This window comes from Callithrix jacchus, chromosome X, assembly GCF_049354715.1.
Source record: "Callithrix jacchus isolate 240 chromosome X, calJac240_pri, whole genome shotgun sequence".
NCBI classification, from domain to species: domain Eukaryota; kingdom Metazoa; phylum Chordata; class Mammalia; order Primates; family Cebidae; genus Callithrix; species Callithrix jacchus.
The window spans coordinates 1,640,775-1,929,132 of record NC_133524.1 but is presented as its reverse complement, the minus strand read 5'-3'; the positions used below and the strand labels follow the sequence as shown (position 1 = coordinate 1,929,132).

General features: G+C 49.5%; 4 protein-coding genes and 1 long non-coding RNA gene across 8 annotated transcripts; 3 read left to right on the top strand and 2 right to left on the bottom strand.

Annotated features, from left to right (window-relative positions):
• Positions 1-32,374: 32,374 nt before the first annotated feature.
• Positions 32,375-49,489, bottom strand: LOC144581229 (uncharacterized). Its single transcript, XM_078364214.1, has 5 exons — positions 49,478-49,489; positions 47,354-47,493; positions 46,827-47,297; positions 46,490-46,499; positions 32,375-32,539 (listed from the first exon to the last, which is right to left on the bottom strand). Exons 1-5 carry the CDS (start codon positions 49,487-49,489, stop codon positions 32,375-32,377), a joined length of 798 nt encoding a protein of 265 aa, XP_078220340.1.
• Positions 49,490-59,888: 10,399 nt separating this feature from the next.
• On the top strand, positions 59,889-61,165 carry LOC144581204 (S-geranylgeranyl-glutathione receptor P2RY8). The gene has a single exon (XM_078364108.1). The coding sequence runs from the start codon at positions 60,080-60,082 to the stop codon at positions 61,163-61,165; it is 1,086 nt and encodes a 361-aa protein (XP_078220234.1). The 5' UTR covers positions 59,889-60,079.
• A 13,592-nt stretch (positions 61,166-74,757) lies between these two features.
• Positions 74,758-230,773, top strand: LOC100413917 (colony stimulating factor 2 receptor subunit alpha). 3 transcript variants are annotated; one of them, XM_078363535.1, is made up of 14 exons: positions 184,439-184,592; positions 185,881-186,003; positions 205,516-205,582; positions 209,988-210,095; positions 215,191-215,333; positions 216,596-216,719; positions 217,711-217,840; positions 218,724-218,896; positions 219,869-220,002; positions 220,725-220,754; positions 223,659-223,794; positions 226,095-226,191; positions 228,406-228,487; positions 229,859-230,773. In XM_078363535.1, the coding sequence occupies exons 4-14, from the start codon at positions 210,017-210,019 to the stop codon at positions 229,934-229,936; spliced, it is 1,206 nt and encodes a 401-aa protein (XP_078219661.1). In that variant the 5' UTR covers positions 184,439-184,592; positions 185,881-186,003; positions 205,516-205,582; positions 209,988-210,016; the 3' UTR covers positions 229,937-230,773. The 3 variants fall into 3 exon arrangements, with proteins under 3 accessions (XP_078219660.1, XP_078219661.1, XP_078219662.1); XM_078363536.1 differs by lacking the exons at positions 184,439-184,592; positions 185,881-186,003 and adding an exon at positions 200,890-201,016; XM_078363534.1 differs by lacking the exons at positions 184,439-184,592; positions 185,881-186,003; positions 205,516-205,582; ... (2 more) ...; positions 216,596-216,719; positions 217,711-217,840 and adding exons at positions 74,758-74,926; positions 175,443-175,765 and having other exon boundaries at positions 218,761-218,896.
• Positions 230,774-255,066: 24,293 nt separating this feature from the next.
• LOC118150911 (interleukin-3 receptor subunit alpha) lies at positions 255,067-283,931 on the top strand. Of its 2 annotated transcripts, none has more exons than XM_078363530.1 (12): positions 255,067-255,227; positions 263,773-263,867; positions 267,848-267,966; positions 269,200-269,314; positions 270,333-270,465; positions 271,699-271,883; positions 274,318-274,433; positions 276,385-276,411; positions 276,489-276,603; positions 279,623-279,728; positions 282,282-282,363; positions 283,662-283,931. In XM_078363530.1, the coding sequence occupies exons 1-12, from the start codon at positions 255,151-255,153 to the stop codon at positions 283,734-283,736; spliced, it is 1,245 nt and encodes a 414-aa protein (XP_078219656.1). In that variant the 5' UTR covers positions 255,067-255,150; the 3' UTR covers positions 283,737-283,931. The 2 variants fall into 2 exon arrangements, with proteins under 2 accessions (XP_078219656.1, XP_078219657.1); XM_078363531.1 differs by having other exon boundaries at positions 274,318-274,470.
• LOC144581137 (uncharacterized) lies at positions 260,139-272,357 on the bottom strand. Its single transcript, XR_013531661.1, has 4 exons — positions 271,958-272,357; positions 271,754-271,848; positions 263,777-263,851; positions 260,139-261,095 (listed from the first exon to the last, which is right to left on the bottom strand). It is a non-coding gene; the product is annotated as an uncharacterized LOC144581137 (long non-coding RNA).
• Positions 283,932-288,358: the final 4,427 nt, after the last annotated feature.

Here is a 288,358-nt window from a genome sequence, read left to right as displayed (position 1 = left end):
CCTCGTGGGATGCTGAGTAGGACATGAGGCTGCCTGGTCCCTGAATCAGCACTGAGCACCCAACATGCATCCGCCGGTCACCGTCTGGCCATGCACCAAAAGGTGTCACAATCAGCACAGCTTTAGAATGCAAAAGGAAACGTTTTCTGTCCTTTTATTTTTTTTTAATTTAAGAAGAAACAGGAACGGGTTGTGGGAAAGGCGACGGCACGTCACTGCTGGCTGCAAAATGTAGGAGAATAATTGCTCCTCTTTCCCTCCCTCTCAGGGTTCTGTTAGACTTGGGCACCCTGGGTGCCAGCACAGGGAGGCGGAGCAGCGGGCTCAGCTGTGCACACGAGCGAACAGTTACACAGGAAATTTCACAACGGGCTTCCTTTCTACCTAAGCCTGACTCGAGGCTGTGGTTGCCCGCTCGGAGGTGGAGTTTGCAGAATTCGCACCGGCTGACGGTCCCTCCCGCCGGTCGGCGGCCACGCAGAGAAACGGCCACGGTTGCCACTTGTTGGACAGATGGCATCGCAGGCGCAGGCATCTGCATGCAGCGGCCACGTCCACGAGCCATTTCCGTGGCCAGGGCTTGCAAGCTGCTGTCTGGCCCCCTGAGTCCCTGGCTCGGAGGCACCTGGAGACCCTCTACGCTGTCACCTGTGTCTTCTGCTCGTCCTGCTGCTTCTGAACAGGTGAGTGGCCGAGAATAAAACCACTTTTATTCTGATTCTGCCTCGTCAGGGAAGAACAGACGTGGCCGGTAGGGTCTGTGGCGGCCGAGGACGAGGGGGAAGGCCACGGACACTCTACGAGGCATGGCGTCCTCACGCTAGAGCAGACCAGGAGTGCAAATCCCCCGGGAAAAGGGCAGTGCATAGCCAGAGTCACTTAGTCGGGAAATGCTGAAATTTCCCGGGGGTGCAAGCCACACCTCCCTTAAAAACTCATGCCATGCAATGCACGTCTCTCGATGTTAACTTTCGGGAGGGTAGGCAGCTACGGCTGCCACACTTAACCACTGTATGCCAGAGGTTGCCGTTTTTTGTACGTTTGCAATGAGACCTTGCCGATGACCTGGAGCCATGGGATGTAAATAACTCCCGGATGCTTACCGTTCCAGTAATGGAACAGTAGGCACACGCGGATTCAAAAGCCGTCTGGGTGCCTGGATCAGCACTGTGGCCCCTCGTCACCCCTCAGTGCCAGGGGCAATCATACCTTGGCGATGACCTTGAGCCATGGGATATAAATAACTTCCAAACGCTTGCCATTCCAATAATGGAACAGTAGGCACACATGGGTTCGAGAGCCCTGTGGGTGCCTGGATGAGCAGGGTGGCCCCTCGTCACCCCTTCCCTGGTGCCAGAGAGACCCCAGACCCAGGTCTCACAGCCACCTGGGACCTCATTTGCACAGGTCGTTAGAAACCGCAGAACTTGTCAGGCGAGATGGCTCACACCTGTCATCCCAGCACTTTGGGAGGCTGAGGTGGGCAGATCACCTGAGGCCGGAAGTTCGAGACCAGCCTGACCAACATGGAGAAACCCCGTCTCTCCTAAAAATACAAAATTACCTGGGCGTGGTGGCACATGCCTGTAATCTCAGCTACTCGGGAGGCTGAGGCAGGAGAATGGCTTGAACCCGGGAGGTGGAGGTTGCAGTGAGCCAAGATCACGCCACTGCACTCCAGCCTGGGAGACAGAGTGAGACTCCGTCTCAAAACACACACAAAAACAAAAAATTAGCAAAAAAAAAGAAACTCCTGAACTTTTTAGATCTATCCCCAAAGAGCAGAGAAGAGCCAAGGCCCCACGCGCTGTCCTGGCGGGGAAGTTCTGGGAACTCCAGGCCCCCACCCAACGCAGACACACAGACACACAAGGCCTCCCGTGGTGCTTTCCGTCACATTTCTACAAAGAGGAACTATGATCACATGGCAATGTCCCTAAAAAGAAAAGGGTGTGTTTTTTTGGGTGTGTGGCTGTTTATTCTCATGGTTGTGATGTTTACATAACGTGGACACTCTGTAGCTCCACAGCCCTGAGGCCGGCGGGGTGTGGGCAGGGAGGCTTGAATTTCGAAAGCAGCACCAGGAACTATTTTCTCATGGTGGTTCATGCCTGCAAGCTCAGCACTTTGGGAGGCCGAGGCGGGCAGATCACTTGAGGTCGGGAGTTCGAGACCAGGCTGGCCAACATGACAAAACCTGTCTCTAGTAAAACTACAAAAATTAGCCCAGGTTAGGAGTTCGAGACCAGCCTGGCCAACATGACAAAACCCCGTCTCTACTAAAAATACAAAAATTAGCCGGGTGTGGTGGTGAGCACCTGTAAACGCAGCCACTCGGGAGGCTGAGGTGGGAGAATCACAAGAATCACTTGAATCTGGGAGGCAAATGAGGTAGCAGTGAGCCAGGATCGTGCCACTGCATCCAGCCTGGGTGACAGAGTGACGCTCTGTCTCAAAAAAAGAAAAAAAAAAGGAAAAGAAAACCATCCGACTTTGTATTTTTATTTGGGTGCCACCAGACAGGTGCCAGGGTCATTCTTGTAGTAAAAGGCTGCCCTGTTTCCCAAATATCAGCATCCCCCACCCCCAGGGGGACGATTAGGGCAGAGGCTGACAGAGGACTGCATGGGACACCCGCGACGGTTGGCCAGCCCCGTGTTTGTAAAAGCCTGTGCTTTTCACATGTCTCCCATCAGGTCCCCACCAGGTCCCCACCTGGACACACTGTTGAGACTGATCAAGCTTCAGGTGGGTGGCACAGGTGAGGTCCCCTCGGAGAAACACAGATACCCTCCCTCCCTCCAGCGCTACCCAGACTCGAGTTTTGGGCTTTCAGGTTAAGATTCAAGGGACAGAAGCCACAGGTTAGGATGAGTGACAGCAGAGTCACTCTGTTGGCAGTGCTGAATCCAGCAGATGGTTGCATAGGTACACACGTGCCGTGGTGGTTAGCTGTCTCCATCCCCCTGTCGCCTACATCAGCCATTTCTCCCAGTGTTATCCCTCCCCAACCTCCCCACCCACTGCTTTCTCTCCCCTAGCTCCCCCTACCTGCCGACAGTCCCCGGCGTGTAATGCTCCCCTCTCTGTGTCCCTGTGTTTTCACTGTTCAAATTCCAACTTGTGAGCGAGAACATGTGGTGTTTGGTTTTCCGTTACTGTGTCAGTTTGCTGAGAATGATGGTTTCCGGTTTCATCCATGTCTTCGCAAAGGACATGAACTCATCCTTTTTTCATGGCTGCATAGTATTCCATGGTGTCTATGTGCCACATTTTCTTTATCCAGTCTGTCCTCGATGGGCATTTGGGTTGGTTCCAGGTCTTTGCTGTTGTAAACAGTGCCACAGTGAACATAGGTACGCAGGTGTCTTTACAATTGAATGATTTATAATCCTCTGGGTATATACCCAGTCACGGGATTGCTGGGTCGAATGGTATTTCCAGTTGCAGATCCTTGAGGAAGGGCCCCCTCTCGTCTCAGTCTCTCTCCTGAAGCCCTCCGTGTCCACTAGTGCCTCCTCATTGGGTGTGTGAGATATTGCTCGCTACATGCAGAGGTCCGTCCTGCAGACTCTCATTCAGAGATGGGTGAAGGAAATACACTCTCACACACCGGTGTACAGTGAATTTGACTGGGCCAGGGAGGTCATCAGCAGCTCTCAGAGGGCGATCGCAGCTCACAGACTCCTACATCCTATTCCTCCTTGCATTTATTCAGTATACATTTAATAACAGAGTTTCTAAGTCAACACACTTGTGGATAATTAACATGGTTAAGAGTAAAAGAGTGGTTTTGGCTGTTGCGGTGGCTCATGCCTCTAATCTCAGCACTTTGGGAGGTCGAGGAGGGTGGATCACGAGGTCAGGAGTTCAAGAGCAGCCTGGCCAACATGCTGAAACCCGTCTCTACTGAAAATACAACAAAATGAGCTGTGAGTGGTGGCGCGTGCCTGTAGTCCCAGCTGCTCAGGAGGCTGAGACAGGAGAATCGCTTGAACGCGGGAGGCGGAGGTTGCGGTGAGCCGAGATCATGCCACTGCACTCCAGCCTGGGTGACAGAGTGACCCTCTGTCTCAAAAAAAAAAAGAAAGAAAAAAAGAGTGTTTTTACGAATGATAAAAGGTTTTTGTTCCAGGCCCCAGAGTAAACACCATTAACGGGTAATTCTCATTCAACCTGTCCCTGGGACGGTCCTCCAGCACAGACCTTACATGAGCAAACAAATTACATAGGGACAAAGGAATGCGGGGTACACAGACGTCACCAGGGAAGCTTTTTTTTTTTTTTGAGACGGAGTTTCGCTCTTGTTACCCAGGCTGGAGTGCAATGGCGCGATCTCGGCTCACCGCAACCTCCGCCTCCTGGGTTCAGGCAATTCTCCTGCCTCAGCCTCCTGAGTAGCTGGGATTACAGGCACGTGCCACCACGCCCAGCTAATTTTTTGTATTTTTAGTAGAGACGGGGTTTCACCATGTTGACCAGGATGGTCTCGATCTCTTGACCTTGTGATCCACCCGCCTCGGCCTCCCAAAGTGCTGGGATTACAGGCGTGAGCCACCGCGCCCGGCCTCAGGGAAGCTTTTATTATCCCTCATCCTCACCCCATGACTTAGTGCTCCAGCGTCAGAACCGGCTACCTTCAGCCTATTCCCTAAGTCAATAAAAACCTTTCTGCCTTCCCGAAAGGTTGGAGACCGTAATCTTACCATTTTCCCTGATAGTTCCCTTACTATTTTGCCAAGCACCCTGAGTACATCCCAACAGGTGCACCTGGACATGGTTCCCAAGCTGCCTCCCACAGCCCCTCTGTACAGGTACCCCCTGGGCAGGGCACCTGGAACCATCCTCTACCTCCCTCGGGTTAGTAGTTTCTACACAGCCTCTGGGAGACCTCCCTCAGTTTAGGAGTTTCTACATGACCCCTGGGAGATCTCTCTCAGATTAGGAGCTTCTACATGGCCCCTGGGAGGCCTCCCTCAGGTTAGGGCCTTCTACAGGACCCCTGGGAGGCCTCCCGCAGGTTAGGAGCTTCTACAGGACCCCTGGGAGACCTCCCTCAGGTTAGGAGCTTCTACTTGACCCCTGGGAGGCCTCCCTCAGGTTAGGAGTTTCTACATGGCCCCTAGGAGGCCTCCCTCAGGTTAGGACCTTCTACAGGACCCCTGGGAGGCCTCCCGCAGGTTAGGAGCTTCTACAGGACCCCTGGGAGGCCTCCCTCAGGTTAGGAGTTTCTACAGGGTCCTGGGAGACCTCCCTTAGATTAGGAGCTTCTACATGACCCCTGGGGGACCTCCCTCAGGTTAGGAGTTTCTACAGGGTCCTGGGAGACCTCGCTGAGGTTAGGAGTTTCTACATGACCCTTGGGAGACCTCCCTCAGGTTAGGAGCTTCTACATGACCCTTGGGAGACCTCCCTCAGGTTAGGAGCTTCTACACGACCCCTGGGAGACCTCCCTCAGGTTAGGAGTTTCTACATGGCCCCCTGGGAGATCTCCCTCGGGTTAGGAGTTTCTACACGGCCCCTGAGTGACACAGGACCCCCCCCCCCCACCCCCTTCCCACACCTGTTAATGTACCGACGAGCACTGGAAAGATGGACGCCCCCAGGGTGCCCCCAAGGACCGGCTTGAGCTCAGCTAACTCCCTGGGACAGTTCGGCAGCTGGGTGCACATCCTCGCTCCCCAGGGACGCAGGATCTGTGAAAGCAACAGGTAAATCAATCTATCCATCCATCTATATATATTTAAAAATTTAGATATATATATTTAGATATAAGAGATAAATACATATAATTATATATAACGGATAAATATATATGCATATATATTAATGTAAGAGATTTGAGCCATAAATAATAATTTTATAATTCATATAAAGAGATTTGAGCCACAGATAATATATATAATGTATTTTTATATATATTATCTATATATAATAAATAATAAATGTATTTTTATATATTCTCTCTATATAGATAATATATGTATTATGTATAATAAATGTATTTTTATATGTTATCTATATATAGATAATATATATATTATTATGTATAACAAATGTATTTTATATATATTATCTATATATAGATAATATATGTATTATGAATAATAAATGTATTTTTATATATTATCTATATATAGATAATATATGTATTATGTATAATAAAAGTATTTTTATATATATTACCTATATATAGATAATATGTGTATTATGTATAGTAAATGTATTTTTATCTATATCATCTACATATAGATAATATATGTATTATGTATAATAAATGTATTTTTATATATTATCTATATATAGCTAATATGTGTATTATGCATAATAAATGTGTTTTATATATTATCTATACATACATAATATATGTATTATGTATAATAAATGTGTTTTTATATGTTATCTATATATACATAATATATGTATTATGTATAATCAATGTATTTTTATATATATTATCTATATATAGATAATATGTGTATCATGTATAATAAATGTATTTTTATATATGTTATCTACATATAGATAATATATGTATTATTATGTATAATAAATGTATTTTTATATATTATCTATATATACATAGTATATGTATTACATATAATCAATGTGTTTTTATATATATTGTCTATATATAGATAATATGTGTATTATGTATAGTAAATGTATTTTTATATATATTATCTACGTATAGATAATAGGTGTATTGTTATGTATAGTAAATGTATTTTTATATATATTGCCTACATATAGATAATATGTATATTATTATGTATAGTAAATGTATTTTTATGTATATTATCTGCGGCTCAAATCTCCTTCATTGCCTCAAGAAGAAAGCACTTCTCAGAAGGTTTTTTCAGAAGTTGGTGTGTGGTTTTGTTTTAAACTTGTTACTTCATTAGGTTATTGGGGAACAGGTGCTATTTGGTTACATGAGTAAGTTCTTTAGCGGGGATGTGTGAGATTTTGGGGCGTCACCCGACCAGTATATAGGGAACCTACTTTGCGGTCTTTTATCCCTCACCTCCGTCCCACTTTTCCCTCTGAGTCCCCAAAGTCCATTGTGTCATTCTTGAGCCTTTGCATCCTCATAGCTCAGCTCCCACTTATGAGTGAGAACACACGATGTTTGCTTTTCCGTTCCTGAGTGACTTAACTTGGAATAATAGTGTCCAATCTCATCCAGGTCACTGCAAATGCCATTAATTCATTCTTTTTTCATGACTGAGTAGTAGTCCATCATATATATGTGTGTGGATATATATTCTTTTCGTTCTTTTTCATGGCTGAGTAATATTCCATCGTGTGTGTGTGTGTGTGTGTGTGTGTGTGTGTATGAAAATGCTGGCACCGACATCATATATATATATGTATATATATAAAAATGCTGGCACTGACACACACATATATATATCTATGAAATATATGTGACATATATATATGCAGTGCCAGCATTTATACATATAAAAATACCACAATTTCTTTATCCACTCAGTCGTTGATGGACATTTGGGTTAGTTTCACATTTTTGCAATTGCAAATTGTGCTGCTATAAACATGTATGTGCAAACATCTTTTTTTTCTTTGAGACAGAGTCTCACTGTCACCCAGGCTGGGAGTGCAAGGGCACACTCTCGCCTCACCACCACCTCCGCCTCCTGGGTTCAAGCAATTCTTCTGCCTCAGCCTCCCAAGTAGCTGGGATAACAGGCGTGCACCACCACGCCTGGCTAATTTTTGTATTTTTAAGTATAGCCGCGGGGTTTCACCATGTTGGTCAGGCTGGTCTTGAACCCCTGACCTCGTGCTGCACCCACCAAAGTGCTTGGATTACAGGCATGCGCCACAGCGCCCAGCCAGTTGTTTTATTTTCTTTGTCCTGTACTGACTTTACTTACCTCTGGGCAGATAGCTAGCAGTGGGATTCACGTGGTAGTTCTGCATTTAGCTGTGCCACGAGCCTCCGCACTGTTTACCACAGTGGCTGGACTCATTCACATTCCCACCAGCAGCGTAGCAGTGTTCCCTGCCGACCGCTTCCACAACGGTCTGTTGGCTTTTGATGTTTTGATTATGGCCATTCTTGCAGGAGTGAGGCGGTACCGCCTTGGGGTTTTGCATCTCTCTGATCGTTCGTGATGTTGAGCAATTTTTCTTTTCTTTTTTTTATACTTTAAGTTCTGGGGCACATGTGCAGATCATGCAGCTTTGTTACACAGGTACACACGTGCCATGGTGGTTTGCTGCACCCATCCCCCGCATCATCTACATATGTCTCCTAATGCTCTCCCTCCCTAATACCCCACCCCCTGCTATCCCTCCCCTACTCCCCCACCCTCCAAACCCCAGTGTGTGATGTTCCCCTCCCTGTGTCCATGTGTTCTTGTTGTTCGACACCCACTCATGAGTGAGAACTTGCGGTATTTGGTTTTCTGTTCTTGTGTCAGTTTGCTGAGAATGATGGTTTCCAGCTTCATCCATGTCCCTGCAAAGGACATGAACTCATCCTTTTTCATGGCTGCAGAGTATTCCATGTTGTGTATGTGCCACATTTTCTTTATCCAGTCTATCACTGATGGACATTTGGGTTGGTTCCAAGTCTTTGCTATTGTGAACAGTGACGCAATGAACATACATGTGCATGTGTCTTTATAATAGAATGATTTATAGTCCTTTGGGTATATACCCAGTAATGGAATTGCTGGGGCAAATGTTATTTCTGGTTCTAGATCCTTGAGGAATCGCCACACTGTCTTCCACAATGGTTGAACTAATTTACACTCCCACCAGCAGTGTCAAAGTGTTCCTATTTCTCCACATCCTCTCCAGCATCTGTTGTCTCCTGACTTTTTAATGATCGCCATTCTAACTGGCGCGAGATGGTATCTCAATGTGGTTTTGATTTTTGATTTTTGTCTAGTAACCAGTGATGATGAGCTTTTTTTCATGTTTGTTGATTGCATAAATGTCTTCTTTCGAGAAGTGTCTGTTCATGTCCTTCGCCCAGTTTTTGTTGGATGCTGAGCAGTTATTCATGCCCCTGAGCCGACCTGGCACCTTGAGGCATGCATTGGCGCTTTTCTGTGGATTGCTCTTCTTCAAGTGAAAAGGCGTTGGTGCCCTGAGCAGAGGGACATCTTGGAGCAGAATGTGTGATTTTCTGGCCAAGGAGGTGTCCATGGGAGAGAGGACTCCCGTGAGACTCTCCATGGCTGGGAAGGGAGTGGGCAGGGGCAGGAGCAGGTGCAGGGGCCAGGCTACGTTGGTTTTGGGTGATGAATCTGCGGAGTGGCCATGTGCTGACCAGGCTCCACAGAAGTTCAGGAACTGGGGGTGGGCTGAGCATGCCGTCCCCTCAGGCTGGGTGCAGTAAGGCCAGGAGGGGCCCTGGGCATTGTTGATGGGGGACGTTGTGTGCAGGAGGAACCCTGAGGGAGAGGGCATGCCAGAAGACAGGGCCAAGGGCAGGTATCTTGGAGCAGAATCAATCGAGAGACACAAAAAGCACAGGCTGTGTGAGCTGGAACACCAGTGTCACTGAGGGCGGGAGAACCTTCCGGGGTGGGGCTGTCCTGACCACTGTGGGGTGTTGAGCAGCGTCCCTGTCCTCCAGCCATGACAAGGTGCCAGGAGAACCCACTGTTGTGACAATCGGAAATGTCTGCAGACATTGTCCAATGTCCCCAGGTAGCAAAATCACCTGCTTCTCAGTCACTGTCTTAAAGATAGATGGAGGACAAATTAGATACATAAATAGATAAGATAGATGATCGATGGATTGATAGATAAATATATAGGATAGATAGATACATAGATAGATAGACACATAGATACATAGATAGACACATAGATAGATAGATACATAGCTAGATAGATAGATACCTAGATAGATAGATAGATACATAGACACATAGATAGATAGATACATAGATACATCGATAGATAGACAGATAAATAGATACATAGATAGGCACATAGATACATGGATGGATGGATGGATGGATGGATGGATAGATAGATAGATAGATAGATAGATAGATAGATAGATGATAGATGGAGACAGATGGACACTAACAGAGATTCTCATTCTCAGGAGGGTGTCTTCATGTCCCCATTGCTGACAGGTAGGGCTGCAGGATTCTCCATGTTGAGTATCCTCCCAGGGTCTGTACAGCATGTCCCAGGAGTACCCCCTCCAGTTGCGACACCCTAAAGTGCCCAAGAGATGGACAAGCATCCCCAGTGCAACAGAATCTCCCACAGTTCAGAACCACAGGGTGAGAGGCAGGGAGACAAGAGCAAACACTTTTCTCCATTTCTCCATCTCTCCTTGAGACCTGTGTGTTTGCTCTTGTTTCTATAATAAAGTAAGTAGAATCAGAGTCGCTGTCATTACAGGGGACACATGCAAACATGAAGCGGACGTTCACTGCGCAGGTCAGGTCTGGGAGAAAACGGAGGATTTCTTCTCCACCTTTACAAGACCAGGGCCTTGCAGTGTGTACGTGTCATTCTCGTCAAACACGCTTATTGGCCTGCTGGCTTCCACACGTTATATTTTTACTTGCTAAACGAGAACAGTGGGGACACTCACTTATACTGTCCCATACAACAAACAGTGGCAGGTACATTGATAATAGACATAGATAGAGTTAGATAGATAGGTGATAGATAGATAGATAGATAGATAGATAGATAGATAGGTGATAGATAGATAGATATGCAGATAGATACATAGATGAATAAGAGAGAGAGAGACAAGTACAGACAGAGAGAAAGAGAGAGACAGGGAGATTCTTTATATTAAAAGCAGGGTCTTTCCACCTTGACACTATACACATTTGGGGCCGAGTGATCCTGAAAAAGGGCAGGAATTCGGAGACTCAAATCCACACTCATTCAAAGAGACTCAAATCTACACACATCCAAATCCCACTGTCAAAGAGACTCAAATCCACAGTCAGGGGATCAGAGAGATTATTGGGGACCAGGGAGATGATTGGGGAGCAGAGCTTATTGGGGACCAGAGAGATTATTGGGGACCAGAGAGAATATTGGGGACCAGAGAGAATATTGGGGACCAGAGAAAATATTGGGGATCAGAGAGGTTATTGGGGGCTCTGGGAGATGATTAGGGACTGGAGAGAATATTGGGGATCAGGGAGATGATTGGGGAGCAGAGAGACTATCAGCACTCCCTCCTTAGTGTGTTGGCTACTCGAAGGCGTGAAGGCACTAGACGCCCCGACCTGTTCCCTTTGCAGTGATTCATTTCATCATGTAAATTTCACCTTTTTTTTTTTTTTAATGAGAGAAAAAAACAGAAAGACGAAAAAAACTAAGCAGGCGACGTCCCTCGTCTCACTTCCCCATTCTGGGCTTTGCAGGACCCTCTTCAAGCTGCAGGGGAATCGGGAGGTTCTGTGTCACGCTCACAGGAAGCAGAGGCAGGGCAATTTCTGAAACCGTCTCCGCCAGCGTAAGCCCAGCGGAGGCGCGGCTGGGGCTCCCTCACCCCCCGGACTCACTTCTAAATAAACACACGTTCATTAAACACTCACGCAAATGACAGACGCGCCACATTCCTGCAGCGAGCGCTGGGGGCGGGGCTTCACTTCCTGCAGGCACCAGGGTGATCTTAGAGTCTGTGCATATCCATCCTGAGGGGTGAAAGTGGACCCTAAGAGAGGGGCAATTGAGGGAGCAGAGAGAATATTGGGGATCATAGAGAATATTGGGTACCACAGATATTATTGGGGGCCACAGAGATTGTTGGGAACCAGAGAGATTATTGGGGTCAGAGAGAATATTATAAATCAGAGAGGATGTTGGGGGCCAGGGAGAATATTGGGGACCACATAAATAAGGGAAAAAAGATGATTGGGGATCAAGGAAATTAATGGGAACCAGAGAGATTTCGGGGTACTATGGAGATGATTGGGAATCAGAGACAATGTTAGGAATCAGAGAAAATATTGGGGACCAGGGAGATTATTGGGGATCAAGGAGATGATTGAGGATCAGAGACAATATTAGGAATCAGAGGGAATATTGGGATCAGAAAGATTATTGGGGGTCCAGAGAGATTATTGGGGATGAGAGAGATTATTGGGGACCAGAGAGAATATTGGGATCAGAGAGAATATTGGGGACCAGAGAGATGATTGGGGATCAGAGATTATTAAGAAACATGGAGATGATTGGAGACTAGAGAGCTTATTAGGGACCAATGAGATAATTAGAGCTCAGAAAGAATATTGGGGGCCAGGGGAATTATTGGGGACCAGATAAATGACTGATTGGGGACCAGATAGAATATTGAGGATCAGAGAGAATATTGGGGAGCAGAGAGGTTGAGAGCAAGGAGGTGACTCCGGACCAGACAGAATATTGGGGTCATAGACATCACTGGGGATCAGAAAGATTATGGGGGAACCAGAGAGCTTACTAGAGACCAAGGAGATGACTGGGGGCCAGATAGAATATTGGGTATCAGAGAGGATATTAGGGATCAGAGACATTGTTGGGGGCTGGGGGGTCATTGGGGACCAAGGAGATGCTTGTGGACCGGGAACCTTATTGCAAACCAGATAAAATATGGGGGCTTAGTGAAAATATTGTCAATCCAACAGGTTTGGGGGCCTAGACAGGTATGAGGGGACTACAGAGTTTTGGGGTGACCAGAGAGAATATTGGGGATCACAGACAATATCGGCAGCCAGGGGGATCAGTGGTGCCCAGCGGGAATGTTGAACACCAGACACGCTTTAGGGAACCAGAGAGATTTGGGAGGCACTGCAGAGATTTTAGGGAACCAGAGAGAAGAATGGGGACAAAGGAAATGATTGGGGCTCAGGGAGGATACTGGGGACCAGGGGGATTATGGGGCCAAGCAGAATTTTTTTTTTCATTTGAGATAGAGTTTCGCTCTTGTTGCTCAGGCTGGAGTACAGTGGTACGATCTCAGCTCACTGCAGCTCACAGGCCTGCGCCATCATGCCTGGCTAATTTTGTATTTTTAGTAGAGACGGGGTTTCTCCGTGTTGGTCAGGCTGGTCTCGAACTCCTGACCTCAGGTGATCCGCCCGCCTTGGCCTCCCAAAATGCTGGAATGACACAGAGCTGAGCCACCAGGCCCAGGCAGGCCCAGCATAAAGACCAGACAGATTAGGGGGGACTAGAGAGCTTTTGGAGAATCAGAGAATACTACGCAGCAGAGGAATTATGAAGAAGCAGAAAATTTGGGGGACCAGGGAGAATATTGGGGGCCAGATATTATTGGAAAGCAGAGACCCTCCTTGTGAGAGCTCACTTGGGTGATAGATAGCTAGACCCCATAGGCCCAGGCAGAGGGACCCCAAATCCAGGCTGCTGCTCAGCCCAAGCTCAACGCAGTCACCGCAGCTGCGCTTTCCCTTCCCACTGAAATGAGTTTTCATTTTGCTCAGAGCACCCAGAGAGCTTCCTTAACAGCCTTCACTTCATCCTCAGACCCTGGAGGGAGACCCGCCACCCTCAGGCCACATGCTGGGGGCTTCCCGAAAGGGACCCAGACGGGGACAAGGCTGCAGGTGTTTGTGAAATGGGGCAGGAGTCCAGGGTCCAGACTGGTACCGGAAAGTAGCAGAGACAAGGTGGCTTAAAGGCCAGACCTTTAGTCCCCTGGAGGCTGGAATTGAGGTGTGGGGAGGGCTGGCTGCTCCTCAGGCCTCGCTCCTGGGCTTGGAGACGCCCTCTTCTCCCTGTGTCATCACGGGGTTGTCCCTCTGTGTTTATTTGTGGGACAGGACCAAGGCAGGCAGGGCTGGAGGGCGGGAGAGACAGAGGCAGCGCATGGACCTTCTGCTCGCTCTGTCACCCCATCTGAAGTGCAGTGGTGCGATCTCAGCTCACCGCAACCTCTGCCTCCCGGGTTCAAACGATCCTCCTGCCTCAGCCTCCCAAGTATCTGGGACTGCAGGCACACACCACCACGCCCAGCTAATTTTTTGTATTTTTAGTAGAGACGGGGTTTCACTGTGTTAGCCAAGATGCGGTCTGCATGTCCTAACCTCATGACCTACGTGCCTCGGCCTCTTAAAGTGCTGGGATTACAGGCATGAGCCACCACGCCCGGCCAATCAGGATTATTTTACCTCAAGATGCAGAACTTAGATAGATAGATAGATAGATAGATAGATAGATAGATAGATAGATAGATAAATGATAGATAGATGACAGAGAGATAAATGGATGGCTACATAGGTAGCTGCATAGGTGTATACATAGACAGGTAACTGATACACAGATTCTCACATGGGGATAACTGATACACAGCATCTCTCAGCCTCAGCCCTGCTGACATTTTGGGGCTGGATGCCTCTCCCTGGCGAGGTGTCCCGGGCACTGCAGGGTGCTGAGCGGCGCCCCTGGGCTCCACCCAGCAGATGCCAGGAGCTCCTCCACCCCGTTGTGACAGCCAGAGACATCGCTGCTCCCAAGCATCCCATGGAGGCCGCAGTGGCCCCAGTTGAAGACCTGTGGCCAAGATTCAGCCTGGTGAATGTCAGCATCAACGATTCCTCCCTGGCTGACTGCCTGCAGCTCCGCCAGCCCCTGGGGCTTCCCGTGGTTTTAGGGACAGCCAGGGATCCCAGCAGCACATCAGAGCCCGTTGTGCAGAATCCTATGTGAGCTGACCTAGGCCGTTCCTGGATTCTTCCCCTAAACCCACAGGGTGCCGGGGGCAGGGGCATCACAGTGAGAGGCCATATGGGGTGCAGGAGGTGGGGGACCCAGCAACGTGGGTCCCGCCTGGCCCTGCCTGGCCACAAAGACATGGGGTGTGTGTGTCGTTATTCACTGGTGCCTTTCAACATTATCAGCCGTGGGTCTGACCACGGCCATGCCATGAACTAATGGCTAACCTCAATTTCCTCTTCTGTCAAGCAAGAAAAACCCGTACTTTCCCTCTGCTTGCCACAGGGGTGGTGTAGCCATCAGCAGGCTCAAAATCAATACACAGGTACGTGTGGAAAGTGCGATCGGGCGTGGTGGCTCAGCCTGTCATCCCAGCCCTTTGGGAGGCCGAGGCGGGCGGATCACCTGAGGTTAGGAGTTCGAGACCAACCTGGGCAACATGGTGAAACCCCATCTCTACTAAAATACAGATAATTAGCCAAGTGTGGCCACGGGCACCTGTTGTCCCAGCTACTCAGGAGGCTGAGGCAGGAGAATCGCTTGAACCCAGGAAGCAGAGGTTGCAGTGAGCCGAGATTGTGCCACTACACTCCAGCCTGGCAATGGAGCGAGACTGTCTTCAAAAAAAAAAAAACAGTCAGAGACATGGGAAGTGATATGGGGCAGAAATGGCATCACCAGCAGGAGGTGCCGTCACTGCCCTGAGCCCCAGTTCTGCAATCCACAAACAGGTACATCACCACCGCCCCAGGAGCTCGTGAGTGACACCAGCTCTGAGCCGACATCGGGGGTCACACGGGATATGACTGACAATTTTTCTGGCTCAGTGATGATTTTCTGCCAGGAAGGTTGATATATCTATGCATCTATGTGTGGGTAGATAGATAGATAGATAGACACATAGATGATAGATACATAGATACATAGATAGACACATAGATAGATACATAGATGCTAGATAGAGAGACACATCGATGATAGATAAATAGACACATAGATACATAGATGATAGATAGACACATAGGTGATGGACACATAGATAGATAGATGCTAGATAGGTAGGTAGATAGACACGTAGATGATAGATAGATAGACACATAGATACAATGGATGGATACATGGTAGGTAGGTAGATAGATGATAGATACATAGAATGGATGGAGAGAAAGATAGATGATAGAATGGATGGATAGATCAATGGATAGATAGATGATAGACACATAAATAGATGATAGATAGAATGGATGGATACATGGTAGGTAGGTAGGTAGATGATAGATAGAATGGATGGATACATGGTAGGTAGGTAAGCAGATGATAGAATGCATGGACAGAAAGATAGATGATAGAATGGATGGATAGATAGATGATAAATAATAGGTAGAAGATAGATAGGTAGGTAGATGATAGAATAGATGGATACATTGATACACAGGAAGATAGATCAGATAGATAGGATAGATAGATAGATAAAATAGATGATACATAGATGACAGATAGATACATGGGTGGATAAAATAGATGGATACATAGATACATAGATGATAGATAATAGACGGAAGATAGGTAGATGATGAATACATGGATACATAGATGATAGATAGATAGGTAGGTAGGTAGATAGATAAATAGATAGATAGATGATAGATAGATAAGTAGGTAGATAGATAGGTAGGTAGGTAGATAGATTGATTGATAGATAGATCTGGGTGTGTCTCTTGGGACCACTCATTCCACAAGGTTTACTTTTTTTTAGGACTCAGGATGTAGCGGGTGCTCACTCCCAGCTGTTCGAGGACAAAGTGCTATCACCCCAGCACTTTGGGACGCTGAGGCGGGTGGATCACCTGAGGTCAGGAGTTCGAGACCAGCCTGGCCAATGTGGTGAAACGCTGGGATCACAGGTGCCTGGGTCACACCAGGCCTGGCTAATTTTTTTTAATTGTGTTTTGTTTTTCATATTTTTAGTAGAGATGGCATTTCACCATATTGGCCAGGATGGTCTCGAACTCCCCACCTCAGGCCTCCCACAGTGCTGGGATTACAGGCATGGGCCACCGCGCCCGGCCAATACAGGATTATTTTATGTCAAAATCCAGAACGTAATGAATCTGCAAACACCCTCTTTCCAAAACACCCTCTTTCCCCCCAGCACCCTGTGGGTTTAGGGGAAGAATCCAGGAATGGCCTAGGTCAACTCACATAGGATTCCGCACAACAGGCTCTGATGTTCTGCCGGGATCCCTGGGTGTCTCTATCAGGCCCCATCCCCAAAGAGCAGAGCTCAGGGTCTGGATGTGCCTCTGGGAATCACCATCCCACGCAGCATGGGAGATAGACACATAGATAGATAGACACATAGATAGATACATAGATACATAGATAGACACATAGATAGATGGATAGATAGACATATAGATAGATAGACACATAGAGAGATACATAGATAGACACATAGATAGATACATAGATACATAGACACATAGATACATAGATACATAGATAGACACATAGATAGATGGATAGATAGATAGACACATAGATAGATAGATACATACATACATACATAGATACATAGACATAGATAGACACATAGATAGATAGACACATAGAGAGAGATAGATAGATACATAGATAGACACATAGATAGATACATAGATACATAGACACATAGATACATAGATACATAGATAGACACATAGATAGATGGATAGATAGATAGACACATAGATAGATAGATACATACATACATACATACATAGATACATAGACATATAGATAGACACATAGATAGATAGACACATAGAGAGAGATAGATAGATACATAGATAGACACATAGATAGATAGACACATAGATAGATACATAGATACATAGACACATAGATACATAGATACATAGATACATAGACACATAGATAGATAGATAGATAGATAGATAGATAGACACATAGATAGACACATAGAGAGAGAGAGATAGATACATAGACACATAGATAGACACATAGATACATACATACATAGATAGATACATAGATACATAGACACATAGATAGATAGATACATAGATACATAGACACATAGATAGATAGACACAAGATAGATAGATAGATAGATGATAGATAGCTAGATAGACACATAGAGAGATAGATAGACACATAGATAGATAGATAGATAGATAGATAGATAGATAGATAGATGATAGATAGGTAGATAGACACATAGAGAGATACATAGATACATAGACACATAGATAGATAGATACATAGATACATAGATACATAGACGCATAGATAGAGAGATAGATAGATAGACACATAGATAGATAGATAGATAGATAGATAGACACATAGATAGATAGATAGATAGATAGATAGATAGATAGATAGATGATAGGTAGATGATAGGTAGATAGACACATAGAGAGATAGATAGACACATAGGTAGATAGATAGATAGATAGATGATAGATAGATAGATGATAGATAGGTAGATGATAGATAGGTAGATAGACACATAGAGAGATAGATAGATAGACACATAGGTAGATAGATAGATAGATAGATAGATAGATAGATAGATAGATGATAGATAGGTAGATGATAGATAGGTAGATAGACACATAGATGATAGCTCTTTAAATCCAGGAGAGCCTGGATTTGGGTTTGCAGGCACGGAAGGCTGCTGAGAATGGCCTCACTTCTTGTTTGCTTTCAAGGTTTTGTTTATGTGTTTTTGCTGATAAAAAGCACTGAGTACTGTACCCATTTCCATGGAACTGTATTAGTTATTTATTGCTTTTAAAAAAACATTGATTTACTATACTGTAAGTTCTAGGGGACGTGTGCAGTGCATGCAGGATTGTTACATAGGTACACACATGCCATGGTGGTTTGCTGCATCCATCCCCCCACCCCGTCACCTACATTAGGTATTTCTCCTAATGCTCTCCCTCCCCAATTCCCCCCACCCCCTGCTATCCCTCCCCTATTCCCCCACCCCCTGCTCTCTTTCCCCTAGTCCCCCACCCCCTGCTATCCCTCTCCTAGCTCCCCACCCCCTGCTATCTGTCCCCTATCCCCCACCCCCTGCTCTCCCTCCCCTAGCTCCCCACCCCCTGCTATCCCTCCCCTATCCCCCACTCCCTGCCATCCCTCTCCTATCCCCTACCCCCTGCTATCCTTCCCCTAACCCGCCACCCCCTGCTATCCCTCCCTTAGCCCCCCACCCCCTGCTATCCCTCCCCTATCCCCCACTCCCTGCTATCCCTCTCCTATCCCCCACCCCCTGCTATCCCTCCCCTAACCCGCCACCCCCTGCTATCTCTCCCCTATCCCCCCACCCCCTGCTATCCCTCCCCTAACCCCGCACCCTCTGGTAACCCTCCCCTAGCCCCCCATCCCCTGTTAGCCCTCCCCTAGTCCCCCACCCCCTGCTAACTCTCCCCTAGCACCCCCTGCTATCCCTCCCCAGTGCTCTCACCCCCTACTATCCCTCCCCATCCCCCCAGCACCTGCTATACCTCCCCTAGCCCCCCCACTACCCCTCCCCTAGCCCCCCACCCCCCAGGCTCCAGTGCATGATGTCGAGAGTGGCCTCATTTCTACAGGGCCAGCTGGGGGACAGGATTGTCCCAGCAAGGGGCAGCCAGGCTGGGGACTGGGGCTGCTCACATGGCTGCCAGCACAAGGTGTGTGGTGGGGCAGGGATGGCAGGCAGTGTCCCCAGAGCTGGGTGGAAAGAGGAACTCAGTGGGGCCCCCGTCCTGGCTGAGTGTTATGGACACTCACTCTGTTCGAAGTGGGGGAGGATGTGGAGGAGGTTTGGCCCCTGCAGAGGACTTGATGATAGCATATTCGTGGTCCTGCGCTCATCATGATCCTACACAGGACTTTATTTGCAAATATAAAAATGAGGCCGGGCATGGTGGCTCACGTCTCTCACCCCAGCACTTTGGGAGGCTGGGGCGGGTGGATCACCTGAGGTCAGCAGTTCGAGACCAGCCTGGCCAACATGGTAAAACCTTGTCTCTACTAACAATACAAGAATTAGCAGGGCATGGCAGCAGTCACCTGTAATCCCAGCTATTTGGGAGGCTGAGGCAGGAGAATCTCTTGAACCTGGGAGGTGGAGGTTGCAGTGAGCCAAGATTGCACCCCTGCAGTCCAGCCTGGGTGACAGAGCGAGACTCCATCTCAAAAATAATAATAACTGAAAAAGAAAACTAAGACTGGGCAACATAGTGAGACCCCCATCTCTACAAAAACAAAACATTAGCCAGCCTGGTGCTGTGCACCTGCGTTCCTAGCTGCTCTGAAGGTGGGAGGATCACTTGTGGCCAGGAGGTAGAGGCTGCAGAGAACTATAATGTCAGCATTGCACTCCAGCCTGGGCAACAGAGCAAGACCTTGTCTCTCAATACAGAAATAAAAACGAAAATGAAAATGCATCAGAAGATCAGGCATGGGCCAAAAGTCTGCAAAGCACCCTCCCTGGCATAAGCTGATAGCTTCCCGGGTTCTTTTAAGTGCATTGGAGAGTAGACTGAAAACATCCCGACCTAAGCCTGCACACGGTGTCTGAGAAGACACAGCCATCTCCCTCCTTCAAGACAGTTCAGAGAAGGGCCCCCGACCTTCCAGCCAGCTCTGTGAGCTTTGGAAGATGGACCTAGGGTCTGTCCCAGGAAGGGAGGCTGCATAGCAGCCCCGTGGTAAACTTAAAAGGTCAGGCTTGGGCCTGGCACGGTGGCTCGCACCTGTAATCCCAGCACTTTGGGAGGCCGAGGTGGGCGGATCACTAGGTCAAGAGATCAAGACCATCCTGGTCAACATGGTGAAACCCCGTCTTCTAAAAATACAAAAAATTAGCTGGGCATGGTGGCACGTGCCTGTAATCCCAGCTACTCAGGAGGCTGAGGCAGGAGAATTGCCTGAACCCAGGAGGCAGAGGTTGTGGTGAGCCGAGATCGCACCGCTGCACTCCAGCCTGGGTAACAAGAGCGAAACTCCATCTCAAAAGAAGAAGAAAAAAATAAAAGGTCAGGTTTGGCCAGGGTGCGGTGGCTCATGCCTGTCATCCCAGCACTTTGGGAGGCTGAGGTGAGTGGATCACCTGAGGTCAGGAGTTTGAGACCAGCCTGACCAACATGGGGAAACCCCATCTCTACTAAAAATATGAAAAATTAGCTGGGCATGATGGCGGGTGCCTGTAATCCCAGATACTCAGGAGCCTGAGACTCAGGCAGGAAAATCGCTTGAACCCGGAAGGCGGAGGTTGCAGTGAGCTGAGATCACACCACTGCACTCCAGCCTGGGTGACAGAGCAAGAGACGGTCTCAACAAAAAAAAAGGTCAGGGTTAAAAATCCCCACCTCTCCAGGACAGAACTGAGAGATTCAGGCCACCCTGGGCTAGACAGGTGGCCCCAGCTCTCTGGCCTGGAAAACAACCCAGGGAATTGTAGCTGTGTCATTTCCCTCTGGCTGGGAGGGTGTCTCTCACACCGCATCTCCTGGAGCTCCGAAGCCTGGGTGCTGCTGGGGGCTCTCCTGGTTTTAGCACCCAAAACCTTGCATCCCTGGAAGCCTCTCGGTGGTCACAAACAGGCTGGGGGTGGCGGCAGCTCGGAGCAATGGGCATCTTTTGACTTCTAAAGAATTAGCATGACTGGGTGCAGTGGCTCACACCTGTAATCCCAGCATTTTGGGAGGCTGAGGCAGGTGGATCACCTGAGGTTGGGAGCTCGAGACCAGCCTGACCAACATGGAAAAACCCCGTCTCTACTAAAAATACAAAATTACATTTTGTATATTACAGAAACAAAAAAAGTAGCTGGGTGTGGTGGCAGACACCTGTAATCCCAGCTACTCGGGAGGCTGAGGCAGGAGAATCGCTTGAACCTGGGAGGCGGAGGTTGCAGTGAGCTGAGATCCCGCCACTGCACTCCAGCCTGGGCAACAAGAGCGAAACTCCATATCAAAAAACCCACAAAAAACAGTTGGCTGTTGAGGGTCAGTATGCGTTGGGAGGTCACCTGTCATGGTTGTAACCAACAGGGAGCAGTTGCTGGTTTTTTGGGTTTTCTTTGTTTTGTTTTGTTTTTTGAGACAGAGTTTAACTCTTGTTGCCCAGGCTGGAGTGCAGTGGCGGGATCTCTGCTCACCACAACCTCCGCCTCCTGGGTTCAAGCGATTCTCCTGCCTCAGCCTCCCGAGTAGCTGGGACTACAGACATGTGCCACCACTCCTGACCAACTTTTATATTTTTAGTAGAGACGGGGTTTCACCATGTTGACCAGGCGGGTCTCGAACTCCTGATCTCAGGCGATCCTCCTGCCTCAGCCTCTTAAAGTGCTGTGATTACAGGCATGAGCCACTGCACCCAACCTATTTTTTTTTTTTTTTTTTTGTATTTTTAGTAGAGACGGGGTTTCACCATGTTGGCCAGGCTGGTCTCAAACTCCTGACCTCAGGTGATCCACCCGCCTCGGCCTCCCAAAGTGCTGGGATTCCAGGCATGAGTCACCTCGCCTGGCGTGATGTTTGAGTTTCTGTTCATGCCGGGGTGCCAGTGGAGGGTCTCAGTTCCTATAGTACTAATATTGAAAATACGGGCCGGGCGTGGTGGCTCACACCTCTCATCCCAGCACTTTGGGAGGCTGAGGCGGACGGATCACAAGGTCAGGAGATTGAGACCATCCTGGCCAACATGATGAAACTCTGTGTCTACTAAATATACAAAAAATAAAATAAAAAATAGCTGGGCATGGTGGTTGGCACCTGTAATCCCAGCTACTCAGGAGGCTGAGGCAGGAAAATCGCTTGAACCCGGAGGCAGAGTTTGCAGCAAGTTGAGATGGCGCCACTGCACTCCAGCCTGGGTGACAGAGCGAGACTCTGTCCCAAAAAAAATAATAATAATAATGAATACAGACATACCTATTTGTAAAAAATTAGCATTTTCACATAAAGAATAAAATAATCTCAAATATATTCAAGAGAAGCCATCTGAAGTTTAAAACTCATTTTATAATCTTGAAGTCATGCCATGGTCCTGAATACATGGAGGTGAAATTCACTTTTTTAAAAGGCCATATTGAGGCCGAGCATGGTGGCTCACACCTGTCATCCCAGCATTTTGGGAGGCTGAGGTGGGCGGATCACTTGAGGGCAGGAGTTCGAGACCAGCCTGGCTAACATGGTGAGACCCCGTGTCTACTAAGAATACAAAAATTAACCAGGTGTGGTGGCATGTGCCTGTAATCCCAGCTACCCGGGAGGCTGAGGCAGGAGAATCGCTTGAACCCGGGAGGCAGAGGTTGTGCTGAGCCAAGATTGTGCCACTGCACTCCACCCTGGGCAACAAGAGGGATACACACACACACACGGACACACAGATACACAGACAGACACACACACACAGACACACACACACACACACACATACACACATATACACACAGAGACACACACAGAGACACACATACACACACACAGACACACAGATACACACACAGACACACACATACACAGACACACAGATACACACACACAGACACACACATACACACACACAGACACACAGATACACAGACACAGACACACACATATACACACAGACACACAGACACCCACACACACACACATACACACACAGGCATACACACACACACACACACACACACACACAGCCATATGAAAAGAAGTTGCATTAGGAGAAAAATATGCAAAATCCCCTCCCGTGACCTCAAGCCGCTGACCGGGCCCCATTGCCAAAAAAAGGAACTTTCCATCTGTCGTTGCTCTGGCTGGTTTCATAAGACAACAGGTCGCTGCTGGCTGTGTGTGTGTCCAGGCGTGGCATAGGCCTACCCGATTTCTCCAGAAGAGCAGAGAGCTGGCCCTCCACTCCCGCCCCTCAACACAGCTACTTCTCATGGGGCAGCTGCTTCTGGATTAGGGGAAGGGTCCCCGAGGACCCCCCGGCCCAGCTTGACAACTGCTCACACAAGTACTGCAAAGCCAGCATCACCCAGGACCGGTGCCCTCCCTGCAGCCACTGCTGTAAGTCATGGGGACGTGGGAGTGCTCGGGAAGGAGAGGGTCCCCTGCAGAAATACTGCAGCCAGCAGGGCTGAGGCATGCCAGAGGGGCTGTTGGATGCTAGAGAAAGCCCTCAGCTCAAGGTCCCTTTAGGGCCTGTGATTTTAACTAACCCTGGGCTCACCAGAGTCCTACCATCTGTCTTCAGGACCAACAGCCTCAAGACAGGGGTTGCAGAATTTGCAGAAGCTTTCAGCGGTCGCAGAGAGAGCTGAGGCTGGCATAGAAAATACCCGTCTCTTGCAGATCTTAACAAAGAAACAGGCCCAGCACGGTGGCTCACGTCTATAATCCCTGCACTTTGGGAGGCAGAGGCGGGTGGATCACAAGGTCAAGAGATCGAGACCATCCTGGTCAACATGGTGAAACCCCGTCTCTACTAAAAATACAAACAATTAGCTGGGCATGGTGGCGCGTGCCTGTAATTCCAGCTACTCAGGAGGCTGAGGCAGGAGAATTGCCTGAACCCAGGAGGCGGAGGTTGCGGTGAGCCGAGATCACGCCATTGCACTCCAGCCTGGGTAACAAGAGCGAAACTCCATCTCAAAAAAAAAAAAAAAAAGAAAAAAGAAAAGAAAGAAGAAAACAGAGAAATCATTTAATGCAGATTTCCAGTTTCAAGCCAATAGGTCCTTTGAGGAGAGGTACAGCCTGGCCCACTGTGAGCGCTGGGGGGTAGCTCCCTCCAAAAAAACTCTGCCTCCTTCACAATGTGCGTTCCCAGAAATCTTCCTAACAGCTGTCTTTGTTTGCTTTTATTTTGTATGGAGGGGAGGTTGTTTTTGGTTTTCACAAATAAAAATAGTTGACGTCGACTGAGGGCAGCGGAAGCCGCTTTCACAGGCCTTTCTTCTCTGGGATTTTCATGACTTCATGAGACAGGTGCTATTGTGATTGCCCCCATTTTACCACTAAGGGAAACTGAGGCAAAGAAGGAGGGGAGGGGTGTGTGTTCAAGACCTACCCCCAGAAAGAGACAGAGGTGGGCGTTAGGTGCTCCGCGGTAGCCTTCAACCACCGTGCTGGGGAACCAGGAATGGGTGCTGTGTGACTGCCTTTGAAAGGACCATGTGTCACTCCAGGACAGGTATGGCAATCAATAGAACCAATATGGCAATCGATAGAACCAATATGGCAATGAGTAGAACCAATATGGCAATCGATAGAACCAATATGGCAATGAGTAGAACCAAGATGGCAATAGAACCAATATGGTAATCAATGGAAACTTGAATCAAGCTGGCTGAAGTCAGGGTAGAAATTGTCAACTTGGATAATTAGGATTTTCAGGGTGGCTTCAGGCATGGCTGGATCCAGGAACTGAAATGGCTGTCAGGTTCTTCTCTCTGTATGTGTCTCTTCCCTGGTCTCAGCCCCATCTTTTTCTGCCTCCCTCAGCTGCAGGGTGTGGAATCACTTGAGGAAGGCTACTTTCTCTGTAGGGAGGGAAAGAGGGTCTCTGCTAGCCCAGGGTCCCCATCTTTTCAGAGCAGGATCGAATGGGAAAAGAGACGCCCTGTGTCTCCTGGCACCCATGAGTCACACCCCTCCAAGGCTTCCGACTGGCCATGTCAGAGCCAGATGACCACTACTCAGGGGAATTTTTATAAACAGAGTGAGGGACCCCTAACTGGCCAGGTTTGGGCCACACCCCTCTTTTGGGTGATTGACAGGCTTGTACCACACCCCTCTATCTTCTGTGATTGACAGGCTTGGGACACACCCCTCTCTTCATTGATTGACAGTCCTGGAGAACCACACAACGCAGAGAGGGAGTGACCCAAGGGTGAGAGGTGTTGGTGGCACAGTTTCAATGGAGGCAGCGGAGAGCTCAGAGCCAGTGGTGACCTGGACCAAAATGGGCCACAGGGAGGCGGTGGGGCCGATGGCCACACTGCCCCTGCCACCCTCTGCCCATTCTCCCATCACTCATTCACTCTGCATTCTCAGAGCTGCATTCATTCATTCACTCATTTACTCATGTGCTCCACACTTGTGAAGAACTAATGGGCATCATGTATTCACTCTTTCATTTATTCATTCCACGTTTAGAGAGAAAACCCTGCACATCATCCATTTGTGCATGCATTCACCCATTCATGTATCAAGCAAGGCCTGTGTGCTGCTCATTCATTCATTCCCTCCACATTTGCAGCAGTGAATCTGGGGGTCATTCATTCATTCCCTCCACATTTTCGAGAGTGAATCTCTGGGTATCATTCATTCATTCCCTCCACATTTGTGAGAGTGAATCCTGGGTGTCATTCATTCATTCCCTCCATATTTGTGAGAGTGAATCCTGGGTGTCATTCATTCATTCCCTCCACATTTGTGAGAGTGAATCCTGGGTGTCATTCATTCATTCCCTCCACATTTGTGGGAGTGAATCTCTGGGTGTCATTCATTCATTCCCTCCACATTTGTGGGAGTGAATCTCTGGGTGTCATTCATTCATTCCCTCCACATTTGTGGGAGTGAATCTCTGGGTGTCATTCATTCATTCCCTCCACATTTGTGGGAGTGAATCTCTGGGTGTCATTCATTCACTCCCTCCACATTTGTGGGAGTGAATCTCTGGGTGTCATTCATTCACTCCCTCCACATTTGTGGGAGTGAATCTCTGGGTGTCATTCATTCACTCCCTCCACATTTGTGGGAGTGAATCTCTGGGTGTCATTCATTCACTCCCTCCACATTTGTGGGAGTGAATCTCTGGGTGTCATTCATTCACTCCCTCCACATTTGTGGGAGTGAATCTCTGGGTGTCATTCATTCACTCCCTCCACATTTGTGGGAGTGAATCTCTGGGTGTCATTCATTCACTCCCTCCACATTTGTGGGAGTGAATCTCTGGGTGTCATTCATTCACTCCCTCCACATTTGTGGGAGTGAATCTCTGGGTGTCATTCATTCACTCCCTCCACATTTGTGGGAGTGAATCTCTGGGTGTCATTCATTCACTCCCTCCACATTTGTGGGAGTGAATCCTGGGTGTCATTCATTCACTCCCTCCACATTTGTGGGAGTGAATCTCTGGGTGTCATTCATTCACTCCCTCCACATTTGTGGGAGTGAATCTCTGGGTGTCATTCATTCACTCCCTCCACATTTGTGGGAGTGAATCCTGGGTGTCATTCATTCACTCCCTCCACATTTGTGGGAGTGAATCTCTGGGTGTCTTTCATTCACTCCCTCCACATTTGTGGGAGTGAATCCTGGGTGTCATTCATTCACTCCCTCCACATTTGTGGGAGTGAATCCTGGGTGTCATTCATTCACTCCCTCCACATTTGTGGGAGTGAATCCTGGGTGTCATTCATTCACTCCCTCCACATTTGTGGGAGTGAATCCTGGGTGTCATTCATTCATTCCCTCCACATTTGTGGGAGTGAATCTCTGGGTGTCATTCATTCATTCCCTCCACATTTGTGGGAGTGAATCTCTGGGTGTCATTCATTCATTCCCTCCACATTTGTGGGAGTGAATCCTGGATGTCATTCATTCATTCATTCTCTCTACATTTGTGTGGATGCCCTGAGCGTTATTCATGTATACACCCATTCATTCCTTCCAGTCACTGCACATGTCCTGTGTCTCTCACAAACACACACACACACACACACACACACACACACACACACACACACCCGCCCTGCCTTTACCAAGCCCACCCCAGATGCACAGCCTTAAGTGAAGGACAGCAGATCCAGAGGAGCATACAGCAGGTACTTTGCGGGGAGAAGAGGTTCTTCACGGAGGTAGGAGCACCGAGGACCAGCTCAGCCGGGAGACCCCCACCCAGGCAGCGCTTAAGGCATTGAGAAGCAGACACCCAGATAGAACAGCAAAGTGGGTCTATCCGGGGGCCAACAGACTTCCGAGCTGAGAGTCTCAGGGGCTGACAGCGTTTTGGGCTGATGGCCTCGAGCAGACTCTGACCCACGAATTTATTCTCTCTGAGCAGCTGTTCATTATTATCAAACAGGTGTTCGGTATTTTCTCATCACACAAAAATAAACCAGGTAGGCAGCTGGTGCCCGCTCACCACTGATCACAGACAAACTACAAAGTATTCTCCACGAGGGACCACGGGGACAGGGCCACACATCCCGCACTTAAAGAATTGTATTCACCAGTGTGTGATATTTATATATTTCTCCTGCCACTTTAGACATCTCAAATAGTTTTCTGCTGGGGGGTGGGAAGGGCAGCCAGCTTTTCCTTGCCACTGTTCTTAGCAGTGTATTTTATCATACACTCAGTGTTTCTCAACACAGGAGCTGACACCCATGGACTGCAATGCAGTGCGGATTCTCAGGAGCCTCAGAGCTCCATGCTGGGCTGATCCCAGAGGAAGGAGGGCTGGAGGTGTCGCCCAGGACCCTGCTGCGTGTAGACAGGCAAAACTAGCTGTGTGGGGTGGAGGCATCACAGGAGCTAGGGAAGGAGATATGCGTGACTTGGTCCCACCGCTGTGGGGACACAGCCTGCCGCCGGGCCAGCTAGACCCCCGTACCAAGGCAGTTGACATGAGCACATCCTCTGTGCCCGGGAGCAAGCAGGGGAAATGCCACCCCAGCCTCTGAGGTGTGGTCACTTTGCAGCGTGCATCCACACTTCCCAGCAAGGCGGTGTGAGCATGATGTCTTCAAGGATCATGCACAGTGCAGCCTGGCTCAGAGCTTCATTCCTTTTCATGGCTGTGTAGTATTCCACCGTGTGGATGGGCGGGGGAGGGGAGGTTGCTGCATTGTTTTTAGCCATCTGTGAGATTCACCAGCTCATTCTTCCTCTCCATTCATTCGTTCATTCATCCTGTCACTCATTAATAATAATAATATTATAATAACTCAGGCAGGCTGAGGGCTATTCATTCATTCATTCATCCTGTCATTCATTAATAATAATATTATAATAACTCCTGCAGGCTGAGGGGTATTCATTCATTCATTCATCCTGAGTGTCATTCATTAATAATAATAATATTATAATAACTCAGGCAGGCTGAGGGGTATTCATTCATTCATTCATCCTGAGTGTCATTCATTAATAATAATAATATAATAACTCAGGCAGGCTGAGGGGTAATCATTCATTCATTCATCCTGAGTGTCATTCATTAATAATAATAATATTATAATAACTCAGGCAGGCTGAGGGGTATTCATTCATTCATTCATCCTGAGTGTCATTCATTAATAATAATATTATAATAACTCAGGCAGGCTGAGGGCTAATCATTCATTCATCCTGAGTGTCATTCATTAATAATAATAATATTATAATAACTCAGGCAGGCTGAGGGGTAATCATTCATTCATTCATCCTGAGTGTCATTCATTAATAATAATAATATTATAATAACTCAGGCAGGCTGAGGGGTATTCATTCATTCATTCATCCTGAGTGTCATTCATTAATAATAATAATATAATAACTCAGGCAGGCTGAGGGGTATTCATTCATTCATTCATCCTGAGTGTCACTCATTAATAATAATAATATTATAATAACTCAGGCAGGCTGAGGGGTATTCATTCATTCATTCATCCTGAGTGTCATTCATTAATAATAATAATAATAACTCAGGCAGACTGAGGGCTATTCATTCATTCATTCATTCATCCTGACTGTCACTCATTAATAATAATAATATTATAATAACTCAGGCAGGCTGAGGGCTAATCATTCATTCATTCATCCTGAGTGTCACTCATTAATAATAATATTATAATAACTCAGGCAGGCTGAGGGGTATTCATTCATTCATTCATCCTGACTGTCACTCATTAATAATAATAATATTATAATAACTCAGGCAGGCTGAGGGCTAATCATTCATTCATTCATCCTGTCATTCATTAATAATAATATAACTCCTGCAGACTGAGGGCTAATCATTCATTCATTCATCCTGAGTGTCATTCATTAATAATAATATTATAATAGCTCAGGCAGGCTGAGGGCTATTCATTCATTCATCCTGTCACTCATTAATAATAATAATATTATAATAACTCAGGCAGGCTGAGGGCTAATCATTCATTCATTCATCCTGAGTGTCACTCATTAATAATAATAATATTATAATAACTCAGGCAGGCTGAGGGGTATTCATTCATTCATTCATCCTGACTGTCACTCATTAATAATAATATTATAATAACTCAGGCAGGCTGAGGGCTATTCATTCATTCATTCATCCTGAGTGTCATTCATTAATAATAATATTATAATAACTCAGGCAGGCTGAGGGCTATTCATTCATTCATCCTGAGTGTCATTCATTAATAATAATAATATTATAATAACTCAGGCAGGCTGAGGGCTAATCATTCATTCATTCATCCTGAGTGTCACTCATTAATAATAATAATATTATAATAACTCAGGCAGGCTGAGGGGTATTCATTCATTCATTCATCCTGACTGTCACTCATTAATAATAATATTATAATAACTCAGGCAGGCTGAGGGGTATTCATTCATTCATTCATCCTGAGTGTCATTCATTAATAATAATATTATAATAACTCAGGCAGGCTGAGGGCTATTCATTCATTCATCCTGAGTGTCATTCATTAATAATAATAATATTATAATAACTCAGGCAGGCTGAGGGCTAATCATTCATTCATTCATCCTGAGTGTCACTCATTAATAATAATAATATTATAATAACTCAGGCAGGCTGAAGGGTATTCATTCATTCATTCATCCTGACTGTCACTCATTAATAATAATATTATAATAACTCAGGCAGGCTGAGGGCTATTCATTCATTCATTCATCCTGAGTGTCATTCATTAATAATAATATTATAATAACTCAGGCATGCTGAGGGCTATTCATTCATTCATCCTGAGTGTCACTCATTAATAATAATATTATAATAACTCAGGCAGGCTGAGGGCTATTCATTCATTCATCCTGTCACTCATTAATAATAATAATATTATAATAACTCAGGCAAGCTGAGGGCTATTCATTCATTCATCCTGACTGTCACTCATTAATAATAATAATAATATAATAACTCAGGCAGGCTGAGGGCTAATCATTCATTCATTCATCCTGAGTGTCACTCATTAATAATAATAATATTATAATAACTCAGGCAGGCTGAGGGCTATTCATTCATTCATCCTGACTGTCACTCATTAATAATAATAATATTATAATAACTCAGGCAGGCTGAGGGCTAATCATTCATTCATTCATCCTGTCATTCATTAATAATAATATAACTCCTGCAGACTGAGGGCTATTCATTCATTCATTCATCCTGAGTGTCGTTCATTAATAATAATATTATAATAACTCCTGAAGGCTGAGGGCTATTCATTCATTCATCCTGAGTGTCATTCATTAATAATAATAATATTATAATAACTCAGGCAGGCTGAGGGCTAATCATTCATTCATTCATCCTGTCATTCATTAATAATAATAATATTATAATAACTCAGGCAGGCTGAGAGCTATTCATTCATTCATTCATCCTGAGTGTCACTCATTAATAATAATAATATTATAATTCCTGCAGGGTGAGTGGCTCCTGAGAAGCTTTGCTGTTCAGTGATAGATGGTGGACCCTGTTGAGACCCACTCTTCTTATTTACAAACATACATTCCCAGCAGGGCAGGACCGTGGCCCAGCGTCACGGAGGGCCAGGCTGATACACCCAGGTCTCTTCTCTGTGGGGAGCTCTCAGGATGCAGTGTGGTCCCTGAAACTCCCCCAGGGAGGGCTGCAGCTGGACACGGTGCTGGATTCAGCCTCAGAGGTGCAGGTGTATTCCGGCTCAGGTGCGTGTTTGCAAAGCAGATTGAGGCACCTTCTGTATGCCCAGAAAACTCAGGGCCTGGGTCCCAAGAACTATGCCCTTTTGTGCCTTTCTTGTTTTGTTTTGAGGTGGTGTCTTGCTCTGTCGCCCAGGCTGGAGTGCAGTGGCACAATCTCAGCTCACTGCAACCTCTGCCTCCCGGATTCAAGCCATTCTCCTGCCTCAGCGTCCCAAGTAGCTGTGACTTCAGGTGCCTGCCACCATGCCCAGCTAATTTGTGTATTCTTTTTAGTAGAGACAGGGTTTCAACATGTGGGTCAGACTGGCCTCGAACTCCTGACCTCATGATCTACCTGCGTTGGCCTCCCAAAGTGCTGGCATTACAGGCGTGAGCCACCGCGCCCAGCCCAGAAGCACGCCCTTCCAAACACTCATGGTGCAGATTCCTTACACCCTCCGTGCCTCAGTTTCCCCACATGTAACGCAAAGATGATAGGCGTGTCTTCCTAGCAGGGGTGTGCATAAAAATGTGCACACATTCAACATGACGCCCTCTCCAGGAATGGGAGGTGTCACCTGAGGGCTCAAGGACCTTGAGCCTTCCCTTCCCTGTCATGTCCAGGTAGCCAGGAAGGAAGCTGTGTGTGGCCGGGGTGGGGTGGGGGAGGAGGAAATTCACACAGTGCTGGAACTGAGAACTTGGAAACCTTTCTCTGTGGCTTCCTGGTGGACAGCACGAGGTCACTGTTTATCACAGCAGAGGCCATTGCTCCCCCTCAGGCCCAGCCAAAGTCAAATCAGTGGTCAGAGGCGGGGATGGACCGTGCAGCTGGCCCCAGACACCCCCGTGGGGGCCTCAGGGATGAGGAGGCCAGGCCAGTGAGGGCTGCATCCTCCAGAAGCAGAAGTCTGGTTGTGCGGCTGCCCTGTCTTGGGGGAGGGGTTCACCCTGGCCATGGCCACGGCCCTCTGGGGGACAGGAAAGCCCAAACGAAAAGGGGTGTAGCATTCAGACCTCGGGGAGAGCTGGGAGACAGCCAGGAGGAGCTGGGGGAAGGTAGACCAGACACGGGAAGTAAGATAGAAACGTGACGGCTGCCGATCCTGCGTCACGAGGCAATTGTTTCTTATTGAAATGACAGTTCACATCCTAAAAAAGTCAGCGAGTCAAAGTGAGTAACTGGGGAACGCTTAGTACATTCCCAGGGTTATTCACCAGCACCCCCGGCTAGTTTCGCCACTTTATCATTCCCCAAAAGGAAACGCCCTTTGGGGGGAACTCACTCCCCATTTCCCCATTCCCAGCCCCAGCCATGGGCTTCTGCTCTCTGTCCATAGGGATCGGCCTGTTCTGGGCATTCTGTGTCTGGCTTCTCTCCCTGACATGATGCCTTTAAGGTTCATCCACAGCGTAGCCTGGGTCACAGCCTCGTTCCTTTTCCTGGCTGTGTAGTATTCCATTTTTGTGGCCATGTAGTATTCCACCTTGTGGATGAGGGGGCCACGTGTTTATCATCTGTTTGCTGTCACACGCTTGAGCTGTTTCTGCCTTCTGGCTGTTGTCGATAGTGCTGCAGGGAATGTTCATATACAAATTTTTATTGATGCTGCCATTTCTGATTTTGTTTTTTTTTTGAGACAGAGTCTCACTCTGTCACCCAGGCTGGAGTGCAGTGGCGGGATCTCAGCTCACTGCAACCTCCACCTCCTGGGTTCCAGCGATTTTCCTGCCTCAGCCTCCCTAATAGCTAGGATGACAGGCACCTGCCACCATGCCTGGCTAAAATTTCGATTTCTAGTAGATACAGGGTTTCACCATGTTGGCTACGCTGGTCTCAAACTCCTGGCCTCAGGTGATCCACCTGCCTCGGCCTCCCAAAGTGCTGGGATTCTGAGATATTTTGTGACGCTACTCTCACTTTCCAAAATGATATGCAGAAATAATGTACGATATATTTAAGTTATATATACATTGTATATACACAGAACATCATCTATAAAATATATTGTATATAATTTTGTAATGCTATGTTCTATGTTACATATAATGTATGTCAATTATCATACATAGCATAAATAATACTATACAATATATTATATAATTATTAGATATACATACTATATGTTTATTATATAATAATTTGTCTATAAATTATTGTATAAATAATATATAAATAACATACATAATATTATACAGTAATAATTGTGTAATCTATATTATATATAAATTATTATATATACCGTGTATGTAATAAGCTCTGCGTGGCCGGGGCGGGGTGTGAAGGTTTCCAAGTTCCCAAGTCCAGCATTGTTTGAATTTCTTCCTCCCCCACCCCGCCCCGGCCACGGAGAGCTTATTATATATTGTATATTGTATGTATTGTCTATAGTTATTAAATATACATACTCTGTAATATATTTAATTAATTATATAATAATTTGTATATAAATTATTGCATATAAATAGTATGTGTAATATACATAATTTTTATATCATTTTATGTAATTATGTATATTATTTAAATATTATTAAATTGATATGTCTATATAGCCTTAATTACACTATAAAAGAGAAACAAAAGTAAGTAAAATGTTAATAAGATAGTATTTAATTAAATATGACACACTTGGCCATAAATTACACTACGACATCTTCAAGACGCCGGGCGAGGTGGCTCACCCCTGTAATCCTAGCTTTTTAGGAGGCCAAGGCAGGTGGATTGCCTGACATCAGGAGTTCGAGACCAGCCTGGGCAACTTGGTAAAACGCCCATCTTTACTAAAATACAAAAAATTAGCTGGGTGTGGCGGCTGTAGTTTCAGCTACTCTGGAGGCTGGGACCGGAGAATTGCTTGAACCCCGGAGGTGAAGGTTGCAGTGAGCCACCAGGACACCGCTGCACTCCGGCCTGGGCGACAGAACGGGAATCTGTCTTCAAAAGAATAAAAAAGGCATCATTAAGAGCTGGGTGCAGTGGTTCGCCTGTGTGATACCAACGCTTTGAGAGGCTGAGACAGGAAGATCTCTTGAGTCTAACAGTTCCAGACCAGCCAGGGCAATAAACTGCAATACTGTCTCTCCCCCGACTCCCCCACTCCAAAAAAAGCATCATGAGATGATGTTTGCTTCAGAAATTCTCCACCTGTCTTTATTTCTCTCTGGCTCGTAACTAGGAGGGGAGTTGGTGCGTTACACGGTGAACTATTTCAGGGACCACCTGGTAATATTCGGAGTTAATTTGCAAACACGGAAGACTTGAATGGGACAGGGAGGGCTCTAGCTTTTATTAAGGAAGGTGTCCCCACTGACCCTTTTTTTTTTAGACAGAGTCTTGCTCTGTCGCACAGGCTGGAGTGCAGTGGCGCGATCTCAGCTCACTGCAACCTCTGCCACGAGGATTCCAGTGATTCTCCTGCCCCAGCCTCCTGAGTAGCTGGGATTACAGGCACCTGCCACCACGCCTGGCTAATTTTTGTATTTTTAGTAGAGACGGGGGTTTCTCCATGTTGGCCAGGCTGGTCTCGAACTCCTGACCTCAGGTGATTAACCTGCCTCCACCTACCAAAGTGCTGGGGTGACAGGAGTGTACTACCAGGAGCCTGTAATGTTAATTTCTTGTGCTGAGGGCTAGGCTGGGGTGCCAACTGCTTTGAAATCCTTTAAAATGTCCTTTTGTAAAGAAATAAAATAAAATATGTCCTTTTGTGTTGGCCTGAGAACTGCCTAAGGCCACAAAGCAAAGATAATCCATGTCTGCCTCTGATCACTGGAGCCTGGGGGGGGGGTCCTTTCACCTTGAACAGGGGAGAGATTGAAGCTGCACCCACGTTTGTGTCAGCCAAGAGTTCCGGTCACTGGGGGTTTGGGTCCAGGGAACAAGGAAGAATCACTCCTTTGTGTTCAATCAATCAATCAATCAATCAATCAATCTTCACTGGGTTTGACCGAGCTCAGCTTTGGCTTTAGGGGAACTCAGCTTTGTGGTGAAGGGAGCCAGCTTTGGGTTTAAGGGAGTCCAACTTTGGGTTTGGGGGAGCTCAGGTTTGGGTGTATGGGAGCCCCTCTTTGGGTTTTAAGGGAGCCTCTTTTTGAGTCTAAGAGAGCCGGCTTTGGGTTTTAAGGCAGCTCCTCTTTGGGTTTTAAGGGAGCCCCGCTTTGGATCTCAGGGAGCGGAGCTTTGGATTCAGGCAGGAAAAAGACAGTTGAGTGCCTTTTGGTTTCTCCAGGGCCCTTCTCCCTGGCTGCTTTGCTGACCACACTTCTGGAAACACTATGCCTAGACTCCATCTCATCACAATTAAACTATCCCAGGACAAGTCTGTGTAAATTAACCCTGAGTCACGGTCTTTAAACAGAGAACCGCTCTTAGGAAGTCAAGCTGGCCGGGGGCGCGGTGGCTCACACCTGTCATCCCAGCACTTTGGGAGGCTGAGGTGGGTGGATCACAAGGTCAGGAGTTCGAGACCCGCCTAGCCAACGAGGTGAAACCCCCGTCTTTACAAAACAAAAACAAAACAAAAAAATTAGCTGGGCATGGTGGATGCCTGTAATCCCAGCTCCTCAGGAGGCTGAGGCAGGAGAATCGCTTGAACCCGGAAGGCGGAGATTGCACTGAGCCGAGATCGCGCCACTGTACTGCAACCTGGGTGACAGAGCGACACTTTGTCTCAGGAAAAAAAAAAAAAAATACAAACAAGATTGTATAAATAGAGCAAAAAAATAGAAAAAGGAAGCCCAGAAACCTCTCTCCCTCCCCCCCCACCCCGCTCATCTGCTAAATGACACCTCTGCCCCATAACCTGCTAAGACCCCTGACACTCCAGCTCAGTCATAGCAGAAGAGCTTGCATTTCAGAATAGGTGCCATCTGTATTGGTGTTTTGCGTAACACCAGGACCCACACAGTCAACCACCTCCGTTGTTTTTTCACTGAATTTTGTTTCAGGTTAGTTAGCTTAATTCCACGTATGGCGGCTTTCTGCCTCGCCGAGCGAGGCTGATTTTCTACCTGCTGTTCACACATCCCCACCCAAAGGTGTGTGTCCAGGGGAGTGTACTTGGAAATGGTTTTTGCTTGTTTTTGAGATGGAGTTTCCCTCGTCGCCCAGACTGGAGTGCAAAGGCGTGAACTCAGCTCACTGTGACCGCCACCTCCTGCATTAAAGTCATTTTCCTGCCTCAGCCACCCAAGTAGCTGGGACTCCTGTGCCTGCCACCATGGCTGACTAATTTTTTTCTTCCTTTTTTTTTTCTGAGAGGGAGTGTTGTTTTTGTCCCCAAGGCTGGAGTGCACTGGTGCCATCTCAGCTCACCACAACCTCCACCTCCCAGGTTCAAGTGGTTCTCCTGCCTCAGCCTCCTGAGTAGCTGGGACTGCAGGCGCCTGCCACCATGCCTGGCTAATTTTTGTACTTTTGGTACAGAAGGGGTTTCTCCATGTTGGTCAGGCTGCTCTTGAACTCCTGACCTCTGGTGCTCCACCCACCTCGGCCTCCCAAAGTGCTGGGATTACAGGAGTGAGACACCACGCCTGGCCGTACTTGGAAATTTAAAAACAGCTGTAATACACACACACACAGACATTGATTTTGTTTTTAGAAAGGGCTTCTTAGAATAGCAAAGACCTGGAACCAACCCAAATGCCCATCAACAATAGGCTGCACAAGGAAAATGTGGCACATATACACCAAGGAATACTATGCAGCCATGAAAAAGGATGAGTTCCTGTCCTTTGCAGGGACATGGATGAATCTGGAAACCACCATCCTCAGCAAACTGACACAAGAACAGAAAACCAAACACAGCATGTTCTCACTCATAGGTGGGTGTTGAACAATGTGAAGGCATGGACACAGGGAGGGGAGCATCACACACTGGGTTCTGTTGGGGGCATGGGGAGGGACAGTGGCAGGGGAGGGATAACTTGGGGAGAAATGACAGATATAGGCGACGGGGGGGATGAGGCAGCAAACCACCTTGCCATGTATTCACCTATGCAACCATCCTGCATGATGTGCACATGTACCCCAGAATCTAAAGTACAATAAAAAAGGGGGGCTTCTCATGTTGTTCAGAGTCTGCTCTCTGCCCAGTGACGACGCCCTGTGCTGAACTCTGAGAATAAAACACACAGATCAGAGAAACACAGCCCCTGCCTAGCAAGGGACCCAGATCAAAATCCACACGGTGTCTGCGGGCGACAGCATGCAAATGTCCCTGAGCAAACGGTGTGCTTTCTTGGATGATGCAAGAAGGGAAACCGAGCAGACGGCGGGAGAGCTCGGAGCGCGGTGTTCATGGCACGCATTTGTGCTCAGCTGGGAGGATTGCTGCTCTGTGATCTGAGGCAGATGCCGACGGCTCTTCCAGCCCCCACGCCTGACAGCTGCCCGTTCACTGGGGCTGCTGAGTGACTTTGAAGTCAGTAGCACAAGGCGTTCATTCAGAGGCAGGTGTTATCACAGTGACAGGGGTCACTGGGTCTACAAAGACAGGGGACTTTGAGGGCACGAGGGAGGGAGGCATATAACAGCCCATCGCAGTTAAAAAAGAAAATGTGGCGATGTGGCCGGACACGGTGGCTCACGCCTGTAATCCTGGCACTTTGGGAGACCAAGGTGGGTGCATCACCTGAGGTCAGGAGTTCAAGACCACCCTGGCCAACAGGGTGAAACCCCATCTCTACTAAGAATGCAAAAATTAGTGAGGTGTGGTGCTGGGCGCCTGCCATCCCCGCTACTCAGGAGGCTGAGGCGGGAGAATCGCTTGAAGCTGGGAGGCAGAGGTTGCAGTGAGCTGAGATCGTGCCACTGCACTCCAGCCTAGGGGACAGAGTGAGACTGTGTCTCAGAAAGAAAAGAAAATGTGATTTCCAGTCTTCACAGTGACCTGAAGGGGAGGGGATGCCCGGACTCTCTTCTTTCATTATTTATTTATTTATTTAATTTGAGATGGAGTCTCTCTCTGTCACCAGGCTGCAGTGGTGTGATCTTGGCTCACTGCGACCTCCACCTCCCGGGTTCAAGCGATTCTCCTGCCTCAGCCTCCCAAGTAGCTGGAATCACAGGCGCGCGTCACCACGCCAGTTTTGTATTTGCAGTAGAGATGAGGTTTCGCTATGTTGGCCAGGCTGGGCTCGGACTCCTGACGTTGTGATCCACCTGTCTCTGCTTCTCAAACTGCTGGGGTTACAGGCATGAGCTGATGTGCCCGGCCACACCCTTTTCTTCTGTACAGCATTGAATGAGAAATCCAGCACTTTTTCTGTTGATATTTCTTGATGTTAGTGATCACTAGACGCGTCGGGCAGCATGGCTGGGGGTATTAATTCGCAATTTGTTAATGAGCTACGATGTGCAGTGACTTTTTATAGGCGAATTTGCCACCTGCTACTCATCTTTGCTGAGGTGGCCCATTTTTAAATGGGGCTGTTTGTTTTCCAATGATTGAGTCCTAAGAGGTTTTTTTTTTCCATATTTTGCATACTGGTTCTTTGTTTCTAAAATAGTTCTTTTCTTTCTTCTTTTTTTAGTTTTTATTTTACTGTAAGTCCCGGGGTACATGTGCAGAACGTGCAGGTGTGTTACACGGGTGTACACGTGCCATGGTGGTTTGCTGCAGCCATCAACCCGTTATCTAGGTTTTAAGCCCCGCATGCATTAGGCATTTCTCCTAATGCTCTCCCTTCCCTTGTCCCCCACCCCTCCTGACAGACCCCAGTGTGTGATGCTCCCCTCCCTCTGTCTATGTGTTTCCATTGTTAAACCCCCGCTAATGAGTGAGAACGTGGTGTTTGGTTTTCTGTTCTTGTGTCAGTTTGCTGAGAATGATGGTTTCCAGCTTCATACACGTTCCTACAAAGGACATGAACTCATCCCTTTTCATGACTGCATAGTATTCCATGGTGTCCATGTGCCATGTTTTCCTTGTCCAGTCTATCATCGGTGGGCATTTGGGTTGGTGCCAGGTCTTTGCTATTGTAAACAGCAATCCCCCCACCCACTGCTCTCCCTCCCTTAGCCCCCCACCCCCAGGCCCCCGTGTGTGATGTTCCCTCCCTGTGTCCCTGTGTTCTTATTGTTCAGCACCCGCTTATGAGTGAGAACGTGGTGTTTGGTTTTCTGCTCTTGTGTCAGTTTGCTGAGAATGATGGTTTCCAGATTCGTCCATGTCCCTGCAAAGGACATGAACTCATCCTTTTTTCTTTTTTTTTTTTGAGAGAGGCCTTGCTCTGTCACCCAGGCTTGGCAGAACAGAGTGCAATGATTGCTCACTGCAGCCTCGACCTCCTGGCCTCAAGAGAGCCTTCCGTCTCAGCCTCCTGTGTAGCTGGGACTCCAGGTGTGTGCCAACATACCCAGCTAATGTTTAATAATGGTTCATGTAGACAAGCTCTCACTTTTTTTTTTTTTTTTGAGACGGAGTCTCACTTTGGCTCCCAGGCTGGAGTGCAGTGGTGTGATCTCGGTTCACTGCAGCCTCCGCCTCCTGAGTTCAAGCGATCCTCCTGGCTCAGCCTCCTGAGTAGCTGGGATTCCAGGCACCCACCACGATGCCCAGCTGATTTTTATATTTGTAGTAGAGACAGGGTTTTGCCATGTTGGCCAGGCTGGTCTCGAACTCCCGACCTCAGGTGATTCATCTGCCTCGGCCTCCCTAAGTACTGGGATTACAGGCGTGAGCCACCACACCTGGCCTCATACTACTTACCAGATAAATGAGTTTTGAAAATATCTTCTCCGAGTCTGTGACTTCTCATTCCATTCACAGTGTTGTTTGCAGACCAAACATTTTTGGTTTTGCTGTTGTTTTTTTGAGACGGTGTCTCGCTCTGTCGCCCAGACTGGTGTTTAGTGGCACAATCTCAGCTCCCTGCAACCTCCACCTCCTGGGTTCAAGCGATTTTCCTGCCTCAGCCTTCCGAGTAGCTGGGATTACAGCCATGTGCCACCATGCCCTGCTAATTTTTTTATTTTTAGTAGAGACAGGGTTTTACCATGTTGACCAGACTGGTCTCGGACTCTTGACCTGCTATGGCAGTTTTATACATTCACACTTTTTTTGTGGGAGTAGGTTGAGTCTTGCTCTGCCGCCCAGGCTGGAGTGCAATGGCACAATCTCAACTCATTATAACGTCTGCCTCCTGGGTTCAAGCGACTCTCCTGCCTCAGCCTCCCAAGTAGCTGGGATTACAAGCACCCACCACCACACCCGGCTAATTTTTGTATTTTTAGCAGAGGTTTCTCCATGTTGGCCAGGATGGTCTCAAACTCCTGACCTCAGGCGATCCACCTGCCTCAGCCTCCCAAAGTGCTGGGATCACAGGCATGACCCACCGTGCTGGGCGCAGACCAAACATTTTTAGCCGGAACAAAGTCCAGCTTATCAATTATTTCTTCGCTGGATGCTGCTTTTCATGTGGTACCTAAAAAGTCATCACCAAATCTGAGATCGATTCCATTCTCTTCTATTCGACCCTGTACAAGTTTTATATTTTTGCACTTTCTGTTGAAGTCTGCTGGTCCATGCCTGTAATCCCAACACTTTGAGAGGCCAGGGTGGGTGGATCACTTGAGCCAAGGTGAGATGGCACCCCTGCACTCCAGCCTGGGTGAAAGTGCGAAACTCTGTCTCAACAACCAAAAAAAAAAGGACAGTGGAGTATTCGCTAAAAGATACATACGTGGGCCGGGCGCGGTGGCTCACGCCTGTCATCCCAGCACTTTGGGAGGTCGAGGCGGTTGGATCACGAAGTCAAGAGATAGAGACCATCCTGGTCAACATGGTGAAACCCCGTCTCTACTAAAAATACAAAAAATTAGCTGGGCATGGTGGCACGTGCCTGTAATCCCAGCTACTCGGGAGGCTGAGGCAGGAGAATTGCCTGAACCCAGGAGGCGGAGGTTGCGGTGACCCGAGATCGCACCATTGCACTCCAGCCTGGGTAACAAGAGCGAAACTCCATTTCAAGAAAAAAAAAAAAAAGATACATACGTAGAGAGGCTAGAAATAAAAGAAATAGAAAACTCATAAGTGGGTCTAACTCATAGGTAGGTGTTGAACAATGAGAACACATGGACACAGGGAGGGGAGCATCACACACTGGGGTCTGTTGGGGGGACTAGGGGAAGGACAGCAGGGGGTGGGGAGGTTGGGGAGGGATAACATGGGGAGATATGCCAGATATAGGTGATGGGGGGATGGAGGCAGCAAAGCACCTTGCCATGTGTGCACCTATGCAACAGTCCTGCATGATCTGCACATGTACCCCAGAACCTAAAGTGCAATTAAAAAAAAAAAAAGAAACCACAGAACTACAATCAGTTCCTGTGACATATGAATAGTTATCACCATGACATGAACAAGAGTGGAGAAAACCAGCAACGTCTAACAAAGCCAACTCCCAAAAAGCACACCAGTGGTTAATGAATGCGGAAACCTGACAAGCTGCCCGGGCACCGTGGCTCGCGCCTGTAATCACAGCACTTTGGGAGGTCGAGACAGGCAAATTGCTCGAGGTTAGGAGTTGTAGACCAGCCTGGCAAACATGGTGAAACCCCATTTCTACTAAAAATACAACAATTCACTCATGTGGTGGTGCACACCTGTAATCCCAGCTACGTGGGAGGCTAAGGTAGGAGGATCACTTGAACCCAGGAGGCACAAGCTCCAGTGAGCCGAGATCATGCCAGTGCACTCCAGCGTGGGTGACAGAGTAAAACTCTTGATTCAGCAATAAATAAATAAATAGGGCTGGGCGCAGTGGCTCAGGCCCATAATCCCAGCACTTTGGGAGGCCAAGGTGGGCAGATCAGGAGGTCAGGAGATTGAGATGATCCTGGCCAACATGGCAAAACCCCATCTCTATTAATAATAAAAAATGTAGCTGGGCATAATGGCATACAACTGTATTCCCAGCTACTTGGGAGGCTGAGGCAAGAGCATTGGCTTGAATCCAGGAGGTGGAGGTTGCAGTGAACCGAGATCATGCCACTGCACTCCAGCCTGGGAGACAGAGAGAGACTCGATCTCAAAAATAGATAAATAAATAAGGAAGCAAACAAACACACCAACTTCTGTGGCCGTGATGAAAATATGACTTGAAACCTCTTACCCCTCATATGAGAAAGTAACTGACACCCTTGTTAATCAGGATATGAGAATGAGTCTCACTTTTGTGTATTTGCTGAAAGTGCATATTGGTGCAATGTATTGGGGGGATATTTGGTGATATTCCCTCCGTTTCTATCTTCTGGAAGCTATTGTAGAGGATCATCAATATGTGATGTCTCCCTCAAATGTTGGGGAAAATTCATCAGTAAACCCATCAGGGCCTGGGGCCTTTTGTCTGGGAAGGTTATTAAATTATCGATTCAATCTCTTTAAGACATATAGGCTCACTCAGATTAGCTGTTTCTTCTTGTGTGACTTGTCAAATTTTTGCCTTTTTGTTCTTTTCATCTGGGTTATCCATGTTCTGGGCCCAGAATTCTGTGTAATGTTTCTTTCTTTATGATCTTTTCAATGTCCATGGGGTCTGTAGTGCAGCCTCCTCTTTCATCTATGTATTAGTAACTTGTGTTCTCACCCTTTTTCTTTTTTGTTGCTGTTTGTTTGTTTATAAGCTTTTTAATCTCACTGATGGTTATTTTAAAGAATAAGCCTTTGGTTTTGTTGTTTTTTTTTCTTTTTGTATTGAGTTCGAGTTTTCAATTCCACTGATTTGTGTCCTCTGCTGATTTGCTGTTTTCAAATCCATTGATTTCTCCTGCAACCTAATTTTTATGATTTATTTATTTATTCTTCCATTGTTTTATCTTTTTTTCTCTCTAGTTTCTTAAGGTGGAAACTTAGATTATCAATTTTTAGATCTTTCTTCCTTTCTTATACATGCATGTGATTTAAAATATGCACACCCTTCAAATCAGCAGTTCTTCTGGTAGAAATCTATCCCAGAAAATATTCTCACAGGTATGCACAAAAATACTTACAGAGAAGTATGTGTAAGCCCGGGCTTAAGGTGATCCATCGAAATCTCCTCACTGTGGGGCATATGGTTAGAGACACCAGAACACTTTCAGACAGGTAGTGACGGGCACGTGGCCTCCACACTCACCTGTGTCTGGACGGAGGGTCTGAAGCAAAGGAACTCCCAGAGGTTACTACTGAAGTGGGGGGGGCAGGGGCTGGAGGGAAAAGTTATGAAGACAAACAGAAATACAGAGCTCTCTATTTCTCTTTATTGTTTTAGTCACAACAAGTGTGTGTGTGTCCTGTAACTGGAAAGTCTAAAAATTCAACCAAGGTTGAAACTCAGTGACGTCTGGAAGCTCAGAAGAAGTTACATCTGCTTCTGTGGGGGAGGGGAGTTGGGGACCTGCCTGGAAATGGTGGTATCAATCCTCGTTTTATTAGGATAAGTCACAGTTCAGCGGGGAGGGACCATCAGGAAAGCAGACAGTAGGGGGTGGGAGGCTTCCGGAATGTTCCATGACAGTCTTTCCACCCTGAGCCCAGCACCTAGCCTCTCTGTTTCCCCAGCCCTTGCTATGTATGGTCACATAAAAAGATACCTGTGGGCCAGGTGTGGTGACTCACGCCTGTAATCCCAGCACTTTGGGAGGCTGAGGCGGGCAGATCACCTGAGGTCAGGAGTTCGAGACCAGCCTGGCCAACATAGTGAATCCTCATCTCTACTAAAAATACCAAAAATTAGCCAGGTGTGGTGGTGGCAGGCGTCTGTAATCCCAGCTACTCAGAAGGCTGAGGCAGGAGAATTGCTTGAATCTGGGAGGCGGAGGTTGCAGTGAGCCGAGATCACGCCATTGCACTTCTGGCTTGGGCAACAAGAGTGAAACTCTTTCTCAAAAAAAAAAAAAAGAAAGAAAAAAAGATGGATGGAAGGGAGGGAGGGAGGGAGGGAGGGAGGAAAGAAGGAAGGGAAAGAGAGAGAGAGAGGGAAAGAGACAAAGAGAAACAAAGAAAGAGAGACAAAGAGAAAGATAGAGAGAGGCCAGGCACGCTGGCTCACGCCTGTAATCCTAGCACTTTGGGAGGCCGAGGTGGGTGGATCACCTGAGGTCAGGAGTTCAAGACCAGCCTGGCCAACATGGAGAAACCCCATCTTTAAAAAAAAGAAGAGAGAGAAAGATAGAGAGAAAGAAAAAGAGAAGGAAGGAAGGAAAGAAAGAAAGAAAGGTGGAAAGGAAGGAAGGAAGGAAGGAAGGAAGGAAGGAAGGAAGGAAGGAAGGAAGGAAGGAAGGAAGGAAAGAAGGAAGATAGCTATGCCAAATCAGCTTTCCATACTGAGGACCTCCAGTGTTTTCCTACTTCCTCCCTCCCCTGGGCAGCTGTGTGTCACCCTCCAACCTCTCTGCAGTCTCTTATGTACAGTCTGCCGTCTGCAATCTCTCTAGTTTATGGCAATGCCTCTTTGCAAAAGATACGTCAGTAATAATTTCCGCTTCCCTGCGGTGCCTACACACACACACACACACACACACACACACACACACACACACAGACACACACATACATGCACCTGTCATTTTTATATTAAAGACATTTTGCCATGTTGGCTGGGCTGGTATCGAGCTCCTGAAATCCATCACACACGGGAGGCTTCCACATGAGTGATGGACTTCTCTTCCTCGTTGCTTCTGTCCGTAGCTCTGATGTCTGGCCCCACCCAGACCAGAGACTTTTCCTAGCTAAGTTTTCAGTCTCCTCCTCTGTGATGGGGTGAGAGGTCTGTGCGGGCAAGGCAGTGAGGGGTTCATGTAGGCATTTTAGGGAAGCGTTCTTCATCCACAGATGTTGGAAACATGCTCGGTGCTGCAAAGAAACATCAGCCCTGAGACAAAGGATCTCTCAGCAGCACCATTTTTACCTCCTGGGTTGCAGGAAGGGAACCCTCAGTAGCCATCATGCCAGGAGAGTACAATGAACAAAGGAAAACACACACATTTATCCCTGACGCACGTGGGGTCATCCATCCTGCTGTGTCTAATCTCCGTGAGCTGGAGCCAGACCTCACCATCTAAACTAAAACCCGATTGACTGGTAACTTACTGACTGCCACCCTCAGCTACATCTCAAACATCTACATGACCCAGTACCTTTCTTTCTTCCTTTCTTCCTTCCTTCCTTCCTTTATTTCTTCCTTCCATCCTTCCTTCCCTTCCTTCCTTCTTTCTTTCTTCCTTCCTCCCTCCCCCTCTCTTTCTCTTCCTTCCTTCCTCCATCCCTCTCTCCCCTTTCTCTCTTTTTTCTTTCTTTCTCTTTCTTTCTTTCTTTGCTTCTCTTTGTTTCTTTCTTCCTTCCTTCCCTCCTTCCTCCCTCCCTCCCCTTTCCTCCCTCTCTCTTTTCCTTCCTTCCTTCCTTCCTTCCTTCCTTCCTTCCTTCCTTCCTCTCTCCCTCCCTCCCTCCCTCCCTCCGTCTTTTTGTCTCTTTCTCTGGTGTTTTTTTTTGAGACAGTCTCACTCTGTCACCCAGGCTGGAGTGCAGTGGTGTGATCTCAGCTCACTACAGCCTCCGCCTCCTAGGTTCAAGTGATTCTCCTGCCTCAGTCTCCTGAGTAGCTGGGATAACAAGCACCCACCACCACTCCCGGCTAGTTTTTACCTTATTAGTAGAGAGGGGTCTCAGCATGTTGGCCAAGCTGGTCACGAACCCCTGACCTCATGATCCACCCACCTTGGCCTCCAAAAGTGCTGGAATGACAGTTGTGAGCCACTGCACCCAAAAACCCATTCTATTTCAGAATCGATATCAAGGACTCTTGCTTGAACAAGTCTGGGTGCACTCACAGTGACCCTGAAGCCACGATGTAAAATCCTGAACAACCTGATCATAGCAGATGTCCCAAAGCTGCCTTCCTCCCATGACCCTTGGAGGTCAGCACCAGGCGTACACCTGTACCTCCTCCCTCCTGGAGATGGAAGGGATCAGATGTCTGGGTCATGGAGAGCTCTGGGAAGCTCCTGTGGCGTAGATCCACATATCAAGGGTCAAGAGGATGCCTTGATGTTTGCAGGGAGATGCGAGAGCAGGGAGCTCTGAGCCTTGCTTCCTTTGCTACTGCAATGGTTTAATTCTACCATGGCAAGTGAGCAGAGGGATGGATGTATGAATGGGCGGATGAATAGATGAGTAGGTGGATGGCTGGGTAAATGGATGGGTGGGTAGATGAATGAGTGGGTGGATGGGTGGGTGGATGGATGGATGTGTGGGTGGATGTGTGGGTGGGTAGGTGGACGGATGGAAGGGTGGGTGAATGGCTGGGTGGGTGTGTGGATGGATAGATAAGTGTTTAGATGGATGGATGTGTGGGTGGATGAATGGTGGTAGATGGATGGGTGGATGGATGGATGGGTGGATGGATGGATGGGTGGATGAATGACTGGGTGGATAGGTGGGTGGATGGATGGATGGGTGGATGGATAGATGAGTGGGTGGATGGGTAGATGGATGGATGGGTGGATGGATGGGTGGATGGATGGATGAATGGATGGATGGGTGGACGGATGGATGAGTGGGTGGATGGGTAGATGGATGGATGGGTGGATGAGTAGATGGATGGGTGGGTGGGTGGATGGGTAGATGGATGGATGAGTGGGTGGATGGGTGGGTGGATAGATGGGTGATAGATGGATGACTGGGTGGATGGATAGATGGATGGGTGGATGGATGGATGAGTAGATGGATGGGTGGGTGGGTGGATGGATGGATGAATGAGTGGGGGGATGGGTGGGTGGGAGGATGGGTGGATGGATGGATGAGTAGGTGGATGGGTAGATGGATGGATGAGTGGATGGATGGATGGGTAGATGGATGGGTGGGTGGGTGGATGGATGGATGGATGAGTGGGTGGATGGGTGGCTGGATGGATGAGTGGGTGGATGGGTGGGTGGGTGGATGGGTGGCTGGATGGATGGATGAGTAGGTGGATGGGTGGGTGGATAGAGTCCTCTGCAGCCATTCCTCCTGGGCTTTGGCAAATCACATCATAATCTATATGCTCCACTCTGCAAGTGTTGGACATTTTTCAACAGTAAGTCAACCAAAGAAAAAAGGGGCGGGGAACTGCATGAACACATTTAGTTTTTATTGCTTTGCAGTGCCGTCTTTGTACCCTCAAGTCTCGATAGCCTCCTCTTCCATTGAGTTTCTGACGTCCATTGGCTTGTTCCTAGTTTCTTTCTCTTATCCTATCACCGTGTCCTTTTCATGCTTTATCTTTTGAGGTTCTTCCTCTCTTTCATTGGGTATGACGACACTTCCGCTAATTTCTTTGGAGGCTGTTGGTTAAAACCTTTCCTGTCTTTTCTCGGCGTATTAGTTTGCAAAGGCTGACGTAACTAATTACCCCTAATGCGGGGGCTTTAACAACAGAAATGCATTCTTTCCCCATCCTGGAGACCAGAAGTCTGAGATCACGATATTGGTAGGGTTGTTTCCTCATTAGAGCTCTGAGGGAAAATCTGGTCCAGGCTTTCTGGTGATTTTCTGGAAATAATTGGCATTTCACGGTGGATAGAAGCATCCATCCCTTCATCATCTATTCATCCGTCTGCCCATCTACCCACCCACACATCTACCCACTCATCCATCCATCCACCTACCCATCCATCCACTCATCCATCCACCCATCTGTACATCCACCCATTCATCTACCCGTCAACCCGTCATTCACCCACCCACACATCCATCCACTTAAACACTGATTCATCCATTCACCCATCCACCCACCCACACAGTTATCTATCCATTTAGCCATTCATATACACACTTATCTCCATCCAACCATTTATCCATCCACCCATCCATCTATCCATCCCCATCTGTTATCCATCCATCCACCATCCACCCACTAATCCATCTATCCACTCATCCACCCACCCATCCACCTACTCATCTATCCATCCACCCATTCATACATCCTCCCATCCACCCATCCATCTACCCATCAACCCATCCATTCACCCACCCACACGTCCATCCACCTAAATACTGATCCACCCATCCACCCACCCACAACCCACCCATTCATCCATCCATCCATCCATCCATCCAACCGTCCGTCCATCCATCTACCTATCTAGCCATTCCCACCCATTCACATCCATCCATCCATTCATCCACCCACACATCCATCTACCTAAACACTGATTCATTCATCCGCTCATCCACCTACCCACCCACCCACCCGTTCACAGACCTATCCACCATTTATCCACCCACCCACACATCCATCCACCCATCCATCCATCTGCCCATTCCCATCCATTCCCATCAACACATCCATTCATCTACACACACATCCATCCACCTAAACACTGATCCACCCATCCACCTATCCACCCAACAACAACCCACTCATTCACCTATCCATCCATCCATCCACCCATTCTCCCACCCAGTCATCCATTCACCCATCCATCCATCCATCCACCCATCCACCCACTCATCCATCCATCCATCCATCCACCCACCCATCCACATACTCATCTATGCATCCACCCATTCATCTATCCACCCATACATCTACCCATCAACCCATCCATTCATCCACCCACACATCCATCCATCTAAACACTGATTAATCCACCCGCCCACCCACCTATTCTCACACACACGCACACACACACACACATCATTCATGCACACATCCACCCATCCCATCCACCTACCCATCCACCCATCCATCCATCCACCTATCTACCCATTCTCATCAATTCATCATCCATCCATCCCACCACTTATCCATCTATCCACCCATCCCTCTACCAACCTATCCACCTACTCATCTATGAATCCACCCATTCATCCATCCACCCATGCATCTATTCATGAACCCATCGATTCACCCACCTAAACATTCATTCATCCATCCTCCCATCCACTCACCCATTCATCCATTTACCCACCATTCATCAACCCACACACCCACCCACCCATCCACCCATTCATCCGTTCATCCACCCACCCATCCACCTACTCATCTATCCATCCACCCATTCATATATCCATGCATCCACCTACCCATCATCCCATCCATTCATCCACCCACACATCCATCCATCTAAACACTGATCCATTCACCAACCCACCCACCCACCCATCCACCTGTCCACCATTCATCCACACATCCATCCATGCATGCATGCATCCATCCATCCGCCCATCTACATCCATTCATCATTCATCCATCCACCCAGTCATCCATCTATCCACCCATCCGTCCACCCACCCATTCATACACTCACCCACCTTTCCATCCACCCATCCATAGATCTATCCATTCACCCATCCATCCATCTACCCATCTGTATCTGTTCATCATCCATCCATGCACCCAGTCATCCATCTATCCACCCATTCATCCACCCACTGATTCACACACTAACCCACATTTCCATCTACCCATCCATAGATCATCCATTCATCCATCCATCCATCCATCCATCCATCCATCCATCCATCCATCCTTCTACCCATCTGTATCCATTCATCATCTATCCACCCAGTCATTCATCTATCCACCCATCCATAGACCCACTGATTCACACACTCACCCACCTTTCCATCTACCCATCCATAGATCATCCATTCACCCATCCATCCATCTATCAATCCATGTACCCATTCATCTACCAACCATGCACTCATCCACTCACCCACCCATCCATCCATCCATCCACCCACCACCCATGCACCCACGCACCCACCCTCCTGTCCATGCACGCTGGTCTCTGTTTTCATCTTCCCATGCCTTCTCTGTGTGTCTGTGCCTACATTTCCATTTCTCTAAGGACACCCGTGCGTTTTATCAGGGGCTCTCTCTACTCTCTGATGACTGCATTTTAACTTCGCTAATGCCACAGACACAGACCAAATTTCTGAGTAGGAAATGGTCATAAGAGTGAGAGCTCAGCCAGGGTGTGGCGCATGACAACTTCCTCCTGGGTAATCAAAGTGTGTCATTAAAACCACTGTCTGTTTCGATTCCCTTCCAGCAGCACAGCTCTGACAGCATCTCACGTGTTGCTGCCTTGGGGTCCAGGGCCTCCTGATGCTGCCCTTTCAAAGAACCACAAACTGGGTGGTGCAAACACCCCAGAAACTCAGAAAAGAGAGCAAATGTCAAGGACAGCCCAGGGCTGGCTTCTGGCTCCTCGGGGCTGGGCTGTCTTACCTCCCCTGTGTGGTGAGCTCCCAGGGCAGCCCCCAGCCCTCAGGAAAGAGGGGTTATTGTAGACACAAGAAAATACTGCTTTCAGCATCTTAACCCTTCAGAAAGGGCTTCCCAGGGCTGGGGGTTAGGGGAGAGCAGCTTTATTCAAGACAGCCAAAAATCAGAAACAGGACAGGCACAGGGTCCCACGCCTGTAGTCCCAGCACTTTGGGAGGCTGAGGTGGGCGGATCACCTGAGGTCAGGAGTTTGAGACTGGCCAACACGGTGAAACCCCGTCACCACTAAAAATACAAAAATACTGGGCGGGCGCGGTGGCTCACGCCTGTAATCCCAGCACTTTGGGAGGCCGAGGCGGGTGGATCACGAGGTCAAGAGTTCGAGACCATCCTGGTCAACATGGTGAAACCCCGTCTCTACTAAAAATACAAAAAATTAGCTGGGCGTGGTGGCGCGTGCCTGTAATCCCAGTTACTTCAGAGGCTGAGGCAGAAAAATTGTTTGAACCCAGGAGGCAGAGATTGCAGTGAGCCCAGATTGTGCCATTGCACTCCAGCCTGGGCAGCAGAGCAAGACTCTGTCTCAAAAGATAAAAAAAAATCAGAAACGACCAAAATGCGAATCCACAGGGGAATGAATAAACAGAATATGGTCTCTTCACACGGTGGAGTACTATGCACCCATGAACAGGAGTGACACTCTGACACAGGCTGAAGAGTGAATGAACTTTGAGGACCCCACACTCAGTGACAGAAGCCTGACACAAAAGACTTCATACTGTACAATTTTATTCTTATAAAATGGCCAGAAAAGCCCAGTCCACAGAGACAGGAAGCAGATTTAAGGTTGAGAGGGATTGGGGCAGGAAGGAACGGGATTGACACTTGGGGGTGGTTCTGAGGTTTTTGTTTTATTCTGTTTTGAGACAGAGTCTCACTCTGTCGCCCAGGCTGGGGTGCAGTGTTATGATCTCGGCTCACTGCAACCTCCGCCTCCCAGGTTCAAGTGATTCTCCTGCCTCAGCCTCTACGGTAGCTGGGATTACAGGCACCCGCCACCATATCCGGCTGATTTTTGTATTTTAAGTAGAGGCGGTGTTTCACCATGTTGGCCAGGCTGGTCTCGAACTCCTGACCTCACGTGATCCACACGCCTCGGCCTCCTAAGGTGCTGGGATGACAGGCATGAGTCCTTCATGCGCGGTCGGGTTCTGGTTCTGTTTAGGGAGGAGCGCTCTTCCAGGATTGCATTATGGTGTTATTTGCACATGTGTGAATATATTAAAAACCGCTTTTCACTCTGAGTGAGTGAAAGCTTACGGTACACACCTTACGTCTGGGTAAAGCTGTTTTAAGAAGAAATAAGCCAGGAGCGGTGGCTCACGCCTGTAATCACAGCACTTTGAGAGGCTGAGGAGGGTGGATCCCCTGAGGTCCGGAGTTCGAGACCAGCCTGGTCAACATGGTGAAACCCTGTCTCTACCAAAAATACAAAAATTAGCTGGACGTGGTGGCGGGCACCTGTAATCCCAGCTACTCAGGAGGCTGAGGCAGGAGAAGCACTTGAACCCCGGAGGCGGAGGTTGTGGTGAGGCGAGTTCACACGGCTGCACTCCAGCCTGGACTACAGAGTGACTCCCTCTCAAGGAAAGGAAAGAGGAGAGGAGAGGGGAGGGGAGGGAAGAAGGGAAGGAGGGAAGGGAAGGGAGGTGATGGGAGGGAGGGGAATGGGAGGAGGGAAGGGAAGGGAGGGGAGGGGAGTGGAGGTGAGGGGAGGGAAGAAGGGAGGAAGGGAAGGAAAGGGAGGGGACAGGGCAGGGAGGGGAGGGAAGAAGGGAAGAAGGGAAGGGGAGAGGAGGGGAGCAGAGGGGAGGGGCTCCAACCTGCAGCCAGCCCCTGAGCGCCCACCTGTTCCTGTCTGTTGCTTCAGATAACTCAGCACCCAGATATTTCTGGAGAGCTGCCTCCACAGCCCAGACAGCACCACGAACAACCAAACAACCGTTTTCTGCTCACTTTGTAAAATTTCCATCCTGCCGCCCCGGCCCTGGTGAGGCCGAAACCACAGGCAGCTGCCTGTCAGGTCAGAGCAGCCGGTGTCAGTTAGAGGTAATTTCTTGATGAATCACTTGTGCGGCTCCAAGGCCTGGTCTGATGTCCTCCCTGGGGGCTGTAGGCTGGCCGCAGGGACACACTGGAATTGCAGCAGAGAGACGGGGAGTTTGCTGGATCCTGAGACCACATGGGTGCAGACAGGAGCGGGGCTGGGGGAGGCCGGGGCTGCAAAAGTTTCAACAGACGTGGTGTTTAAACCTGTTTAAACGGGGCGCAGATGCCGACCAGGAGCGTTTAAGCAGCAAACTCCAGCCCAGCTGTGGTGGCTGACGATGCAATCCCAGCACTTGTGGTGGCTGAGAATCGAGGATTGCTTGGGGTCGTGAGTTTGAGACCAGCCTGGGCAACATAGCAAAACCCCATCTCTACAAAAAAAAGATGAGTTGGGCATGGTGGCATGCATCTGGAGTCCCAGCTACTCAAAAGGACCGCCTGAGGCCAGGAGTTTGAGACCAGCCTGGGCAACATAGCAAAACCACCTGTCTACAAAAAATAAAATATTACGTCGGTATGTTCACACACACCTGTAGTCCCAGCTACTCAGGAGGGTGAGGCAAGAGCATTGTTTGGGGCCAGGAGTTTGAGACCAGCCTGGGCAGCATACAAAACCCGCTGTCTTCCAAAAAATAAAAATATTAACAGGGCATGGTGACACTCACCTGTAGTCTCAGCTACTCAGGAGAATTGCTTGACGCCAGGAGTTTGAGACCAGCCTGGACAACACAGCGAAACCCCCTGTCTACAAAAAATAAAAATATTAACAGGGCATGGTGACACTCAACCTGTAGTCCCAGCTACTCAGGAGGCTGAGGCAGGATGATTGCTTGAGTCCCTCGTGCCAGCCTGGCCAACACAGCAAGCTTCCATCTCTATAAAATAAGAAACAAAGAAACAATTCCAGGGCAGCCCTATTTCTAGCTCTGCCATTTTATTTTTACTTTTTTTTTTTTTTTTTTTTTTTTGAGACGGAGTTTCACTCTTGTTACCGAGGCTGGAGCGCAATGGTGCGATCTCGGCTCACCGCAACCTCCGCCTCCTGGGTTCAGGCAATTCTCCTGCCTCAGCTTCCCAAGTAGCTGGGATTACAGGTGCACGCCACCATGCCCAGCTAATTTTTGTTTTTTTAAGAGAGACGGGGTTTCACCATGTTGACCGGGATGGTCTCGATCTCTTGACCTCGTGATCCACCCGCCTCGGCCTCCCAAAGTGCTGGGATTACAGGCGTGAGCCACCACACCCAGCCCTATTTTTACTTTTTTTTTAAGAGACAGGGTTTCACCATGTGGGTCAGGCTAGTCTTGAACTCCTGACTTCAGGTGATCTGCCTGCCTCAGCCTCCCAAAGTGCTGGGATGACAGCTGTGAGCCACCGCGCCTGGCCCCATTTTATTTTTTCATTTTATTTTTTTTGAGATGGAGTCCCACTCTGCCTCCCAGGCTGGAGTGCAGTGGCGCAATCTTAGCTCACTGCAACCTCCGCCTCCCGGGTTCAAGCACTTCTCCTGCCTCAGCCTCCCACGTAGCTGGGACTACAGATGTGTCCGGCTAATTTTTTGTGTTTTTAGTAGAAACGGGGTTTCACCATGTTGGCCAAGCTGGTCTCAAACCCCTGACCTCGTGATCCGCCCGCCTCGGCCTCCCAAAGTCCAGTGGGATTGCCAGCGTGAGCCACCAGGCCCCATTTATATTCTCAAAATAAAAACAGTGTTTCTCTGACACCCTTCACAGCAGCGCCGAGTAGAACCCCGAGAATCCAGGATCCCCTTTTCCTCCTGCAGCCACGGGTGGCTGAAGGTACCCAGCTGGCGGTGGGGAGCGACACTGACCCTTGTATAAACCGTACACCTCACACATGCAGGGCAGAGAACTTCACCCCGAAACGGAAACTCTGGGCCATTTTAAAAGCAGTTAGAGGAAGTTCTTTGCACAGCAGTTGGTAAGAAGGTACAGGTCTCCTCTGCAGGAAGAAGCAGGAGGGCGGAGCCGGGGAATAACACAGGAGCTAAAAGCTAGACTTGGATTGAGTGTTTTCTGCTGATAGACGCTTTGGGGGAGATGTACCTAAGATGAAAGGGTTAACACCCAGGCTAGTGCTCAGGGGGTGCGGAGGAATTCACAGGAGGACCCGGCTGGGGGCTGCCGGTTGCTTTGTGGTTTCTATCCATGTGGGGGGGCCAGTGAGTCTGGTCCTGAGGTTTGTACCTCCTGAAGCTGCCCAGGGCAGCCTCCAGCCCCGTTCTGGGTCTTCTCAGAGTCTCAGCGTCAGCCAGGCGCAGTGGCTCTTATCTGTCATCCCAGCACTTTGGGAGGCCGAGGCGGGTGGATCCTGAGGTCAGGAGTTCGAGACCAGCCTGGTCAAGGTGGTGAAACCCCATCTCTACTAAAAATACAAAATTAGCCGGACCTGGTGGTGGGCACCTGTAATCTCAGTTACTCGGGAGGCTGAGGCAGGAGATTCACTGGAATCCAGGAGGTGGAGGTTGCAGTGGGCCGAGATCGCACCATTGCACTCTACCTTGGCCCACAAGAGTGAAACTTTGTCTGAAAAAAAATAAAATAAAATAAGCCAGGCGCGGTGGCTCAAGCCTGTAATCCCAACACTTTGGGAGGCCGAGGCGGGTGGATCACGAGGTCAAGAGATCGAGACCATCCCGGTCAAACATGGTGAAACCCCGTCTCTACTAAAAATACAAAAAACTAGCTGGGCGTTGTGGCTCGTGCCTGTAATCCCAGCTACTCGGGAGGCTGAGGCAGGAGAATTGCCTGAACCCAGGAGGCGGAGGTAGCGGTGAGCCGAGATTGCGCCATTGCACTCCAGCCTGGGTAAGGAGAGTGAAACTCCGTCTCAAAAAAAAAAATAGGCCGGGCACGGTGGCTCACACCTGTAATCCCAACCCTCTGGGAGCCCGAGGCAGGTGGATCACTTGATGTCAAGAGTTTGAGACCAGCCTGGCCAACATGGTCAAACCCCATCTCTACTAAAAATACAAAAAATTGGCCGGGCACGGTGGCTCACGGCTGTAGTCCAAACACTTTGGGAGGCCTAGGTGGGCAGATCATGAGGTCAGGAGATCAAGACCAGCCTGGCCAACATGGTGAAACCCCGTCTTAAAAAAATAATTAATTAATTAAAAATGAAAATACAAAAAATTAGCTGGGCGTGGTGGCTGGTGCCTGCATGCCAGCTACTTGGGAGGCTGAGGCAGGAGGATCACTTGAACCCAAGAGGTGGAGGTTGCAGTGAGCCGAGATTGCACCCCTGCACTCCAGCCTGGGTGACAGAGCGACACTTCATCAGAAAAGAAAAGGAAGGGAAGGACAGGAGGGAAAGAAAAGGACAGAGGCAGAAGTCTCAGGGAGCAGAGCCAGGCTCATGTGGGATGTGAAGGCTGGAGGCACAGCACCTCCACGTGGTGCACGGCCGGCAGCCTCTGTACCCCGGCATCCTGAAGACACCCAGACAGCCCATGAGGTGGGGGCACCCCGGCTTCTTCGTGGCGGGTGGAAATGGAGAACCAGACCTCAAAGCAGTCAGATTCTGCCTGGGACAGCAGGGAGCAAAAGCAAATATGTTGCAGGTGCAAACAAAGTTTCCTTCTTTCTTTTCTTTTCTTTTTTCTTTTTTGAGACGGAGTCTCACTCTGTCGCCCAGGCTAGAGGGCAATGGTGCGATCTCAGCTCACTGCAGCCTCCCCCTCTGGGTTCAAGTGATCCTCCTGCTTCAGCCTCCTGAGTAGCTGGGACTACAGGCGCCCGCCACGACTGCACCCGGCTAATTTTTGTATTTTTAATAGAGACGGGGTTTCACCATGTTGGCCAGGCTGGTCTCGAACTCTTGACCTCACCATCCACCTGCCTCGGCCTCCCAGAATGCTGGGGTTACAGGCACAAGCCACAGCACCCGGCCAAGAAAGTTTCTTTGAGAGTCAGTCTCTGTGGCTCTATAAGTGCTGAATGTCCCACCATCCTCACAGCCCCCGTGGGGAAGCCACTGTGCCGTCCTTTGCAGCACGCTCTCTGCGTTTCCAAGGGGAAGTGAGGAGCGAAGGAAGGGCTAGGTGGACGCTGACCCTGGGTCCCTGCACCCACGGGGAGTGGCAGGCCACTGAGTTCCCGTCAGCCCCACCCCGGGTCTGGCTGCTCCCAGGGGTCCTGGAGCAGCCTGTGTCTCTGCAGCCCTGTTTCTGGGTGCTCCAGGGATGGGGGTCCTGGAGCAGCCTGTGTCTCTGTGCAGCCGTGTTCTGGGTGCTCCGGTGATGGGGGTCCTGGAGCAGCCTGTGTCTCTGTGTAGCCGTGTTCTGGGTGCTCCGGTGATGGGGGTCCTGGAGCAGCCTGTGTCTCTGTGTAGCCGTGTTCTGGGTGCTCCGGTGATGGGGGTCCTGGAGCAGCCTGTGTCTCTGCAGCCCTGTTTCTGGGTGCTCCGGTGATGGGGGTCCTGGAGCAGCCTGTGTCTCTGTGCAGCCGTGTTCTGGGTGCTCCGGTGATGGGGGTCCTGGAGCAGCCTGTGTCTCTGCAGCCCTGTTTCTGGGTGCTCCGGTGATGGGGGTCCTGGAGCAGCCTGTGTCTCTGCAGCCCTGTTTCTGGGTGCTCCGGTGATGGGGGTCCTGGAGCAGCCTGTGTCTCTGCAGCCCTGTTTCTGGGTGCTCCGGTGATGGGGGTCCTGGAGCAGCCTGTGTCTCTGCAGCCCTGTTTCTGGGTGCTCCGGTGATGGGGGTCCTGGAGCAGCCTGTGTCTCTGTGCAGCCGTGTTCTGGGTGCTCTGGTGATGGGGGTCCTGGAGCAGCCTGTGTCTCTGCAGCCCTGTTTCTGGGTGCTCCGGTGATGGGGGTCCTGGAGCAGCCTGTGTCTCTGCAGCCCTGTTTCTGGGTGCTCCGGTGATGGGGGTCCTGGAGCAGCCTGTGTCTCTGCAGCCCTGTTTCTGGGTGCTCCGGTGATGGGGGTCCTGGAGCAGCCTGTGTCTCTGCAGCCCTGTTTCTGGGTGCTCCGGTGATGGGGGTCCTGGAGCAGCCTGTGTCTCTGTGCAGCCGTGTTCTGGGTGCTCCGGTGATGGGGGTCCTGGAGCAGCCTGTGTCTCTGTGCAGCCGTGTTCTGGGTGCTCCGGTGATGGGGGTCCTGGAGCAGCCTGTGTCTCTGTGCAGCCGTGTTCTGGGTGCTCCGGTGATGGGGGTCCTGGAGCAGCCTGTGTCTCTGTGAAGCCCTGTTTCTGGTGCTCTGGTGTTGGGGGTCCTGGAGCAGCCTGTGTCTCTGTGAAGCCCTGTTTCTGGTGCTCCGGTGATGGGGGTCCTGGAGCAGCCTGTGTCTCTGTGTAGCCGTGTTCTGGGTGCTCTGGTGATGGGGGTCCTGGAGCAGCCTGTGTCTCTGTGAAGCCCTGTTTCTGGTGCTCTGGTGATGGGGGTCCTGGAGCAGCCTGTGTCTCTGTGTAGCCGTGTTCTGGGTGCTCCGGTGATGGGGGTCCTGGAGCAGCCTGTGTCTCTGTGTAGCCGTGTTCTGGGTGCTCCGGTGATGGGGGTCCTGGAGCAGCCTGTGTCTCTGTGCAGCCCTGTTTCTGGTGCTCTGGTGTTGGGGGTCCTGGAGCAGCCTGTGTCTCTGTGAAGCCCTGTTTCTGGTGCTCTGGTGTTGGGGGTCCTGGAGCAGCCTGTGTCTCTGTGTAGCCGTGTTCTGGGTGCTCCGGTGATGGGGGTCCTGGAGCAGCCTGTGTCTCTGTGAAGCCCTGTTTCTGGTGCTCTGGTGTTGGGGGTCCTGGAGCAGCCTGTGTCTCTGTGAAGCCCTGTTTCTGGTGCTCTGGTGTTGGGGGTCCTGGAGCAGCCTGTGTCTCTGTGAAGCCCTGTTTCTGGTGTTCTGGTGATGGGGGTCCTGGAGCAGCCTGTGTCTCTGTGAAGCCATGTTCTGGGTGCTCTTCTGGTGGGTGGTTTTTATTTGTTCTGTGAGCTTTCCTGTGTGAGGCAGGGTGCTTGATATTTACAGACACTTAGATATTTGGTGGGAGAAAAACAGGGAGGAAAAAGGGAGGGAGGTAGGAAGGGGAAAAGGGGAGGGAAAGAAGGAAGGAGAGAGGGAGGGAAAGAGAGGAAGGAAGAAAGGAAGTAAGGAAGGAAAAATGAAGGGAGGAAGGGAAGAAAGGAGGGAGGGAGGAAGGAAGTAAAAGCTGAAGGGAAGGAAGGAGAGAAGAAAGAGGAAAGACAGAAGGAAAGAGGGAAGGAAGAAATGAATGAAGGGAGGGAGAGAGGGAAGGAAGGAGGAGAAGATGAAGGAAGGGAGGGAAGGAGGGAGGAAGGAGATGAAGGGAGGGAGGAAGGAGGAGATGGAGGGAGGGAGGAGATGGAAGGAGGGAGGAGGGAGGAGGAGATGGAGGGAGGGAAGAGATGGAGGGAGGGAGGAGGGAGAAGGAGATGGAGGGAGGGAGGAGGGAGGAGGAGATGGAGGGAGGGAGGGAGGAGATGGAGGGAGGCAGGGAGGGAGGGAGGAGGAGATGGAGGGAGGGAGGGAGGAAGGAGATGAAGGGAGGGAGGAGGGAGGAGGAGATGGAGGGAGGGAGGAGGGAGAAGGAGATGGAGGGAGGGAGGAGGAGATGGAGGGAGGGAGGGAGGAAGGAGATGAAGGGAGGGAGGAGGGAGGAGGAGATGGAGGGAGGGAAGAGATGGAGGGAGGGAGGAGGGAGAAGGAGATGGAGGGAGGGAGGGAGGAGGAGATGGAGGGAGGGAGGAAGGAGATGAAGGGAGGGAGGAGGGAGGAGGAGATGGAGGGAGGGAAGAGATGGGAGGGAGGAGGGAGAAGGAGATGGAGGGAGGGAGGAGGAGATGGAGGGAGGGAGGGAGGGAGGAGATGGAGGGAGGCAGGGAGGGAGGGAGGAGGAGATGGAGGGAGGAGGAGATGGAGGCAGGGAGGGAGGAAGGAGATGAAGGGAGGGAGGAGGAGATAAAGGGAGGGAGGGAGGAGTTGGAGGGAGGCAGGGAGGGAGGGAGGAGGAGATGGAGGGAGGGAGGGAATAAAAGAGGAAGGGAGGGAAGGAGGGCGAAAAGGAGGAAGAAATCGAGGGAGGAAGGGAGGAGCGGGACGGAGGGCGGACAGGAGGAGACAGGGATGCTTGCAGAGCATTTCCACCCCTCACTCCCAGCCTCAGCGCCCAGGCCCGTCCCTTCCCTCAGCCCTAACCGCACCCCGTTCCCTCACAGGCCCCAGTGGGGACAGCGGAGCCGTCCCCAGGATGCAGCCCCCCGCGAACGGCAGCGCGGGCCCGGACAACGCGACGCTGGACATGCTGCGCAACCCGGCCATCGCAGTGGCCCTGCCCGCCGTGTACTCGCTGGTGGCGCTGGTCAGCATCCCAGGGAACCTGTTCTCGCTGTGGGTGCTGTGCCGGCGCATCGGACCGCGCTCCCCGTCCGTCATCTTCATGATCAACCTGAGCGTCACAGACCTGATGCTGGCCGCGGTGCTCCCGTTCCAGATCTACTACCACTGCAACCGCCACCACTGGGTGTTCGGGGTGCTCCTGTGCAACGTGGTCACGGTGGCCTTCTACGCCAACATGTACTCCAGCATCCTCACCATGACCTTCATCAGCGTGGAGCGCTTCCTGGGCGTCCTGTACCCGCTGAGCTCCAAACGCTGGAGGCGCCGCAGGTACGCGGTGGCCGCGTGCGCCGGGACCTGGTTGCTGCTGCTGGCCGCGCTCTCTCCGCTGGCGCGCACGGACCTCACCTACCCAGTGCACGCCCTGGGCATCGTGACCTGCTTTGACGTCCTCAAGTGGTCCATGCTGCCCAACCTGGCCATGTGGGCCGTGTTTCTCTTCACCATCTTCATCCTGCTGTTCCTCATCCCCTTCCTGGTCACCGTGGCCTGCTACACGGCCACCATCCTGAAGCTGCTGCGCACCGACGAGGCGCACGGCCTGGGGCAGCGGAGGCGCGCGGTGGGCCTTGCCGCGGTGGTCCTGCTGGCGTTCGTCACCTGCTTCGCCCCCAACAACTTCGTGCTCCTGGCGCACATCGTGGGGCGTCTCTTCTACGACAGGAGCTACTACCACGTCTACAAGCTCACGCTGTGTCTCAGCTGCCTCAACAACTGCCTGGACCCGTTCGTGTATTACTTCGCGTCCCGGGAATTCCAGCTGCGCCTCAGGGAGTACCTGGGATGCGCCTGGGTGCCCGCGGACCCCCTGGACGCTCTCCCAGAGAGCCTCTTCTCCGCCAGGACCACGTCTGTGCGCTCGGAGGCCGGCGCGCGCCCAGAGGGGCGGGAGGGAGCCTCCAGGCCCAGCCTCAAGAGGCAGGAGAGCGAGTTCTGAGTCCTGGGGCGCAGCTTGGAGAGCCGGGGAAAGCAGCTTGTAGAGCCAGGGCACATGGAGAACCAAGGCGCATGGAGACGCCATGGTCCCCGAGGTTGAGAGAGGGCAGGAGCATCCTTCCCAGGCACTGCAGAAGCATCGGTGGGGAAGAGGGAAGGGTCTCCAGGCTGCGTTCCTTCCAGGCAGTGCTCAGGCGCGTGGTGGGCCTGGCCGCGGTGGCCGCGCTGGCCTTCGTCACCTGCTTCGTGCTCCTGGCACACATCGTGGGGCGTCTCTTCTACGCCAGGAGCTACTACCACGTCTACAAACTCACGCTGTGTCTCAGCTGCCTCAACAACTGCCTGGACCCCTTCGTGTATTACTTCGCGTCTCGGGAATTCCAGCTGCTCCTCCGGGAGCACCTGGGATGCGCCTGGGTGCCCACGGACCCCCTGGACGCTCGCCCAGAGAGCCTCTTCTCCGCCAGGACCATGTCTATGCGCTCCGAGGCTGGCGCGTGCCCAGAGGGGCCGGAGGGAGCCTCCAGGCCCAGTCTCAAGAGGCAGGAGAGCGAGTTCTGAGTACTGGGGCGCAGCTTGGAGAGCCGGGGATGCAGCTTGGAGAACTGGGGGTGCAGCTTGGAGAGCCGGGGCGCATGGAGAGGCCATGGTCCCAGTCCCCGAGCTTCAGAGAGGGGAGGTACCTTCTTCCCAGGCACTGCAGACGCCAGGTGGGGAACGGTCTCCAAGCTTCACTCATGGTAGGGAAGGAAGCAAAGCGCAGAGAGTGGCAAGGGATGCTTTGTTCTGCTGCAGAGGGTGGCAGCTTTCGGTGGCTCTGCCTGGCAGTGCTGAGGGACAGCGTGTGCCACCATGCCTGGCTAATTTTTGTATTTTTTTGCTTTTTTGAGGGGAGTTTCGCTCTTGTTGCCAGGCTGGAGTGCAGCGGCACCATCTCATCTCCCTCCAACCTCCACCTCTTGGGTTCAAGCGATTCTCCTGCCTCAGCTGAAGGACAGTGTGTGCCACCATGCCCGGCTAATACATATAAATAGGTACATGATATATGTGTGTTATATATAAATACATACATAATCTCACAATAGGTATATATTATATATTTTGAGATTATGTATATATTTATATATATTATATATTACATGTATTATTATATAATATATATATTTTGATATTAGGTATATATTTTATATATAAATATAAACATTTTTGAGACGGAGTCTCGCTCTTGTCGCCCAGGCTGGAGTGCAGTGGTGCGATCTTGGCTCACTGCAACCTCTGCCCCCCGGGTTCAAGCGATTCTCCTGCCTCAGCCTCCTGATTAGCTGGGATTACAGGCACCTGCCACCACGCCCGGTTAATTTCGTATTTTTAGTAGAGATGGGGTTTCTCCATGTTGGCCTGGCTGGTCTGGAACTGCTGACCTCAGGTGATCTGCTCGCCTCGCTCTCCCAAAGTGCTGGGATGACCAGGCAGGAGCTACCGTGCCTGGCTATATTTTGTATTTTTAGTGGAGATGGGGTTTCACCCCCGGCTCCTTGGACCCTCCTTCTAAGTGTGGACGTTCCAGCAGCCCCGCTGCGACCACTCAGTTTCCAGCTATTGTCACTGGGCGGCCTGCAAGCACCGTTCCCAGCTCCTCTCCTTGCTCACGCTGCCCTTTAGCTGTGGTCTGGGACTTCTCCATTCTGCCCCTGGGGTTCTGGTCTCCGGAGCCTGGTGTACCCCAACATTTCAATTTCTGCCACTCAGGGTCACTGTGGTTGCTGTGGCTGTAACTCTTCTTGCAGAGGAACAAGGACAGACTATTTCATTTCTAATGACTCTGGGAGCTCCTGGGATTCCTCCTAGTCAGCAGGTCCCCCCCACCCCCAAGCTGAGCTCTGTGATTCTTTTTTTTTTTTTTTTTTTTTTTTTGAGACAGAGTTTTGCTCTTGTTACCCAGCCTGGAGTGCAATGGTGTGATCTCGGCTCACCGCAACCTTCACCTCCTGGGTTCAGGCAATTCTCCTGCCTCAGCCTCCCCAGTACTTGGGAATACAGGCACGCGCCACCATGCCCAGCTAATTTTTGTATGTTTAGTACAGACGGGGTTTCACCATGTTGGCCAGGATGGTCTCGATCTCTTGACCTTGTGATCCACCCGCCTCGGCCTCCCAAAGTGCTGGGATGATAGGTGTGAGCCACCGCGCCCGGCTACACTGTGTTTTTATGGCACAGTTGTTCTGACCTGGCTTGGGGGACCCCTGCCTCTGCTTCTGTGACTGCCTGATGGGGAAGAAGGTCCCATCAAGCCCCGTGAAATGTGCTCAGGCTTCCCTGAGTCAGGACGAGGACTTCGGAAGCCCGGAGTGGAAAGGGCTTCACTTGCTCTGTGAGATGGGTTGAGGTGCAGCCTGATTCCAGAGTTGCCCACCTCCTGCCCATTCTCCAGATCCTCTACCCCACGGAGGGCCTCAGCTGTCCCACATCCATCCAGCGTCCTGGGAGCAGGCAACGGGCCTGACCCACGAGACCATTTGGGGACTGAAAACCAGACACAGGTGTGGACCCCAGGAACCTGCAGGGTTATCAGCCACCGAGGCCCCCTCCCTGCGCTGTGTGGGTGGTGAGCAGGGTGTGTCTCGGTCTTTCTCCCTCAACCCCAGACACCCCTGCATCAGCCTCAGGACCTGAGCCGCTTTGGGCAAAAGCCCAGCTCCCGCTCGCCATGGGGGTCGGAAGCGTATATGGAATTTAATTCCAGGCTCTCCTGAGAGGGAAACAGGCTTCTGGAGGCTGGAAGGGGCGAGCTGGCCCTCTGCCCAGGGGCTCCATCGTGGGTGGCTTTCAATGCCCGGCCCCTCCGTGTCTGGGCCTGGGGGAGGCTGATGGAGGCTGAAGCTGATGTTCTGAGGCTGTCTGTTGCTGTCTTTTCCCTGCCATCATCTCTATGGAGAGAAAACAGGGATGGTTTAGCAGTGCAGTGACTGATGTCCCCTCCTCCCCAAAAATTAATGTCCCCCATAACATCAGGATGGGACTGTGTTTGAAAACAGGGTCATCACAAACGGATTCAGAATGGGCCCAGTCCAGTGTCCCTATGAGAGAGTGAGGGGGAGATGAAAACAGGGGGAGGCCACGTGCAGATGGAGTGAGAGTGGCCTATGAGAGTGATGGGGCCGCAAGCCCAGGGATGCTGGAGCCCCCAGGAGCTGTGAGAGGCGGGAAGCTTCCTCCCCTGGACCCTCCAGAGGGAACTGGATACAAGTGAAGTGGATTGAACTATGATACCCCCAAAAGATACGTTCATGTTCTAACCCAAGAACCTGTGAATGGAGGCAGAGACTGCAGTGATGGGGCCACAAGCCCAGGGATGCTGGAGCCTCTCCCAGGCAGGAAGGACCCTGCCCTAGACCCTCCAGAGGGAACTGGATACAATTGAAGTTGATTGAACTATGGCACTTCCCAAAAGATATGTTCATGTTCTAACCCAATAACCTGTGAATGGAGGCAGAGGCTGGAGTGATGGGGCCACAAGCCCAGGGATGCTGGAGCCCCAGGAGCTGGAAAGGCAGGAAGGACCCTCTCCAAGACCCTCCTGAGGGAGCAGACCCCTGAGACCCCTGTACTTCAGACTTCTGCTCCCCACCACTGCAGGAGAATAAACGTGTGTTAAGTCCTCAGTTTCCGGGAAATTCATTTCAGCAGCCCCAGCAAATGCACACAAACACACACACGTTTAATCCACTCTGAAGCTGTCATGTGGGAACGTGCAACATGCTGGTTCCTAGAGGGGCCATTTCGGGAGTCCCAGTGTGTCCTGGGCTGGATGTCAGGGAGGGCCGTTTGGCCCCAATCCCCCCAGATGTGGTCACTCGAGTCAGATGAGGGCTCCTGGGGTAATAATGCCCCTGTAATGCTCTTGTTTCTTTTTTTTGGAGACAGGGTCTTGCTCTGTGGCCCAGGCTGGAGTGCAGCGGCATGATCTCAGCTCACTGCGACCTCCACCTCCCAGGTTCAAGTGATTCTCCTGCCTCAGCTTCCTGAGTACCTGGGATTACAGGTGTCTGTCACCATGCCTGGCTAATTTGTGTGTGTGTGTGTGTGTGTGTGTGTATATATATATATAATTTTTTTTTTTTTTGAGATGAAGTCTCACTCTATCACCCAGGCCTGAGTGCAGTGGTTCAATCTCAGCTGACCATAACCTCTGCCTCCCAGGTTTAAGTGATTCTCCTGCCTCAGCCTCCTGAGTAGCTGGGATTACAGGCATGTGCCACCACTCCCGGCTAATTTTTGTATTCTTAGTAGACACGGGGTTTTACCATGTTGGTCAGGCTGGTCTTGAACTCCTGAACTCAAGTGATCTGCCTGCCTCAGCCTCCCAAAGGGATTACATGCTCAAGCCACCACGCCTGGCCAGGACCAGGGTTACTTATAAAGTACCAAGAACTGTGGGTCCTGGACGTCACCTTCATAAACTGAGAACCCCATCCCCTCCTTCAAAAGGCTGCATATCACCTTCCCAAGTGCAGAGCTGGAATCACGCCGGCATTCCCGCCTCTGCCCTCTGCCCAGCTGTGGTCTCTGGTGAAGGTGAGCAGGGCTGGCGTAGAACCAGGTCTGCCAGGGCCAGTCCAGTCTGAATGTTCACGTGTCTACAGACAAAGGAGCCACTGTCACCGGGTGCGGTGGCTCACACCTGTAATCCCAGCACTTTGGGAGGGTGAGGTGGGCAGATCACGAGGTCAAGAGATCGACACCATCCTGGTCAACAAGGTGAAACCCCGTCTCTACTAAAAATTCAAAAGAATTAGCTGGGCGTGGTGGCGCGTGCCTGTAGTCCCAGCTACTCAGGAGGCTGAGGCAGGAGAACCACTTGTACCCCGGAGGCGGAGGTTGCGGTGAGCCGAGATCGCGCCAATGCACTCCAGCCTGGATGATGAGAGCAAAACTCCATCTAAAAAATAAAAATTGGCCGGGCACGGTGGCTCAAGCCTGTAATCCCAGCAGTTTGGGAGGCCGAGGCGGGTGGATCACGAGGTCAAGAGATCGAGACCATCCTGGTCAACATGGTGAAACCCTGTCTCTACTAAAAATACAAAAAATTAGCTGGGCATGGTGGCGTGTGCCTGTAATCCCAGCTACTTGGGAGGCTGAGGCAGGAGAATTGCCTGAACCCGGGAGGCGGAGGTTGTGGTGACCCGAGATCGCGCCATTGCACTCCAGCCTGGGCGACAAGAGCGAAGCCCCATCTCAAAAATAAATATTTTAAAAAGCCACTGTTGTGAGCTGGTCTCCGAGTAACAGGGAGGCGTCCCTGGAAACAGTTCTCCACATACGGGTGAAGGAGAGGCAGAGAGCACAGTGATGTGGCCACAAGCCCAGGGATGCTAGAGCCCCCAGGAGCTGGGAGAGGCAGAGAGGACAGTCCCCTAGGGTCTCCAGAGAGAACTGGAGGCTGCACGAGAGACCCAGAACTTCCACAGAAGGGGTGGCATTGCCCCCTGCTTCTCTAGACGGTCCCAGAGCTGAACCCTAGAAAGCTCATACAGAGACATCAGGACTGAAAGCTCTGAGTCAGCAAGTGCTGGGTGTGGGCTCTGGGTGTGTGTCCTGTAAAGAAAGAAAACAAAACCGTGAAAAACCGCACAGTAACACCTCACGGTACATGTCAGGGTGTCTCTAAAACTGCCTTGTAAAGAAAGATGACAGCTTGAATCAGAGGAAGCCCCGATAATATCCTTCCTCGGTAATGCCTGAGAACACTGAGCCCCCCACCCAGTTTTTTTTCCCATTATTAGCATGTGTGCAGACGCTTGGCTACAGAGACACACCCCACATTAAGCTGTAAATGTTTCCTGGTGAAAGAAAGAAAGGAGGGAGGGAGGGAGGGAAGGAAGGAAGGGAGGGAGGGAAAGAGAAAAAAAGGAAGAAAGAAAGAAAGAAAGAAAGAAAGAAAGAAAGAAAGAAAGAAAGAAAGAAAGAAGGAAGGAAGGAAGGAAGGAAGGAAGGAAGGAAGGAAGGAAGGAAGGAAGGAAAGAAAGAAAGAAAGAAAGAAAGAAAGAAAGAAAGAAAAGGGAGGGAGGGAGGGAAGGAAGGAAGGAAGGAAGGAAAAGAGAAAAAGGAAGGAAGGGAAAGAAAGAGAAAGAAAAAAGAAAGAAAGAAAGAAAGAGAAAAAAGAAAGGAAGGAAGAGGAGAAAGAAAGAAAGAAAGCAGAGAAAGGGAGGAAGGGAGGGAGGAAGGGAGGAAGGGGAGTTCATTAAGAATTAATTTACACAATCACAAGGTCCCATAATAGGCCATCTGCAGGCTGAGGAGCAAGGACAGCAAGCCCACATCTCCAAACTGAAGAATCTGGAGTCTGATGTCTGAGCGCCGGGACCCTCCAGCATGGGAGGAAGATGGAGGCTGGGAGGCGAGGCCAGTCCTTCTCTGTACATTTTCTACCTGCTTATACTCTAGCCGAGCTGGCTGCCGATGAGATGGTGCCCACCCATATTGAGGGTGGTTCTGACTTTCCCAGCCCCCTGACTCAAATGTTCATCTCCTGTGGCAATCGTGTCACAGACACACCCAGGATTGGTCATGCTTTGCACCCTTCCATCCCATCTAGGGGACGTTTATTACGAACCATCGCCTCCAGCGACTGGGTGGGTCACAAACGCCACACGTAGCTTGCTCACAGTTCTGGACGCTGGAAGTCCCACATCCACGCAGGGCAGGTTCAGAGTCTGTTGAGAACCTGCTTCCTGCCTCACACACGGCGCCTTCTCACTGCGTCCTCGCAGGCTGGAAGGGGAAAGGGAGCTCTCTGGGGTCCCTTTTATTTTTATTTATTTTTTATTCATTGAATTTTTCTTTTTTTTTTTTTTGAGATGGAGTCTCTTTGTGTTGCCAAGGCTGGAGTGCAGTGGTGCAATCTCAGCTCACTGCAACCTCCACGTCCCAGGTTCAAGCAATTCTCTGCCTCAACCTCTCGAGTAGCTGGGATTGCAGGTGCCCACCACCGCACCTGGCTAATTTTTTTGTATTTTTAGTGGAGATGGGGTTTCACCACGTTGGCCAGGCTGGTCTCGAACTCCCGACCTCAGGTGATCCACCCACCTTGGCCTCACAAAGTGCTGGGATCACAGGCGTGAGGCACCGCACCTGGCCTGTGAGGCTTGCTTTAAAATACTACACCCAAGTTCAGGCACAGTGGCTCATGCCTGCAGACGCAGACAGGCGTGGTGGCTCACACCTGTAATCTCAGCACTTGGGAGTTCTGCCATGTATCTATCTATCATCTATCATGTATCTATCATCTATGTATGTATGTATGTATCTATCTATCTATCTATCATGTATCTATCAATCTATCATCTATCATCTATCTATGTATCTATCTATCATCTATGTCTGTATCTATCTATCATGTATCTATCAATCTAAGTATCTATCATCTATCATATATCTATCAATCTATCTACCATCTATCTGTGTATCTATCAATCTATCATATATCTATCTATCTACCATCTATCTGTGTATCTATCATCTATCTATATCTATATGTCTGTCTTTTTATATATTTATCTATCATCTATGTGTCTATCTGTCATCTATGTATCTATCATCTATCTGATTCTATCTATCTGTGTCTATCTCTCTATGTATCTATCATCTATGTATCTGTCATCTATCTGATTCTATCTATCATCTATCTATCTATCTATCTATCTATCTATGTATTGTTTTTCTTCTTTCTTTGTAGTTTAGATGGAGTTTTTCTCTGTCGCCCAAGCTGGAGTGCAGTGGTGGGATCGCAGCTCACTGTAAGCTCCCCCTCCTGGGTTCAAGAGATTCTCCTGCCTCAGCCTCCTGAGTAACTGCGATTACAGGGGCACACCACCATGCCCAGCTAATTTCTGTATTTTTATTAGAGATGGGGTTTCACCATGTTGGTCAGGCTGGTCTTGAACTCCTGACCTCATGATCCACCTGCCTCGGCTTCGCAAACTGCTGGGATTACAGGTGTCAGCCACCGTATCCGGCCATGCGTATCTGCCTATCTAGGTATTTATCTATCTATGTATCCATGTATCTATGATCTATCTATCCGTCTATCATCTATTTATCATCTATCCATCATCTATCTTCTATTATCTATCCATCTATTATCTATCATTCATCAATCCATATATCTATCATGTATCTATCATCTATCCTTCTATCATCTATCCATCTTTCATCTGTTTATCATCTATCTATTCATCATCTATATTCTATTATCTATCTATCCATCTATTATCTATCATTCATCTATGTGTACATCTATCTATCCATCATCTATCATCTATCTATCATCTATCATCTATCCATCATCTACTATCTATCCATTATCTATCATTCATCTATGTGTACATCTATCCATCATCTATCTATCCATGTATCATCTATCTATCATCTATCTATCCATCATCTACTATTACCTATCCATTATCTATCATTCATCTATGAGTACATCTATCTATCCATCTATCATCTATGTATCCATCATCTATCCATCTATCTGTCCATCCATCTATCCATCATCTATCCATCTATCATCTATCCATCATCTATCTATCCATCCATCATCTATCCATCTATCTATCCATCAATCTATCCATCATCTATCTGTCCATCTATCATCTATGTTTCCATCATCTATCTATCCATCATCTATGTATCCATCATCTATCCATCATCTATCTATCTATCATCTATGTATCCATCATCTATCTATCCATCTATCATGTATGTATCCATCATCTATCTATCCATCTATTATCTATGTATTCATCTACCCATCTAGCTCTCTATACCTTTGTGCATATGGCATTGGATCTCAACCAAGAGCAGGTCCCCCCCTGTTGGGGAACACTATTCAGTGTCTGCACTCATCTTTGGTGTCCCTATGGGGGGGGTGCTCCTGGCACCTGGTGGGTGGAGCCCACAAATGATGCTCAGTACCCTCTAGCACCCAGGGTGGCCCACAGCAAAGAAGCCTCCAGCCCCAAACGTCAGCAGTGCTGAGGCTGCGAGACCTGCATCTAATGGGAGAAGGGGGCCTGAGGGCAGACACCACGTCCACTTACACCTTCCAAATGCTCCAGTTCTGGCTGGGTGCGGGGGCACGGCTGGAGTATAAAGCAGGCAGAGAAATGTGGAACAGGGCCTGGCCTCTCCTCGCAGCCTCCACCTTTCTCCCGTGCTGGACGCTTCCTGCTCTTAAATATTGAACTCCAAGTTCTTCACTGTGGGGACGCGGACTGGCTCTCCTTGCCCCTCAGCCTGCAGATGGCCTATGGTGGGACCTTGTGACTGTGTCAGTTAGTCATTAAGTCCTTTATATATATATATATATATATAAATAAAACTTCCTTATATACATATCTTCCTTTTTATATGTATCTATATATAATTAATAGTTAGCTCCTATATATACATATGAAAGTTATATATATATTTATATGTATATATTATATATTTATTTTAAATATATAAATTATTATATATTTATTTTAAATATATAAATTATTATATATTTATATATTAGATATGTATTTATGTATATATATGTATATTAAAAATGGCACATATAATGCATATATATGAGAATATATAATGCATATTTATGATGGAATATATATAATGTATAATGGAATATATATATAAGGTATATACATAATGGAATATATATGAATTACATATATTTATATATCATGAAATATACAATGCATATCTATAATTGAATATATAATATATAAACATAATGGAATATATACGGTATAACTGAATATATATATAATGTATATATTGAAATATATATAAGGTGTATATATAATGGAATATACATAACACATATAATGGAATATATATAATGCATATTTATAATGAAATATACATAATTTATATATAATGGAATATAGATAAGGTATATATATAATGAAATATAACACATATAATGGAATATATATAATGCATATTTATAATGGAATATACATAATTTATATATAATGGAATATAGACAAGGTGTATATATAATGGAATATATATAACACATATAATGGAATATATATAATGCATATTTATAATGGAATATACATAATTTATATATGATGGAATATAGACAAGGTGTATATATAATGGAATATATATAACACATATAATGGAATATATATAATGCATATTTATAATGGAATATACATAATTTATATATGATGGAATATAGACAAGGTATATATATAATGGAATATATATAACACATATAATGGAATATATATAATGCATATTTATAATGGAATATACATAATTTATATATAATGGAATATAGACAAGGTGTATATATAATGGAATATATATAACACATATAATGGAATATATATAATGCATATTTATAATGGAATATACATAATTTATATATAATGGAATATAGACAAGGTGTATATATAATGGAATATATATAACACATATAATGGAATATATATAATGCATATTTATAATGGAATATACATAATTTATATATAATGGAATATAGACAAGGTGTATACATAATGGAATATATATAACATATAATGGAATATATATAATGCATATTTATAATGGAATATACATAATGTACATATATAATGGAATATATAGAAGGTATATATAGTAGAATATATATAACATATATATAAATAGAATATATAATGCATATTTATAATGAAATATATATAATTGTATATATAATGGAATATATACAAAATGTATATATAATGAAATATATATAGCATATGTTTATATAATGGATATATAATACATATTTGTAATAGAATATATAATGTATATGTATAACAGAATATATAGATAAGGTGTATAGATAATGGAATATATATAACATATATTTATAATGTGTGTACAGCATAATGGAATATAAATGCATATTTATAATGGAATATATATAACATATTATGAAATATATATAAGGTGTATTTATCACATATATATATACAATAGAATGTATATATATATAATGGAATATACATATATATGAGTTCTGTCCCCCTAGAGAACCATCGCTAATACGCCCTGTATGGTGGAAGATTGCAATGGTGAATTTTTTTTTTTTTTGAAGGACTCTCGCTGTGTCTCCCAGGCTCCAGTGCAGGGGAACGATCTCGGCTCACTGCGACCTGCACCTCCCGGGTTCAAGCGAGTCTCCTGCCTCAGCCTCCCGAGTAGCTGGGATATGAGGTATGCACCACCATGCTCCCAGCTACTCAGGGAAGCTGAGGCAGGAGACTCGCTTGAACCCGGGAGGCAGAGGTTGCAGTGAGCTGAGATCAGGCCACTGCAACACAGGGAGACTCCATCTCAAAATAAACACATAATAAAATAAATAATTAGAAAACAAGGAAAGAAACAAAACTCGCCTACACGGAGTTTATCTTATATGCACCACGGTCTGTGAAGCTGTGGTTCCTTCTATTGCTTCAAAATGGAGAAACTTACTCCTGCAAAAATCTGAAATCACAATCTATTTGCCGCTCTTTAAAAAAAATTGTTTCTCAAAAACTTACCATATTTAAAAAGAGACGTCACACGGTTTCCATGTTTTTTTCCTCCCATCGATCCGACTCCTCTGTGACTTCTGTCAATACGGTTCTTCGTTTTCCCCAGAATGTGCTGGACATGGTGGGATTTTCACAGTTAACAAAATTAACTGTAATTATTTTCTCTGGATAGACATGACTGCAATATGATCTGGGTACATTATTATTATTATTATTATTACTATTACCTTGGACCATAATGCCCACATGATTATTTCTAACATTTTATTTCACAGTCTTTTGCGTCACAGAGGCTGGGAAACGGTACCCGAGTCTCCACAGCACACTGGGTGTGCACCCAGCAGGTGGGTGTGAAACTTCCTGGGGTTTAAGAAAAAAACTCCTCGTACAGCTCACGGGCGCCCCCTGCAGCCTGCGGCGACCTGGAGGTGGGGTCCGTTTAGTGGGTGAAGGCACAGCCGACACCAGGGCGCCCTGGACCTCACAGCGCCCACCCTGAGCCCAGAGTCCCCAGGCCGCACCCATCACCACGCCCCAAGGGGATCCCCTTCTCCACACCCCTCCCACCATGCCCGAGGGGACCCCCATCTCCACGCCCCTACCACCCACCCGAGGGGACCCCCATCTCCAAGCCCCTCCCACCCGAGGGGACCCCCATCTCCACGCCCCTCCCACCATGCCCGCGGGGACCCCCATATCCACGCCCCTCCCACCTAGCCCGACAGCACCCCCATATCCACGCCCCTCCCACCTGGCCCGAGAGGACCCCCTTCTCCACATCCCTCCCACCATGCCCGCGGGGACCCCCTTCTCCACGCCCCTTTCACATGTCCCGAGGGGACCCCCACATCCACTACCCTCCCACCTGGCCTGAGGGGACCCCCTTCTCCACGCCCCTCCCACCATGCCCGCGGGGACCCCCATCTCCACGCCCCTCCCACCTGGCCCGACAGGACCCCCATCTCCACGCCCCTCCCACCTGGCCCTAGAGAATCCCCATCTCCACGACCTTCCCACCTGGCCCGAGGGACCCCCTTCTCCACGCCCCTCCCACCTGGCCCGAGGGGAGCCCCCATCTCCACGCCCCTCCCACCATGCCCGCGGGGACTCCCCATCTCCGCGCCCCTCCCACCTGGATGGGGAAGGGGAGAGTGACCCAGGACCCCCGAGGGATGGGGGTGGGAGAGTAACCGGAGCCCCCTAAGGACGGGAGAGGGGAGAGTAACCCGGGACCCCCAACTCCACGCCACTCGCACCTGGCATAGAGGGGGCCCCCAACTCCAGGACACTCGCCCCTGGCCGTCAGGGAACCCCCATTTCTTCCACATTCTCAGACGTGGTGCCCACAAGGCCCCCATGTCAGAGCCCGGCCCCTCTGTGCGGATAAGAAACCCCCAGCCCCACAGCTGCCCAGTACTGCAGCCACAAGAACCCCAGCATTTCCATGATCCACGTGGCGCCCTCAAGAAACCACAAATATCCACTCCCGCCTTTCCTCCCAAGGGACCCCCCCAAAACTGCGCGTCCAGACTGTCAGCCTCCGCTGAGCGGGCGGGACGAGCGCCAGGGGCGGGTACAGGGCCCGGAAGGCGATGCTGGGGGCGGGGTTGCGTGGCCTGGGCGTGGCCTCGAGGCGAAGAGAATGGAGGCGTGGCTTGGGCGTGACCTCGCGGGAGGTCGATGGAGGCATGGTCTGGCCGTGGCCTGGAGGTCCATGGAGGTGTGGTCTGGGCGTGGCCTCGCGGGAAGTCGATGGGGCGTGGTCTGGGCGTGGCCTCACGGGAGGTCGACGGCGACGGGGCTTGGGCGAGACGTCGCGTGAGGTCGAAGGAGGCTGCTCTGGGCGTGGCCTAGAGGCGAGGTCGATGGCGGCGGGGCTTGGGCGTGACCTCGCGGGAGGTAGATGGAGGCGTGCTCTGGGCGTGGCCTAGAGAGGAGGAAGATGCCGGCGGGGCTTGGGCGTGACCTCCCGGGAGGTAGATGGAGGCGTGCTCTGGGCGTGGCCTCGCGGAGGCGGAACTCTGGCCGCGGTATTTCCGGAGCCGCGATGCTCACGCCGCCGGCTCCAGGCTCGCGTCTGCGGCCTTCCGGCTCCCGGCGTGGACGCCAAGGTGCAGTTCCCGGTTATCGGGAATCTGCTATACAAACGCGTGGTGCTGGCCACCGCCTCTCTACGCCGCCAGGAGGTCCTCAGCAACGCGGTGCGGCCTGGGCCTGGGCGGGGCGGGGGACTGGGGACGGAGGTGCCGAACCAGCTGGGCCCAGCGCCTCAGGACCCCTAGGGATGGGGGAGGGGAGAGCGACCCGGGACCCCTAGGGATGGGGGAGGAGAGAGTGACCGGGACCCCTAGGGATAGGGGAGGGGAGAGTGACCCGGGACCCCTAGGGATGGAGGAGGGGAGAGTGACCCGGGACCCCTAGGGATGGAGGAGGGGAGAGTGACCTGGGACTCCTAGGGATGGGGGAAGGGAGAGTGACCAGGGACCCCTAGGGATAGGAGGTGAGAGTGACCCCGTACCCTTACGGATGGGGGAGGAGAGAGATCCGGCACCCCTAGGGATGAGGGAGGGGCGAGCGACCCTGGACCTGTGGAGGTGGGGGAGGGGAGACTGACTTGGAAACCAAAGGGATAGGGGGTGAGAGTGACCCAGGACCCATAGGGTTGGGGCAGGGGAGTGACCCGGGATCCCTAGGGATGAGGGGAGGGGGCAGAGTGACCCAGGACTCCTAGGGATGTGGAAGAGAAGAGGGACTTCAGTCTTCTAGGGATGGAGTGGGTCCTAGTGGCTGAAGGTTGGCTTTGCAGGTGGCCTGTGGGAAGTGTTTCCTGGAACCCTGGGTGGGGGAGATTTGATTGTGGGTGCTAGGCGCCTAGGCAGTGGGTGTCTGCTTCTTCTGGAAGCCTAATCACATGGGGGAGAGCACTGGAGGGGAGAAGACTGGTTTGTTCCCGGTAGCCCTGCTTATTTTGGAGGGCTTCCAGCCATCCCCCGTTGAAACATCTAGTTTTTCATTCATAGAGCTATGAGAAAGCACAGCTTAGGTTTCAGTGGTTTTCAGTTAGAACAAATGGCAAAAAGAAAAAGGAAAAAAAACCTGAAAACATTACTTTGAAGGCTTGTAGCCAGAAGAATTAGAATTGAATACAAACTGGAGAAAATAATAAAAACCAAAAACCGCTAGACAAGACCAGAATCTAACAGCAGGTGTGACGACAGGCTTTGAAACATAATTTTCCTTTTTCCAGTTTTGTCAGTTTTATTGAAAGAATAATTATGGTAAGACTGCTTTGCTTTATTTTTATTTTATTCACTTTATTTATTTATTTAGACACGGAGTTTTGTTCTTGTTGCCCGGGCTGGAGTGCAGTGGTGCAATCTCAGCTCACTGCAACCTCCACCTCCCGGGTTCAAGTAGTTCTCCTCCTCAGCCTCCCGAGTAGCTGCTATTACAGGTGTGCGTCACTACACCTGGCTAACTTTGTATTTTTTGGAGAGATGGCGGTTTCTCCAAGTTGGTTAGTCTGGTCTCGAACTCCCAACCTCAGGTGATCCGCCTGACTCTGCCTCTCAGTGCTGGGATTACAGGCCTGAGCCACCGCACGTGGCCAAGGCTGAAACTTGGCCTAATTATTTATATTCACTGTAGCAAGAATAATAGTTTTACTTTTTATTTGTATTTATTTATTTTGAGACGGACTCTCTGTCGCCAGGCTGGAGTGCAATTGTGTGATCTTGGCTCACTGCGACCTCCATCCCCCCATCTCCCAACCCCTCCTCCTCCCCGTTCAAGTGATTCTCCCGCCTCAGCCTCCTGAATAGCTCGGATTACAAGCGCACACTACTGTACCCGGCTACTTTATTCTATCTTTAGGAGACACAGGGTTTCACCATGTTGGCGATGCTGGTCTCGAACTCCTGACCTCCGGTGCTCTGCCTGCCTTGGCCTCCCAAAGTGCTGGGATTACAGGTGTGAGCCACCGCAACCGGCCCCAGATAGGACCTTTTTAAAGCTGAGCCCACCATGGGTTTGCATCATTAAATACCTATGAGTTGGGCGAATTCCTTTTCTCTTGAGGTTTCAGGATAATTTGGGGTTCCTGGGCGGTGAGAAAGTGACAGTCTCAGCGCAGATCAGGGACTCTGTACGGCGACTGTGTACACAGAAGATGAGGCCGGTTTCCAACAGTTTTATTGGCTCCATAAGTCAAGTTGGATTTTCTTTTTTTTTTCTTTTTTTGAGACGGAGTCTTGCTCTGTCGCCCAGGTTGGAGCGCAGTGGCACAGTCTCAGCTCACTGCAACCTCCGGCTCCCGGGTTCAGGCAATTCTGTCTCACCCTCCCCAGTAGCTGGCACTACAGGCGCCTGCCACCAGGCCCAGCTATTTTTTTGGTATTTTTTAGTGGAGATGGGGTTTCACCATGTTGGCCAGGATGGTCTCGATCTCTTGACCTTGTGATCCGCCCGCCTCAGCCTCCCAAAGTGCTGGGATTACAGGCCTGAGCCACCGCGCCCGGCCTCAAGTTTGATTTTGTAGAGGGATGCACACCATTCCAGCCAAAGCCTTGGCAAAATAACCAGTGTTTCCCGTTGTGTCCTCTTACTAAAGAAAACAGATTTTTTTTTTTTGTTTTTCTTTTTGAGACGGAGTGTCACTTTTCTGTCCAGGCTGGAGTGAAATGATGTGATCTTGGCTCAGTGCAACCTCTACCTCCCAGGTTCAAGTGATTCTCCTGCCTTCCGAGTAGCTGGGATTACAGACACACGCCACCATGACCAGCTAGTTTTTGTATTTTTGGTAGAGATGGGGTTTCAACATCTCGGCCAGGCTGGTCTCGAACAGCTGACCTCAGGCAGTCCACCCGCCTGGGCCTCCCAAAGTGCTGAGATCACAGGCGTGAGCCACCCAGCCTGGCCAGAAAGCAGATTGTGATTGCACTTATGCAAATAACTTTATTGCCATAAATTAAGAAGACTTAAAACGTGAAAAAGATCACCCCAGTCTCCTATTAGTTGAATCCATTCTGTTCATTTCCGTCTTGCTTGATATTAATGAACATTTTGGCTTTTCAAAAATCCCAAACTTTTTTCCTTTCTATTCTGATGTGACAATCTCCAAAGTTGTCAGAAACCTGCATTCACGAGCATCTGTTAGAGCTTTACAGCTGATTATAAAACCACCTTTTAAGCAGGATCAGGCCGGGCACTGGGGCTCCCCATTCCAGCATTTTGGGAGGTCGAGGCAGGTGGATCTCCTGAGTTCAGGAATTCAAGACCAGCCTGTCCAACAGTGAAACCCCATCTCTACTAAAAACACAAAAATTAGCTGGGTGTGGTGGCGGGCACCTGTATTCCCAGCTCCTTGGGAGGCTGAGGCAGGAGAATCACTTGAACCCGGGAGGCGGAGGTTGCAGTGAGCTGAGATCACATCATTGCACTCCAGCCTGGGCAACAGAGCGAGACTCCATATCAAAAAAATATATACATATAAAAATAAAAAGTAGGCCGGGCGCCTGTAATCCTAGCACTTTGGGAGGCCAAGGCGGGTGGATCACCAGGTCAAGAGATCGAGACCATCCTGGTCAACATGGTGAAACCCCATCTCTACTAAAAATACAAAAATTAGGTGGGCATCATGGTGCACACCTGTAGTCCCAGGTACTCGGGAGGCTGAGGCAGGAGAATTGCCTGAACCCAGGAGGCGGAGGTTGTGGTGAGCCGATATCGCGTCACTGCGCTGCAGCCTGTGTAACAAGAGCAAAACTCCGTCTCAAAAAAAATTTTACACTTCCTTCGGCTCTCCTGACACAGGCCTACTTCCTGTACTTCCTCTGTTCAGGGCATACTTTCTTTGTTTCTTCTGTGCAGGACACATTTTCTGTTTCCTGAGACAGATGTTCTTCCTGTTCTTCCTCTGCGCAGGACACCTTTCCTGTGTCTCTCCTGTGTAGGACACACTCCCTGTTACCCTCCTGAGACAGACGTACTCTCTGTTCTTCCTCTGTGCAGTACACATGTCCTTTGTTTCTCCTGTGTAGGACACACTTTCTGTTACCTTCCTGAGACAGAGGTACTTACTGTTCTCCCTCTGTTCAGGACACACTTCCTGTGTTTCTCCTGTGCAGGACACACTTCCCGTTCCTCTACCGAGACAGACCTACTTCCTGTTGTTCCTCTATGCAGGACACACTTCCTGTGTTTCTCATGTGCAGGACACACTTCCTGTTGCTCCCCTGAGACAGAGGTACTTCCCATTCTTCCTCTGTGCAGGACACACTTCCTGTGTTTCTCCTGTGCAAGACACACTTCCTGTTGCTCTCCTGAGACAGATCAACTTTCTGTTCTTCCTCTGTGCAGGACACATTTCCTGAGTTTCTTCAGTGCAGGACACACTTTCTCTTGCTCTCCTCACTGCAACCTAATTCTTTTTCTTTCTCTGTGCAAGATACACTTGCTGTGTTTCTTTTGTGCAGGACACACTTCTTGTCACTCTCCTGAGACAGACGTACTTCCTATTCTTCCTCTGTGCAGGACACACTTCCTGTGTTTTATCTTTGCAGGATATACTTCCTTTTGTTCTCCAGAGACAGACCTACTTCCTGTTCTTCCTCTGTGCAAGACACATTTCCTGAGTTTCTCTTGTGCAGAAAACAATTCCTGTTGCTCTCCTGAGACAGACCTACTTCCTGTTTTTCCTCTGTGCGGGACACACTTTCTATGTTTCTCCTGTGTAGGACACACTTTTTTGTTGCTCTCCTGAGACAGACATAATTTGTGTTCTTCTGCTGTGCAGGACACACTTCCTTTGTTACTCCTTTGCAGGACACACCTCCGATTTTTCTCCTGAGACAGACGTACTTCCTGTTTTTCCTCCATGCAGGACACACTTCCTGTGTTTCACCTGTGCAGGACACATTTCCTGTTGCTCTCCTGAGACAGACATACTTCCTGTTCTTCCTATGTACAAGACAAACTTCCTGTGTTTCTCCTGTGCAGGGCACACTACCTGTTCTGCTCCTGAGACAGACTTGCTTCCTGTTCTTCCTCTGTGCAGGACACACTTTCTGTGTTTTTTTTCTGTGCAGGACATGCTTCCCGTTGCTCTCCTGAGACAGACCTACTTCGTGTACTTTTTCTGTGCAGGACACACTTCCTGTGTTTCTCCTGTGCAGGACACACTTCCCATTGCTCTCCTGAGAGATACGTACTTACTGTTCTTTCTCTGTGCAAGGCACACTTTCTGAGTTTCTCACATGCAGGACATTCTTCCTGTTGCTCTCCTGAGATAGATGCATCTCCTGTTCTTCCTCTGTGCATGACACACTTCCTGTGTTTCTCCTGTGCAGGACACACTTCCTGTCACTCTACCAAGAGAGGTACTTTCTTTTCTTCCTCTATGCAGGACACACTTCCTGTGTTTCTCCTATGCAGGACACACTTCCTATTGCTCTGAGATGGACTTACTTAGTGTTCTTCCTGTTTGAAGGACACACTTCCTCTGTTTTTTCTGTGCAGGACATACTTTCTGTTGCTATCCTCACACAGACCTACTTCCTGTATTGCTCTGTGCAGGACACACTTCCTGTGTTTCTCCTGTGCAGGACAAACATCCTGTTGCTCTGCTGAGACAGACCTACTTCCTGTTCTTCCTCTGTGCAGGACACACTTCCTTTGTTTCTCCTATCCGGACAACTTCCTGTTACTCTCCTGAGGGAGACTTGCTTTCTGTTCTTCCTCTGTGCAAGACACACTTCCTGTTTTTCTCCTGGGCAGCACACACTTTCTGTTGCTCTGATGAGATAGACCTACTTCCTGTACTTGCGCTGTGCAGGACTGACTTCCTGTGTTTCTCCTGTGCAGGACACACTTCCTGTTGCTCTCCTGAGACAGACTTACTTCCTATTTTTCTTCTGTATACAACAGACTTCCTGCGTTTCTCCCATGCAGGACACACTTCCTTTTGCTATCCTGAGACAGACCTACTTCCTGTTTTTCCTCTGTGTAGGACACAATTTTTGTGTTTCTCCAGTGTAGGACACACTTCCTGTTGCTCTCCTGAGACAGACGTACTTCTTGTTCTTCCTCCGTGCAGGACACACTTCCTGTGTTTCACCTGTGCATGACACATTTCATGTTGCTCTCCTGAGACAGACATACTTCCTGTTCTTCCTCTGCAAGACACACTTCCTATGTTTCTCCTGTGCATTACACATATCCTTTGGCTCTCCTAAGACAGACGTACTAACTGTTCTTCCTCTGTTCAGGACACATTTCCTGTGTTTCTCCAGTGCAGGACACTGTTTCTGTTGCTCTCCTGAGACATACTTCCTATTCTTCCTCTGGCAGGACACACTTCCTGTGTTTCTCCCGTAGAGCACACACTTCCTGTTGCTCTCCTGAGATAGACATACTTTCTGTTCTTCTGTGTATGACACACTTCCTGTGGTTCTACCGTGCAGGACACACTTCCTGTTGCTCTCTTGAGACAGACATTCTTGGTGTTCTTACTCTGTGCATGACACACTTCCTATGTTTCTCTTGTGCAGGACACACTTCCTGTCACTCTCCTGAGAGAGATGTACTTTCTTATCTTCCTCTATGCAGGACACACTTCCTGTGTTTTTCCTGGGCAGGACACACTTCCTGTTGCTCTCTTCAGATGGACCTACTTCGTGTTCATCCTGTTTGAAGGACACACTTCCTGTGTTTTTCCTGTGCAGGACAAACTTCCTGTTGCTCTTTTGAGACAGACCCACTTCCTGTAGTTTTCTTGTGCAGGACTGACTTCCTGTGTTTTTCCTCTGCAGGACACACTTCCTGTTGCTCTCCTGAGACAGACGTGCTTCCTGTTTTTCTTCTGTATACGACACACTTTCTGTGTTTCTCCCGTGCAGGACACACTGCCTGTTGCTCTCCTGAGACAGACCTACTTCCTGTTTTTCCTCTGTGTAGGACACACTTTCTGTATTTCTCCAATGTAGGACACACTTCCTGTTGCTCTCCTGAAACAGGTGTACTTGCTCTTCTTTTTCTGTGCAGGACACACTTCCTGTGTTGCTCCAGTGCAGAACACACTTCCTGTTGCTCTCGAGACAGACGTACCTCCTGTTTTTCCTCACTGCAGGAAACACTTCCTGTGTTTCTCCTGTGCAGGACACACTTCCTGTCACTCTCCCGAGACACACGTAGTTCCTATTCTTCCTCTGTGCAGGACACACTTCCTGTGTTTCTTCTGTGCAGGACACACTTCCTGTTGCTCTTCAGAGACAGACCTACTTCCTGTACTTCCCCTGTACAAGACAGACTTCTTTTACTTCTCCTTTTGGGGACACACTTTCTGTTGCTCTCCTGAGACTGCCCTTCCTGTTCTTCCTCTCTGCAGAACACACTATGTTTCTGCTGTGCGGGACACGCTTTCTGTCGCTCTTCTCACACAGACCTACTTCCTGTTCTTTCGCTGTGCAGGACACACTTTCTGTGTTTCTCCTGTGCAGGACACACTTCTTGTTGCTCTTCAGAGACAGACCTACTTCCTGTACTTCCTCTGTGCAGGATACACTTTTTTTTTCTTTTGCAGGACACTTCCTGTTGCTTTCCTGAGACTGACCTACTTCCTGTTCTTCCCCTCTGCAGGATACACTTCCTGTTGCTCTTCCAAGACAGACCTACTTCCTGTACTTCCCCTGTTCAGGATGGACTTTCTTTCTGTCTCCATTGCAGGACACACTTCCTGTTGCTCCCCTGATACTGACCTTCCTGTTCTTCCTCTCTGCCTAACACACTTCTTCTGTTTCTCCTGTGCAGGACACACTTCCTGTTGCTCTTTTGAGACAGGGGTACTTACTCTTCTGGGTCCGTGCCGGACCCACTTTCTTTGTTTCGCCTGTGCACGACACATTTCCTGTTGCTCTTCTGAGACAGACATACTTTCTGTTTTTCCTCTGTGCAAGACACACTTCCTGTGTTTCTCCTTTGCATTACACATATCCTTTGGCTCTTTTAAGACGTACTTTATGTTCTTCCTCTGTGCAGGACACTCTGTGTTTCTCCTGGGTAGGACACACTTCCTGTTGCTCTCCTGAGACAGACGTACTTACTGTTTTTCCTCAGTGCAGGACACACTTCCTGTGTTTCTCCTATCCGGACAACTTTCTGTTTCTCTCCTGAGGGAGACTTGCTTTCTGTTCTTTCTCTGTGCAGGACACACTTCCTGTGTTACTCCTGGGCAGCACACACTTCCTGTTGCTCTGATGAGACAGACCTACTTCCTGTACTTTTGCTGTGCAGGACTGACTTTCTGTGTTTCTCTTGTGCAGGACACACTTCCTGTTGCTCTCCTGAGACAGACGTACCTCCTGTTTTTCTTCTGTGTATGACACACTTCCTGTGTCTCCTGTGCAGGACACACTTCCTGTTTATCTCCTGAGAAAGACCTACTTTCTGTTTTTTCTCTGTGTAGGACACACTTCCTGTGTTTCTCCAGTGTAGGACACACTTTCTGTTGCTCTCCTGAGACAGGTGTACTTACCATTCTTTTTCTGTGCAGGAAACACTTCCTGTGTTGCTCCAGTGCAGGACACACTTCCTGTTGCTCTTCAAAGACAGACATACCTTCTGTTCTTTCTCACTGCAGGAAACACTTCCTGTGTTTCTCCTGTGCAGGACACACTTCCTGTTACTCTCCTGAGACAGACATACCTCCTGTTTTTCTTCTGTGTATGACACACTTCTTGAGTTTCTCCCGTGCAGGACACACTTCCTGTTGCTCTCCTGAGACATACGTATTTCCTCTTTTTCCTCTGTGAAGGACACACTTCCTGTCACTCTCCTGAGACACACGTAGTTCTTATTCTTCCTCTGTGCAAAACACACTTCCTGTATTTCTTCTGTGCAGGATACACTTTCTTTTTTTCTTTCGAGACAGACCTACTTTCTTTTCTTCCTCTGTGCAAGACACAATTCCTGTGTTTCTCCTTTGCATTACACATATCCTTTGGCTCTTTTAAGACGTACTTTATGTTCTTCCTCTGTGCAGGACACACTCTCTGTGTTTCTCCTGGGTAGGACACACTTCCTGTTGCTCTCCTGAGACAGACGTACTTACTGTTTTTTCTCAGTGCAGGACACACTTCCTGTGTTTCGCCTGTGCACAACACATATCCTGTTGCTCTCCTGAGACAGACATACTTCCTGTTTTTCCTCTGTGCAAGACACACTTCCTGTGTTTCTCCTTTGCATTACACATATCCTTTGGCTCTTTTAAGACGTTCTTCCTCTGTGCAGGACACACTCTGTGTTTCTCCTGGGTAGGACACACTTCCTGTTGCTCTCCTGAGACAGACGTACTTATTGTTCTTTCTCAGTGCAGGACACACTTCCTGTGTATCTCCTATCCGGACAACTTCCTATTACTCTCCTGAGGGAGACTTGCTTTCTGTTCTCTCTCTGTGCGGGACACACTTTCTGTGTTATTCCTGGGCAGCACACACTTCCTGTTGCTCTGATGAGACAGACCTACTTCCTGTACTTTTGCTGTTCAGGACTAACTTTCTGTGTTTCTCCTGTGCAGGACACACTTCCTGTTGCTCTCCTGAGAGAGACCTACTTCCTGTTTTTTTTCTGTGTAGGACACACTTCCTGTGTTTCTCCAGTGTAGGACACACTTCCTGCTGCTCTCCTGAAACAGGCGTACTTCCCTTTTTTTCTGTGCAGGACACACTTCCTGTGTTGCTCCAGTGCAGGACACACTTCCTGTTGCGCTTCAAAGACAGACGTACCTCCTGTTCTTTCTCACTGCAGGAAACACTTCCTGTGTTTCTCCTGTGCAGGACACACTTCCTGTTGCTCTCCTGAGACAGAGGTACCTCCTTTTATTCTGTATACGACACACTTCCTGTGTGTCTTTCGTGCAGGACACATATCGTGTTGCTCTCCCGATACAGACCTACTTCCTGTTTTTCCTCTGTATTGGATACACTTCCTGTGTTTCTTCAGTGTAGGACACACTTCCTGTTGCTCTCCTGAGACAGGCGTACTTACTCATCTTTTTCTGTGCAGGACACACTTCCTGTGTTGCTCCAGTGCAGGACACACTTCCTGTTGCTCTCCAGAGACAGAAGTACCTCCTGTTCTTCCTCAATGTGGGAAACACTTCCTGTGTATCTCCTGTGCAGGACACACTTCCTGTTGCTCTCCTGAGACAGACGTACCTCCTGTTTTTCTTCTGTGTATGACACACTTCCTGTGTGTCTCCCGTGCAGGACACACTTTCTGTTACTCTCCTGAGAAAGACATACTTCCTGTTTTTCCTCGGTGTAGGACACACTTCCTGTGTTTCTCCAGTGTATGACACACTTCCTGTTGCTCTTCTGAAACAGGCATACTTACCCTTGTTTTTCTGTGCAGGACACACTTCCTGTTGCTCTTCAAAGACAGACGTACCTCCTGTTCTTTCTCACTGCAGGAAACACTTCCTGTGTTTCTCCTGTGCAGGACACACTTCCTGTTGCTCTCCAGAGACAGACGTACCTCCTGTTCTTCCTCACTGCAGGAAACACTTTCTGTGTTTCTTTGGTGCAGGACACTCTTCCTGTCACTCTCCCGAGACACACGTAGTTCCTATTCTTCCTCTGTGCAGGACACACTTCCTGTGTTTCTTCTGTGCAGGACACACTTCCTGTTGCTCTTTTGAGACAGACCCACTTCCTGTAGTTTTCCTGTGCAGGACTGACTTCCTGTGTTTCTTCTGGGCAGGACACACTTCCTGTTGCTCTCCTGAGACTGACCTACTTTCTGTTTTTCCCTCTGCAGGATACACTTCCTGTGTGTCTTCTTTGCAGGACACACTTCCTGTTGCTCTTCTGAGGCAGACCTACTTCCTGTACTTCCCTGTGCAGGATGGACTTCTTTTCTTTCTCCATTGCAGGACACACTTTCTGTTGCTCCCCTGATACTGACTTTCCTGTTCTTCCTCACTGCAGAACACACTTCCTTTGTTTCTTCTGTGCAGGACACACTTTCTGTTGCTCTCCTGAGACAGATGTACTTATTGTTCTTCCTCAGTGCAGGACACACTTCCTGTTGCTCTCTTGAGATGGACCTACTTTGTGTTCTTCCTGTTTGAAGGACACACTTCCTGTGTTTTTCCTGTGCAGTTCACACTTTCTGTCGCTCTCCTCACACAGACCTACTTTCTGTATTCCTATGAGCAGGACACACTTCCTGTGTCTCTCCTGTGCAGGACAAATGTCCTGTTGCTCTCCTCACACAGGCCTACTTCCTGTTCTTTTTCTGTGCAGGACACAATTCCTGTGTTTCTCCTATACAGACAACTTCCTGTTACTCTGCTGAGGGAGACTTGCTTTCTGTTCTTCCTCTGTGCATGACACACTTCCTGTGTTTCTCCTGGGCAGCACACACTTTCTGTTGCTCTGATGAGACAGACCTACTTCCTGTACTTTTGCTGTGCAGGACACACTTCCTGTTGCTCTTCTCCTGTTTTTCTTCTGTATCTGACACACTTCCTGTGTGTCTCCCGTGCAGGACACACTTTCTGTTGCTCTCCTGAGACAGACCTACTTCCTGTTTTTCCTCTGTGTAGGACACACTTCCTGTGTTTCTCCACTGTAGGACACACTTCCTGTTGATCTCCTGAGACAGGCGTACTTACTCTTCTATTTCTGTGCTGGACACACTTCCTGTGTTGCTCCAGTGCAGGACACACTTCCTGTTGCTCTCCAGAGACAGACGTACCTCCTGTTCTTCCTCACTGCAGGAAACACTTCCTGTGTTTCTCCTGTGCAGGACACACTTCCTGTTCCTCTGCTGTGACAGACCTACTTCCTGTACTTTTGCTGTGCAGGACTGACTTTCTGTGTTTCTTTTGTGCAGGACACACTTCCTGTTGCTCTCCAGAGACAGACGTACCTCCTGTTCTTCCTCACTGCAGGAAACACTTCCTGTGTTTCTCCTTTGCAGGACACACTTCCTGTCACTCTCCCAAGACACACGTAGTTCCTATTATTTTTCTGTGCAGGACACACTTCCTGTGTTTCTCCTGTGCAGGACGCACTTCCTGTTCCTCTGCTGTGACAGACCTACTTCCTTTTCTTCCTCTGTGCAGGACACAGTTTCTGTGTTACTTCTGGGCAGGACACACTTCCTGTTGCTCTCCTGAGACAGACGTACTTCCTGTTCTTCCTCCGTGCAGGACACACTTCCTGTGTTTCGCCTGTGCACAACATATTTCCTGTTGCTCTCCAGAGACAGACATACTTCCTATTCTTTGTGCAAGACACACTTCCTGTGTTTCTCCTGGGTAGGACACACTTCCTGTTGCTCTCCTGAGACAGACGTACTTACTGTACTTCCTCTGTTCAGGACACATTTCCTGTGTTTCTCCAGTGCAGGACACAGTTCCTGTTGCTCTCCTGAGACAGACATGCTTCCTATTCTTCCTCAGGCAGGACACACTTCCTGTGGTTCGTAGAGCACACACTTCCTGTTGCTCTTTTGACACATACTTTCAGTTCTTCTGTGTACTGACACACTTCCTGTGGTTCTCTCGTGCAGGACACACTTCCTGTTGCTCTCTTGAGACAGACATGCTTGGTGTTTTTCCTCTGCATGACACACTTCCTGTGTTTCTTTTGTGCAGGACACACTTCCTGTCACTCTCCCGAGAGAGATGTACTTCCTTATCTTCCTCTATGCAGGACACACTTCCTGTGTTTCTTCTGAGCAGGACACACTTCCTGTTGCTCTCCTGAGACAGATGTACCTCCTGTTTTTCTTCTGTATACGACAAACTTCCTGTGTGTCTCCCGTGCAGGACACACTTCCTGTTGCTCTCCTGAGACAAACCTACTTCCTGTTTTTCCTCTGTGTAGGACACACTTCCTGTGTTTCTCCAGTGTAGGACACACTTCCTGTTGCTCTCCTGAGACAGGCGTATTTACTCATCTTTTTCTGTGCAGGACACACTTCCTGTGTTGCTCCAGTGCAGGACACACTTCCTGTTGCTCTCCAGAGACAGACGCACCTTCTGTTCTTCCTCACTGCAGGAAACACTTCCTGTGTTTCTCCTGTGCAGGACACACTTTCTATCACTCTCCCGAGACACACATAGTTCCTATTCTTCCTCTGTGCAGGACACACTTCCTGTGTTTCTCCTGTGCAGGATGCACTTCCTTTTGTTCTCCCGAGACAGACCTACTTCCTTTTCTTCCTCTGTGCAGGACACACTTTCTGTGTTACTTCTGGGCAGGACACACTTCCTGTTGCTCTCCTGAGACAGACGTACTTCGTGTTCTTCCTCCGTGCAGGACACACTTCCTGTGTTTCGCCTGTGCACAACATATTTCCTGTTGCTCTCCAGAGACAGACATATTTCCTATTCTTTGTGCAAGACACACTTCCTGTGTTTCTCCTGGGTAGGACACACTTCCTGTTGCTCTCCTGAGACAGACGTACTTACTGTACTTCCTCTGTTCAGGACACATTTCCTGTGTTTTTCCAGTGCAGGACACAGTTCCTGTTGCTCTCCTGAGACAGACATGCTTCCTATTCTTCCTCTGGCAGGACACACTTCCTGTGGTTCGTAGAGCACACACTTCCTGTTGCTCTTTTGACACATACTATCAGTTCTTCTGTGTACGACACACTTCCTGTGGTTCTCTCGTGCAGGACACACTTCCTGTTGCTCTCTTGAGACAGACATGCTTGGTGTTTTTCCTCTGTGCATGACACACTTCCTGTGTTTCTTTTGTGCAGGACACACTTCCTGTCACTCTCCCGAGAGAGATGTACTTCCTTATCTTCCTCTATGCAGGACACACTTCCTGTGTTTCTTCTGGGCAGGACACACTTCCTGTTGCTCTCCTGAGACAGATGTACCTCCTGTTTTTCTTCTGTATACGACAAACTTCCTGTGTGTCTCCCGTGCAGGACACACTTCCTGTTGCTCTCCTGAGACAAACCTACTTCCTGTTATTCCTCTGTGTAGGACACACTTCCTGTGTTTCTCCAGTGTAGGACACACTTCCTGTTGCTCTCCTGAGACAGGCATATTTACTCATCTTTTTCTGTGCAGGACACACTTCCTGTGTTGCTCCAGTGCAGGACACACTTCCTGTTGCTCTCCAGAGACAGACGCACCCTCTGTTCTTCCTCACTGCAGGAAACACTTTCTGTGTTTCTCCTGTGCAGGAAACACTTTCTATCACTCTCCCGAGACACACATAGTTCCTATTCTTCCTCTGTGCAGGACACACTTCCTGTGTTTCTCCTGTGCAGGATACACTTGCTTTTTTTCTCCCGAGACAGGCCTACTTCCTTTTCTTCCTCTGTGCAGGACACACTTTCTGTGTTTCTCCTTGGCAGGACACACTGCCTGTTGCTCTCCTGAGACAGACGTACTTCCTGTTCTTCCTCCATTCAGGACACACTTCCTGTGTTTCGCCTGTGCACAACACATTTCCTGTTGCTCTCCTGAGACAGACATACTTCCTGTTCTACCTTTGTGCAAGACACACTTCCTGTGTTTCTCCTGTGCATTACACATATCCTTTGGCTCTCCTAAGACAGACGTACTTCCTGTTTTTCCTCTGTGCAGGACACACTCTCTGTGTTTCTCCTGGGTAGGACACACTTCCTGTTGCTCTCCTGAGACAGACGTACTTACTGTACATCCTCTGTTCAGGACACATTTCTTGTGTTTCTCCAGTGCAGGACACACTTCCTGTTGCTCTCCTGAGACAGACATGCTTCCTGTTCTGTGTACGACACACTTCCTGTGGTTCTCTCGTGCAGGACACACTTCCTGTTGCTCTCTAGAGACAGACATCCTTGGTCTTCCTCTGTGCATGACACACTTCCTGTGTTTCTTTTGTGCAGGACACACTTCCTGTCACTCTCCCGAGAGAGATATTCTTCCTTATCTTCCTCTATGCAGGACACACTTCCTGTGTTTCTCTTCGGCAGGACACACTTCCTGTTGCTCTCCTGAGACAGACGTACTTCCTGTTCCTCCGTGCAGGACCCACTTCCTGTGTTTCACCTGTGCTCGACACATTTCCTGTTGCTCTTCTGAGACAGACATACTTTCTGTTTTTCCTCTGTGCAAGACACACTTCCTGTGTTTCTCCTTTGGATTACACATATCCTTTGGCTCTTTTAAGACGTACTTTATGTTCTTCCTCTGTGCAGGACACTCTGTGTTTCTCCTGGGTAGGACACACTTCCTGTTGCTCTCCTGAGACAGACGTACTTACTGTTTTTCCTCAGTGCAGGACACACTTCCTGTGTTTCTCCTATCCGGACAACTTTCTGTTACTCTCCTGAGGGAGACTTGCTTTCTGATCTTTCTCTGTGCAGGACGCACTTCCTGTGTTACTCCTGGGCAGCACACACTTCCTGTTGCTCTGATGAGACAGACCTACTTCCTGTACTTTTGCTGTGCAGGACTGACTTTCTGTGTTTCTCTTGTGCAGGACACACTTCCTGTTGCTCTCCTGAGACAGACGTACCTCCTGTTTTTCTTCTGTGTATGACACACTTCCTGTGTCTCCTGTGCAGGACACACTTCCTGTTTATCTCCTGAGAAAGACCTACTTTCTGTTTTTTCTCTGTGTAGGACACACTTCCTGTGTTTCTCCAGTGTAGGACACACTTTCTGTTGCTCTCCTGAGACAGGTGTACTTACCATTCTTTTTCTGTGCAGGAAACACTTCCTGTGTTGCTCCAGTGCAGGACACACTTCCTGTTGCTCTTCAAAGACAGACATACCTTCTGTTCTTTCTCACTGCAGGAAACACTTCCTGTGTTTCTCCTGTGCAGGACACACTTCCTGTTACTCTCCTGAGACAGACATACCTCCTGTTTTTCTTCTGTGTATGACACACTTCTTGAGTTTCTCCCGTGCAGGACACACTTCCTGTTGCTCTCCTGAGACATACGTATTTCCTCTTTTTCCTCTGTGAAGGACACACTTCCTGTCACTCTCCTGAGACACACGTAGTTCTTATTCTTCCTCTGTGCAAAACACACTTCCTGTATTTCTTCTGTGCAGGATACACTTTCTTTTTTTCTTTCGAGACAGACCTACTTTCTTTTCTTCCTCTGTGCAAGACACAATTCCTGTGTTTCTCCTTTGCATTACACATATCCTTTGGCTCTTTTAAGACGTACTTTATGTTCTTCCTCTGTGCAGGACACACTCTCTGTGTTTCTCCTGGGTAGGACACACTTCCTGTTGCTCTCCTGAGACAGACGTACTTACTGTTTTTTCTCAGTGCAGGACACACTTCCTGTGTTTCGCCTGTGCACAACACATATCCTGTTGCTCTCCTGAGACAGACATACTTCCTGTTTTTCCTCTGTGCAAGACACACTTCCTGTGTTTCTCCTTTGCATTACACATATCCTTTGGCTCTTTTAAGACTTACTTTATGTTCTTCCTCTGTGCAGGACACACTCTGTGTTTCTCCTGGGTAGGACACACTTCCTGTTGCTCTCCTGAGACAGACGTACTTATTGTTCTTTCTCAGTGCAGGACACACTTCCTGTGTATCTCCTATCCGGACAACTTCCTATTACTCTCCTGAGGGAGACTTGCTTTCTGTTCTCTCTCTGTGCGGGACACACTTTCTGTGTTATTCCTGGGCAGCACACACTTCCTGTTGCTCTGATGAGACAGACCTACTTCCTGTACTTTTGCTGTTCAGGACTAACTTTCTGTGTTTCTCCTGTGCAGGACACACTTCCTGTTGCTCTCCTGAGAGAGACCTACTTCCTGTTTTTTTTCTGTGTAGGACACACTTCCTGTGTTTCTCCAGTGTAGGACACACTTCCTGCTGCTCTCCTGAAACAGGCGTACTTCCCTTTTTTTCTGTGCAGGACACACTTCCTGTGTTGCTCCAGTGCAGGACACACTTCCTGTTGCGCTTCAAAGACAGACGTACCTCCTGTTCTTTCTCACTGCAGGAAACACTTCCTGTGTTTCTCCTGTGCAGGACACACTTCCTGTTGCTCTCCTGAGACAGAGGTACCTCCTTTTATTCTGTATACGACACACTTCCTGTGTGTCTTTCGTGCAGGACACATATCGTGTTGCTCTCCCGATACAGACCTACTTCCTGTTTTTCCTCTGTATTGGATACACTTCCTGTGTTTCTTCAGTGTAGGACACACTTCCTGTTGCTCTCCTGAGACAGGCGTACTTACTCATCTTTTTCTGTGCAGGACACACTTCCTGTGTTGCTCCAGTGCAGGACACACTTCCTGTTGCTCTCCAGAGACAGAAGTACCTCCTGTTCTTCCTCAATGTGGGAAACACTTCCTGTGTATCTCCTGTGCAGGACACACTTCCTGTTGCTCTCCTGAGACAGACGTACCTCCTGTTTTTCTTCTGTGTATGACACACTTCCTGTGTGTCTCCCGTGCAGGACACACTTTCTGTTACTCTCCTGAGAAAGACATACTTCCTGTTTTTCCTCGGTGTAGGACACACTTCCTGTGTTTCTCCAGTGTATGACACACTTCCTGTTGCTCTTCTGAAACAGGCATACTTACCCTTGTTTTTCTGTGCAGGACACACTTCCTGTTGCTCTTCAAAGACAGACGTACCTCCTGTTCTTTCTCACTGCAGGAAACACTTCCTGTGTTTCTCCTGTGCAGGACACACTTCCTGTTGCTCTCCAGAGACAGACGTACCTCCTGTTCTTCCTCACTGCAGGAAACACTTTCTGTGTTTCTTTGGTGCAGGACACTCTTCCTGTCACTCTCCCGAGACACACGTAGTTCCTATTCTTCCTCTGTGCAGGACACACTTCCTGTGTTTCTTCTGTGCAGGACACACTTCCTGTTGCTCTTTTGAGACAGACCCACTTCCTGTAGTTTTCCTGTGCAGGACTGACTTCCTGTGTTTCTTCTGGGCAGGACACACTTCCTGTTGCTCTCCTGAGACTGACCTACTTTCTGTTTTTCCCTCTGCAGGATACACTTCCTGTGTGTCTTCTTTGCAGGACACACTTCCTGTTGCTCTTCTGAGGCAGACCTACTTCCTGTACTTCCCTGTGCAGGATGGACTTCTTTTCTTTCTCCATTGCAGGACACACTTTCTGTTGCTCCCCTGATACTGACTTTCCTGTTCTTCCTCACTGCAGAACACACTTCCTTTGTTTCTTCTGTGCAGGACACACTTTCTGTTGCTCTCCTGAGACAGATGTACTTATTGTTCTTCCTCAGTGCAGGACACACTTCCTGTTGCTCTCTTGAGATGGACCTACTTTGTGTTCTTCCTGTTTGAAGGACACACTTCCTGTGTTTTTCCTGTGCAGTTCACACTTTCTGTCGCTCTCCTCACACAGACCTACTTTCTGTATTCCTATGAGCAGGACACACTTCCTGTGTCTCTCCTGTGCAGGACAAATGTCCTGTTGCTCTCCTCACACAGGCCTACTTCCTGTTCTTTTTCTGTGCAGGACACAATTCCTGTGTTTCTCCTATGCAGACAACTTCCTGTTACTCTGCTGAGGGAGACTTGCTTTCTGTTCTTCCTCTGTGCATGACACACTTCCTGTGTTTCTCCTGGGCAGCACACACTTTCTGTTGCTCTGATGAGACAGACCTACTTCCTGTACTTTTGCTGTGCAGGACACACTTCCTGTTGCTCTTCTCCTGTTTTTCTTCTGTATCTGACACACTTCCTGTGTGTCTCCCGTGCAGGACACACTTTCTGTTGCTCTCCTGAGACAGACCTACTTCCTGTTTTTCCTCTGTGTAGGACACACTTCCTGTGTTTCTCCACTGTAGGACACACTTCCTGTTGATCTCCTGAGACAGGCGTACTTACTCTTCTATTTCTGTGCTGGACACACTTCCTGTGTTGCTCCAGTGCAGGACACACTTCCTGTTGCTCTCCAGAGACAGACGTACCTCCTGTTCTTCCTCACTGCAGGAAACACTTCCTGTGTTTCTCCTGTGCAGGACACACTTCCTGTTCCTCTGCTGTGACAGACCTACTTCCTGTACTTTTGCTGTGCAGGACTGACTTTCTGTGTTTCTTTTGTGCAGGACACACTTCCTGTTGCTCTCCAGAGACAGACGTACCTCCTGTTCTTCCTCACTGCAGGAAACACTTCCTGTGTTTCTCCTTTGCAGGACACACTTCCTGTCACTCTCCCAAGACACACGTAGTTCCTATTATTTTTCTGTGCAGGACACACTTCCTGTGTTTCTCCTGTGCAGGACGCACTTCCTGTTCCTCTGCTGTGACAGACCTACTTCCTTTTCTTCCTCTGTGCAGGACACAGTTTCTGTGTTACTTCTGGGCAGGACACACTTCCTGTTGCTCTCCTGAGACAGACGTACTTCCTGTTCTTCCTCCGTGCAGGACACACTTCCTGTGTTTCGCCTGTGCACAACATATTTCCTGTTGCTCTCCAGAGACAGACATACTTCCTATTCTTTGTGCAAGACACACTTCCTGTGTTTCTCCTGGGTAGGACACACTTCCTGTTGCTCTCCTGAGACAGACGTACTTACTGTACTTCCTCTGTTCAGGACACATTTCCTGTGTTTCTCCAGTGCAGGACACAGTTCCTGTTGCTCTCCTGAGACAGACATGCTTCCTATTCTTCCTCAGGCAGGACACACTTCCTGTGGTTCGTAGAGCACACACTTCCTGTTGCTCTTTTGACACATACTTTCAGTTCTTCTGTGTACTGACACACTTCCTGTGGTTCTCTCGTGCAGGACACACTTCCTGTTGCTCTCTTGAGACAGACATGCTTGGTGTTTTTCCTCTGCATGACACACTTCCTGTGTTTCTTTTGTGCAGGACACACTTCCTGTCACTCTCCCGAGAGAGATGTACTTCCTTATCTTCCTCTATGCAGGACACACTTCCTGTGTTTCTTCTGAGCAGGACACACTTCCTGTTGCTCTCCTGAGACAGATGTACCTCCTGTTTTTCTTCTGTATACGACAAACTTCCTGTGTGTCTCCCGTGCAGGACACACTTCCTGTTGCTCTCCTGAGACAAACCTACTTCCTGTTTTTCCTCTGTGTAGGACACACTTCCTGTGTTTCTCCAGTGTAGGACACACTTCCTGTTGCTCTCCTGAGACAGGCGTATTTACTCATCTTTTTCTGTGCAGGACACACTTCCTGTGTTGCTCCAGTGCAGGACACACTTCCTGTTGCTCTCCAGAGACAGACGCACCTTCTGTTCTTCCTCACTGCAGGAAACACTTCCTGTGTTTCTCCTGTGCAGGACACACTTTCTATCACTCTCCCGAGACACACATAGTTCCTATTCTTCCTCTGTGCAGGACACACTTCCTGTGTTTCTCCTGTGCAGGATGCACTTCCTTTTGTTCTCCCGAGACAGACCTACTTCCTTTTCTTCCTCTGTGCAGGACACACTTTCTGTGTTACTTCTGGGCAGGACACACTTCCTGTTGCTCTCCTGAGACAGACGTACTTCGTGTTCTTCCTCCGTGCAGGACACACTTCCTGTGTTTCGCCTGTGCACAACATATTTCCTGTTGCTCTCCAGAGACAGACATATTTCCTATTCTTTGTGCAAGACACACTTCCTGTGTTTCTCCTGGGTAGGACACACTTCCTGTTGCTCTCCTGAGACAGACGTACTTACTGTACTTCCTCTGTTCAGGACACATTTCCTGTGTTTTTCCAGTGCAGGACACAGTTCCTGTTGCTCTCCTGAGACAGACATGCTTCCTATTCTTCCTCTGGCAGGACACACTTCCTGTGGTTCGTAGAGCACACACTTCCTGTTGCTCTTTTGACACATACTATCAGTTCTTCTGTGTACGACACACTTCCTGTGGTTCTCTCGTGCAGGACACACTTCCTGTTGCTCTCTTGAGACAGACATGCTTGGTGTTTTTCCTCTGTGCATGACACACTTCCTGTGTTTCTTTTGTGCAGGACACACTTCCTGTCACTCTCCCGAGAGAGATGTACTTCCTTATCTTCCTCTATGCAGGACACACTTCCTGTGTTTCTTCTGGGCAGGACACACTTCCTGTTGCTCTCCTGAGACAGATGTACCTCCTGTTTTTCTTCTGTATACGACAAACTTCCTGTGTGTCTCCCGTGCAGGACACACTTCCTGTTGCTCTCCTGAGACAAACCTACTTCCTGTTATTCCTCTGTGTAGGACACACTTCCTGTGTTTCTCCAGTGTAGGACACACTTCCTGTTGCTCTCCTGAGACAGGCATATTTACTCATCTTTTTCTGTGCAGGACACACTTCCTGTGTTGCTCCAGTGCAGGACACACTTCCTGTTGCTCTCCAGAGACAGACGCACCCTCTGTTCTTCCTCACTGCAGGAAACACTTTCTGTGTTTCTCCTGTGCAGGAAACACTTTCTATCACTCTCCCGAGACACACATAGTTCCTATTCTTCCTCTGTGCAGGACACACTTCCTGTGTTTCTCCTGTGCAGGATACACTTGCTTTTTTTCTCCCGAGACAGGCCTACTTCCTTTTCTTCCTCTGTGCAGGACACACTTTCTGTGTTTCTCCTTGGCAGGACACACTGCCTGTTGCTCTCCTGAGACAGACGTACTTCCTGTTCTTCCTCCATTCAGGACACACTTCCTGTGTTTCGCCTGTGCACAACACATTTCCTGTTGCTCTCCTGAGACAGACATACTTCCTGTTCTACCTTTGTGCAAGACACACTTCCTGTGTTTCTCCTGTGCATTACACATATCCTTTGGCTCTCCTAAGACAGACGTACTTCCTGTTTTTCCTCTGTGCAGGACACACTCTCTGTGTTTCTCCTGGGTAGGACACACTTCCTGTTGCTCTCCTGAGACAGACGTACTTACTGTACATCCTCTGTTCAGGACACATTTCTTGTGTTTCTCCAGTGCAGGACACACTTCCTGTTGCTCTCCTGAGACAGACATGCTTCCTGTTCTGTGTACGACACACTTCCTGTGGTTCTCTCGTGCAGGACACACTTCCTGTTGCTCTCTAGAGACAGACATCCTTGGTCTTCCTCTGTGCATGACACACTTCCTGTGTTTCTTTTGTGCAGGACACACTTCCTGTCACTCTCCCGAGAGAGATATTCTTCCTTATCTTCCTCTATGCAGGACACACTTCCTGTGTTTCTCTTCGGCAGGACACACTTCCTGTTGCTCTCCTGAGACAGACGTACTTCCTGTTCCTCCGTGCAGGACCCACTTCCTGTGTTTCACCTGTGCTCGACACATTTCCTGTTGCTCTTCTGAGACAGACATACTTTCTGTTTTTCCTCTGTGCAAGACACACTTCCTGTGTTTCTCCTTTGGATTACACATATCCTTTGGCTCTTTTAAGACGTACTTTATGTTCTTCCTCTGTGCAGGACACTCTGTGTTTCTCCTGGGTAGGACACACTTCCTGTTGCTCTCCTGAGACAGACGTACTTACTGTTTTTCCTCAGTGCAGGACACACTTCCTGTGTTTCTCCTATCCGGACAACTTTCTGTTACTCTCCTGAGGGAGACTTGCTTTCTGATCTTTCTCTGTGCAGGACGCACTTCCTGTGTTACTCCTGGGCAGCACACACTTCCTGTTGCTCTGATGAGACAGACCTACTTCCTGTACTTTTGCTGTGCAGGACTGACTTTCTGTGTTTCTCTTGTGCAGGACACACTTCCTGTTGCTCTCCTGAGACAGACGTACCTCCTGTTTTTCTTCTGTGTATGACACACTTCCTGTGTCTCCTGTGCAGGACACACTTCCTGTTTATCTCCTGAGAAAGACCTACTTTCTGTTTTTTCTCTGTGTAGGACACACTTCCTGTGTTTCTCCAGTGTAGGACACACTTTCTGTTGCTCTCCTGAGACAGGTGTACTTACCATTCTTTTTCTGTGCAGGAAACACTTCCTGTGTTGCTCCAGTGCAGGACACACTTCCTGTTGCTCTTCAAAGACAGACATACCTTCTGTTCTTTCTCACTGCAGGAAACACTTCCTGTGTTTCTCCTGTGCAGGACACACTTCCTGTTACTCTCCTGAGACAGACATACCTCCTGTTTTTCTTCTGTGTATGACACACTTCTTGAGTTTCTCCCGTGCAGGACACACTTCCTGTTGCTCTCCTGAGACATACGTATTTCCTCTTTTTCCTCTGTGAAGGACACACTTCCTGTCACTCTCCTGAGACACACGTAGTTCTTATTCTTCCTCTGTGCAAAACACACTTCCTGTATTTCTTCTGTGCAGGATACACTTTCTTTTTTTCTTTCGAGACAGACCTACTTTCTTTTCTTCCTCTGTGCAAGACACAATTCCTGTGTTTCTCCTTTGCATTACACATATCCTTTGGCTCTTTTAAGACGTACTTTATGTTCTTCCTCTGTGCAGGACACACTCTCTGTGTTTCTCCTGGGTAGGACACACTTCCTGTTGCTCTCCTGAGACAGACGTACTTACTGTTTTTTCTCAGTGCAGGACACACTTCCTGTGTTTCGCCTGTGCACAACACATATCCTGTTGCTCTCCTGAGACAGACATACTTCCTGTTTTTCCTCTGTGCAAGACACACTTCCTGTGTTTCTCCTTTGCATTACACATATCCTTTGGCTCTTTTAAGACTTACTTTATGTTCTTCCTCTGTGCAGGACACACTCTGTGTTTCTCCTGGGTAGGACACACTTCCTGTTGCTCTCCTGAGACAGACGTACTTATTGTTCTTTCTCAGTGCAGGACACACTTCCTGTGTATCTCCTATCCGGACAACTTCCTATTACTCTCCTGAGGGAGACTTGCTTTCTGTTCTCTCTCTGTGCGGGACACACTTTCTGTGTTATTCCTGGGCAGCACACACTTCCTGTTGCTCTGATGAGACAGACCTACTTCCTGTACTTTTGCTGTTCAGGACTAACTTTCTGTGTTTCTCCTGTGCAGGACACACTTCCTGTTGCTCTCCTGAGAGAGACCTACTTCCTGTTTTTTTTCTGTGTAGGACACACTTCCTGTGTTTCTCCAGTGTAGGACACACTTCCTGCTGCTCTCCTGAAACAGGCGTACTTCCCTTTTTTTCTGTGCAGGACACACTTCCTGTGTTGCTCCAGTGCAGGACACACTTCCTGTTGCGCTTCAAAGACAGACGTACCTCCTGTTCTTTCTCACTGCAGGAAACACTTCCTGTGTTTCTCCTGTGCAGGACACACTTCCTGTTGCTCTCCTGAGACAGAGGTACCTCCTTTTATTCTGTATACGACACACTTCCTGTGTGTCTTTCGTGCAGGACACATATCGTGTTGCTCTCCCGATACAGACCTACTTCCTGTTTTTCCTCTGTATTGGATACACTTCCTGTGTTTCTTCAGTGTAGGACACACTTCCTGTTGCTCTCCTGAGACAGGCGTACTTACTCATCTTTTTCTGTGCAGGACACACTTCCTGTGTTGCTCCAGTGCAGGACACACTTCCTGTTGCTCTCCAGAGACAGAAGTACCTCCTGTTCTTCCTCAATGTGGGAAACACTTCCTGTGTATCTCCTGTGCAGGACACACTTCCTGTTGCTCTCCTGAGACAGACGTACCTCCTGTTTTTCTTCTGTGTATGACACACTTCCTGTGTGTCTCCCGTGCAGGACACACTTTCTGTTACTCTCCTGAGAAAGACATACTTCCTGTTTTTCCTCGGTGTAGGACACACTTCCTGTGTTTCTCCAGTGTATGACACACTTCCTGTTGCTCTTCTGAAACAGGCATACTTACCCTTGTTTTTCTGTGCAGGACACACTTCCTGTTGCTCTTCAAAGACAGACGTACCTCCTGTTCTTTCTCACTGCAGGAAACACTTCCTGTGTTTCTCCTGTGCAGGACACACTTCCTGTTGCTCTCCAGAGACAGACGTACCTCCTGTTCTTCCTCACTGCAGGAAACACTTTCTGTGTTTCTTTGGTGCAGGACACTCTTCCTGTCACTCTCCCGAGACACACGTAGTTCCTATTCTTCCTCTGTGCAGGACACACTTCCTGTGTTTCTTCTGTGCAGGACACACTTCCTGTTGCTCTTTTGAGACAGACCCACTTCCTGTAGTTTTCCTGTGCAGGACTGACTTCCTGTGTTTCTTCTGGGCAGGACACACTTCCTGTTGCTCTCCTGAGACTGACCTACTTTCTGTTTTTCCCTCTGCAGGATACACTTCCTGTGTGTCTTCTTTGCAGGACACACTTCCTGTTGCTCTTCTGAGGCAGACCTACTTCCTGTACTTCCCTGTGCAGGATGGACTTCTTTTCTTTCTCCATTGCAGGACACACTTTCTGTTGCTCCCCTGATACTGACTTTCCTGTTCTTCCTCACTGCAGAACACACTTCCTTTGTTTCTTCTGTGCAGGACACACTTTCTGTTGCTCTCCTGAGACAGATGTACTTATTGTTCTTCCTCAGTGCAGGACACACTTCCTGTTGCTCTCTTGAGATGGACCTACTTTGTGTTCTTCCTGTTTGAAGGACACACTTCCTGTGTTTTTCCTGTGCAGTTCACACTTTCTGTCGCTCTCCTCACACAGACCTACTTTCTGTATTCCTATGAGCAGGACACACTTCCTGTGTCTCTCCTGTGCAGGACAAATGTCCTGTTGCTCTCCTCACACAGGCCTACTTCCTGTTCTTTTTCTGTGCAGGACACAATTCCTGTGTTTCTCCTATGCAGACAACTTCCTGTTACTCTGCTGAGGGAGACTTGCTTTCTGTTCTTCCTCTGTGCATGACACACTTCCTGTGTTTCTCCTGGGCAGCACACACTTTCTGTTGCTCTGATGAGACAGACCTACTTCCTGTACTTTTGCTGTGCAGGACACACTTCCTGTTGCTCTTCTCCTGTTTTTCTTCTGTATCTGACACACTTCCTGTGTGTCTCCCGTGCAGGACACACTTTCTGTTGCTCTCCTGAGACAGACCTACTTCCTGTTTTTCCTCTGTGTAGGACACACTTCCTGTGTTTCTCCACTGTAGGACACACTTCCTGTTGATCTCCTGAGACAGGCGTACTTACTCTTCTATTTCTGTGCTGGACACACTTCCTGTGTTGCTCCAGTGCAGGACACACTTCCTGTTGCTCTCCAGAGACAGACGTACCTCCTGTTCTTCCTCACTGCAGGAAACACTTCCTGTGTTTCTCCTGTGCAGGACACACTTCCTGTTCCTCTGCTGTGACAGACCTACTTCCTGTACTTTTGCTGTGCAGGACTGACTTTCTGTGTTTCTTTTGTGCAGGACACACTTCCTGTTGCTCTCCAGAGACAGACGTACCTCCTGTTCTTCCTCACTGCAGGAAACACTTCCTGTGTTTCTCCTTTGCAGGACACACTTCCTGTCACTCTCCCAAGACACACGTAGTTCCTATTATTTTTCTGTGCAGGACACACTTCCTGTGTTTCTCCTGTGCAGGACGCACTTCCTGTTCCTCTGCTGTGACAGACCTACTTCCTTTTCTTCCTCTGTGCAGGACACAGTTTCTGTGTTACTTCTGGGCAGGACACACTTCCTGTTGCTCTCCTGAGACAGACGTACTTCCTGTTCTTCCTCCGTGCAGGACACACTTCCTGTGTTTCGCCTGTGCACAACATATTTCCTGTTGCTCTCCAGAGACAGACATACTTCCTATTCTTTGTGCAAGACACACTTCCTGTGTTTCTCCTGGGTAGGACACACTTCCTGTTGCTCTCCTGAGACAGACGTACTTACTGTACTTCCTCTGTTCAGGACACATTTCCTGTGTTTCTCCAGTGCAGGACACAGTTCCTGTTGCTCTCCTGAGACAGACATGCTTCCTATTCTTCCTCAGGCAGGACACACTTCCTGTGGTTCGTAGAGCACACACTTCCTGTTGCTCTTTTGACACATACTTTCAGTTCTTCTGTGTACTGACACACTTCCTGTGGTTCTCTCGTGCAGGACACACTTCCTGTTGCTCTCTTGAGACAGACATGCTTGGTGTTTTTCCTCTGCATGACACACTTCCTGTGTTTCTTTTGTGCAGGACACACTTCCTGTCACTCTCCCGAGAGAGATGTACTTCCTTATCTTCCTCTATGCAGGACACACTTCCTGTGTTTCTTCTGAGCAGGACACACTTCCTGTTGCTCTCCTGAGACAGATGTACCTCCTGTTTTTCTTCTGTATACGACAAACTTCCTGTGTGTCTCCCGTGCAGGACACACTTCCTGTTGCTCTCCTGAGACAAACCTACTTCCTGTTTTTCCTCTGTGTAGGACACACTTCCTGTGTTTCTCCAGTGTAGGACACACTTCCTGTTGCTCTCCTGAGACAGGCGTATTTACTCATCTTTTTCTGTGCAGGACACACTTCCTGTGTTGCTCCAGTGCAGGACACACTTCCTGTTGCTCTCCAGAGACAGACGCACCTTCTGTTCTTCCTCACTGCAGGAAACACTTCCTGTGTTTCTCCTGTGCAGGACACACTTTCTATCACTCTCCCGAGACACACATAGTTCCTATTCTTCCTCTGTGCAGGACACACTTCCTGTGTTTCTCCTGTGCAGGATGCACTTCCTTTTGTTCTCCCGAGACAGACCTACTTCCTTTTCTTCCTCTGTGCAGGACACACTTTCTGTGTTACTTCTGGGCAGGACACACTTCCTGTTGCTCTCCTGAGACAGACGTACTTCGTGTTCTTCCTCCGTGCAGGACACACTTCCTGTGTTTCGCCTGTGCACAACATATTTCCTGTTGCTCTCCAGAGACAGACATATTTCCTATTCTTTGTGCAAGACACACTTCCTGTGTTTCTCCTGGGTAGGACACACTTCCTGTTGCTCTCCTGAGACAGACGTACTTACTGTACTTCCTCTGTTCAGGACACATTTCCTGTGTTTTTCCAGTGCAGGACACAGTTCCTGTTGCTCTCCTGAGACAGACATGCTTCCTATTCTTCCTCTGGCAGGACACACTTCCTGTGGTTCGTAGAGCACACACTTCCTGTTGCTCTTTTGACACATACTATCAGTTCTTCTGTGTACGACACACTTCCTGTGGTTCTCTCGTGCAGGACACACTTCCTGTTGCTCTCTTGAGACAGACATGCTTGGTGTTTTTCCTCTGTGCATGACACACTTCCTGTGTTTCTTTTGTGCAGGACACACTTCCTGTCACTCTCCCGAGAGAGATGTACTTCCTTATCTTCCTCTATGCAGGACACACTTCCTGTGTTTCTTCTGGGCAGGACACACTTCCTGTTGCTCTCCTGAGACAGATGTACCTCCTGTTTTTCTTCTGTATACGACAAACTTCCTGTGTGTCTCCCGTGCAGGACACACTTCCTGTTGCTCTCCTGAGACAAACCTACTTCCTGTTATTCCTCTGTGTAGGACACACTTCCTGTGTTTCTCCAGTGTAGGACACACTTCCTGTTGCTCTCCTGAGACAGGCATATTTACTCATCTTTTTCTGTGCAGGACACACTTCCTGTGTTGCTCCAGTGCAGGACACACTTCCTGTTGCTCTCCAGAGACAGACGCACCCTCTGTTCTTCCTCACTGCAGGAAACACTTTCTGTGTTTCTCCTGTGCAGGAAACACTTTCTATCACTCTCCCGAGACACACATAGTTCCTATTCTTCCTCTGTGCAGGACACACTTCCTGTGTTTCTCCTGTGCAGGATACACTTGCTTTTTTTCTCCCGAGACAGGCCTACTTCCTTTTCTTCCTCTGTGCAGGACACACTTTCTGTGTTTCTCCTTGGCAGGACACACTGCCTGTTGCTCTCCTGAGACAGACGTACTTCCTGTTCTTCCTCCATTCAGGACACACTTCCTGTGTTTCGCCTGTGCACAACACATTTCCTGTTGCTCTCCTGAGACAGACATACTTCCTGTTCTACCTTTGTGCAAGACACACTTCCTGTGTTTCTCCTGTGCATTACACATATCCTTTGGCTCTCCTAAGACAGACGTACTTCCTGTTTTTCCTCTGTGCAGGACACACTCTCTGTGTTTCTCCTGGGTAGGACACACTTCCTGTTGCTCTCCTGAGACAGACGTACTTACTGTACATCCTCTGTTCAGGACACATTTCTTGTGTTTCTCCAGTGCAGGACACACTTCCTGTTGCTCTCCTGAGACAGACATGCTTCCTGTTCTGTGTACGACACACTTCCTGTGGTTCTCTCGTGCAGGACACACTTCCTGTTGCTCTCTAGAGACAGACATCCTTGGTCTTCCTCTGTGCATGACACACTTCCTGTGTTTCTTTTGTGCAGGACACACTTCCTGTCACTCTCCCGAGAGAGATATTCTTCCTTATCTTCCTCTATGCAGGACACACTTCCTGTGTTTCTCTTCGGCAGGACACACTTCCTGTTGCTCTCCTGAGACAGACGTACTTCCTGTTCCTCCGTGCAGGACCCACTTCCTGTGTTTCACCTGTGCTCGACACATTTCCTGTTGCTCTTCTGAGACAGACATACTTTCTGTTTTTCCTCTGTGCAAGACACACTTCCTGTGTTTCTCCTTTGGATTACACATATCCTTTGGCTCTTTTAAGACGTACTTTATGTTCTTCCTCTGTGCAGGACACTCTGTGTTTCTCCTGGGTAGGACACACTTCCTGTTGCTCTCCTGAGACAGACGTACTTACTGTTTTTCCTCAGTGCAGGACACACTTCCTGTGTTTCTCCTATCCGGACAACTTTCTGTTACTCTCCTGAGGGAGACTTGCTTTCTGATCTTTCTCTGTGCAGGACGCACTTCCTGTGTTACTCCTGGGCAGCACACACTTCCTGTTGCTCTGATGAGACAGACCTACTTCCTGTACTTTTGCTGTGCAGGACTGACTTTCTGTGTTTCTCTTGTGCAGGACACACTTCCTGTTGCTCTCCTGAGACAGACGTACCTCCTGTTTTTCTTCTGTGTATGACACACTTCCTGTGTCTCCTGTGCAGGACACACTTCCTGTTTATCTCCTGAGAAAGACCTACTTTCTGTTTTTTCTCTGTGTAGGACACACTTCCTGTGTTTCTCCAGTGTAGGACACACTTTCTGTTGCTCTCCTGAGACAGGTGTACTTACCATTCTTTTTCTGTGCAGGAAACACTTCCTGTGTTGCTCCAGTGCAGGACACACTTCCTGTTGCTCTTCAAAGACAGACATACCTTCTGTTCTTTCTCACTGCAGGAAACACTTCCTGTGTTTCTCCTGTGCAGGACACACTTCCTGTTACTCTCCTGAGACAGACATACCTCCTGTTTTTCTTCTGTGTATGACACACTTCTTGAGTTTCTCCCGTGCAGGACACACTTCCTGTTGCTCTCCTGAGACATACGTATTTCCTCTTTTTCCTCTGTGAAGGACACACTTCCTGTCACTCTCCTGAGACACACGTAGTTCTTATTCTTCCTCTGTGCAAAACACACTTCCTGTATTTCTTCTGTGCAGGATACACTTTCTTTTTTTCTTTCGAGACAGACCTACTTTCTTTTCTTCCTCTGTGCAAGACACAATTCCTGTGTTTCTCCTTTGCATTACACATATCCTTTGGCTCTTTTAAGACGTACTTTATGTTCTTCCTCTGTGCAGGACACACTCTCTGTGTTTCTCCTGGGTAGGACACACTTCCTGTTGCTCTCCTGAGACAGACGTACTTACTGTTTTTTCTCAGTGCAGGACACACTTCCTGTGTTTCGCCTGTGCACAACACATATCCTGTTGCTCTCCTGAGACAGACATACTTCCTGTTTTTCCTCTGTGCAAGACACACTTCCTGTGTTTCTCCTTTGCATTACACATATCCTTTGGCTCTTTTAAGACTTACTTTATGTTCTTCCTCTGTGCAGGACACACTCTGTGTTTCTCCTGGGTAGGACACACTTCCTGTTGCTCTCCTGAGACAGACGTACTTATTGTTCTTTCTCAGTGCAGGACACACTTCCTGTGTATCTCCTATCCGGACAACTTCCTATTACTCTCCTGAGGGAGACTTGCTTTCTGTTCTCTCTCTGTGCGGGACACACTTTCTGTGTTATTCCTGGGCAGCACACACTTCCTGTTGCTCTGATGAGACAGACCTACTTCCTGTACTTTTGCTGTTCAGGACTAACTTTCTGTGTTTCTCCTGTGCAGGACACACTTCCTGTTGCTCTCCTGAGAGAGACCTACTTCCTGTTTTTTTTCTGTGTAGGACACACTTCCTGTGTTTCTCCAGTGTAGGACACACTTCCTGCTGCTCTCCTGAAACAGGCGTACTTCCCTTTTTTTCTGTGCAGGACACACTTCCTGTGTTGCTCCAGTGCAGGACACACTTCCTGTTGCGCTTCAAAGACAGACGTACCTCCTGTTCTTTCTCACTGCAGGAAACACTTCCTGTGTTTCTCCTGTGCAGGACACACTTCCTGTTGCTCTCCTGAGACAGAGGTACCTCCTTTTATTCTGTATACGACACACTTCCTGTGTGTCTTTCGTGCAGGACACATATCGTGTTGCTCTCCCGATACAGACCTACTTCCTGTTTTTCCTCTGTATTGGATACACTTCCTGTGTTTCTTCAGTGTAGGACACACTTCCTGTTGCTCTCCTGAGACAGGCGTACTTACTCATCTTTTTCTGTGCAGGACACACTTCCTGTGTTGCTCCAGTGCAGGACACACTTCCTGTTGCTCTCCAGAGACAGAAGTACCTCCTGTTCTTCCTCAATGTGGGAAACACTTCCTGTGTATCTCCTGTGCAGGACACACTTCCTGTTGCTCTCCTGAGACAGACGTACCTCCTGTTTTTCTTCTGTGTATGACACACTTCCTGTGTGTCTCCCGTGCAGGACACACTTTCTGTTACTCTCCTGAGAAAGACATACTTCCTGTTTTTCCTCGGTGTAGGACACACTTCCTGTGTTTCTCCAGTGTATGACACACTTCCTGTTGCTCTTCTGAAACAGGCATACTTACCCTTGTTTTTCTGTGCAGGACACACTTCCTGTTGCTCTTCAAAGACAGACGTACCTCCTGTTCTTTCTCACTGCAGGAAACACTTCCTGTGTTTCTCCTGTGCAGGACACACTTCCTGTTGCTCTCCAGAGACAGACGTACCTCCTGTTCTTCCTCACTGCAGGAAACACTTTCTGTGTTTCTTTGGTGCAGGACACTCTTCCTGTCACTCTCCCGAGACACACGTAGTTCCTATTCTTCCTCTGTGCAGGACACACTTCCTGTGTTTCTTCTGTGCAGGACACACTTCCTGTTGCTCTTTTGAGACAGACCCACTTCCTGTAGTTTTCCTGTGCAGGACTGACTTCCTGTGTTTCTTCTGGGCAGGACACACTTCCTGTTGCTCTCCTGAGACTGACCTACTTTCTGTTTTTCCCTCTGCAGGATACACTTCCTGTGTGTCTTCTTTGCAGGACACACTTCCTGTTGCTCTTCTGAGGCAGACCTACTTCCTGTACTTCCCTGTGCAGGATGGACTTCTTTTCTTTCTCCATTGCAGGACACACTTTCTGTTGCTCCCCTGATACTGACTTTCCTGTTCTTCCTCACTGCAGAACACACTTCCTTTGTTTCTTCTGTGCAGGACACACTTTCTGTTGCTCTCCTGAGACAGATGTACTTATTGTTCTTCCTCAGTGCAGGACACACTTCCTGTTGCTCTCTTGAGATGGACCTACTTTGTGTTCTTCCTGTTTGAAGGACACACTTCCTGTGTTTTTCCTGTGCAGTTCACACTTTCTGTCGCTCTCCTCACACAGACCTACTTTCTGTATTCCTATGAGCAGGACACACTTCCTGTGTCTCTCCTGTGCAGGACAAATGTCCTGTTGCTCTCCTCACACAGGCCTACTTCCTGTTCTTTTTCTGTGCAGGACACAATTCCTGTGTTTCTCCTATGCAGACAACTTCCTGTTACTCTGCTGAGGGAGACTTGCTTTCTGTTCTTCCTCTGTGCATGACACACTTCCTGTGTTTCTCCTGGGCAGCACACACTTTCTGTTGCTCTGATGAGACAGACCTACTTCCTGTACTTTTGCTGTGCAGGACACACTTCCTGTTGCTCTTCTCCTGTTTTTCTTCTGTATCTGACACACTTCCTGTGTGTCTCCCGTGCAGGACACACTTTCTGTTGCTCTCCTGAGACAGACCTACTTCCTGTTTTTCCTCTGTGTAGGACACACTTCCTGTGTTTCTCCACTGTAGGACACACTTCCTGTTGATCTCCTGAGACAGGCGTACTTACTCTTCTATTTCTGTGCTGGACACACTTCCTGTGTTGCTCCAGTGCAGGACACACTTCCTGTTGCTCTCCAGAGACAGACGTACCTCCTGTTCTTCCTCACTGCAGGAAACACTTCCTGTGTTTCTCCTGTGCAGGACACACTTCCTGTTCCTCTGCTGTGACAGACCTACTTCCTGTACTTTTGCTGTGCAGGACTGACTTTCTGTGTTTCTTTTGTGCAGGACACACTTCCTGTTGCTCTCCAGAGACAGACGTACCTCCTGTTCTTCCTCACTGCAGGAAACACTTCCTGTGTTTCTCCTTTGCAGGACACACTTCCTGTCACTCTCCCAAGACACACGTAGTTCCTATTATTTTTCTGTGCAGGACACACTTCCTGTGTTTCTCCTGTGCAGGACGCACTTCCTGTTCCTCTGCTGTGACAGACCTACTTCCTTTTCTTCCTCTGTGCAGGACACAGTTTCTGTGTTACTTCTGGGCAGGACACACTTCCTGTTGCTCTCCTGAGACAGACGTACTTCCTGTTCTTCCTCCGTGCAGGACACACTTCCTGTGTTTCGCCTGTGCACAACATATTTCCTGTTGCTCTCCAGAGACAGACATACTTCCTATTCTTTGTGCAAGACACACTTCCTGTGTTTCTCCTGGGTAGGACACACTTCCTGTTGCTCTCCTGAGACAGACGTACTTACTGTACTTCCTCTGTTCAGGACACATTTCCTGTGTTTCTCCAGTGCAGGACACAGTTCCTGTTGCTCTCCTGAGACAGACATGCTTCCTATTCTTCCTCAGGCAGGACACACTTCCTGTGGTTCGTAGAGCACACACTTCCTGTTGCTCTTTTGACACATACTTTCAGTTCTTCTGTGTACTGACACACTTCCTGTGGTTCTCTCGTGCAGGACACACTTCCTGTTGCTCTCTTGAGACAGACATGCTTGGTGTTTTTCCTCTGCATGACACACTTCCTGTGTTTCTTTTGTGCAGGACACACTTCCTGTCACTCTCCCGAGAGAGATGTACTTCCTTATCTTCCTCTATGCAGGACACACTTCCTGTGTTTCTTCTGAGCAGGACACACTTCCTGTTGCTCTCCTGAGACAGATGTACCTCCTGTTTTTCTTCTGTATACGACAAACTTCCTGTGTGTCTCCCGTGCAGGACACACTTCCTGTTGCTCTCCTGAGACAAACCTACTTCCTGTTTTTCCTCTGTGTAGGACACACTTCCTGTGTTTCTCCAGTGTAGGACACACTTCCTGTTGCTCTCCTGAGACAGGCGTATTTACTCATCTTTTTCTGTGCAGGACACACTTCCTGTGTTGCTCCAGTGCAGGACACACTTCCTGTTGCTCTCCAGAGACAGACGCACCTTCTGTTCTTCCTCACTGCAGGAAACACTTCCTGTGTTTCTCCTGTGCAGGACACACTTTCTATCACTCTCCCGAGACACACATAGTTCCTATTCTTCCTCTGTGCAGGACACACTTCCTGTGTTTCTCCTGTGCAGGATGCACTTCCTTTTGTTCTCCCGAGACAGACCTACTTCCTTTTCTTCCTCTGTGCAGGACACACTTTCTGTGTTACTTCTGGGCAGGACACACTTCCTGTTGCTCTCCTGAGACAGACGTACTTCGTGTTCTTCCTCCGTGCAGGACACACTTCCTGTGTTTCGCCTGTGCACAACATATTTCCTGTTGCTCTCCAGAGACAGACATATTTCCTATTCTTTGTGCAAGACACACTTCCTGTGTTTCTCCTGGGTAGGACACACTTCCTGTTGCTCTCCTGAGACAGACGTACTTACTGTACTTCCTCTGTTCAGGACACATTTCCTGTGTTTTTCCAGTGCAGGACACAGTTCCTGTTGCTCTCCTGAGACAGACATGCTTCCTATTCTTCCTCTGGCAGGACACACTTCCTGTGGTTCGTAGAGCACACACTTCCTGTTGCTCTTTTGACACATACTATCAGTTCTTCTGTGTACGACACACTTCCTGTGGTTCTCTCGTGCAGGACACACTTCCTGTTGCTCTCTTGAGACAGACATGCTTGGTGTTTTTCCTCTGTGCATGACACACTTCCTGTGTTTCTTTTGTGCAGGACACACTTCCTGTCACTCTCCCGAGAGAGATGTACTTCCTTATCTTCCTCTATGCAGGACACACTTCCTGTGTTTCTTCTGGGCAGGACACACTTCCTGTTGCTCTCCTGAGACAGATGTACCTCCTGTTTTTCTTCTGTATACGACAAACTTCCTGTGTGTCTCCCGTGCAGGACACACTTCCTGTTGCTCTCCTGAGACAAACCTACTTCCTGTTATTCCTCTGTGTAGGACACACTTCCTGTGTTTCTCCAGTGTAGGACACACTTCCTGTTGCTCTCCTGAGACAGGCATATTTACTCATCTTTTTCTGTGCAGGACACACTTCCTGTGTTGCTCCAGTGCAGGACACACTTCCTGTTGCTCTCCAGAGACAGACGCACCCTCTGTTCTTCCTCACTGCAGGAAACACTTTCTGTGTTTCTCCTGTGCAGGAAACACTTTCTATCACTCTCCCGAGACACACATAGTTCCTATTCTTCCTCTGTGCAGGACACACTTCCTGTGTTTCTCCTGTGCAGGATACACTTGCTTTTTTTCTCCCGAGACAGGCCTACTTCCTTTTCTTCCTCTGTGCAGGACACACTTTCTGTGTTTCTCCTTGGCAGGACACACTGCCTGTTGCTCTCCTGAGACAGACGTACTTCCTGTTCTTCCTCCATTCAGGACACACTTCCTGTGTTTCGCCTGTGCACAACACATTTCCTGTTGCTCTCCTGAGACAGACATACTTCCTGTTCTACCTTTGTGCAAGACACACTTCCTGTGTTTCTCCTGTGCATTACACATATCCTTTGGCTCTCCTAAGACAGACGTACTTCCTGTTTTTCCTCTGTGCAGGACACACTCTCTGTGTTTCTCCTGGGTAGGACACACTTCCTGTTGCTCTCCTGAGACAGACGTACTTACTGTACATCCTCTGTTCAGGACACATTTCTTGTGTTTCTCCAGTGCAGGACACACTTCCTGTTGCTCTCCTGAGACAGACATGCTTCCTGTTCTGTGTACGACACACTTCCTGTGGTTCTCTCGTGCAGGACACACTTCCTGTTGCTCTCTAGAGACAGACATCCTTGGTCTTCCTCTGTGCATGACACACTTCCTGTGTTTCTTTTGTGCAGGACACACTTCCTGTCACTCTCCCGAGAGAGATATTCTTCCTTATCTTCCTCTATGCAGGACACACTTCCTGTGTTTCTCTTCGGCAGGACACACTTCCTGTTGCTCTCCTGAGACAGACGTACTTCCTGTTCCTCCGTGCAGGACCCACTTCCTGTGTTTCACCTGTGCTCGACACATTTCCTGTTGCTCTTCTGAGACAGACATACTTTCTGTTTTTCCTCTGTGCAAGACACACTTCCTGTGTTTCTCCTTTGGATTACACATATCCTTTGGCTCTTTTAAGACGTACTTTATGTTCTTCCTCTGTGCAGGACACTCTGTGTTTCTCCTGGGTAGGACACACTTCCTGTTGCTCTCCTGAGACAGACGTACTTACTGTTTTTCCTCAGTGCAGGACACACTTCCTGTGTTTCTCCTATCCGGACAACTTTCTGTTACTCTCCTGAGGGAGACTTGCTTTCTGATCTTTCTCTGTGCAGGACGCACTTCCTGTGTTACTCCTGGGCAGCACACACTTCCTGTTGCTCTGATGAGACAGACCTACTTCCTGTACTTTTGCTGTGCAGGACTGACTTTCTGTGTTTCTCTTGTGCAGGACACACTTCCTGTTGCTCTCCTGAGACAGACGTACCTCCTGTTTTTCTTCTGTGTATGACACACTTCCTGTGTCTCCTGTGCAGGACACACTTCCTGTTTATCTCCTGAGAAAGACCTACTTTCTGTTTTTTCTCTGTGTAGGACACACTTCCTGTGTTTCTCCAGTGTAGGACACACTTTCTGTTGCTCTCCTGAGACAGGTGTACTTACCATTCTTTTTCTGTGCAGGAAACACTTCCTGTGTTGCTCCAGTGCAGGACACACTTCCTGTTGCTCTTCAAAGACAGACATACCTTCTGTTCTTTCTCACTGCAGGAAACACTTCCTGTGTTTCTCCTGTGCAGGACACACTTCCTGTTACTCTCCTGAGACAGACATACCTCCTGTTTTTCTTCTGTGTATGACACACTTCTTGAGTTTCTCCCGTGCAGGACACACTTCCTGTTGCTCTCCTGAGACATACGTATTTCCTCTTTTTCCTCTGTGAAGGACACACTTCCTGTCACTCTCCTGAGACACACGTAGTTCTTATTCTTCCTCTGTGCAAAACACACTTCCTGTATTTCTTCTGTGCAGGATACACTTTCTTTTTTTCTTTCGAGACAGACCTACTTTCTTTTCTTCCTCTGTGCAAGACACAATTCCTGTGTTTCTCCTTTGCATTACACATATCCTTTGGCTCTTTTAAGACGTACTTTATGTTCTTCCTCTGTGCAGGACACACTCTCTGTGTTTCTCCTGGGTAGGACACACTTCCTGTTGCTCTCCTGAGACAGACGTACTTACTGTTTTTTCTCAGTGCAGGACACACTTCCTGTGTTTCGCCTGTGCACAACACATATCCTGTTGCTCTCCTGAGACAGACATACTTCCTGTTTTTCCTCTGTGCAAGACACACTTCCTGTGTTTCTCCTTTGCATTACACATATCCTTTGGCTCTTTTAAGACTTACTTTATGTTCTTCCTCTGTGCAGGACACACTCTGTGTTTCTCCTGGGTAGGACACACTTCCTGTTGCTCTCCTGAGACAGACGTACTTATTGTTCTTTCTCAGTGCAGGACACACTTCCTGTGTATCTCCTATCCGGACAACTTCCTATTACTCTCCTGAGGGAGACTTGCTTTCTGTTCTCTCTCTGTGCGGGACACACTTTCTGTGTTATTCCTGGGCAGCACACACTTCCTGTTGCTCTGATGAGACAGACCTACTTCCTGTACTTTTGCTGTTCAGGACTAACTTTCTGTGTTTCTCCTGTGCAGGACACACTTCCTGTTGCTCTCCTGAGAGAGACCTACTTCCTGTTTTTTTTCTGTGTAGGACACACTTCCTGTGTTTCTCCAGTGTAGGACACACTTCCTGCTGCTCTCCTGAAACAGGCGTACTTCCCTTTTTTTCTGTGCAGGACACACTTCCTGTGTTGCTCCAGTGCAGGACACACTTCCTGTTGCGCTTCAAAGACAGACGTACCTCCTGTTCTTTCTCACTGCAGGAAACACTTCCTGTGTTTCTCCTGTGCAGGACACACTTCCTGTTGCTCTCCTGAGACAGAGGTACCTCCTTTTATTCTGTATACGACACACTTCCTGTGTGTCTTTCGTGCAGGACACATATCGTGTTGCTCTCCCGATACAGACCTACTTCCTGTTTTTCCTCTGTATTGGATACACTTCCTGTGTTTCTTCAGTGTAGGACACACTTCCTGTTGCTCTCCTGAGACAGGCGTACTTACTCATCTTTTTCTGTGCAGGACACACTTCCTGTGTTGCTCCAGTGCAGGACACACTTCCTGTTGCTCTCCAGAGACAGAAGTACCTCCTGTTCTTCCTCAATGTGGGAAACACTTCCTGTGTATCTCCTGTGCAGGACACACTTCCTGTTGCTCTCCTGAGACAGACGTACCTCCTGTTTTTCTTCTGTGTATGACACACTTCCTGTGTGTCTCCCGTGCAGGACACACTTTCTGTTACTCTCCTGAGAAAGACATACTTCCTGTTTTTCCTCGGTGTAGGACACACTTCCTGTGTTTCTCCAGTGTATGACACACTTCCTGTTGCTCTTCTGAAACAGGCATACTTACCCTTGTTTTTCTGTGCAGGACACACTTCCTGTTGCTCTTCAAAGACAGACGTACCTCCTGTTCTTTCTCACTGCAGGAAACACTTCCTGTGTTTCTCCTGTGCAGGACACACTTCCTGTTGCTCTCCAGAGACAGACGTACCTCCTGTTCTTCCTCACTGCAGGAAACACTTTCTGTGTTTCTTTGGTGCAGGACACTCTTCCTGTCACTCTCCCGAGACACACGTAGTTCCTATTCTTCCTCTGTGCAGGACACACTTCCTGTGTTTCTTCTGTGCAGGACACACTTCCTGTTGCTCTTTTGAGACAGACCCACTTCCTGTAGTTTTCCTGTGCAGGACTGACTTCCTGTGTTTCTTCTGGGCAGGACACACTTCCTGTTGCTCTCCTGAGACTGACCTACTTTCTGTTTTTCCCTCTGCAGGATACACTTCCTGTGTGTCTTCTTTGCAGGACACACTTCCTGTTGCTCTTCTGAGGCAGACCTACTTCCTGTACTTCCCTGTGCAGGATGGACTTCTTTTCTTTCTCCATTGCAGGACACACTTTCTGTTGCTCCCCTGATACTGACTTTCCTGTTCTTCCTCACTGCAGAACACACTTCCTTTGTTTCTTCTGTGCAGGACACACTTTCTGTTGCTCTCCTGAGACAGATGTACTTATTGTTCTTCCTCAGTGCAGGACACACTTCCTGTTGCTCTCTTGAGATGGACCTACTTTGTGTTCTTCCTGTTTGAAGGACACACTTCCTGTGTTTTTCCTGTGCAGTTCACACTTTCTGTCGCTCTCCTCACACAGACCTACTTTCTGTATTCCTATGAGCAGGACACACTTCCTGTGTCTCTCCTGTGCAGGACAAATGTCCTGTTGCTCTCCTCACACAGGCCTACTTCCTGTTCTTTTTCTGTGCAGGACACAATTCCTGTGTTTCTCCTATGCAGACAACTTCCTGTTACTCTGCTGAGGGAGACTTGCTTTCTGTTCTTCCTCTGTGCATGACACACTTCCTGTGTTTCTCCTGGGCAGCACACACTTTCTGTTGCTCTGATGAGACAGACCTACTTCCTGTACTTTTGCTGTGCAGGACACACTTCCTGTTGCTCTTCTCCTGTTTTTCTTCTGTATCTGACACACTTCCTGTGTGTCTCCCGTGCAGGACACACTTTCTGTTGCTCTCCTGAGACAGACCTACTTCCTGTTTTTCCTCTGTGTAGGACACACTTCCTGTGTTTCTCCACTGTAGGACACACTTCCTGTTGATCTCCTGAGACAGGCGTACTTACTCTTCTATTTCTGTGCTGGACACACTTCCTGTGTTGCTCCAGTGCAGGACACACTTCCTGTTGCTCTCCAGAGACAGACGTACCTCCTGTTCTTCCTCACTGCAGGAAACACTTCCTGTGTTTCTCCTGTGCAGGACACACTTCCTGTTCCTCTGCTGTGACAGACCTACTTCCTGTACTTTTGCTGTGCAGGACTGACTTTCTGTGTTTCTTTTGTGCAGGACACACTTCCTGTTGCTCTCCAGAGACAGACGTACCTCCTGTTCTTCCTCACTGCAGGAAACACTTCCTGTGTTTCTCCTTTGCAGGACACACTTCCTGTCACTCTCCCAAGACACACGTAGTTCCTATTATTTTTCTGTGCAGGACACACTTCCTGTGTTTCTCCTGTGCAGGACGCACTTCCTGTTCCTCTGCTGTGACAGACCTACTTCCTTTTCTTCCTCTGTGCAGGACACAGTTTCTGTGTTACTTCTGGGCAGGACACACTTCCTGTTGCTCTCCTGAGACAGACGTACTTCCTGTTCTTCCTCCGTGCAGGACACACTTCCTGTGTTTCGCCTGTGCACAACATATTTCCTGTTGCTCTCCAGAGACAGACATACTTCCTATTCTTTGTGCAAGACACACTTCCTGTGTTTCTCCTGGGTAGGACACACTTCCTGTTGCTCTCCTGAGACAGACGTACTTACTGTACTTCCTCTGTTCAGGACACATTTCCTGTGTTTCTCCAGTGCAGGACACAGTTCCTGTTGCTCTCCTGAGACAGACATGCTTCCTATTCTTCCTCAGGCAGGACACACTTCCTGTGGTTCGTAGAGCACACACTTCCTGTTGCTCTTTTGACACATACTTTCAGTTCTGTGTACTGACACACTTCCTGTGGTTCTCTCGTGCAGGACACACTTCCTGTTGCTCTCTTGAGACAGACATGCTTGGTGTTTTTCCTCTGCATGACACACTTCCTGTGTTTCTTTTGTGCAGGACACACTTCCTGTCACTCTCCCGAGAGAGATGTACTTCCTTATCTTCCTCTATGCAGGACACACTTCCTGTGTTTCTTCTGAGCAGGACACACTTCCTGTTGCTCTCCTGAGACAGATGTACCTCCTGTTTTTCTTCTGTATACGACAAACTTCCTGTGTGTCTCCCGTGCAGGACACACTTCCTGTTGCTCTCCTGAGACAAACCTACTTCCTGTTTTTCCTCTGTGTAGGACACACTTCCTGTGTTTCTCCAGTGTAGGACACACTTCCTGTTGCTCTCCTGAGACAGGCGTATTTACTCATCTTTTTCTGTGCAGGACACACTTCCTGTGTTGCTCCAGTGCAGGACACACTTCCTGTTGCTCTCCAGAGACAGACGCACCTTCTGTTCTTCCTCACTGCAGGAAACACTTCCTGTGTTTCTCCTGTGCAGGACACACTTTCTATCACTCTCCCGAGACACACATAGTTCCTATTCTTCCTCTGTGCAGGACACACTTCCTGTGTTTCTCCTGTGCAGGATGCACTTCCTTTTGTTCTCCCGAGACAGACCTACTTCCTTTTCTTCCTCTGTGCAGGACACACTTTCTGTGTTACTTCTGGGCAGGACACACTTCCTGTTGCTCTCCTGAGACAGACGTACTTCGTGTTCTTCCTCCGTGCAGGACACACTTCCTGTGTTTCGCCTGTGCACAACATATTTCCTGTTGCTCTCCAGAGACAGACATATTTCCTATTCTTTGTGCAAGACACACTTCCTGTGTTTCTCCTGGGTAGGACACACTTCCTGTTGCTCTCCTGAGACAGACGTACTTACTGTACTTCCTCTGTTCAGGACACATTTCCTGTGTTTTTCCAGTGCAGGACACAGTTCCTGTTGCTCTCCTGAGACAGACATGCTTCCTATTCTTCCTCTGGCAGGACACACTTCCTGTGGTTCGTAGAGCACACACTTCCTGTTGCTCTTTTGACACATACTATCAGTTCTTCTGTGTACGACACACTTCCTGTGGTTCTCTCGTGCAGGACACACTTCCTGTTGCTCTCTTGAGACAGACATGCTTGGTGTTTTTCCTCTGTGCATGACACACTTCCTGTGTTTCTTTTGTGCAGGACACACTTCCTGTCACTCTCCCGAGAGAGATGTACTTCCTTATCTTCCTCTATGCAGGACACACTTCCTGTGTTTCTTCTGGGCAGGACACACTTCCTGTTGCTCTCCTGAGACAGATGTACCTCCTGTTTTTCTTCTGTATACGACAAACTTCCTGTGTGTCTCCCGTGCAGGACACACTTCCTGTTGCTCTCCTGAGACAAACCTACTTCCTGTTATTCCTCTGTGTAGGACACACTTCCTGTGTTTCTCCAGTGTAGGACACACTTCCTGTTGCTCTCCTGAGACAGGCATATTTACTCATCTTTTTCTGTGCAGGACACACTTCCTGTGTTGCTCCAGTGCAGGACACACTTCCTGTTGCTCTCCAGAGACAGACGCACCCTCTGTTCTTCCTCACTGCAGGAAACACTTTCTGTGTTTCTCCTGTGCAGGAAACACTTTCTATCACTCTCCCGAGACACACATAGTTCCTATTCTTCCTCTGTGCAGGACACACTTCCTGTGTTTCTCCTGTGCAGGATACACTTGCTTTTTTTCTCCCGAGACAGGCCTACTTCCTTTTCTTCCTCTGTGCAGGACACACTTTCTGTGTTTCTCCTTGGCAGGACACACTGCCTGTTGCTCTCCTGAGACAGACGTACTTCCTGTTCTTCCTCCATTCAGGACACACTTCCTGTGTTTCGCCTGTGCACAACACATTTCCTGTTGCTCTCCTGAGACAGACATACTTCCTGTTCTACCTTTGTGCAAGACACACTTCCTGTGTTTCTCCTGTGCATTACACATATCCTTTGGCTCTCCTAAGACAGACGTACTTCCTGTTTTTCCTCTGTGCAGGACACACTCTCTGTGTTTCTCCTGGGTAGGACACACTTCCTGTTGCTCTCCTGAGACAGACGTACTTACTGTACATCCTCTGTTCAGGACACATTTCTTGTGTTTCTCCAGTGCAGGACACACTTCCTGTTGCTCTCCTGAGACAGACATGCTTCCTGTTCTGTGTACGACACACTTCCTGTGGTTCTCTCGTGCAGGACACACTTCCTGTTGCTCTCTAGAGACAGACATCCTTGGTCTTCCTCTGTGCATGACACACTTCCTGTGTTTCTTTTGTGCAGGACACACTTCCTGTCACTCTCCCGAGAGAGATATTCTTCCTTATCTTCCTCTATGCAGGACACACTTCCTGTGTTTCTCTTCGGCAGGACACACTTCCTGTTGCTCTCCTGAGACAGACGTACTTCCTGTTCCTCCGTGCAGGACCCACTTCCTGTGTTTCACCTGTGCTCGACACATTTCCTGTTGCTCTTCTGAGACAGACATACTTTCTGTTTTTCCTCTGTGCAAGACACACTTCCTGTGTTTCTCCTTTGGATTACACATATCCTTTGGCTCTTTTAAGACGTACTTTATGTTCTTCCTCTGTGCAGGACACTCTGTGTTTCTCCTGGGTAGGACACACTTCCTGTTGCTCTCCTGAGACAGACGTACTTACTGTTTTTCCTCAGTGCAGGACACACTTCCTGTGTTTCTCCTATCCGGACAACTTTCTGTTACTCTCCTGAGGGAGACTTGCTTTCTGATCTTTCTCTGTGCAGGACGCACTTCCTGTGTTACTCCTGGGCAGCACACACTTCCTGTTGCTCTGATGAGACAGACCTACTTCCTGTACTTTTGCTGTGCAGGACTGACTTTCTGTGTTTCTCTTGTGCAGGACACACTTCCTGTTGCTCTCCTGAGACAGACGTACCTCCTGTTTTTCTTCTGTGTATGACACACTTCCTGTGTCTCCTGTGCAGGACACACTTCCTGTTTATCTCCTGAGAAAGACCTACTTTCTGTTTTTTCTCTGTGTAGGACACACTTCCTGTGTTTCTCCAGTGTAGGACACACTTTCTGTTGCTCTCCTGAGACAGGTGTACTTACCATTCTTTTTCTGTGCAGGAAACACTTCCTGTGTTGCTCCAGTGCAGGACACACTTCCTGTTGCTCTTCAAAGACAGACATACCTTCTGTTCTTTCTCACTGCAGGAAACACTTCCTGTGTTTCTCCTGTGCAGGACACACTTCCTGTTACTCTCCTGAGACAGACATACCTCCTGTTTTTCTTCTGTGTATGACACACTTCTTGAGTTTCTCCCGTGCAGGACACACTTCCTGTTGCTCTCCTGAGGCATACGTATTTCCTCTTTTTCCTCTGTGAAGGACACACTTCCTGTCACTCTCCTGAGACACACGTAGTTCTTATTCTTCCTCTGTGCAAAACACACTTCCTGTATTTCTTCTGTGCAGGATACACTTTCTTTTTTTCTTTCGAGACAGACCTACTTTCTTTTCTTCCTCTGTGCAAGACACAATTCCTGTGTTTCTCCTTTGCATTACACATATCCTTTGGCTCTTTTAAGACGTACTTTATGTTCTTCCTCTGTGCAGGACACACTCTCTGTGTTTCTCCTGGGTAGGACACACTTCCTGTTGCTCTCCTGAGACAGACGTACTTACTGTTTTTTCTCAGTGCAGGACACACTTCCTGTGTTTCGCCTGTGCACAACACATATCCTGTTGCTCTCCTGAGACAGACATACTTCCTGTTTTTCCTCTGTGCAAGACACACTTCCTGTGTTTCTCCTTTGCATTACACATATCCTTTGGCTCTTTTAAGACGTTCTTCCTCTGTGCAGGACACACTCTGTGTTTCTCCTGGGTAGGACACACTTCCTGTTGCTCTCCTGAGACAGACGTACTTATTGTTCTTTCTCAGTGCAGGACACACTTCCTGTGTATCTCCTATCCGGACAACTTCCTATTACTCTCCTGAGGGAGACTTGCTTTCTGTTCTCTCTCTGTGCGGGACACACTTTCTGTGTTATTCCTGGGCAGCACACACTTCCTGTTGCTCTGATGAGACAGACCTACTTCCTGTACTTTTGCTGTTCAGGACTAACTTTCTGTGTTTCTCCTGTGCAGGACACACTTCCTGTTGCTCTCCTGAGAGAGACCTACTTCCTGTTTTTTTTCTGTGTAGGACACACTTCCTGTGTTTCTCCAGTGTAGGACACACTTCCTGCTGCTCTCCTGAAACAGGCGTACTTCCCTTTTTTTCTGTGCAGGACACACTTCCTGTGTTGCTCCAGTGCAGGACACACTTCCTGTTGCGCTTCAAAGACAGACGTACCTCCTGTTCTTTCTCACTGCAGGAAACACTTCCTGTGTTTCTCCTGTGCAGGACACACTTCCTGTTGCTCTCCTGAGACAGAGGTACCTCCTTTTATTCTGTATACGACACACTTCCTGTGTGTCTTTCGTGCAGGACACATATCGTGTTGCTCTCCCGATACAGACCTACTTCCTGTTTTTCCTCTGTATTGGATACACTTCCTGTGTTTCTTCAGTGTAGGACACACTTCCTGTTGCTCTCCTGAGACAGGCGTACTTACTCATCTTTTTCTGTGCAGGACACACTTCCTGTGTTGCTCCAGTGCAGGACACACTTCCTGTTGCTCTCCAGAGACAGAAGTACCTCCTGTTCTTCCTCAATGTGGGAAACACTTCCTGTGTATCTCCTGTGCAGGACACACTTCCTGTTGCTCTCCTGAGACAGACGTACCTCCTGTTTTTCTTCTGTGTATGACACACTTCCTGTGTGTCTCCCGTGCAGGACACACTTTCTGTTACTCTCCTGAGAAAGACATACTTCCTGTTTTTCCTCGGTGTAGGACACACTTCCTGTGTTTCTCCAGTGTATGACACACTTCCTGTTGCTCTTCTGAAACAGGCATACTTACCCTTGTTTTTCTGTGCAGGACACACTTCCTGTTGCTCTTCAAAGACAGACGTACCTCCTGTTCTTTCTCACTGCAGGAAACACTTCCTGTGTTTCTCCTGTGCAGGACACACTTCCTGTTGCTCTCCAGAGACAGACGTACCTCCTGTTCTTCCTCACTGCAGGAAACACTTTCTGTGTTTCTTTGGTGCAGGACACTCTTCCTGTCACTCTCCCGAGACACACGTAGTTCCTATTCTTCCTCTGTGCAGGACACACTTCCTGTGTTTCTTCTGTGCAGGACACACTTCCTGTTGCTCTTTTGAGACAGACCCACTTCCTGTAGTTTTCCTGTGCAGGACTGACTTCCTGTGTTTCTTCTGGGCAGGACACACTTCCTGTTGCTCTCCTGAGACTGACCTACTTTCTGTTTTTCCCTCTGCAGGATACACTTCCTGTGTGTCTTCTTTGCAGGACACACTTCCTGTTGCTCTTCTGAGGCAGACCTACTTCCTGTACTTCCCTGTGCAGGATGGACTTCTTTTCTTTCTCCATTGCAGGACACACTTTCTGTTGCTCCCCTGATACTGACTTTCCTGTTCTTCCTCACTGCAGAACACACTTCCTTTGTTTCTTCTGTGCAGGACACACTTTCTGTTGCTCTCCTGAGACAGATGTACTTATTGTTCTTCCTCAGTGCAGGACACACTTCCTGTTGCTCTCTTGAGATGGACCTACTTTGTGTTCTTCCTGTTTGAAGGACACACTTCCTGTGTTTTTCCTGTGCAGTTCACACTTTCTGTCGCTCTCCTCACACAGACCTACTTTCTGTATTCCTATGAGCAGGACACACTTCCTGTGTCTCTCCTGTGCAGGACAAATGTCCTGTTGCTCTCCTCACACAGGCCTACTTCCTGTTCTTTTTCTGTGCAGGACACAATTCCTGTGTTTCTCCTATGCAGACAACTTCCTGTTACTCTGCTGAGGGAGACTTGCTTTCTGTTCTTCCTCTGTGCATGACACACTTCCTGTGTTTCTCCTGGGCAGCACACACTTTCTGTTGCTCTGATGAGACAGACCTACTTCCTGTACTTTTGCTGTGCAGGACACACTTCCTGTTGCTCTTCTCCTGTTTTTCTTCTGTATCTGACACACTTCCTGTGTGTCTCCCGTGCAGGACACACTTTCTGTTGCTCTCCTGAGACAGACCTACTTCCTGTTTTTCCTCTGTGTAGGACACACTTCCTGTGTTTCTCCACTGTAGGACACACTTCCTGTTGATCTCCTGAGACAGGCGTACTTACTCTTCTATTTCTGTGCTGGACACACTTCCTGTGTTGCTCCAGTGCAGGACACACTTCCTGTTGCTCTCCAGAGACAGACGTACCTCCTGTTCTTCCTCACTGCAGGAAACACTTCCTGTGTTTCTCCTGTGCAGGACACACTTCCTGTTCCTCTGCTGTGACAGACCTACTTCCTGTACTTTTGCTGTGCAGGACTGACTTTCTGTGTTTCTTTTGTGCAGGACACACTTCCTGTTGCTCTCCAGAGACAGACGTACCTCCTGTTCTTCCTCACTGCAGGAAACACTTCCTGTGTTTCTCCTTTGCAGGACACACTTCCTGTCACTCTCCCAAGACACACGTAGTTCCTATTATTTTTCTGTGCAGGACACACTTCCTGTGTTTCTCCTGTGCAGGACGCACTTCCTGTTCCTCTGCTGTGACAGACCTACTTCCTTTTCTTCCTCTGTGCAGGACACAGTTTCTGTGTTACTTCTGGGCAGGACACACTTCCTGTTGCTCTCCTGAGACAGACGTACTTCCTGTTCTTCCTCCGTGCAGGACACACTTCCTGTGTTTCGCCTGTGCACAACATATTTCCTGTTGCTCTCCAGAGACAGACATACTTCCTATTCTTTGTGCAAGACACACTTCCTGTGTTTCTCCTGGGTAGGACACACTTCCTGTTGCTCTCCTGAGACAGACGTACTTACTGTACTTCCTCTGTTCAGGACACATTTCCTGTGTTTCTCCAGTGCAGGACACAGTTCCTGTTGCTCTCCTGAGACAGACATGCTTCCTATTCTTCCTCAGGCAGGACACACTTCCTGTGGTTCGTAGAGCACACACTTCCTGTTGCTCTTTTGACACATACTTTCAGTTCTTCTGTGTACTGACACACTTCCTGTGGTTCTCTCGTGCAGGACACACTTCCTGTTGCTCTCTTGAGACAGACATGCTTGGTGTTTTTCCTCTGCATGACACACTTCCTGTGTTTCTTTTGTGCAGGACACACTTCCTGTCACTCTCCCGAGAGAGATGTACTTCCTTATCTTCCTCTATGCAGGACACACTTCCTGTGTTTCTTCTGAGCAGGACACACTTCCTGTTGCTCTCCTGAGACAGATGTACCTCCTGTTTTTCTTCTGTATACGACAAACTTCCTGTGTGTCTCCCGTGCAGGACACACTTCCTGTTGCTCTCCTGAGACAAACCTACTTCCTGTTTTTCCTCTGTGTAGGACACACTTCCTGTGTTTCTCCAGTGTAGGACACACTTCCTGTTGCTCTCCTGAGACAGGCGTATTTACTCATCTTTTTCTGTGCAGGACACACTTCCTGTGTTGCTCCAGTGCAGGACACACTTCCTGTTGCTCTCCAGAGACAGACGCACCTTCTGTTCTTCCTCACTGCAGGAAACACTTCCTGTGTTTCTCCTGTGCAGGACACACTTTCTATCACTCTCCCGAGACACACATAGTTCCTATTCTTCCTCTGTGCAGGACACACTTCCTGTGTTTCTCCTGTGCAGGATGCACTTCCTTTTGTTCTCCCGAGACAGACCTACTTCCTTTTCTTCCTCTGTGCAGGACACACTTTCTGTGTTACTTCTGGGCAGGACACACTTCCTGTTGCTCTCCTGAGACAGACGTACTTCGTGTTCTTCCTCCGTGCAGGACACACTTCCTGTGTTTCGCCTGTGCACAACATATTTCCTGTTGCTCTCCAGAGACAGACATATTTCCTATTCTTTGTGCAAGACACACTTCCTGTGTTTCTCCTGGGTAGGACACACTTCCTGTTGCTCTCCTGAGACAGACGTACTTACTGTACTTCCTCTGTTCAGGACACATTTCCTGTGTTTTTCCAGTGCAGGACACAGTTCCTGTTGCTCTCCTGAGACAGACATGCTTCCTATTCTTCCTCTGGCAGGACACACTTCCTGTGGTTCGTAGAGCACACACTTCCTGTTGCTCTTTTGACACATACTATCAGTTCTTCTGTGTACGACACACTTCCTGTGGTTCTCTCGTGCAGGACACACTTCCTGTTGCTCTCTTGAGACAGACATGCTTGGTGTTTTTCCTCTGTGCATGACACACTTCCTGTGTTTCTTTTGTGCAGGACACACTTCCTGTCACTCTCCCGAGAGAGATGTACTTCCTTATCTTCCTCTATGCAGGACACACTTCCTGTGTTTCTTCTGGGCAGGACACACTTCCTGTTGCTCTCCTGAGACAGATGTACCTCCTGTTTTTCTTCTGTATACGACAAACTTCCTGTGTGTCTCCCGTGCAGGACACACTTCCTGTTGCTCTCCTGAGACAAACCTACTTCCTGTTATTCCTCTGTGTAGGACACACTTCCTGTGTTTCTCCAGTGTAGGACACACTTCCTGTTGCTCTCCTGAGACAGGCATATTTACTCATCTTTTTCTGTGCAGGACACACTTCCTGTGTTGCTCCAGTGCAGGACACACTTCCTGTTGCTCTCCAGAGACAGACGCACCCTCTGTTCTTCCTCACTGCAGGAAACACTTTCTGTGTTTCTCCTGTGCAGGAAACACTTTCTATCACTCTCCCGAGACACACATAGTTCCTATTCTTCCTCTGTGCAGGACACACTTCCTGTGTTTCTCCTGTGCAGGATACACTTGCTTTTTTTCTCCCGAGACAGGCCTACTTCCTTTTCTTCCTCTGTGCAGGACACACTTTCTGTGTTTCTCCTTGGCAGGACACACTGCCTGTTGCTCTCCTGAGACAGACGTACTTCCTGTTCTTCCTCCATTCAGGACACACTTCCTGTGTTTCGCCTGTGCACAACACATTTCCTGTTGCTCTCCTGAGACAGACATACTTCCTGTTCTACCTTTGTGCAAGACACACTTCCTGTGTTTCTCCTGTGCATTACACATATCCTTTGGCTCTCCTAAGACAGACGTACTTCCTGTTTTTCCTCTGTGCAGGACACACTCTCTGTGTTTCTCCTGGGTAGGACACACTTCCTGTTGCTCTCCTGAGACAGACGTACTTACTGTACATCCTCTGTTCAGGACACATTTCTTGTGTTTCTCCAGTGCAGGACACACTTCCTGTTGCTCTCCTGAGACAGACATGCTTCCTGTTCTGTGTACGACACACTTCCTGTGGTTCTCTCGTGCAGGACACACTTCCTGTTGCTCTCTAGAGACAGACATCCTTGGTCTTCCTCTGTGCATGACACACTTCCTGTGTTTCTTTTGTGCAGGACACACTTCCTGTCACTCTCCCGAGAGAGATATTCTTCCTTATCTTCCTCTATGCAGGACACACTTCCTGTGTTTCTCTTCGGCAGGACACACTTCCTGTTGCTCTCCTGAGACAGACGTACTTCCTGTTCCTCCGTGCAGGACCCACTTCCTGTGTTTCACCTGTGCTCGACACATTTCCTGTTGCTCTTCTGAGACAGACATACTTTCTGTTTTTCCTCTGTGCAAGACACACTTCCTGTGTTTCTCCTTTGGATTACACATATCCTTTGGCTCTTTTAAGACGTACTTTATGTTCTTCCTCTGTGCAGGACACTCTGTGTTTCTCCTGGGTAGGACACACTTCCTGTTGCTCTCCTGAGACAGACGTACTTACTGTTTTTCCTCAGTGCAGGACACACTTCCTGTGTTTCTCCTATCCGGACAACTTTCTGTTACTCTCCTGAGGGAGACTTGCTTTCTGATCTTTCTCTGTGCAGGACGCACTTCCTGTGTTACTCCTGGGCAGCACACACTTCCTGTTGCTCTGATGAGACAGACCTACTTCCTGTACTTTTGCTGTGCAGGACTGACTTTCTGTGTTTCTCTTGTGCAGGACACACTTCCTGTTGCTCTCCTGAGACAGACGTACCTCCTGTTTTTCTTCTGTGTATGACACACTTCCTGTGTCTCCTGTGCAGGACACACTTCCTGTTTATCTCCTGAGAAAGACCTACTTTCTGTTTTTTCTCTGTGTAGGACACACTTCCTGTGTTTCTCCAGTGTAGGACACACTTTCTGTTGCTCTCCTGAGACAGGTGTACTTACCATTCTTTTTCTGTGCAGGAAACACTTCCTGTGTTGCTCCAGTGCAGGACACACTTCCTGTTGCTCTTCAAAGACAGACATACCTTCTGTTCTTTCTCACTGCAGGAAACACTTCCTGTGTTTCTCCTGTGCAGGACACACTTCCTGTTACTCTCCTGAGACAGACATACCTCCTGTTTTTCTTCTGTGTATGACACACTTCTTGAGTTTCTCCCGTGCAGGACACACTTCCTGTTGCTCTCCTGAGACATACGTATTTCCTCTTTTTCCTCTGTGAAGGACACACTTCCTGTCACTCTCCTGAGACACACGTAGTTCTTATTCTTCCTCTGTGCAAAACACACTTCCTGTATTTCTTCTGTGCAGGATACACTTTCTTTTTTTCTTTCGAGACAGACCTACTTTCTTTTCTTCCTCTGTGCAAGACACAATTCCTGTGTTTCTCCTTTGCATTACACATATCCTTTGGCTCTTTTAAGACGTACTTTATGTTCTTCCTCTGTGCAGGACACACTCTCTGTGTTTCTCCTGGGTAGGACACACTTCCTGTTGCTCTCCTGAGACAGACGTACTTACTGTTTTTTCTCAGTGCAGGACACACTTCCTGTGTTTCGCCTGTGCACAACACATATCCTGTTGCTCTCCTGAGACAGACATACTTCCTGTTTTTCCTCTGTGCAAGACACACTTCCTGTGTTTCTCCTTTGCATTACACATATCCTTTGGCTCTTTTAAGACTTACTTTATGTTCTTCCTCTGTGCAGGACACACTCTGTGTTTCTCCTGGGTAGGACACACTTCCTGTTGCTCTCCTGAGACAGACGTACTTATTGTTCTTTCTCAGTGCAGGACACACTTCCTGTGTATCTCCTATCCGGACAACTTCCTATTACTCTCCTGAGGGAGACTTGCTTTCTGTTCTCTCTCTGTGCGGGACACACTTTCTGTGTTATTCCTGGGCAGCACACACTTCCTGTTGCTCTGATGAGACAGACCTACTTCCTGTACTTTTGCTGTTCAGGACTAACTTTCTGTGTTTCTCCTGTGCAGGACACACTTCCTGTTGCTCTCCTGAGAGAGACCTACTTCCTGTTTTTTTTCTGTGTAGGACACACTTCCTGTGTTTCTCCAGTGTAGGACACACTTCCTGCTGCTCTCCTGAAACAGGCGTACTTCCCTTTTTTTCTGTGCAGGACACACTTCCTGTGTTGCTCCAGTGCAGGACACACTTCCTGTTGCGCTTCAAAGACAGACGTACCTCCTGTTCTTTCTCACTGCAGGAAACACTTCCTGTGTTTCTCCTGTGCAGGACACACTTCCTGTTGCTCTCCTGAGACAGAGGTACCTCCTTTTATTCTGTATACGACACACTTCCTGTGTGTCTTTCGTGCAGGACACATATCGTGTTGCTCTCCCGATACAGACCTACTTCCTGTTTTTCCTCTGTATTGGATACACTTCCTGTGTTTCTTCAGTGTAGGACACACTTCCTGTTGCTCTCCTGAGACAGGCGTACTTACTCATCTTTTTCTGTGCAGGACACACTTCCTGTGTTGCTCCAGTGCAGGACACACTTCCTGTTGCTCTCCAGAGACAGAAGTACCTCCTGTTCTTCCTCAATGTGGGAAACACTTCCTGTGTATCTCCTGTGCAGGACACACTTCCTGTTGCTCTCCTGAGACAGACGTACCTCCTGTTTTTCTTCTGTGTATGACACACTTCCTGTGTGTCTCCCGTGCAGGACACACTTTCTGTTACTCTCCTGAGAAAGACATACTTCCTGTTTTTCCTCGGTGTAGGACACACTTCCTGTGTTTCTCCAGTGTATGACACACTTCCTGTTGCTCTTCTGAAACAGGCATACTTACCCTTGTTTTTCTGTGCAGGACACACTTCCTGTTGCTCTTCAAAGACAGACGTACCTCCTGTTCTTTCTCACTGCAGGAAACACTTCCTGTGTTTCTCCTGTGCAGGACACACTTCCTGTTGCTCTCCAGAGACAGACGTACCTCCTGTTCTTCCTCACTGCAGGAAACACTTTCTGTGTTTCTTTGGTGCAGGACACTCTTCCTGTCACTCTCCCGAGACACACGTAGTTCCTATTCTTCCTCTGTGCAGGACACACTTCCTGTGTTTCTTCTGTGCAGGACACACTTCCTGTTGCTCTTTTGAGACAGACCCACTTCCTGTAGTTTTCCTGTGCAGGACTGACTTCCTGTGTTTCTTCTGGGCAGGACACACTTCCTGTTGCTCTCCTGAGACTGACCTACTTTCTGTTTTTCCCTCTGCAGGATACACTTCCTGTGTGTCTTCTTTGCAGGACACACTTCCTGTTGCTCTTCTGAGGCAGACCTACTTCCTGTACTTCCCTGTGCAGGATGGACTTCTTTTCTTTCTCCATTGCAGGACACACTTTCTGTTGCTCCCCTGATACTGACTTTCCTGTTCTTCCTCACTGCAGAACACACTTCCTTTGTTTCTTCTGTGCAGGACACACTTTCTGTTGCTCTCCTGAGACAGATGTACTTATTGTTCTTCCTCAGTGCAGGACACACTTCCTGTTGCTCTCTTGAGATGGACCTACTTTGTGTTCTTCCTGTTTGAAGGACACACTTCCTGTGTTTTTCCTGTGCAGTTCACACTTTCTGTCGCTCTCCTCACACAGACCTACTTTCTGTATTCCTATGAGCAGGACACACTTCCTGTGTCTCTCCTGTGCAGGACAAATGTCCTGTTGCTCTCCTCACACAGGCCTACTTCCTGTTCTTTTTCTGTGCAGGACACAATTCCTGTGTTTCTCCTATGCAGACAACTTCCTGTTACTCTGCTGAGGGAGACTTGCTTTCTGTTCTTCCTCTGTGCATGACACACTTCCTGTGTTTCTCCTGGGCAGCACACACTTTCTGTTGCTCTGATGAGACAGACCTACTTCCTGTACTTTTGCTGTGCAGGACACACTTCCTGTTGCTCTTCTCCTGTTTTTCTTCTGTATCTGACACACTTCCTGTGTGTCTCCCGTGCAGGACACACTTTCTGTTGCTCTCCTGAGACAGACCTACTTCCTGTTTTTCCTCTGTGTAGGACACACTTCCTGTGTTTCTCCACTGTAGGACACACTTCCTGTTGATCTCCTGAGACAGGCGTACTTACTCTTCTATTTCTGTGCTGGACACACTTCCTGTGTTGCTCCAGTGCAGGACACACTTCCTGTTGCTCTCCAGAGACAGACGTACCTCCTGTTCTTCCTCACTGCAGGAAACACTTCCTGTGTTTCTCCTGTGCAGGACACACTTCCTGTTCCTCTGCTGTGACAGACCTACTTCCTGTACTTTTGCTGTGCAGGACTGACTTTCTGTGTTTCTTTTGTGCAGGACACACTTCCTGTTGCTCTCCAGAGACAGACGTACCTCCTGTTCTTCCTCACTGCAGGAAACACTTCCTGTGTTTCTCCTTTGCAGGACACACTTCCTGTCACTCTCCCAAGACACACGTAGTTCCTATTATTTTTCTGTGCAGGACACACTTCCTGTGTTTCTCCTGTGCAGGACGCACTTCCTGTTCCTCTGCTGTGACAGACCTACTTCCTTTTCTTCCTCTGTGCAGGACACAGTTTCTGTGTTACTTCTGGGCAGGACACACTTCCTGTTGCTCTCCTGAGACAGACGTACTTCCTGTTCTTCCTCCGTGCAGGACACACTTCCTGTGTTTCGCCTGTGCACAACATATTTCCTGTTGCTCTCCAGAGACAGACATACTTCCTATTCTTTGTGCAAGACACACTTCCTGTGTTTCTCCTGGGTAGGACACACTTCCTGTTGCTCTCCTGAGACAGACGTACTTACTGTACTTCCTCTGTTCAGGACACATTTCCTGTGTTTCTCCAGTGCAGGACACAGTTCCTGTTGCTCTCCTGAGACAGACATGCTTCCTATTCTTCCTCAGGCAGGACACACTTCCTGTGGTTCGTAGAGCACACACTTCCTGTTGCTCTTTTGACACATACTTTCAGTTCTTCTGTGTACTGACACACTTCCTGTGGTTCTCTCGTGCAGGACACACTTCCTGTTGCTCTCTTGAGACAGACATGCTTGGTGTTTTTCCTCTGCATGACACACTTCCTGTGTTTCTTTTGTGCAGGACACACTTCCTGTCACTCTCCCGAGAGAGATGTACTTCCTTATCTTCCTCTATGCAGGACACACTTCCTGTGTTTCTTCTGAGCAGGACACACTTCCTGTTGCTCTCCTGAGACAGATGTACCTCCTGTTTTTCTTCTGTATACGACAAACTTCCTGTGTGTCTCCCGTGCAGGACACACTTCCTGTTGCTCTCCTGAGACAAACCTACTTCCTGTTTTTCCTCTGTGTAGGACACACTTCCTGTGTTTCTCCAGTGTAGGACACACTTCCTGTTGCTCTCCTGAGACAGGCGTATTTACTCATCTTTTTCTGTGCAGGACACACTTCCTGTGTTGCTCCAGTGCAGGACACACTTCCTGTTGCTCTCCAGAGACAGACGCACCTTCTGTTCTTCCTCACTGCAGGAAACACTTCCTGTGTTTCTCCTGTGCAGGACACACTTTCTATCACTCTCCCGAGACACACATAGTTCCTATTCTTCCTCTGTGCAGGACACACTTCCTGTGTTTCTCCTGTGCAGGATGCACTTCCTTTTGTTCTCCCGAGACAGACCTACTTCCTTTTCTTCCTCTGTGCAGGACACACTTTCTGTGTTACTTCTGGGCAGGACACACTTCCTGTTGCTCTCCTGAGACAGACGTACTTCGTGTTCTTCCTCCGTGCAGGACACACTTCCTGTGTTTCGCCTGTGCACAACATATTTCCTGTTGCTCTCCAGAGACAGACATATTTCCTATTCTTTGTGCAAGACACACTTCCTGTGTTTCTCCTGGGTAGGACACACTTCCTGTTGCTCTCCTGAGACAGACGTACTTACTGTACTTCCTCTGTTCAGGACACATTTCCTGTGTTTTTCCAGTGCAGGACACAGTTCCTGTTGCTCTCCTGAGACAGACATGCTTCCTATTCTTCCTCTGGCAGGACACACTTCCTGTGGTTCGTAGAGCACACACTTCCTGTTGCTCTTTTGACACATACTATCAGTTCTTCTGTGTACGACACACTTCCTGTGGTTCTCTCGTGCAGGACACACTTCCTGTTGCTCTCTTGAGACAGACATGCTTGGTGTTTTTCCTCTGTGCATGACACACTTCCTGTGTTTCTTTTGTGCAGGACACACTTCCTGTCACTCTCCCGAGAGAGATGTACTTCCTTATCTTCCTCTATGCAGGACACACTTCCTGTGTTTCTTCTGGGCAGGACACACTTCCTGTTGCTCTCCTGAGACAGATGTACCTCCTGTTTTTCTTCTGTATACGACAAACTTCCTGTGTGTCTCCCGTGCAGGACACACTTCCTGTTGCTCTCCTGAGACAAACCTACTTCCTGTTATTCCTCTGTGTAGGACACACTTCCTGTGTTTCTCCAGTGTAGGACACACTTCCTGTTGCTCTCCTGAGACAGGCATATTTACTCATCTTTTTCTGTGCAGGACACACTTCCTGTGTTGCTCCAGTGCAGGACACACTTCCTGTTGCTCTCCAGAGACAGACGCACCCTCTGTTCTTCCTCACTGCAGGAAACACTTTCTGTGTTTCTCCTGTGCAGGAAACACTTTCTATCACTCTCCCGAGACACACATAGTTCCTATTCTTCCTCTGTGCAGGACACACTTCCTGTGTTTCTCCTGTGCAGGATACACTTGCTTTTTTTCTCCCGAGACAGGCCTACTTCCTTTTCTTCCTCTGTGCAGGACACACTTTCTGTGTTTCTCCTTGGCAGGACACACTGCCTGTTGCTCTCCTGAGACAGACGTACTTCCTGTTCTTCCTCCATTCAGGACACACTTCCTGTGTTTCGCCTGTGCACAACACATTTCCTGTTGCTCTCCTGAGACAGACATACTTCCTGTTCTACCTTTGTGCAAGACACACTTCCTGTGTTTCTCCTGTGCATTACACATATCCTTTGGCTCTCCTAAGACAGACGTACTTCCTGTTTTTCCTCTGTGCAGGACACACTCTCTGTGTTTCTCCTGGGTAGGACACACTTCCTGTTGCTCTCCTGAGACAGACGTACTTACTGTACATCCTCTGTTCAGGACACATTTCTTGTGTTTCTCCAGTGCAGGACACACTTCCTGTTGCTCTCCTGAGACAGACATGCTTCCTGTTCTGTGTACGACACACTTCCTGTGGTTCTCTCGTGCAGGACACACTTCCTGTTGCTCTCTAGAGACAGACATCCTTGGTCTTCCTCTGTGCATGACACACTTCCTGTGTTTCTTTTGTGCAGGACACACTTCCTGTCACTCTCCCGAGAGAGATATTCTTCCTTATCTTCCTCTATGCAGGACACACTTCCTGTGTTTCTCTTCGGCAGGACACACTTCCTGTTGCTCTCCTGAGACAGACGTACTTCCTGTTCCTCCGTGCAGGACCCACTTCCTGTGTTTCACCTGTGCTCGACACATTTCCTGTTGCTCTTCTGAGACAGACATACTTTCTGTTTTTCCTCTGTGCAAGACACACTTCCTGTGTTTCTCCTTTGGATTACACATATCCTTTGGCTCTTTTAAGACGTACTTTATGTTCTTCCTCTGTGCAGGACACTCTGTGTTTCTCCTGGGTAGGACACACTTCCTGTTGCTCTCCTGAGACAGACGTACTTACTGTTTTTCCTCAGTGCAGGACACACTTCCTGTGTTTCTCCTATCCGGACAACTTTCTGTTACTCTCCTGAGGGAGACTTGCTTTCTGATCTTTCTCTGTGCAGGACGCACTTCCTGTGTTACTCCTGGGCAGCACACACTTCCTGTTGCTCTGATGAGACAGACCTACTTCCTGTACTTTTGCTGTGCAGGACTGACTTTCTGTGTTTCTCTTGTGCAGGACACACTTCCTGTTGCTCTCCTGAGACAGACGTACCTCCTGTTTTTCTTCTGTGTATGACACACTTCCTGTGTCTCCTGTGCAGGACACACTTCCTGTTTATCTCCTGAGAAAGACCTACTTTCTGTTTTTTCTCTGTGTAGGACACACTTCCTGTGTTTCTCCAGTGTAGGACACACTTTCTGTTGCTCTCCTGAGACAGGTGTACTTACCATTCTTTTTCTGTGCAGGAAACACTTCCTGTGTTGCTCCAGTGCAGGACACACTTCCTGTTGCTCTTCAAAGACAGACATACCTTCTGTTCTTTCTCACTGCAGGAAACACTTCCTGTGTTTCTCCTGTGCAGGACACACTTCCTGTTACTCTCCTGAGACAGACATACCTCCTGTTTTTCTTCTGTGTATGACACACTTCTTGAGTTTCTCCCGTGCAGGACACACTTCCTGTTGCTCTCCTGAGACATACGTATTTCCTCTTTTTCCTCTGTGAAGGACACACTTCCTGTCACTCTCCTGAGACACACGTAGTTCTTATTCTTCCTCTGTGCAAAACACACTTCCTGTATTTCTTCTGTGCAGGATACACTTTCTTTTTTTCTTTCGAGACAGACCTACTTTCTTTTCTTCCTCTGTGCAAGACACAATTCCTGTGTTTCTCCTTTGCATTACACATATCCTTTGGCTCTTTTAAGACGTACTTTATGTTCTTCCTCTGTGCAGGACACACTCTCTGTGTTTCTCCTGGGTAGGACACACTTCCTGTTGCTCTCCTGAGACAGACGTACTTACTGTTTTTTCTCAGTGCAGGACACACTTCCTGTGTTTCGCCTGTGCACAACACATATCCTGTTGCTCTCCTGAGACAGACATACTTCCTGTTTTTCCTCTGTGCAAGACACACTTCCTGTGTTTCTCCTTTGCATTACACATATCCTTTGGCTCTTTTAAGACGTTCTTCCTCTGTGCAGGACACACTCTGTGTTTCTCCTGGGTAGGACACACTTCCTGTTGCTCTCCTGAGACAGACGTACTTATTGTTCTTTCTCAGTGCAGGACACACTTCCTGTGTATCTCCTATCCGGACAACTTCCTATTACTCTCCTGAGGGAGACTTGCTTTCTGTTCTCTCTCTGTGCGGGACACACTTTCTGTGTTATTCCTGGGCAGCACACACTTCCTGTTGCTCTGATGAGACAGACCTACTTCCTGTACTTTTGCTGTTCAGGACTAACTTTCTGTGTTTCTCCTGTGCAGGACACACTTCCTGTTGCTCTCCTGAGAGAGACCTACTTCCTGTTTTTTTTCTGTGTAGGACACACTTCCTGTGTTTCTCCAGTGTAGGACACACTTCCTGCTGCTCTCCTGAAACAGGCGTACTTCCCTTTTTTTCTGTGCAGGACACACTTCCTGTGTTGCTCCAGTGCAGGACACACTTCCTGTTGCGCTTCAAAGACAGACGTACCTCCTGTTCTTTCTCACTGCAGGAAACACTTCCTGTGTTTCTCCTGTGCAGGACACACTTCCTGTTGCTCTCCTGAGACAGAGGTACCTCCTTTTATTCTGTATACGACACACTTCCTGTGTGTCTTTCGTGCAGGACACATATCGTGTTGCTCTCCCGATACAGACCTACTTCCTGTTTTTCCTCTGTATTGGATACACTTCCTGTGTTTCTTCAGTGTAGGACACACTTCCTGTTGCTCTCCTGAGACAGGCGTACTTACTCATCTTTTTCTGTGCAGGACACACTTCCTGTGTTGCTCCAGTGCAGGACACACTTCCTGTTGCTCTCCAGAGACAGAAGTACCTCCTGTTCTTCCTCAATGTGGGAAACACTTCCTGTGTATCTCCTGTGCAGGACACACTTCCTGTTGCTCTCCTGAGACAGACGTACCTCCTGTTTTTCTTCTGTGTATGACACACTTCCTGTGTGTCTCCCGTGCAGGACACACTTTCTGTTACTCTCCTGAGAAAGACATACTTCCTGTTTTTCCTCGGTGTAGGACACACTTCCTGTGTTTCTCCAGTGTATGACACACTTCCTGTTGCTCTTCTGAAACAGGCATACTTACCCTTGTTTTTCTGTGCAGGACACACTTCCTGTTGCTCTTCAAAGACAGACGTACCTCCTGTTCTTTCTCACTGCAGGAAACACTTCCTGTGTTTCTCCTGTGCAGGACACACTTCCTGTTGCTCTCCAGAGACAGACGTACCTCCTGTTCTTCCTCACTGCAGGAAACACTTTCTGTGTTTCTTTGGTGCAGGACACTCTTCCTGTCACTCTCCCGAGACACACGTAGTTCCTATTCTTCCTCTGTGCAGGACACACTTCCTGTGTTTCTTCTGTGCAGGACACACTTCCTGTTGCTCTTTTGAGACAGACCCACTTCCTGTAGTTTTCCTGTGCAGGACTGACTTCCTGTGTTTCTTCTGGGCAGGACACACTTCCTGTTGCTCTCCTGAGACTGACCTACTTTCTGTTTTTCCCTCTGCAGGATACACTTCCTGTGTGTCTTCTTTGCAGGACACACTTCCTGTTGCTCTTCTGAGGCAGACCTACTTCCTGTACTTCCCTGTGCAGGATGGACTTCTTTTCTTTCTCCATTGCAGGACACACTTTCTGTTGCTCCCCTGATACTGACTTTCCTGTTCTTCCTCACTGCAGAACACACTTCCTTTGTTTCTTCTGTGCAGGACACACTTTCTGTTGCTCTCCTGAGACAGATGTACTTATTGTTCTTCCTCAGTGCAGGACACACTTCCTGTTGCTCTCTTGAGATGGACCTACTTTGTGTTCTTCCTGTTTGAAGGACACACTTCCTGTGTTTTTCCTGTGCAGTTCACACTTTCTGTCGCTCTCCTCACACAGACCTACTTTCTGTATTCCTATGAGCAGGACACACTTCCTGTGTCTCTCCTGTGCAGGACAAATGTCCTGTTGCTCTCCTCACACAGGCCTACTTCCTGTTCTTTTTCTGTGCAGGACACAATTCCTGTGTTTCTCCTATGCAGACAACTTCCTGTTACTCTGCTGAGGGAGACTTGCTTTCTGTTCTTCCTCTGTGCATGACACACTTCCTGTGTTTCTCCTGGGCAGCACACACTTTCTGTTGCTCTGATGAGACAGACCTACTTCCTGTACTTTTGCTGTGCAGGACACACTTCCTGTTGCTCTTCTCCTGTTTTTCTTCTGTATCTGACACACTTCCTGTGTGTCTCCCGTGCAGGACACACTTTCTGTTGCTCTCCTGAGACAGACCTACTTCCTGTTTTTCCTCTGTGTAGGACACACTTCCTGTGTTTCTCCACTGTAGGACACACTTCCTGTTGATCTCCTGAGACAGGCGTACTTACTCTTCTATTTCTGTGCTGGACACACTTCCTGTGTTGCTCCAGTGCAGGACACACTTCCTGTTGCTCTCCAGAGACAGACGTACCTCCTGTTCTTCCTCACTGCAGGAAACACTTCCTGTGTTTCTCCTGTGCAGGACACACTTCCTGTTCCTCTGCTGTGACAGACCTACTTCCTGTACTTTTGCTGTGCAGGACTGACTTTCTGTGTTTCTTTTGTGCAGGACACACTTCCTGTTGCTCTCCAGAGACAGACGTACCTCCTGTTCTTCCTCACTGCAGGAAACACTTCCTGTGTTTCTCCTTTGCAGGACACACTTCCTGTCACTCTCCCAAGACACACGTAGTTCCTATTATTTTTCTGTGCAGGACACACTTCCTGTGTTTCTCCTGTGCAGGACGCACTTCCTGTTCCTCTGCTGTGACAGACCTACTTCCTTTTCTTCCTCTGTGCAGGACACAGTTTCTGTGTTACTTCTGGGCAGGACACACTTCCTGTTGCTCTCCTGAGACAGACGTACTTCCTGTTCTTCCTCCGTGCAGGACACACTTCCTGTGTTTCGCCTGTGCACAACATATTTCCTGTTGCTCTCCAGAGACAGACATACTTCCTATTCTTTGTGCAAGACACACTTCCTGTGTTTCTCCTGGGTAGGACACACTTCCTGTTGCTCTCCTGAGACAGACGTACTTACTGTACTTCCTCTGTTCAGGACACATTTCCTGTGTTTCTCCAGTGCAGGACACAGTTCCTGTTGCTCTCCTGAGACAGACATGCTTCCTATTCTTCCTCAGGCAGGACACACTTCCTGTGGTTCGTAGAGCACACACTTCCTGTTGCTCTTTTGACACATACTTTCAGTTCTTCTGTGTACTGACACACTTCCTGTGGTTCTCTCGTGCAGGACACACTTCCTGTTGCTCTCTTGAGACAGACATGCTTGGTGTTTTTCCTCTGCATGACACACTTCCTGTGTTTCTTTTGTGCAGGACACACTTCCTGTCACTCTCCCGAGAGAGATGTACTTCCTTATCTTCCTCTATGCAGGACACACTTCCTGTGTTTCTTCTGAGCAGGACACACTTCCTGTTGCTCTCCTGAGACAGATGTACCTCCTGTTTTTCTTCTGTATACGACAAACTTCCTGTGTGTCTCCCGTGCAGGACACACTTCCTGTTGCTCTCCTGAGACAAACCTACTTCCTGTTTTTCCTCTGTGTAGGACACACTTCCTGTGTTTCTCCAGTGTAGGACACACTTCCTGTTGCTCTCCTGAGACAGGCGTATTTACTCATCTTTTTCTGTGCAGGACACACTTCCTGTGTTGCTCCAGTGCAGGACACACTTCCTGTTGCTCTCCAGAGACAGACGCACCTTCTGTTCTTCCTCACTGCAGGAAACACTTCCTGTGTTTCTCCTGTGCAGGACACACTTTCTATCACTCTCCCGAGACACACATAGTTCCTATTCTTCCTCTGTGCAGGACACACTTCCTGTGTTTCTCCTGTGCAGGATGCACTTCCTTTTGTTCTCCCGAGACAGACCTACTTCCTTTTCTTCCTCTGTGCAGGACACACTTTCTGTGTTACTTCTGGGCAGGACACACTTCCTGTTGCTCTCCTGAGACAGACGTACTTCGTGTTCTTCCTCCGTGCAGGACACACTTCCTGTGTTTCGCCTGTGCACAACATATTTCCTGTTGCTCTCCAGAGACAGACATATTTCCTATTCTTTGTGCAAGACACACTTCCTGTGTTTCTCCTGGGTAGGACACACTTCCTGTTGCTCTCCTGAGACAGACGTACTTACTGTACTTCCTCTGTTCAGGACACATTTCCTGTGTTTTTCCAGTGCAGGACACAGTTCCTGTTGCTCTCCTGAGACAGACATGCTTCCTATTCTTCCTCTGGCAGGACACACTTCCTGTGGTTCGTAGAGCACACACTTCCTGTTGCTCTTTTGACACATACTATCAGTTCTTCTGTGTACGACACACTTCCTGTGGTTCTCTCGTGCAGGACACACTTCCTGTTGCTCTCTTGAGACAGACATGCTTGGTGTTTTTCCTCTGTGCATGACACACTTCCTGTGTTTCTTTTGTGCAGGACACACTTCCTGTCACTCTCCCGAGAGAGATGTACTTCCTTATCTTCCTCTATGCAGGACACACTTCCTGTGTTTCTTCTGGGCAGGACACACTTCCTGTTGCTCTCCTGAGACAGATGTACCTCCTGTTTTTCTTCTGTATACGACAAACTTCCTGTGTGTCTCCCGTGCAGGACACACTTCCTGTTGCTCTCCTGAGACAAACCTACTTCCTGTTATTCCTCTGTGTAGGACACACTTCCTGTGTTTCTCCAGTGTAGGACACACTTCCTGTTGCTCTCCTGAGACAGGCATATTTACTCATCTTTTTCTGTGCAGGACACACTTCCTGTGTTGCTCCAGTGCAGGACACACTTCCTGTTGCTCTCCAGAGACAGACGCACCCTCTGTTCTTCCTCACTGCAGGAAACACTTTCTGTGTTTCTCCTGTGCAGGAAACACTTTCTATCACTCTCCCGAGACACACATAGTTCCTATTCTTCCTCTGTGCAGGACACACTTCCTGTGTTTCTCCTGTGCAGGATACACTTGCTTTTTTTCTCCCGAGACAGGCCTACTTCCTTTTCTTCCTCTGTGCAGGACACACTTTCTGTGTTTCTCCTTGGCAGGACACACTGCCTGTTGCTCTCCTGAGACAGACGTACTTCCTGTTCTTCCTCCATTCAGGACACACTTCCTGTGTTTCGCCTGTGCACAACACATTTCCTGTTGCTCTCCTGAGACAGACATACTTCCTGTTCTACCTTTGTGCAAGACACACTTCCTGTGTTTCTCCTGTGCATTACACATATCCTTTGGCTCTCCTAAGACAGACGTACTTCCTGTTTTTCCTCTGTGCAGGACACACTCTCTGTGTTTCTCCTGGGTAGGACACACTTCCTGTTGCTCTCCTGAGACAGACGTACTTACTGTACATCCTCTGTTCAGGACACATTTCTTGTGTTTCTCCAGTGCAGGACACACTTCCTGTTGCTCTCCTGAGACAGACATGCTTCCTGTTCTGTGTACGACACACTTCCTGTGGTTCTCTCGTGCAGGACACACTTCCTGTTGCTCTCTAGAGACAGACATCCTTGGTCTTCCTCTGTGCATGACACACTTCCTGTGTTTCTTTTGTGCAGGACACACTTCCTGTCACTCTCCCGAGAGAGATATTCTTCCTTATCTTCCTCTATGCAGGACACACTTCCTGTGTTTCTCTTCGGCAGGACACACTTCCTGTTGCTCTCCTGAGACAGACGTACTTCCTGTTCCTCCGTGCAGGACCCACTTCCTGTGTTTCACCTGTGCTCGACACATTTCCTGTTGCTCTTCTGAGACAGACATACTTTCTGTTTTTCCTCTGTGCAAGACACACTTCCTGTGTTTCTCCTTTGGATTACACATATCCTTTGGCTCTTTTAAGACGTACTTTATGTTCTTCCTCTGTGCAGGACACTCTGTGTTTCTCCTGGGTAGGACACACTTCCTGTTGCTCTCCTGAGACAGACGTACTTACTGTTTTTCCTCAGTGCAGGACACACTTCCTGTGTTTCTCCTATCCGGACAACTTTCTGTTACTCTCCTGAGGGAGACTTGCTTTCTGATCTTTCTCTGTGCAGGACGCACTTCCTGTGTTACTCCTGGGCAGCACACACTTCCTGTTGCTCTGATGAGACAGACCTACTTCCTGTACTTTTGCTGTGCAGGACTGACTTTCTGTGTTTCTCTTGTGCAGGACACACTTCCTGTTGCTCTCCTGAGACAGACGTACCTCCTGTTTTTCTTCTGTGTATGACACACTTCCTGTGTCTCCTGTGCAGGACACACTTCCTGTTTATCTCCTGAGAAAGACCTACTTTCTGTTTTTTCTCTGTGTAGGACACACTTCCTGTGTTTCTCCAGTGTAGGACACACTTTCTGTTGCTCTCCTGAGACAGGTGTACTTACCATTCTTTTTCTGTGCAGGAAACACTTCCTGTGTTGCTCCAGTGCAGGACACACTTCCTGTTGCTCTTCAAAGACAGACATACCTTCTGTTCTTTCTCACTGCAGGAAACACTTCCTGTGTTTCTCCTGTGCAGGACACACTTCCTGTTACTCTCCTGAGACAGACATACCTCCTGTTTTTCTTCTGTGTATGACACACTTCTTGAGTTTCTCCCGTGCAGGACACACTTCCTGTTGCTCTCCTGAGACATACGTATTTCCTCTTTTTCCTCTGTGAAGGACACACTTCCTGTCACTCTCCTGAGACACACGTAGTTCTTATTCTTCCTCTGTGCAAAACACACTTCCTGTATTTCTTCTGTGCAGGATACACTTTCTTTTTTTCTTTCGAGACAGACCTACTTTCTTTTCTTCCTCTGTGCAAGACACAATTCCTGTGTTTCTCCTTTGCATTACACATATCCTTTGGCTCTTTTAAGACGTACTTTATGTTCTTCCTCTGTGCAGGACACACTCTCTGTGTTTCTCCTGGGTAGGACACACTTCCTGTTGCTCTCCTGAGACAGACGTACTTACTGTTTTTTCTCAGTGCAGGACACACTTCCTGTGTTTCGCCTGTGCACAACACATATCCTGTTGCTCTCCTGAGACAGACATACTTCCTGTTTTTCCTCTGTGCAAGACACACTTCCTGTGTTTCTCCTTTGCATTACACATATCCTTTGGCTCTTTTAAGACTTACTTTATGTTCTTCCTCTGTGCAGGACACACTCTGTGTTTCTCCTGGGTAGGACACACTTCCTGTTGCTCTCCTGAGACAGACGTACTTATTGTTCTTTCTCAGTGCAGGACACACTTCCTGTGTATCTCCTATCCGGACAACTTCCTATTACTCTCCTGAGGGAGACTTGCTTTCTGTTCTCTCTCTGTGCGGGACACACTTTCTGTGTTATTCCTGGGCAGCACACACTTCCTGTTGCTCTGATGAGACAGACCTACTTCCTGTACTTTTGCTGTTCAGGACTAACTTTCTGTGTTTCTCCTGTGCAGGACACACTTCCTGTTGCTCTCCTGAGAGAGACCTACTTCCTGTTTTTTTTCTGTGTAGGACACACTTCCTGTGTTTCTCCAGTGTAGGACACACTTCCTGCTGCTCTCCTGAAACAGGCGTACTTCCCTTTTTTTCTGTGCAGGACACACTTCCTGTGTTGCTCCAGTGCAGGACACACTTCCTGTTGCGCTTCAAAGACAGACGTACCTCCTGTTCTTTCTCACTGCAGGAAACACTTCCTGTGTTTCTCCTGTGCAGGACACACTTCCTGTTGCTCTCCTGAGACAGAGGTACCTCCTTTTATTCTGTATACGACACACTTCCTGTGTGTCTTTCGTGCAGGACACATATCGTGTTGCTCTCCCGATACAGACCTACTTCCTGTTTTTCCTCTGTATTGGATACACTTCCTGTGTTTCTTCAGTGTAGGACACACTTCCTGTTGCTCTCCTGAGACAGGCGTACTTACTCATCTTTTTCTGTGCAGGACACACTTCCTGTGTTGCTCCAGTGCAGGACACACTTCCTGTTGCTCTCCAGAGACAGAAGTACCTCCTGTTCTTCCTCAATGTGGGAAACACTTCCTGTGTATCTCCTGTGCAGGACACACTTCCTGTTGCTCTCCTGAGACAGACGTACCTCCTGTTTTTCTTCTGTGTATGACACACTTCCTGTGTGTCTCCCGTGCAGGACACACTTTCTGTTACTCTCCTGAGAAAGACATACTTCCTGTTTTTCCTCGGTGTAGGACACACTTCCTGTGTTTCTCCAGTGTATGACACACTTCCTGTTGCTCTTCTGAAACAGGCATACTTACCCTTGTTTTTCTGTGCAGGACACACTTCCTGTTGCTCTTCAAAGACAGACGTACCTCCTGTTCTTTCTCACTGCAGGAAACACTTCCTGTGTTTCTCCTGTGCAGGACACACTTCCTGTTGCTCTCCAGAGACAGACGTACCTCCTGTTCTTCCTCACTGCAGGAAACACTTTCTGTGTTTCTTTGGTGCAGGACACTCTTCCTGTCACTCTCCCGAGACACACGTAGTTCCTATTCTTCCTCTGTGCAGGACACACTTCCTGTGTTTCTTCTGTGCAGGACACACTTCCTGTTGCTCTTTTGAGACAGACCCACTTCCTGTAGTTTTCCTGTGCAGGACTGACTTCCTGTGTTTCTTCTGGGCAGGACACACTTCCTGTTGCTCTCCTGAGACTGACCTACTTTCTGTTTTTCCCTCTGCAGGATACACTTCCTGTGTGTCTTCTTTGCAGGACACACTTCCTGTTGCTCTTCTGAGGCAGACCTACTTCCTGTACTTCCCTGTGCAGGATGGACTTCTTTTCTTTCTCCATTGCAGGACACACTTTCTGTTGCTCCCCTGATACTGACTTTCCTGTTCTTCCTCACTGCAGAACACACTTCCTTTGTTTCTTCTGTGCAGGACACACTTTCTGTTGCTCTCCTGAGACAGATGTACTTATTGTTCTTCCTCAGTGCAGGACACACTTCCTGTTGCTCTCTTGAGATGGACCTACTTTGTGTTCTTCCTGTTTGAAGGACACACTTCCTGTGTTTTTCCTGTGCAGTTCACACTTTCTGTCGCTCTCCTCACACAGACCTACTTTCTGTATTCCTATGAGCAGGACACACTTCCTGTGTCTCTCCTGTGCAGGACAAATGTCCTGTTGCTCTCCTCACACAGGCCTACTTCCTGTTCTTTTTCTGTGCAGGACACAATTCCTGTGTTTCTCCTATGCAGACAACTTCCTGTTACTCTGCTGAGGGAGACTTGCTTTCTGTTCTTCCTCTGTGCATGACACACTTCCTGTGTTTCTCCTGGGCAGCACACACTTTCTGTTGCTCTGATGAGACAGACCTACTTCCTGTACTTTTGCTGTGCAGGACACACTTCCTGTTGCTCTTCTCCTGTTTTTCTTCTGTATCTGACACACTTCCTGTGTGTCTCCCGTGCAGGACACACTTTCTGTTGCTCTCCTGAGACAGACCTACTTCCTGTTTTTCCTCTGTGTAGGACACACTTCCTGTGTTTCTCCACTGTAGGACACACTTCCTGTTGATCTCCTGAGACAGGCGTACTTACTCTTCTATTTCTGTGCTGGACACACTTCCTGTGTTGCTCCAGTGCAGGACACACTTCCTGTTGCTCTCCAGAGACAGACGTACCTCCTGTTCTTCCTCACTGCAGGAAACACTTCCTGTGTTTCTCCTGTGCAGGACACACTTCCTGTTCCTCTGCTGTGACAGACCTACTTCCTGTACTTTTGCTGTGCAGGACTGACTTTCTGTGTTTCTTTTGTGCAGGACACACTTCCTGTTGCTCTCCAGAGACAGACGTACCTCCTGTTCTTCCTCACTGCAGGAAACACTTCCTGTGTTTCTCCTTTGCAGGACACACTTCCTGTCACTCTCCCAAGACACACGTAGTTCCTATTATTTTTCTGTGCAGGACACACTTCCTGTGTTTCTCCTGTGCAGGACGCACTTCCTGTTCCTCTGCTGTGACAGACCTACTTCCTTTTCTTCCTCTGTGCAGGACACAGTTTCTGTGTTACTTCTGGGCAGGACACACTTCCTGTTGCTCTCCTGAGACAGACGTACTTCCTGTTCTTCCTCCGTGCAGGACACACTTCCTGTGTTTCGCCTGTGCACAACATATTTCCTGTTGCTCTCCAGAGACAGACATACTTCCTATTCTTTGTGCAAGACACACTTCCTGTGTTTCTCCTGGGTAGGACACACTTCCTGTTGCTCTCCTGAGACAGACGTACTTACTGTACTTCCTCTGTTCAGGACACATTTCCTGTGTTTCTCCAGTGCAGGACACAGTTCCTGTTGCTCTCCTGAGACAGACATGCTTCCTATTCTTCCTCAGGCAGGACACACTTCCTGTGGTTCGTAGAGCACACACTTCCTGTTGCTCTTTTGACACATACTTTCAGTTCTTCTGTGTACTGACACACTTCCTGTGGTTCTCTCGTGCAGGACACACTTCCTGTTGCTCTCTTGAGACAGACATGCTTGGTGTTTTTCCTCTGCATGACACACTTCCTGTGTTTCTTTTGTGCAGGACACACTTCCTGTCACTCTCCCGAGAGAGATGTACTTCCTTATCTTCCTCTATGCAGGACACACTTCCTGTGTTTCTTCTGAGCAGGACACACTTCCTGTTGCTCTCCTGAGACAGATGTACCTCCTGTTTTTCTTCTGTATACGACAAACTTCCTGTGTGTCTCCCGTGCAGGACACACTTCCTGTTGCTCTCCTGAGACAAACCTACTTCCTGTTTTTCCTCTGTGTAGGACACACTTCCTGTGTTTCTCCAGTGTAGGACACACTTCCTGTTGCTCTCCTGAGACAGGCGTATTTACTCATCTTTTTCTGTGCAGGACACACTTCCTGTGTTGCTCCAGTGCAGGACACACTTCCTGTTGCTCTCCAGAGACAGACGCACCTTCTGTTCTTCCTCACTGCAGGAAACACTTCCTGTGTTTCTCCTGTGCAGGACACACTTTCTATCACTCTCCCGAGACACACATAGTTCCTATTCTTCCTCTGTGCAGGACACACTTCCTGTGTTTCTCCTGTGCAGGATGCACTTCCTTTTGTTCTCCCGAGACAGACCTACTTCCTTTTCTTCCTCTGTGCAGGACACACTTTCTGTGTTACTTCTGGGCAGGACACACTTCCTGTTGCTCTCCTGAGACAGACGTACTTCGTGTTCTTCCTCCGTGCAGGACACACTTCCTGTGTTTCGCCTGTGCACAACATATTTCCTGTTGCTCTCCAGAGACAGACATATTTCCTATTCTTTGTGCAAGACACACTTCCTGTGTTTCTCCTGGGTAGGACACACTTCCTGTTGCTCTCCTGAGACAGACGTACTTACTGTACTTCCTCTGTTCAGGACACATTTCCTGTGTTTTTCCAGTGCAGGACACAGTTCCTGTTGCTCTCCTGAGACAGACATGCTTCCTATTCTTCCTCTGGCAGGACACACTTCCTGTGGTTCGTAGAGCACACACTTCCTGTTGCTCTTTTGACACATACTATCAGTTCTTCTGTGTACGACACACTTCCTGTGGTTCTCTCGTGCAGGACACACTTCCTGTTGCTCTCTTGAGACAGACATGCTTGGTGTTTTTCCTCTGTGCATGACACACTTCCTGTGTTTCTTTTGTGCAGGACACACTTCCTGTCACTCTCCCGAGAGAGATGTACTTCCTTATCTTCCTCTATGCAGGACACACTTCCTGTGTTTCTTCTGGGCAGGACACACTTCCTGTTGCTCTCCTGAGACAGATGTACCTCCTGTTTTTCTTCTGTATACGACAAACTTCCTGTGTGTCTCCCGTGCAGGACACACTTCCTGTTGCTCTCCTGAGACAAACCTACTTCCTGTTATTCCTCTGTGTAGGACACACTTCCTGTGTTTCTCCAGTGTAGGACACACTTCCTGTTGCTCTCCTGAGACAGGCATATTTACTCATCTTTTTCTGTGCAGGACACACTTCCTGTGTTGCTCCAGTGCAGGACACACTTCCTGTTGCTCTCCAGAGACAGACGCACCCTCTGTTCTTCCTCACTGCAGGAAACACTTTCTGTGTTTCTCCTGTGCAGGAAACACTTTCTATCACTCTCCCGAGACACACATAGTTCCTATTCTTCCTCTGTGCAGGACACACTTCCTGTGTTTCTCCTGTGCAGGATACACTTGCTTTTTTTCTCCCGAGACAGGCCTACTTCCTTTTCTTCCTCTGTGCAGGACACACTTTCTGTGTTTCTCCTTGGCAGGACACACTGCCTGTTGCTCTCCTGAGACAGACGTACTTCCTGTTCTTCCTCCATTCAGGACACACTTCCTGTGTTTCGCCTGTGCACAACACATTTCCTGTTGCTCTCCTGAGACAGACATACTTCCTGTTCTACCTTTGTGCAAGACACACTTCCTGTGTTTCTCCTGTGCATTACACATATCCTTTGGCTCTCCTAAGACAGACGTACTTCCTGTTTTTCCTCTGTGCAGGACACACTCTCTGTGTTTCTCCTGGGTAGGACACACTTCCTGTTGCTCTCCTGAGACAGACGTACTTACTGTACATCCTCTGTTCAGGACACATTTCTTGTGTTTCTCCAGTGCAGGACACACTTCCTGTTGCTCTCCTGAGACAGACATGCTTCCTGTTCTGTGTACGACACACTTCCTGTGGTTCTCTCGTGCAGGACACACTTCCTGTTGCTCTCTAGAGACAGACATCCTTGGTCTTCCTCTGTGCATGACACACTTCCTGTGTTTCTTTTGTGCAGGACACACTTCCTGTCACTCTCCCGAGAGAGATATTCTTCCTTATCTTCCTCTATGCAGGACACACTTCCTGTGTTTCTCTTCGGCAGGACACACTTCCTGTTGCTCTCCTGAGACAGACGTACTTCCTGTTCCTCCGTGCAGGACCCACTTCCTGTGTTTCACCTGTGCTCGACACATTTCCTGTTGCTCTTCTGAGACAGACATACTTTCTGTTTTTCCTCTGTGCAAGACACACTTCCTGTGTTTCTCCTTTGGATTACACATATCCTTTGGCTCTTTTAAGACGTACTTTATGTTCTTCCTCTGTGCAGGACACTCTGTGTTTCTCCTGGGTAGGACACACTTCCTGTTGCTCTCCTGAGACAGACGTACTTACTGTTTTTCCTCAGTGCAGGACACACTTCCTGTGTTTCTCCTATCCGGACAACTTTCTGTTACTCTCCTGAGGGAGACTTGCTTTCTGATCTTTCTCTGTGCAGGACGCACTTCCTGTGTTACTCCTGGGCAGCACACACTTCCTGTTGCTCTGATGAGACAGACCTACTTCCTGTACTTTTGCTGTGCAGGACTGACTTTCTGTGTTTCTCTTGTGCAGGACACACTTCCTGTTGCTCTCCTGAGACAGACGTACCTCCTGTTTTTCTTCTGTGTATGACACACTTCCTGTGTCTCCTGTGCAGGACACACTTCCTGTTTATCTCCTGAGAAAGACCTACTTTCTGTTTTTTCTCTGTGTAGGACACACTTCCTGTGTTTCTCCAGTGTAGGACACACTTTCTGTTGCTCTCCTGAGACAGGTGTACTTACCATTCTTTTTCTGTGCAGGAAACACTTCCTGTGTTGCTCCAGTGCAGGACACACTTCCTGTTGCTCTTCAAAGACAGACATACCTTCTGTTCTTTCTCACTGCAGGAAACACTTCCTGTGTTTCTCCTGTGCAGGACACACTTCCTGTTACTCTCCTGAGACAGACATACCTCCTGTTTTTCTTCTGTGTATGACACACTTCTTGAGTTTCTCCCGTGCAGGACACACTTCCTGTTGCTCTCCTGAGACATACGTATTTCCTCTTTTTCCTCTGTGAAGGACACACTTCCTGTCACTCTCCTGAGACACACGTAGTTCTTATTCTTCCTCTGTGCAAAACACACTTCCTGTATTTCTTCTGTGCAGGATACACTTTCTTTTTTTCTTTCGAGACAGACCTACTTTCTTTTCTTCCTCTGTGCAAGACACAATTCCTGTGTTTCTCCTTTGCATTACACATATCCTTTGGCTCTTTTAAGACGTACTTTATGTTCTTCCTCTGTGCAGGACACACTCTCTGTGTTTCTCCTGGGTAGGACACACTTCCTGTTGCTCTCCTGAGACAGACGTACTTACTGTTTTTTCTCAGTGCAGGACACACTTCCTGTGTTTCGCCTGTGCACAACACATATCCTGTTGCTCTCCTGAGACAGACATACTTCCTGTTTTTCCTCTGTGCAAGACACACTTCCTGTGTTTCTCCTTTGCATTACACATATCCTTTGGCTCTTTTAAGACGTTCTTCCTCTGTGCAGGACACACTCTGTGTTTCTCCTGGGTAGGACACACTTCCTGTTGCTCTCCTGAGACAGACGTACTTATTGTTCTTTCTCAGTGCAGGACACACTTCCTGTGTATCTCCTATCCGGACAACTTCCTATTACTCTCCTGAGGGAGACTTGCTTTCTGTTCTCTCTCTGTGCGGGACACACTTTCTGTGTTATTCCTGGGCAGCACACACTTCCTGTTGCTCTGATGAGACAGACCTACTTCCTGTACTTTTGCTGTTCAGGACTAACTTTCTGTGTTTCTCCTGTGCAGGACACACTTCCTGTTGCTCTCCTGAGAGAGACCTACTTCCTGTTTTTTTTCTGTGTAGGACACACTTCCTGTGTTTCTCCAGTGTAGGACACACTTCCTGCTGCTCTCCTGAAACAGGCGTACTTCCCTTTTTTTCTGTGCAGGACACACTTCCTGTGTTGCTCCAGTGCAGGACACACTTCCTGTTGCGCTTCAAAGACAGACGTACCTCCTGTTCTTTCTCACTGCAGGAAACACTTCCTGTGTTTCTCCTGTGCAGGACACACTTCCTGTTGCTCTCCTGAGACAGAGGTACCTCCTTTTATTCTGTATACGACACACTTCCTGTGTGTCTTTCGTGCAGGACACATATCGTGTTGCTCTCCCGATACAGACCTACTTCCTGTTTTTCCTCTGTATTGGATACACTTCCTGTGTTTCTTCAGTGTAGGACACACTTCCTGTTGCTCTCCTGAGACAGGCGTACTTACTCATCTTTTTCTGTGCAGGACACACTTCCTGTGTTGCTCCAGTGCAGGACACACTTCCTGTTGCTCTCCAGAGACAGAAGTACCTCCTGTTCTTCCTCAATGTGGGAAACACTTCCTGTGTATCTCCTGTGCAGGACACACTTCCTGTTGCTCTCCTGAGACAGACGTACCTCCTGTTTTTCTTCTGTGTATGACACACTTCCTGTGTGTCTCCCGTGCAGGACACACTTTCTGTTACTCTCCTGAGAAAGACATACTTCCTGTTTTTCCTCGGTGTAGGACACACTTCCTGTGTTTCTCCAGTGTATGACACACTTCCTGTTGCTCTTCTGAAACAGGCATACTTACCCTTGTTTTTCTGTGCAGGACACACTTCCTGTTGCTCTTCAAAGACAGACGTACCTCCTGTTCTTTCTCACTGCAGGAAACACTTCCTGTGTTTCTCCTGTGCAGGACACACTTCCTGTTGCTCTCCAGAGACAGACGTACCTCCTGTTCTTCCTCACTGCAGGAAACACTTTCTGTGTTTCTTTGGTGCAGGACACTCTTCCTGTCACTCTCCCGAGACACACGTAGTTCCTATTCTTCCTCTGTGCAGGACACACTTCCTGTGTTTCTTCTGTGCAGGACACACTTCCTGTTGCTCTTTTGAGACAGACCCACTTCCTGTAGTTTTCCTGTGCAGGACTGACTTCCTGTGTTTCTTCTGGGCAGGACACACTTCCTGTTGCTCTCCTGAGACTGACCTACTTTCTGTTTTTCCCTCTGCAGGATACACTTCCTGTGTGTCTTCTTTGCAGGACACACTTCCTGTTGCTCTTCTGAGGCAGACCTACTTCCTGTACTTCCCTGTGCAGGATGGACTTCTTTTCTTTCTCCATTGCAGGACACACTTTCTGTTGCTCCCCTGATACTGACTTTCCTGTTCTTCCTCACTGCAGAACACACTTCCTTTGTTTCTTCTGTGCAGGACACACTTTCTGTTGCTCTCCTGAGACAGATGTACTTATTGTTCTTCCTCAGTGCAGGACACACTTCCTGTTGCTCTCTTGAGATGGACCTACTTTGTGTTCTTCCTGTTTGAAGGACACACTTCCTGTGTTTTTCCTGTGCAGTTCACACTTTCTGTCGCTCTCCTCACACAGACCTACTTTCTGTATTCCTATGAGCAGGACACACTTCCTGTGTCTCTCCTGTGCAGGACAAATGTCCTGTTGCTCTCCTCACACAGGCCTACTTCCTGTTCTTTTTCTGTGCAGGACACAATTCCTGTGTTTCTCCTATGCAGACAACTTCCTGTTACTCTGCTGAGGGAGACTTGCTTTCTGTTCTTCCTCTGTGCATGACACACTTCCTGTGTTTCTCCTGGGCAGCACACACTTTCTGTTGCTCTGATGAGACAGACCTACTTCCTGTACTTTTGCTGTGCAGGACACACTTCCTGTTGCTCTTCTCCTGTTTTTCTTCTGTATCTGACACACTTCCTGTGTGTCTCCCGTGCAGGACACACTTTCTGTTGCTCTCCTGAGACAGACCTACTTCCTGTTTTTCCTCTGTGTAGGACACACTTCCTGTGTTTCTCCACTGTAGGACACACTTCCTGTTGATCTCCTGAGACAGGCGTACTTACTCTTCTATTTCTGTGCTGGACACACTTCCTGTGTTGCTCCAGTGCAGGACACACTTCCTGTTGCTCTCCAGAGACAGACGTACCTCCTGTTCTTCCTCACTGCAGGAAACACTTCCTGTGTTTCTCCTGTGCAGGACACACTTCCTGTTCCTCTGCTGTGACAGACCTACTTCCTGTACTTTTGCTGTGCAGGACTGACTTTCTGTGTTTCTTTTGTGCAGGACACACTTCCTGTTGCTCTCCAGAGACAGACGTACCTCCTGTTCTTCCTCACTGCAGGAAACACTTCCTGTGTTTCTCCTTTGCAGGACACACTTCCTGTCACTCTCCCAAGACACACGTAGTTCCTATTATTTTTCTGTGCAGGACACACTTCCTGTGTTTCTCCTGTGCAGGACGCACTTCCTGTTCCTCTGCTGTGACAGACCTACTTCCTTTTCTTCCTCTGTGCAGGACACAGTTTCTGTGTTACTTCTGGGCAGGACACACTTCCTGTTGCTCTCCTGAGACAGACGTACTTCCTGTTCTTCCTCCGTGCAGGACACACTTCCTGTGTTTCGCCTGTGCACAACATATTTCCTGTTGCTCTCCAGAGACAGACATACTTCCTATTCTTTGTGCAAGACACACTTCCTGTGTTTCTCCTGGGTAGGACACACTTCCTGTTGCTCTCCTGAGACAGACGTACTTACTGTACTTCCTCTGTTCAGGACACATTTCCTGTGTTTCTCCAGTGCAGGACACAGTTCCTGTTGCTCTCCTGAGACAGACATGCTTCCTATTCTTCCTCAGGCAGGACACACTTCCTGTGGTTCGTAGAGCACACACTTCCTGTTGCTCTTTTGACACATACTTTCAGTTCTTCTGTGTACTGACACACTTCCTGTGGTTCTCTCGTGCAGGACACACTTCCTGTTGCTCTCTTGAGACAGACATGCTTGGTGTTTTTCCTCTGCATGACACACTTCCTGTGTTTCTTTTGTGCAGGACACACTTCCTGTCACTCTCCCGAGAGAGATGTACTTCCTTATCTTCCTCTATGCAGGACACACTTCCTGTGTTTCTTCTGAGCAGGACACACTTCCTGTTGCTCTCCTGAGACAGATGTACCTCCTGTTTTTCTTCTGTATACGACAAACTTCCTGTGTGTCTCCCGTGCAGGACACACTTCCTGTTGCTCTCCTGAGACAAACCTACTTCCTGTTTTTCCTCTGTGTAGGACACACTTCCTGTGTTTCTCCAGTGTAGGACACACTTCCTGTTGCTCTCCTGAGACAGGCGTATTTACTCATCTTTTTCTGTGCAGGACACACTTCCTGTGTTGCTCCAGTGCAGGACACACTTCCTGTTGCTCTCCAGAGACAGACGCACCTTCTGTTCTTCCTCACTGCAGGAAACACTTCCTGTGTTTCTCCTGTGCAGGACACACTTTCTATCACTCTCCCGAGACACACATAGTTCCTATTCTTCCTCTGTGCAGGACACACTTCCTGTGTTTCTCCTGTGCAGGATGCACTTCCTTTTGTTCTCCCGAGACAGACCTACTTCCTTTTCTTCCTCTGTGCAGGACACACTTTCTGTGTTACTTCTGGGCAGGACACACTTCCTGTTGCTCTCCTGAGACAGACGTACTTCGTGTTCTTCCTCCGTGCAGGACACACTTCCTGTGTTTCGCCTGTGCACAACATATTTCCTGTTGCTCTCCAGAGACAGACATATTTCCTATTCTTTGTGCAAGACACACTTCCTGTGTTTCTCCTGGGTAGGACACACTTCCTGTTGCTCTCCTGAGACAGACGTACTTACTGTACTTCCTCTGTTCAGGACACATTTCCTGTGTTTTTCCAGTGCAGGACACAGTTCCTGTTGCTCTCCTGAGACAGACATGCTTCCTATTCTTCCTCTGGCAGGACACACTTCCTGTGGTTCGTAGAGCACACACTTCCTGTTGCTCTTTTGACACATACTATCAGTTCTTCTGTGTACGACACACTTCCTGTGGTTCTCTCGTGCAGGACACACTTCCTGTTGCTCTCTTGAGACAGACATGCTTGGTGTTTTTCCTCTGTGCATGACACACTTCCTGTGTTTCTTTTGTGCAGGACACACTTCCTGTCACTCTCCCGAGAGAGATGTACTTCCTTATCTTCCTCTATGCAGGACACACTTCCTGTGTTTCTTCTGGGCAGGACACACTTCCTGTTGCTCTCCTGAGACAGATGTACCTCCTGTTTTTCTTCTGTATACGACAAACTTCCTGTGTGTCTCCCGTGCAGGACACACTTCCTGTTGCTCTCCTGAGACAAACCTACTTCCTGTTATTCCTCTGTGTAGGACACACTTCCTGTGTTTCTCCAGTGTAGGACACACTTCCTGTTGCTCTCCTGAGACAGGCATATTTACTCATCTTTTTCTGTGCAGGACACACTTCCTGTGTTGCTCCAGTGCAGGACACACTTCCTGTTGCTCTCCAGAGACAGACGCACCCTCTGTTCTTCCTCACTGCAGGAAACACTTTCTGTGTTTCTCCTGTGCAGGAAACACTTTCTATCACTCTCCCGAGACACACATAGTTCCTATTCTTCCTCTGTGCAGGACACACTTCCTGTGTTTCTCCTGTGCAGGATACACTTGCTTTTTTTCTCCCGAGACAGGCCTACTTCCTTTTCTTCCTCTGTGCAGGACACACTTTCTGTGTTTCTCCTTGGCAGGACACACTGCCTGTTGCTCTCCTGAGACAGACGTACTTCCTGTTCTTCCTCCATTCAGGACACACTTCCTGTGTTTCGCCTGTGCACAACACATTTCCTGTTGCTCTCCTGAGACAGACATACTTCCTGTTCTACCTTTGTGCAAGACACACTTCCTGTGTTTCTCCTGTGCATTACACATATCCTTTGGCTCTCCTAAGACAGACGTACTTCCTGTTTTTCCTCTGTGCAGGACACACTCTCTGTGTTTCTCCTGGGTAGGACACACTTCCTGTTGCTCTCCTGAGACAGACGTACTTACTGTACATCCTCTGTTCAGGACACATTTCTTGTGTTTCTCCAGTGCAGGACACACTTCCTGTTGCTCTCCTGAGACAGACATGCTTCCTGTTCTGTGTACGACACACTTCCTGTGGTTCTCTCGTGCAGGACACACTTCCTGTTGCTCTCTAGAGACAGACATCCTTGGTCTTCCTCTGTGCATGACACACTTCCTGTGTTTCTTTTGTGCAGGACACACTTCCTGTCACTCTCCCGAGAGAGATATTCTTCCTTATCTTCCTCTATGCAGGACACACTTCCTGTGTTTCTCTTCGGCAGGACACACTTCCTGTTGCTCTCCTGAGACAGACGTACTTCCTGTTCCTCCGTGCAGGACCCACTTCCTGTGTTTCACCTGTGCTCGACACATTTCCTGTTGCTCTTCTGAGACAGACATACTTTCTGTTTTTCCTCTGTGCAACACACTTCCTGTGTTTCTCCTTTGGATTACACATATCCTTTGGCTCTTTTAAGACGTACTTTATGTTCTTCCTCTGTGCAGGACACTCTGTGTTTCTCCTGGGTAGGACACACTTCCTGTTGCTCTCCTGAGACAGACGTACTTACTGTTTTTCCTCAGTGCAGGACACACTTCCTGTGTTTCTCCTATCCGGACAACTTTCTGTTACTCTCCTGAGGGAGACTTGCTTTCTGATCTTTCTCTGTGCAGGACGCACTTCCTGTGTTACTCCTGGGCAGCACACACTTCCTGTTGCTCTGATGAGACAGACCTACTTCCTGTACTTTTGCTGTGCAGGACTGACTTTCTGTGTTTCTCTTGTGCAGGACACACTTCCTGTTGCTCTCCTGAGACAGACGTACCTCCTGTTTTTCTTCTGTGTATGACACACTTCCTGTGTCTCCTGTGCAGGACACACTTCCTGTTTATCTCCTGAGAAAGACCTACTTTCTGTTTTTTCTCTGTGTAGGACACACTTCCTGTGTTTCTCCAGTGTAGGACACACTTTCTGTTGCTCTCCTGAGACAGGTGTACTTACCATTCTTTTTCTGTGCAGGAAACACTTCCTGTGTTGCTCCAGTGCAGGACACACTTCCTGTTGCTCTTCAAAGACAGACATACCTTCTGTTCTTTCTCACTGCAGGAAACACTTCCTGTGTTTCTCCTGTGCAGGACACACTTCCTGTTACTCTCCTGAGACAGACATACCTCCTGTTTTTCTTCTGTGTATGACACACTTCTTGAGTTTCTCCCGTGCAGGACACACTTCCTGTTGCTCTCCTGAGACATACGTATTTCCTCTTTTTCCTCTGTGAAGGACACACTTCCTGTCACTCTCCTGAGACACACGTAGTTCTTATTCTTCCTCTGTGCAAAACACACTTCCTGTATTTCTTCTGTGCAGGATACACTTTCTTTTTTTCTTTCGAGACAGACCTACTTTCTTTTCTTCCTCTGTGCAAGACACAATTCCTGTGTTTCTCCTTTGCATTACACATATCCTTTGGCTCTTTTAAGACGTACTTTATGTTCTTCCTCTGTGCAGGACACACTCTCTGTGTTTCTCCTGGGTAGGACACACTTCCTGTTGCTCTCCTGAGACAGACGTACTTACTGTTTTTTCTCAGTGCAGGACACACTTCCTGTGTTTCGCCTGTGCACAACACATATCCTGTTGCTCTCCTGAGACAGACATACTTCCTGTTTTTCCTCTGTGCAAGACACACTTCCTGTGTTTCTCCTTTGCATTACACATATCCTTTGGCTCTTTTAAGACTTACTTTATGTTCTTCCTCTGTGCAGGACACACTCTGTGTTTCTCCTGGGTAGGACACACTTCCTGTTGCTCTCCTGAGACAGACGTACTTATTGTTCTTTCTCAGTGCAGGACACACTTCCTGTGTATCTCCTATCCGGACAACTTCCTATTACTCTCCTGAGGGAGACTTGCTTTCTGTTCTCTCTCTGTGCGGGACACACTTTCTGTGTTATTCCTGGGCAGCACACACTTCCTGTTGCTCTGATGAGACAGACCTACTTCCTGTACTTTTGCTGTTCAGGACTAACTTTCTGTGTTTCTCCTGTGCAGGACACACTTCCTGTTGCTCTCCTGAGAGAGACCTACTTCCTGTTTTTTTTCTGTGTAGGACACACTTCCTGTGTTTCTCCAGTGTAGGACACACTTCCTGCTGCTCTCCTGAAACAGGCGTACTTCCCTTTTTTTCTGTGCAGGACACACTTCCTGTGTTGCTCCAGTGCAGGACACACTTCCTGTTGCGCTTCAAAGACAGACGTACCTCCTGTTCTTTCTCACTGCAGGAAACACTTCCTGTGTTTCTCCTGTGCAGGACACACTTCCTGTTGCTCTCCTGAGACAGAGGTACCTCCTTTTATTCTGTATACGACACACTTCCTGTGTGTCTTTCGTGCAGGACACATATCGTGTTGCTCTCCCGATACAGACCTACTTCCTGTTTTTCCTCTGTATTGGATACACTTCCTGTGTTTCTTCAGTGTAGGACACACTTCCTGTTGCTCTCCTGAGACAGGCGTACTTACTCATCTTTTTCTGTGCAGGACACACTTCCTGTGTTGCTCCAGTGCAGGACACACTTCCTGTTGCTCTCCAGAGACAGAAGTACCTCCTGTTCTTCCTCAATGTGGGAAACACTTCCTGTGTATCTCCTGTGCAGGACACACTTCCTGTTGCTCTCCTGAGACAGACGTACCTCCTGTTTTTCTTCTGTGTATGACACACTTCCTGTGTGTCTCCCGTGCAGGACACACTTTCTGTTACTCTCCTGAGAAAGACATACTTCCTGTTTTTCCTCGGTGTAGGACACACTTCCTGTGTTTCTCCAGTGTATGACACACTTCCTGTTGCTCTTCTGAAACAGGCATACTTACCCTTGTTTTTCTGTGCAGGACACACTTCCTGTTGCTCTTCAAAGACAGACGTACCTCCTGTTCTTTCTCACTGCAGGAAACACTTCCTGTGTTTCTCCTGTGCAGGACACACTTCCTGTTGCTCTCCAGAGACAGACGTACCTCCTGTTCTTCCTCACTGCAGGAAACACTTTCTGTGTTTCTTTGGTGCAGGACACTCTTCCTGTCACTCTCCCGAGACACACGTAGTTCCTATTCTTCCTCTGTGCAGGACACACTTCCTGTGTTTCTTCTGTGCAGGACACACTTCCTGTTGCTCTTTTGAGACAAACCCACTTCCTGTAGTTTTCCTGTGCAGGACTGACTTCCTGTGTTTCTTCTGGGCAGGACACACTTCCTGTTGCTCTCCTGAGACTGACCTACTTTCTGTTTTTCCCTCTGCAGGATACACTTCCTGTGTGTCTTCTTTGCAGGACACACTTCCTGTTGCTCTTCTGAGGCAGACCTACTTCCTGTACTTCCCTGTGCAGGATGGACTTCTTTTCTTTCTCCATTGCAGGACACACTTTCTGTTGCTCCCCTGATACTGACTTTCCTGTTCTTCCTCACTGCAGAACACACTTCCTTTGTTTCTTCTGTGCAGGACACACTTTCTGTTGCTCTCCTGAGACAGATGTACTTATTGTTCTTCCTCAGTGCAGGACACACTTCCTGTTGCTCTCTTGAGATGGACCTACTTTGTGTTCTTCCTGTTTGAAGGACACACTTCCTGTGTTTTTCCTGTGCAGTTCACACTTTCTGTCGCTCTCCTCACACAGACCTACTTTCTGTATTCCTATGAGCAGGACACACTTCCTGTGTCTCTCCTGTGCAGGACAAATGTCCTGTTGCTCTCCTCACACAGGCCTACTTCCTGTTCTTTTTCTGTGCAGGACACAATTCCTGTGTTTCTCCTATACAGACAACTTCCTGTTACTCTGCTGAGGGAGACTTGCTTTCTGTTCTTCCTCTGTGCATGACACACTTCCTGTGTTTCTCCTGGGCAGCACACACTTTCTGTTGCTCTGATGAGACAGACCTACTTCCTGTACTTTTGCTGTGCAGGACACACTTCCTGTTGCTCTTCTCCTGTTTTTCTTCTGTATCTGACACACTTCCTGTGTGTCTCCCGTGCAGGACACACTTTCTGTTGCTCTCCTGAGACAGACCTACTTCCTGTTTTTCCTCTGTGTAGGACACACTTCCTGTGTTTCTCCACTGTAGGACACACTTCCTGTTGATCTCCTGAGACAGGCGTACTTACTCTTCTATTTCTGTGCTGGACACACTTCCTGTGTTGCTCCAGTGCAGGACACACTTCCTGTTGCTCTCCAGAGACAGACGTACCTCCTGTTCTTCCTCACTGCAGGAAACACTTCCTGTGTTTCTCCTGTGCAGGACACACTTCCTGTTCCTCTGCTGTGACAGACCTACTTCCTGTACTTTTGCTGTGCAGGACTGACTTTCTGTGTTTCTTTTGTGCAGGACACACTTCCTGTTGCTCTCCAGAGACAGACGTACCTCCTGTTCTTCCTCACTGCAGGAAACACTTCCTGTGTTTCTCCTTTGCAGGACACACTTCCTGTCACTCTCCCAAGACACACGTAGTTCCTATTATTTTTCTGTGCAGGACACACTTCCTGTGTTTCTCCTGTGCAGGACGCACTTCCTGTTCCTCTGCTGTGACAGACCTACTTCCTTTTCTTCCTCTGTGCAGGACACAGTTCCTGTGTTACTTCCGGGGAGGACACACTTCCTGTTGTACTTCTGAGACAGACATACTTCCTATTCTTTGTGCAAGACACACTTCTTGTGTTTCTCCTGGGTAGGACACAGTTCCTGTTGCTCTCCTGAGACAGATGTACTTACTGTACTTCCTCTGTTCAGGACACATTTCCTGTGTTTCTCCAGTGCAGGACACAGTTCCTGTTGCTCTCCTGAGACAGACATGCTTCCTATTCTTCCTCAGGCAGGACACACTTCCTGTGGTTCGTAGAGCACACACTTCCTGTTGCTCTTTTGACACATACTTTCCGTTCTTCTGTGTACGACACACTTCCTGTGGTTCTCTCGTGCAGGACACACTTCCTGTTGCTCTCTTGAGACAGACATGCTTGGTGTTTTTCCTCTGTGCATGACACACTTCCTGTGTTTCTTTTGTGCAGGACACACTTCCTGTCACTCTCCCGAGAGAGATGTACTTCCTTATCTTCCTCTATGCAGGACACACTTCCTGTGTTTCTTCTGGGCAGGACACACTTCCTGTTGCTCTCCTGAGACAGATGTACCTCCTGTTTTTCTTCTGTATACGACAAACTTCCTGTGTGTCTCCCGTGCAGGACACACTTCCTGTTGCTCTCCTGAGACAAACCTACTTCCTGTTTTTCCTCTGTGTAGGACACACTTCCTGTGTTTCTCCAGTGTAGGACACACTTCCTGTTGCTCTCCTGAGACAGGCATACTTACTCATCTTTTTCTGTGCAGGACACACTTCCTGTGTTGCTCCAGTGCAGGACACACTTCCTGTTTCTCTCCAGAGACAGACGTACCTCGTTTTCTTCCTCACTGCAGGAAACACTTCCTGTGTTTCTCCTGTGCATTACACATATCCTTTGGCTCTCCTAAGACAGACGTACTTCCTGTTCTTCCTCTGTGCAGGACACACTCCCTGTGTTTCTCCTGGGTAGGACACACTTCCTGTTGCTCTCCTGAGACAGACATACTTACTGTACTTCCTCTGTTCAGGACACATTTCCTGTTTTTCTCCAGTGCAGGACACAGTTCCGGTTGCTCTCCTGAGACAGACTTACTTTCTATTCTTCCTCTGGCCGGACACACTTCCTGTGTTTCTCCCATAGAGCACACACTTCCTGTTGCTATCCTGAGACAGACATACTTCTTGTTCTTCTGTGTACGACACACTTTTTGTGGTTCTCTCGTGCAGGACACACTTTCTGTTTCTCTCTTGAGACAGACATTTTTGGTGTTCTTGCTCTGTTCATGACATTTCCTGTGTTTCTTTTGTTCAGGACCCACTTCCTGTCACTCTCTCGAGAGAGATAGATATACTTCCTTATCTTCCTCTATGCAGGACACACTTTCTTTGTTTCTCCTGGGCAGGACACAGTTCCAATTCCTCTCTTCAGATGGACCTACTTCGTGTTCATTTTGTTTGAAGGACACACTTTCTGTGTTTGTCCTGTGCAGGGCAAACTTCCTGTTGCTCTTTTGAGACAGACCCACTTCCTTTAGTTTTCTTGTGCAGGACTGACTTTCTGTGTTTCTGCTATGCAGACCACACTTTCTTTTGCTCTCCTGAGACAGACATACCTCCTGTTTTTCTTCTGTGTATGACACACTTCCTGAGTTTCTCCCGTGCAGGACACACTTTCTGTTGCTCTCCTGAGACATACGTATTTCCTCTTTTTCCTCTGTGAAGGACACACTTCCTGTCACTCTCCTGAGACACACGTAGTTCTTATTCTTCCTCTGTGCAAAACACACTTCCTGTATTTCTTCTGTGCAGGATACACTTTCTTTTTTTCTTTCGAGACAGACCTACTTTCTTTTCTTCCTCTGTGCAAGACACACTTCCTATGTTTCTCCTTTGCATTACACATATCCTTTGGCTCTTTTAAGACGTACTTTATGTTCTTCCTCTGTGCAGGACACACTCTCTGTGTTTCTCCTGGGTAGGACACACTTCCTGTTGCTCTCCTGAAACAGGCGTACTTCTCTTTTTTTCTGTGCAGGACACACTTCCTGTGTTGCTCCAGTGCAGGACACACTTCCTGTTGCGCTTCAAAGACAGACGTACCTCCTGTTCTTTCTCACTGCAGGAAACACTTCCTGTGTTTCTCCTGTGCAGGACACACTTCCTGTTGCTCTCCAGAGACAGACGAGACGTACCTCCTGTTCTTCCTCACTGCAGGAAACACTTCCTGTGTGTCTTTCGTGCAGGACACACTTCCTGTCACTCTCCCGAGACACACGTCATTTCTATTTTTTCTCTGTGCAGTACACACTTCCTGTGTTTTTTCTGTGCAGGATACACTTGCTTTTTTTCTCCCGAGACAGCCCGACTTCCTTTTCTTCCTCTGTGCAGGACACACTTTCTCTGCTTCTCCTGGGCAGGACACACTTCCTGTTGCTCTCCTGAGACTGACGTACTTCCTGTTCTTCCTTTATTCAGGACACACTTTCTGTGTTTCACCTTTGCACAACACATTTCCTGTTGCTCTCCAGAGACAGACATACTTTCTGTTCTTCCTCCGTGCAAGACACACTTCCTGTGTTTCTCCTGTGCGTTACACGTATCCTTTGGGTCTCCTAAGACCGACGTACTTCCTGTTTTTCCTCTGTGGAGGACACACTCCCTGTGTTTCTCCTGGGTAGGACACACTTCCTGTTGCTCTCCTGAGACAGACGTACTTACTCTACTTCCTTTGTTCAGGACACATTTCCTGTGTTTCTCCAGTGCAGGACACAGTTCCTGTTGCTCTCCTGAAACAGACATACTTCCTATTCTTTCTCTTGCAGGACACACTTTCTGTGTTTCTGCCATAGAGCACACACTTCCTGTTGCTCTCCTGAGACAGACATGCTTCCTGTTCTTCTGTGTACGACACACTTTTTGTGGTTCTCTCGTGCAGGACACACTTCCTGTTGCTCTCTTGAGACAGACATCCTTGGTCTTGCTCTGTGCATGACACACTTTCTGTGTTTCTTTTGTGCAGGACACACTTCCTGTCACTCTCCCAAGAGAGATATACTTCCTTATCTTCCTCTATGCAGGAAACACTTCCTCTGTTTCTTCTGGGCAGGACACAGTTCCTGTTCCTCTTCAGAGGGACCTACTTCGTGTTCATCCTGTTTGAAGGACACACTTCCTGTGTTTGTCCTGTGTAGGGCAAACTTCCTGTTACTCTTTTGAAACAGACCCACTTCCTGTAGCTTTCTTGCGCAGGACTGACTTCCTGTGTTTCTGCTGTGCAGAACACACGTCCTGTTGCTCTCCTGAGACAGACGTACCTCCTGTTTTTCTTCTGCTTATGACACACTTCCTTTGTTTCTCCCATGCAGGACACACTTTCTGTTGCTCTCCTGAGACATACGTACTTCCTGTTTTTCCTCTGTGAAGGACACACTTCCTGTCACTCTCCTGAGATACATGTAGTTCCTATTCTTCCTCTGTGCAGGACACACTTCCTGTGTTTCTCCTGTGCAGGATACACTTCCTTTTTTTCTCCTGAGACAGACCTACTTTCTTTTCTTCCTCTGTGCAGGACACACTTCCTGTGTTTCTCCTGGGCAGGACACACTTCCTGTTGCTCTCCTGAGACAGACGTACTTTTTGTTTTTCCTCCGTGCCGGACCCACTTTCTTTGTTTCGCCTGTGCACGACACATATCCTGTTGCTCTTCTGAGACAGACATACTTTCTGTTTTTCCTCTGTGCAAGACACACTTCCTGTGTTTCTCCTTTGCATTACACATATCCTTTGGCTCTCCTAAGACAAACGTACTTCATGTTCTTCCACTCTGCAGGACACACTCTCTGTGTTTCTTCTGGGTAGGACACACTTCCTCTTGCTCTCCTGAGATAGACGTACTTATTGTTCTTTCTCAGTGCAGGACACACTTCCTGTGTTTCTCCTATCCGGACAACTTTCTGTTTCTCTCCTGAGGGAGACTTGCTTTCTGTTCTTTCTCTGTGCAGGACACACTTCCTGTGTTACTCCTGGGCAGCACACACTTCCTGTTGCTCTAATGAGACAGACCTACTTCCTGTACTTTTGCTGTGCAGGACTGACTTCCTGTGTTTCTGCTGTGCAGGACATACTTCCTGTTGCTCTCCTGAGACAGACGTACCTGTTTTTCTTCTGTGTATGACACACTTCCTGTGTGTCTCCCGTGCAGGACACACTTTCTGTTGCTCTCCTGAGAAAGACCTACTTTCTGTTTTTCCTCTGTGTAGGACACACTTCCTGTGTTTCTCCAGTGTAGGACACACTTTCTGTTGCTCTCCTGAGACAGGCGTAATTACCCTTCTTTTTCTGTGCAGGACATACTTCCTGTGTTGCTCCAGTGCAGGACACACTTCCTGTGGCTCTTCAAAGACAGACGTACCTCCTGTTCTTTCTTACTGCAGGAAACACTTCCTGTGTTTCTCCTGTGCAGGACACACTTCCTGTTGCTCTCCTGAGACAGACATACCTCCTGTTTTTCTTCTGTATATGACACACTTCCTGTGTGTCTTTCATGCAGAACACACGTCCTGTTGCTCTCCCACTACAGACCTACTTCCTGTTTTTTCTCTGTGTAGGACACACTTCCTGTGTTCTCCAGTGTAGGACACACTTCCTGTTGCTCTCCTGAGACAGGCATACTTACCCTTCTTTTTCTGTGCAGGACACACTTCCTGTGTTGCTCCAGTGCAGGACACACTTCCTGTTGCTCTTCAAAGACAGATGTACCTTCTGTTCTCTCTCACTGCTGTAAACACTTTCTGTGTTTCTGCTGTGCAGGACACACTTCCTGTTGCTCTCCTGAGACAGACGTACCTCCTGTTTTTCTTCTTTGTATGACACACTTTCTGTGTGTCTCCCGTGCAGGTCACACTTTCTGTTACTCTCCTGAGAAAGACCTACTTCCTGTTTTTCCTTGGTGTAGGACACACTTTCTGTGTTTCTCCAGTGTAGGACACACTTCCTGTTGCTCTCCTGAGACAGGCGTACTTACCCTTGTTTTTCTGTGCAGGAGACACTTCCTTTTGCTCTTCAAAGACAGACGTACCTCCTGTTTTTCTCACTGCAGGAAACACTTCCTGTGTTTCTCCTGTGCAGGACACACTTCCTGTTTCTCTCCAGAGACAGACGTACCTCCTGTTCTTCCTCACTGCAGGAAACACTTCCTATGTTTCTCCTGTGCAGGACACACTTCCTGTCACTCTCCTGAGACACACGTAGTTCCTATTCTTTCTCTGTGCAGTACACACTTACTGTGTTTTTTCTGTGCAGGATACACTTGTTTTTTTTTTTCCTGAGACAGACCTACTTCCTTTTCTTCCTCTGTTTCTCCTGGGCAGGACACACTTCCTGTTGCTCTTTTGAGACAGACATACTTCCTGTTCTTCCTCCTTTGAGGACACACTTCCTGTGTTTCGCCTGTGCATAACAAATTTCCTGTTGCTCTCCAGAGACAGACATACTTCCTGTTCTTCCTCTGTGCAAGACACACTTTCTGTTTTTCTCCTTTGCATTACACATATCGTTTGGCTCTCCTAAGACAGATGTACTTCATGTTCTCTCCCTGTGCAGGACTCACTCTCTGTGTTTCTCCTGGGTATGACACACTTCCTGTTGCTCTCCTGAGACGTACTTATTGTTCTTTCTCAGTGCAGGACACACTCTGTGTTTCTCCTATCCAGACAACTTTCTGTTACTCTCCTGAGGGAGACTTGCTTTCTGTTCTTTCTCTGTGCAGGACACACTTCCTGTGTTACTCCTGGGCAGCACACACTTCCTGTTGCTCTGATGAGACAGACCTACCTCCTGTCCTTTTGCTGTGCAGGACTGACTCTGTGTTTCTGCTGTGCAGGACATACTTCCTGTTGCTCTCCTCAGACAGACGAACCTCCTGTTTTTCTTCTGTGTATGACACACTTCCTGTGTGTCTCCCGTGCAGGACACACTTTCTGTTGCTCTCCTGAGAGAGACCTACTTTCTGTTTTTCCTCTGTGTAGGACACACTTCCTGTGTTTCTCCAGTGTAGGACACACTTCCTGTTGCTCTCCTGAGACAGGCGTACTGACCCTTCTTTTTCTGTGCAGGACACACTTCCTGTGTTGCTCCAGTGCAGGACACACTTCCTGTTGCTCTTCAAAGACAGACGTACCTCCTGTTTTTTTTTACTGCAGAAAACACTTCCTATGTTTCTCTTCTGCAGGACACACTTCCTGTTGCTCTCCTGAGACAGACATACCTCCTGTTTTTCTTCTGTATACGACACACTTTCTGTGTGTCTTTCGTGCAGGACACACGTCCTGTTGCTCTCCAGATACAGACCTACTTCCTGTTTTTCCTCTGTGTAGGACACACTTCCTGTGTTTCTCCAGTGTAGGACACACTTCCTGTGTTTCTCCAGTGCAGGACACACTTTCTGTTTCTCTCCAGAGACAGACGTACCTCCTGTTCTTCCTCACTGCAGGAAACACTTCCTGTGTTTCTCCTGTGCAGGACACACTTCCTGTTGCCCTCCTGAGACAGACGTACCTCCTGTTTTTCTTCTGTATACGACACACTTCCTGTGTGTTTGTCATGCAGGACACACGTCCTGTTGCTCTCCCAATACAGACGTACTTCCTGTTTTTCCTCTGTGTCGGACACACTTCCTGTGTTGCTCCAGTGCAGGACACACTTCCTGTTGCTCTTCTGAGACAGGCGTACTTATCTTTTTCTTTGCAGGACACACTTCCTGTGTTTCTCCTGTGGAGGACACACTTCCTTTCTCTCTCCCGAGAGACAGGTAGTTCCTATTCTTCCTCTATGCAGTACACACTTCCTGTGTTTTTCCTGTGCAGGATACACTTTCTTTTTTGCTCCCGAGACAGACCTACTTCCTTTTCTTCCTCTGTGCAGGACACACTTTCTGTGTTTCTCCTGGGCAGGACACACTTCCTGTTGCTCTCCTTAGACAGACATACTTCCTGTTCTTCCTCCATGCAGGACACACTTCCTGTGTTTCGCCTGTGCACAACAAATTTTCTGTTGCTCTCCAGAGACAGACATACTTCCTGTTCTTTCTCTGTGCAAGACACACTTTCTGTGTGTCTCCTGTGCATTACACATATCCTTTGGCTCTCCTAAGACAGACGTACTTCCTGTTCTTCCTCTGTGCAGGATACACTCCCTGTGTTTCTCCCGGGTAGGACACACTTCCTGTTGCTCTCCTGAGACAGACGTACTTACTGTACTTCCTCTGTTCAGGACACATTTTCTGTGTTTCTCCAGTGCAGGACATAGTTCCTGTTGCTCTCCTGAGACAGACATACTTTCTATTCTTCCTCTGGCAGGACACACTTCCTGTGTTTCTCCCATAGAGCACACACTTCCTGTTGCTCTCCTGAGACAGACATGCTTCCTGTTCTGTGTACGACACACTTCCTGTGGTTCTCTTGTGCAGGACACACTTCCTGTTGCTCTCTGGAGACAGACATCCTTGGTCTTGCTCTGTGCATGACACACTTCCTGTGTTTCTTTTGTGCAGGACACACTTCCTGTCACTCTCCCGAGAGAGATATACTTCCTTATCTTCCTCTATTCAGGGCACGCTTCCTGTGTTTCTCCTGGGCAGGACACACTTCCTGTTCCTCTCTTCAGAGGGACCTACTTCGTGTTCATCCTGTTTGAAGGACACATTTCCTGTGTTTGTCTTGTGCAGGTCAAACTTCCTGTTGCTCTTTTGAGACAGACCCACTTCCTGTAGTTTTCTTGCGCAGGACTGACTTCCTGTGTTTCTGCTGTGCAGAACACACTTCCTGTTGCTCTCCTGAGACAGACGTACCTCCTGTTTTTCTTCTGTGTATGACATACTTCCTGTGTGTCTCCCGTGCAGGACACACTTTCTGTTACTCTCCTGAGAAAGACCTACTTTTTGTTTTTCCTCGGTGTAGGACACACTTCCTGTGTTTCTCCAGTGTATGACACACTTCCTGTTGCTCTTTTGAAACAGGCATACTTACCCTTTTTTTTTCTGTGCAGGACACACTTCCTGTTGCTCTTCAAAGACAGACGTACCTCCTGTTCTTTCTCACTGCAGGAAACACTTCCTGTGTTTCTCCTGTGCAGGACACACTTTCTGTTGCTCTCCTGAGACATACGTACTTCCTGTTTTTCCTCTGTGAAGGACAGACTTCCTGTCACTCTCCTGAGACACACGTAGTTCCTATTCTTCCTCTGTGCAGGACACACTTCCTGTGTTTCTCCTGTGCGGGATACACTTCCTTTTTTTCTCCCGAGACAGACCTTCTTTCTTTTCTTCCTCTGTGCAGGACACACTCTCTGTGTTTCTCCTGGGCAGGACACACTTCCTGTTGCTCTCCTGAGACAGACGTCCTTCCTGTTCTTTCTCCCTGCCGGACCCACTTTCTGTGTTTCGCCTGTGCAGGACACATTTCCTGTTGCTCTTCTGAGACAGATATAATTTCTGTTTTTCCTCTGCGCAAGACACACTTCCTGTGTTTCTCCGTTGCATTACACATATCGTTTGGATCTCCTAAGACAGACGTACTTCATGTTCTTCCACTGTGCAGGACACACTCTGTTTCTCCTGGGTAGGACACACTTCCTGTTGCTCTCCTGAGACAGACGTACTTATTGTTCTTTCTCAGTGCAGGACACACTTCCTGTGTTTCTCCTATCTGGACAACTTTCTGTTACTCTCCTGAGGGAGACTTGCTTTCTGTTCTTACTCTGTGCAGGACAGACTTCCTGTGGTACTCCTAGGCAGCACACACTTCCTGTTGCTCTGATGAGACAGACCTACTTCCTGTACTTTTGCTGTGCGTGACTGACTTCCTGTGTTTCTGCTGTGCAGGACATATTTCCTGTTGCTCTCCTAAGACAGACGTACCTCCTGTTTTTCTTCTGTGTATGACACACTTCCTATGTGTCTCCCGTGCAGGACACACTTTCTGTTGCTCTCCTGACAAAGACCTACTTTCTGTTTTTCCTCTGTGTAGGACACACTTCCTGTGTTTCTCCAGTGTAGGACACACTTTCTGTTCCTCTCCTGAGACAGGCGTACTTACCCTTCTTTTTCTGTGCAGGACACACTTCCTGTGTTGCTCCAGTGCAGGACACACTTCCTGTTGCTCTTCAAAGACAGACGTACCTCCTGTTCTTTCTCACTGCAGGAAACACTTCCTGTGTTTCTCCTGTGCAGGACACACTTCCTGTTGCTCTCCTGAGACAGACGTACCTCCTGTTTTTCTTCTGTATACGACACACTTCCTGTGTGTCTGTCGTGCAGGACACATGTCCTGTTGCTCTCCCGATACAGACGTACTTCCTGTTTTTCCTCTGTGTCGGACACACTTCCTTTGTTCCTCCAGTGCAGGACACACTTCCTGTTGCTCTCCAGAGACAGATGTATCTCCAGTTCTTCCTCACTGCAGGAAACACTTCCTGTGTTTCTCCTGCGCAGGACACACTTCCTGTTGCTCTCCTGAGACAGACGTACCTCCTGTTTTTCTTCTGTGTATGACACACTTCCTGTGTGTCTCCCGTGCAGGACACACTTTCTGTTGCCCTCCTGAGAGAGACCAACTTCCTTTTTTTCTTCTGTGTTGGACACACTTCCTGTGTTTCTCCAGTGTAGGACACACTTCCTGTTGCTCTCCTGAAACAGACATCCTTGGTCTTGCTCTGTGCATGACACACTTCCTGTGTTTCTTTTGTGCAGGACACACTTCTTGTCACTCTCCCAAGAGAGATATACTTTCTTATTTTCCTCTATTCAGGACACACTTCCTGTGTTTCTTTTGGGCAGGACACAGTTCCTGTTCCTCTCTTCAGATGGACCTACTTCGTGTTCATCCTGTTTGAAGGACACACTTCCTGTGTTTGTCTTGTGCAGGGCAAACTTCCTGTTGCTCTTTTGAGACACCCATTTCCTGTAGTTTTCTTGTGCAGGACTGACTTCCTGTGTTTCTGCTGTGCAGAACACACTTCCTGTTGCTCTCCTGAGACAGACGTACCTCCTGTTTTTCTTCTGTGTACAACACACTTCCTGTGTTTCTCCCGTGCAGGACACACTTTCTGTTGCTCTCCTGAGACATACGTACTTTGTGTTTTTCCTCTGTGAAGGACAGACTTCCTGTCACTCTCCTGAGACAAACGTAGTTCCTATCGTCTTCTGTGCAGGACACACTTTCTGTGTTTCTCCTGTGCAGGATACACTTCCTTTTTTTCTCCCGAGACAGACCTACTTTCTTTCCTTCCTCTGTGCAGGACACACTATCTGTGTTTCTCCTGAACAGGACACACTTCCTGTTTCTCTCCTGAGATGGACGTACTTCCTGTTCTTCCTTTGTGCCGGACCCACTTCCTGTGTTTCGCCTGTGCACGACACATTTCCTGTTGGTCTTCTGAGACAGACATACTTCCTGTTTTCCTCTGTGCAAGACACACTTCCTCTGTTTCTCCCGTGCAGGACACACTTCCTGTTGCTCTTCTAAGACATACCTACTTCCTGTTTTTCCTCTGTGAAGGACACTTCCTGTGTTTCTCCTGGGCAGCACACACTTCCTGTTGCTCTGATGAGACAAACCTACTTCCTGTACTTTTGCTGTTCAGGACTGACTTCTTGTGTTTCTCCTGTGCAGGACACACTTCCTGTTGCTCTCCTGAGTCAGGCGTACCTCCTGTTTTTCTTCTGTATACAACACACTTTCTGTGTGTCTCCCGTGCAGGACACACTTCCTGTTGCTCTCCTGAGACAGACCTACTTTTCATTTTTTCTCTTTGTAGGACACACTTCCTGTGTTTCTCCAGTGTAGGACACACTTCCTGTTGCTCTCCTGAGACAGGCGTACTTACTCTTCTTTTTCTGTGCAGGACACACTTCCTGTGTTGCTCCAGTGCAGGACATACTTCCTGCCGCTCTCCAGAAACAGACGTACCTCCTGTTCTTCCTCACTGCAGGAAACACTTCCTGTGTTTCTTTTGTGCAGGACACACTTCCTGTCACTCTCCCGAGACACACGTAGTTTCTATTCTTCCTCTGTGTGGGACACACTTCCTGTGTTTCTCCTGTGCAGGATACACTTCTTTTTTTTCTCCCGAGACAGACCTACTTTCTTTTCTTCCTCTGTGCAGGACACACTTTCTGAGTTTCTTCTGGGCAGGACACACTTCCTGTTTCTCTCCTGAGACAGACGTACTTCCTGGTCTTCCTCCATGCAGGACACACTTTCTGTGTTTCACCTGTGCACAACACATTTCTTGTTGCTCTTCTGAGACAGACATACTTCCTGTTCTTCCTCTGTGCAAGACACACTTCCTGTTGCTCTCCAGAGACAAACATACCTCCTGTTCTTCCTCACTGCAGGAAACACTTTCTGTGTTTCTCCTGTGCGGGACACACTTTTTGTCACTCTCCCGAGACACACGTAGTTCCTATTCTTTCTCTGTGCATGACACACTTCCTGTGTTTCTTCTCTGCAGGACACACTTCCTGTTGCTCTCCTGAGACATAGGTACCTCCTGTTTTTGTTCTGTGTATGACACACTTCTTGTGTGTCTCTTGTGCAGGACACACTTTCTGTTGCTCTCCTGAGAAAGACCTACTTTTTGTTATTCCTCTGTGTAGGACACACTTTCTGTTGCTCTTCTGAGACAGGCGTACTTACTCTTCTTTTTCTGTGCAGGACACACTTCCTGTGTTGCTCCAGTGCAGGACACACTTCCTGTTGCTCTTCAAAGACAGACGTACCTCCTGTTCTTTCTCACTGCAGGAAACACTTCCTGTGTTTCTCCTGTGCAGGACACACTTCCTGTTGCTCTCCTGATACAGACGTACCTCCTGTTCTTCCTCACTGCAGGAAACACTTTCTGTGTTTCTCCTGTGCAGGACACACTTCCTGTCACTCTTGAGACACACGTAGTTTCTATTCTTCCTCTGTGCAGGACACACTTCCTGTGTGTCTTTCGTGCAGGACACACGTCCTGTTGTTCTCCCAATACAGACCTACTTTTTGTTTTTCTTCTGTGTAGGACACACTTCCTGTGTTTCTCTAGTGTAGGACACACTTCCTGTTGCTCTCCTGAGACAGGCATACTCATCTTTTTCTGTGCAGGACACACTTCCTATGTTGCTCCAGTGCAGGACACACTTCCTGTTTCTCTCCAGAGACAGACATACCTCCTGTTCTTCCTCACTGCAGGAAACACTTCCTGTGTTTCTCCTGTGCAGGATACACTTCCTTATTTTCTCCTGAGACAGACCTTCATTTTCTTCCTCTGTGCAGGACACACTTTTTGTGTTTCTCCTGGGCAGGACACACTTCCTCTTACTCTCCTGAGACAGACGTACTTCCTGTTCTTTCTTCGTGCAGGACACACTTCCTGTGTTTCGCCTGTGCACCACACATTTCCTGTTGCTCTCCAGAGACAGACATACTTCCTGTTCTTCTTGTGTGTACAACACACTTTCTGTTGTTCTCATGCAGGACACACTTCCTGTTGCTCTCTGGAGACAGACATCCTTGGTGTTCTAGCTCTGTGCATGACACACTTCCTGTGTTTCTTTTGTGCAAGACACACTTCCTTTCACTCTCCCGAGAGAGATGTACTTCCTTATCTTTATGCAGGACACACTTCCTGTGTTTCTCCTGCGCAGGACACACTTTCTGTTCCTCTCTTCAGATGGACCTACTTCGTGTTCATCCTGTTTGAAGGACACACTTCCTGTGTTTGTCTTGTGCAGGGCAAACTTCCTGTTGCTCTTTTGAGACAGACCCACTTCCTGTAGTTTTCTTGTGCAGGACTGACTTCCTGTGTTTCTGCTGTGCAGAACACACTTCCTGTTGCTCTCCTGAGACAGACGTACCTCCTGTTTTTCTTCTGTGTATGACACACTTCCTGTGTTTCTCCCGTGCAGGACACACTTCCTGTTGCTCTCCTGAGACATACCTACTTCCTGTTATTCCTCTGTGAAGGACACACTTCCTGTGTTTCTCCTGGGCAGGACACACTTTCTGTTGCTCTGATGAGACAGAACTACTTCCTGTACTTGTGCTGTGCAGGACTGACTTCTTGTGTTTCTCCTGTGCAGGACACACTTCCTGTTGCTCTCCTGAGACAGAGGTACCTTCTGTTTTTCTTCTGTATACGACACACTTCCTGTGTGTCTCCCGTGCAGGACACACTTTTTTTTTGCTCTCCTGAGACAGACGTACTTCCTGTTCTTCCTCTGTGCAGGACACACTCCCTGTGTTTCTTCTTGTTAGGACACACTTCCTGTTGCTCTCCTGAGACAGGCGTACTTACTCTTCTTTTTCTGTGCAGGACACACTTCCTGTTGCTCTTCAGAGACAGACGTACCTCCTGTTCTTCCTCACTGCAGGAAACACTTCCTGTGTTTCTCCTGTGCAGGACACACTTTCTGTCACTCTTCCGAGACACACGTAGTTCCTATTTTTCCTCTGTGCAGGACACACTTCTCGTGTTTCTTTTGTGCAGGATACACTTCCTGTTGCTCTCCCGAGACAGACCTACTTTCTTTTCTTCCTCTGTGCAGGACAAACCTCCTGTGTTTCTCCTGGGCAGGACACACTTCCTGTTGCTCTCCTGAGACAGACGTACTTCCTGTTCTTTCTTCGTGCAGGACACACTTCCTGTGTTTCGCCTGTGCATGACACATTTTCTGTTTCTCTCCTGAGACAGACATACTTCCTGTTCTTTCTCTGTGCAAGACACACTTCCTGTGTTTCTCCTGTGCATTACACATATCCTTTGGCTCTTCTAAGTCGGACGTACTTCCTGTTCTTCCTTTGTGCAGGACACACTCCCTGTGTTTCTTCTGGGTAGGACATACTTCCTGTTGCTCTCCTGAGACAGATGTACTTACTGTACTTCCTCTGTTTAGGACACATTTCCTGTGTTTCTCCAGTGCAGGACACAGTTCCTGTTGCTCTCCTGAGACAGACATACTTCCTATTCTTCCTCTGGCAGGACACACTTCCTGAGTTTCTCCTGTAGAGCACACACTTCCTTTTGCTCTCCTGAGACAGATATACTGCCTGTTTTTCTTCTGTGTATGACACACTTTCTGTTCTCCCGTGCAGGACACACTACCTGTTACTTTCCTGAGACAGACCTGCTTCCTGTATTCCTTCTGTGTAGGACACACTTCCTATTGCTCTTCTGAGACAGATGTAGTTACTCTTCTTTTTCTGTGCAGGACACACTTCCTGTGTTTCTCCTGTGCAGGACACACTTTCTGTCACTCTCCCGAGACAGATGTACTTCCTTTTCTTCCTCTATGCAGGATACACTTCTTGTGTTTCTTTTGGGCAGGACACACTTCCTGTTGCTCTCTTGAGATTTACCTACTTCGTGTTCTTTCTGTTTGAAGGACACAGTTCCTGTATTTCTCTGTGAGGGACACACTTTCTGTGTTTCTCCTGTGCAGGACAAATGTCCTGTTACTCTCCTGAGACAGACCTACTTCCTGTTCTTCCTCTGTGCAGGACACACTTCCTGTGTTTCTGCTGTCTGTACAACTTTCTGTTACTCTCCTGAGGGAGACTTGCTTTCTGTTCTTCTTCTGTGCAGGACACACTTCCTGTGTTTCTTTTGAACAGCACACACTTCTTGTTGCTCTGATGAGACAGACCTACTTCCCGTACTTTTCCTTTGCAGAACTGACTTTCTGTGTTTGTCCTGTGCAGGACACACTTCCTGTTGCTCTCGTGAGACAGACTTTCTTCCTGTTTTTCTTCTCTATACAGCATACTTTTTGTGTTTCTCCCATGCTGGACACATTTTATGTTCCTATCCTGAGACAGACCTACTTCCTGTTTTTTCTCTGTGTAGAACACACTTCCTGTGTTTTTCCAGTGCAGGACACACTTCCTGTTGCTCTCCAGAGACAGACATACCATCAGTTCTTCCTCCCTGCAGGAAACACTTCCTGTGTTTCTCCTGTGCAGGACACACTTCCTGTCACTCTCCCGAGGCACACGTAGTTTCTATTCTTTCTCTGTGCAGGACACACTTTCTGTCTTTCTCCTGTGCAGGATACACTTCCTTTTGCTCTCCAGAGACAGACCTACTTCCTATTCTTCCTCTGTGCAGGACACACTTCCTGTGTTTCTCCTGGGCAGGACACACTTCCTGTTGCTCTCCTGAGACAGAAGTACTTCCTGTTCTTCCTCTGTGCAGGAAACACTTTCTGTGTTTCTCCTGTTGAGGACACTCTTCCTGTGTCTCTCCTGAGTCAGAGGTACCTCTTGTTCTTTCTCTGTGCAGGACACTTCCTGTGTTTCTCCTGTGCCGGAAACACTTCGTGTTACCCTCCTGAGACAGGCGTACCTCCTGTTCTTCCTCTGTGCAGGACACACTTCCTGTGTTTTTTCTTTGCAGGATATACTTCCTTTTGCTCTCCAGAGACATACCTACTTTCTGTTCTTCCTCTTTGCAAGACACACTTTTTGAGTTTCTCCTGTTCAGGAACACTTCCTGTTGCTCTCCTGAGACAGACTTACTTCCTGTTCTTCCTCTGTGCAGGACACACTTCCTGTGTTTCTCCTGTGCAGGACACACTTCCTGTTGCTCTTTTGAGACAGACATACTTTCTATTCTTCCTCTGGAAGGACACAGTTTCTGTGTTTCTCCCGTAGAGGACACGCTTCTTGTTGCTCTCCTGAGACAGACGTTCTTGCTGTTCTTCCTCTGTGCATGACACACTTTCTGTGTTTCTCCTGTGCAGGGCACACTTCCTGTTTCTCTCTTGATACAGACCTACTCCCTGTACTTTCTCCGTGCAGGACCGTCTTGCTGTGTTTCTCCTGTGCAGGACACACTTCCCGATGCTGTCATGAGACAGACGTACTTCCTGTTTTTTCTCTTTGCAGGACACTCTTCATGTGTTTCTTCTGTGCGGGACACACTTCCTGTTGCCCTTCTGAGACAGACGTACTTACTGTTCTTTTTCTGTGCAGGACACACTTTCTGTGTTTCTCCTGTGCAAGACACACTTCCTCTGTCTCTCCTGAGATGGAGGTACCTCGTGTTCTTCCTCTGTGTAGGACACACTTTCTGTGTTTCTCCTGTGCAATAAACGCTTCCTGTTTCTCTCCTCAAACAGAGCTACTTCCTGTTCTTCCTCTGTGCATGACACACTCCCTGTGTTTTCCTTGTGCAGGACACACTTCCTGTTGCTCTCCTGACAGATGTAGTTTCTGTTTTTTCTCTGTGCAGGACACGCTTCCTGTGTTTCTCCTGTGCAGGACACGCTTCCTGTTGCTGTCCTGAGTCAGACGTACTTCCTTTTCATTCTCTGTGCAGGACACACTTCCTGTCACTCTCCTAAGACAGATATATTCCTACCCTGTGCAAAACAGACATATTTTCTATTCCTTCCTTGTGCAAGACAGTTTCTGCTTTTGTTCTGTGAAGGGCACTCCTCTTCTTTCAGCTCTGTTAATGACAGATTTTGTGTGCCTCTCCTATACAGCACACACTTTCTATTTCCCATCTGTGCAGGACACACTTCTTGTCTCCCCTGTACAGGACACATCTCCTGTTTATCCTCTATGCAGGACACAATTTTTGTTCCTACCCTGTGTGAGACATACTTCCTGTGTCTCCTTTTAGCAGGACACACTTACTTTTCTTCCCTTGTGAAGCACACACTTTCTGTTCTTCCCCTGTGCAGGCCACATTTCTCGTTATTCTCATGTTGACACACTTTCAGTTCCTCTCCTGTGCAGGACTTATTTCCTGTGTCTCTTCTTTGCAGGACACACTCCCTGTTCCTACCCTGTGCAGCACACACTTTCTATTGCCATGGAGGCGTGGTCTGGGCGTGGCCTCGCGGGAGGTCAATGGAGGCGTGGCTTTCGCGGGAGGTCGATCGAGGCGTGCTCTGGGAGTGTCCTCGCGGAGGCGGAAGTCCGGCCGCGGTATTTCCGGAGCCGCGCTGCTCAGGCCGCTGGCTCCCGGCGTGGACGCCATGGTGCTGTTCCTGGTGACCGGGAAGCTGCTGCACAAACTCGTGGTGCTGGCCAGCGCCTCTCCACACCGCCAGGAGATCCTCAGCAACGCGGTGCGGCCTGGGCCTGGGTGAGGCGACGGACCCGGACGGAGGGGCCGAACCAGCTGGGCCCTGCGACTCACAACCCCTAGGGATGGGGGAGGGGAGAGTGATCTGAGACCCCTAGGGATGGGGAGGGGGAGAGTGATCTGGACCCCTAGGGATGGGGGAGGGGAGAGTGACCCGGGACCCCTAGGGATGGGAAAGGGAGAGTGATCCGGGACCACTAGGGATGGAGGAGGTGGGACTGACCCGAGACCCCTAGAGACAGGGGAGGGGAGAGTTACCCGGGATCCTTAGGGATGGGGGAGGGGAGACTGATCAGGAACCCCTAGGGATGGGGCAGGGGAGTGACCCAGGACTCCTAGGGATGTGGGAAACAAGAGGGACCTAAGTCTTCTATGGATGGAGTGGGTCTTAGTGGCTGAAGGTTGGCTTTGCAGGTGGCCTGTGGGATGTGTTTTCTAGAACACTGGATGGTGGAGATTTGATTGTGGGTGGTAGGTGCTTAGGCAGTGGGTGTCTGCTTCTTCTGCCTCAGCCTCCCAAAGTGCTGGGATTACAGGTCTGAGCCACCACACCCAGCCAAGAATAAATTAATTTTTACATAGGCCCTTTAAATTGGCTTTGATGGAACTTTGTTCCGCACAAGGAATCTAAGGAAGGACCTTTTTTAATTTGAGACGGAGTCTCACTCTGTCACCCAGGCTGGAGTGCCCTGGCGCAGTCTCAGCTCACTGCAATCTCCTGCCCCTCCTCCCCCCGGCTTCAAGTGATTCTCTGCCTCAGCCTCCCGAGTAGCTGGGATTACAGGTGCTTGCTACTGCACCCAGCCAAGTTTTGTATCTTTAGTAGAGACGGGGTGGTTTCAACATCTTGGCCAGGCTAGTCTTGAACTCCTGACCTCATGATCCACCCGCCTCCGCCTCCCAGAGTGCTGGGATAACAAGCGTCAGCCACCACCCCCGGCCCCAGATAGGACCTCTTTAAAGCTGAGCCCACCATGGGTTTGCACCATTAAATACCTATGATTTGGGCGAATTCCCTTCCTCTTGAGGTTTCAGGATAATTTGGGGTTCCTAGCCTGTGAGAAAGGGACAGTCTTAGCGCAGATCAGGGACTCTGTACGGTGACTGTGTACACAGAAGATGAGGCCAGTTTCCAACGGTTTTATTGGCTCCATAAGTCAAGTTGGATTATTATTTTTTTTCTTTCGAGACGGAGTCTCGCTCTGTCGCCCAGGTTGGAGTGCAGTGGCACAGTCAGCTCACTGCAACCTCCGCCTCCCGAGTTCAAGCGCTTCTCCTGCCTCACCCTCCCCAGTAGCTGGGACTATAGGCATGCGCCACCAGGCCCAGCTAATTTTTTTGTATTTTTAGTAGAGACGGTGTTTCACCATGTTGGCCAGGATGGTCTCGATCTCTTGACCTCGTGATCCGCCGGCCTCGGCCTCCCAAAGTGCTGGGATTACAGGCGTGAGCCACCACGCCCGGCCTCAAGTTTGATTTTTTAGAGGGGTGCACACCATTCCAGCCAAAGCCTTGGCAAAATAAATAGTTTTTCCTGTTGTGTCCTGTTACTAAAAAAAAAAAACAGATTTTTTTTTTTTTTTTTTTGAGACGGAGTGTCACTCTTGTCCAGGCTGGAGTGAAATGTCATCATCTTGGCTCAGTGCAACCTCTACCTCCCAGGTTCAAGTGATTCTCCTGCCTCTCGAGTAGCTGGCATTACAGACACACGCCACCACAACCAGCTAGTTTTTGTATTTTTGGTAGAGACGGGGTTTCAACATCTTGGCCAGGCTGGTCTCAAACTCCTGACCTCAGGTGATGTGCCCACCTCAGCCTCCCAAAGTGCTAAGATTACAGGCGTGAGCGACCGAGCTTGGGCGGTTTTTTTTTTTTTTTTTTTTGAGATGGAGTCTTGCTCCATTGCCCAGGCTGGAGTACAGTGGCACAATCTTGGCTCGCTGTGACCTCAACTTTCTAGGTTAAAACGATTCTCCTGCCTCAGCCTCCTGAGTAGCTGGGATTACAGGCACCCGCCACCACACCCGGCTAATTTTATATTTTAAGTAGAGACGGGGTTTCACCATCTTGGCCTAGCTGGTCTCGAACTCCTGACCTGAAGTGATCCGTACACCTCACCTCTCGAAGCGCTGGAATTACAGGCATGAGCCACCGCACCCAGGTTATTTTTGTATTTTTTTTTTTTTTTGAGACAGAGTCTCACTCCATAACCAGGCACCAGGCTGGAGTACAGTGGCACGATCTCGGCTCACTGCAACCTCCGCTTTCTGAATTCATGCGATTCTCCTGCCTCAGCCTCCTGAGTAGCTGGGATTACAGGCACACGCCACCACGCCCGACATATTTTTTTTGTGTTTTTAGTAGAGACGTGGTTTCACCATGTTGTCCGGGATGGTCTCGAACTCCTGACCTTGTGGTTCAACCGCCTCGGCTTCTGAAAGTGCTGGTTTTCTGTTCGTGTTTTGTGGTTTCGTGGTGTTGCTTTGTGGATTTGTGTTTTTGTTCTGTGTGATTTTCCCCGCTGGTCTGTGAACACTTTGTAATCCTTCAGGGGAAGGAGGGACATTCGGTGTCCTTATTACACGCAGGACGCGGGAACCCACCTGGGGTGTCACCTGAGGAACCTGACGGGGTTAACCTCCCGCAATTACTTCCTGGTGACCGGAACCAGCGGAGAAGCCGGGATCCAGTTCTTCGATTCGCTTTTGGACACAAACAAAATCGGTGAGAATAACTCGCTTGCAAAAATGCTGACAAAAAAAAAAAAGGGAGAGAGGAAGAAATAAATCATACGATTTCCTGTTGTTTATAGGTGAGAAGGAATTTGCCTTAAAATCTGTATAACTGGCCGGGCGCGGAGGCTCACGCCTGTGATTCCAGCACTTTGGGAGGCCGAGGCGGGCAGATCACCTGAGGTCGGGAGTTCGAGACCAGCCTGGCCAACATGGAGAAACCGGGTCTCTAATAAATACACAAAATTAGCCGGGCGTGGTGGCAGCTGCCTGTAATCCCAGCTATTTGAGAGGCTGAGGCAGAAGAATCCGTTCAATCTTAGAGGTGGAGGCTGCAGTGAGACAAGATGACGCCACTGTGCGCCCCATCTCTCCCCGTCTCCCCTCATTCCTTCCTCCCCTCCCTTCTCCTTCACTCCATTCCTCCTCCCTCCCTCTCCCACTTCCTTCCTTCCTCAGCAGCACCTTCTCCAGGCTGGCGTGTTGGAGGCGACCCCCAAATCCACACCCTGTCCTCTTCCCAAGCCCGGCGCAGCCCACCCACAGCCTCTTTCATCCCCTGGACGCCCCCGGCCTCTTGAGGCCCCGGACGCTCACCCAGCCCATCCCCAGCTCCCACCCAGGGCCCTGCCCCGTGGGCGTCTCTGCTGTGCCTGGCACCTGCCTGGCCCTCCTGCCCAGCTCCCACAGTCTCCCCTTCCGTGGCTGTCCATGAATGACTGACCTCTGCAGTTCAAGCAATTCTCCTTCCTCAGCCTCCCAGGTAGCTAATGTTTTGTGTTTTCAGTAGAGACGGGGTTTCACCGTGTCGGCCAGGCTGGCCTCGAACTCCTGACCTCAGGTGATCCACCCGCCTCCGCCTCCCAAAGTGCTGGGATGACAGGCGTGAGCCACTTCATCTGCGAGGGAGCGGGCGGGTGTGCTGGCCCCGGGTTCAGGGGTGAGTCTGGCACCCTCGTTACAGAACGTTTCGACCCGCCCAGCAACGTCACCGTGACCTATAACAAGACACAGTGTCTGCTGCGCTGGAAACAGCCTAGGACACACCAGCGCCTGCATTACCTGGAGTTTCGGTACCAGCTGCACGTGTGCTGAGAGGTGGGTGCAAGCACCCGGGGACCCAGTGTAGACACGAGGGGACCCTGCCCCACCTCCACCTGCACCCAGTGTACACAGGAGTGGACCCTACCCCACCTTCACCTGGACTCAGTGTACACAGGAGGGGACCCTGCCCCACCTCCACCTGGACCCAGTGTAGAAAGGAGGAGACCCTGCCCCACCTCCACCTGCACCCAGTGTACACAGGAGACCCTGCCCCACCTCCACCTGCACCTAGTGTAGACAGGAGACCCTGCTCCACCTCCACCTGCATCCAGTGTAGACAGGAGGAGACCCTGCCCCACCTCCACCTAGACCCAGTGTAGACAGGAGGGGACCCTGTCCAAAGGCCATTGGGTCCTGCGTGGGTGTGTTTTGTAGATTTGGGGTTTGTGGAGGGAGAGCTGCCTGCAGGTACTCAGGACACTCACCCTTTCGGTGCCCACACAAAGGGAGAGCCTGTGTGCACCGTCTGAAGTGGGTTAGACACTGGAGCACTGAGCCTTGTTTTCTGTGTCGTTCGTTTCTAGAACTCCCAGCCTCACGCTGAGAACACAGTGGTAAGTGAAAGCACAGACTGTTCTCACGACCCCCAGCATAACCCTCTATCCCCTAAAAACAACCCACAGTTCAGCCCCAAATCCCCTACTCAGCGCAGCTGGCATAACTCCACAGCCCCTGCCCACCACCCCATGTCACCTCCAGTCCCCACTCACCACCAACGTCACCTCCACTCCCCACTCACCTCCCACGTCACCTCCGCTCCCCACTCACCTCCCACGTCACCTCCGCTCCCCACTCACCTCCCACGTCACCTCTGCTCCCCACTCACCTCCCACGTCACCTCCGCTCCCCACTCACCACCCACGTCACCTCCGCTCCCCACTCACCACCCACGTCACCTCCGCTCCCCACTCACCTCCGCTCCCCACTCACCACCCACGTCACCCCCGCTCCCCACTCACCTCCCACGTCACCTCCGCCCCCCACTCACCTCCCACGTCACCTCCGCTCCCCACTCACCACCCACGTCACCTCCGCTCCCCACTCACCTCCCACGTCACCTCCGCTCCCCACTCACCACCCACGTCACCTCCGCTCGCCACTCACCTCCCAACGTCACCTCCGCTCCCCACTCACCTCCCACGTCACCTCCGCTCCCCACTCACCTCCCACGTCACCTCCGCTCCCCACTCACCACCCACGTCACCTCCGCTTCCCACTCACTTCCCACGTCACCTCCACTCCCCACTCACCTCCCACGTCACCTCCGCTCCCCACTCACCTCCCACGTCACCTCCGCTCCCCACTCACCTCCCACGTCACCTCCGCTCCCTACTCACCACCCACGTCACCTCCGCTCCCCACTCACCACCCTCACACAGAGGACGGAGGGCCCCCTCGGCCTAGACAGAGTGGAGAGGTGGGGCTGGTTTTAGCCGTCTTCCAGCACAGAAGGGCAGTCCCAGGCTCTGCTTCTCTTGTGTTCCCCCTACTGTGCCCTGCCAGTACTCTCAGTGCCCTGGCCTTGCTGCCACCAAGGCACTGACCTTCCCGGCTCCTACAGCCCACATGGTTGATATCCAACCTCAGCTCTGCTCTCAGGATGCACCATGACCTCAGATGGTCCTCAGTCAGACATCTCTTCCCCACCCCCCTGGGTGCCACCTTTCTCAAGCCCTTTCCCCGACCATTGGACTCCATGTCAGCAGACACCCGTTTCCGATCCGAGCTGAATAAAGAATGAGAATCAGAACAACTGCCACCCCGTCCCCCCCCCCACACACACACACACATGCCTTGCACATGCCACCCTCTGGGATGGCATGATCCTTGGATCATCAAGTTTAATCCTCAAATAACCCAGCAGGGTCAGTGCTACTGTGAGGCCCAGTCTACGGCTGAGGAGAATGAGGCGCCGGCCCACAGTCACACGCGCTCTGACTTCTCACGCCACTTGTGTGTGCCTTTGGAGAGGGTCCCCTCCTGCATGGAGTACAGCCCTGTGCTTCAGAAGGAGCCATGGGCTGGAAGCCAGAACATCAATCAGCCCAGTCATAGCCTCTTGAGATGCCTCAGAGGCTTCCAGCCGCAGCCATGTCCTCTTCTCTCCCCTGTATTCATCACCCTGCAGCCACTCGGGCCTTCCATCCACTGAGAGAACATGCCAAGCTTGTTTCTACCTCAGGGCTTTTGTCGTTGTGATGGGTTGCACTGTGTTCTCCTAAGATCTGTATGTCCTAAACCCAGCACCTCAGAATGTGGCCTTATGCGTAAGGACAGAGTCATTACTGAGGTGATCAAGCAGAACTGAAGTCATTGGGGTTGACCCACATGCCACGTGGCTGGCGTCCTTATGAAAAGGGGGATGTCAGAGACAGTGATGCACACAGGGAGAACGCCACGAGGAAACGCAGGCAAAGACAAGGGACATGCTTCTACGAGCCAAGGGGTGCCGCCCAGCCAACCGAAGGTAAGACAGAGGGACAGACCAGATCGTCTTTCACAGTCCACAGAACAATGAACCCAGCCAGCACGTGGATTTAAGACTCCCGTCCTGCAGAACTGCGACACAACGAATGTCTGGAGTTTAAGCCAGCCCCTTATGGCCCTCTGCTTCAGCCGTCTTCGCAAACTGCTGTCCCGACACATCTCTGCAGGATAGGGCATGACTCCTCCATTCAACAGCACATCAAGCCCAATCTTTCCACCTGCCCATCTTCATCTACCTTGCTTTTCACTGCCTGTGTGATACCCCGTTGTTGGTCGTCCCAAATGTGCCTGACCCTGCTCCACTGATGGAGACTTACAAGCTGCTTCCCACTTCTGCCACAGAACTGACGTTTCCGCTAACTCGCGTGTGAAGACCTGCTGGAGAGAATGCCTCGGCCGCCGGGCACGCCCATCTAAGATGCTGGTATCTGCCAGCAATGGCCTTCCACGAGGACTCACCCGTGTACACTCCACCAACCCATCCATGGTGCCATTTCCTCACACACTTGTGGCTCTGAGCCTTATTCTGCTGATGGGTGACAAAATATCACTAGGTTCCTTGGTTCTGGATTACTTCTGACGGAGGCTGAATGTCCCCCATGGGGCCTGGCCACACCCATTGGGATATGTGGCTACAGCGAACACTTGCCTGTTTTCCACAGCTCAGTTTCTTAGCCAACCCTCTTCTCGTCATCACCACAAAATCACAACAAATGTGAACTGGGTGTGTGTGGAATCCCTAGTAAGAACTCATGTAACTGGAAAGGCAAGAAGGGGGTTGAGTCCCCTCCTACCTGGTGCTACAGAGAGTACCTGCTTTGCGGCCTGAAGAGGAAACACTCTTCCACGTAGCTTCTTTACCTGCACATCAAGGAAGATAAGGAGGAAAGGTCATTAAGTGCAAAGCAGGAAGGCTGGTTAATGGCCCTAGGAAGGTCGTCTACCTAGTAGAAGGCATTGGAAAGCAAGAAGAGCTGGGAGGGCCGGTCTTATGAGTAACACACCTGTGCACCTCACTCAGTTTGGTTCTGCTAATCACAGCAGTGGGACCCTCGGCACCTGTCTAGGTCAAGGACCACAGGGTGCACCAGCCCGCAGGGCAGAACATCATTTCAGTAAGTTGAGTCGCATTCCTACAACTGAGCACGCTCCATCCAAGGGGAGAAAAATGCCACTTCCCCTCCCATTGTCTGGGCGAGGGTTTGGGGGGGTCCTACCTCCCATTCCCCTCAGCTTAATTCTGGGTATGTCACGGTGAGCACGATGCCACAGGCCACAGAGCTGTGCACTGCCTGGCCTCAGGTCCAGACAAGCTCACAGCAGAGGCTGCAAGCTGGAGGCAGGGAAGACCGGGCCGAGATGGGGTCGGTGTGTGTGGCAGCACAGGGCTTTACTTTTTTGAACACAGAGTTTCGCTCTTGTCGTCCAGGCTGGAGTGCAATTGTGCGATCTCGGCTCACCGAAATCTCCGCCTCCAGGTTCAAGCGATTCTCCTGCCTCAGCCTCTGGAGTAGCTGGGATTACAGGCATGCTCCACCACGCCCGGCTAAAATTGTTGTATTTTTAGTAGAGACGGGGGTGTCTCCATGTTGGTCAGGCTGGTCTAGAACTCCCGACCATCCGCCCACCTCGGCCTCCCAAAGTGTTGGGATTACAGGCATGAGCCACCGCGCCCGGCCCGAATCCACGGGATTTCTACTCGCAGACGCATGCCGCGAGTAGACACGCTTAGAAGGAGCGGGGCTGAGACCCTGGCGAGAGCAGGGGACAGGAAAGGGTGCCTTGGGAGCGCCCCACACGGGTTCCCAGACAAACATCCAGGGAAACCCCAGCCTTCAGGTGCTGTCCGCAAGAGGGCCGAGCACACAGGCTCCCGTGCCTTTCAGCGGCGGCCGGTGTTACGGCCTCGGGACCCTGAGAGTCGTCGCGTCCAGGGCCGACTCCGGCTTTTGCTAACAGAACAGTCCTCCACCTCCCCGCGACCCAGCGAGGCCACCGGAGCCAGGACGACGGGCTCGCAAGCGAGGAGACGTGGGCCGCGGTGAGAACTAAGAGCTCCGGGCTCCTGTCGGGGCTGCAAGGTCGCTCGCTGCCACTGACTCCGGGAAACCGGGGGTTAGTGACAGGTGCTCACAGTCCGTAAACTCTTCCACTTTTATGCAGCTCCCGTCATCCCTTTCACGAAGAACGTACGGGGGCGCGAAATCACGCACGTACGTACACCACGCACATACGCAGGAGGCACGTACTCAGCCTTGCATATAGACAGCCAAGTCTTTAGAAATCCACTCTTCATGAAGCCACGCGTGACGTCATCACGCACTTAGGCACGCACTGGTCGCCCGGAGACGCTGTTCAGTTTACGGGTCCTGACGCCCGCCAGCCCACCAGGCCAGCAGGGGAGCTGGAGACCCGCAGCCTGGACAAACAACCGGAGGGAGGAAAAAAAGAGTGTCGGGACAAAGCCACCATGCAGGAGTTTTAAGCTCAGAGCTGCGATACCAGTAGGGAGGAGCTGGGAGAAACCACGGGGGGGGGGGGGGTCGGGGGCTCGGTGCTGAGAGGAGGTGGGCGGAGCTGCGGAGGGGAAGGGCGGGACTGAGAATCGCTGGGGCGGGGTTGGGGGGGCTGGGCGAAACCATTGGGGGGATGGGGTCGTGGGGGAATCTGAGCGAGGCTGCAGGAGGTGCTTGCGGACTCCTGAGAACAAGCGCGGGGAGGGAGGGGGCCGCTGAGAGGAGGAGGGTGGGGCTGAAGGAAATAGCTGGGGAGGGGCTGGGGGCAGGTCTTTGGAAGCAGAGGCAAGAGGAGTAGGGCGGGGCTCGGGGTGGGGAGGGGCGGGGCTCGGGGTGGGGAGGGGCGGGGCTCAGAGAAACCGCTGGGGAGGGGTTGGGGGTGGGGTTTTGGTAGCACCCACAGGAGAAGCAGGGCGGGGATGGGGAGAGGCGTGGCTCGGTGAGGGGCGGGGCTGAGAAACTGCAGGGGAGGGGACTGGGGGCGGGGCCTTGGGGGGGGACCCACCGGAGAAGAAGGGCAGGGTGGTCTCGAACTCCTAACCTGGGGTGATCCACCCGCCTCAGCCTCCCAAAGTGCTGTGATTTCAGGCATGAGCCACCGTGTCTGGCACAATATCGGTTTATTTTTCTTTAATTTATTATTATTATTGTTGTTTTTGAAACAGAGTCTCTGTCACCAGGCTGAGGCAGGAGAATTGCTTGAACCCGGGAGGGGAGGTTACAGTGAACTGAGATCTTACTTCTGCAGTCCAGCTGAGACTCTTAAAAAATAAAAATAAAATTAAAGTCATTTATGCCAGAGGTTGCAAATCGTTTTGGGAAAAATCAGACCTGGCCGGGTGCGGCGGCTCACGGCTGCCATCTCAGCACTTTGGGAGGCCGAGGCAGGTGGATCACCTTAGGTCAGGAGTTCGAGACCAGCCTGGCCAACATGGTGAAACTCTGTCTCTACTAAAAATACAAAAAATTAGCTGGGCGTGGTGGTGCGTGCCTGTAATCCCAGCTACTCAGGAGGCTGAGGCAGGAGAATCGCTTGAACCCGGAGGCAGAGGTTGCCATGAGCCGAGATCTCAACACTGCACACCAGCCTGGGGGACAGAGCGAGACTCAGTCTCAAAAAAAAAAAAAAGAAAAGAAAAGAAAAATGAGACCTGGATGATGACCTTGAGCAGTAAGATATAAATAACTCCCACAAGCTTAGCATTCCAGTAATGGAACACTAGGCATAAATGGTTATTTTTTATTTATTTTTTGAAACAGAATTTTGCTCTTGTAGCTTAGGCTGGACTGCAGTGGTGTGATCTCGGCTCAATGCAACCTCCGCCTCCCGGGTTCAAGCGATTCTCCTGCCTCAGCCTCCTGAGTAGCTGGGATTACAGGCACCCGCCACCACGCCCAGGTAAGTTTTATATTTTTAGTAGAGACGGGGTTTCACCAGGTTGGCCAGGCTGGTCTTGAACTCCTGACCTCGTGATCCACCCACCTTGGCCTCCCAAAGTGCTGGGATTACAGGCTTGAGCCACCGTGCCCGGTCTATTCCAGTCGTTTTAAGGCCCTTTTGCTCCATCTGCCCCCGAAAAGTACCCACCCAGCAAATGACAACTCAAAGCCCGATTCTCCCAGCACCGCACGCCTGCAATCACAGGAATGGGCCAGCAGGGGGCAGTCGAGTCCATGGGTGGAAAACCGCGTGACTGGCTTTAAGGTTGCGGGATTTGGGTAAATACGGTGATAAAAACCAGCTTCTCTGCTGGGGATGGTGGCTCATCCCGGGAATCCCAGGATTTTGGGAGGCCAAGGTGGGCGGATCATGAGGTCGGGAGTTCGAGACCAGCCTGGCCAACACGGTGAACCCCTGCATCTACTAAAAATACAAAAATCAGCCGGGAATGGTCTCAGAGAAGAAAAATTAAAAACAGCTTCTCTTTACAGCCCACTTTAGGGCCTCCCAATGCAGAAAAAATGACGTAGAATAATTTGAGTCGGGCGCGGTGGCTCATGCCTGGTCTCGAACTCCTGACCTCAGATGATCCACCCACCTCGGCTTCCCAAGCCTCGGCAGTTTGGGAGGCCGAGCTGGACGGATCACCTGAGGTCAGGAGTTCGAGACCAGCCTGGCCAACATGGTGAAACCCCATGTCTACTAGAAATACAAAGTTAGCTGGGCGTGGTGGTGGGTTCCTGCATCTCCCCAGCTACTCAGGAAGCTGAGGCAGGAGAATCGCTTGAACTGAGGAGGCAGAAGTTGCAGTGAGCAGAGATTGCGCCATTGCACTCCAGCCTGGGTGACGGAGCTAGACTCCGTAAAAAAAAAAAAAAAAAAAAAAAAAAATTAGCTGGGCGTGGTGGCTGAAACGGGAGAATCGCTTTAACCTGGGAGGCGGAGGTTACAGTGAGCTGAGATGGCACCGGTTTACTTCAGCCTGGGTGACAGAGACTCCATCCCAGAACAAAGAAACAAAAAAGGCCAGGTGCGGTGGCTCATGCCTGTAATCCCAGCACTTTGGGAGGCTGAGGTGGGTGGATCATCTGAGGGCAGGAGTTCGAGACCAGCCTGAACAATGTGGTGAAGCCCCGTCTCTACTAAAAATACCAAAATTAGCCTGCTGTGGTGGTGGGTGCCTGTAGTCCCAGCTACTCTGGAGGCTGAGGCAGGAGAATCGCTTGAACCCAGGAGGCGGAGGTTGCAGTGAGCTGAGATCCCAGCACTTTGGGAGGCCGAGGCAGGTGAATCACTTGAAGTCAGGCATTCGAGACCAGCCTGGCCAACATGGTAAAACCCCGTCTCTACTAAAAACACAAAAAATTAGCCGGGCGTGGTGGCACGTGCCTGTAATCCCAGCTACTCGGGAGGCTGAGGCAGGAGGATCGCTTGAACCTGGGGGGCAGAGGTTGCAGTGAGTTGAGATCAAACCACAGCACTCCAGCCTGGGTGACTGACCAAAACTCATCTTTTCCCCCAAAAAAGGAATGACTACTCCATAGGCAGAGCAGCCTGGAGGGCGGCTGTGACCCGGCTGTACCGTTATTTCTTGATGATATTCTAAACAAGGGGTGGATTATTCAGGACTCTCCTTCTTAGAGCATCGAGGGTGACTTCCTGACCTTGCCATGGTGTCTGTAAACTGTCCTGCTGCTGGTGGGAGTGCAGCAGGGAGGCGGTTAGAGGTGACGAAGGTGGCCATCTTGGTTCTCCTGGGTTTCATCCGGCTTTTTTTTTTTTTTTAAGACGGAGTTTCACTCTTGTTACCCAGGCTGGAGTGCAATGGCGCGATCTCGGCTCACCGCAACCTCCGCCTCCTGGGTTCAGGCAATTCTCCTGCCTCAGCCTCCCGAGTAGCTGGGATTACAGGCATGCGCCACCGTGCCCGGCTAATTTTTGTATTTTTGGTAGAGTTGGGGTTTCACCTTGTTGACCAGGATGGTCTCGATCTCTTAACCTCGTGATGCACCCGCCTCGGCCTCCCACAGTGCTGGGATTACAGGCGTGAGCCACCGCGCCCGGCCTCATCTGGCTTCGTTATGGCAGCCGGTTTCAGCAGCAAGTTCTTGATGTCTGTATCTTCTGCCAACCTCCAGCATGTCTGACACTCATTTTCCCAGCCCCGATTCAAGATGAGCTGCTCTGGTTCACACAACACCTCCTGATACAACCACGACCCTTAGACCAATTTTCCCATTTGTTTATTTGAGATAGAGTCTCCCTCTGTCCCCCAGGTTGGAGTGCGGTGGTGTGATCTCAGCTCACTGCAACCTCCACCTGCCAGGTTCAAGAGATCTGTCTCAGCCTCCCGAGTAGCTGGGACTCCAGGCGCCCACCACCACGCCTGGCTAATTTTTTATATTTTTTTTTTTACAGAGATTGGGTTTCACCATGTAGACCAGGATGGTCTCGATCTCCTGACCTCGTGATCTGCCCACCTCGGCCTCCCAAAGTGCTGGGAATACAGATATGAGCCACCATGCCCAGCCTTAATTTTATATTTTTAATAGAGACAGGGTTTCTCCATGTTGGCCAGGCTGGTCTCAGACTCCTGACCTCAGGTGATCTGCCCGCCTCAGTCTCCCAAAGTGCTGGGATTTCAGGTGTTAGCCACTGCATCTGGTCTAATTTTTTGTATTTTTAGTGGAGATGGGGTTTCTCCCTGTTGATCAGGCTGGTCTCAGACTCCTGACCTCAGGTGATCTGCCCACCTCGGCCTCCCAAAGTGCTGGGAATACAGATATGAGCCACCATGCCCAGCCTTAATTTTATATTTTTAATAGAGACAGGGTTTCTCCATGTTGGCCAGGCTGGTCTGGAACTCCCGACCTCAAGTGATCCGCCCGCCTCGGCCTCCCAAACTGCTGGGGTTCCAGGCGTGAGGGACCACATTGGGCCTAATCTAGACTTTTCTGGGGAGCTGGAGGGAAGGGATTCCAGGGTGAGTCACAGCTCTCCCTTTTCTGCTGTTCACTCTCCTGGGGTGTTTGATTCAGCACTAGTGAATCTGGACAAGGAAGGGTTAACGGCATCCCTGCCCCAGTTCCTGGAATTCCGTGGTTGTGGCCAGGCTCACATTTCCTTGTTAGCGGAACGTCCGGCCGGATTGAACTGAGTACTGGCCCTGATGACTTTCCTAGTAAAACTAATTACGTCCGCAAGAACCGTATTTCCACATAAAGTCTCATTGCCAGAGACCCTCTGCTGGGAACTCAACCTACAGATTTTGGGGCCCCGTGCCCCAGCACCGGACGATCCTGGCGTCTGTCACGTGTTGTCGGCTGCAGAGAGGCGGTGCTGGAGCCTTCAAGTTTTCCTGCATGGAGGGCTCATGAGTAACCAGTGTATGCCTGGTGTTCCATTACTGGAACACTAAGCTTGTGGGTGTGATTGCTATCCTGCAGCTGAAGGTTACTGCCAAGGTCTGGTTTTTCACAAGATTGCGACCTCCGGCATGAACGGGGTTAAAGGGTCTGGGCAGAGTATTATTGTGTTACAGGCCCCGTGGCCCCAAGCTCCCCAGCCTTTGCTCTGAGACGCGCCTTTGATTTGGAAGTCTTAGGCCGGGCACGCTGGCTCACGCCTGTCATCCCAGCACTTAGGGAGGCCAAGGCGTGTGGATCTCAAGGTCAGGACATCGAGACCAGCCTGGCCAACAAGGTGAAACCCTGTCTCTACTAAAAATACAAAAAATTTAGCCGGGCGCGTCAGCCGGTGTCTGTAATCTCAGCTACTCAGGAGGCTGAGGCAGGAGAATCACTTGAACCTGGGAGGGTGGAGGTTGAGGTGAGTGGAGATCACACCACTGCACTCCAGCCTGGGCGACAGAGCGAGACTCCATCTCAGAGGGTAAAAAAAAAAAGACGGGAGCTGTGGCTGACACCTGTAATCCCAGCACTTTGGGGGGCTGAGGTGGGTGGATCACCTGGGGTCAGGAGTTCAAGACCAGCCTGGCCAACAAGGTGAAACCCTGTCTCTATTAAAAATACAAAAATCAGCTGGGCATGGTGGTGGGTGTGTGTAGTCCCAGCTACATAGGAGGCTGAGGCAGGAGAATTGTTTGAACCCAGGAGGTGCAGGTTGCAGTGAGCTGAGATCCCGCCATTGCACTCCAGCCTGGGAGACAAAGTGAGACTCCATCTCAGAAATAAATTAATTAATTATAAATAAATAAATAAAAACCGGTGACATTTCTGCACTCCAGCTTGGGAGACAGAGTGAGACTCTGTCTCAGAAATAAATTAATTATAAATAAACACATACAAATAAACGAATGAATGAAAAGAAAAACAAAATTTTTGCACTCCGTCCTGGGAGACAGCGAGACTCCATGTCAAAAATAAAGGATTAAAAATAGATAAATAATGACTAAAAATAAATAAGTATAAACAAAAACGATAACTTTTATCTTTTTTTTAATAGAGACATCAGCTCCAGTAAAAAAAATTAAAAAATAAAAAAAAACGGTAACCAGCACTGCAACCTGGTACAGAGCGACACTCCATCTAAAAAAATCATAAAACAACATTGACTTGCCACGCAAGAACCTGAGGGAAAATAATAGTAACAAAACAAACAAATATATTTTATTATTATTACTTTTAGATGGAGTGTCTGTTAGATCTATTTTTTTTTTTTTTTTTTAATTGAGACGGAGTTTCGCTCTTGTTACCCAGGCTGGAGTGCAATGGCGTGATCTTGGCTCACCGCAACCTCCGCCTCCTGGGTTCAGGCAATTCTCCTGCCTCAGCCTCCTGAGTAGCTGGGATTACAGGCACGCGCCACCATGCCCAGCTAATTTTTTGTATTTTTAGTAGAGACGGGGTTTCACCATGTTGACCAGGATGGTCTCGATCTCTTGACCTTGTGATCCACCTGCCTCGGCCTCCCAAAGTGCTGGGATTACAGGCTTGAGCCACCGCGCCCGGCTAGATCTATTTTTTAGATAGATGATATACAGATGATAAATGATAGATGATAGCTGATGATAGATAGATGATAGAAGATAGATGATAGATACGTAGGTAGATAGATGATAGATGGTAAATACATAGATGATAGATACATAGGTAGATAGATGATAGATACATAGATACATAGGTAGAAAGATGATAGATGATAGATACATAGATGATAGATACATAGATAGATGATAGATACATAGGTAGATAGATGATAGATACATAGATGACAGATACATAGATGATAGATACATAGATGATAGATGATAGATACATAGGTAGATGATAGATACATAGGTTGATAGATGATAGATACATAGATGATAGATACATAGGTTAATAGATGATAGATACATAGGTAGAAAGATGATAGATACGTAGATGATAGATGGATACATAGGTAGATAGATGATAGATACATAGGTAGATAGATGATAGATGACAGATACATAGGTAGATAGATGATAGATGATAGATAGATAGATAGATGATAGATGATAGATACATAGCTGATAAATAGATGATAAAGATTCATTTCCACCACTGTGTTCTTTCTTCCCCTGCTCCAAACAGCAGGTGCCACGTGAGAGGTGCCCCCACCATGGGGGGGACATGGGGCCACCGCACCCCCTCCCCTTCCCGTGAAGCATCTAGGCACCACTGACTTTTCAGGAAGTTGAGCAACGGTCGCTGAGATGATTTGGAAACGCATCTGATAGCGACTACTTCCACTTCTGGGAAAGGGATGTCGCCACGTGCCCGCCTGCCTGACGGGCCTCCAGCCCCCCCAGAAACCTTGGGCTGGTTTCCGGCTTCCTGGGGAGCTGCCTGTCCCTAGACAGGAGGCTGGGGTCATACCTGGCTTCCTGCTGCGGCTGCAGGGAGGGTCTGTGCAGGGGAAAGCGTGGCCACGGAGAAACTGAGCCAGTATCGGCCGCAGAAAAAGAAACGTGACACTGTCTCCACCGCACAGAATGGGAGCGTCTCAGACTCAGCACGGCTGACATTGGGAGCGGCCGCACAGAGAACCCTCAGCGCCATGCTGTGCTTGAACCCACACGCCAGGGCCAGGGAGGAGACTTCCCAGGAGTGACGCCAGGAATGTCCATAAATTGTGAATGTTTTGCTGCTGAGACAGAGTCTTGCTCTGTCACCTGGGCTGGAGCACGGTGGTGCAATCCTGGCTCACAGCAACCTCCTCCTCCTGGGTTCAAGCGATTCTCCTGTTTCAGCGTCCGGAATAGCTGGGACTATACGTGCATACTACCATGCCTGGCTAATTTTTGTATTTTTAGTAGAGATGGGGTTTCTCCATGTTGGCCAGGCTGGTCTCGAACTCCCGACCTCAGGTGATCCGCCTGCCTCAGCCTCCCAAAGTGCTGGGGTGACAGGCGTGAACCACCACGCCTGGCCTGTGACTCTTTTGACATTGTCCCCGGACATGGCCAAGTGTGTCATGGGCGTAGACTTCTCCCTGGCCTGTGAACCGCTGTGATAGATGTGTAGATAATGGCAAGATGGAGAGATGGACAGATAATACATGGAATAGAAGACAGATAGATATGATAAGTGATCATTATATATACAATAGATAGATGATACATAGATGATAGAAAAATAGATGATTGATAGATGATAGATGCACAGATAATGACAGATGATGGGCTGATAGATGATAGATACATGACAGATAGATGACAGATACATAGATGATAGATAATGATTGATAGATGACAGATGATGGATTGATAGTAGACATAGATGATATAGATGACAGATGATAGATAGGTAGATACATAGATAGATACATAGGTAGATACATAGACACATAGATAGGTAGATACATAGATACATAGACACATAGGTAGATACATAGATAGACACATAGATGGAGATAGATACATAGATGATAGATGGATAGATAGAGACATATATGCATCCATACATACATAGATGGATAGATAGAAAGATAGATACATAGACAGATAGGTGATAGATAGAATAAAAGACAGATGATACATTGACATAACAAATGATTACAATACATAGGAAATAGATAGATATATAGAGAGACCAGGCACTGTGACTTATGCCTATAATCCCAGCACTTTGGGAGGCTGAGGCGGGCAGATCACCTGAGGTCAGGAGTTCGAGACCAGCCTGGCCAACATGGTGAAACCCTGGTCTCTACCAAAAATACAAAATTAGGCAGGCGTGGTGGAGGGCACCTGTAATCCCAGCTACTCAGGAGGCTGAGGCGGGAGAATGGCTTGAACCCGGGAGGTGAAGGTTGCAGTGAGCCGAGATCGCGCCACTGCACTGCAGCCTGGGTGACAGAGCAAGACTCCATCTCAAAGATAAAATGAAATAAAAATAAGATAGATTGACTGATAAAATAAGTGATCATTTCACATATGATAGATGGTAGGTGATATGTCGATGACGGATGATAAATTCTTATAATAAAAGATAGATGGGCCGGGCGCGAACCTGTAATCCCAGCACTTTGGGAGGCCAAGGTGAGCGAATCACCTGAGGTCAGGAGTTCGGGACCAGCCTGGACAACATGGTGAAATCCTGTCTCTACTAAAATTACAAAACATTGGCCGGGCATGGTGCCACGCCACTGTAATCCCAGCTACTTGGGAGGCTGAGGCAAGAGAATCGCTTGAACCCAGTAGGTGAAGGTTCAAAAAAATAAAAGTGGCCAGCTCTCACACGAACTCACAGAGGACCACTCACTACCTCAGTAATGTGAGGATAGCACCAAGGACTCACCCATGACCCAAACACGTCCCACCAGACCCCACCCCAACACTGACCATCCCATTTCAACATGACGTGTGCAGGGAAAAACACCCAAACTCTGCCACCATCTCAGTTCTTTTTTTCTTTATTCTTTGAGGGAATCTCACTGTGTCGCCCGCTGGAGTGCAGTGGCTGGATCTCAGCTCACTGCAACCTCCGCCTCCTGGGTTCAAGCCATTCTCCTTCCTGAAACTCCCGAGTAGCTTGGACTGCAGTTGTGGGCCACCACGCCCAGCGAATTTTCATATTTTTAATAGAGATGGAGGTTTCGGCATGTTGGCCAGGCTGGTCTCAAACCCATGTCCTCAAGTGATCCACCCACCTCGGCCTCCCAAGGTGCTGAGAATGCAGGCGTGACCTATTATTGCACTGGCCTTTATTCTTTTCTTTTTTTTTTTTTTTTTTGAGACGGAGTTTCGCTCTTGTTGCCCAGGCTGGAGTGCAATGGCGCGATCTTGGCTCACCGAACCTCCGCCTCCTGGGTTCAGGCAATTCTCCTGCCTCAGCCTCCTGAGTAGCTGGGATTACAGGCATGCGCCACCATGCCCAGCTAATTTTTTGTATTTTTAGTAGAGACGGGGTTTCACCATGTTGACCAGGATGGTCTCGAACTTTTGACCTCAGGTGACCCGCTGGCCTCGGCCTCCCAAAGTGCTGGAATTACTGGCATGAGCCACTGTGTCCAGCCTAGCATGTAAATTCTGTCTCTATGCTTTATATCTTACTGTCTCCTGTCTCCAGTTCCTTCCCCTGAGAAAAGAGAGGCACAGTTGTTTTTAGCTAAGAGGAAACTTGAGGGCAGGAAAACAGAAAGTCCCTGCTGAGCCCACGCCCCTCATTGCAAAGAGAGAACTGGGGATTCCCAGCAAGGGAAATGCCGAGGAGATGCCACAGGGAAGGCTGAGTCTGTTGAAGCAGTGACATTTTATGGGCCGCGTTTTCATCAGGCAAAAGATGTCCCCGTCCCCTGTTTGCAGACCAGGACAGACACCTGCAGGAAGTGGCTGAGAGGTACTGAGATGAGTGTCAGAGCTCAGTCTGACCAACACGTCACTCAGGGAGGGCCACGTTCTGGGCTTAGCGTTGCAGGTGCAGGACGCACGGAACCATGGTTTCTGGAAAGGCAGGGAACTATAAATAAACAAATAATGTCATCTGAAGGTGACGTGGGAGGGAGGCGGAGAACTGAGAACTGTACCTTCCATCAAGATGGAATCATGGCGACCCACTTTACCCTCCAATATGAAGCCGGCAGGCAAAACCAGGAAAAATGCAACTGTGTTAGTTTCTTTGTTTTTGTTTTTTGAGACAAAGTCTCACTCTTGTTACCCAGGCTGCAGTGCAGTGAAAGATCTCAGCTCACTGCAACCTCTGCCTCCTGGGTTGAAGCCATTCTCCTGCCTCAGCCTCCTGAGTAGCTGGGATTATAGATGTCCACCGCCACACCTGGCTAATTTTTTTTTCTTTTTTCTTTATTTTGAGATGGAGTCTTGCTCTGTTGCCCAGGCTGGAGTGCAATGGCGCCATGTCGACTCACCCCAACCTCTGCCTCCTGGGTTCCAGTGATTCTCCTGCCTCCACCTCCTGAGTAGCTGGGATTACAGGCGTGTGCCACCACGCCTGGCTAATTTTCGTACTTTTAGGAGAGATAGGGTTTCACAATGTTAGCCAGACTAGTCTTGAACTCCTGACCTCAGGTGATCTGCCCACCTAGGCCTCCCAAAGTGCCGGGATTACAGGCATGAGCCGCTGTGCCCGGCGTTTTTAAAAAATATTTTTAGTAGAACCGGCATCTCAGCAGATTGGCCTACCTGGTCTTGAACTCCTGACTTCAGGCAATCCGCCCACCTCAGCCTCCCAAAGTGCTGGGATTGCAGGCCTGAGCCACCGCACGTAGCTGTGTTACTTTCTTAAGTCTGCAGTAATAAATTAACACAGGTTAGGAGGTTTCCAAAAAAAAAAAAAGATTTATCCTTTCCCCGTCCTGGAGACCACAAGTCTGAGATCTAGGTGGCTCACAGCTGCGTTCACTCTGGAGGCTGCTTCCTGCCTCTCCCAGCTCCTGGGGGCTCCAGCATCCCTGGGCTTGTGGCCCCACCACTGGAGTCTGTGCCTCCTCCTCTGTGGCCTCCTCCTCTGTGTCTGTGTGTCCTCTTCAGTCTTTTAGAAGGACAGCTGTCATTGGATTCAGGTCCCACACTAATCCAGGATGATCTTGCCTTGAGATCTTTGAGTCGTCACATCTGCAAACACCCTGTTTCCAAATAAGGTCCCATTTCGAGGTTCTGGGCTTTAGGATTCAGACACATCTTCTGTGACGACCAGTGTCAATCTTTTAAGAGGCCGAGGTGGGTGGATCACCTGAGGCCGGGAGGTCAAGACCAGCCTGATCAACATGGAGAAACCCCGTCTCTACTAAAAGTACAAAATTAGCCAGGTGTGGTGGCAGGCACCCGTAATCTCGGCTGCTGGGGAGGCTGAGGCAGGAGAATCACTTGAATTCAAGAGGTGGAGGCTGCGGTGAGCAGAGATGGTACCATTGCACTCCAACCTGGGCAATGAGGGGAAAACTCCATCTCAAAAAAAAAAAAAAAATAGCTAGGACAGTTAGAAGCTACTGTTTAAATGCTAAACAAATGGACTGGGTGTGGTGGTCACACTTGTAAGCCCAGCACTTTGGGAGGTCAATGGAGGCAGATCGCTTGAGGCCAGGAGTTTGAGACCAGCCTGGCCAACATGATGAAACCCCGTCTCTACTAAAACGATAAACATTATCTGGATGTGGTGGTGCATGCCTGTAATTCCAGCTACCAGGGAGGGTGAGGTGAGAGAATCGCTTAAACCCAGGAGGCAGAGGTCGCAGTGAGCTGAGATTGTGCCACTGCACTCCAGCCTGGGCAACAAGAGCAAACCTCCATGTCCAATAAATAAATAAATATAAATACATAAAATAAAAGGGAAGAAGGATCATGGCCCCACAGATGAAAAGGACGCCAGGGGCCAAGCTCAGTGATCCACACCTGCCATCTCAGCACTTTGGGAGGCTGAGGCAGGTGGACGCCCGGTGAGGAGTTCACGACCAGCCTGGCCAGCATGGTGAAACCCCATTTCCACTAAAAATATAAAAAATTAGCCAGACGTGGTGGCGGACCCCTCTACTCCCAGCTACTGGGGAGGCTGAGGCAAGAGAATCACTTGAACCCAGGAGGCAGAGGTTGCTGTGAGCCGACATCTCACAATTGCACTCCAGCCTGGGCTACAAGAGTGAAACTGTCTCAAAAAAAAAAAAAAAAGAAAAGAAAAGAAAGAATAATAGGTTTTAGGGGTCATGAAGTCTCTAGGTCCAAGAGTCTAAACTACCCAGATTCAACCAGTTTTGCGACACCCACCCATGAACAGAACATGGGAGGAAACACTCCCTCTAACCACCTGTGATTCCGTCTGCAGCCTGAGCAATGAGTGCTCCCCGCTTCCCAAGCGTCTACCTGCCAGATTTTATTTGTTTGTTTGTTTATTTAGGAGACAGAATCTCGGCCGGGCGCGGTGGCTCACACCTGTAATCCCAGCATTTTGGGAGGCCGAGGCAGGCGGATCACCTGAGGTCGGGAGTTCGAGACCAGCCTGGCCAAAAGGGTGAAACCTTGTCTCTACTAAAAATACAAAAATTAGCTGGGCATGGTGGCAGGTGCCTGTAGTCCCAGCTACTCGGGAGGCTGAGGCAGGAGAAGCGCTTGAACCCAGGAGGTGGAGGTTGCAGTGAGCCGAGATCATACCCATCTCCAAAATAAAAATAAAAATGGCCACAAGGAAATTCCGTGACCTACCTTGTTTGGCTAAAGGTCCTAAGACTCTCATTCCAGAGATGGTCCTACCCTCACCCAGAGAAAGGAAGGCTGGCCAGAGAGGTTGAGAAGAATCTAGACAGACTGGCCTCGCCGGGTTTCCTCCCTAGCCCATAGCATTAGACCAGCCCCCTTCCCTCCGGTTCTGTTTCTACACAGCTGTCCACACCGTCTTAAACCTAAGCATTAAAATGAACAGTTTCACTCCGGGCACAGAGGCTCACAGCTGTAATTTTAACGCCTTGGGAGGCAGAGGTGGGTGGATCACCTGAGGTCGGGAGTTTGAGACCAGCCTGGCCAACACGGAGAAACCCTGTCTCTACTAAAAATACAAACCTTAGCTAGGCCTAGTGGCCCATGCCTGTAATCCTAGCTACTCGGGAGGCTGAGGCAGGAGAATCGCTTGAACCCGGGAGGTGGAGGCTGCAGTGAGCCGAGATTGTGCCACTGCAATCCAGCCTGGGTGACGGAGCGAGACTCCGTCTCAAAAAAAGAAAGAGAGAAAAGAAAGAAAGAAGGAAGGGAGGGAGGGAGGGAGGGAGGGAAAGAAAGAAAGAAAGAAAGAAAGAAAGAAAGAAAGAAAGAAAGAAAGAAAGAAGAAAAAGAAAGAAAGAAAGAAAAAGAAAGAAAGAGAAAGAAGAAAGAAAGAAGAAAGAAAGAAACTTAGCAAATAACCCTGCTTCTCATCTGTTCTGAGAAGCTTCCTCTCAGCTGCTAACCTTTAGGGTACACTGCCAGAGAAGTGAGGTTTGAAATCCCGTGACTCCCGACTTCTGGTAATCCTCGGTGACAGAAAACTAGAAAGGAGGCCGGGTCCGGTGGCTCACGCATGTCATCCCAGGACTTTGGGAGGACGAGGCGGGCGGATCACCTGAGGTCGGGAGTTCGAGACCAGCCTGACACACGTGACGAAACCCTGTGTGTACTAAAAATACAAAAATTAGCTGGGCATGGTGGCAGGTGCCTGTAGTCCCAGCTACTCCAGAGGCTGAGGCAGGACAATCACTTAAACAGGGGAGGTGGAGGTTGCAGTGAGCCGAGATGGCACCATGGCACTGCAGCCTGGGAGATAGAGCAGGACTCCAAGTCAAAAAATAAAAATAGCCGGGCGTGGTGGGTCACGCCTGTAATCCCAGCACTTTGGGAGGCCGAGGTGGGTGGATCGCGAGGTCAAGAGATAGAGACCATCCCGGTCAACATGGTGAAATCCCGTCTCTACTAAAAATACAAAAAATTAGCTGGGCATGGTGGGGCGTGCCTGTAATCCCAGCTACTTGGGGGGCTGAGGCAGGAGAATTGCCTGAACCCAGGAGGCGGAGGTTGCGGTGAGCCGAGATCACACCATTGCACTCCAGCCTGGGTAACAAGAGCGAAACTCTGTCTCAAAATAAATAAATAAATAAATAAAAATAAAAATAAATAAGATTTGAAACGTCGCCCTGAGCCGAGCCGAAGTCAGGACCCAGCCTCAGGCATTCCTTTACAGCTACACGAATGCACAAAGTCGCAGGTCCTGTGGAAACGGGGGAGAAGGCGGTGCACATGCAGTGTTTCACTGGTGCTGCTACCCAGCTGCCATTTTCCGTTGCATGAAGCCTGTGGTCACACATCTCTACTCTGCCTGCTTCTCTTTTTTTAAGAGAGAGTTTCGCTCTTGCCCAGGCTGGAGTGCACGGACGTGATCTTGGCCCGCTGCCACCTCTGCCTCCCAGGTTCAAGCAATTCTCCTGCCTCAGCCTCCAGAGTGGCTGGGATGACAGGCACCTGCCACTACACCCGGCTAATTTTGTATGATTATTATTATTTTACTTTTTTGAGACGGAGTTTCACTCTTGTTACCCAGGCTGGAGTGCAATGGCATGATCTCGGCTCACCACAACCTCCGCCTCCTGGGTTCAGGCAATTCTCCTACCTCAGCCTCCTGAGTATCTAGGATTACAGGCAAGCACCACCATGCCCAGCTAATTTTTTGTATTTTTAGTAGAGACGGGGTTTCACCATGTTGACCGGGATGGTCTCGATCTCTTGACCTCGTCAACCACCGCCTCGGCCTCCCAAAGTGCTGGGATTACAGGCGTGAGCCACTGCACCCAGCCTTGTATGATTACTTTTTTTAGTGAGCCACTGAGCCCGGTCTGCTTGGTTCTCCTTAGGGCTTTGTAGACAGCACAAAAAGCATCTGTATTTCTGTGTGTGTGTAAGCCTGTGTGCAGGTGTGTGTGCAGGACTGTACGTGTACAGATGTGTGTGCAGTGTATAGGTATATGTCCATGTGTAGTTGTATGTGTGCACACGTGAACTGTCTGCAGGTGTCTGGGGATGTGTATGGATGTGTGTGTGTATGTCTGTGTGCAGAGCTGTGTGCACGTGTTTGTGTGTGCAGATGCATGTACAGGAGCATGTGTGTACAGATATGTATGTGTGCGCAGGTGTGTGTGCAGGAGTGTGTGTGCACGTGTGAGCAGGAGGGTGTGTGTGCAGATATGCATGTGTGTGCAGGAGGGGGTGTGTACAGATTTGTGTGCAGGTTGTGTGTAGATGTTCATGTATAGTTGTTCGGGCATGTGCAGATGTGTGCAGATGTGTGTGCAGGTGTTTTTGTGTGCAGCTTGTGTGCAGGAGGCCGTATGTGCAGGTATGTGTGCAGATGTGTTTGCAGACATGCATGTGTGTGCAAGAGTGAGTGTGTACAGGAGACTGTGCAAGTCTGTGTACAGTTGTGTGTGCACATGTGTATGCAGGTGTTTTGTGCAGATGTGTGTACAGCTGTGTCTGCAGGAGTGTGTGTGTGCAGGAGTGTGTACAGGTGTGTGTTCAGGAAGCTGTGTGCACATGTGTGTGCAGGAGTGTGTGCAGGTGCATGTGTGCAAGGGTCTGTGTGCACAAGTGGGTGCAGGAGTGGGTGTAGAGAGGTATGCAAGTGTGTGCACAGGAGTGTGTGTGCAGGTGTGTGTGCAAGGGTCTGTGGACACACGTGTGTGCAGGAGTATATGTGCAGGTGTGTGTACAGATGTATGCAGGTGTGTGCACAGGAGTGCGTGTGCCCACATGTGTGTGCAGCTGTTTGCCGGCGTGTGTCTGCGTCTGCAGATGTGTGTAAGATTCACACTTGAGCTGACCACAAAGCCGCTCTGTGGAGCGGAGGTCAAGAGCCCATGACCTCACTCACAATTATAGTTTCCCAATCCTATGAAATGAGGAAGCCGAGGCAGGAGGCGGGCAGGCCATTAGGACAGAGAGGAGCCGTGAAAGGAGGTCCCCAGGCTGGAGTCCCCCGGAGAAGAGAAGGAAAGCAAGGGGGGCAGCAGGTGCCCTGGGGTAAGATGCATTCTTTAATGTTCTCCTGTTTCAGCATGTGGAGCCACCAGGGTCCGTGTTTCTGCTTCTGTCCCTGGATCTAAAACAAAGACACAGAAACACAAAATATGATTTGAAACTTGCGTGGACTTGAGCAAAAGTCAGCTCGGCTGCCCCGAAGAGTCAGCCCCAGGGATACTCGGCTATAAGCTGTATTCTGCCTTCCTTATAAGCCGGTTAAGAAAAAAAAGTGGGGATGAGGGAGGTGTTGGGGGACAGGGATTGGGCTTCTGTGAAGCTGTTTGCCAGGAATTCTCATGGATTGAAAGAAAAAGAAACAACTGATGAAGCATTGGCTGTACATTGCTAAGCTCCAATGAGTTGGGTGGAGCGTCCGGCGCGGTATTCTTAGGTGAATTCATAGGTGTTTGTGGCAACGGGAAGCAGTTTCAAAGGGTGAATGCAGGCCGGGCGCCCTCGCTCTCGCCTGTAAACCCAGCACTTTGACAGGCAGAGGTGGGGAGGATCATGAGGTCAGGAGTTGGAGACCAGCCTGGCCAACACGGTGAAACCCCGTCTCTACTAACAGGACGATAATTAGCTGGACCTGTTGCCAGGTGCCTGTGACCTCAGCTACTCGAGAGGCAAGATTATTAAGAAAGTGAAGGGGCCAGCCGTGGTGCTTCACGCCTGTAATCCCAGCACTTTGGGAGGCCGAGGTGGGGAGGATCACGAGGTCAGGAGTTCGAGACCAGCCTGGCCAACCGGTCTTGAAACCCCACCTCTACTAAAGCCACAAAAATTATCTGGGTGTGGTGGTGGGCCCCTGTAGTCCCAGCTACTCGGGAGGCTGAGGCAGGAGAATCACTTGAACCCAGGAGGTGGAGATTGTGTTGACCTGAGTAACAAGAGAGAAGCTCCGTCTCAAAAAAAAAAAAAAGATGATTAAAAAGGAATCACGGGGAAATGTGCTTCTCTTCAAGCGTTTGTTTTAAAGGATTAATCTTTCTCATCACTATGTTTTGCAAGAATACATATTATCTTTTATTTATTTTTATTTTTATTTTTTATAAGACAGGGTTTCACCATGTTGACCAGGCTGGTCTCGATCTCTTGACCTCGTGATTCACCCGCCTCGGCCTCCCAAAGTGCTGGGATTACAGGCTTGAGCCACCGCGCCCGGCCAAAATGTATTCTTTTATTATTTATTATAATTACTGTTTGAGATGGAATCTCACTCTGTCTCCTAGGCTGGAGTGTACTGGCATGATCTCGGCTCACTGCGACCTCCGCCTCCAAGGTTCAGGCAATCCTCCTGCGTCAGCCTCCTGAGGAGCTGGGATTACAGGTGCCCACTACCACGCCTGGCTAATTTTTGTATTTTTGGTAGAGACGGGTTTCATTATGTTGGTCAGGCTGGTCTCAAACTCCTGACCTCGTGATCCACCTGCCTCAGCCTCCCAAAGTGCTGGGATTACAGGGGTGAGCCACCACACCCAGCCTCTGATTTTGTTTTTTTCTTAACTCTTTTTTTTAAGACGGGGTTTCACCATGTTGGTCAGGCTGGTCTTGAACTCCCAACCTCAGGTGATCTTCCCTCCTTGGCCTCCAAAGTGCTTGGAATACAGGCATGAGCCACCACACCCAGCCTTTCCTTAACTCTTGACCTCAAGTGATCCACCCACCTCCCGGGTTCAAGCGATTCTCGTATCTCAGCCTCCTAAGTAGCTGGGATTACAGGCTCCCGCCACCACGCCTGGCTAATTTTTGTATTTTTAGTAGAGACAGGATTTTTCCACGTTGGTCAGGCTGGTCTGGAACTCCCGACGTCAGGTGATCTGCTCACCTCAGCCTCCCAAAGGTGCTGGGATTACAGGTGTGAGCCACCGTGCCCAGCACCAATGTGTGTCTTAAATGTATGTGATTGACGTCCCATGCCTCCCTAAAATGTACAAAACCAAGCTGCGTCCCAATCACATGTTCTCCGGACCTCCTGAGGCCTGCGTCACAGGTCATGCTCAGCCATATTTGGCTCAGAATAAATCTCCAATATTTTACAGAGTCTGACCCTTTTCGTCCACACTACAGAGAATACTTGAATCTGGGAATAGATAATAACTTGCAAGTAGTTCTCTTTGGAGAACTTAATTCACTCAATTGTTCCACACAGGCTTTTTCCTTGTGAAATGGTCTGTTCAGGTGTGGTCATATCTCAGTAGGCTGGGCACGGTGGCTCACGCCTGTAATCCCAGCAGTTTGGGAGGTTGAGGCCGGTGGATCACTTGAGGTCAAGAGTTCGAGACCAGCCTGGCCAACATAGTGAAACTCCATCTGTACTAAAAATACAAAATACAAAAATTAGCTGGATGCAGTGATGGATGCCTGTAGTCCCAGCTACTCAGGAGGCTGAGGCAGGAGAATCACTTGAACCCAGGAGGCGGTGGTTGCAGTGAGCTGAGATCGAGCCATTGCACTCCAGTCTGGGAAACACAGCAAGACTCTGTCTCAGAAAAATAAAATAAAATAAATTAAAATAAAATAAAATCTTCCTCTTCTTTTCTGCAACAGATGACCGGGGGAAAAAAATTATAAAATAATAAAAATAATAATTAAAAAAAAACACACAATTGTTTTCCTGGGCAGGTCAGTTTTATTGTTACTGACATCGGAGGAAATGTTTTCCAGAGCTTGGTAATAGCAAAGGGTTTTTAATTTAAAATACTCCTGATAGCGCGGAGCCGCGTTTTGGGGCAAAACACTTTCATTTCCCTCACTCTCCACCATCCTTGCTTTAAATCAGAGGAGGAAGCTCAGAGGCTTCTATTTTCGAATCAGCCAAAATCAGTGCAAAGGAGAAAGAAAACGCAGTCTGCAAACATGAAAAGAAGAGAGAATATATAGGTGCTGCCTACAAACCATAAAAACGTTGCATAATTTTCCGTTGGTACAAAACATTTTGCACACCAGGCACACCCATCTGAGACAGGTCTCAGTGCCTTTGGAAAGTTTATTTTGCCGAGGTTAAGGGCGTGTGGCTGTGGAACAGCCTCAGGAAATACCCATGACAGGTGCCCTAGACGGGGTAGTTTTCCTTCAGACATTTTATTATTATTATTTGAGATGGGGTCTTGTTCTGTCGCCCAGGCTGGGGTGCCGGGGTGCAATCTCGGCTCAGTGCAGCCTCCACCTCCCAGGTTCAAGCCATTCTCCTGCCTCAGCCACCACGCCCGGCTAACTTTTGTATTTGTATTTGTATTTATTTAATTTAATTTTATTTATTTATTTGAGACAGAGTCCCACGCTGTTGCCGAGGCTGCAGTGCAGTGGTGTGATGTCGGCTCACTGCAACCTCCACCTCCTGGGTTCAAGTGTATCTCCTGCCTCAGTCTCCCGAGTAGCTGGGTTTACAGGTGCCCACCACCAGGCCCAATGCAATTGATATATTTATAAATATAAATATACATAAATACTTGTATATTTATAAATGTAAATATATAAATATATATGTTTATAAATATAAATATATAAAAATATATATGTATAAATATATAAATATATATGTTTATAAATATAAATATATATTTAAAAAGATAAATATATATAAATATATATATTTTAAAAGATAAGTATATAAATATATATTTTAAAAGATAAATATATAAATATATATTTAAAAAGATAATATATATTAACAAATATAAATATTTAAAAATATATTTATGAGTATAAATATATAATATATACGATATTAATAAATGTATTATATATTATAATATGTAATATATTAATAATATATAAATATATATAACTTTATACATATACTCTAAATTTATGTATTTATAAATATATATAAATACATACATTTATATATAAATATATAAATTTAAATATGTATAATATTTTAAAGATTTATAAATATTTTATATTTATTTATTTATTATTACTATTATTTTTGGGAGGGAGACAGAGTGTTGCTCTGTCACCCAGGCTGGAGTGCAGTGGTGAGATCTCAGCTCACCTCATCCTCCGCCTCCAGGGTTCAAGCGATTCTCCTGCCTCAGCATCCCAAGTAGCTGGGACTACAGGCGTGCGCCTCCCCGCCCAGCTAATTTTTTGTATTTTTAGTAGAGACAGGGTTTCTGTATGTTGGCCAGGCTGGTTTCGAACTCGTGGCCTCAGGTGATCTGCCCACCTTGGCCTCCCAAAGTGCTGGGATTAGAAGCGAGCACCACCACGCCCAGCTAATTTTTGTATTTTTAGTAGAGACAGGGTTTCCGCATGTTGGCCAGGCTGGTCTCGAACTCCTGGCCTCAGGTGATCTGCCCACCTCAGCCTCCCGGAATGCTGTGATGACGGAAGTGACCCACCGTGCCCAGCCCTGGGGTGCAGTTTTTTAAATCTTTGTAGTATTTTTTTGTTTATGAATAAAATGAGAGGCAGGTTTGCCTGACACCGTTTCCAGCATGACCTTGCCCTTGGCTTCGTGATTTTGGGTCCTGAGATTTATTTTACTTTCTCAGTTCACGGCAGGAAACCGGTGAAGACAGAACGTGGAGTGGACAGGTGGAGATGCTTGCCTAGAACGCGGTACGTGGCCTCCTTTGGGCTGTCTGTGATGGGGGATTTATTTATATATTTTTATTTATTTTTTTATTTATTTTTTGAGACGGAGTTTCGCTCTTGTTGCCCAGGCTGGAGTGCGATGGCTCGATCTCTGCTCACCGCAACCTCCGCCTCCTGGGTTCAGGCAATTCTCCTGCCTCAGCCTCCCGAGTAGCTGGGATTACAGGCATGCGCCACCGTACCCAGCTAATTTTTTGTATTTTTAGTAGAGGCGGGGTTTCACCATGTTGACCAGGATGGTCTCGATCTCTTGACCTCGTGATCCAGCTGCCTCGGCCTCCCAAAGTGCTGGGATACAGGCATGAGCCACCGCGCCCGGCCTAAATGGGGGATTTATTGTTCTTAAGTCTAAAGAACTGAAATGTGCTGGGCACGGTGGCTCACGCCTGTAATCTCGGCACTTTGGGAGGCGGAGGTGGGTGGATCACCCGAGGTCAGGAGTTCGAGACCAGCCTGACCAATATGGTGAAACCCTGTCTTTAAAAAGAAGAAATTTAAAAAAAATAAAAATAAAGAACTGAAATGTTTTGCTCCCTCATGATGAACAGGAAAGATGGAAGTGGGAGTTCAGGGCAGAGGACTCTGAATGCAGGGTTGTCTGCCCTATGACAGATTTAGCACATCAGGTTCCCTCTGAGATGGCACGCATCCCCCCGAGGCAGCCTGACAAGGGTATCCAGGCACAGGAGAGGCTTGAAGCTGGGTATAAAGAGCCCAGCGCTGGCCGGAGGAGGTGGCTCATGCCTGTAATTCCAGCACTTTGGGAGGCCGAGGCAGGTGGTTCACCTGAGGTCAGGAGTTCGAGACTAGCCTGACCAACATGGTGAAACCCCGTCTCCAGTAAAAATACAAAATTAGCTGGGTGTGCTGGCGCACCTGTGTAATCCCAGCTCTTTTGTAGGCCAAGGAAGCTGGATCACCTGAGGTCGGGAGTTCGAGACCAGCCTGACCAACACAGTGAAACCCTGTCTCCACTAAAGATACAAAATTAGCCGGGCGTGGTGGTGCAGGCTCTAATCCCAGCTACTCGGGAGGCTGAGGCCGGAGAATTGCTTGAACCCCAGAGCCGGAGGTTGCACTGAGCCGTGATTGTGCCACTGCACTCCAGCCTGGCCAGCAAGAGTGAAATTCCATCTCAAAAACAAAATAAAATAAATATTTAAAGAGGTTTATTCTTAGCCAAATATGAGTGACCAAGGCCCAGGAGAACACTCTCTAATGAGGTGCTGAGAACCGGTGTCCAAGATGCCTGAAGTCCAGCTTGATTTTATATCATTCTTTTTTTTTTTTTTTTTACTAATTATATTTAGTTATTGTTTATCTATTTTTTGAGACAAAGTCTCACTCTGTCGCCAGGCTGGAGTGCAGTGGCGCAATCTCGGCTCACTGCAAACTCTGCCTCCCAGGTTCAAGCGATTCTCCTGCCTCAGCCTCCCGAGTAGCTGGGACTACAGGCATTTGCCACCATGCCCGGCTAATTTCGTATTTTTAGTAGAGGCGGGTTTTTCTCCATGTTGCTCAGGCTGGTCTCAAACTCCCGACCTCCGGTGATCCGCCCGCGTCATCCTTCAAAAAAGCCAGGATTACACAGGCCCACCAGCACGCCCAGTTAATTTTGTATTTTAGTAGAGACTGGGTTTCACCATGTTGGCCAGGACGGTCTTGAACTCCTGACCTCGTGATCTGCCCGCCTTGGCTTCCCAAAGAGCTGGGATTAGAGGCGTGAGCCAGTGTGCCCGGCTCAGAATGTGGGTGTCTGGGGTGCCTCAGGAGAGCCTGCCCAGCGCTGAAAAACAGTTGCAAGAGCCAGAGGCAGGTACCGGGAAGCTGCGTGCAGCCGTTCAGAGGAGGAAGCCGGCCACACGTCCACGTCAGGCGGTCGCCATGAGCAGTGGGCGGAGGGGAAGAGGAACGCAGGTGTGGTCTGTCCGTTTTTACTTCCCGTTAGCAGCCAGCGAGGTTCCTCTTAGACAATCTTATTTCGTTTTGTTTTTTTTTTTTTTAAGATGGAGTCTCTCTCTGTCACCCAGCATGGAGTGCCGAGGTGCCACCTCAGCTCACTGCAACCTCTGCCTGCTGGTTCTCACTCATAGGCGGGTGTTGAACAATGAGAACACATGGACACAGGGAGGGGAGCGTTACACACTGGGGTCTGTCAGGGGCAAATAGAGGGACAGTGCGGGGTGGGGAGTTGGGGAGAGATAGCATGGGGAGAAGTGCCAGATACAGGTGAAGGAGAGGAAGGCAGCAAATCACACTGCCACGTGTGCACCACACACACACGTATGTGCATTGCAGCCCTGTTCACAATAGCAAAGAGCTGGAACCAACCCAAATGCCCATCAATGATAGACTAGATGAAGGAAATGTGTCTGGTAGACACCATGGAACACTATGCAGCCATCAAAAAGGATGAGTTCACATCCTTTGCAGGGACATGGATGAACCTGGAGACCATCATTCTCAGCAAACTGACACAAGAACAGAAAATCAAACACCGCATGTTCTCACTCGTAGGCGGGCGTTGAACAATGAGAACACATGGACACAGGGAGGGGAGCATCACACACTAGGGTCTGTTGGGGGGAATAGGGGAGGGACAGCGGTGGGTGGGGAGTTGGGGAGAGATAGCATGGGGAGAAATGCCAGATATAAGTGAAGGGAGGAAGGCAGCAAATCACACTGCCATGTGTGTACCTATGCAACTATGTTGCATGTTCTTCACATGTACCCCAAAATCTAAAATGCAATTAAAAAAAAAAGAGAGAGAGATTCTCCTGCCTCACCCTCTGGAGTAGCTGGGATTACAAGCACCCTCTACCACGCCTGGCTTTTTTTTTTTTTTAATTTTTAGTAGGGATGGGGTTTCACCTTGTTGCCCAGGCTGGTCTCAAACTCCTAACCTCAGGTGATCCGCCTGCCTCTCAGCCTCCCAAAGTGCTAGCATTACAGGTTTGAGCCAACACAACTTAGTCTTGCTCTGTCACCCAGGCTGCAGTGCAGTGGCATAATCTTGGCTCACTGCAACCTCTGCCTTCCAGGTTCAAGCGATTCTCCTGCCTCAGTCTCCTGAGTAGCTGGGATTACAGGTGACCACCATCACGCCTGGCTGATTTTTGTATTTTTAGTACAGACGGGGTTTCACCACGTTGGCCAGGCTGGTCTCGAACTCCTGACCTCAGGATTCACGTGCCTTGGCCTCCTAAAGGGCTGGGATCACAGGCGTGAGCCACCGCGCCCAGCAATACGCAATCTTCGAGAGAGAAAGTCTGCAGCAGGAACGTCAGGTGGGCCAGCTGGTTTCCACCAGGTGCAGAAATTACGAAGGGTTCCTATGTACTCTTTTCTCTTACCCACATGTAAGCAGAAGCCACAGAGACGGTTCAGCCAGGTTGATATGAGCCGATATTGATATGGTATTACTGATATTGACGCATTGTTACTAACTAAAGTGAGTAGTTGGTCACACACTTTACATGAGAATTCTCATTGTGTATTCCATGGGTTTGAACAAAACTATAATGACATGAGCCGGGTGCTCCCAGCACTTTGGGAGGCTGAGGCGGGCGGATCACCTGAGGTCGGGAGTTCAAGACCAGCCTGACCAACATGGAGAAACCCTGTCTCTACTAAAAATACAAAACATTAGCCAGGCGTGGTGGTGGGCACCTGTAATCCCAGCTACTTGGGAGGCTGAGGCAGGAGAATCACTTGAACCCGGGAGGCGGAGGTTGCAGTGAGCCGAGATCGCGCCACCGCACTCCAGCCTGGGTGACAGAGCGAGACTTCAACTCAGAAAGAGAAAAAAGTGTAATTACTTGAATTCACCATTTGTAGGAACATCCACTGTAGGTTTTCCTCCTCCTCCCCTTCTCCTCCTCCTCCTCCTCCTCCTCCTTGGGGCCATTATTCTGTCTCCCACATGGGAATTAGGATGTGGACATCTTTGGGGCCATTATTCTGTCTCCCACATGGGGATGAGGACGTGGACATCTTTGGGGCCATTATTCTGTCTCCCACATGGGAATTAGGATGTGGATATCTTTGGGGCCATTATTCGGTCTCCCACATGGGGATCAGGACATGGACATCTTTGGGGCCATTATTCTGTCTCCCACATGGGGATCAGGATGTGGACATCTCTGGGGCCATTATTCTGTCTCCCACATGGGGATCAGGACATGGACATCTTTGGGATCATTATTGTGTCTCCCACATGGGGATCAGGACGTGGACATCTCTGGGGCCATTATTCTATCTCCCACATGGGATTAGGACATGGGCCTCCTTGGGACGTTCCCTGGGGCCCCATGCCAGGAGTGCCCTGGCTAATCCTGCTCCTCACTGTGTGACACTTTCTGTCCTGCAGCCCCTCTGCAGCTCTTCTCTCTGGTCAGCATGAAGTTTCCCCTGGTGACAACCCTTCTCCTGTCTGGGTTGCTGCAGGCTGCAGTCCTCCTGACCGCAGGGAACTCGGGTACGTATAAAAGCCTGGCTGCACCTTCTCTATGGCTCCGGCTTAGATGTCTCGTGTCTGGAGACCTATCTGGATACCTCCGTGCATATTTGCCTTCCATCTGTAATGTTGATTAGGGACCCCGTAGGCAGATGATAAGAGCTTAACTGGCCTCACCTGCTTTCCTATTTCATGCCCATCCACCCATTCTACAGAGGAGAAAACAAAGGCTCAGAGGCCTCCAGGGTTTAACCCAGCGACCATCCAGGTGGTTGTGGGGCAGGACCGGGACTCAGCTCCTCCAGGGTTTAACCCAGCGACCATCCAGGTGGTTGTGGGGCAGGATCAGGGCTCAGCTCCTCCAGGGTTTAACCCAGTGACCATCCAGGTAGTTGTGGGCCAGGATCAGGACTCAGCTCCTCCACAGTATAACCCAGCGACCATCCAGGTAGTTGTGGGGCAGGACCGGGACTCAGCTCCTCCACAGTATAACCCAGCGACCATCCAGGTAGTTGTGGGGCAGGACCGGGACTCAGCTCCTCCAGGGTTTAACCCAGCGACCATCCAGGTGGTTGTGGGGCAGGACCGGGACTCAGCTCCTCCAGGGTTTAACCCAGCGACCATCCAGGTAGTTGTGGGCCAGGATCAGGACTCAGCTCCTCCACAGTATAACCCAGCGACCATCCAGGTAGTTGTGGGGCAGGACCGGGACTCAGCTCCTCCACAGTATAACCCAGCGACCATCCAGGTAGTTGTGGGGCAGGACCGGGACTCAGCTCCTCCAGGGTTTAACCCAGCGACCATCCAGGTGGTTGTGGGGCAGGATCAGGGCTCAGCTCCTCCAGGGTTTAACCCAGCGACCATCCAGGTGGTTGTGGGGCCAGGATCAGGACTCAGCTCCTCCAGGTTTTAACCCAGCGACCATCCAGGTGGTTGTGGGGCCAGGATCAGGACTCAGCTCCTCCAGAGTTTAACCCAGCGACCATCCAGGTGGTTGTGGGGCCAGGATCAGGAGTCAGCTCCTCCACGGTTTAACCCAGCGACCATCCAGGTGGTTGTGGGGCCAGGATCGGGACTCAGCTCCTCCAGGGTTTAACCCAGCGACCATCCAGGTGGTTGTGGGGCCAGGATCGGGACTCAGCTCCTCCACGGTTTAACCCAGCGACCATCCAGGTGGTTGTGGGGCCAGGATCAGGACTCAGCTCCTCCAGGGTTTAACCCAGCGACCATCCAGGTGGTTGTGGGGCCAGGATCAGGACTCAGCTCCTCCAGGGTTTAACCCAGCGACCATCCAGGTGGTTGTGGGGCGGGATCAGGACTCAGCTCCTCCAGGGTTTAACCCAGCGACCATCCAGGTGGTTGTGGGGCCAGGATCAGGACTCAGCTCCTGCAGGGTTTAACCCAGCGACCATCCAGGTGGTTGTGGGGGACTCAGCTCTGCACGGTGCCAAAGTGTTTCTTCCTTCCTTCCTCCCTTCTTCCCTCACTCCCTTCCCAAAGTGCTGGGATTATAGCCAGGTTGGGACGCGTGTTCTGAGCCTCATCACTGCAGATAAAGCGTGTTTTCCTGTTCTCATTCAAATGGTTTTCTTTTTCCTTCTTTTTTTTTTTTTTTGTTTGAGACTGGGTGTCACTGTGTCACGCAGGCTGGAGTGCAGTGGCGTGATCTCAGCTCACTGCAGCCACGACTTTCTGGGATTAAGTGACCCTCCCACTTCGGCTGGCCACGTAGGTGGGGCGACACACGTGCCCCACCATGCTAAGCTAATTTTGAATGTATTTTTATTTTTGTTTTGTAGAGATGGAGTCTTGCTGGGTTGCCAAGACTGGTCTCAACCTGCTGTACTCAAGTCATGCTTTTGTCTCAGCCTCCCAATTGCTGGGATTACAGGCATCAGCCACCGCACTCAGCCTTCAGATGGTTTTTCATTTTTATTTTTATTTTTAGACGGAGTCTTGCTCTGTCTCCCAGGTTGGAGTGCAGTGGCACAATCTGGGCTCACTGGAGCCTCCGCCTCCTGGGTTCAAGGAGTTCCCCTCCACAGCCTCCCGAGTAGCTGGGATTACAGGTACTAGCCACTATGCCTGGCTCATTTTTCATATATATATATATATTTTTTTGAGACGGAGTTTCGCTCTTGTTATCCAGGCTGGAGTGCAATGGGGCGATCTCGGCTCACCGCAACCTCCGCCTCCTGGGTTCAGGCAATTCTCCTGCCTCAGCCTCCTTAGTAGATGGGATTACAGGCACGCGCCACCATGCCCAGCTAATTTTTGTATTTTTAGTAGAGACGGGGTTTCACCATGTTGACCAGGATGGTCTCGATCTCTTGACCTCGTGATCCACCCGCCTCGGCCTCCCAAAGTGCTGGAATCACAGGTGTGAGCCACTGTGCTCAGCTGATTTTTGATTAATTTTGCAGTAAACTTCTCCATGTGGAGAAAGAGCAAGCTGGGAGTATAGAGGGGTATCACAATGCCTGCCTAATTTAAAGAATTTTTTTTTTTTAGAGATGGGATCTTGCTACATTGCCCAGGCTGTTCTCCACCTGCTGGGTTTAACTCACCTTTTTGCCTCAGCCCCTCAAAATGCTGGGATTAGAGGCATGAGCCACCGCCCTCACTGTTCATGTGCTTTTTTGTTTGTTTCTTTTGAGACAGAGTCTTGCTCTGTCTCCCAGGCTGGAGTAGAGTGGCAAGGTCTTGACTCACTGCAACCTCCGCCTCCGGGTTCAAGCGATCCTCCTGCCTCAGCCTCCTAAGTAGGTGGGATAACAGGTGTCCGTCAGCACGACTGGCTAATTTTTCAGTTTTTAGTAGAGACAGGCTGGTCTTGAAGTCCTGACCTCATAATCTGCTGCCTCAAACTCCCAAAGGGCTAGGATTAGAGGCGTCAGGCACCGAGACTGGCCTTCAGGTGGTTTTTGAATAGTTCTGCGGAAGACATCTCCTTTGCAGAAACAGCCAGGGTGGTGAGAACGTAGGGAAGATGGACAAGGGAGGAGATTCCTGAGGACGTGGGACGTCCTGGGGCCACGTCAGGGACAGGAAAGTGAACAGTGTCCAGCCCTGAACTTCACCCCGCAGAGCAGGGTGGGAAGAGCAAAAACAGGCAAGACCGGGCGCGGTGGCTCATGCCTGTCATCCCAGCACTTTGGGAGGCCAATGTGGGCGGATCACCTGAGGTCTGGAGTTCGAGACCAGCCTGACCAACATGGAGAAACCCCGTCTCTACTAAAAAATATAATAATTAGGCCAGGCGCGGTGGCTCATGCCTGTCATCCCAGCACTTTGGGAGGCCAATGTGGGCGGATCACCTGAGGTCTGGAGTTCGAGACCAGTCTGGCCAACATGGAGAAACCCCGTCTCTACTAAAAAATATAATAATTAGGCCAGGCACGGTGGCTCATGCCTGTCATCCCAGCACTTTGGAAGGCCAATGTGGGCGGATCACCTGAGGTCTGGAGTTCGAGACCAGCCTGGCCAACATGGAGAAACCCCGTCTCTACTAAAAAATATAATAATTAGGCCAGGCGCGGTGGCTCATGCCTGTCATCCCAGCACTTTGGGAGGCCAATGTGGGCGGATCACCTGAGGTCTGGAGTTCGAGACCAGCCTGACCAACATGGAGAAACCCCGTCTCTACTAAAAAATATAATAATTAGGCCAGGCGCGGTGGCTCATGCCTGTCATCCCAGCACTTTGGGAGGCCAATGTGGGCGGATCACCTGAGGTCGGGAGTTCGAGACCAGCCTGACCAACATGGAGAAACCCCGTCTCTACTAAAAAATATAATAATTAGGCCAGGCGCGGTGGCTCATGCCTGTCATCCCAGCACTTTGGGAGGCCAATGTGGGCGGATCACCTGAGGTCGGGAGTTCGAGACCAGCCTGACCAACATGGAGAAACCCCGTCTCTACTAAAAAATATAATAATTAGGCCAGGCGCGGTGGCTCATGCCTGTCATCCCAGCACTTTGGGAGGCCAATGTGGGCGGATCACCTGAGGTCTGGAGTTCGAGACCAGCCTGGCCAACATGGAGAAACCCCGTCTCTACTAAAAAATATAATAATTAGGCCAGGCGCGGTGGCTCATGCCTGTCATCCCAGCACTTTGGGAGGCCAATGTGGGCGGATCACCTGAGGTCGGGAGTTCGAGACCAGCCTGACCAACATGGAGAAACCCCGTCTCTACTAAAAAATATAATAATTAGGCCAGGCGCGGTGGCTCATGCCTGTCATCCCAGCACTTTGGGAGGCCAATGTGGGCGGATCACCTGAGGTCGGGAGTTCGAGACCAGCCTGACCAACATGGAGAAACCCCGTCTCTACTAAAAAATATAATAATTAGGCCAGGCGCGGTGGCTCATGCCTGTCATCCCAGCACTTTGGGAGGCCAATGTGGGCGGATCACCTGAGGTCGGGAGTTCGAGACCAGCCTGACCAACATGGAGAAACCCCGTCTCTACTAAAAAATATAATAATTAGGCCAGGCGCGGTGGCTCATGCCTGTCATCCCAGCACTTTGGGAGGCCAATGTGGGCGGATCACCTGAGGTCTGGAGTTCGAGACCAGCCTGACCAACATGGAGAAACCCCGTCTCTACTAAAAAATATAATAATTAGGCCAGGCGCGGTGGCTCATGCCTGTCATCCCAGCACTTTGGGAGGCCAATGTGGGCGGATCATCTGAGGTCGGGAGTTCGAGACCAGCCTGGCCAACATGGAGAAACCCCGTCTCTACTAAAAAATATAATAATTAGGCCGGGTGTGGTGGCTCACGGCTGTTATCCCAGCACTTTGGGAGGCCAATGTGGGCGGATCACCTGAGGTCTGGAGTTCGAGACCAGCCTGACCAACATGGAGAAAACCCGTCTCTACTAAAACCAAAAATAGCCGGGTGAGGTGGGTGGGGGTTGCCTGTAATGTCAGCTACTCGAGAGGCTGAGTCAGGAGAATCGCTTGAACCTGGGAGGCGGAGGCTGCAGTGAGCCGAGATCACGCCACTGCACTCCAGCCTGGACGACAAGAATGAAACTCTGTCTCATTAAAAATAATAATAATAAAAGAAAAAACAGGAAAAGAGGGAATTCTGAATCCGCCCGCCCTTTCTTCCAGGTCGAACAACTGTGGCCCCAGCCTCCAGCCTCAACATCACGTTTGACTCCAGGACAATGAGATTAAGCTGGAGCTGTAAGGAAAACACCACCCTCAGCAGGTGCATCTTAATACACAAGAAGGAAGGACCCATCGAATACAGGGTGAGACGGACACAGCAGTCGCTGACTTAAAAGCAACGGGGCCAGCTGGATGGACACAGCGACTCACGGCTGTAATCCCAGCACTTTGGGAGGCTGAGGCAGGGGTGTCACCTGAGGTCAGGAGTTCAGGGTCAGCCTGGCCAACACGCTGAAACCCTGTCTCTATTAAAAATACAAAAGATTAGCTGGTTTTGGTGGCATGCACCTGTCATCCTAGCTACTCGGGAGTCTGAGGCAGCAGAATCGCTTGAACCAGGAGCCGAGATCGACTCACTGAACTCCAGCCTGGGCAACAGAGCGAGACTTCATCTCAAAACATAAAAATTTTTAAAAAAAAGAAAAGAAAGAAAAAAGAAAAAAAATTAGGCAGAGCACAGTGGCTAATGCTTTCAATCCAACACTTTGGGAGGCCGAGGGGGGTGGATCACAAGGTCAGGACTTTGAGACCAGCCTGGCCAACATGGCAAAACCCTCTCTAATAAAAACACAAAAATTAGCTGGCGTGCTGGCAGGTGCCTGTAATCCCAGCTACTCAGCAGGCTGAGGCAGGACACTGGCTTGAGCCCGGGAGGCGGAGGTGGCAGAGAGCCGAGATCGTGCCAGTGCACTCCAGCCTGGGTGACAAGAGCAAAATTCTCCTGCCTTGTGTCTGCGATGTGTCTGGTCTGACAGCCTGATTCCCTGGGGGAGAGTGTATTTCACCCAAAGAGATGAGAAATCCCGGCAAGTGCGATTAGATGGGAGCCTGGGTCTGTGGAGGATTTTTTTTTTTTTTTTTTTTTGAGATGGAGTCTCACTCTGTCGCCCAGGCTGGACTGCAATGGTGTGATCTCAGCTCACTGCAACCTCCGCCTCTCGGGTTCAAGAGATTCTCCTGCCTCAGCCTCTCAAGTAGTTGGGACTACAGGCACCTGCCACCACGCCCGGCTGATTTTTGTATTTATAGTAGAGACGGGGATTCACCTTGTTGGCCAGGCTGGTCTTGAACTCCTGATCTCTGGTGATCCTCCCGCCCCGGCCTCCCGAAGTTCTGGGATGACAGGCATAAATCACCCCACCCTGCCTTACTCTGATATTCTAAGCAATGCTCGATTATGATATTCTTTTTCCACCTGCCGGCTGGTATTTGGGGAATCCACTCAGAGTCCTAGGAGGAGGCATAGGACTCATGAAGGGAGGCAGGTGGGTGTCTCCGAGTTTCTATGTGAGCAGAGGAGACAAATTCATTTCCTAATCTGCTCTGACGCGCTGCAACTTCTCAGCTCAGGAAGAAAGAATGTTCGTGTACCTTTCGGGAGGTCACTCTACATGGAGGAGTCACGTTTGAGGTTCACGTGCAGACCAGCCAAGGAGTAATTCAAGAAAAAATGCCTTATCCAAACTCCGGTAAGGAAGACAAGGCTGGAATCTCTCCACAGCACTCCCCGCCATTCCAAGCCGCACCCAAGACCGTCAAACTACATCCCATTTAAGAGCTGGAGTCTGGCTCTGTCCCCCAGGCTGGAGTGTGGTGGTGCCATCTCGGCTCAATGCAACCTCTGCCTCCTGGGTTCAAGCAATTCTCCTGCCTCAGTCTCCCGAGTAGCTGGGATTACAGGCATGCACCACCGTGCCCAGCTAATTTTTGTATTTTTAGTAGAGTCGGGGTTTCACCATGTTGACCAGGATGGTCTCAATGTCTTGACCTCGTGGTCCACCCGCCTCAGCGTCCAAAAGTGCTGGGATTAAAGGCATGTGCCACCGCAGCTAAGTTTTTGCATTTTTATTTATTTATTTTTTTGAGACACAGTTTCATTCTCGTTTCCCAGGCTGGAGTTCAGTGGCACAATCTCCACTCACTGCAACCTCCACCTCCTGGGTTCAAGCGACTCTCCTGCCTCAGCCTCCCTAGTAGCTAAGATTACAAGCATTCGCCACCACGCCAGGCCAATTGTTTGTGTTTTTAGTAGAGACGGGGTTTCACCATGTTGGCCAGGCTGATCTCGAACCCCTGACCTCAGGTGATGTGTCCATCTCGGCCTCCCCAAGTGCTGGAATTTCAGGTGTGAGCCACTGCGCCTGGCCAATTTTTTGTATTTTTAGTAGAGACGGCGTTTCACCACGTTGGCCAGGCTGGTCTTGAATTCCTGACCTAAGGTGATGTGTCCGTCTGAGCCTCCCAAAGTGCTGGGATTTCAAGTGTGAGCCACTGCGCCTGGCCAATTTTTTGTATTTTTAGTAGAGACGGCGTTTCACCATGTTGGCCAGGCTGGTCTCGCACTCCTGACCTCAGGTGATTCGACCACCTTGACCTGTCAAAGTGCTGGGAGGCATGAGCCGTCGCTCCCGGCCCCGTTTACCTTTTGAGTGAAAATTGTCTTGTTCTGCCTCTCCCCAGGTAGGGAGGGGACTGCTGCCCGCAATTTCTCCTGCTTCATATACAATGCGGATTTCATGAACTGCAGCTGGGCGAGGGGTCCGACCGCCCCCCGTGATGTCCAGTATTTTTTGTCCATACAAGACTCAAAGTAAGTGTTCACCTCATGTGAAGAATTATGAGGAAGGCAGGGATGGGGGAAAATAATGCTGTTCATTTTTTCTCTTTTTCTTTCTTTGAGGCAGAGTCTTGTTCTGTCGCCCAGGCTGGAGTGCAATGGGGCGATCCCGGCTCACTGCAACCTCCGCCTCCCGGGTTCAAGCGATTCTCCTGCCTCAGGCTCCTGAGTAGCTGGGATTACAGGCGCCCGCCACCACACCCGGCTAATTTTATATTTTAAGTAGAGACGGGGTTTCACCATCTCAGCCAGGCTGGTCTCGAACTCCTGACCTCGAGTGATCCGCCCACCTCACCTCTGAAAGCGCTGGGATTACAAGCATGAGCCACCGCGCCCAGGTTAATTTTTTTTTTTTTTTTGAGACAGAGTCTCACTCCGTAACCGGGCACCAGGCTGGAGTGCAATGGCGCGACCTCGGCTCCCTGCAACCTCCGCCTCCCGGGTTCAAGCAATTCTCCTGCCTCAGCCTCCCGAGTAGCTGGGATTAAAGGCACACACCACCATGCCCAGCTAATTATTTTGTATTTTTATTAGATATGAGGTTTCGCCATGTTGGCCAGCTGGTCTTGAACTCCTGACCTGAAGTGATCCATCCACCTCACCTCTCAAAGCGCTGGGATTACAGGCATGAGCCACTGCGCCCAGGTTAATTTTTGTATTTTTATTAGAGACGGGAGTTTCGCCATGTGGGCCAGGCTGGTCTCGAACTCCTGACCTTGTGGTTCAACCGCCTCGGCTTCTGAAAGTGCTGGTTTTCTGTTCATGTTTTGTGGTTTCGTGGTGTTGCCTTGTGGATTTGTGTTTTTGTTCTGTGTGATTTTCCCCGCTGGTCTGTGAACACTTTGTAATCCTTCAGGGGAAGGAGGGACATTCGGTGTCCTTATTACACGCAGGACGCGGGAACCCACGTGGGGTGTCACCTGAGGAACCTGACGGGGTTAACCTCCCGCAATTACTTCCTGGTGACCGGAACCAGCGGAGAAGCCGGGATCCAGTTCTTCGATTCGCTTTTGGACACAAACAAAATCGGTGAGAATAACTCGCTTGCAAAAATGCTGACAAAAAAAAAAAAGGGAGAGAGGAAGAAATAAATCATACGATTTCCTGTTGTTTATAGGTGAGAAGGAATTTGCCTTAAAATCTGTATAACTGGCCGGGCGCGGAGGCTCACGCCTGTGATTCCAGCACTTTGGGAGGCCGAGGCGGGCAGATCACCTGAGGTCGGGAGTTCGAGACCAGCCTGGCCAACATGGAGAAACCGGGTCTCTAATAAATATAGAAAATTAGCCGGGCGTGGTGGCAGCTGCCTGTAATCCCAGCTATTTGAGAGGCTGAGGCAGAAGAATCCGTTCAATCTTAGAGGTGGAGGCTGCAGTGAGACAAGATGACGCCACTGTGCGCCCCATCTCTCCCCGTCTCCCCTCATTCCTTCCTCCCCTCCCTTCTCCTTCACTCCATTCCTCCTCCCTCCCTCTCCCACTTCCTTCCTTCCTCAGCAGCACCTTCTCCAGGCTGGCGTGTTGGAGGCGACCCCCAAATCCACACCCTGTCCTCTTCCCAAGCCCGGCGCAGCCCACCCACAGCCTCTTTCATCCCCTGGACGCCCCCGGCCTCTTGAGGCCCCGGACGCTCACCCAGCCCATCCCCAGCTCCCACCCAGGGCCCCGCCCCGTGGGCGTCTCTGCTGTGCCTGGCACCTGCCTGGCCCTCCTGCCCGGCTCCCACAGTCTCCCCTTCCGTGGCGGTCCATGAATGACTGACCTCTGCAGTTCAAGCAATTCTCCTTCCTCAGCCTCCCAGGTAGCTAATGTTTTATATTTTCAGTAGAGACGGGGTTTCACTGTGTCGGCCGGGCTGGCCTCGAACTCCTGACCTCAGGTGATCCACCCGCCTCCGCCTCCCAAAGTGCTGGGATGACAGGCGTGAGCCACTTCGTCTGCGAGGGAGAGAGCGGGCGTGTGGGCCCCGGGTTCAGGGGTGAGTCTGGCACCCTCGTTACAGAACGTTTCGACCCGCCCAGCAACATCACCGTGACCTGTAACAAGACGCAGTGTCTGCTGCGCTGGAAACAGCCCAGGACACACCAGCGCCTGCACTACCTGGAGTTTCGGTACCAGCTGCACGTGTGCAGAGAGGTGGGTGCAAGCACCTGGGGGCCCAGTGTAGACAGGAGACCCTGCCCCACCTCCACCTGCACTCAGTGTAGACAGGAGGGGACCCTGCCACACCTCCATCTGGACCCAGTGTAGACAGGAGGGGACCCTGCCCCACCTCCACCTGCACCCAGTGTAGACAGGAGGGGACCCTGCCCCACCTCTACCTACACCCAGCATACACAGGAGGGGACCCTGCCCCACCTCCACCTACACCCAGTGTACACAGGAGGGGACCCTGCCCCACCTCCACCTACACCCAGTGTACACAGGAGGGGACCCTGCCCCACCTCCACCTGCACGAGTGTAGACAGGAGACCCTGCCCCACCTCCACCTGCACCCAGTGTACACAGGAGACCCTGCCACACCTCCACCTGCACCCAGTGTAGACAGGAGACCCTGCCCCACCTCCACCTGGACCCAGTGTAGACAGGAGGAGACCCTGTCCCGAGGCCATTGGGTCCTGCGTGGGTGGGTCAGCAGCTGTGGTTGCAGGAAGGCCCCTGGCCAGTGGGGATTCTGTGTCTGCAGCTCCTCACCTCCGTATCCTGTAGATTTGGGGTTTGTGGAGGGAGAGCTGCCTGCAGGTACTCAGGACACTCACCCTTTCGGTGCCCACACAAAGGGAGAGCCTGTGTGCACCGTCTGAAGTGGGTTAGACACTGGAGCACTGAGCCTTGTTTTCTGTGTCGTTCCTTTCTAGAACTCCCAGCCTGATGCTGAGAACACAGTGGTAAGTGAAAGCACAGACCGTTCTCACGACCCCCAGCATAACCCTCTATCCCCCTAAAAACAACCCACAGTTCAGCCCCAAATCCCCTACTCAGCGCAGCTGGCATAACTCCACAGCCCCTGCCCACCACCCCATGTCACCTCCACTCCCCACTCACCATCCATGTCACCTCCGCTCCCCACTCACCTCCCACGTCACCTCCACTCCCCACTCACCTCCCACGTCACCTCCGCTCCCCACTCACCTCCCACGTCACCTCCACTCCCCACTCACCACCCACGTCACCTCCGCTCCCCACTCACCACCCACGTCACCTCCACTCCCCACTCACCTCCCACGTCACCTCCGCTCCCCACTCACCATCCACGTCACCTACGCTCCCCACTCACCTCTCACATCACCTCCGCTCCCCACTCACCATCCACGTCACCTACGCTCCCCACTCACCTCTCACGTCACCTCCACTCCCCACTCACCACCCACGTCACCTCCACTCCCCACTCACCACCCACGTCACCTCCACTCCCCACTCACCTCCCACGTCACCTCCACTCCCCACTCACCACCCACGTCACCTCTGCTCCCCACTCACCATCCACGTCACCTCCACTCCCCACTCACCACCCACGTCACCTCCGCTCCCCACTCACCTCCCATGTCACCTCCACTCCCCACTCACTACCCACGTTGCCCCCACTCCCCACTCACCACCCATGTCGCCCCTGCTCCCCACTCACCAGCCGCATCACCCCCGCTCCCCACTCACAACCCTCGTCACCCCCGTTCCCCACTCACCACCCATGTCACCTCCGTGCCCCACTCACCACCCATGTCACCTCCACTCCCCACCCCACAAAGCCTACACTCCCCACTCACCACGCACGTCACCCACGCTCCCCACCCACCACCCACGTCACCCACACTCCTCACTCACCACCCCACAAAACCTACATTCCCCAATCACCAGCCACGTCACCCATGCTCTCCACTCACCACCCACGTCACCCCCACTCCCCACTTACCACCCATGTCACCCACGCTCCCCACCCACCAGCCACGTCACCCACGCTCTCCACTCACCACGCACATCACCCACGCTCCCCACTCACCACCCACGTCATCCCTGCTCCCCACTCACCACCCACGTCACCCCCGCTCGCCACTCACCACCCACATCACCCACGCTCTCCACTCACCACCCACGTCACCTACACTCCGCGATTCAGGACCCCTAGGGTAACCCTCCAGTTTGATTTTACAGGACTCTTAGTGCCAGTGTGACCCAGGCGTTGACAGGATGGGGCTGAACTTGAACCAGAGACGCAGACCTCGCAGTTCTGGGGCCGAGTCTGCTGTTCCCCTCAAGCATCATGCCGCAGCAGTTGGCATATGGATGCTGAGCCTTTTCTACTGACCTTCATATCTTTTTCCTCTTTCTTCTGAGCGGGTTAAGAATACATCTCTGTGAATGTCTCAGGAGAACATTTCTTCCTCTGAAATGCTTTTAGAGTGAGCACTTTTCTGGGATGTTTTCCAAGTCGCCCTGCCACTCTGACCCTCAGTATCTTTCTCTGTGCAGTGAGTATGCTGGACATAACGGTGTTAACCTCCCCTGCTAAACTGTCCATCTGGCCTGTTAATATCAGCTGTGGCTCCTGAATAATTTATTTATGTATTTATTTTTGAGACCGAGTCTTGCTCTGTGGCCCAGACTGTAGTGCTGTGGCACGATCTCCGCTCACTGCAACCTCTGCATTCTGGATTCAAGCGATTCTCCTGCCTCAGCCTCCTGAGTAACTGGGACTACAGACACCCACCACCACACCCCACTAATGTTTGTATTTTTAGTAGAGACGGGGTTTCACCGTGTTGGCCAGGCCAGTCTCAAACTCCTGACCTCACGATCCGCCCGCCTCGGCCTCCCAAAGTGCTGGAATTACACATGTGAATCACCGTGCCCGCCCCTTCTTTTTTGAAAAGTAAAATTTTAGCCAGGCACGGTGGTTCAGCCTGTAATCCCAGTACTGAGAGGCGGACGTGGGCGAATTATGAGGTCAGGAGTTTCCCACCATCCACAAATCACTTGACGGCAGGAGTTCGAGACCAGCTTCGCCACCACGGAGAAGCCCTGTCTCTACTGAAAATGCAAGAATCAGCCGGTCACCTGTAATCCCAGCTACTCAGGAGGCTGAGGCTAGAGAATGGCTTGAACCCGGAAGGTGGAGGGTGCAGTGAGCCGAGATCGTGCCACCGCACTCCAGCCTGGGTGACAGAGTGAGACTCTGTCTCAATATAAGATAAAATAAAATAAAATGGAATAGAGTAGAAATCACCCAGGTTTTCCCACATGATGCCCCATACTAACCAGAGTTAACTCTGCTTCAGATCAGACCAGGTGCATTCAGAGAGGCAGAAAAAAAGGAAAAGCCGGGTGAGGTGACTCACGCCTGTAATCCCAGCACTTTGGGAAGCTGAGGCGGTCGGACTGTCTGAGGTCAGAAGTTTGAGACCAGCCTGGCCAATATAGTGAAAATCCGTCTCTACTAAAAATAGCGTGGTGGTGCGCGTCTGTGATCCCAGCTACTCAGGAGGCTGAGGCAGGAGAATCGCTTGGAACCTGGGAGGCGGAGGTCGCACTGAGCAGAGATCACACCGTTGCACTCCAGCCTGGGCGACAGTACGAGACTCTGTCTCAAAAGAGAAAGAGAAAAAGAGTAGAAAAAAAAATTTTAAAGACAAAAGAATGAAAAAAGGGCAAGCTTTTCCTCCACGTAGAAGACAGTTCTCTTAACATCCCTTGAAAAACTTTGTCTTGAAGTTTCTTAAAGGTTTTCAAGAGAAACTTGAAACTCTCTTGAAAAATGCAAAAAAAAAAAACAAAACGTTCCTTTTTTTCCTCCAAAGATTACAGTCCAGGGTGACTGGGATAATAGATACAACCTCCCAAGCTCTGAGCCCAGAGCTAAGCGTTCTGTGAAGATCAGAGCCGCTGACTTCCGCATTCTGACCTGGGGTCCCTGGAGCAAGCCCACTGAATTTGGTAAGCCCTGGGGTGTGCTGCGGAGATGTTGGGGACATTTCTACCATCTGCCACCACCTTGAAGGCGGAACAGACATCAGCTACCCTGTCCTGCGTGCTGAGATTTGATTGAGAGTATCGGGAAAGGCCTGGTGCGGAGGCTCACGCCTGTAATCCCAGCACATTGGAAGATCGAGGCGTGCAGATCATGAGGTCAGGAGTTCAAGACCAGCCTGACCAACATGGTGAAACCCCGTTTCTAATAAAAACACAAAAATTAGCTGGGTGTGGTGGCAGGCGCTGGTAATCCCGGCCACTTGGGAGGCTGAGGCAGAAGAATCACTTGAACCTGGGAGGCGGAGGTTGCAGAGAGCCAAGATCATGCCACTGCACTCCAGCCTGGGCAACAGAGCGAGACTCTGTGTCAGAAAAAAAGAGAGAAAGAACATGGCTAGGAATACTGTCATGTCCTCTTATTATTATTATTTTTTATATAGAGACAGGGTTTCACCATGTTGGCCAGGCTGGTCTCGAACTCCTGACCTCAGATGATCCACCCACTTTGGCCTCCCAAAGTGCTGGAATTACAGGTGTGAGCCCCTGCGCCCAGCCTATTTTTTTTTTTTTTTGAGGTAGAGTTCCTCACTCTGTCACCCAGTCTGGAGTGCAGTGGCGCGATCTCGGCTCACTGCAACCGCCATCTCCCAGGTTCAGGCGATTCTCCTCCCTCAGCCTTCCCCAGTAGCTGGGATTACAGGTAGCTGCCATCATGCCTGGATAATTTAACATTTTTAGTAGAGATGGGATTTCTCCATTTTGGTCAGGCTGGTCTTGAACTCCTGGCCTCAAGCAATCCACCCACCTAATTTATTTTTAGTAGAAACAGGGTTTCATTATTTTGGTCAGGCTGGTCTCGAACTCCTGACCTCAAGCAATCCACCCACCTAATTTATTTTTAGTTGAGACAGGGTTTTACTATTTTGGTCAGGCTGGTCTCGAACTCCTGACCTCAAGCAATCCACCCACCTAATTTATTTTTAGTAGAAACAGGGTTTCATTATTTTGGTCAGGCTGGTCTCGAACTCCTGACCTCAAGCAATCCACCCATCTAATTTATTTTTAGTTGAGACAGGGTTTTACTATTTTGGTCAGGCTGGTCTCGAACTCCTGACCTCAAGCAATCCACCCACCTAATTTATTTTTAGTTGAGACAGGGTTTTACTATTTTGGTCAGGCTGGTCTCGAACTCCTGACCTCAAGCAATCCACCCACCTAATTTATTTTTAGTAGAAATGGGATTTCTCCTTTTGATCAGGCTGGTTTCGAACTTCTGACATCAAGCAATCCACCCACCTAATTTATTTTTAGTCGAGACAGGGTTTTACTATTTTGGTCAGGCTGGTCTCGAACTCCTGGCCTTCTGATCCATCCGCCTCGGTCTCCCAAAGTGCTGGGATTACAGGCATGAGCCACGGCGCCCAGCGGGATGGTGAAGTTTTAACAGCTCACCAGGAATTTCCCTGTGGGCAAAACCGGAGAGGCGGGTGGCCTTTCATCTCACGGCCGCCTTACTTAGGAACAAAAATGAGGCAGGTTTGCTGAAGCCGGTTTCCGCTCAGCTTTTCCCTTCCACTAAATGCATTTGGAGTCCCGAAACAAGTTAGTTTCTTGACCAGGCGCGGTGGCTCACGCCTGTAGTCCCAGCACTTTGGGAGGCTGAGGCGGGTGGATCACCTGAGGTCAGCAGTTCGAGACCAGTCTGACCGACACGGAGAAACCCCCGTCTCTACCAAAAATACAAAAATTGCCCGGGCGTGGTGGCGCACGCCTGTAATCCCAGGTACTCGGGAGGCTGAGGCAGGATAATCGTTTGAACCCGGGAGGCAGAGCTTGCGGTGAGCTGAGATCACGGCATTGCACTCCAGCCTGGGCAACAAGAGCAAAACTACGTCTTTTTTTTTTTGAGACAGAGTCTCGCTGTGTTTCTGAGGCTGGAGTGCAGTGGCGTGACCTCAGCTCATTGCAACCTCCACTTCCTGGGTTCAGGCAATTCTCCTGCCTCAGCCTCCCGAGTAGCTGGGATTACAGGCGCGCGCCACCATAACCAGCTAATTTTTGTATTTTAGTAGAGATGGGGTTTTTTCGTGTTGGCCAGGCTGGTCTTGAACTCATGACCTCGTGATCCACCCACATCAGCCTCCCAAAGTGCTGGCATGACAGGTGTGAGCCACTGCAGCCCCTCCCTCCCAAAAACAGAAAGTTAATTTCCTTTCCCACGTCCGTCAGTGATTCATGGCAGATGCATTCCTGTGTCTCTCCAGGCTCTGATGATAGGCAGACCAGCTCCGCGCACATCTACGTGCCGTTGATCCTCGGGACCCTGGTGTGCGCCCTGGTCCTCGGCTTCCTCTTTAAAAGGTAATCCCTGAAACACCTCAGCAGCCCCCAGGCAAACAGGCAGGCGGGGTGGGGGCAACGGCGCTTTCTCCAGAGTGTGTCTGTGTCAAACACCGCGGGTGTTGAACTCATAGGTGGGTGTTGAACAATGAGAACACATGGACACAGGGAGGGGAGCATCACGCACTGGGGTGTGAATAGGGGAGGGACAGTGCGGGTGGGGAGTTGGGGAGACATAGCATGGGGAGAAATGCCAGATATAGGTGAAGGGGAGGAAGGCAGCAAATCACACTGCCACGTGTGCACCACACACACACGTATGTGCATTGCAGCCCTGTTCACAATAGCAAAGACCTGGAACCAACCCAAATGCCCATCAATGATAGACTAGATGAAGGAAATGTGTCTGGTAGACACCATGGAATTCTATGCAGCCATCAAAAAGGATGAGTTCACATCCTTTGCAGGGACATGGATGAACCTGGAGACCATCACTCTCAGCAAACTGACACAAGAACAGAAAACCAAACACCACATGTTCTCACTCATAGGCGGGTGTTGAACACTGAGAACACATGGACACAGGGAGGGGAGCGTCACACACTGGGGTCTGTTGGGCAGAAATAGCAAAGGGACAGTGGGGGATGGGGAGCTGGGGAGAGACAGCATGGGGAGAAATGCCAGATATAGGTGAAGGGGAGGAAGGCAGCAAATCACACTGCCACGTGTGCACCTATGCAACAGTCCTGCATGTTCTTCACATGGACCCCAAAACCTAAAATGCAATAATAATAATAATAATAAAGAAACACAGAGACGGCTGCAAAGGTAGCTGCTGGTCCCGTCACCCATCCAGTAATACGGAGACCTTACTTGGGACGCCATGTTGTTGCCGGACGTGAGGTCCCCCCTGCTCCCCACAGAGCTGGGCTGTAGGCACAGAGGTGTTGCCTTCATGCCCTGTGTGGCTCCTGCTCTAGGGGAGGATGCTTCCTGGTTGTCTCAGCTCCTGCCTCAGCCTCCTGAGGAGCTAGGACCACGTGCGTGCGCCACTACACCCGCCTAATTTTTGTATTTTCGGTAGAGAAGGGGTTTCTCCATGTTGGTCAAGCTGGTCTCAAACTCCCGGGCTCAGGTGATGCGCCCGGCTCTTCTCTGTCTCTCTCTCTCTGTCCTCTCTCTCTCTGTCTGTCTCTGTCTTTCTCTCTGTCCTCTCTCTCTCTCTGTCTTTCTCTCTCTGTCCTCTCTCTCTCTCTTTCTCTCTCTATCCTCTCTCTCTCTGTCTTTCTCTCTCTGCCCTCTCTGTCTCTGTCTCTCTGTCCTCTCTCTCTCTCATCTCTCTCTCTTCTCTCTCTATCATCTCTCTCTCTGCCTCCCCCCTCTCTCTCTGTGTCTTCTCTCTCTCTGTGTGTGTGTCTCTCTCTTTCTCTCTCTTCTCATGTCAAAATCCTTGACTTAGTGACATTTGCAGAGATTGTATCTCTGATAAGGCCCCATTCACAAATTCCGGAACTTAGGCTGTGGAGAGAGGTTTTAGGGGGACGATAGTTTGATTCAAAACAATTGTATCATCTTCCCTCTGGAGCCTCCAGGGGAGGATGCTTCCTGCCTTGCCCAGCTCCTGGGGGGCACCGGGTGCCTTGGGCTTGCGGCCCCATCACTGCAGTCTCAGCCGCTGTCTCCACGTGGCCTCCTCCTCTGCTTGTCTCAGAAGGATTCCTGTCATTGGATTTAGAACTCCCTCCAACCCAGGATCATGTCATCTTGACATCCTTAACTAATTACATTTGCAATGATCTTTTTTCCTTTTTTTTTTTTTTTTTCTGAGATGGAGTCTTGCTCCCGTCGTCCAGGCTGGAGTACAATGGTGCCATCTCAGCTCACTGCGACCTCCACCTCCCGGATTGAGGCAATCCTCCTGACTCAGCCTCCACAGTGGCTGGGTTGACACTCACCCGCCACCACACTCTGCTAATTTTTTGTAGAGACGGGGTTTGACCATGTTGGCCAGGCTGGTCTCGAACTCCCGACCTCAGGTGATCTGCGTGCCTCGGCCTCCCAAAGTGCTGGGATGACAGGCGTGAGCCACCGCGCCTGGCCAAGATTTTCATCACTTGGTGATTCTTAGTGAAGTTGTTTTGGGTAGTTGATCTCAGATACCTTGAACTGAGCATCCTGAGGAAGGAACTCTGGTGGCCTGGGGCTCCCTTCACACTTTCTCTCTCTGTCCCTCAGGTGTGTCGTGATGCAGCGACTCTTCCCCCCAGTTCCAAAAATCAAAGACAAACTCAACGATGAGAGTCAGGTGGAGGACCAGGTAGGTAGGGGTGGGCGGAGCGGAGAGCTGGGGTGGAAAACCGGGGAACGGGGAATGGGGACACGGGTTCTGAGTGTCAGCTGTCCTGATTCTCCACCAGCTGGAACCTCGGCGTCACCACGGGGTGTGGCTGGAATCTGTATCCAGCTCCTGGCCCTTCCGCCTGGGATTGGGTCAGGGTGTAGTCAGGTCGTGGTCAGCGTTTTCTCTGTGAGCTCCATTAGGAGAAATTGAGGCAGGTGGGGGAGGTAGACTGGGCTGGACGCGGTGGCTCATGCCTGTAATCCCTGCACTTTGGGAGGTCGAGGCGGCTGGATCACCTGAGGTCGGGGGTTTGAGACCAGCCTGACCAACATGCTGAAACCCCGTCTCAACTGAAAATACAAAATTAGCTGGGCGTGGCAGCAGGCGCCTGTAATCCTCCCAGCTGCTCAGGAGGCTGAGGCAGGAGAATCACTTGAACCCGGGAGGCAGAGGTTGCAGTGAGCCGAGATCCCGCCATTGCACTGCAGCCTGGGCGACAGAGTCAGACTCTGTGTAAAAGCAAAAACAAAACAATCTCTTCTCCAGAAAACCTCAGCCTTTACCATTTAGACCTTTGACTGATTATGAGGCCCACCTTTTCCTCTTTAGAATCTTCCACTATTTAGATGAGGCCCACCTTCCCCCGTCAGACCTTCAGCTGATTAGATGAGGTCCACCCTTCTCTTAGATCTTCCACTATTTAGATGAGGCCCAGCATTTCCCCTTTGAGCCCTTCAACGGATTAGCTGAGGCTCGACTTTCCCCTTTAGATTTTGGACTGATTAGATGAGTCCCACCGTCCTCCCCTTTGGACCTTCAACTGATTAGATGAGGCCCACCTGCATCCCTGGCCATCTGTCATTCTGTTTTCTTCCACCCCCATGCTAGCGTCCTCCCCGGCCCCCACTTTCCACTGACCCCCAGGGGTTCCCCACCTCGAGTTGCCAGGACCATGGCTAAGGCCTTATCACCTCCCGTACCCTGTCCTGAGTTCAGGCTCAGAAGCTCTTCCCAAGACCACTCTGTTCATCGCCAACCATGAGATCACATGGGTGGGTCTGTCTCAGATCTTCACCCCAGGAAAAACACCACCCCCCCCGGGAGGGCGCGGTGGCTCACGCCTGTCATCCCAGCACTTTGGGAGGCCGAGGCGGGGGGGATCACCTTGAGGCCAGGAGTTCGAGACCAGCCTGGTCGACAGAGTGAAACCCTGTCTCTACTAAAAATACAAACATTACCGGGCAGGGTGGCAGGCGCCTGTCATCCCAGCTACTTGGGAGGCTGAGGCAGGAGAATTGCTTGAACCCAGGAGGTGGAGGCTGCAGTAATCCTCCTTCTTTTTTTCAGATAATCTGGGAGGAATTCGCCGCAGAGGAAGGGAAGGTCTACCGCGAAGAGATCCTGACGGTGAAAGAAGTTGCATGAGACTCAGAGGGTGTAGGAGCAGCAGGCGCCTCTCCGCCCCCGAGACATTCAGCAACTGTATTTGTGTTCATGATGCTGTCAACCTTCATATCGTTTTCTATGCTTTTGTTTTGTATCGTTTTTGCAACAGAGTCTCGCTGTGTGTCCCAGGCTGGAGTGCAATGGCGCTATCTCGGCTCACCGCAACCTCTGCCTCCGGGGTTCAAGCGATTCTCCTGCCTCAGCCTCCCGAGTAGCTGGGATTACAGGCACCTGCCACCAAACCAGGCTAATTTTTGTGTTTTTAGTTGAGACAGGGTTTTAGCAGGTTGCCCAGGATGGTCTCGAACTCCTGACCTCAGGTGATCTGCCCACCTCTGCCTCCCAAAGTGCTGGGATTGCAGGCGTGAGCCACCGCGGCTGGCGTATATTTGTATTTAAATATATGATATCTGGGGCCAGGCGCGGGGGCTCACGCCTGTCATCCCAGCACTTTGGGAGGCCGAGGCACGCAGATCACCTGAGGTCGGGAGTTCGAGTCCAGCCTAACCAACATGGAGAAACCCTGTCTTAAAAAAAAAAAAATAGATGATATATGTAGATGACAGATAGGTGATTGATAGGTGCTAATTGGTAGATGACAGATGAAAAAATGATAAATGAAGAAGTGACAGGTGGATAGGTAATAGATGATTGACTATTTGATAGATGACTGATGGATGATTGATAGGTGATAATTAGTAGATGACAGATAAAAATATATATGATAGATGAACAGATGATAGATATATGGGTGATAGATGGTAGCTAGATACGTGACTGACACATATTTGATAAATACATGATGGATGAACTTCATTTTATTTTAGTATTTTATTTTGTTTTGTTTTATGAGATGGAGTCACATTCTGTTGCCCAGGCTGGAGTGCAGTGGCACGATCTCAACTCACTGCAACCTCCGCCTCCCAGTTTCAAGCAATTCTCTGGCTGCAGCCTCCAGGGCAGCTGGGATTACAGGTGTCCACCATCACACCACCAGGTCTTAATATTTTTGGTAGACATGGGGTTTCACCATGTTGGCCAGGCTGGTCTCGAACTCCTGACCTCAAGTGATCCACCCACCTCGGCCTCCCAAAGTGGTGGGATTACAGGGGTGAGCCACCTCGCCAGGCCTTGATGGGTGAATTTTAGATACATGATACATATAGATAGATAGATAGGTAGACAGACAGACAGATAGAGAAATATGTAGATAGATAGATAGATGATATATACATACATACATAGATACATAGATTGATAGATAGATGATAGATAGACACATAGATAGATAGATACATAGATGATAGACAGATAGATGATAGATAATAGATACATAGATGATAGATGGATAGATGATAGACACATAGATAGATACATAGATACATAGATGATAGATAGATGGATGATAGATACATAGATGATTGATTGATTGATTGATAGATAGATAGATAGATAGATACATAGATGATAGATAGATAGATGATAGATACATAGATGATAGATAGATAGATAGATAGATGGATAGATAGATAGATAGATAGATAGATACATAGATGATAGATAGATAGATGATAGATACATAGATGATTGATAGATAGATAGATAGATAGATAGACACATAGATGATAGATAGATAGATGATAGATACATAGATGATTGATAGATAGATAGATAGATAGATAGATAGATAGATAGATAGATACATACATAGATGATAGATAGATGATAGATACATAGATGATAGATAGATAGATAGATAGATAGATAGATAGATAGATAGATGGATAGATAGATAGATGGATGATAGATAGATAGATAGATAGATAGATAGATAGATAGATAGATCGGATCTATCTACTATTTGTCAGGCTCCCTCCTGGAAGTTGGAACTGATCTCACTTGGTCCAAGGCACCCACCTTAAACCACACTGTTAGACCATGAAGCCTACAAAGACAGTCTCAGGGGCCGTTCCGGGACCTGAGAGGTCACCGCCCTCCAGCCGAGAGCCAAGGCCAGACTCCGTTTGGAGAAGGCTGTGTCTTGGGTGTTCAGTGTCTAACAAGGGACAGAAGGAAGTAGTCTCCTGGACATGGGCTTGGCCGGAGAAGAGCCACAGCGATCCACGTTCAGCCCCTGCCCATCCACGCGGGCGGAAACACGAGGGTTCCATGGCCTGCGGCCTCATGAGTGACATCAGCAGCATGGCCACGTCCTCCGTCCGCGCCTGCCTCTCTCCTCCTGTTGAGTAACGCGGTGCTCACCAGCTTCCCTAATTCTTTATTATTTTTTTTTTTTGAGACGGAGTTTCGCTCTTGTCACCCAGGCTGGAGTACAATGGCGCGATCTCGGCTCCCCGCAACCTCCGCCTCCTGGGTTCAGGCAATTCTCCTGCCTCAGCCTCCTGAGTAGCTGGGATTACAGGCACGTGCCACCATGCCCAGCTAATTTTTTGTATTTTGAGTAGAGACGGGGTTTCACCATGGTGACCAGGCTGGTCTGGCTCTCTTGACCTCGTGATTCACCCGCCTCGGCCTCCCAAAGTGCTGGGATTACAAGTGTGAGCCACCGCGCCCAGCTTTTTTAATTAATTTATTTTTTTTTTTTGAAGGAAATTTGCTCTTGTGGCCCAGGCTGAATTTTGATGGTGCGATCTTGACTCACAGCAACCTCCGCCTCCCGGGTTCAAGCAAGTGATTCTCCTGCCTCAGCCTCCGTGGGATTATGGGCATGCACCACCACGCCCAACCAATGTTGTATTTTTAGTAGAGACGGGAATTTGTCCATGATGATCAGGCTGGTCTCCAACTCCCAACCTCAGGTGATCTGCCCGCCTCGGTCTCCCAAAGTGCTGGGATGACAGGTGTGAGGTGTGCAAATTCATGCAACGTGTAGTAAGCACAGGAGGCTTTAGAATGAAGACCGAGCCTCAGAGGCGGACCCAGGGTTCTGCACCGTCCTGTGGTTACAGAAAGCGTGGCGCGTCCGTCCCACAAAAACAGGCCTTTGCAGAGGGAGAAGAGAGATTCTCCTGCATGTCCGATGTTCTTAGGGTTTGCATCTTCTACCCTGGAGTGGGAGAGAAGGAATTCTATTGAGGGGAAGGAAATGATTGCTAGGGAGATCCTCTGGCCAGGTCGGAGCTCAGCGGCGCCATCTTGGCTCACTGCAGCCTCTACTTCTGAGGCTCAAGTGATCCTCCCACCTCGGCCTCCTTGGTACTTCGGATGACAGGCATCCATCACCATGCCTGGCTAATTTTTGATTTTCTCAAGAGAAGGGGTCTCGCTGTGTTACCCAGGCTGGTCTTGAACTCCTGAGCTCAAGCCATCTTCCCACCTGCACCTCCAGAAGTGCTGGGGTTACAGATGTGAGCCACTGAATGTGGCCAGAGTAACGTCATGTATCCTTGTGGCTGCCACGTGCACTCCGCCCTGAACACGTGATGAGGTTTCTGTACCTTATGCTTATTTATCTCAACCTTCTGTCCTTTTGGGGGTCAGTTTATGGGTATATGTGCAGGTTTCTCATATAGGTAAACTTGTGTCATGGGGACTCACTGTACGGTCTCTTTAATCAAACCAGGTACTAAGTCTCATATCTGTTAATTATTGTCACGTTGCTTTCATGATAGAATATTCATTTTTAACAACGATGTTTACAGCCGGGCATGGGGGCTCATGCCTGTCATCCCAGCACTTTGAGAAGCCCTGGTGGGCAGATCAGGAGGTCAGGAGTTTGAGACCAGCCTGGCCAACATGGTGAAACCTCGTCTCTACTAAAAGTACAAAAATTAGGGCCGGGCGCGGTGGCTCACGCCTGTAATCCCAGCACTTTGGGAGGCCGAGGCGGGTGAATCACGAAGTCAAGAGATCGAGACAATCCTGGTCAGCAAGGTGAAACCCAGTCTCTACTAAAAATACAAAAATTAGCTGGGCGTGGTGGCGCGTGCCTGTAATCCCAGCTACTCAGGAGGCTGACGCAGGAGAATTGCCTGAACCCAGGAGGCGGAGGTTGCGGTGAGCCGAGATCGCGCCATTGCACTCCAGCCTGGGCAATAGAGTAAGACTCCATCTCAAAGAAATAAAAAATTTAAAAATAATAAAACTAGCCAGGTCAGGTGGCTCACGCCTGTAACCCCAGCACTTTGGTAGGCCGAAGTGGGCGGATCACAGGAGGTGGGGACTTTGAGACCAGCCTGGCCAACATGGAGAAACCCAGTCTGTACTAAAAATACAGAATTAGCTAAATGTGCTGGCGCATGCCTGTAATCCCAGCTACTCGGGAGGCTGAGGCAGTAGAATCCCTTGAATCTGGGAGGTGGAGGTTGCAATGAGCTGAGATCACGCCACTGCACTCCAGCCTGAGAGACACGGTGAGACTCTATAGCAACAAAAAAAAAAAAAAATGAGAAGGAAAAAGACAGGGACTTTTGAGTTTCTGATGAGCCTTTCCAAAGGTGGCAATCAGAATATCGCAGTGAGCAGAGGGGAGACCTTGAATAGAATGGGAGGCAGGTCTTTGCTAAGACCTGGAATCAACCCCAATGCCCATCGAGGAGAGACTGGACTGGGAAAATGTGGCACAGATACACCATGGAATATTATGCAGCCATCAAAAATGATGAAGTCATGTCCTTTGTAGGAACATGGATGAACCTGGAGACCATCATTCTCAGCAAACTGACACAAGAACAGAAAATGAAATACCACATGTTCTCAGTCATAGGCGGGTGTTGAATAATGAGAACCCATGGACACAGGGAGGGGAGCAATACACACTGGGGTCTATTGGGGGGAATAGGGGAGGGACAGTGTGGGGGGGAGCTGGGGAGGGATAGCATGGGGAGAAATGCCAGATATAGGTGAAGGGGAGGAAGGCAGCAAATCACGCTGCCACATGTGTACCTATGCAACTATCTTGCATGTTCTGCACATGTACCCCAAAACCTAAAATGCAATTTAAAAAATAAATAAATAAAAAAAATTAAAAAAAAAAAAAAGAATGGGAGGCAGGCACCCCTGAGCAGCTCCCAGCATGAATGTTCCTTTTAGCTTCATGATTTTGGGGTCTCAGATATTTTCCTTTCCGAGTCCTCTGCTTCTGGGCAAGACAGGCGTCTTCCATGGACTTATCTGACCCATTTATAGCTTTACATGGGGTTTTGCTTCCCTTTTTTTTTTTCTTTGAGACAGAGTCTCACTTCGTCACCCAGGCTGGAATGCAATGGCTCCATCTCGGCTCAGTGCAACCTCCGCCTCCCGGGTTCAAGTGATTCTCCTGCCTCAGAGGAGCTGGGATTACAGGGACCCCCCACAACACACACCTGGCTAACTTTTTGTATTTTTAGAAGAGACGGGGTTTCGCCATGTTGGCCACGCTGGTCTCGAACTCCTGACCTCAAGTGATCCCCCCATCTCAGGCCCCCAAAGCACTGGGATTACAGGCAGTATCGTATCTTGTCTTCTGTGAAATCATAAAGTTTTGGGAGTTTGTTTATACCCCCCCAATAAGACTTGTTTAAACCTAAATGGGTCCTGTTAAAAATTCCTTCCTTAGTCCAGGCACGGAGGCTCACGCCTGTAATCCCAGCACTTTGGAAAGCTGAGGTGGGCAGATCACCTGAGGTCAGGAGTTCAAGACCAGCCTGACCAACATAGAGAAACTCCTTCTCCACTAAAAATACAAAATTAGACAGGCGTGGTGGTGAGCACCTGTAACCCCAGCTTCTCAGAACGCTGAGGCAGGAGGATCGTTTGAACCCAGGAGGCAGAGGCTGCACTGAGCCGAGATGGTGCCACTATACTCCAGCCTGGGCAACAGAGCAAGACGGTCTGGCTGTTGCCCAGCCTGGAGTGCACTGTCGTGATCTCGGCCCACTGCAACCTCCGCCTCCTGGGTTCAAGCAGTTCTCCGGCCTCAGCCTCCTGAGTAGCTGGGACTACAGGTGCCCGCTACCACGCCCAGCTAATGTTTGATTTTTAGTAGAGACAGGGTTTTACCATGTTGGTCAGGCTGGTCTTGAACTCCTGACTCCAAGCAATCCACCCACCTCAGCCTCCTGAGTAGCTGGGACTAGAGGTGCACCACCACACTCGGCTAATTTATTTTTAGTAGAGATAGGGTTTTACTATTTTGGTCAGGCTGGTCTTGAACTCCTGACCTCAAGCAATCCACCTACCTAATTCATTTTTAGTAGAGAGAGGGTTTTACTGTTTTGGTCAGGCTGGTTTTGAACTCCTGACCTCAAGCAATCCACCCACCTAATTTATTTTTAGTAGACACAGGGTTTTACTGTTTTGGTCAGGCTGGTCTCGATCTCCTGACCTCGAGCAATCCACCCACCTAATTCATTTTTAGAAGAGACAGGGTTTTACTGTTTTGGTGGGGCTGGTCTTGAACTCCTGACCTCGAGCAATCCACCCACCTAATTCATTTTTAGAAGAGACAGGGTTTTACTGTTTTGGTGGGGCTGGTCTTGAACTCCTGACCTCGAGCAATCCACCCACCTAATTCATTTTTAGAAGAGACAGGGTTTTACTGTTTTGGTGGGGTTGGTCTTGAACTCCTGACCTCGAGCAATCCACCCACCTAATTCATTTTTAGAAGAGACAGGGTTTTACTGTTTTGGTCGGGCTGGTCTCAAACTCCTGACCTCAAGCAATCCATCCACCTAATTCATTTTTAGAAGAGACAGGGTTTTACTGTTTTGGTGGGTCTGGTCTTGAACTCCTGACCTCGAGCAATCCGCCCACCTCGGCCTCCCAAAGTGCTGGGATTACAGACGTGAGCCTCCGCACCCGGCCTCTTTCAGCTTTTCATATTTAATTTTGCCACTGAGTCAGTGCTGAAGCGGTTGTGACGGAGGGCTGTCTGACTGAGACCTGACCTGCCACACGCTCACTGGGCCAAACTTCTGTCTTGCAGAACAGCATTGGTTACAAAATCCCCGTGCCCTCTGAGTTCCAAGAAAGGGTTTGGCGCAAATCACCCGCCCTCTCTTCCTGAGTCAGAAAAGAGACACCACCCCTGATCCTGCAGAATGCAATTTGGGTAAGAAAAAATTCGGGGCTGGTCCGTAGCATAAAGGGAAAACAAGTTTATTAAGAAACGAAAGGAATAAAGTTCAGGCGTGATGCCTCATGTCTGGAATCCCAGCACTTTGGGAGGTCAAGGCGGGTGGATCACCTGAGGTCGGGAGTTGGAGACCAGCCTGGCCAACATGGCAAAACCCCATGTCTACTTAAAAAAATAATAACAATACAAAAATTAAGCCAGGCATGGTGGTTCACACCTGTAATCCCAGCACTTTGGGAGGCCGACGACAGTGGATCCCCTGAGGTCAGGAGTTCAAGACCAGCCTGACCAACAAGGGGAAACCCCGTCTCTACCCAAAATACAAAATCAGCCAGGTGTGGTAGCCCATGCCTGTAATCCCAGCACTTTGGGAGGCTGAGGCGAGCAGATCACCTGAGGTCAGGCGTTCGAGACCAGCCTGGCCAACATGGGGAAACACCGTCTCTACCAAAAATACAAAATCAGCCGGGCGTGGTGGCGCAGGCCTGTAATCCCAGCTACCAGCCATTCAGGAGGCTGAAGCAGGAGAATTGCTTGAATCCTGGAGGCAGAGGTTGCAGTGAGCTGAGATCACACCACTGCCCTCCAGCCTGAGAGACAGAGCAAGACTCCATCTGAAAATAAATGAATAAATAAATAGAATGCATAACCTTTTTTGACGTGAGTTTCTGTTTTAAAAACACCTTGTTGACCAGGCAAAGTGGCTCACACCTGTAATCCCAGCACTTTGGGAGGCTGAGGCGGGCGGATCACCTGAGGTCAGGAGTTCGAGACCAGCCTGGCCAACATGGTGAAAACGTGTCTCTACTAAAAATATAAAAATTAGCCAGGCGTGGTGGCGCTTGCCTGTAATTCCAGCTACTCAGGGCACTGAGGCAGGAGAATTGTTTGAACCCGGAGGTGGAGGTTGCAGTGAGCTGAGATCACGCCATTGCACTCCAGCCTGGGCCACAGAGCGAGACTCCATCTCAAACTAAAAAAGGCATCTTATTTAACGTATGCTGTTGGTGCATGCAAATTGGACTCACGCCAACATCACTGTAACTCATATCCGAAAGAAGCTTCTGGAACACAACATATTTTCTCATAAGGCACATCACAGCCATATTGCACTTGAGGAATGCCGGGCAGGAAAGAAACGATTTTCATCTAGACTATTAAGTTCTGTGCATAGGGCCTGCAAATTAAACTGAGAAAAGCCAGATTAACAGAAGAAAAGCACGACAATTTGATTTCTTTTTTTGTTTCTTTGTTTTATTTTGAGCCAGAGTCTTGCTCTGTCACCAAGGCTGGAGTGCAGTGGCGCAATCTTGGCTCATGGCAACCTCCACCCCCGGGATCAAGTGATTCTCCTGCCTCAGCCTCTCGAGTAGCTGAAATCACAGGCACCCACAACCACACCCAGTTATTTTTTGTATATTTATTTATTTATTTGAGACAGAGTCTCCCTCTGTCGCCAGGCTGGAGTGTAGTGCCACGATCCTGGCTCACGGCAACTTCTGCCTCCTGGGTTCAAGCACTTCTCCTGCATTACCCTCCCAAATAGCTGGGATTACAGGTGTGCACCACCACACCCAGCTAATTTTTGTATTTTTAGTAGAGACGGGGTTTCTCCATGTTGGCCAGGCTGGTCTCAAACTCCTGACCTCAGGTGATCTATCCACCTCAGCCTCCCAAAGTGCTGGGATTACAGGCGTGAGCCCTGGCGCTCGGCAGAAACCATTTTCTTTTACACTATTAAGTTCTGTGAATGGGGCCTGCAAATTAAACACAAAAGACAGATTAACAAAAGAAAAACACACCCATTTGATGTCAATTTTTCATTAGTACAGGCCTGGGGTGTTGATAGAAGAGAAAAATACTCCTGAAGACACAATTGGGTTCAGGGCTTATATGTTATTTTAACAAAGAACAGTACACAGTGGAGGTGAAGAGGCAAAAAAGAGCAGATTGGAGCTTCTCTGGAAAATGAATTGTGGGAAGGTGGATGTATGTCCATGGCCTTAAAACTTTCCCAGAGACAGAATTTCCAACACTCCTCATTTCTCAGAGGTTTCTGCTTTCACTCAGACGAGGGAAGCTCCAAGAAGCTTCTTTCTAGATCTGTTGATTCTCAATTGCCTGAGTTCAAAATATTTGTGTGTGTGTGTGTGTGTTAGAGACAGAGTCTTGCTCTGTTGCCCAGGCTGGCATGCAATGGCCTGATCTCTGTTCACTGCAACCTCTACCTCCTGGGTTCAAGCGATTCTCTTGCCTCAGCATCCTGCATAGCTGGGACTACAGGTGCTGCCACAACATCCAGTTAATTTTTGTATTTTTAGTAGAGACGCGGTTTCTCCATGTTGGCCAGGCTGGTCTTGAACTCCTGATCTCATGATCCACCCTCCTCAGCCTCCCAAAGCGCTGGGATTACAGGCGTGAGCCTTACACCTGGCCCGCCAACTTTATTTCTAACCCCATAGGAGCTCACAAAAGATGTTCATTACATGGCTGAAGCTGAAACCTTAGAAAACTTAATAGGAAAAAGGGAAGAGGGAGAAAAGGCTTTTACAGGAAGAACAAATGCGTTTTTTTGTTTGTTTGTTTTGAGATAAGTCTCACTCTGTCGCCCAGGCTGGAGTACAGTGACACGATCTCAGCTCACTGCAACCTCTACCTCCTGGGTTCAAGTGATTCTCCTGCCTCAGCCTCCTGAGTAGCTGGGACTCCAGGCACCTGCCACCATGCCCAGCTGATTTTTATATTTTTAGTAGGGATGGGGTTGCTCCATGTTGCCCAGGCTGGTCTTGAACTCCTGACCTCAGGTGATCTACCCGCCTCGGCTTCCCACAGTGCTGGGATTACAGGCGTGAGCCATCACACCAGGCCAGGTGTCCTAAAACACACAAGAGAAGGCACAGACACATAGGAGAAGTCCACATGCAGATGGAGGCAGAGACTGCAGTGATGGGGCCGCAAGCCCAGGGATGCTGGAGCCCCTGGGAGCTGGGAGGGGCAGGAAAGAGCCTCCCCTAGACCCTCTAGAGGGAACTGGATAAAGTTCAAGTGGATTGAACTATGGCACTTCCCAAAAGATATGTTAATATTCTAACCCAAGAAACTGTGAATGAGGCAGATGCTGGAGTGATGGGGCCGCAAGCCCAGGGATGCTGGAGCCCCCAGGAGCTGGGAGGGGCAGGAAGGAGCCTCCCCTAGAGCCTCCAGAGAGAGCGTGGCCCTGATACACCTGAATCTCAGCCTTCTGGTCTGCAGGACTATGAAAAAAACAATTCCCGGACTGGCTCAGTGAATCACGCCTGTCATCCCAGCACTTTGGGAGGTCGAAGTACAGGGATTGGTTGAGGTCAGGAGTTTGAGACCAGCCTGACCAACATGGCAAAACCTCGTCTGTACTAAAAATACAAAAATTAGCTGGGCTTAGTGACGGGCGCCTGTAATAACAGCTACTCGGAAGGCTGAGGCAGGAGAATCGCTCGCACCTGGGAGGCGGAGGTTTCAGGGAACGGAGATCGCGCCACTGCACTCCAGGCTGAGCAACGAGAGCAAAACTCGATTTAAAAAAAATAGTCATAAATAAATAATAAAAATAAAAATAAAATTTAGTATAAACTTTTGTAAAATATTATCATAGAATTTTTAAATAAAATTTTGTTATACATGTTAAATAAAATTTTATAATAAAAACAATATCTTTATAATATTTTAAAATAAATATTACAAATATATGTGATAATGTAAATATAAATATTTTAAATAAACATAAATTTGAGTATTTCATAATAAAATTAATATAAAATTTCATTATAAAATTTTAAACAAATAATAAATATAAAAATATAATTTATATTTATATAAATATAAAATAAAATATTTATATTATAAAATAAATATTATAAATATATATGGTAATCTAAATATTATACTTTTTTTTTTTTTAGACAGAGTTTCCCTCTTGTCATCCAGACTGGAGTGCAATGGCACGATATCAGCTCACTGCAACCTCCACCTCCTGGGTTCAAGCAATTCTCCTGCCTCAGCCTCCCGAGTAGCTGGGATTACAGGCACGCGCCACCATGCCCGGCTAATTTTTGTATTTTTAGTAGAGACGGGGTTTCATCTTGTTGACCAGGATGGTCTCGATCTCTTGACCTCGTGATCCACCCACCTCGGCCTCACAAAGTGCTGGGATTACAGGCGTGAGTCACTGCGCCCTGCCAAATATTTTTTTAAACATACATTTTCTAATATTTTATAATAAAATTAATGTAATAAAGTTTCATTATAAAATTTTAAACAAAAATAAACAAATATTTATATTTTAAAATAAATATTATAAATATATATGATAATCTAAATTTATAAATATTTTAAATAAATAAACATTTGTAATATTTTATAATAAAATCAATATAATAAAATTTCATTATAAAATTTTAAACAAATAAAAATATTTTTAATATTTTAAAATTAATATAAATTTTAATAAATATATTTTAAAATAAATATAAATATATATGATAATTTAAATATTCATATTTTAAATAAAAGTAAATTTTATCTTTTACAATAAAATTAATATAAAAAATTTTATTGTAAAATTAATAAACAATAAAAATAAAAAATAAATAAAATAATAAAAGAACTAATTTGTGTTACGAAGCGTCTCTAGCTACTTGCCAGGATTTCTGCAGAGTTGAGCATGTCCTCAGCCACTAGAGGGCAGGGATGTCCCCCACCTACAGGTCACCAGATTGTCACATATGGACTGTGGCCGAGCACCCGGCCCCCGCTGTCAGGTGACCCTGCTGAGGCTCCCATGCAGCACAGCCTGACCAGCGCTGAGGAGCAGGAAGAGCTTTCGGAGCTGTCTGGGCCGGGCGCGGAGGCTCACACCTGTTATCCCAGCACTTTGGGAGGCTGAGGCAGGAGGATCACCTGAGGTCGGGAGTTTGAGGCTAGCCTGGCCAACATAGTGAGACCCCACCTCTTAAAAAAATAAGAATAATATATATATATATATATATATATATATATATATATGCAAAAATTAGCTGGATGTGGGAACGTGTTCCTGCCCCAGCTTCTGGGGAGGCTGAGATGGGAGGATTGCCTGAGTCTAGGAGGTGGAGGTTGCAGTGAGCTAAGATCACGCCGCTGCGCTCCAGCCGGGGCGACAGAGTGTAACTCTGCCTTTTAAAGAAAGGAAAAAAAAAAGAGGCTGGGTGAGGTGGTTCATGCCTGTCATCCCAGCACTTTGGGAGGCTGAGGCGGGCGGATCGCCTGGGGTTAGGAGTTTGAGACCAGCCTGACCAACATGGGGAAACCCTGTCTGTATTAAAAATACAAAAATTAGCCGGCCGTGGTGGCGCGTGCCTGTAGTCCCAGCTACTCGGGAGGCTGAGGCAGGAGAATCGGTTGAACCTGGGAGGTGGAGGTTGGCGGTGAGCCGAGATCGCGCCACTGCACTCCAGCCTGGTGACTCTGTCTCAAAAAAAAAAAAAGAAAATCATTTCCCCAGGCCCCAAGCCACCAGGCTGCTGGGGAGGAAAAGATTTTCATACACAAATAAACATTGTAAAAAATTGGTTAAGCAGATGTGCTGACATGTAAGTCACATGTCAGATAATTCACACAGTAAAATGGTCCGATGCAGTGACATTTAGTGTTAGTGGTGGTTGTTCAGACAGCTGCCAGCCGGGAGATCCCGGCCCAGATTAGAAACAGCCGGACCCCATCCTGGGTCAGAACAGTGAAGAGAGGACACATTTCCTAAGAGGCTGTGGCTCCTGATCAGACAGATGTTTATTTAAAAACTTGACCCACGCCTTTTGGGTCAGGCAGGGAGGAGATAAGGAGTGACGGCCGAGGACATCTTTCAAAAGACTTCCTTTGTGTTGAGAAAACTGAGCTGCACATTTGCCCACGGAGGGAGGGAGGATTCGCCGTCTCTGTGGACAGCTGTTTTGTAGGAGCTGGTGACCAAGACAGAGCCCGTGTCTCCAGCCCAGAAGTTAACATGCTGTCTGTGATAAACCCCGAGTGACCCACTCACCGCGTGGATCGCCGTGGGTGGTGGCGGCTTTGGTGTTCAAAACCTCAGCACAAAACCTGAGGCTTCTCTGGAGGACCATGGCTCAGGCTCTGAGGATGAGCTGAGCTGTGGAGTCACTTGTGAGTCAGCAGGATGGAGTTAAATGAAAGTATCAGGCTGGGTATCGTGGCTGACGCCTGTAATCCCATCACTTTGGGAGGCTGCAGAGGGCGGATCACCTGAGGTCGGGAGTTCGAGACCAGCCTGACCAACATGGTAAAACCCCGTCTCTACTAAAAATACAAAAAAATTGGCTGGACGTGGTGGCAGGTGCCTGTAATCCCACCGCTTTGGGAAGCTGCAGAGGGCGGATCACCTGAGGTCAGGAGTTCGAGACCAGCCTGACCAAGATGGTAAAACCTCGTCTCTACTAAAAATAAAAAATTAGCCGGGCATGGTGGTGGGCGCCTGTAATCCCAGCTAGTCGGGAGGCTGAGACAGGAGAATCGCTTGAACCCTGGAGGTGGAGTTTGCGGTGAGCCGAGATGGAGCCACTGCACTCCAGCCTGGGTGACAGAGAGAGACTCTGTCTCAAAATAAATAAATAAATAGTAAAAATAAATAAAGAAAGTAGTAAATAAATAAAAACATCAGCGCCTGGGAAGTCGGCTTGAGACCGTGTTTGTGGCCAGAAGATTCTGGGAAACAGAGGTCAGGGTTGTGCAGGAGGAGGCTGGGGACCCGTTGAGGTGGCCAAGTCCCTTTGTCCGGGGACCCAGGACAGGATCCTGAAGGCCTGACTGCAGAAGCGTTTCGAAGGGAACAGTCAGGAGAAGGAAAGGAAGATTATTACTGTAGAGGTTTGCTGGGGTCGCTGTAACCAGGGACAAGAAATTAGAGAATTAAAGTGACACAGACTCATCCTCTGCCCATCATAGAGACCAGGAGTCTGAGACCCAAGTATCTCATGGGGACAGTTCCTCCAGAGGTGCTAGGGGAGAGTCCCTCCTGCCTCTCCAGCTCCCGGGGGCTCCAGCATCCCTGGGCTTGTGGCCCCGTCACTGCCGTCTGCCTCCCTCCCCACGTGGCCTCCTCCTCTGTGGCTCTGCGTTTTAAGTCTCTCTCTCCTTTCTCTCTTAAACACACAAGATTCTGTATTTAGGCTTCACCCTCAATCCGGGACAGTCTCCTCTCAACACCGTTTCCAAATAAGGTCCCATTCACGGGTTCTGGGGATTAGGATGTGAACACGCCTTTTCGGGGGTCTCAGTTTAATCTGCTACAGGTGAATCCCGTTCCCTCTGGAGGCTCCAGGGAAAGATCATTCCGGCCTCTCCCAGTTCCTGGGGGCTCCAAGTGTCCTGGGCTTGTGGCCACATCACTGCAGCCTGTGCCTCTGTCCCCACCTGGCCTTCTCCTCTGTGTCTGTTTCTTGTCTCTGTCTCTCAGAAGGACACTCATGACTGCATTTTGCACGCAAGGACCATCTAATTCAGGATGATGTCATCTCCAGATTTACCTGAATATATCCTATTTACCACATTTACCTGAATATATCCTATTTACCACATTCACCTGAATATATCCTATTTACCACATTTACCTGCATATATCCTATTTACCACATTTACCTGCGTATATCCTATTTACCACATTTACCTGCGTATATCCTATTTACCACATTTACCTGCGTATATCCTATTTACCACATTTACCTGCGTATATCCTATTTACCACATTTACCTGCGTATATCCTATTTACCACATTTACCTGCGTATATCCTATTTACCACATTTACCTGCGTATATCCTATTTACCACACTTACCTGCGTATATCCTATTTACCACATTTACCTGCGTATATCCTATTTACCACATTGACCTGCGTATATCCTATTTACCACATTGACCTGCGTATATCCTATTTACCACATTTACCTGAATATATCCTATTTACCACATTCACCTGAATATATCCTATTTACCACATTGACCTGCATATATCCTATTTACCACATTGACCTGAATATATCCTATTTACCACATTCACCTGCATATATCCTATTTACCACATTGACCTGAATATATCCTATTTACCACATTCACCTGCATATATCCTATTTACCACATTCACCTGAATACATCCTATTTACCACATTCACCTGAATATATCCTACTTACCACATTCACCTGAATATATCCTATTTACCACATTTACCTGCGTATATCCTATTTACCACATTTACCTGCGTATATCCTATTTACCACATTTACCTGCATATATCCTATTTACCACATTCACCTGAATATATCCTATTTACCACATTTACCTGCATATATCCTATTTACCACATTTACCTGAATATATCCTATTTACCACATTCACCTGAATATATCCTATTTACCACATTCACCTGCATATATCCTATTTACCACATTGACCTGAATATATCCTATTTACCACATTTACCTGCATATATCCTATTTACCACATTTACCTGCATATATCCTATTTACCACATTCACCTGAATATATCCTATTTACCACATTCACCTGAATATATCCTATTTACCACATTCACCCGAATATATCCTATTTACCACATTTACCCGCATATATCCTATTTACCACATTTACCTGCATATATCCTATTTACCACATTTACCTGCATATATCCTATTTACCACATTCACCTGAATATATCCTATTTACCACATTCACCTGAATATATCCTATTTACCACATTCACCTGAATATATCCTATTTACCACATTTACCTGCATATATCCTATTTACCACATTTACCTGCATATATCCTATTTACCACATTTACCTGCATATATCCTATTTACCACATTCACCTGAATATATCCTATTTCTGATAGGTGCACAGTTCTGGAGACCTGAAGTTGGAGGTCAAGGTCTCTCAGGGCTGTGCTCACACCAGAGGTTCTAGGGCAGGCTCCTTCCTGCCTCTCCCAGCTCCTGGGGGCTCCAGCATCCCTGGGCTTGCAGCCCCATCACTGCAGCCTCTGCCTCCATCCGCAAGTGGTCTTCTCCTCTGTGTCTGTGTCTTCTCTCTGTTGCTTAGAAGGATGCCCGCCATTGCTTTTAGGGTCCACACTGCGGAAGGGTGAGCTCATCTCCAGATCCTTTAACCTAATGACATATGCAGAGACCCTGCTCCCAATTAAGATCTTGTTCACAGGTTCCAGGTGGATGTGGGTTTTGCAGGGAAAGCGTTCAACCCCATGCAGTCATCAAAAAGCTATGTTTAGGCCGGGCGCGGTGGCTCATGCCTGTCATCCCAGCACTTTGGGAGGCCGAGGCGGGTGGATCACAAGGTCAAGAGATCGAGACCATCCCAGTCAACAAGGTGAAACCCCGTCTATACTAAAAATACAAAAAATTAGCTGGGCACGGTGGTGCGTGCCTGTAATCCCACCTACTCGGGAGGCTGAGGCAGGAGAATCGCTTGAACCCAGGAGGCGGAGGTTGCGGTGAGCCGAGATCACGCCATGGCACTCCAGCCTGGGAAACAAGAGGGAAACTCCATCTCAAAAAAAAAGAAAAAGAAAAGAAAGAAAGCTATGTTTTACTCCAGGAGAAGAAGGTTGCAGGGAAGACTCACATGTCCCCAAAACAGCCTCTTAATATGCAGATGAGCCAGCACCTGCTCCCTGGGAAGCAGCTGAGATTCACTGAAGGAGGACCTGTGTACCTGGAAGTGGGGAAAAAATTCCTTAGGAATATGGAAACACATCTCCGTGGCAGGCGGCTACAAGTCTCAGAGACCTGGCCGGGCGCGGTGGCTCACACCTGTCATCCCAGCACTTTGGGAGGCTGAGGCCGGCAGATCACAAGGTCAGAAGTTCGAGACCATCCTGACCAACATGGTGAAAGGTCATCTGTACTGGAAACACAAAAATTAGCCAGGAGTGGTGGCATCCACATGTAATCCCAGGGACTCAGCAGGCTGAGCGGGAGCATCAGTTGAACCCGGGAGGCATAGTTTGCAGTGAGCAGAGATCGCACCACTGCACTCCAGCCTGGGCAATAAGAGTGAAACTCTATCTCAAAAAAAAAAAAAAAAAAAAAAAACGGGCCAGGTGTGGTGGTTCACACCTGTAATCCCAGCACTTTCAGAGGCTGAGGCAGGTGGAACATGAGGTGAAGAGTTTGAGACCAGCCTGGCCAACGTGGTGAAACGCTGTCTTTATTAAAAATACAAACATTAGCTGGGCATAGTGGCAGGCACCTGTAATCCCAGCTACTCGGGAGGCTGAGGCAGGAGAATCACTTGAACCCGGGAGACGGAGGTTGCGGTGAGCAGAGATCGTGCCATTGTACTCCAGCCTGGGAGACAGAGCGAGACTCAAAAAATAAAAACAAGGCCGGGCGCGGTGGCTCAAGCCTGTAATCCCAGCACTTTGGGAGGCAGAGGCAGGTGGATCACAGGGTCAAGAGATCGAGACCATCCTGGTCAACGTGGTGAAACCCTGTCTCTACTAAAAACACAACAAAATTAGCTGGGCATGGTGGCGCGTGCCTGTAATCCCAGCTACTCAGGAGGCTGAGGCAGGAGAATTGCCTGAGCCCAGGAGGCGGAGGTAGCCATGAGCCGAGATCGCGCCATTGCACTCCAGCCTGGGTAACAAGAGCGAAACTCTGTCTCAATAAGAAAAAAAAAAATTGGGCACAGTCACGGCCCATCATCCCCACCCCCCGTGCCCACATGGGTGGCATCCGAAGCTTGGAGAGTCCTGGATGCCCTGGGGGTGGGGCTGGGGGCTGTGAGCAGTAGCAGAGCCACAGGCATTTCAAGAGCCAGGAAGCAGCGTCAGGGGGGTGCCTGGTTTCCCCCACAGAAACCTGCAGGTCTGCTGTCGTGGAGCCCAGCAGAAGAGCAAAGGGTCAGCACACAGTCTGACATATCCATGGGTCATGGACTCCCTAGTGGGAGTCTTAGGGGGGACCTCTGAGGCCAGTTCCTGGCTTGAGGCAGTCCTTACCGTCCAAGCCAGGCAGGCCTGGTCTCCGTGACCCCAGCACTGCCTCTGGAATTCCCCTCAATGTGGGGCTTCCCTGGCCAACTTTCCCAGCAAAAAACGCATCAGGCCGCAGGCTCTGCTGCCCCCTCACCCTCGGGCTTCCGGGGAAAGCGGCTGCATCTCTCAGATTCCTTTTCTTTTTTCTCTTTTTTTGAGGTGGAGGAGAGTCTCGCTCTCCAGTCGCCCAGGCTGGAGGGGAGGGTTGTCATCTCAGCTCGCGCAACCTCCGCCTCCCGGGTTAAAGCGATTCTCCTGCCTCAGCCTCCCGAGTAGCTGTTACTATGGGCATTAAGCACCATGGCCAGCTAGTTTCTGTATTTTTATTAGAGACGGGGTTTTGCCATGTTGGCCAGGCTGGTCTCAAACTCCCGGCCTCAGGTGATCCTCCCACCTTGGCCTCCCAAAGCTCTGGGATTACAGGCGTGAGCCACCACGCCCAGTCTTTCACCCATCTTTTTAGGGACCTCCTACGAAAATCTTCTCTGTAGCCTGCTTAATTACAGGAGGACGGTATATTACATAAAGCGTAACGAATATGTGTGAATCAACTCTTTATATTATCAGTGAGGCTTCTTAGCCTGTTAGTAGTTAAGGTTTGGGGGAGTTAAAACTTATACTTGAATTCCTTTTTTTTTTTTTTTGAGTTGGAGGCTCGCTCTGTAGCCAGGCTGGAGTGCAGTGGCATGACCTCGGCTCACTGCAACCTCCGCCCCCTGGGTTCAAGTGATTCTACTGCCTCAGTCTCCAGAGTAACTAAGACTACAGGTGCACACTGCTGCACCTAGGTAATTTTTGTATTTTTAGTAGAGACGGGGTTTCACCATGTTGGCCAGGCTGGTCTTGAACTCCTGACCTCAAGCGATCCACCCACCTTGGCATTCCAGAGTGCTGGGATTGCAGGCATGCACCACCACGCCTGGCCTGTGCTTGGATTTTTGACTGCAGAAGGGGTGAGTGTTTGTAAGTCCCACGGTATCAAAACATCTTGTTCTCTGTGTCAAATAAATCCACTAAAAAAAGAAGAAGGAAGCAGTTAGCTGTGAGTTGACATCAAGTTTTACAAGCTCGTCACTTCAAACTTCCTTTTCTGGGCCATGAGCAGTGGCTCACACCTGAAATCCCAGAATTTTGGGAGGCTGAGGCAGGTGGATCACCTGAGGTCAGGAGTTCAAGACCAGCCTGACCAACGTGGTGAAACCCCGTCTCTACTAAAAATGCAAAAATTAGCCGGGCGTGGTGGCAGGTGCCTGTAGTCCCAGCTACTCCAGAGGCTGAGGTGGGAGAATCACTTGAACCAGGGAGGAGGAGGTTGTGGTGAGCTGAGATCGCACCACTGCACTACAGCCTGGGTGAAAAGAGGGAGACTCTGTCTCAAAAAAAAGTTTCTTTTTCTGGGTTTGGTTCACACGTTGCTGTCGCCTTTCCCTGCAGAAGAACCACATGTGGTTAATGGATTGTTTTATGCGGCATTTGTCAGCAAGAGCAGTGTCTGCAGGTCCCTCCTGGGGAGCCTGGCTGAGACGTTGCATGTAGAGCTTCAGCCAACCCCCGTGCAGGAAGCTGAGTGGTTCCCACAATGGTGGCAAAGATTCGAGGACAGACATGTTGAGTCCAGAGTCTAAGTCATGAATTAGGCTTTTTTTTTTCTTTTTATTACACGGAGTCTCGCTCTGTTGCCCAGGCTGGAGTACAGGTCTTGGCTCACTGCAACCACCACCTCCCAGGTTCAAGAGATTCTCCTACCTCAGCCTCCTGAGTAGCTGGGACTACAGGCACCTGCCACCATGGCTGAGTAATTTTTGCGAATTTTAGTAGACACAGGGTTTCACCATGTTGGCGAGGATGGTCTTGATCTCCTGACCTCATGATCCACCCGTCTTGGCCTCCCAAAGCACTGGGATTACAGGTGTGAGCCACCGCACCTGGCTGAATGGGAGGTTTCTATGTTGCCCAGGCTGGCCTTGAACTCCTAGCCTAACCTTATGCACCCGAACAGCAGGCCTGAGCCAGTGAAGCTCCCGATTCTTCTTCTTCTCCTTCTTCTTCTTCTTCTTCTTTTTTTTTTTTTTTTTTTGAGGCGGAGTTTCACTTGTTACCCAGGCTGGAGTGCAATGACGCAATCTCGGCTCACCACAACCTCCGCCTCCTGGGTTCAGGCAATTCTCCTGCCTCAGTCTCCTGAGTAGCTGGGATTACAGGCACTCGCCACCATGCCCAGTTAATTTTTTGTAATTTTAGTAGAGACGGGGTTTCACCATGTTGACCAGGATGGTCTCGATCTCTTGACCTCGTGATCCACCAGCCTCGGCCTCCCAAAGTGCTGGGATTACAGGCGTGAGCCACTGCGCCCGGCCCCGATTCTTCTTACTAGTGGCTTGAATATGGGGTGAGTTTCAGCCAGCTGCAAAGGTGGGAGAGACCCCAGAAGTGAGCAGAGACCAGGCACCTTGTGGGGGACCCAAGGAAAATCCCAGAGCTCGGCCAGGCTGAAAGCTGTGCATGGAAAACACAGACGTGGAGGGGAAAGGTGCGAGGGCTTCCTTCAAAGATGGCTGCTCTGCATGCAGAATTTCCCCCAGGGGGAGTGGGGTGCTCTGAGGATCTGGTCTGGACTTCCTGGACCTGGGAGAGCATGAAGCTCAGCTCCTGTGTTTCTTCCTCCCTCCCTCAGGTAAAGGAAATTTTGGGGACTCAGGAGAGGGGTGAATATAGGGGACCCTGAGCCCTGGTCTTGCAGTGGGTCCCAGGGAATGGGGTTCATCCCACAGCTGTGACACTCAATGGGGGATCTCAGGAGGGAACATGTGAGGCCACAGTATAAGAATCCAGTGTCATCAGGCCATCTGGGTGTCGTGGCTCAGGCCTGTCCTCCCACCACTTTGGGAGGCCGAGGCAGGTGGAGCACTTTAAGGTCAGGAGTTTGAGACCAGGCTGACCAACATGGGGAAACCTCATCTCCACTAAAAATACAAAAAGTAGGCCAGGCACGGTGGCTCATGCCTATAATCCCAGCATTTTTCAAGGCTGAGGAAGGTGAATCAGCTGGGGTTGGGAGTTCAAGACCAGCCTGAGCAACATGGAGAAACCCCGTCTGTACTGAAAATACAAAAATTAGCCGGGCGTGGTGGCAGGCACCTGTAATCCCAGCTACTCAGAAACCTGAGGCAGGAGAATCACTTGAACCCAGGAGGTGGAGGTTGCAGTGAGCCAAGATCATGCCACTGCACTCCAGCCTGGGTGACAAGTAGAGGAACAATATCTTTTAAAAAAAAAAAAAAAAAAAGGAAGGCAGGCTGATTACGTGAGGTCAGGAGTTCAAGACCAGCCTGGCCAACATGGTGAAACCCCTTCTCTACTAAAAACACAAGAATTAGCCGGGTGTGGTGGGGTGCGCCTGTAATCCCAGCTACTCGGGAGCCCTCCACCCTAATGACTCAGGTTTCCATGAGAGAAGAGAGGGCGCCCAGCCGGGGTCTCAGAGCTGTCTTCTGATTGCTGAAAATCACTGGAGTCGGGCGTGGGGGAGCCCTTGACTCTGGGATTCACTGAATGAGGCAGGAGGGATGCCAGGGGTGGGGAGTGGGTGTGCTGGGCAGCTCCCGCGATGGCGTGGACTGAGCAGACTATCCAGGACAGAAGAAAAGCTTTGAAAGCTGTCTGGCCCCACGGGGACTTTGGGAGCTGGGTCTCACTTCCTGCTTTTTCTCCGGAGGAAAACTGTCACAGTGAAACATTACAGAGTCCCCCCACCTCCCCCACCGCCCGCTCCCCCCGCTCCTTGAGGCCACCGTTGCCCCCCAGAGCCTCCGAAGCTCCAAGCCAGGGGGGTGGCCCTGGTTTAACACACAGGCCCCTGAAGTGGGGCCTCACACCCCCTCTGGATGGGGTACAGCCTCCCCTGCACCCCCTCACGGGCTCACAGGGGCCACAGCAGGTGCAGGAAGTTAAAGTTGGCATAGAGGGGACCCTGGAAGGGCCCCCAAGGCCGGGTTCTCTCTCTTTGCCACCTGGGAAACTCTCGCCACAAAACAGCCCCTGGTGGGCTGACAGTTTCAACATCGAGACCAATGGAAAAGCAGCAGTTCAGGCGGCCTGATGGGAGGTTTTAGGCAAGTTTCTTCCCTCCCTCCCTCCGTCTCTTCCTCCCTCCTTCCTTCCTTTCTTTCTCTCTGCTTTCCTCTCTCTTCTGCCCTCTCTCCCTCTCTCCTTCCCTCCTCCCTCCATTCCCTTCTTCTTTTCTTTTGTTCTGTTTTAAGACAAGTCTCACTCTGTCCCCCAGGCTGGAGTGCAATGGCGTGATCTCGGCTCACTGCAACCTCCGCCTCCCAGGTTCAAGTGATTCTCCTGCCTCAGACTCCTGAGTAGCTGTGACTGCAGGTGCTGCCACCACAGCTGGCTAATTTTTGTAATTTTAGTAGAGATGGGGTTTCACCATGTTGGCCAGGCTGGTCTCGAACTCCTGACTTCAAGTGATCCACCCGCCTCGGCCTCCCAAAGTGCCGGGATGACAGACCTGAGCCACCGCGTCTGGCCACCATCCTCCCCTTCTAGATACAGTGAAACTGCAGGATGTAGGCCCAGCTGCATCCGGCCTCCTCATCGCCCCCATCCCAGACACAGCCCGTTACTTACCCACAAAGCTCAATACGGGCGCCGGGGCCCGGGGCATCTGCGCTTGATCCTTTCCGAATCCAGAACGCCCTGCGTTTCCCAGACACCGTGGGTCACGCGTGTCATCCCATCACTTTGGGAGGCTGAGGCAGGTGGATCACCTGAGGTCAGGCGTTCGAGACCAGCCTGGGCAACATAGCAAGACCCCATCTCTGCAAAATAATAATAATAATTTTAAAACTAGAATACAGTCCTCAGATTGTCAGGGCTCCTGTGCCCACTCCTGGCACATCTGACATCTTCGTGAAATGGAACGCGTGTCCCTGCCCTCCCCAAAGCGTTGTGTCTAGAAGGGGAAGTTGGTGGCCGGGTGCGGTGGCTCAGGCCTGTCACCCCCGCAGCCAGTGTCCAACTTACACCCGCCATACCTGGGGTGGTGCTTTCATTCGCTTGGATCTTGCGTGTCTCCAAGGAGGATTGTGATGGGGGCTGTGGCGACTGCTAATCCTGAGACGGAGAAAGAAGGAAGGAAGGAAGGGAGGAAGGGAGGGAGGGAGGGAGGGAGGGAAGAGAAAGGAAAGTGAGAGAGAGAGAAAGAAAGAAAGAAAGGAAGGAAGGGAGGGAGGGAGGGAGGGAGGGAGGGAGGGAGGGAGGGAGGGAAGACCAAGGAAAGTGAGAGAGAAAGAAAGAAAGAAAGAAAGAAAGAGAAAGAAAGAAAGGAAGGAAGGAAGGAAGGAAGAAAGAAAGGGAGGGAGGGAGGAAAGAAATAGAGAAAAGGCCGGGCCCAGTGGCTCACACACCTGTAATTCCAGCACTATGGCAGGCGGAGGCAAGTGGATCTCTTGAAGTCAGGAGTTCGACACCAGCCTGGCCAACATGGTGAAACCCCGTCTCTACAAAAATTACAAAAATTAGCCAGCTGTGGTGGCAGCACCTGTAGTTCCAGCTACTCAGGAGGCTGAGGCAGGAGAATCACTTGAACCCGGGAGGCGGAGGTTGCCGTGAGCCAAGATCGTGCCACTGCAGTCCAGACTGAACTCCATCTGAAAAAAAAAAAAAAGGAGGGGGCCTCTCTGCAAGGCGGAGGCTGCAAGGGCTGAGGTTAGGCTGGAATCCGGAACTGTGCCAAGAAGGAGAGAAGAGTTGATAAATTCAGAGGGGGGGGAGGGGTGTCTGGGAGAGCGTTTACCAAGTAAACAGAAATAGCAGATTGCAGCGCTGGAAACAGAAGCTGGGGACAGGTTGGAGGGGGCCCCATTGAGGGCTGGACTTTCCTAACGGATTTTCATTTCTTAGACAGAGGTTTGTTCTTGTCACCCAGGCTGGAGTGCAGTGGTGTGATCTTGGCTCACTGCAAACTCCGCCTCCTGGGTTCAAGCGATTCTCCTCCCTCAGCCTCCCAAGTAGCTGGGATTACGGTGCCCACCACCATGCCCGGCTAATTTTTGTATTTTCTTTTTTTAAGTAGAGACGAGGTTTCACCCTGTTGACCAGGCTGGTCTCAAACTCCTGACCTCAAGTGATCCACCTGCGTCAGCCTCCCAAAGTGCTGGGAAGACAGGCGTAAGCCACAGCGCACGGCCACTAAGATACCTTTTTTCTGTTTGTTTTGTTTTTTGAGGCAGAGTGTCACTATGTCACCCAGGCTGGACTGCAGTGACAGAATCTCAGCTCACTGCAAACTCCACCTTCTGGGTTCAAGAAATTCTCCTGCCTCAGCCTCCTGTGTAGCTGGGAGTAGAGGCACCCGCCACCACGCCTGGCTAACTTTTCTATTTTTGGTAGAGACAGGGTTTCACCATGTTGGCCAGGCTGGTCTTGAACTCCTGACCTCAGGTGATCCACCTGCCTCAGCCTCCAAAAGTGCTGGGATGACAGGCATAAGCCACCCCGCCTGGCCTCGATAACTGTATAAGATACATCATGTGAGACTGGGGGTCACCTCCCCATCTCAAGGGGTGTCTTTCCCATTGGATGGGGAGGAAACGCAGCCACGAACCCCAGGGCACGGGCACTCACCCCTCCAGGGCTGCCTTTACTTAGTCAGGAAGCCTCCCCATCCTGTCTGAATGCCAGGCACCAAGTATAATTGTAACGAAGGGGAACACGCGCTGGAAAATGAGAACGTGGTTGGGGGCGGGAGGCATGACCATTTTCAAAGAGAGTTTCTCTTTCAAGGAAATCCGGCCGCAGTTACCAAAAGCCACTGACCCCGGAATGCCGGCCCCAGGGAGAGAGGGTGTCAGGAAGGCCCCCTCCCTGCCAGATGGGCCTTGGGTCTGACTCCCAGGGGTGGGGCTGCGCTGGAGGTTATAAAACGGCTGCAGGGGGGACTAGAAGCTTCGCTTTCTCTTTGGAGAAGCTTCCTTCAGCACAAACAGGAAAATAACAGAAACGTCCAGAGCTGGGGACGCAGTCCTGGGATGGGGACACTTCAGGTCTCCTGCACTGGAGCTAGGAAGGCCGCTTCTCCCACAGGGAACTTCGATCTGCATTTAAGGTAAAGTCCTCTCTCTCCGGGGGCATGAGGGCAAGAGGGCAGCCGGGGTGGCCGTGGCGAGTGTGCTCCTAAATCCATGCTGGCAGAGACAGGCGGCAGGTACGGGTGTTGGCATGTAACGGGTTTCTGCTCATGCCTCCTGTCTGTGAACAACGCTCACCCCACTGAACAACCTGACAACCCACCGAACAACCTGACACACACCCCACTGAGCAACCTGACACACACCCCACTGGACAACCTGACACACACCCCACTGGACAACCTGACACACACCCCACTGGACAACCTGACACACACCCCACTGGACAACCTGACACACACCCCACTGGACAACCTGACACACACCCCACTGGACAACCTGACACACACCCCACTGGACAACCTGACACACACCCCACTGGACAACCTGACAACCCACCGAACAACCTGACACACACCCCACTGAGCAACCTGACACACACCCCACTGGACAACCTGACACACACCCCACTGGACAACCTGACACACACCCCACTGGACAACCTGACACACACCCCACTGGACAACCTGACACACACCCCACTGGACAACCTGACACACACCCCACTGGACAACCTGATACACACCCCACTGAGCAACCTGACACACACCCCACTGGACAACCTGATACACACCCCACCGGACAACCTGACACACACCCCACCGGACAACCTGACACACACCCCACCGGACAACCTGACACACACCCCACCGAGCAACCTGACAACCCACCGAACAACCTGACACACACCCCACTGAACAACCTGACACACACCCCACTGAACAACCTGACAACCCACCGAACAACCTGACACACACCCCACTGAGCAACCTGACACACACCCCACTGAGCAACCTGACACACACCCCACCGGACAACCTGACACACACCCCACCGAGCAACCTGACAACCCACCGAACAACCTGACACACACCCCACTGAACAACCTGACACACACCCCACTGAACAACCTGACAACCCACCGAACAACCTAACACACACCCCACTGAGCAACCTGACACACACCCCACTGAGCAACCTGACACACACCCCACTGGACAACCTGACACACACCCCACTGAGCAGCCTGACACACACCCCACTGGACAACCTGACACACACCCCACTGGACAACCTGACACACACCCCACTGGACAACCTGACACACACCTTACCGGACAACCTGACACACACCCCACTGGACAACCTGACACACACCCCACTGGACAACCTGACACACACCTTACCGGACAACCTGACACACACCCCACTGGACAACCTGACACACACCCCACTGGACAACCTGACACACACCTTACCGGACAACCTGACACACACCCCACTGGACAACCTGACACACACCCCACTGGACAACCTGACACACACCTTACCGGACAACCTGACACACACCCCACTGGACAACCTGACACACACCCCACTGGACAACCTGACACACACCCCACTGGACAACCTGACACACACCCCACTGGACAACCTGACACACACCTTACCGGACAACCTGATACACACCCCACTGGACAACCTGACACACACCCCACTGGACAACCTGACACACACCCCACTGGACAACCTGACACACACCTTACCGGACAACCTGATACACACCCCACTGGACAACCTGACACACACCCCACTGAGCAACCCGACACACACCCTTCTGAACAACCTGCTACCAAGAAGGACGTTTTCCATCTCATTAATGATTTGTATGTGGCTCACACACTTGAGCTGTAGTATCATCTCAGACGCCTTGAGTGCATAAAGGTGAGAGCAGTGGAGGTAATTTTACACTGTTTTCTGATCCTCCAATGTGCTTGCTAGAAAATGGAAACACGGGCCCGTGGGTAGAGTTGCACGTCTGTCAGATGGCTAGTCCGGCTGGTCAAAGAGCTGTGCCCACAGCTGACGGCCGGGCATAGAGATGCTTTAGGGATGGGTACCCCCAGCCTGCTCTTAGTGTTTCTCCCTGGTTTTCAAAGTCTGGTGAGAGTCAGAATACCCCAGACTGCTGGGGAAAGCTCAGGTCCCGGCCGGGCATGGGTGTCACATACCTGTCATCCCAGCGCTTTCATCCCTGCATCGGGAGGCCGATGCAAGAGATCATGCAGTCAGGAGTTCAAGACCAGCCCAACCAACTCAGTGAAACCCCCATCTCTACTAAAAATACAAAAAATTAGCCAGGTGTGGTGGCTTGCACCTATAATCCCAGCTACTAAGGAGGCTGACGCACGAGAATCACTTGAACCCGGGAAATGGAGCTTGTAGTGAGCCAGGATCATGCCACGGCACTCCAGCCTGGGTAACAGAGTGAGACTTTGTGTCAAAAATAAATACATAAATACATAAATAAAGCTCAACTCCCAGCAGATTCATTCACAGTAGCCAAGAGGTGACGACACCCCTAAAACCCATCTCTAGACAAATGGAGAAATAGAGCGTGTTCTACCCACACAGTGGAATATTATGCAGCCATGAAAAGGAACAAGTCTCTGCCATAGGCTGCAATGTGGATGAACCATGAGCACGCCACGCTTCCCAACACAAACCACACACACAAATCATATGTACATACATCGTACACATAGGAGTCCATTTATTTGCTGTGCTCAGATACAGGCAAATCCACAGACAGGACGTGGGTGCCTGGTTGCCAGGGGCTGTGGAGGGGGACCGAGGGGTCTTTAATGAGTCTGGGGTGTCTTTTTTGGGTAACCACATGTTCTGGAAGATGGAAGTGGTGGTTTTATAACGTGGTGTATGCCTCTGAATTGCACATTTCACATTGGTAAATTGTGTAGAAGGTGAATCTCATATCGATGAAAAAACCTTTTTTTTTTTTTTTTTAAGATAGGGTCTTGCTCTGTTGTTCAGGCTGGAGTGTAGTGATGCGGTCATAGCTGACTGCAGCCTTGAACTCCCAGACTCAGGTGACCCTCCTGCCTCAGCCTCCCGTGTAGCTAGGGCCACAGGCACACACCACCACACCCAGGTAACTTTTTGTATTTTTAGTGGAGATGGGGTCTTGATTTGTTGTCCAGGCTGGTCTCAAACTCCTGGGCTCAAGCTATCCACCCCCTTCCGCCTCCCAAAGTGCTGGGATGACATGGGTGAGCCACCGTGCCTGGCCAATAAATTTTTTTTTTTGGCCTCCTACCCTTTGTTTTTTTGAGATGGAGTCTCCCACTGTTGCCCAGGCTGGAGTGCAGTGATAGGATCTCAGCTCACTGCAACCACCGCCTCCCAGGTTCAAGCGATTCTCCTGCCTCAATTTCCTGAGTAGCTGGGACCACAGGCGCCCACCACCACACCCAGGTAACTTTTTGTATTTTTAGTGGAGATGGGGTTTCACCATGTTGGTCAGGCTTGTCTTGAACTCCTGACCTCAAGCAATCCACCTGCTTCGCCTCCAAAAGTGCTGGAATGACAGGCGTGAGCCACCTCAACCAGCCAATTGAAAATATTAGCCAGTCAGGCACAGTGGCTCAAGCCTGTAATCCCAGCACTGAGGAGGGTGAATCACCTGAGGTCGGGAGTTCGAGACCAGCCTGACCAACATGGAGAAATGCCGACTCTACTGAAAAATAGAAAATTAGCTGCCTGTGGTGGGGCGTGTCTGTAGTCCCAGCTACTCGGGAGGCTGAGGCAGGAGAATCACTTGAACCCGGAAGGCAGAGCTTGCTGTGAGCTGAGATTGTGACACTGCACTCCAGCCAGGGCGACAAGAGTGAAACTCCATCTCAAAAAATAAAATAAAATAAAATAATATATATATCCCAATAAATTTTAATAGCTGGGCACAGTAGCTCATGCCTGTCATCCCAGCACTTTGGGAGGCCAAGGCAGGCAGATCACCTGAGGTCAAGAGATCGAGACCAGCCTGGCCAACATGGAGAAACCCCATCTCTACTAAAAATAGAAAAATTAGCCGGGCATGTTGGTGCCCGCCTGTAGTCCCAGCTACTCAGGAGAATCACTTGAACCCCGAAGGCGGAGGTTGCGGTGAGCCCAGATTGCGTCACTGCGCTCCAGCCTGGGTGATAAGACTGAACTCTGTCTCAAGAAAAAACACACAAAAAACACAGTATTCATGGTGATGATGGGTTTGAGGACAGCCCATTAAATTTGTCGCTTGAAGGGCAGGCACCGTGACTCATGTGTATGGTGCCAGCACTGTGGGGAGTTTGAGACCAGCCTGGACCTCATTGTGAGACCTTGCCTCTACCACAGGATAAAAAAGTTAGCTGGGCATGGTGGGGCGTCACTAAAGCCCCAGCTCCTCAGGAGGCTGAGCTGGGAGGATCATTTCTGGACAGTAGTTTGAGGTTGTAACGAGCTGTGATTGGACCTCTGCACTCCAGCCTGAGCAACAGACCAAGACCCCCATGTCTAGAAATAAAAGAAAAAGGCCGGGTGTGAGGGCTCATGCCTGTAGTCCCAGCACTTTGGGAGGCTGAGCTGGATAGATATGAGGTCACGAGTTCAAGACCAGCCTGGCCAACATGGTGAAACCCCGTCTTTACTAAAAACACAAAGAATTAGCAGGGCGAGCTAGGGCGCGCCTGTAATCCTCACTGCTCGGAAGGCAGAGGAGAAAGAGTTGTTGGGCCCGGGAGGTGGAGGTTGCAGTGAGCTGGGATTGTGCCATGTACTTCAGCCTGGGTAACAGAGCAAGACTCCATCTCAGAAAAAAAAAAAAAGAGAGAGAGAGAGAGAGAAGAAAAAAAAGAGAAGAAAAAAATGCATCTAAGTGCCTCCCTGCCTCGCCGCAGTTCCCACCTGATTCCCAAACTTCAGCCAAGTGGGTGCCTGCAGCTGATAAGCAACACGGGACCCTCCCCAAACCCCTCTCCCTCCTACCCCTTCTGCAGTTAGAGCCACTTTGTTTTTGTTTATTTTTATTTTTACTTTATTTATTTTTTTTTTGAGATGGAGTCTTGCTGTGTCGTCCAGGCTGGAATGCAGTGATGTGACCTCGGCTCACTGCAACCTCTGCCCCCTGGGTTCAAGCGATTCTCCTGCCTCAGCCTCATGAGTATCTGGGACTACAGGCACCTGCCACCATGCCCGGCTAACTTTTGTGTTTTTAGCAGAGACAGGATTTCACCACGTTGGCCAGGCTGGTCTCTAACTCCTGACCTCAGGTGATCTGTCCATGTCAGCCTCCCAAAGTGCTGGGATGACAGACATCACTGTGTCCGACTTTTTTTTTTTTTTTTTTTGAGATGGAATCTTGCTCTGTAGCCCAGGCTGGAGTGCAGTGGTGCCATCTGGGCTCACTGCAACCTCCGCACCGCCCCCTCGGCCGGGTTCAAGCAATTGTCGTGCCTCCACCTCCCGAGTAGCTGAGACAACAGGTGCTGTCCAACATGCCTGGATAATTTTTGTATTTTTAGTAGCGAGGGAGTTTCACTATGTTGCTTATGCTGGTCTCTAACTCCTGACCTCACACTGTCCGCCCGCTTTGGCCTCCCAAAGTGCTGGGATGAGAGGCCGGAGCCACCTCGAAGCACTTTCACTGCTGGTTTGTCACATTGTGTTTGCATAAAAGTTGCTACTTTCGGACCTTGGAACTTCCATTGTGGAGATGCTGAGGTTTCCGGGAGCCCCGAGGCTCTTGGCAATGGCTGGGGACACTCAGCACCCGTGGCGGAGACCCTGGAACGACAGGCTGGAAACACGACTCAACCGGTAGATTCGAAGCCTTGATCCCAGCATTTTAGCCAAGATGCTCCAGGTGACACCTCCTGAGGGGCACAGGGAGAGTTTGCCTTTGGGGAAGGGGTGGTCTCCGAGGCAGGTGAGGCTCTCAGGCACCCTGTGCCAAGCTGGAGAAGAGGAAGAGTCTGCATTGTTTTTTTTTTTTGAGGAGTCTCACTCTGTCACCCAAGCTGTAGTGCAGTGGCACAGTCTCAGTCTCATCTCACCGCAACCTCCACCTCCCGGGTTCAAGCAACTCTCCTGCCTCAGCCTCATGAATATCTGGGACTACAGGCACCCGCCACCAGGCCCGGCTAATTTTTGGGTTTTTAGTAGAGGCTGGGTTTCACCATGTCGGCCAGGATGGTCTCAAACTCCCGACCTCATGATCCACCAGCCTCGGCTCCCAAAGTGCTGGCATTACGGATGCCAGCCACCGCACCCAGTTTCTGGATTCTTTTTACTGTGGCTAACAGAGGTGTTAAGGGTTTTTGACAAGCCAGGAACAGTGGCTCACATCTGTCATCGCAGCACTTTGGGAGGCCAAGGCAGGTGGATCACGTGAGGTCAGGAGTTTGAGACCAGCCTGACCAACGTGAAGAAACCCCATGTCTACTAAAATAAATAAATAAACACAAAAATTAGAAACGCCATCTCTACTAAAAAAAAAATAGGCAAATTAGCTGGGCATGGTAGTCGGCACCTGTAGTCCCAGCTACTCCAGAGGCTGAGGCAGGGAGAATCGCTTGAACCCGGGAGGCGGAGGTTGCTGTGAGCCGAGATCATGCCACTGCACTCCAACCTGGGCAACAAGAATGAAACTCTGTGACAAAAAATAAAATAAAATAAAAGGGTGCTTGAGAAAGATGAATGGGGGCCTGGGGAGAGTTCGCAGCTGCCTTCCCGAGGGGGCAATAACAGCCACCTCCCAGAGCCGGGTCCTGGAGAGCCCGCCTGAAGACAGGATTTACAGGGACATGGGGGAAAGCTCCACCCCAGGAGGCTGAGCTCCACTCACTTAGGAATTTCTGTCTGCGCTGATTTTGTAATTGCGATTACACTTCCTTCCTCTGGAGCATTTCCTGGAGTTCCACAGGGAATGTGCTTTCCTGCTTTCTGGAGAGAGGTGCAGCCGCGAATGGGCTAAACCTTTAGGGCGGGAGCTGTTTCAAAACGGAAAGGCTGCCGCACGCACAGACACAGACACACACCATGCACACGTACACACTCGTGCAAACATGGTTCTCTATGTGCATTCACACATGCATGCATACACTTTTATGCACACACAGACACATACGCACACCATGCACACACACGTGCACATGTACAAACTCGCGCAAACATGCTTCTATATGTGCATTCCTACATGTATGCATACACTTTTATGCACACACAGACACATACGCACACCATGCACACACACATGCACATGTACAAACTTGCACAAACATGCTTCTATATGTGCATTCCTACATGTATGCATACACTTTTATGCACACACAGGCGCGCACACACCCAGACTGTTGTGAACGTATATTTACATATTCACATGTGTGCATGCATGGAATGGACACACAGATAGAAATGTATCATGCAAACACACCTCTGTGTGCATCTGCCTGCAGAAAACACAAACACGTGGCCAGGTATGGAGGCTCACACCTGTCATCCCAGCACTTTGGGAGGCCGAGGCACGTGGATCACCTGAGGTCGGGAGTTTGAGACCAGCCTGGCCAACATGGCAAAACCTTGTCTCTAGTAAAAATAGAAAAATTAGCTGGGTGTGGTGGCGGGCATCTGTAACCCCAGCTACTCAGGAGGCTCAGGCAGGAGCATTGCTTGAACCCGGGAAGCAGAGGTTGCAGTGAGCCGAGATCATGCCGCTGCACTCCAGCCTAGGCCACAGAGTGAGACTCCATTCCCCCCCCCAAAAAAGAAAACACACAAACTCATATGTATGCACACAGCTAAGCACAGGCACACAAATGTACACACCACAGGTACAAGCACGTATGCACCTGCTGAGAAACACATGTGCACTGTGCACGTGTGTGCACATACACGCAGTCAGGTGCAAACATGCAAACATGCATTTCTACACACAGGTATGCACACATATAGTACACATACACGGATATTCGTGCACACGCATGCACACACATTCACGCACACTGAACACCCACACACATTCACTCAGACACATAGTCACACACACTCACACCCAACACACACACACTCAAGAAACACATTCAGTCATACACACACATTCACACATGCACACACTCAACAAACACATTCACACAGACACAGTCACACACACACACTGAACACAAGAAATACACACATTCACACACAGACACACACGCTCACACGCACACACAACACACTCTCAACAAATACATTCACACAGACACATGCTCACATTCACACACACACACTCCCACACTAAACACACATTCACACACACAGACACACACAACACACACTGAACACACACACATTCACACACACTCATACACACTGACACACACACGCAGATGCTCACACACTCCAACACACTCACTGTCACACACACATTCAACACACAGACACAGGGTCCCAGACTCACAGACACTGACACACACACTCACACCCTGCACACACACACGCATACACACACTCACACTCACAGCAGCCCTCTCTCCAGAAGCAGCATCTTGTGCTGTGAGCACCAGGCTCCGGAGGGGTCCAGCGCCCTTCACCACCCGCAGCCCCGTCCCACAGCCACTCCCCGCTGCCTGACTCTGCCTTGTCCCCCGGCAGGCACCTGTGTCCTGAGAGAGCCGCGTTCCACATGGTCCTCCTACGGCTCACGCTGCTGCTGATGCCCGTGCCCTGCCTCCTGCAAACGAACCAAAGTAAGAGCTGGAGAAAAAAAACACACACATTCTGGACAGGCGCGGTGGCTCACCTCTGTCATCCCAGCACTTTGGGAGGCCAAGGCGGGCGGATCACGAGGGCAGGAGTTTGAGACCAGCCTGGCCAACATGGTGAAACCCCCTCTCTACTAAAAATAGAAAAATAGGCCGGGCGCGGTGGCTCAAGCCTGTAATCCCAGCACTTTGGGAGGCCGAGGCGGGTGGATAACGAGGTCAAGAGATCGAGACCATCCTGGTCTACATGGTGAAACCACGTCGCTACTAAAAATACAAAAAATTAGCTGGGCATGGTGGCACGTGCCTGTAATCCCAGCTACTCAGGAGGCTGAGGCAGGAGAATTGCCTGAACCCAGGAGGCGGAGGTTGTGGTGAGCCCAGATCACGCCATTGCACTCCAGCCTGGGTAACGAGAGTGAAACTGCTTCTCAAAATAAATAAATAAATAAATAATTTTAAAAAATTTAAAAAAAAATTTAAAAAAAATAGAAAAATAAGCCGGGCATGGTGGCATATGCCTGTAGTCCCAGCTACTTGGGAGGCTGTCAGGAGAATTGCTTGAACCCGGGAGGCGGAGGTTGCAGTGAGCTGAGATCTAACCACTGCACTGCAGCCTGGGCGACAGAGCAAGACTCCTTCTTTAAGAAAAGCAGAAAGAAAGAAAAGAAAAGAAAAGAAAGAGAGAGAGAGAGAGAGAAAGAAAGAAAGAAAGGAAGGAAGGAAGGAAGGAAGGAAGGAAGGAAGGAAGGAAGGAAGGAAGGAAGGAAGACAAAGAAAGAAAGAAAGAAATGGCTGGGCGTGCTGGTTCCCACCCGTCACCCCAGCACTTTGGGAGGCCGAGGTGGGCAGATCACAAGGTCAGGAGTTCAAGACCAGCCTAACCAACATGGTGAAACCCCATCTCTACTAAAAATACCAAAATTAGCTGGTCGCGGTGGTGGCCTCCTGTAATCCCAGCTGCTCAGGAGACTGAGGCATAATTGCTTAAACCCGGGGAGATGGGACGGACGTTGCAGTGATGTGAGATCGTGCCACTGCACTCCAGCCTGGGTGACAGAGGAAGACTCCATCTCAAGAAAAAAAAAAGCCAGGCACGGTGCCTCACGCGTGTAATTCCAGCCCTTTGGGAGGCGGAGGTGGGCAGATCACGAGGTCAAGACACCGAGACCAGCCTGGCCAAAGTGGTGAAACCCTGTCTCTATGAAAAAAAAAAAAAGAAAAAAGTCACAGGCAGGGTCTGATCATGACACAGACGCCATGTGAGGTGTGTGGATGAAACCAGGAGCTGGGGTCAATAGCACTGATTACTGTTTCCCATTTCCTGCATTGTATGTCTTCTTTCTTTCTCTCTTTCTTTCTCTTTCCTTCTTTCTTTCCTTCCTTTCTCCCTCCCTCTCTCCTTCCCATATTTATTTCTTTATTTCCTTCCTTCCTTCTTTCTTTTTCTTCCTTTCTTCCTCTCTCCCACTCCCTTCTTTATTTATTTATCTATCTATTTATTTATTTATTTATTTTTAAGGCGGGGTTTCACCATGTTGGTCAGGCTGGTTTGAATACCCGACCTCGGGGGTCAAGCCACCTTGGCCTCCAAAGTGCTTGGATTACAGGTGTGACCCACCATGCCCGGACTCTTTCTTCTCTTTCTTTCTTTCTTTCTCTTTCTTTCTTTCTTTCTTTCTTTCTTTCTTTCTTTCTTTCTTTCTTTCTTTCTCTCTTTCTTTCTTTTCCTTCCTTCCTTCCTTCCTTCCTTCCTTCCTTCCTTCCTTCCTTCCTTCCTTTCTTTCGTTCTTTCTCTTTCCCTCCTTCCCTCTTTCCCTGTTTCTTTCTCTCTTGAGATCTTGAGATGAAGTCTCACTCTGTCACCCAGGCTGGAGTGCAGTGGCGCAATCTCAGCTCACCATAACCTCCACCTCCCGGGTTCAAGTGATTCTCCTGCCTCAGCCTCCCGAGTAGCTGGGATTACAGGCACCTGCCACCACACCCAGTTAATTTTTGTATTTTTAGTAGAGACGGGGTTTCACCATCTTGGTCAGGCTGCTCTTGAACTCGTGACCTCATGATCCACCCGCCTTGGCTTCCCAAAGTGCTGGGATTGCAGGCATGAGCCGCTGTGCGGTGCTGAGAGTGTGTTTTAAGGAATCAATTATCCTTCTAAGTTAGAAGATCATGATAGAAATGTAGATGTTTTTATGCTTTAATCTTGCTTATCAAACGAAGGTTGTTGACCTTGATAACTACTCATGATTCTTAGAGTTTATAAACAGTCATTTCCTCCGAGTTGTCTAAGTGGTCGATGAGAGATAAACCCTTGAGAAGTATCTGATGTTTCTAGCTTTGGGTGACTAGACAAGTGTAAAAGAATATTGCCTTTTCCATCTTTCTATGAGTCATTTATGAAATATAATGAGCACTGTGATGGCTGAAAGAGACCTCCTTCGGCCAGGCGTGGTGGCTCATGCCTGTAATCCCAGCACTTTGGGAGGCCGAGGTGGACGGATCATGAGGTCAGGCGTTCGAGACTGGCCTGGACAACATGGTGAAACCCCATCGCTACTAAAAATACAAAAATTGGCCAGGTGTGGTGGCAGGTGCCTGTAGTCTCAGGCACTCAGGCGGCTGAGGCAGGAGAATCACTTGAACCCGGGAGGCGGAGGTTGCAGTGAGCTGAGATCGCGGCACTGCACTCCAGCCTGGGGTACAGAGCAAGACTCCGTCTCAGAAAGAAAAATGAGGCTGGGCGCGGTGGCTGAGGCCTGTAATCCCAGCACTTTGGGAGGCTGAGGCGGGTGGATCACGAGGTCAAGAGATCAAAACCATCCTGGTCAACATGGTGAAGCCCCGTCTCTACTAAAAATACAAAAAAATCCGCTGGGCACGGTGGCGCGTGCCTGTAATCCCAGCTACTCGGGAGGCTGAGGCAGGAGAATTGCCTGAACCCAGGGGGCGGAGGTTGCGGTGAGCTGAGATCGCGCCATTGCACTCCAGCCTGGGTAACAAGAGCGAAACTCCGTCTCAAAAAAAAAAAAAATGAAAAATGAGAGAGAGAAAAACCTCCTTCTCCTGTGACACTGTGGCGTTAATAAGTTCATATTTCATTACACTGCACTGTGTATTTGAATGTACGTTTGCTGATTTTCCAGCAATACCAGAATTGCTCAGTCTGTGAGCTCCGTAAGGAAATGAATGCCACAGAAGGATAGTCGTGCCTCTTACTGAAAACTACATTCTCTGGCCGGGCACACTGGCTCATCAGGTACTGGGTAACTGCACGGGCAAAAAGAAAGTACCCATTACAATGCTTTTTTGTTGTGTTTTGTTTTGTTTTTTGAGATGGAGTTTCGCTCTTGTTACCCAGGCTGGAGTGCAATGGTGCGATCTCGGCTCACCGCAACCTCCGCCTCCTGGGTTCAGGCAATTCTCCTGCCTCAGTCTCCCGAGTAGCTGGGATTACAGGCACGCGCCACCATGCCCAGCTAATTTTTGTATTTTTAGTAGAGACGGGGTTTCACCATATTGACCGCGATGGTCTCGATCTCTTGACCTCGTGATCCACCCGCCTTGGCCTCCCAAAGTGCTGGGATTACAGGCTTGAGCCACCGCACCTGGCTATTTTGTTTTGTTTTTGATAAGGAGTCTTATTCTGTCGCCCAGGCTGAGGTGCAGTGGCACAGTCTGAGCTCACTGCAACTTCCACCACCCGGGTTCAAGGGATTCTCCTGCCTCAGCATCTCTAGTAGCTGAGATTACAGGTACCTGCTACCACGCCCGGCTAATTTTTGTATTTTTAGTAGACACTGGGTCTCACCGTGTTGGCCAGGCTGGTCTTGAACTCCTGACGTGGTGATCTGCCCGCTTCGGCCTCCCAAAGTTCTGGGATTCCAGGCCTGAGCCACCGCCCTGCATACAGTGCTGCTTTCATATTCCTGTGGATTGTGTATCTCTTGTAACTGAAAACCTTTTAGTTTCAAATCCACCCATCAAGAACTTAAGGATGGAACCCAAGACTCAGATGTTGACCTGGGACGTCGATGGGAATGTTACCGGTATCCAGTGCGTGAAAGGTGCAGACTATGAAATAGAGGTGAATTGTATTCTTTTAAGTTTTCTACCAACTTTATTTTTGGGTTTTTTACTACACTTAGCAATTTCATTTAGTGCAATGTCTGATGTTTGAGTGACAGGTATTTCTTGTTTTTTCTTTTCTTTTCTTTTTTTTTTTTTTTTTTCTTTGAGATGGAGTTTCGCTCTTGTTACCCAGGCTGGAGTGCAATGGCGCGATCTCGGCTCACCGCAACCTCCGCCTCCTGGGTTCAGGCAATTCTCCTGCCTCAGCCTCCCCAGTAGCTGGGATTACAGGCACGTGCCACCATGCCCAGCTAGTTTTTTTGTATATTTAGTAGAGACGGGGTTTCACCATGTAGACCAGGATGGTCTCGATCTGTTGACCTCGTGACCCACCCGCCTCGGCCTCCCAAAGTACTGGGATTACAGGCGTGAGCCACCGCACCCAGCCTGAGGTGAATTGTATTCTCTCTCTCTCTTTTTTTTTTTTTTTTTTTGAGATGGGGGTCTCGCTATGTTGTCCCGGCTGGAGTGCAGTGGCTATTAACAGACATGATCCCAGTACTGCTCAGCACGGGAGTTTTGACCTGCTCCGTTTCCTCCCTCCCTTCCTTCTTTCCTTCCTTCTTTCCTTCCTTCCTCCCTCCCTCCCTCCCTCCCTCCCTCCCTCCCTCCCTCCTTCCTTCCTTCCTTCCTTCCTTCCTTCCTTCCTTCCTTCCTTCCTTCCTTCCTTCCTGACCCAGCACAGTGAGACCCCATCTCACCCAAAAACAAAGAATCAGGCCATGCACCGTGGCTCACGCCTGTAACCCCAGCACTTCAGCAGCTGGATCACGAGGCCAGGAGTTCAAGACTCGGCCCGGCCGAGATGGTGAAACCGCGTCTCCACTAAAAATACAGAAATTAGTCTGGCGTGCTGGCTCACGCCTATCATCCCAGCACTTTGTGAGGCGGAGGCAGGTGGATCACCTGAGGCCAGGAGTTCGAGACAAGCCTGGCCAATGTGATAAAACCCAGCCTCTACCAAAAACTATTTTAAAGATTAGCCAGGCGTGGCGGCAGGTGCCTGTAATATCAGTTATTCCGGAGAATCGCTTGAACCTGGGAGGCGGAGGTTGCGGTGAACGGACATCGCACCGCCGCACTCCAGCCTGGGCAACAAGAGCGAGACTGCCTAAAAAACAAACTAAAGACCTTAGCATCCAATTAAGCCTCGTCTGTCAGCAACCGTCTAATCCTATGTGGTTTTCAGGCAATGAATAATCGCTACTGCCAGTTTGCAGCCATTTCCCTATGTGAGGTGACCAACTACACCGTCGTGGTGGCCAGCCCGCCGTTCTCAGCCTCGATCCTGTTCCCGGAGGACGGTGAGGGCAAATGCACAGGGTTTATTTCTTCTTTCTCCTTCCTTCTGTCCCTCTTTCCTTCCTCCCTCCCTTTTTCCCTCCTCCCTGCCCTCCATCCCTTCCCTCCTTCTCTCCCTTCCCTTCCTTCCTTCCTGCCTCTCTCCCCGCCTCCTTGCCTCCCTTCCTTCCTCCTTTCTTTCCTTTCTCTCTCTGTCTCTCTCTCTCTCTCTCTTTTTTCCCTCTTTCTCTGTTTCTTTGTTTAAAGACAAGGTCTCCGTCTGTCGCCCAGGCTGGACTGCAGCCGCACAATCACAGCTCAGTGCCGGCTTGACCCCTTGGGGTTAAACGATCCTTTTGCATCAGCTTCCCATGAAGGTGGGACCACAGGCACGTGCCACCATGCCCACTTAATTATTATTATTATTATTATTAAGACAGAGTTGTGCTCTTGTTTCCCAGGCTGGAGTGCAATGGTGCGATCTCGGCTCACTGCAACCTCCGCCTCCTGGGTTCAAGCGATTCTCCTGCCTCAGCCTCCCGAGTAGCTGGGATTACAGGCACGTGCCACCATGCCCAGCTAATTTTTGTATTTTTAGTAGAGACGGGGTTTTACCATGTTGGCCAGGCTGGTCTTGAACTCCTAACCTCGTGATCCACCTGCCTCGGCCTCCCAAAGTGCTGGGATTACAGGCGGGAGCCACGGAGCCCAGTCTGTTTTGTTTTGACACCAAGTCTCACGGTCACCCAGGCTGGAGTGCAGTGGTGTGACCTCAGCTCACAGCAGCCTCTGCCTCCCGGGTTCAAGTGATTCTCCCGCCTCAGCCTCCCGAGTAGCTGGGACTACAGGCGCCCGCCATCAACGCTGGCTAATATTTTATGTTTTTGGTCGAGACGGGGTTTCTCCATGCTGGCCAGGCTGGTCTCGAACTCCCGACCTCAGGTGATCCGCCCGCCTCGGCCTCCTGATGCGCTGGGATTACAGGCAGGAGCCACCTCGGGCGGCCACGACTCCTGTTTTCTTTCTGGTTTGCGAACGCAGGTGGGAATTCGCAGGCAGCCGCGCAAAACCTGACCTGCTGGGTTCACGAGGTGGACCTCATGAGCTGCAGCTGGGCCGTGGGTCCGGAGGCCCCCGGCGACACCCAGTACCACCTGTCGGTCAACCATCCCGAGTAGGTTTGGCCTTGGGCTTCCGAGGAGGAGACGGGGAGAAGGCAGAGGAGGATGGGTGGGGAGGTTGGAAGGGAGGATGAGAGGAAGAACCTGAGCAGAGGGGGCAGGAGGGGGAGATGGGGGAGAAGGGGAGGGAACGAGGGGAAGAAGAAAATGGAGAAAAAGCGCTGGCTCACGCCTCTAATCACAGCACTTTGGGAGGTCGAGGTGGGAGGATCACCTGAGGTCAGGAGTTCAAGACCAGCCTGGCCATCCTGATGAAATCCCATCTTAGTTTTTTTATTAAAAAAAAAAGAAAGAAAATGGAGAAAAAGAAGGAGAGGAGGTGAAGATGGGGAGGGGAGGAGAAACAGAAGGAAGAAGAGGAAGGAAGGAGGAGGAGGAGGAGGAGGACAGGCTGAAGGAGAAAGAGGAGAAGGAGAGAGGGAAGAGAAGAAAGGAGAGGAGGAAGGAGGAAGGGAATGGGGAGGAGGAATGAGGAGGAGGGGGAGGAGGAGGAGAAAGGAGAGGAGGAGGAAGGAGGAAGAGAAAGGGGAGGAGGACAGGGAGGAGGAGGAGAGAGAGGATGGACGAGCGAGAAGAGGGAAGACAGAAGAAGGGAGGAGGGCGGATGGAGGAGCGGTGTGGGAGGGGGAGGAAGGAGGAGGGGCAGGAAGAGAAGGAGGGGGAGGAGGACAGGGAGGAGGAGGAGAGGGAGGATGGACGAGCCAGAAAAGGGAGGACAGGACAAGGGAAGAGGGTGGATGGAGGAGGAGAAAGGAGAGGAGGAGGAGGGAGAAGAAGAGAAGGAGGGGGAGGAGGATGGGGAGGAGGAGGAGAGGGTGGATGGATGAGCCGGAAGAGGGAACACAGGAGAAGGGAGGAGGGCGGATGGAGGAGCGGTGTGGGAGGGGGAGGAAGGAGGAGGGGCAGGAAGAGAAGGAGCGGGGAGGAGGACGGGGAGGAGGAGGAGAGGGAGGATGGATGAGTTGGAAGAGGGAGGATAGGACAAGGGAGGAGGGGAGGATGGAGGACGAGGGGGAGAAGAAAATGGAGAAAAAGACGGGGAGGAGGTAAAGATGGGGAACGGAGGAGGAAGAGGAGGAAGACAAGGAAGAAAGAAGGAGGAGGAGAGGGTGAAGGAGAAAGGAGGAGGAGGAGGAGGAGGAGGAAGAGCTGGGCAGGCCAAGGTGTACCCGGCGCAGGGGGTCGTCAGCCCTGGCTCGTCCCCCAACTTGGTGTGTTTCCCGCAGGAGCCAGGAGCAGCACCCCTGTGTCCACTACAACACGAATGAGCGAGGAACTCACATTGGCTGCGTCTTCAGTGACGTCTCTGCCATCTCCAGCGGGTCTCCAACAGCCTTCATCCTGGTGAGGGGCTCGAGCGAAGCCTTCCGTGTCCCCTGCGTAGACCAGCATGTCGTGTTTTCAGAGATCGGTGAGTGGCCCAGGCCCCCCAGGCTGCTCACAGCCTCACGCCAGCTCCCACGGTCCAGCTGGCCCCCAACATACATGCTGGTCACTCCCATTTCCAGAGGCTGGGCGTTGGAGGGCAGGGGCTGGGCGGGCCGGCCCCTGGGGAGGTCTCTTCCTGGCTGGTACAGGGTTGTCTTCTCATGGTGTTTTCCATGTGGAGACAGAGACATACAGGAAGTTCTGGTGTCTCCTTACAAGGGCACTGATGCCAACATGGGACACCCCCCATCATGGGTTCCATTATGGGTCATGGGACACCCCCCATCATGGGTTCCATTATGGGTCATGGGACACCCCCCCATCATGAGTTCCATTATGGGTCATGAGACCCCCATCATGGGTTCCCCCTGCGTCACTGAGGATGGGCCCCCTGAGACTCCCACTCTCCGACCTGCACCCAGCCTGCTGGAGCTTCCACCTCCCGCCTCTGCCTGGCTTCTCACCTTCCCCTAAGCCCCTCAGGATGGCCTGTCGCTCCCTGCGGCCCAGGGCAGCCTCCACCTCCCGGGGATCGTGGGCTGTTACTTCCACATTCTCAGATCTGACCCGACCACCCAGTCCTGAGTTTCCAGCCGTCTGTCTGCAGGTCCCCTGGGCCCCAGAAAGGAAGTCCAGACCTGGTCCCCCTCCACCTTCCCCCTCCTCCTTCCCCTGTCCTGCTTCTCCCTCCTCCTTCCCCATCCTTCTTCCCCCCTCCTCCTTCTCCCCCTCCTCCTTCCCCATCCTCCTCCCCCCTCCTTCTTCCCCTCTACTCCTTCTCCCCCTCCTCTTTCCCCACTGCCTTCTCCCCCTCCCCTTCTCCCCGTCTTCCGCCCTAATCCTCCCTCTCCTCCGTGTCCCCCTCCTCCCTCTCAACCACCCTTTTGTTCCCTCAGGTACCATTGACCCAGCTTTCCAAGTCTCTCTCCCTGCCCCGTCCGTTTCTCTGCTCAGCCCCCTGGGCAGCCTGGACTTCCTTTCTGGGGCCCAGGGGACCTGCAGACAGACGGCCGGAAACTCAGGACTGGGCTGCTGGTCGGGTCAGATCTGAGAATGTGGAAGTAACAGCACACGGTCCCCGGGAGGTGGAGGCCACCGTGGGCCGTAGGGAGAGACAGGCCATCCTGAGGGGGTTAGGGGAGGGTGAGAAGCCAGGCAGAGGGGGGAGGTGGAAGCTCCAGCAGGCTGGGTGCAGGTCGGAGAGTGGGAGTCTTAGGGGGCCCATCTTCAGTGATGCAGAGGGAACCCCAAGTCACCAGTGGGCTGTGGGTGTGGGGCAGGCCCTGGGCACAGGTGGGCAGTGAGCCAGGCCGCCCAGAGGGCTCAGCAGACAGACGGAGGGGGCAGGGAGAGAGACTTGTAGCTGCCCGGGAAAGCTGGGTCAATGGTACCTCAGGGAACAAAAGGGTGGTTGTAAAGGCGGCTGCCGGGACAGCCAGGCTGCAAACAGCCAGCCCCAAGGCTCACTTCTCCCTGGGCCCCAACACATCTCAGCCCTGAGTCTCAGCCTCAGAGATTCTTTCTTTACTCTTCCTCCCTGGAAGGGCAGTTTTTCTCTGTCCCTTGGCAAATGCCTACGAGATCTACACTGAAGTATCTACAGAAAAGAAAAGAAAAAGCAGGGGGCCCCGGATGTGGTGGCTCACCCCTGTAATCCCAGCACTTTGGGAAGCCAAGGCGGGCGGATCATGAGGTCAGGAGTTCGAGACCAGCCTGGCCAATGTGATGAAACCCCGTCTCTACTAAAAATACAAAAAATAATAACCAGCATTCTCAGCAAACTGACACAAGAACAGAAAACCAAACACCGCATGTTCTCACTCATAAGTGGGTGTTGAACAATGAGAACACACGGACACAGGGAGGGGAGCATCACACACTGGGGCCTGTTGGGGGCTGGGGAGGGAGAGCAGGCGATGGGGGGGTTAGGGGAGGGATAGCAGGGGGTGGGGGCCAGGGGAGGGAGAGCAGGGGGTAGGGGACTAGGGGAGGGATAGCAGGGGGTGGGGGGCTGGGGGAGGGATAGCAGGGAGTGGGGGGATTGGGGGAGGGAAAACATTAAGTGACATATCTAATGCAGATGACGGGGTGATGGATGCCGCAAACCACCACACGGCATGTGTCTACCTGTGTAACAAACCTGCATGCTCTGCACATGGACCCCAGAACTTAAAGTATAATAAAAATAAATAAATAAAAAGATACAAAAAAAATGGTCTGGGCATGGTGGTGGGCACCTGTAATCCCAGCTACTCGGGAGGCTGAGGCAGGAGAATCGCTTGAACCCCGGAGGCGGAGGTTGCAGTGAGCTGAGATAGTGCCATTGCACTCCAGCCTGGGCAACAGGGCGAGATTCTGTCTCAAAAAAAAAAAAATTTATTTCTTTTACTCATAAAAGTGTCTTTTCCCATTGCCAGAGATACTAACTCCACCCAACTTGACTGCAAAGTGTAATAAAACACATTCTTTCATGGACTGGGAAATGAGAAGTCATTTTAATCCCAATTTTCACTATGAGCTTCAGATACAAAAGGTAAACTCTCACCCCGCGTGGACCTCCCTTATTTCTGGTAAGTCACACTCTGGGGCGTGGGAATGGGCGAAAAGCTCCTCGGAGAGTGCCACAGAGGTATACATCATTTAAAAAAGAAAGTGTGAGGCCGGGCGTGGTGGTCAGGCCTGTAACCCCAGCACTTTGGGCGGCCGAGGTAGCTGGATCACCTGAGGGCAGGAGTTCAAGACCAGCCTGACCAATATGGTGAAACCTGTCTCTAAAAAATAAATAAATAAATAAATAAAACACTACAAATAAAAATGCAGGCCAGATACAGTGGTCCATGCCTGCTTGTCATGCCAGCACTTTGGGAGACCAGGGCGGGCGGATCACGAGGTCAGGAGTTCAAGTCCAGCCTGACCAACATAATGAAACCCTGTCTCAACTAAAAATACAAAATTAGCTGGGCATGGTGGCAGGCGCCTGAAATCCCAGCTACTCAGGGGACTAAGGCACGAGAATCGATTAAACCTGGGAGGTAGAGGTTTCAGTGAGTCGAGATTGTGCACTCCAGTCTGGTGACAGAGTGAGACTCCATCTCAAACAAACAAACAAAAATTAAAAATTAAGGTGGGTGCAGTGGCTCACACCTGTAATTCCAGCACTTTGGGAGGCCAAGGTGGGTGGATCACAAGGTCAGGAGTTCAAGACCAGCCTGACCAACATAATGAAACCCTGTCTCAACTAAAAATACAAAAAATTAGCCGGGCGTGGTGGTATGCGCCTGTAATCCCTACTACTCGGGAGGCTGAGGCAGGACAATTGCGTAAACCTGGGAGGTGGAGGTTGCAGTGAGCCGAGATTGAACCATTGCACACCAGCCTGGGCAACAGTGTGAGACTCTGTCTCAAAAAAAAACAAAATGTTTTTTTAATTCAAAAATTAGCCAAGCATGGTGGTGGGTGCCTGTAGTCTTAGCTGCTCAGGAGGCTGAGATGGGAGGATCGTTTGATCCCAGGGGTTCAAGGCTGAAGTGAGCTGAGCTTGCACCACAGCCCTCCAGTTTGGTCAACAGAGCAAGACCCTGTCTCAAAAACTAAAATAAACATAATAGGTATTTTTTTTTTTTTTTTTGAGACAGAGTCTGACTCTGTCACCCAAGCTGGAGTGCAATGCTGTGGTCTCAGCTTACTGCAACCTACACTTTCCGAGTTCAAGAAATTCTCCTGTCTCAGTCTTCCAAGTAGCTGGGAATTCAGGTGTGTGCCACCAGGCCCTTCTAATATTTGTATTTTTAGTAGAGACAGGGTTTCAATCTCTACTAAAAATACAAACTCTTGACCTTGTGATCCACCTGCCTCAGCCTCCCAAAGGGCTGGGATTACAGGCGTGAGCCACCAGGCCTGGCCTATGTGTTATATTTGTTATTTATCCTCAAATACTAATTATTTCATATGCATTTTATCTGTAAATCTAAATCTGCTCAAAAAAGTTAGGTCCATTAATTTCTTTTATGTTACTAAGTATTTTTGAGCCAATGTGTTTGGGTTTTTTTAAAAATAAGTTAGTACAGCACACCAGCTTCTTTCTTTTGCTGATTTGAGGGAGTAGGCATAGCTGCAGTCAGAGGTGGAGTCATAGCCTGGCTTTACATCTGGTGCTGCACCCACCTAGTTTGCTGGCCTGATATAGGCTGCGTGTGGCTCCCCCTGGATGTATGTGGAAGGAATCTGGGAGGACACTGGGTCTTGTTTGTCCACAGGCCCCACAAAGCCCCCTCCCACCAAGTTCTTGCCACAGCGGCCCATAGGAAAACTTCTGGTCACATGCTATTTATGCCTAAGCTCATTGTTTTGCCCCAACTGCTCACCCAAGGCCTTCCCAGAGCCCCCCTGTTTTGCTGGTTTTCCTGGAGGGAGAAATATGAGTTTGCGGGGAGGAGGGTGTCAGGGAGGGTCCAGACACTGAAATGTTTGCTTTTGTCTTGCAGAGCAAGCAGCCTGTAATCACAGAACAGGTGAGGGTTCCTGACACCCCCATCCCTTGTACTTGACATTGCAAAGGGCGAGTTGTTTACTTTCTTTTAAACCACAGGTCAAAGGCATGACCTCATTCCAGCTGCTCAATCCTGGAACATACACAGTGAAAATAAGAGCCCAGGAGATCTACGATCAATTCTGGACTGCCTGGAGCAGCCCCCAGCGCTTCGGTGAGTGGAGTGAGTGGGGTTTGTGGGGCGCCTCTCCCGTCTCCCTCACAGGTGAGTGGAAGCTGCATGCGCCCACCTGGGTCACCTGCCCCAGCGCCCCCACCGTCTGGGGGTCGCCAGGTTTTCATTGTTTCTTGGACCCTGAACCTGACCCTAATAATAGTTATTATATAATAATATACATTATAACATATAATGTATATGATATAATAATAGATATTATAATATTTAATGTATATTATATAATATACAATTATGGCATAATTATATATAATGTTATATATCATATATTATATATATATTATGACATATTGTCTATTATGTGATATATTATTATATATTATACATTATAAGATATAGTGTTATTATAGATATATAATTATTTAATTATTTAATTTAATAATTATATATATATTTTTAGTCTTGATCTCACTGAGTCTTAATCCAGCCCAGGTGACAGAGTAAGACTCTGCCTCAAAAAAAAATTTAATATATAATGATATTTAATATATAATAAATCATATATTATTATACAATACATTATTATATATTCTTATTTTTTGTATATATGTGAAAAGTTTATTAAAGATATAAATCAACATAATATAATATTATATTCTATATCATTATAACACTTTATTATATTATATAATCATTAAAATTGTATGTTATTAATCTATAATTTAATAATATATATTATTAAAATAATAATTATTATTATATCATATATAATAATCATTATTTTTTGAGTCTTGCTGTCACTCAGGAGAGGAGACATGCAGGGGAAACCAGGGGAAGTTTACAGACAGCACGTGGGCCTTGTGATGCAAGCGCTGTCGGAGGGCAAGGGGGTGCTACCTTCTATTCAGACCGGCCGTGCCTAAGGGCTCTGCACCCAGATTCAGAGGAGGATTGCCTCCAGAGTAAGAGCGGCTGCTCGGGCGCGGTGGTTCATGACTGTCATTGCAGCACTTTGTGAGGCCGAGGCGGGTGGATCACCTGAGGTCAGAAGTTCAAGACCAGCCTGACCAACATGGTGAAACCCCGTCTCTACTAAAAATACAGAAATTAGCCAGGTATAGTGGTGGATGCCTGTGATCCCAGCCACTTGGGAGGCTGAGGCAGGAGAATTGCTTAAACCCGGGAGGCAGAGGTTGCAGTGAGCCGAGATCGCGCCATTGCACTCCAGCCTAGGTGATAGAGTGAGACTCCATCTCAAAAAAAAAAAAAAAGCTTAATGCACACACACGGACATATTATTTATTACATAATAATGCATATAATATATTAAACAGCAATTATTTATCTTACCTTATATGATAAGATATATAATTATATATGATATATGTATAATTATTAATATATCTAATATAATAAAATATGTGATTTATTAGACAATATATTATATTATGTTAAATATTAATGTATTAATATAATAATATATTCTGTTATAACATTGTTATATATAATTTTAAATTTTTTGTTATTAAATATATAATGTAGTACTATATTATTAAAAATAATAATTATTTTTAATTATTATTTAATTATGAGCAATGGCGTGGTCCATGATAAAGACTAAATCAAATTGAAAGCCCTCATCCCTCTGTGGGCAGCAGCGGTTCCTCGCCAACGCGGCCTCTGCTTCTCGCCCTCCATGCCCCCTGCACCCAAAACCCCTGCCAGTCTGCCAAGCGTAGTGGAAGTCCCCAGCACTCCCCCGTACCGAGCACCTGTGAGATAGGGAGGCAGAGTCCTGGTGGCCTTTCAGCTCCGTCTGGCCTCCAGGCTGGGGCTGGGAGGTCCGGGTGTCACTCGGGTGCTGGTCCGCAGGTGCCTGCAGGTGATCAGGGTCCCCGTGTAGCTGTCGGTGGTTACAGACCGCTGCCCAGGTGCCCAGGACACTGAAGGCAGTAGGTGTCTCAGTATAATAAATAGCTGATTACTCAGTGTTGGCAGTGATACCAAATATATTTAGAAACCCTCACATGGCCGGGCGCGGTGGCTCACTCCTATAATCCCAGCACTTTGGGAGGCCGAGGTGGGTGGATCACAAGGTCAAGAGATCGAGACCATCCTGGTCAACATGGTGACAGCCCATCTCTACTAAAAATACAAAAAAACTAGCTGGGCATGGTGGCGCGCACCTGTAGTCCCAGCTACTCGGGATGCTGAGGCAGGAGAATTGCCTGAACCCAGGAGGCGGAGGTTGCGGTGAGCCGAGATCGCGCCATTACACTCCAGCCTGGATAACAAGAGTGAAAGTTCATCTCAAAAAAAAAAAAAAAAAAAGCAAAAATTAGCCAGGCTTGGTGGCAGGCGCCTGTAGTCCCAGCTACTCAGGAGACTGAGGCAGGAGAATCGCTTGAACCTGGGAGGTGGAGGTTGCAGTGAGCCAAGATCGCGCCACTGCACTCCAGCCTGGGCGTCAGAGCGAGACTCCGTGTCAAAAAAATATATAAAAATAAAAAACAGACGAATCCTAAAGGCCTTTGATGTTTGTGCTAAGTACGTAGAAGGATGCTGACGTGGGCCTGTAGTGGAATCACGTGATTTGCTGGACCCCGTGAATCAGGTCAGAGGTTCACTCTGCTGACCCTGCGCCCCTCGCTGTATCCAGTAAATATCAGAACACCCAGGCATTCGGGGCCACTACTGGACTGTGCACCTTGGTAGTACTGGTCCCCAGGGCCCAGCTGGACTGTTGTCTTATCTCTGTGTCTTCTGTCTGTCTTTCCTTCCATCTATGTCTCCATGCAAAATGACACCCGTAGACCCTGAGGGGCTGTACCCTGCGGCTGTCACTTCCGGGGTGTAAGTGCTCAGTCTAGGTCCCTGGAACCAGTGGACAGTCATCTGTGTGGTGAAGAGAAACGCACGTGTCAGGAGGAGGTTCCCGCTGGATGCCACCCCGTCTGGCCGCCGCGTCTCTGCTTCCCAGTGCCCAGGGGAGAGCATACGGCACCTGGTCCCCCCAGGGCGGCCCCTGGTCCCTGACCCTGTCATGGTTTTCCCCTAGAGTGCGATCAGGAGGAGGGCCCGCACACCCGAGCCTGGCGGACGTCACTGCTCATCGCGCTGGGGACGCTGCTGGCCTTGATCTGTGTTGTCCTGCTCTGCAAAAGGTGAGCCCTTATGGGGAACAGGTTGATAATGTCGTGAAAATCCACATCAAGGCCAGGTGCAGTGGCTCACGCCTGTAATCCCAGCGCTTTGCGAGGCTGCGATGCTTGGATCACCTGAGGTCAGGAGTTCAAGACCAGCCTGGTCATCTTGGTGAAACCCTATCTTTAAAAAAGAAAAAAGCCACACGGAGACAGTGGATCGCTCAGCAAGCGTGCACCTTGCGGGCAGTCTTGGCAGAAGAGCACCCCTGAACAAAGGACACAGGGACATTTATAACTTTGTTGTTTTTTTGAGATGGAGTCTCACTTTGTAGCCCAGGCTGCAGTGCAGTGGCGCAATCTTGGCTCACCACAACCTCCGCCTCCCAGGTTCAAGTGATTCTCCTGCCTCAGCCTCCCAAGTATCTGGGACTACGGTGTCTGCCAACACGCCCGGCTAATTTTTGTATTTTTAGTAGAGACGGGGTTTCACCATGTTGGCCGGGCTGGTCTTGATCTCCTGGATGGAGGTGATCCACCAGCCTCAGCCTCCCAACATGCTGGGATTACAGGCGTGAGACACCACGCCTGGCCACTATTATTACTTTATTCACTTATATATTTATTTTTTGAGTCTCTCTGTCACTAGGCTGGAGTGAAGTGGCGCAATCTCAGCTCACGGCAACCTCCGCCTCCCGGGTTCAAGTGATTCTCCTGCCTCAGCCTCCCAAGTATCTGGGACTACAGGTGTCTGCCAACACGCCCAGCTAATTTTCATATTTTTAGTAGAGATGGGGTTTCGCCACATTGGCCAGGCTGGTCTCCAACTCCTCACCTCAAGTAATCCGCCAACCTCTGCCTCCCAGAGTGCTGGGGTGACAGTCGTGAGCCACCATTTATACGTTTTATAACCTCATGCAGTCGTCCACCTGAGTCCCTGCGTGAGCCACACCTAGACAGTGTTATTATTATTTTATTCATTTATATATTTATTTTTTGAGTCTCTCTGTCGCCCGGGCTGGAGTGCAGCGGCGCGACCTCGGCTCACCACAACCTCTGCCTCCCAGGTTCAAGCGATTCTCCTGCCTCAGCCTCCCAGGTAGCTGGAAGTACAGGCACCCACCACCACAACTGGCTAACTTTTATATTTTTAGTAGAGACGGGGTTTCACTATTTTGGTGAGGATGGTCTCGAACCCCTGGTCTCAACTGATCCTCCTGCCTCGGCCTCCCACACTGCTGGGATTACAGGCCTGAGCCGGCAGGCCTGGACACTTGAGAATTATTCACAGAAGATCCCCGGCCAGTTTTCGTCCCCTAGCCGTCCGCTGCCAGGACGTCTGCCGAGCTGAAGCGGAGGGCTCTGGTAGGACTGGGGTGCCCCCAGGGTGGAGGAGGCAGGGCTGGTCCTCCCCGGCCCTGCCCTGTGAGCCTGACATAGTGAAGCAGAGGGCTCTGGTGGGCCCAGGTAAGGTCAACACTATCCATTTGGATGGGGAATAGCATCCCTCTTGCAGGCCAACTCCAGGTTTTCGATCACCAGCTGGGTCCCCCCAGGTCCTGTGTCCTCCTTGCTGGCTGTCAAATGGGGGCCGGGCGCAGAGGCTCACGCCTGTAATCCCAGCACTTTGGGAGGCCGAGGCAGGCGGATCACCTGAGGTGGGGAGTTCGAGACCAGCCTGGCCAACATGGAGAAACCTTGTCTTTATTAAAAATACAGAAAAAAAAAAAATTAGCTGGTCGTGGTGTGGGCGCCTGTAATCCCAGCTACTTGGGAGGCTGAGGCAGGAGAATGGCTCGAACCTGGGAGGCGGAGGTCGCAGTGAGCCAAGATCAGGCCACCGCACTCCAGCCTTGGTGACAGAATGAGACTTTATCTCCAAAAAGAAGAAAAATCCGTAAGGCCGGACGTAGTGGCTGAAGCCTGTGATCCCAGCACTTTGGGAGGCCGAGGCGGGAGGATCACCTGAGGTCGGGAGTTTGAGACCAGCCTGGCCAATACCGTGAAACCCTGTCTCTACTAAAAATACAGAAATTAGCCGGGGATGGTAGCAGGTGCCTGTAATCCCAGCTACTCAGGAGGCTGAGGCAGAAGAATTGCTTGAACCCGCGAGGTGGAGGTTGCTGTGAGCTGAGGTCACACCACCGCACTCCAGCCCGGACGACAGAGCGAGACTCTGTCTCTAAAAAAAAAAAAAAAAAAATCTGTGAAATGGGTTTCAGGTGACTTCTGTCTCCCAGAGGGTGGAGGAGGAGGAGAGGGAGGCACTTGCTGCCAGCTGCGGGCTAAGGTCACAACCTCAGTGATCTGAGGGAGGGGGCTGTTGTGAGAGCTGCCTTAGTGGGAGGGGGGGTACCAGCACCCTATTCCTTACACTCCAGTACCTGCCTGTGATGGTGGCTGGGGGTGTCTTGGCCTCGGGGCCGGGGAACATACAGGCCCCCTGAGCAGGTGACTTGAGTCTTTTGCTTGAACTTGGTGCCCCTACAGCCTGTTCTGGACAGGCTGAGTCCCCCCGGCTGTTGAGGTGTTCGGTGCTGGATTCAGAGCTGGGCGGTTTCTCTTCCCTCCCAGGTACCTTGTGATGGAGAGACTGTTTCCCCGCATCCCTCACATGAAAGACCCCATGGGTGACGGCTTCCGAAACGACAAGCTGGTATGATGTGTTTTGTGCCAAGGGAGGGAGCTGGGGGCGTGGCGGGCACTTTGGGAGGCCGAGGCAGGCGGATGGCTTCAGGCCAGGGAGTTGAGACCAGCCTGGCCAACATGGTGAATAAAACCCCATCTCTACTAAAAATAGAAAAATTGCCAGGCATGGTGGCGGGCACCTGTCACCCCAGCTACTCAGGAGGCTGAGACAGGAGAATCACTTGAACCTAAGAGGTGGAGGCTGCAGTGAGCCGAGATCGCACCACTGCAATCCAGTCTGGGCAAAAGAGCAAGACTCTGTCTCAAAAACCAAAACAAAATTGCTGGGCGCGGTGGCTCAGGCCTGTAATCCCAGCACTTTGGAAGGCTGAGGTGGGCGGATCACGGGGTCAGGAGTTCGAGACCAGCCTGGCCAACATGGTGAAACCTCGTCTCTACTAAAAATACAGAAATTAGCCGGGCGTGGTGTCAGGCACCTGTAATCCCAGCTACTCAGGAGGCTGAGGCAGGAGGACTGCTTGAACCCGGGAGGCGGAGGCTGCAGTGAGCTGAGATCACACCACTGCACTCCAGCCTGGGCCACAGAGCAAGACTCTGTCTCAAAAAACAAAACAAAATTGCTGGGCGTGGTGGCTCAGGCCTGTGATCCCAGCTACTCGGGAGGCTGAGGCAGGAGGACTGCTTGAACCCAGGAGGTGGAGGCTGCAGTGAATGAAGACCACTCCGCTGGACAAGGAGTGAGAAGAGCTGGTACGGGAGGCGGGATGCTTGTCCAGCGGCATAGGTGGGCAGCTGGGAGAAGCTGCAGAATGAAGGGAGCGGGGGACGCTGGCCTCCCAGCCCACCATGATCACGGGCAGTCACAGCACCCTGCACCCCAGGGCAGAGCAGGTTTGAGACTACACAGTCCCCGAGAATTGGGACATTGCTTGTCTTGTGTGGGTGTGCGACTCACCCGGCCTTACCGTTTTTTTTATTTTATTTTTTTGAGACGGCACCTCCTCTGTTGCCCAGGTTGCAGTGCGATGGCGCGATCTCAGCTCACTGTAACCTCCGCCTCCCAGGTTCAAGCCATACTCCTGCCTTAGCCCCGAGTGGCTGGGATTACAAGCATGTGCCACCACACCCGGCTAATTTCCGTATTTTTAGTAGAGGTGGGGTTAAGCCATGTAGGCCAGGCTGGTCTTGAACTCCTGACCTCAGGCGGTCAGCTGCCTTGGCCTCCCAAAGTGCTGGGATGACAGGCTTGAGCCACCATGCCCGCCTGGCCAACATGGCTTAACCCCACCTCTCCCATCTCTGCAGGTGGTCTGGGAGGTGGGCAGAGCCGGCCTGGAGGAGTGCCCGGTGACGGAGATACAGGTCGTGGAGAAAACCTGAGACCCGGCTCAGGGCCCGTCAGTGCTGCCTGCTTCTCCCTGGCCGGGCCGGGTGCCCGCACAGACTGGGTGCTGGACGCACGTTCCTGACCTTGGTGGACACAGGAGAGGCCCCTGCTGTTCAGTCCCAAGCCGCTGGGAAGAGGAAAGAACAGAACTGTGTGTGTTTATTTCACAATAAACTGGATTTTACCCACTCACTGGTCCCTGTCTCGGATTCAGCCACGTCCCTCCAACACCAGAGAGCCTGTTTCAAGTGCTTGGTTTTTGATTCAGAGTGTGGCTGTGGTCCAGGCTGGAGTGCACTGGTGCGATCTCGGCTCACTGCAGCCTCTGCCTCTGGGGTTCAAGCATCTCCTGCCTCAGCCTCCCAAGTAGCTGGGATTACAGGAATGCACCGACACACTTGCTTAAATTTTGTTTTTTGGAGACGAAGTCTCCCTCTGTCGCCCAGGCTGGAGTGCAGTGGTGTGGTCTTGGCTCACTGCAACCTCTGCCTCCTGGGTTCAAGTGATTGTTCTGCCTCAGCCTCCCAAGTAGCTGGGATTACAGGTGCCCACCACTAGTTCCGGCTATTTTTTTTTTTTTTTTTATTTTTAGTAGAGACGGGTTTTCACTATGTTGGCCAGGCTGGTTTCGAACACCTAACCTCGTGATCCACCTGCCTCGGCCTCCCGAAGTGCTGGGTTTACAGGCATGAGCCACTGCTCCCAGCTAAGTTTTGTATTTTTGGATGCAGACGGGGTTTTGCCATGTTGGCCAGGCTGGTCTCGAACTCCCGGCCTCAGGTGATCCGCCCCCCTCGACCTGTCCAAGTGCTGGGATTACTGATGTGAGCCACCGTGCCCGGCCTCCAGCATTTTATAACAAGGTCTTCCAGTCCTTCTGTATTTTTTTTTTTTTTTTAAAGACGGGGTTTCACCGTGTTGGTCAGGGCTGGTCTTGAACTCACAACCTCGGGTGATCTGACCGCCTTGGTCTCCAAAGTGCTTGGATTACAGGCGTGAGCCACCGCGACCAGCCACTTCTGAGAGGCATATTTGTTTTGCTGCTTTCTGAGTGTGTGAGACGCCAGGCCCGGCCTTTCAGTCCTCTCCAGCCCTGGGTTGTACACAGGACCCTGGATGCTGGCGTCACCCTCTGTTGCCCAGGCTGGGGTGCAATGGCAATCTTGGCTCACTGCGATCTCCGTCTCCCCAGTCCAATTTTCTTGCCTCAGTCTCCTGAGTAGCCGGGATTACAGGCGTGCGTCACTGCGCCCAGCTGATTTTTTTTTTTTTAGTAGAGACAGGATCTCACCATGTTGGTCAGCCTGGTCTTGAACTTCTGACCTCAGGCGATCTGCCTGCCTCGGCCTCTCAAGTGCTGGGCTGACAGGCGTGAGTCACTGCGCCTGGCTGCACTGGTGGTGTCTTTCAAAGCCACCTTACAGCCCTAAACAAGCTGCGTACGCGCACCTTTCTACCCGCAGGTGACAGGAGCTGCCCGTATCCGGTGGGGGTTGTGCCCTGGCAGGTTGTCATGCTGACAGCCTGAGGCCACCCTGGGCTCTTCTGTGCCCAGACCTGTGTCCCCGCCCTTGTGCCCCAGAGCTGGACGCTGGCTTCACTTCCCATCCCCTCCCCAGGCCCCGTCTCCCAGATATGGGGTCTTCCTGACTTGGCCTCTGCTGAGTGTGAGGCCTTGGGCTGCACCCAGTACCCCAGTGAGGGTCAAACTGAAAACGGGCGCATGGAGCCACAGGACATGTCAGGGGAGGTCAGACGGCCAGGCTGGGGCATCCTGGTAAAGGGAAAGAGAATCCAGACACCATGATGCTGGCAAGGAGGGTGCCTGGCAGCCCCCTGCAGCCCCGGGGGATAGTCCCAATCAATGCCTGCAGATCTAACACCAAAAACAGGGAACCCACCCAGGGAGCCAGTGGAAGGAAGGAACCATGACTTTTTCTCAGACCTTTTTTTCTTTTTGAGACAGAGTTTCTCTCATTACCCAGGCTGGAGTGCAATGGCGCGATCTCGGCTCACCGGAACCTCCACCTCCTGAGTTCAGACAATTCTCCTGCCTCAGCCTCCCAAGTAGCTGGGACTACAGGCACACGCCACCGTGCCCAGCTAATTTTTCTATTTTTAGTAGACATGGGGTTTCACCATGTTGACCAGGATGGTCTCCATCTCGACCTCATTATCCACCCACCTCGGCCTCAGAAAGTGCTGGGATTACAGGCTTCAGCCACCGTGCCTGGCCTCTGAGATTTTTTTAAAGGAGGGGTTTCACTCTTGTTGCCCAGGCTGGAGTACAATGGCATGACCTTGGCTCAATGTAACCTCCACTTCTGAGGTTCAAGTGATTCTCCTGCCTCAGCCTCCCAGTAGCTGGGATTACAGGCATGGGCCACCATGCCCAGCTAGTTTTGTGTTTTTAGTAGAGGCGGGGGTCTCACCATCTTGGCCAGGCTGGTCTTGAACTCCCGACCCCAGGTGATCTAGCTGCTTCAGACTCCCAAAGTGCTGGGATGACAGGCTGAGCCACTGCTCCTAAGAACTGTGACTTGCGTAGTTCTCGACTCACTCCCCAAGCTGTGCCATCATGTGCTATTTCCTACGAAGTTACCTCCACCACGCGGCTTGCTGAGAGACAGCATTTCCAGACTGTGCAGGACTGGCCGTTTGAATCACTTGAGGTCGGGAGTTCAACACCAGCCTGAACAACACGGAGAAACCCCATGTCTACTAAAAACACCGAATTAGCCGGGCATGGTGGGGGGGGTGTGCCTGTAATCCCACCTACTCGGGAGGCTGGGGTTGCAGTGAGCTGAGACTGCACCATTGCGCTGCAGCCTGACCAAGAGTAAAACTCAGAAAACAAACCCGACACCCCCTGAGGAGCCAGTGGAAGCTGCCCCGTTAATTCCACAGGAAGGAACTGTGAACTTTTTTTTTTTTTTTGAGACGGAGTTTCGCTTGTCACCCAGGCTGGAGTGCAACGGCACAATCTCGGCTCACCGCAACCTCTGCCTCCTGGGTTCAGGCAATTCTCCTGCCTCAGCCTCCCGAGTAGCTGGGATTACAGGCACGCGCCACCATGCCCAGCTAATTTTTTTGTATTTTTAGTAGAGACGGGGTTTCACCACGCTGACCAGGATGGTCTCGATGTCTTGACCTCGTGATCCACCCACCTCGGCCTCCCAAAGCGCTGGGATTACAGGCATGAGCCACTGTGCCCAGCCCCATGGATTTTTTTTGTCAGTCTCGCTTTTCCCCCCAGGCTGCAGTGAAGTGGTGGGGGGTCTCAGCTCACAGCAACCTCCACCTACCTCCCAGGTTCAAGCGATTCTCCTGCCTCGGCCTCCCAAGTAGCTGGGATTACTGGCAGGTGCCACCATGCGAGCTAGTTTTGTGTTCTTAATAGGGATGGGGCTGCACCATGTCGGCCAGGCTGGGAGTCATTACAGCACTCTGGGAGTCTGACGAGGTCAGGAGGTTGAGAACATCTTGGCCGACACAGTGAAATGTTGCCTCTACCAAAAATACAGAATTAGCCGGGTATGACGTCAGGCGCTTGTAATCCCAGCCACTTGGGAGGCCGAGGCCGCAGTGATACGGGATTGCACCACTGCTCTCCAGGAAGGGAGAGTGACCTGCCCACACCTTTTGCAACCCAGATTTCCAGACAGCCCACTGCTCTCCTAGAACGCCGTGGCTGCAGTCTGTCCCAGCCATGGGCTGACATCATGAAGGTCCCATGTTGAGGCTGATGGAGACTCAACACGGGCATTTCTTCCCCTGCAATGACTGTTGAGTGCAAGAGCTGGGACGCAGCTGCCGCGCTTGGTGGTTAGTACCCTTCCTGGTGCACAGGGAAGGCAGCTTCCACCGTGGGGATCCTAACTCCACTCAAGGCTGGAATGGAGGCTCCATGGTCCTGAGATGGCAGCAGATGGACAGGGAATTCGGGGGGGAGGGGGGCAGGCCTGCCTCAGTTTACCCAGATTCAGGTTGGAAACTTCTGTCCAAAGCGATGATGTTGGAAGTGTGGGGGTCTCTGGGAAGAGATGAGGCAGGGACCCCTCATGGATGATTAGTACCCTTGTAAAAGGGACTCCAGGACAGGAGTGGTGGCTCACGCCTGAAATCCCATCAGTTTGACAGGACAAGGTGGGCGGGCCACTTGAAGTGAGTTCAGAGCAGCCTAATGTGAAACCCCATCCCAACTAACAATACGAACATGACACCAGGCGCTGTGGCTCACGCCTGTAATCCCTGCACTTTGAGAGGCTGAAGCGGGTGGACCACTGAGGTCAGTTCAAGATCGGCCTAATACGGTGAAACCGCATCTCTACTAAAAACGCAAAAATTAGGTGGCCGTAGTCCCAGCTACCGAGGAGACGGAGGCAGGAGAATGGTTTGAACCTGGGAGGTGGAGGCTGTGGTGAGCCGAGATCATGCCACTGCACTCCCAGCCTGGGTGACAGAATGAGACTGCCTCCAGAAAAAAAAAAAAAAAAAAGTAGGGAGAGGGCACCTCCATTCCTGGACTTCAGCCTCCGGAGCTGTGAGGCGTGCAATTTGTAAGCAACCCAAGGTGTTAGGGCCGTACAAACGGTTTCACAAAAGGCAGTCAGGA

What these genes read in the sequence shown, in the direction of transcription:
- LOC144581229 (XM_078364214.1), bottom strand. An exon ending in CCATCCATCTACCCATCCAC is followed by an intron (nt 47,298 to 47,353) that starts CTACTCATCCAT and finishes CCACTCATTCAT; the next exon opens with CCATCCATCCACCCACCCAC.
- LOC144581204 (XM_078364108.1), top strand. Translation starts at nt 60,080, where the DNA reads ATGCAGCCCCCCGCGAACGGCAGCGCGGGCCCGGACAACGCGACGCTG.
- LOC100413917 (XM_078363535.1), top strand. Translation starts at nt 210,017, where the DNA reads ATGAAGTTTCCCCTGGTGACAACCCTTCTCCTGTCTGGGTTGCTGCAG. An exon ending in AAGGACCCATCGAATACAGG is followed by an intron (nt 215,334 to 216,595) that starts GTGAGACGGACA and finishes GCAACTTCTCAG; the next exon opens with CTCAGGAAGAAAGAATGTTC. An exon ending in CTGATGCTGAGAACACAGTG is followed by an intron (nt 220,755 to 223,658) that starts GTAAGTGAAAGC and finishes TTTCCTCCAAAG; the next exon opens with ATTACAGTCCAGGGTGACTG.
- LOC118150911 (XM_078363530.1), top strand. Translation starts at nt 255,151, where the DNA reads ATGGGGACACTTCAGGTCTCCTGCACTGGAGCTAGGAAGGCCGCTTCT. An exon ending in AACTTCGATCTGCATTTAAG is followed by an intron (nt 255,228 to 263,772) that starts GTAAAGTCCTCT and finishes GTCCCCCGGCAG; the next exon opens with GCACCTGTGTCCTGAGAGAG. An exon ending in CTGTCGGTCAACCATCCCGA is followed by an intron (nt 270,466 to 271,698) that starts GTAGGTTTGGCC and finishes TGTTTCCCGCAG; the next exon opens with GAGCCAGGAGCAGCACCCCT.